The 239,474-nt window shown below is 38.5% G+C and overlaps 4 protein-coding genes across 10 annotated transcripts; 1 reads left to right on the forward strand and 3 right to left on the reverse strand.

Moving 5' to 3' along the window:
- Positions 1 to 8,197: 8,197 nt before the first annotated feature.
- Positions 8,198 to 118,236, reverse strand: LOC127455099 (ribosomal protein S6 kinase 2 alpha-like). Of its 4 annotated transcripts, XM_051722688.1 has the most exons (23): positions 117,931 to 118,236; positions 91,035 to 91,079; positions 34,690 to 34,743; positions 28,664 to 28,780; positions 25,515 to 25,596; positions 21,732 to 21,812; positions 20,423 to 20,502; positions 20,231 to 20,337; positions 19,890 to 19,927; positions 19,456 to 19,598; positions 19,281 to 19,351; positions 18,040 to 18,128; positions 17,752 to 17,816; positions 17,560 to 17,662; positions 16,088 to 16,218; positions 14,825 to 14,950; positions 13,603 to 13,692; positions 12,672 to 12,830; positions 12,120 to 12,281; positions 11,247 to 11,323; positions 10,977 to 11,094; positions 10,690 to 10,827; positions 8,198 to 10,073 (listed from the first exon to the last, which is right to left on the reverse strand). In XM_051722688.1, exons 1-23 carry the CDS (start codon positions 117,991 to 117,993, stop codon positions 9,951 to 9,953), a joined length of 2,262 nt encoding a protein of 753 aa, XP_051578648.1. In that variant the 5' UTR covers positions 117,994 to 118,236; the 3' UTR covers positions 8,198 to 9,950. The 4 variants fall into 4 exon arrangements, with proteins under 4 accessions (XP_051578648.1, XP_051578649.1, XP_051578647.1 ...); XM_051722689.1 differs by lacking the exon at positions 34,690 to 34,743 and having other exon boundaries at positions 117,931 to 118,235; XM_051722687.1 differs by lacking the exons at positions 91,035 to 91,079; positions 117,931 to 118,236 and adding an exon at positions 39,390 to 39,536.
- A 15,354-nt stretch (positions 118,237 to 133,590) lies between these two features.
- On the forward strand, positions 133,591 to 184,742 carry LOC127455098 (CNK3/IPCEF1 fusion protein-like). 3 transcript variants are annotated; one of them, XM_051722683.1, is made up of 21 exons: positions 133,591 to 133,816; positions 136,522 to 136,679; positions 142,187 to 142,389; positions 144,445 to 144,529; positions 152,869 to 152,910; positions 156,627 to 156,746; positions 158,697 to 158,756; positions 159,536 to 159,604; positions 161,932 to 162,051; positions 167,485 to 167,576; positions 172,377 to 172,489; positions 172,802 to 172,929; positions 174,114 to 174,147; positions 174,545 to 174,720; positions 175,234 to 175,307; positions 180,009 to 180,080; positions 180,949 to 181,019; positions 181,470 to 181,543; positions 181,682 to 181,784; positions 181,993 to 182,171; positions 183,096 to 184,742. In XM_051722683.1, the coding sequence occupies exons 1-21, from the start codon at positions 133,765 to 133,767 to the stop codon at positions 183,438 to 183,440; spliced, it is 2,370 nt and encodes a 789-aa protein (XP_051578643.1). In that variant the 5' UTR covers positions 133,591 to 133,764; the 3' UTR covers positions 183,441 to 184,742. The 3 variants fall into 3 exon arrangements, with proteins under 3 accessions (XP_051578643.1, XP_051578644.1, XP_051578645.1); XM_051722684.1 differs by lacking the exon at positions 158,697 to 158,756; XM_051722685.1 differs by lacking the exons at positions 133,591 to 133,816; positions 136,522 to 136,679; positions 142,187 to 142,389; positions 144,445 to 144,529 and adding an exon at positions 144,902 to 145,025.
- A 772-nt stretch (positions 184,743 to 185,514) lies between these two features.
- On the reverse strand, positions 185,515 to 197,336 carry LOC127455113 (claudin-23-like). Of its 2 annotated transcripts, none has more exons than XM_051722715.1 (2): positions 197,137 to 197,336; positions 185,515 to 187,661 (listed from the first exon to the last, which is right to left on the reverse strand). In XM_051722715.1, the coding sequence occupies exon 2, from the start codon at positions 187,536 to 187,538 to the stop codon at positions 186,864 to 186,866; it is 675 nt and encodes a 224-aa protein (XP_051578675.1). In that variant the 5' UTR covers positions 187,539 to 187,661; positions 197,137 to 197,336; the 3' UTR covers positions 185,515 to 186,863. The 2 variants fall into 2 exon arrangements, with proteins under 2 accessions (XP_051578675.1, XP_051578674.1); XM_051722714.1 differs by having other exon boundaries at positions 185,515 to 187,664.
- Positions 197,337 to 201,026: 3,690 nt separating this feature from the next.
- On the reverse strand, positions 201,027 to 214,473 carry LOC127455102 (grainyhead-like protein 3 homolog). The gene is made up of 15 exons (XM_051722694.1): positions 214,342 to 214,473; positions 212,765 to 212,930; positions 212,590 to 212,654; positions 211,720 to 211,954; positions 211,372 to 211,457; positions 211,106 to 211,256; positions 210,441 to 210,552; positions 209,726 to 209,820; positions 208,319 to 208,477; positions 206,987 to 207,068; positions 205,975 to 206,108; positions 205,178 to 205,304; positions 204,931 to 205,016; positions 204,767 to 204,831; positions 201,027 to 202,095 (listed from the first exon to the last, which is right to left on the reverse strand). The coding sequence occupies exons 1-15, from the start codon at positions 214,356 to 214,358 to the stop codon at positions 201,978 to 201,980; spliced, it is 1,698 nt and encodes a 565-aa protein (XP_051578654.1). The 5' UTR covers positions 214,359 to 214,473; the 3' UTR covers positions 201,027 to 201,977.
- Positions 214,474 to 239,474: the final 25,001 nt, after the last annotated feature.

The following is a 239,474-nucleotide window of genomic DNA, read 5'->3' on the forward strand; positions in this document are numbered from 1 at the left end:
TGAAACATTTTCGTTTTCCTTCTGTGGACCAATCACAGGGAACTAAACCTGAGTGACTTTCTCTGGAGCAGTGGTTCCCCACCCTGTTCCTGGAGGCCCAACAACACTACACATTTTGGTTATCTCCCTAATCAAACACACCTGATTTAACTCATTAGCTCATTAGTAGAGACACCACGACGTGAATTGGGTGTGTCAGAAAAGGGATATATTCAAAATGTGCAGTGTTGGGGGGCCTCCAGGAACAGGGTTGGGAACTACTACACTGGAGCAATAGCACCCTTCTGTCTGTTCTTCTGTCATTCACACTCTCACTCACACTGCTTCACTAAGCAACCATATAAACAAGTGTAACACATGCACAGAGCTCTAGTTAAGACAAAACAGCAAATTCCCAGTGAATCAGGTTCAAGCAGCAAATATGAGGCCTGCATCATTACGATGGGCTGCCTTTGGGTATAAATGGAGCACCATATAAGTATCCAGTTAACTATATCTACAGAATGTTCAGGTGTTTCCTGTCTAACAGCAAATTGTAAATGAGCCTTTGACATCCTTGGTTCTGAAGAGAGCGATGCCACGGTGACGTGTGACAGCGAAGTACTTCTTGCAAGGAAGCAGCAGGTGTTTTGTTATTTTAGTTTGACAGGCCAAGGGAGGCACGTTCTCAGCCCCAGCATAGAGGCGAAGACAATGGTGGGCCTGTGCCGTTTAAACCGCAATCCTTTTTTCAGCCGCTGTCCATTCTCCGCCACGTATAACTCACCCTGCTGGGCGGCGGTGGTTATGCGTGCCACCAACTCCCCGTGTTCCACAGCCTCCTGCTCAGAGCGCACAAACACTTCCCTGAGCTCCTCCAGTCGTCTCTCCATCTCCCTGATGACGCGCTGCCTCTCCTCCACCTCCAGGAGGCGTCGGCGAGCTGCCTCGAACTCCATACTTGAGCTGGGGGTTACTAGATTTGAGGAAGGTGCAGTGGCAGCTGCAGAGGGGGGCTCAGAGCCCACCTGTCCAGCAGGAACTCTCCGAAAGTCCCCCATGGAGATGGATCTTCGTTGAGAAGGTGACGGTAGGAGGAGGTTAGTTGAAGAAGAAGAGGGATGGACCTCCATTGCAGATGAGAGAGAAGATTCCTGATGTATGCTGGGCTCTGCATCTCTGTCAGAGTTCTCAACCTTGTGCTGGTGCTTCTTCATGTTTGCGCACGGTTGCTGTTGTTGTTGTTTTTTTCAAGAGTGAAGTGCTCGTGCCGTTCTGCTTATGTTTTCCCCTCCGTTGAGGGAGAGAGAGCTTGAGCGCCGTGTTGCTGCCTGTGAGACGCTCCATTCATTAATAAGACACCAGCGTTGTTACCTCACAATGGAGGAGATTCGTCACACTCTATTGGACAAAGAGATGCTGACTTCACTGCAGTGGATTGGATGATCTGCTTCTGTTTTCCTGCCCACTCAGCATTGGCTCTCTTTTTCGCTTTTTTCTCTCTCTCTTTCTTTCCCCCTCTGCTGTTCCCACAGATGTTTATGTCAGCTCAGGCAATGAAAATAAGCCAAAAAGTGGGCATTTTTTTCAGCATCTCTCTCTTGTACTCATCCCCTGTTCCCTCCCTCTATTGCTCTTTGCAATAGAGCCAGATATCAGATGATTTGTGGGAGGCCGTTGAGCAGAATTTACTGCCCGCCCTACACACAAACACATTTCTCTCTTTTTCTCTTTGAAGTTATCCTGTCTTTCTGCATCTCTCTACTTCACACTCTTTTCCTCCTACGCTGTGGTCATACATAGCCAGATATGTAAGATTGTTCTCAAATACAACATTCCATGATCTGCTGTTGCCAAGCAACAGACCTTGGCACTCATAAAAATGGTAGCATATTCTGTATTTCAAATGATGAAAAACAATAAATAAGATGTTTATGAGGGAAATAATTCACAAGCTCTCACATGTTCAAGCCAATACTAAACTGCCTGCTTAAGTTATTATTAAAAAATATCAAGACGTTAAAACAAGGGATGCATGCATGGCTCAAGGAGGTGAAACAAAGAGTAAAGTGAACAGCCTCATTTGTATAACAGTATTGTTAAAACACAATTTTAAAAAGTGGTAACGTGCAACTGTTACCTCAAGGATCTATTTCTGCTTGATCTAACCCATGAAAATGACTTCCATTGGGATAACCTAATTTTTTAGGTAAATTTAGTCAGATTCCATTTTTAATCGAACAAAACCAGTTTTAGATTAGTTACCACATGAAGCACATCTGTTTTTTTTTTTGTGCTTGATAAAAAAAATACGATCGTGCCTGGTAACATGTTATGCAAGGTTTATTTCTATTCCTTGTGCTCCGGACTTACTTCAAACGTACTTCTCTGTCGCTCATATGAATGTAACACATCATAAGAAAGAGTTTCACCGCTGTTCAAATGCACTTTGGATCACATAATTTGTGTATATAAATGTTTTCCATCTGAAAGGACTAAATATTAAATGAAACAAATGACAATAAAATGCAAAGTAATCTCTTCAGTAATCAAAATACTTTTTGAATGTAACTGTATTCTAATTACCAATGATTTAAATTGTAACTGTAGTGGAATACAGTTACTTATATTTTGTATTTTAAATACGTAATCCCGTTACATGTATTCCGTTACTCCCCAACCCTGACTATATGAAACTGTTCTTTTAAAAATATAGGTTTATTTATTTTAAATGATTGTATGCGATTGAATGCCACATACAGAAAAATCAGTTGACCAAATAAAGCAAAACTCATATAGACAAATAAATAAACAAAATAAAAAAAATCCAACTACATATACAGGTATACAGTAGGCTAAGTACAGTTCTTTCAAACTAGTTCATAAAGTCCTAAATGTTTTTCAATATTGATCACATAATGTTCATTAAATTCTGTTAATTAAAATCTGTTGTCATTTGATAAAGAAATGTACAGTGTTTATTTTAAGTAAAACAATCTGTGAATGAAATCACATGAAATAATTTAAATATGCTGTAGCAGCAAGCATTTACTGTCGTGATTACAGTGCATCCGGAAAGTATTCACAGTGCTTCACTTTTTCCACATTTTGTTATGTTACAGCCTTATTCCAAAATGGATTAAATTCATTATTTTCCTCAAAATTCTACAAACAATACCCCATAATGACAACGTGAAAGAAGTTTGTTTGAAATCTTTGCAAATTTATTACAAATAAAAAACTAAAATCACATGTATATAAGTATTCACAGCCTTTGCTCAGTACTTTGTTGAAGCACCTTTGGCATCAATTACAGCCTCAAGTCTTTTTGAGTATGATGCTACAAGCTTGGCACACCTATTTTTGGGCAGTTTCTCCCATTCTTCTTTGCAGGACCTCTCAAGCTCCATCAGGTTGGATGGGGAGCGTCGGTGCACAGCCATTTTCAGATCTCTCCAGAGATGTTCAATCAGGTTCAAGTCTGGGCTCTGGCTGGGCCACTCAAGGACATTCACAGAGTTGTCCCGTAGCCACTCCTTTGTTATCTTGGCTGTGTGCTTAGGGTCGTTGTCCTGTTGGAAGATGAACCTTCACCCCAGTCTGAGGTCCAGAGCACTCTGGAGCAGGTTTTCATCAAGGATGTCTCTGTACTTTGCTGCATTCATCTTTCCCACGATGCTGACTAGTCTCCCAGTTCCTGCTGCTGAAAAACATCCCCACAGCATGATGCTGCCACCACCATGCTTCACTGTAGGGATGGTATTGGCCAGGTGATGAGCGGTGCCTGGTTTCCTCCAGGCATGACGCTTGCCATTCAGGCCAAAGAGTTCAATCTTTGTTTCTCATGGTCTGAGAGTCCTTCAGGTGCCTTTTGGCAAACTCCAGGCGGGCTTGTCATGTGCCTTTTACCGAGGAGTGGCTTCCGTCTGGCCACTCTACCATACAGGCCTGATTGGTGGAGTGCTGTAGAGATGGTTGTTCTTCTGGAAGGTTCTCCTCTCTCCACAGAGAAATGCTGGAGCTCTGTCAGAGTGACCATCGGGTTCTTGGTCACCTCCCTGACTAAGGCCCTTCTCCCCCGATCGCTCAGTTTGGCCGGGCGGCCAGCTCTAGGAAGAGTCCTGGTAGTTCCAAACTTCTTCCATTTATGGATGATGGAGGCCACTGTGCTCATTGGGACCTTCAATGCAGCAGAAATTTTTCTGTACCCTTCCCCAGATCTGCGCCTTGATACAATCCTGTCTTGGAGGTCTACACAATTCCTTGGACTTCATGGCTTGGTTTGTGCTCTGACATGCACTGTTAACTGTGGGACCTTATATAGACAGGTGTGTGCCTTTCCAAATCATGTCCAATCAATTGAATTTACCACAGGTGGACTCCAATCAAGTTGTAGAAACATCTCAAGGATGATCAGTGGAAACAGGATGCACCTGAGCTCAATTTTGAGTGTCATGGCAAAGGCTGTGAATACTTATGTACATGTGATTTTTTATTTTGTTTTTTATTTTATAATAAATTTGCAAAGATTTCAAACAAACTTCTTTCATGTTGTCATTATGGGGTATTGTTTGTAGAATTTTGAGGAAAATAATGAATTTAATCCATTTTGGAATAAGGCTGTAACATAACAAAATGTGGAAAAAGTGAAGCGCTGTGAATACTTTCAAGATGCACTGTATCTAGCTATAAATCAAATATATTTATGCGGCAGGTTTATGCTGCTGTTATTGTGAAGCTGTTGTTGAATAGTCTCATACACAGTGAATATGAATCCATTTCAACCCATACAACCTGATTTATCAAATCTTTCAAAAACACAAAACATTTTAGCTAGTTTTAAGCTCATCCTCAGATGACAGTGTGATTATTTATACTCCAATTATTTAACACATTTCTGTATTTGAACGTATGAAATCAGGTGTGCTTTTTCACAGCTAATAAACGACTCAAATGCTTAATCCTGGAGTAACACCTGATTATCACATCATACAGTACATTACTGAAGCATTGCTGTCTGACTGAAAGCAGAGAGCCCAGCTGATGTGTATGGATCTGAAGAATTCTCTATCCGTTTCTCCAGACTAATCTAAACCTGACACCACAAGCTTAATGTGAAACCAGCCTATATACTGCTTCATTATGGTGATGCTTGGAAGAGACTGCAGAGGAAGTTTGCTCAGATCTCAAGGGCACTAGAGATAATGCGAAAATCCACACCTGACTCATGGTTGCATCTGATAATGAATAATTCAAATGTTGAAGAGAGGTTTTATGGGGTCACAATCTACAAGATGCATTGTACCACAGCTTTAATGCTCTGCATACTCTCTTGGTTGATGTTCAAGCCAACATCACTAAAAAATCAGCTGACATCTTTTTCTGTTTTTGAAAGTGTTACTGTACTGTATATTGCACATTGTATTGTTTAGTGTATATTGTGTTGTATATAAATTGCACAGCACAATGCATACTTATGTGAACATTCACAAACTGTCTTATGTCTTAAAACTATACCAACAACAATTTCCACTGGCCCAGTCATGTCACAATAAAGATTCTATTCTGTTCTATTCTATTTTCTAAACAGGTTATAAAAACTGGCTAGACTGTGGATAAGACAGCAGAATCAAGTGCAATAAGCAGTAAGAGTGACTGATAACTTGATGAGACCTTGGTTTTGTGGTTTGGCTGGTAAAGAAAATATGCGACATGATGTCAAGCGAGAATCACTCAGCCATGCTTTAAATAACTGTTTAAAAGCTCCATCCATCTGAGATTAGAGCAGTTATCTGTGGGAGGGGGCAGGAGAATCTCAGTGTTGTGCTTTTAACTCAAGCATTCCATCAATAATGTTCAGAGAGGTGCTGCAGATGTTACTTCAATGATTAAATGAAAAAGAGAGAGAATGAGCACAGGGTAGGGGTTGAACTGAAGATGAGGGTTTAGGTCTGGACACAGTTGAAAGTGAACATAAAACAGCATTTGCAAAATATTGTACTTCCATAATTTGACATATATTAGATCAAATAAAACAGGTGAGGGAAATTATCCAAAAATAATGGACAGGTAGTTTGAGGGGAAAGGTTGAAAATCAGAGGGCTCATTTAGAGATGAGGCAGGTTATAACATTTTGATAAATTATTAAAAACATTTTTTTAGTTGGAATAATCTGCACTGATGAATTACGCAAAATAAGTCCAAAACAAGTGCTTTAAGTAAAATAAATAAATAAATAAAAATTTTTTGAATTTGATGATGACTTAAAGCTTGTGTTCTTTGTGTGAAGTGAAGAGTTTTGAGCAATATTTGATAATGTTTTTTTTTTTTTGATTGCTTGTGCACTTGGCCAGCAACAATTACACAAAAGACAGATAAATCTCACTTTTACCTTGACAGATGCAAATGGACTTTAGGGAGAGACAACAGCAACTGAACTTTTATGCTAAGGGCTCAAATTAGGGTTCACCGTAGTAGTCGTTTTATTGTCATTCCACAAGTATGGTGACATACATATAGACCACAATGTATAGATAGCCTATAAGCAGGCAAAAAAAAGAAAAAAAAAAAAAAGAAAAAAGATATCTCTCGCTCTTTCAAACACACACAGACACGTTTTCTTCAAAGGTTCAATGTTTCTGAGATACTTTACTTTGGTCCACATTCAGTGTGTGCAATGTGAAAGTGGAAGTATGTAATTTCGGCACCACCAAACGGAATTGCAAAATAAACTTTATGCTTTAAAAGCTTTATGAATACAACCCCCATCTGCTGTTGGTCAAACAATGAGACAGCCCCGCCCCCATCTCACGCCAATGGTTGAGTAACGTTGTCGGGTTGGGTCTAAGTGGGTCGCTCAAAACAAACAGAGCTATTTTCATAGCACAACAGAAACACAGTGTTTATAGATTTCGAGAAAATGTACCTATGTATGTCTTACTAATAATTGCCTCTGTGTATTAATCTGCAATAGGATAAAGTATTTTAACACAGAAAGTCACATAATTCAGCTTTAAGGTGTAAATGACTTCAGTAAACTACAGTGACTACAGAGAGTGAGTGATGCTGCAAATTAACAAACAGTAACATTTTCAAAACAATGCAGCTTTTACAGTAACAATCTACTTTTTCCAATGTATCAATGTAGTGCAAAAAAACAAACAAAAAAAAAAACAAATACAAAATGGCCAAGCAAACTGGAGCACTAATGAAATGTTCTCATTAAAACCCTGATAGCACACCTACATCACCCATAAGTCTATTTGATGCGTGTTTTCTCATCCGGAAGACTTAAAAAAATGTATTTAGGTTTTTTGCTCATCTGCAATACATCTATAAGATGTTTCCTCTTAGATGTCAATAAGACACTTAGCAGATGTCTTCGAGATGTTTATGATTTAAATCCAATCTTTCTAAGATGTTTAGCAGATATTAACCGATTTGTGATTCTTTCCAGATAAAAAAAAGATCTAAAACAGACAACTCAGTGATGTACGTGTTTGCTATCTGGAAAGGTACAATTTCTCTCAGTTGAAATTCGATTCATTTTAGTGAATTTGATCGTTTGGACGGTTAATTTAAAGGACTTTAAAAAAACACTGAAAAAAAATCACTGATTCTTTTGAGTCCCCTTACACTATATCATAATATCCTCACATTTTTATTTAGAGCTTGTAGGGTAAACAACTGCTTCTTCCAAAGGGTAGATTGACTTTAAATTATTAGCATGTAGCTTCTTATACTGGGTGAGGTGAATGTGCTTGGGGGACTCGGTATGGAGAATACGTGACATAACTGGAGAAAAGTCAAAAAACAGATGGGCAAGAGAAAATATGTTGAAGAAAATCAGGAGAGATAGAGAGTGAGCAGATTGGATTAAAACAGACAGGTGAACAGACAGAGATACTGTATATAAAAGCGCTTTATCATTCGCTCATTATGGATTTAGACTTTCACATTGTCCCAACATGTCACCGGTGGCCTAAATTCTGACGTACAAAGCTCTAATTTTGTCTGACTTTTAGGATGTTAATTCAACAAGCAGATTAAAAATATAATGTGCCCAAAGACAGCCAAATACAAAAAGGTAGAGGAGGGATGACCTCACATGTCTGGAGCCCTAGTCATTCACTGCATAATGAAAGATTTGTTACAATAAAAAAAGAAATGCAAACAAGACAAGAATATTTAAATACTTAGAGACCAAAGGATGGACAAGTTAAAATGCTTTCTTTTTTATTTTAATAAAAATGCATCAAGACGAAGGTTCTTAAATTCAACCCCTTGACTGTAGAAGCATGGGGGTGATAATTCACACACCCTCTCCACAAACACCACCAAATCATTATGCACCTTACCCACCCCAACATCAGGCAGGAGAAACTAACACATTAACACAGTAATACAAATCAATCACAACTGATATATATGTTTTAAAGATTAAGCAAGAAGAACCCCAAATACAACAGAGAGCAAAGAAAGTTTAGGAGAAACAATGCACAATTAAAGAGAAGTATATAGTTTTGTTTTTTAACATTTCAAAATGCAGCTAACCATGTGTTTGTTGTCCTAATTCAAAGGATTCATACTGTAGGCTTTTGCAAGAACAAACCTATACTTCCAATACAGGTTTTTTTTTTTTACAAATTATTATTCCACTATTGAAATTGCGATCACAACCAGATCTTTTTCTAGATCACTACATTTTCTAATATTTGTGTTGGAGCAATGCTTATAATCCAAGACTTGTGTGGTGGGGGAATACAAAATAATACTGGGAGCACATCTTAAAACTGTGAAGATGTGTTTGATTGGCAAAGGGTGCAATACTTTTGAGCGAGACAAGGCTTCATGAATTTGCAAGGCATTGCCAAGAACAGTCTGAGAAAAATAGTCAATTTTCCACCACAATGAGCCTCTTAACACAGATAGAACAATAAACATGACAGACAAGTTAAAAATATACACAATCATTAAATCATTTCCATAACTGTCACATTTAGACATTTTGTGCTCAATGTGCCTTTATAAAATAACTTCTCTTTTAGCAAAACAACAACAACAAAATCAAACACAGGAAAAATCACTGGTGTACAAGAGCGACATTTTTCCATGCCAGAAGCTTCAGATGTCATCTCACATTCACTGTTTTTTCTTTAATTTCTTTGTAAATAAACATACACTGAGACATTTTTTGAACAGTCTTTACCAGTGCTGAGTTAGGGGGAAAAAAGCAACAAGACATCATTGTACAAATCCATGCAAAAAAGCACCTCCATTCTCCCCTATGGTTAGGTTGATAGTCATGTGAACATGCTCACCGGATCGTTATGGAAGATATATTTAACCTTAACTCATTCATTTGGGTGAAATATGACAATGGAATATTGCTCTCTTCTAAAGGCTTTCTTTGAGTTTTCACTAAGATTTTAACTAACTTTGGATGGACTAAGAGAGAACTATTTGAAAAGCTGGACAGCTGAAAAGCTTTAAAAAAAAAAAAAGTACATAATGACTTTTGTCCCCTTTAAGGACACAGACAAATCTTAATGTGATAATCCAGTTGAACAGACTACTAAGAGCAAACAAAACAAAGACTTGAAAAGTAAAATACAAACAAACAATCCAAAACTCTGAATACAGCAGTGTTGATATTTAGGGATTACAGTACCAAGACAAAAATGTACTGGCAATATCATCTGTTTTATAACAGTATCCTTTACCCGGTTCTTTGAAATCTCATGCACACAATCACAAACATACACCTGCTTCCTGAGCACGGAACCCTCACTGGCCCCCGCCCTCAAACTTCATCAGCCAATCACCTCCCTTGTCTAGCGTACTTGACAGCTCACAGGCAAGTTGAAGACTGTCTTTAGTCTGTAGAGCTTCAGCGTGGTCCTTTCATTCATCTATCCTTTCCAAAAATGCATTTAGGCAGTAGTACTTCTCTATTTTTCGCCCATCGTTCCCTACAGAGAGGTGGATGGGAGCTTTTTCACCCGTCTCTGTGCCAGGAAAGAGGACTCAATGGGTTTCAGCTCAGGGGGTGGTTGGGAACTCTTCAGTGCTGAGTATGTGGCAGCCATTGCACCCTGTGAAGAAAGAGTTTGTAAAGTATTTTTGTAAAGTTTATAAAGTTTTTTTGGGGGGGGAAATGAAAGGGAAACAAGTGGGAAAATTTATATTATAAAATGGATAGTTCCAACTCTAAATTCTGATTGGATGAGCTACGTTCGAAATCGCTGTAGATGACTATGAAAAGCACACCTATGACTGCTAATTCGGTATTAAAGCGCCAAGTTGCTATGTTGCTTGGAAACTGCAAACAGTCTACAGTTACACTAATCAATTATAGTACTTGGCAGAACAATTATTTATTCTGATTATTATTAATGCCTGGGTATTAACAATAATTTTAGAGAGTTAGGTATACAAGCTGCTTCACAATGTCCCAACAAACACCAACATTTCAAACATTCTAAAATGGACTGTTGGATTTTGAATGTTGGGAAACTGTCATTTTCACACTGCACAAACTCGCGACTCTAGGGGTGGTAGTCAGCGTCTTTGCTCGCTGAGCTACCCAGGCCCCAACACACACTGATTCAACAAAATCCAACAACCATTGGAAGTTGGTGTTTATTGGGACAGTGTGAACTAGGCCTAAGAGTCTCATGTAGGCCTTTGATGAAGTCTTGGTAGCTGTACCTTTACAAGCTTGGCATCTTGGTGTTGTAGCTGGCTGTTGGGAAGCTTGTCTCTCTGAACAATCCAGGGATGCTTCAGAACCTGCTTGGCTGTGAGCCGCTGGTGAGGGTCCACATGGAGCATCTTAGAAACCAAATCCTACAGGGAAAAATGTATTCATTGGAAAGAACTTTTATCAGTATGGCAGAGGGGTTATATAATACTAAGCTTTAAAATGACTGGACAGTATGTCTTATGACAGAGCAGTTTGAAAGGCTGAGTGGATGGGGGGTGGGGTAGTGGCCTACTTTGGCTGCATCAGACACCGCGTCCCAGTTGCCTCCCGTCAGGGTAAAGTGGCCACTCCCTATCCGACTCAAAATCTCTTCTGGAGTGTCCTCTGGTCCATTGGCAAATGGTGTAAAACTGTGAGAGTTAAAAAACAAAAATGGAAAATTACTGTGTGTGTGTCTTCACGGTTTTGTATGTGGAAATTGAGAATGAGAAGACGACCAGTATTTATTGCCATTTTTTAAGGGTATACAGTATTTATGTTGGGCGCAAGTGTGTGTTCTTACCCAGCAAGCATAGTGTATAGTAATACTCCAAGACTCCAAATGTCACAGCCCTCATCATAACCCTGTCTCTTCAGTACCTGCAACACAAAACAATTCATAAAAGCCAACTAAGTAACAGAAAAATTCTCAAAACAACACAAAGTTAACAGGGAACATAATGACACATTAAAAATTGTCTTTGCTTCCAATAATTCCTGTAGGGAAGTCAGCACACTTTCAATGAACCCATTTTCCCTTAAAGAGCACCTATTATGGTTTTTCAAATATTACCTTTCATGTAGTGTTATATAGCTGTTTGTGAATGTAAAAAAAGTCTGCAAAGTTTCAAAAATCAAAGTGCACGACAAATGGAGTTATTGACTCCCAAAAGAAAGAACCGATTCTGAACACCTGAAACGAGTCGTTAGTAATTCCAGACTCACTTCCTGTACTAACCTATGTAATTTGGTATCAAAAAACCCACCTCTGGTCTTCACTGGCTGATCGCGAGCAGCTTTGACCCGCCCTCAAACACTACACTAAGTGGTAGACCAATCACAACAGACTGGAACATCTGACCAATCAGAGCAGAGTAGGCTCTCTGAAAGGAGGATTTTAGAATGAATCCTTTAGAATGGATCATTGAACGAGTCGTTTTTGACACTGGGTAATAAAGGTAATGCTGCAATTTAAATTATGAGCAAATTAAAGTGTTTGTTTTTACCTTGGATGCATATAAATCTATTGTATGAGACCTTTAAAACAAAATTAGGCACATTTAAAAACCATAATAGGTGCTCTTTAAAATGACTTAAGTTCAAATCATTGGTCATTTAATGCAATTATTGGTTTATATACAGCATTCCCCAGTCCATCATAAGAACAAGCACTCACCTCAGGTGCTACAAAGTTGGCTGTATAGCAGGGTGTCATAAGGAGGCCGTTGTCTGCCCGAAGCTGCTTGGCGAAACCAAAATCACAGATGCGGAGAGATTCTGGATTTCCAGACTCATCAACATAGAGAATATTACTGGGCTTCAGATCCCTATGCACAACCTGAAGGAAAACCAGAAAACATGCAATTATATTAGGGTAAGATTTCAAGGAAGTATGGTTTTATGGTGAATTGATTTAAATCCATTTTCTGTTTTGTATTAAAAGGCACTGCTATAATGCATGCCATAAAAAGCTACAGGATAACATTAGTGTGCATATATTTATTGTTTCTTCTGGAAAGGTCAACATAAACCAATGTTAAATCACATTAAACTTTGAAAACAGAACAGAAGAGGTCCCAGGGAAGAGCCTTGGGGAACACCCTAGAGAAGGAGGGGAATGCCAAGCTCACCCACAAGCTGTGAATCATGATGACAGATTGTGTGCAAAAGGCAAGGTTTCGGTCCACAAGATAAATGTGATTGTGTTTGTGCATGTATGTTTTCTCACCCCTTGAGAGTGCAGGTATTCCACAGTCTTTGTGATCGTGTGCAGCACAGCACTGGCCTCTCTCTCTGAGAAAAACTTCTGCTTGAGGATCCTATCCAGCAGCTCACCTCCTCGCATCAGCTCAGTAACCAGGTATACCTGCTTTCCGTTATCATACACCTGCAATACAACACACCTCACTGAATGACCTTTTCTCTATTCACATTGGCATAATTTTGCCCTCCCCTTTTTTTTTCTTCTTTTGTTTACATTTAGATATTGCTTTCTTGGTTGTAAAACATTTGCAAACAAAACTACTGCAACATTTCTGCTTCTACACAATACAGAGATAAAAATCATTTTGACATTATGCAGTTTGGTGGTATGTAATTTGTTTTTTTTTTTTTTGTTTTTTTTTCAGTTTGGAATGCCCAATTCCCAATGTGCTTTTAAGTCCTTGTGGTGGCGTAGTAATTCGCCTCAGTCCGGGTGGCAGAGTACAAATCCCAGTTGCCTCCGTGTCTGAGACCGTCAATCCACGCATCTTATTATGTGGCTTGTTGAGACATAGTGTGTGTGGAGGCTTCACGCCATCCACTGCGGCAACCACACTCAACTCAACACATGCCCCACCGAGAACAAACCACATTATAGCAATCACGAGGAGGTTACCCCATGCAACTCTACCTAGCAACCAGGCCAATTTGGTTGCTTAGGAGACCTGGCTGGAGTCACTCATCACACCCTGGGATTCGAACTAGCAAACTCCAGGGGTGGTAGCCAGTGTCTTTACCACTGAGCTACCCAGGCCCCCTTGTAATTTAAGTTTACTTAAGTAAACTGTATGGATTATGCATAGATCAAATTTCAATAATACAGGAGATTCCTCTAAACTAGTTAGTTTTGAAATATCAGATTGTCTTGAAGGTGCCTTTTAAGTGTTCGTACTTACATCTTTGAGTGTGATGATGTTGGGGTGCTGGCCGTATCTCAGGAGGATCTCAATCTCTTCAGATGGGTCAGTGCTCGTTTTATCAATCACCTATTAGGAATATAAGACATAAATCAGTCACCTGAAGACCACATGTATCTAAAAATCACCTTACAGTGAACAGCTGTTACAGATCATCGTTTGATGATAACATGCAATTAAAAGACAATAAAAAAGCTAATTTATTTATATTAAGGGCATCACTGCAGCACATTTATTTAGAGTCCCAGAGACACCCTACACCAACCCCTAACCCTAACCTTACCTTACAAAAATGTACCATGGTTTTACTACAGTAACCATTGTTTCACCATGGTATTTTGTAGTAAATAGGAACCACAAAATTAACCACGGTTACTATATTAACATCATATTACTGTAGTAACACCATGGTTAACTACATCAAAACTATGGTTTACCCCAAAAACATGGCTACTTCAATATTTCTACTGTAAAACCATTGTTAATTTTTGTATGGGTTAGTCTCAGGAGACTTTCACAAAAGGGATACATCTACACACAAGTAATGCCGAGCAGCGCAATAAAGGCATCACTGCTCTCACCCTGGACAAGAAAGGAAACGCATGCATTCGACAAACTCCCCAACATTCACTCTGACCAAATCACTGCGATGAAATCAACCTTTATATTCATTTTTATTTATTATTATTATAAGTAGAATTAAAGGAAATATTAAGAGGGTAAACAGGAAACCGGGTGGAAAAAAGAGTGGGACAAAAGGCAGAACCTGGGTTGCTAGCACGAAAATACACATTAAAACCATCTTTACACCCCACATCGTGTCGCATATTTTGTCGTATATTTCTGTAGTTCCACCAGACTACTAGGGTGCAAATACTGTAGCTGTGCTGTGTGGTAGGTGCTATTTACACCTGGGTGCAAATAGTCACTCCATATTTATAAAAGGAAAAAGGTAATCACAGATATACAATTTTGATATTCTCAATAACATACATTTTCACAAAGGTTCAAATCTATGTTTGTATTTCTGGACAATGCAAAGGGATCGACTGAAAAGAGAGAAAATATTCCTCAAAAGTAGAGCTTCTGATGGTTAGGTAAACTAACATATCCAATAACGCTGATGTCAAAGAAATAAGATACAATGTACAGCCTCAGTACAATATTAAGACGGGTCTCTTTAAGGAAGTGAGGCTCTAACCTTCACTGCGTACTCTGTGTTGGTTGCTTTGTGTATGCAGCGTTTGCACACAGAGAAAGAGCCCATGCCGATGTCCTCCTTCAGCACGTAACCGTCACTGAACAGGATGTTCTTACCATGAAGCTGCTGCTCAGAGACAGGTGCACAACAGAGAATTGAGAATTAGAACAGCACACACACACACACACAGCACCAATATCAAAAGAGTCAAATATATAACACAAAATGGGAACACTGAAGAAATTAAAATGAAACATTCTTTTTCACACACACGTTATAACAGGTTAAACTCAGTACAGAGAATGCTTGATAATAGAGAATGATGATATCACTATTGGTATATTAATAGTAAACAAAATGGAATAAAGCCATTTCTGTGGCTCAGGTGGTAGAGTGGATTAGCCACTAATCGCAGAGTTAGTGGTTCGATTCCCGGCCCACATGACTCCATATGCCGAAGTGTTCTTGGACAAGACACTGAACCCCAAGTTGCTCCCAATGGCAGGCTAGCACCTTGCATGGCAACTCTGCCATCATTGATGTGTGAGTGTGTGTGAATGAGTGTAAAGCACTTTGGAACTGCTAATGTTAAAAAAGGCGCTATATAAGTGCAGACCATTTACCATTGTGCAGAATCACAAACAGAACTCATTTTCCACCAATCACATCCTTCATTAACATTAAACCACTTCAATATGACCATTAAAAGGCATTACTCTCATTCTTCCATAAATCACAGTGATTAGTATTCTTCTGTAGAAATGTTGCCATCTAGTGGTCAACCATTTGACATCGATAACCAAATAGAATAAAAATAGAATATTCAAAAAGCAAAAATCATGTTTGCAGTAAAGCACTTGCAATGGAAGTCTGTGATGTAAGGCATACACTAGTTTGTTGTCTTTGTTTAGTGTACATCTTGTATTTTTGTTAAACACATAACCAGCATACCAGCATAATTCCTGTGAGTGTAATTTGCTCTGTTTAAACAGTATTTTGCAGTTACGTCTTGTCCCTTACTGGTATTATTGCGCATAACTCTTTAAAGTTACACCGTTTACCTGCTTTAAATGGTCGATACCAGAGTTAAACATTTTTATAAAACTTTGTAGACAAGTTTAATAAGCAATTTTATCTCATGTTAACATGTATAAAGTCTTGTAGCAATACTTTCGAAGTACTGTATGTATATTAACATTTATCCTAGTGCAATGCCAAATGCATGGATGTAAATGTCTGGGCTCTTTAACAGTAATCACTGACCTGTACCACAGGGTGTGGAGGGGGCTGGGATGGCTCGTCTTTGCCCTCCTCTTCTAGCATTGCCGTGGCAACAAAGCTGAAGCCCCGGAAGAGCTGATGAGCTCCTGCGCTGGGGGGAATTCCTGGGGAATCTGAGAAGGCCAAGAAGCATAGGGGCATGAAGAGAAACAATGAAGCCCACACTCATAATCCATATTAGTTCTGATATGACTGCTTGACATTTAAAAAATCCACCCAAAGCTCCAAATATACTGAGATTAGCTCATCAGTAAGTAAATTCAGCCATCTGTTCAATGGCTAGCTTATTCATGCAGAAACCACAAAACTATTAAAATATCCAAACATTTGTTTTACTGTCCATTTCATCAGCCTAAAGGAATAGTTCACCCAAAAAGTGAACTATTGTATACTGCATATACTGTATATTCACTCTCATGCCGTTCCAAACCTGCAAGCTGTTATTTTTTACTAAGGAAAACAAAAATAATTCTTAAAGGGGTCATAAAGTGCTTTTTTTTTTTTTTTACTTAATTATCTTCCCTGAGCTCCAGTGATAATGTTATAAAAGTTTTTTTGAAATAATCACGTTATTCTCTACTTTTGACATCAAACCGTGAAGAGGCATGTGCTTAACACGTGCGCACACTGGATGAGCCGATAAGAACACCGGTTAGGTGTTTACATGGCATGCAAAATCGGTATAATGGGCAAAAATCTACCCATGTCAATCAGGTTATTCATAAGCTGTTTATGGCCTTTACGCCAATAAAGGAACGCGGTTTATTGCGTTTACATGATCGCATGCTTTGTCAGCTTCTTAAGTATAATCGGTGTAAGAACATGCGTGTAAACGTGCTCACTGAGATCAAATTTTTCCCCATTCTAATGGTTGATGTGAACATTAACTGAAGCTCCTGACACAATTGGCTGATTAGGTAACCGTATGAAAAAGTAGATATACAGGTGTTCCAAATAAAGTGCTCTGTGAGTTTATATTTCAGGTCTTCTGAAGCCACGATAGCCTATGATAGCTTAGTGTGAGGAACAAAATGTAAGTCATTATTCATGGATGATCTTTCCAGTCAGCTGTAGGCTAAAGAACCGCTGCAACCGAGTCACTGAGTTGAACTTCAGAAATGGATCAGTCTGGTTCATGGTCACTTTGTATAGAAAACAGCAAAAAATTCTTCAAAATTATCCTTTCGTGTTCAACGTAAAACAGCAAACTGGTTTGGAATGACATGATGCTGAGTCAATAATAATGACAGAATTTTCAATTTTGGGTGTGCAAAATTACAACATTAATTAACAGGTCTTCCCATGCTCCGAAAAGAACATTTACTACAATACATGTTGTTTCAAAGCGTCACAGGCTTCATATTCACAGAAAGCAACAGAAACTTCAGAATCTTCAGGAGTCAGGGCTCCGAGCATTTCTGGAGCACATCTGAGTATGGATCTAGATCTCAAACCTTTAGGGGTGCGAGAGGTGAACTCTGAGTCGAAATAAAAGGTGTCGTCAGGTCTGGCCACGGCTGGCTTGAATGGAGGGTTTAGCTCTCGCCTGAAGAGTTTCTGAAAATTATTGGAAAAAGAAAAGTCGAATTATTACAATAGAAGTATTCCAGTAGAACTGCAAAGTAGAACTGCAGGTATGTTCTCACATTCCAGTCAATCGTCATGAAGAATGAGTGCCTTTTGATTTCTTCAGCTCCATCTGACCCAGATCCTGGTACAGTAACAGAGTTAGTGTTAGTATGTATGAAACTAGAAAAACATTTCTTTCTGTAAAACAATAGCATATTTTTCAAATACATCAAACTGATTACGACTATTTATTTGAGAAGGAAGCCCTTCACAAGATTAATATGCTCTTTTGTGAGAGATTACATTAAATTACAAAGGATCTATAATACAAACTGAGTGTGCATATGTTCATGTGTATGTGTTACCCAGTCTGTTGGTGGGGTTCCTCTTGAACAGAGCTCTCAGTAAGCTCTGAGCTTCAGTGCTCAAAAACTGAGGCATCCCCAACCTCGCCCTGCAGAGAAAACCCAACACGTTCAGGCTTCAAACAGGCACCATTAATATGCAATGCAGAGCCATTACAATTTAAGGAATAGTTCCCCAAAATGAAAATTCTGTCAGTGTTTACTCGCTTTTATGTGACTGCAAACCTGAATGGTTTTTTTCTGTTGAATTTTTGAAGAATCTTTACACAGGTATTTTCCATACAATGATAGTTCATAGTCTGTGAAGCACAAAAAAGGACACCATAAAAGAGGTTTATATGACAGCTTTGGAGTACCATAGGCACAATACTTGATTTGAGAGCTGCGGCGGAGGGGAAGACTTTTTATTGATTATCAATATAAATTTCAGTCTGTTCCTCACATAAAATATCACATGGCATCAGAAGACCTATAATATAGCGTACAGGTTGTACAGACAACATATAAGGGAATTTTTATGGTGTTTATTGTCCTTTCGGAGTTTGACAGTTGTGGTCACCATAAACTGTCAATAGCCCATTTCACACATACATTTTCCAGAAAATCTACTGCAATTTTCAAGTTAGAGGTCACATGTGGACATGATCCTTTTGAAAATACTGGTAAACTTTGCTCTGGCAATTTCCCTTAATGAGAAGTTGTATCATTAGAGCCTATAAATGTCCATTTTAGTGTTATGTGTGAACAGCACATGGGGTACATTTACCAGTAAAGGAAACCCAACGATTTTCCTGTAGTATACCTGGTTGTATGTGTGAAAGTGTATGTATGGAAAATACATACACATACATTCCATGTGTTGTATGGAAAAGAGCAGTGTAAAGATTTATCCAAAAAAAAAAAAAAAAAAAAGGTTCAATGGAAAGAACAACAGCATACAGGTGAGTAAATGATGACAGAATTTGAATTTTTAGGTAAACTATTACTCTTACGGTTTCCTAAAAATTTCCCTATTTAGCAAACCAGCCAAATGAAGTGCTGCACTGAGGACTATTTGCCAAAACACAGATCAAGTCCAGTCCTACTATAAAACACATTTATTTTAAATTAACATCACATTTCAAAGTGTTTTTAAACGCAAAAAGACTTGATCTGTATTCTTCCCGATTGGGCGTTAGGAGAGTTAATATAAATAAAATAAAAAGCTCAAAACTAAAACTGATAACTCCATGGATCCTCACTTCAGGATGAGATTCATTGTTTCCTTTCTGTCCTTTCCCTGGAATGGCAGTGATCCCGTAAGCATCTCAAACTGCACAAAAGCCAAACAGAAAACACTCATAAAACCAAATATGTTAGACAAATCAAGTAACATTGTAGCCGCTATCCTTTGTCAATACAAGAATCTGGACGTACCATCAGTACCCCAAACGACCACCAGTCTGCGCCGTGCGTATGTCCCTGCCTGTTGACCACCTCTGGAGCCATGTACTCCACCGTCCCACAGAAGGAGTAAGCCTTCTTTTCATTGTCGACAGCCTCCTTACACAGTCCAAAATCTGAGAGGAAAAAAAAAACCCTAATTAAATGTCATTAAAAAATTATGGCTGAAACAGTGCGCTTCTGTATGCCACTGAGAGGCAAAATGGAGACAGACGGAGGGACACATATTAGTCATGCAGTGGGATACAGCAGTATTTAACTGAGGAATAACAAACACTGTACACTACACATGGTCACATAAGCTAAGAGGCAAAAAGTGTGTGTGTGTGTGTGTGTGTGTGTGTGTGTGTGTGTGTGTGTGTGTGTGTGTGTGTTTGTGTGTGTGTGTGTAACAATGTGTATTGTACCTGTGAGTTTGATATGTCCCTCTTCATCCAGGAGGATGCTAGAATAGGGAGAGAATTAGGGTGAATGGCTGTACCAGATATCACAAATACATTTTTATGAGCAAAACCAATGCTGCCACATCAACACAATAACCTGAAGCTGTTCTAACTTGTCACCATCTGAACAAAATCTAATTTAAACACAATTTAAACTGAGGGCTTGTCCAGTCAAACCAGTTCAAAATTGTGGTCAGGAGACTTGCTGACTGCTACAGTAAGTGTTTTTGTAACTTGCAGTCCTAATTGAGAGTATGTGGAGTATCTATGTGTGTCTGAGTGTGAAGGATGTGTATATAAACTACTTCTCAGGTTTGAGGTCTCTGTAGATGATGCCGAGACCGTGCAGGTGATCTAGACCCAGTGCCAGCTCAGCCAGATAAAACTTCACATCTTCCTCTGTGAACATCACCTGAACAGCAAGGAGTGAGAGAGAGTGAATACAGACACAACTGCTATAGAGATGATGATATTGTGCCCTTATGAATATTCTCTACCTCTTTTGACAGTCTGGTGAAGAGATCGCCCCCTCTGAGGAAGTCCAGAATAAGATAGAGTTTACCCTCTGTCTGAAACGCTGAAGACACACACAGACACTGAAATTGTGCATGTAACCAACATATCAATGCTGACATCAAATAATTTATTGATAAGTTTCAATTGAAACTCTGTTAAGTAGGAAAACTGCATGATCATGATTATATAAATGTTTTTTTGTTTATATTTAATTAATCATTAGAGTCACTTTACAGTGTCCATGTTACATAATACACATTTATATAATGAATGCGTTTATATAATATACATTTTATATTAATTATAAATAATATTATACATTAAATATAATTAATATAATAATTAAAAGCAATGAGTAATTACAGGTTGTTTGACAACATAAGATATATATATATATATTTTATTATTATTATTTTTTTATCCCCTTTTCTCCCACTTTGGAATGCCCAATTCCTTCTACTTGGTAGGTCGTCGTGGTGGCGCGGTTGCTCACATCAATCTGGGTGGTGGAGGACAAGTCTCAGTTGCTTGAGACCGTCTCCACTCCACTTCTGAGACCGTCGAGCCACGCATCTTATCACGTGGCTTGTTGTGCATGACACCGCAGAGACTCACAGCATGTGGAGATTCATGCTACTCTCTGTGATCCACGCACAACTTACAACGTGCCCCATTGAGAGCGAGAACCACTAATCATGACCACGAGGAGGTTACCCCATGTGACTCTACCCTCCCTAGCAACCAGGCCAATTTGGTTGCTTGGGTGACCTGGCTGGAGTCACTCAGCACACCCTGGATTCGAACTTGTGACTCCAGGGGTGATAGTCAGCATCAATACTCGCTGAGCTACCCAGGCCCCCCAACAACAAAAGATGTTAAGAACTAATGAGAAACAGCAATGAACATAAAAGCAATGTTTATTCAATAGCAATCATAATTGACATAATTACATGGACTCTACACTGTAAAAAGCCTGTTTACTCTTTAGATCAATAAGAGCATCAAAATAATCCAGAACATAATAGCAATATTTAATGCTATTACTCAGAGTCAGTACTAAGGTAATGATAAAGTAACATGGATTCTGTACTGTAAAAAGCCATTTATTCTTTACACCAGTAAGAGCAACAGAATATGTCAGGAACACAGTCATGAAATAACTACAGCTCAATAAAAACACGTACAGAAAGGCACTTCAACAAACTGTATCAGCTCTTCATGTGACATTTAAAGAAGGGGAAATATCATTATTAGTAATGTTTCATTAAAGCAGACGTCACACTAGCTCACCATAATGAAGTTTAACCACAAATGGATGGTTGACCTCTGCCAGGATGTCTCTCTCCATCTTAGTCCTCACACGATCTCTCACTGTGACGAAAACAATTTTACATACATTTATAGGGAAACTACACAACACCACAGTAACAGGCCACAGGTAATAGAAAGTGAACTTCATAGTCACTTTAGACAATTAACACGCTATTAACATTAACTACAATAAACAATATTGTTCACTGTATTGGTTAGTTGAAAGCAGATGTTAAGCAGAGTGTAATTATCAGTCACCATTCACTTTCATTGCATCTTTTTTCCATACAATGAATGTAAATGGTGGCAGAGACTGTCAGTCTCTAACCTTCTGCCAAACATCTCATTTTGTGTTTCACAGAAGAAAGTAAGTCAGATGGACTGGAATGACATGAGGGTGAGTAAATGATGATAGAATTTTCATTTTTGGGTGAACTATCCCTTTAACTGCATGTACTGTAGCAACAGTGATAAAAAAATAAAAATAAAAAAAAAAAGTAAAAAAAAAATATGCAAAATCACAGATGATTCAATTAACATTTTATAAAATGGTAATTGGTAAAATTGTAAAAATGGTAATCAGTTAAGAGCTGAGCATGACAACATTTTTAAAGTGATAGAGATCAATGCATTTCACAATTTTTTTCTCAGCATGTGCATAAGTTGCTTATAGGAAGTGATGTTATCAGCTTCCATGAGCACAGACTAATATCTAAAGGGACATTTATTTCAAGAAAATAGAAATAAAAGGATGAGAGTGAAAGAGAAAGAGAAAGGAACAGAGATTTCAGTGAAAAGATACATAATCATAAAACGTTAAATTGTCTGTAAGCAAGGTGTGTTTTCTTTCATTGTAGTTCACAATAAACACAGGATGTGTGTACCCACAGAGGAGTTACCGTTACTGACAACAATATGAATTCAGATTTGCATTTGAGGGAATGGGCTCAAATTCACTCAAACAAATGTGTTCTATATATCAATGATGCAAATCCTGATTGATAGCTTTGAAAGTAGTTAACAAAAAATTGGTAAAAATTCAAGAAAAATGCTACTGGGAGTGGTTATAAGCTAAATTTTAATCACAATATTTGTAAAAAATAATTAAAAAACTAATATATATATATATATATATATATATATATACACACACATACACACACACACACACACACACACACACACACACACAGTTGTGCTCAAAAGTTTACATACCCCGGCAGAAATCGTGAAATTTTGGCATTGATTTTGAAAATATGACTGATCATGCTTCTATTTAAGGATAGTGATTATATGAAGCCATTTATTATCACATAGTTGTTTGGCTCCTTTTTAAATCATAATGATAACAGAAATCACCCAAATGGCCCTGATCAAAAGTTTACAAACCCTTGAATGTTTGGCCTTGTTACAGACACACAAGGTGACACACACAGGTTTAAATGGCAATTAAAGGTTAATTTTCCACACCTGTGGCTTTTTAAATTGCAATTAGTGTCTGTGTATAAATAGTCAATGAGTTTGTTAGCTCTCACGTGGATGCACTGAGCAGGCTAGATACTGAGCCATGAGGAGCAGAAAAGAACTGTCAACAGACCTGCGTAACAAGGTAAAGGAACTTAATAAAGATGGAAAAGGATATAAAAAGATATCCAAAGCCTTGAAAATGCCAGTCAGTACTGTTCAATCACTTATTAAGAAGTGGAAAATTCGGGGATCTCTTGATACCAAACCAAGGTCAGGTATACAAAGAAAAACCCACAGGTAACCTCAGGAGAAATACAGGCTGCTCTGGAAAAAGACGGTGTGGTTGTTTCAAGGAGCACAATACGACGATACTTGAACAAAAATGAGCTGCATGGTCGAGTTGCCAGAAAGAAGCCTTTACTGCACCAATGCTACAAAAAAACCCGGTTACAATATGCCCGACAACACCTTGACACGCCTCACAGCTTCTGGCACACTGTAATTTGGAGTGACGAGACCAAAATAGAGCTTTATGGTCACAACCATAAGCGCTATGTTTGGAGAAGGGTCAACAAGGCCTATAGTGAAAAGAATACCATCCCCACTGTGAAGCATGGTGGTGGCTCACTGATGTTTTGGGTGTGTGTGAGCTCTAAAGGCACGGGTTATCTTGTGAAAATTGATGGCAAGATGAATGCAGCATGTTATCAGAAAATACTTTGCATTCTTCTGCACGAAAGCTGCGCATGGGATGCTCTTGGACTTTCCAGCACGACAATGACCCTAAGCACAAGGCCAAGTTGACCCTCCAGTGGATACAGCAGAAAAAGGTGAAGGTTCTGTAGTGGCCCTCACAGTCTCCTGACCTTAATTCATTAAGCCACTATGGGGAGATCTCAAACGTGCGGTTCATGTGAGACGACCAAAGACTTTGCTTGACCTGGAGGCATTTTGCCAAGATGAATGGGCAGCTATACCACCTGCAAGAATTTGGGGCCTCATAGACAACTATTACAAAAGACTGCACGCTGTCATTGATGCTAAAGGGGGCAATGTACATTATTAAGAACTAAGGGTATGCAGACTTTTGAACAGGGGTCATTTCATTTTTTTTTTTCTTTGTTGCCATGTTTTGTTTTATGATTGTGCCATTCTGTTATAACCTACAGTTGAATATGAATCCGATAAGAAATAAAAGAAATGTGTTTTGCCTGCTCACTCATGTTTTCTTTAAAAATGGTACATATATTACCAATTCTCCAAGGGTATGCAAACATTTGAGCACAACTCTATATATTTATACACACCGATCAGCCACAACATTAAAACCACCTGCCTAATATTGTGTAGGTCCCCCTCGTGCCGCCAAAACAGCACCAACCCACATCTCAGAATAGCATTCTGAAATGCTGTTCTTCTCACCACAATTGTACAGAACGGTTATCTGAGTTACAGTATACTTTGTCAGTTTGAACCAGTCTGGCCATTCTCTGTTGACCTCTCTCATCAAGGCATTTCCATCCGCAAAACTGCCGCTCACTGGATGTTTTTTGTTTTTGGCACCATTCGGAGTAAATGCTAGAGACTGTTGTACGTGAAAATCCCAGGAGATCAGCAGTTACAGAAATACTCGAATCAGCCTGTCTGGCACCAACAATCATTCATGCGATTATCTAATCAGCCAATCGTGTGGCAGCATTACATAAAATCATGCAGATATGGGTCAGAACCTACACAATATTAGGCAGGTGGTTTTAATATCGTGGCTGTTTGGTGTGTGTGTATATATATATATATATATATATATATATATTTTTTTATTTTTTTCTCGAGAACGCATTCCGAATTTTTTTATTTGAAATGTTGTATATTGTAATAAACAACTTCAATCATTAATTAGCTGATTATTAAAAATACTATATTTACATAATTAAGCTTAATTTTATAAATGAAGATTCTCTCTTTTTTGTTCAACATAATTGTTATACTGTATATTGCCCACCCATAACGGTCACCATTAAAAGCAATTATTTGCATGGTTGGAGTAATTTTTAGAGTGTGCATCTTTGGTTAGGAAGTGTTAAATTTTAGATTAGGAACAAAACTAGTGAGAAGGAACAAAATATCCAGGAAAACAATGCAAAATGAAAGTAACTGTTGTTGTATTGATGTGTTGTTTATGTTAGAAAAGGAAGCCTGTGTGGTTTGTGGTATGTATGTGTGTGTGTGTGTGTGTGTGTGTGTGTGTGTGTGCGCGTGTGTGTGCGTGCACGCATATGTGTATTGATGCTGTACCTTTGAGTGTGGCCTTTCTCAGGACTTTCATGGCATAGAGCTGGTTATTATCAGGAGGTGTTACCTTACGTACCAAAAACACCTGCACACAAAGTGTGTAATTTGTCAATGGTAAATTACTCTCTCCTATACCAGCCTAATACTATAAATAAGACATTTGTAGGTTAATTCCCCCCCAAAAGTGTAAACACCGTGGCACTATCAAATCATTTCTGTTTGTTTAAGCATCCTGACCAGCTTGACATAGCAAAAATGGGGAAACCTGTTTGAAAAGAGTTATTATATTTGCAATTCCATTCAGTGAGGCTAGTAGCACACTAACACACTTCAGTTACAAAAGTGTTATAACTGCCCAAACCACTGTTACAATCACCAAAGTTATGGGAGCAATCGTAACACTCTGACTTGTATTAAATTCAATATTAAGATCTAGTCTCTTCCTATAAATCTATAAATATTACATTTACTTTACTCACATATATTCGTGACTATATATGTATATGTACACCGATCAGCCACAACATTAAAACCACCTGCCTAATATTGTGTAGGTCCCCCTCGTGCCGCCAAAACAGCACCAACCCACATCTCAGAACAGCAGTCTGAGATGCCATTCTTCTCACCACAAATGTACAGTGCGATTATCTGAGTTACCATAGACTTTGTCAGTTTGAACCAGTCTGGCCATTCTCTGCTGACCTCTCTCATCAACAAGATGTTTCCGTCCACAGAACTGCTGCTCACTTGATGTTTTTTGTTTTTGGCACCATTCTGAGGAAATTCTAGAGACTGTTGTGTGTGAAAATCCCAGGAGATCAGCAGTTACAGAAATACTCAAACCAGCCCGTCTGGCACCAACAATCAGCCAATCGTGTGGCAGCAATGCAGTGCATAAAATCATTCAGATACGGGTCAGGAGCTTCAGTTAATGTTCACATCAACCATCAGAATGGGGAAAAAAAATGATCTCAGTGATTTTGACCGTGGCATGATTGTTGGTGACAGACAGGCTGGTTTGAATATTTCTGTAACTGCTGATCTCCTGGGATTTTCACACACAACAGTCTCTAGGATTTACTAGCCAAAAACAAAAAACATCCAGTGAGTGGCAGTTCTGTGGATGGAAACGCCTTGTTGATGAGAGAGGTCAACAGAGAATGGCCAGACTGGTTTGAACTGACAAAGTATATTGTTACTCAGATTACCGCTCTGTACAATTCTTGTGAGAAGAATAGCATTTCAGCATGCTATTCTGAGATGCGGGTTGGCGCTGCTTTGGTGGCATGAGGGGGACCTAAACAATATTAGGCAAGTGGTTTTAATGTTGTGGCTGATCGGTGTATATACAGTGCATTCAGAAAGTATTCAGATCCCTTAATTTTTTTCACATTTTGTTATGTTGCAGCATTATGCTAAAATGTTTAAAAAATATATAATTTTCACATCAATCTACACTCCATACCCAAAATGACAAAGCAAAAACCAGATTTTTATAACTTTGCAAATTTATTAAAAATTAAAAACTGAAATATCACACTGACATAAATATTCAGACCCTTAACTCAGTACTTAGTTGAAGCACCTTTGGCAGCGATTACAGCCTCAAGTCTTTTAAGGTATGATGCGACAACCTTTGCACACCTGGATTTGGGGATTTTCTGACATTCTTCTCTGAAGATCCTCTCAAGCTTTGTCAGGTTGGATGGGAACCATCAGTGGACAGCCATTTTCAGGTCTCTCCAGAGATGTTCGATTGGGTTCAAGTCCGGGCTCTGGCTGGGCCATTCAAGGACATTCAGAGTTGTCCCTAAGAAATTCTTGCGTTGTCTTGGCTGTGTGATTAGGGTCATTGTCCTGTTGGAAGGTGAACCTTCGGCCCAGTCTGAGGTCCTGAGCACTATGGACCAGGTTTTCACAAAGGATATCTCTGTATTTTGCTGCATTAAGCTTTCCTTCAAACCTGACCAGTCCCCCAGTTCCTGCCGCTGAAAAACACCCCCACAGCATGACGCTACCACCACCATGCTTCACTGTTGGGATGGTATTGCGCAGGTGATGAGCGGTGCCTGGTTTCCACCAGACATGACGCTTGGAATTGAGGTCAAACAGTTCAATCTGCTTTTCATCAGACCAGAGAATCTTGTTTCTCACAGTCTGAGAAGCCTTTAGGTGCTTTTTTTTGCAAATTCCAAGCAAGCTTTCATGTGTCTTGCACTGAGGAGAGGCTTCCGTCTGGCCACTCTGCTATAAAGCCCAGATGGGTGGAGTGTTGCAGTGATGGTTGTTCTGCTGCAAGTTTCTCCCATCTCCACACATGATCTATGGAGCACAACTAGAGTGACCATACGGTTCTTGGTCACCTCTCTTACCAAGGCCCTTCTATCCCGATTGCTCAGTTTGGCCGGGCTGCCAGCTCTAGGAAGAGTCCTGGTTGTTCCAAACTTCTTCTATTTAAGAAATATGGAGGCCACTGTGCTCTTGGGAACCTTCAATGCAGACACATTTTTTTTGTACCCCAAGATCTGTGCCTCAACACAATCCTGTCTCTGAACTTTGCAGGCAGTTCCTTTGACCTCATGGCTTGGTTTTTGCTCTGATATGCATTTTCAGCTGTGAGTCCTTATATAGACAGGTGTGTGCCTTTCCAGATCATGTCCAATCAATTGAATTTGCCACAGGTGGACTCCAATCAAAGTTTAGAAACATCTCAAAGATGATCCAGAGAAATGGGATGCACCTGAGCTAAATTTCAAGTGTCATAGCAAAGAGTCTGAATACTTATGTTAATGTAATATTTCAGTTTTTTTTATTTTTAATACATTTGCAAAGTTATCAAAAATCAGTTTTTTGCTATGTCATTATGGGTATGGAGTGTAGATTGATGTGTAAATATAAATAATTTATAGCATTTTAGCATAAGGCTGCAACATAACAAAATGTGAAAACAAAATGAAGTGATCTGAATAATTTCTGAATGCACTGTATGTATAAGTTACATATTTCAAAAGAAGTCAGGTAGATTTGTACCAGTCTGTGAGTTATGAAAGAAAATGTAAAAAAAGAAATATAATAAAATAAATAAAAAACAAGTTACAATGGTCCCCAGTCTCCCCTGTAGAAGCATCTTCTTTTGTGTTCGTGTGCATTACCTTTCCAAAGGATCCCTGTCCCAACACTTTGAGCAGCTCAAACTGTGAGGGGTCTGCCTTCTCTGCCCCCTCCTTAACCACATGTGTGATGTTGATCTCCTTGATTTCTCCATCTTCCTGCAATACATGAGAGAGAGAGAGAGACAGACAGAGAGAGAGAGAGAGAGAGAAGGATATCAACCACAGAGATGAGCTGATAGAAGAGCAGTTGGAATAAAACCTGTACAGAGCAAAAACAGAGCGTAGGAGCTAGGAAATGATCTCTGATTGGTCAAGATGTGATGACACTCACTTTTGTGGAATTCCAAGTAATATAACTTGGAGAAGCAATCAAGAAAAATTATTAAAGCTTGCTACTGGTATCTGCTGCTATAGCGCTGCTTAGCTGAACATAATCTCCCAATAAAGGACCCTCAAAGATGTTGCCAAATATGGCATATTGTTTTCCTCAACCCTCAGAGTGTAAACAGAGAGAAACACAGTGGGGAGGAATTTAATAATACTGTAAGTGAAGCAAATTTAAGGTCTGGATTCTGAAATGTTGTGGAAAAATACAGTAGGTAGCTCCCAATTGTTATCAAACCACTTTAAACTAACCTGCCAAACCTTGTTACACTAACCTATTAAACCATTTTACACTAAAATATCAACCAAACCCTGTAAAGTTAACTTAACCTGACCCACTTTAACTACTACTGGATGTACTTAAAGGAATATTTCGGGTTCAATACAAGTTAAGCTGAATCGACAGCATTTGTGTAAACATCAAAGTTACAGTGAGGCACTTACAATGGAAGTGAATGGGGCTAATTTTTAGAGAGTTTAAAGGCAGAAATGTGAAGCTTATAATTTAAAAAAAGCTCTCACATTAATTCTTCTGTTAAACTCAGATTATTTGAGCTGTAAAGTTGTTTAAATCGTAATTTTTACAGTCGTTTTAAGGTTTATTGACATTACATAGTCATGGCAACAAAGTTGTATAATTGGCTTTAACTTTACATAGTTAAATGCAATGTATGCAATTTTATCACACTAAAATCATGTTAACATGCATATTGTTTATGTCTTGTGGCTATACTTTTGAAACAGTGTGTATTTTAATGATTACAGATTGGCCCCCATTCACTTCCATTTTAAGGGCCTCACTGGAACCAAGATTTTTACTTTTACTGAAGAAAAGGAGGAATGAGTCAAAAATGTTTTTTGATAATCAACATTATGCCACAAATGCTGTCGATCGAGCTTAACTTGTATTGAACTCTGAATGTGTCACATGCTTAAAGAAATAATGTACTTATTATTAGTGTTGGGATCGAGTCCACCTTTGTCACGTCCAAGCCTTTAAACAATCAAGTCCGAGTTGAGTCCGAGTCCATAACAGGCCGAGTCCGAGCTGAGTCCAAATGAATCTGTTCATGAATCTAAATTAAAATTGTAACCGTAAACTCAACATCAATATTTTAAGCTTATTTTAAACTTCAAAACTAAGAAAAACACACCTCTGTTGCATTTCATATTCACATTTTATGATTAGTATCCTGCTGAACAAACTTCAAAGTGGTTTCAGAATGAAAGCACATGCTTTAGGTGTATGAAGACAAAATTGTCCTTCAACAGACTTCTTACTGTGTTCTGTTGACATTTCATTTATTTGTTGCTTTTTCCCCTCCACTCAAACATACACCAAAGAAAGCGAAAACTGCATTAGTCATTACAACCACAGTTATTATTATTTCGAATTTTAATTTAGTTTTTATTTCTACTTCATTTTCAATGTCCATTTAATTTAATTTAGTTTTATTTAAAATTATCTCTATACTGAGATTTCTTTCTGAATCTTTTTTCTCGATCTGCCGACTGATTTGCAAAATACAATACATACAAATGAGTCAACACAGTAGTAATTAGCACTCGCTGAGAAGTTACATCTAACGATTTGACTGCAAATGCTACATCCAAAAACACTGGAAAAGCCCACTGATAATATTAGGGCCATGTCGTCACGGACATGATTTTCTAGTTAATTTGCGGGAAACCGCACAATGCAGGGCAGTTCTGCATGCTGCTCATGTACCTAAATCCCTGATGCGTCCGTGTGCAGCTGCCGCAGATAGTAAAAAATATATTAATAATAATTTATATTTGCTTGAGCGGCAGCCGCGTTGGTCTGCAATCAGTCTGAAATCTTTAAATACCAACCAAAGAAAATTTCATTGAGCTCTTTAACCATAAAAACATAGACAATAATAATTTTGAGTCATAAATTTAACAGAATTGTCCTTCAAAAGTGTCAGAGATAAGCTAAAAAAGACGTGCATAAGTTACCCTGTGGTTTGCAATAAAAATAAAATAAAATAAACATTTAAAATAAAAACATCATAACCAACTAAATTAATCTCGTAACATGAAGTTTTGCTTCATACACAAACTCTGTCATTGTATAATAAATTTATTTATAGTCTATAATTCAATTATAAACAAAACATTTCACTGCCCAAAATATCCTAATATTTTATTGTGCATGGTTGAATGTTGTGAATGGTGGACAAATGCTGTAAAAGAATGTATTTTAAGCAGCTCATCAATGCTTTGTAATAGTCAGTCAATAATAAATAGGTGCTGTTTATCTGTTTAGAGTTGCTGTCTGCTTTAGCAATAACGTTTTTTTCCCCCGACTATTTAAAAGGTTACACAGTTAATTCATCAAGCTATTATGGACCAGTTCAAGCTGACAACACTGTGTGGACCACAAGAGACTACAGAAGCCTACATGTGTAGATACATTATGGCTAAAAAGACTCAATATCCAATAATACTATTTTTATGTATTTTTATTTCGATATGCTGTTTTTAGTAAACTGTGAGAGACATGATGTGTGTGACTTGACACAAAGTTCTTGATTTTAAGTTTTTAACCACGATAAAACCGCAATGCAAGCACCGTCTTGGCTGCACAAACGCCACACGCAGTTTTACCAGTTGACAGGTCCAGTGTTGCGTGAAACTGCCTTGTATAGTTTCTATTACATTGGATACATACCCGACTTTATGTTTTCGTCGTGCCAGCCACCTCGGTAGTCGATGTTATACAGTAATCTCTGTAGTAACATTCAAGCGTATTGGTTGACTGATGAGTGTGCCTATGTGTACGTGTGTGTGCGTGTGTTTGCTTAAACACAGTGAAACAACTCTGGCTATGTATACGACTTCAGGGGCTAATACAGCTGCATGCAGACGGAGGTGTGTTCATTAATTTCTGCTTTATTTTTCTATTTTTTCATTGCATCACAAATGTCATGGACTCGGCTAGAGTCGGAAAAAAATCCCGAGTCCCAAAGGCTCGAGTCCGAGTCAAGTCCGAGTAAAAATGCATCCGAGTCCGTGACAAGTCCAAGTCCATTAAAACTGGACTCATGACTCGGACTTGAGTCCGAGTCCAAACTTGAGTACCCCAACTCTACTTATTGTGTACATTTGTGTTGTTGCATTGTACAGTAAAGTACCTGCATTAATTTACATCTGTAGTTACACTGTTATAACCTTACCCCTAATCCTAAACATAACCCCACCCCAACTCTTACTTTAAACCCTAATCTAAAACCTTCCCCTAAACCTACAACCATACCTCAACCTCAGTAATAGCACATGTGAATCTTGTGAGAATTTTGCAGAACAACATGTAGTTACAACATAAGTACATTGTACATAGTAGTTAAAGACACCTAATATAAAGTGGGATCACTTAACCTAACATATTAAAGCCCATTACACTTACACACCAAGCCCTGTGACACTAAAACACCATACCTCATTGCCCATTTGCCACCAGCAAAAACAGCTGCTTGTAAACAAACCACACTAGATATGTCATACTGCTGATTGATTAACCAACAAAATCACACTCTGAAACCCTATTGGAATGGAAATATTACCATATTGGAATTTTACATCAATAAAACTTTGTGACAGATCCTACAGCTGATTTATATTAAGTGTCATAATGTGCCTCAGGTTAGCAGCAAGTAACCTACCTCAGATCAATTTATTTGGTTCATTGGTAAAACTGAGGCTTCAGAAGCACAAGAACCACACAGTATATAAAGCATTTTTTTAGGTGCCAAACTCAAACCAGTGGAGGTCAGCGTTAAAAAAAGCCAGGTGTCACAGTGCTCCAGAAATATGCTACAACACCTTTCACAGTGGTTCTCCTGCACTGATGCTACACACCACATGAAAGATGCACTTGATGGGTCAAAACACATGAGTGTTTGACTTCTAACAGTATAAAATGACATTGTAATATGTCATTTACGCTGTTTATCTCAGAAATGTAAAGTGTGGTTCAAATGTCTGAGTCCACACTAAAAAAAAAAAAAAAAAAAAATAGATTCAAAATCTAATTTAAACCTGGATATAAACAGAAAAGTTGTAGGATTTTAAACATTTAAAACAAATAGATATTTTAATCTAAAATGAAGAAAAAATATTTAAAATTCTTCACTATTTCTAGGTCAGTAATCAAATATGCAAATTTGTGAAATCACTGACCACGTTAACTCCTTTTGAAGCACACAAGATGCTCTTTGGCACATTCTCAAATTATGCTGGGACAATATGAATCATCAGGTTTTGTACAAACTAGTCGCAAGTGGAGTCAAGCATGGAAGCATTTTCACAAGTGGACTCGTTTACATCAACAACTGGCAACAACTGTTGTGGCACAAATAAAAAAATGTAACCTATGCCAAGCGCTCTTCAAGCAGCAATGCGATCTGCGTATGCGTGTACTGACCGTACACAGCGCGTGCTCATCAGTTGAAGCTGCACTGGATGGAGTACGGATGGAGTTTTTTGTGCTGTTCGTCTCCTCTCTGGACTGAGTGCCATTCGATAAAGTCTTACCATGCTGCCGTCTGAACAGGTAGAGATTCAACAACTGACTGACTTTAAACTTCCTCTTCTCTTTCTCTTTCTCCATCTCTTCATCCCTCCTTCTAGCCAGTGCATCCCACTGTTACCCCCATCCGCCTGCGGTCAGGGCAGGCTCGGACGACAAAACTCATCTCAGGGAGTGAGCAAGCAGGGTTTGGTGTGTGTGTATGGGAGTGCTCTGCCCTACTCGAAAACTAAAATGCGGTAGGCAGGAAGAGGAAGGAAGAGACTGAGACCTGAAAACTGAACTGGTGAGAAAAAAGAAGTGAGAGGATGTGACAGAGTAAAGTGTGACAGAAGGGCAGAAAGAATAAAGAAACAAACAAACAAACAAAGAAACAGTGGGGTTCAAAAGTCCACATTGAAAATGCTATCATGAATTTTAATTTAATAACTTTTTTTATTACAAATTATATTAGCAACAATTTGAGTGAAAAGTTGAATTCAAACATTAACATCAGTTTGAGCAAAACCTGATACAGTTAATGCCAGTATGATCTTACAGTATTTGCAAGGGCATTTTGTGTGCTTCAATGCAAAAAAAAAAGAAAAATCTGACCTATTCATTCAAAGAATTTAACATTGACTATGTCACAAATTTACTAAAGTGATCTAGACATAGTGTACAATGTTTCTTATTATTTTACTTCATAGAGTTCCCTGTTTTCATTTTTTGAAAACTTTTTTGTTCCAAGTTTAAATAAGATTTTTAATCCTAGATTTTCAATGTGGACATAGACATTTGAACCCCACAGTATGTGTCTGAGATGTAGATGATGTCTGTTTCCATCAGGTGGACACCTAAATGCCCATTCTGTCTCATAATGACTTTCTTATTTCCCCTCTATCTATACTCCTCCCTTACCGTCAAGTGCTTAAAATATGATATGACTGATATGACAAGAGGAAGTCATAACTGAAGGAACAACAAACACCAAAGCCACTAATGTTCAGACTTTCTGGCATGCCACATCACTCCTCTTCCTCTACGGTAAACCTTATTTCAACCTGAGCTGACAGACAGTATGATAGAGCTCAGCTGAATAAGAAAGCAGGTTGTAGCAGAAAGCTCAGGCGCTTTGGGCGACTCTTACCTTCCCAGTGATATCAGCAAACTCTCTCTCTACCCAGGTGATCTGTGACTTGTGCTGCTCAAGTGGGGTTGGAGAGAAAAAGTAAACAGAAAATGTCAAGTGTTAACTTTTTAATTAAGATAATAAGTGTTAATTTTACACAGTTTTTTGTTTTAGTTTTTTTTTTACGCAACGCACGTTACGCATATTATGACTAGCGCATAACTTAAAGTTACCTGTTCATTCGCATCATTGTCTGTGCAGATGTAAGTTGTATTAATATAGCTGCAAGCAGCAATTAACGGAGTGCAAGCGTTCAAGGGCCAAAGATCAAGTATTTATATGACAGACCACTAGCACCTAAAATAGACATAAATTGCCATAATTTTGGCCTAATTTTGGATATGGCCTTTTTAACATTCCTGACTGTTATAGCACCAACTATTGTCTGATCTTCACCAAATTTTGCATGATCCTACAGAATCACATGTCACACGTGTACTTAATTTGATGAAAACTGGATTTGTCTTTTAGAAGTTATAGGCTTTTGGGTAAACCATGCTACTGCCATATTTAAAAATTACCCTGTTGTTGCCATGCCAAATAAAAAGTTCAAAATTGTTTTGATAATTATTGATCCAGGCTGTCCAAATATTCTTCCTGTACAGGTTTTGTTAATGTCGAGTGAAAAACCTAGGACTAGTTCGAAAAAGTAGGCCTTTTAAATTATCTCAAATATTTAACAAACAATTTGATCGACACCAATGGTTCAGAATGAGGAGAGCTGTGATATGAATAACGTGTGTCTGTATGAAACTTCGTAGAATATACACCCATTTACAAGCATGTAAAGCGTGATGGCATCTCCTGGTGGCCAATTTGTTTCTAATTTTGCACAGACATTTTGGGCCAAAAGTCAAATAGGCCCACCACGTTTCGTTCTGATCGTTCTTTGTTAACCCTAGCTAATAGCTGCAGAAATTTGATTGGTTGATTGTGGCCATATTTTTCAAGATATGTGACTGTTCTCAGAGACCTTAATGGAACCTTGGACAAAGACACTGCATGCAAAATTTTAAATCGATTGGACCAAAGGTCCCATATTTAGAACTATTTTTATGTTTGTCATTGGTATTGAGCCACCAAATAGACGAGGGCCGCAACTTTTTTCATGTGTCCTCAAATTGTCCCAAATTTTGTGAAAATATCTCATTCCGTTCAAGAGTTATGGCCATTTAAGGCCACACTCACTTCTTACGTTTTGGCGTGCAGTCGTGACGTTGAATCTAAGTTCAAACTTTTTTGATAATTATTGATAATGAGACTCTAGAGAATCTTTCTGAACTAGTTTGGTTCCAATCGATCGAAAGGCCTAGGACTAGTCTGAAAAATTAGGTTTTGCAAAAAATCCACTATCCACTATACATCCAATGAGCACTTTATTAGGAATTCCTGTACCCCTACTTATTCATGTGATTATCTAATAATCCAATCGTGTGGCAGCAGTGCAATGCATAAAATCATGCAGATATGGGCCAGGAGCTTTAGTTAATATTCACATCAAGCATTAGAATGGGGGAAAAAAAAATTATCTCAGTGATTTTGACTGTGGCATGATTGTTGTTGGCCAGACGGGTTGGTTTGATTATTTCTGTAACTGCTGATCTCCTGGGATTTTCAAGCACAACAGTCTCTAGAGTTTACTCAGAACGGTGCCAAAAACAAAAAACATCCAGTGAGTGGCAGTTCTGTGGATGGAAACGCCTTGTTGATGAGAAAGGTCAGTGGAGAATGGCCAGACTGGTTCGAGCTGACAGAAAGGCTACGGTAACTCAGATAATCGCTCTTTACAGTTGTAGTGAGCAGAATAGCATTTCAGAATTCACAACACGTCGAACCTTGAGGTGGATGGGCTACAACTGCAGAAGACCATGTCGGGCACCATAGTGTTCATAATAAAGCGCTCAGTGAGTGTACTTCATGCTTAAACTCCTTTTTACATATACAGTATGTCGTGGACATGATTAATCTCATGTGTAAACAGGATGCGCTTGAGTGAGGTAATTAACCCGTTTTAAAGTGGTTCATTTTGCCGGTGTTCAGCACGGCCAACTCGTGCAGCTCATGCAAGGAAATCCCCAAAACGCTTGATTAGTGGATTAGATAAATCCATATCTAATATCTTCTATAAGCAGATGTTTCTCTACGTCTTCCGCTTATTTCTTGCACTGTTAATATCTTGCAGTATTAGTCATATTTTTGTGAACTTTGTCCTTTAATAAAATTGTTCATTAATTGTCGTGGTGCTTCTTTTTAGTTCTGTATTCATATTATTGAAGAATCTAAAGAACCTTTCGTCAATGAACATTTTCGTCAATGATTTTGTTGACGAGATAAACACTGCTGAGAACAAAATTACTCTATTTTCCTCTCATTTCCACTCCTGTGTGCTGATGGACCATCTAAGTGGCCGTTCAACAATTTTTTGCATCAGTCTGTGCTGTTTTTCAATTGATTTCTGATGTAAATATGCGCCAGGCGTACACTTTTGATCCTTGCACGGTGTCTTGTGTCTTTTTTTCAGCATCCTGCACAGGATCACAAACTTTTTCGATGATGTGTCAAGTTATAAAAACTTCAAATTCAACCACATCTTGCATTCTTCTCTATTAGTGCCACTGCGTCTAGATTGAACGCAGAATGCGTTCGGTGTGAAAGGCCCCTAAGGTTTCTAGAGTCTTCTCTGTCCCGGTTTTGTAAGCTAATGATTACAGTCGTTCAGTGTTGAAACTACAATAAACTGTATCAGTAGGTGTTTTAGGTCAGTGGTTCTCAATTGGTTATGCTTTAGAAAACAGATTTTAATTTGGACATTAAGCGGAGACCCAATATACATTAATGTCATACAAAAATTAGTATAAAAGTTAACAAAAAACAGTTTAAAATCAAACATTGAAACTTATTTAACATTACAGTTTTCAGGGATGAGGGCATGTCATGCAACCTTTCCATATTGCCATCCTATTTTGGCCAGTTTCTACCAAATGATATGGAATGGTAACACTTTACAATAAGGTTGTATTCATGAACATTTGCTAACCTGAACTATTTCAGCACTTATTAATCTTGGTGAATGTTAATTTCAACAAATGGTAATACATTTTTAAAATGAAAATTTTTATATGTTAACAAAGTTAATGCATTCTGAACTAACATGACCTAACAATGAACAATTGTATTTTGTAACGGAATTGCAAAAATAAACACTGTTTTCAAAACAGCTTTCTGAATATGCCCCGTCTGTTGATGTTCAAACAAACAGATATTCCCGCCCTCAACTCAAACCATTGTTCGATTCAATGTTGTTGTGTCTCATGAGACGGGTCGCTCAAAACAAGAGACCCAGAGTTCACAGTTTTCAAGAAAATTAACCTAGAAGTGGCTTACTTATATTTGTCTCTGCATATTAAACTGGGATATTAACATTTACCAAGATTAACAGATGTTGTAAAAATATATTGGCCATTGTTAGTTCATGATACCTAATGCATTTACTAATGTTAAAAAATACAACCTTATTGTAAAGTGTTACAGATGGAATTTGCAACAAAATACCATGTTTTATTAGACACATGGCTTTTGATATCAAGAGATAAGGTATATTATACACCTGAGATAATGTGTTTTCTTCTGCCTTTGATAAAGTTGACAAGACTTTTCATTCTAACTTTGCATACTTATATGATTGGTTGCTACCCATTTTTGGTTGTACCTACCAGTTGAGATCGACGGCACTAGGATACGGGTTGACATTCTATAATTAACACACACACACACACACACGGGCCAGTGTACCACAGATATCAGGAACAAGTTCTAAACTTCCTGTTCTAGCTTATGTTAAGCAGGATATAGAAACTTCTCTAACATTCTTTTTAGCAGCCACCCTTGCATTCAACAGTCAATTTGAGCAGAGCACAACACTGCTTAACAGTTAAACAGTCTATGTCATCTGAAAATTCTTATAATCTTTCATTTTACTTTCACACTGCTTCAGGGGAATTTGACCAAAAAAATAAAAAAAACACTTCCGGTGCAATTCTTGTTCAACCTTGTTTTATAATAGGTAACACTGCTAATGATCTCAATTTTGTCAATTTAACTAGAACTATTGTGTGTTTTAGACAGAATTTTTAGCTGAACAATCAATATTAAGTGAAACCACACATGATTTAACACACTTTTTCGCAACACTGAACAACCCACAAAGCTACAGACAGCAGCTTTTGCATCGTATACCAGACGTTTCCTGTTTCACAAATACTTAAAATAGAGTTTGATCACACGAAGAAATGATCCATTTTTGAAACACAGCTGTGACAAATGAGGGATGTTCACACTAAATACAATACAAACTGCTGCACAAAAAAACTACTTTAAGTCTTTTAAACATTACAATGACAACAAAAACCTCAGTCCTAACTACTCAAATGAAACACTAAAAACACGCCTGGACTTTTCTAACCACATGTGAACAAGGTGGGTAACACAGGTGTGATAACATTGCAGGTAAGCGGAAAAGCGAGATTTGTCTTTCCTGTTCCTCTCTTTCTGTCAGTTTTCTGTCAGTAGCGTCTCTCCACTTCCTCTCCTACTAAACATACTAAACATACTCCCCTCCTAGCTTTCAATTCCCTCTGGAAAAGGACAGGTATACTTGCCTGTTGCATGCGTGGCTTGGTGCGGAAGATATGTCTCCACATCTCCACCCTGACCCATGTCAATGAAGACTTCAGTGAGGGCTGTCTGTCACTGATCTCTCTCTTGCTCATACACACACATACTTAGACCTCTTGAGTCATGAGAAATTGGGAAATGTTGAAAATGTTGCAGAAGAGAGATGTGTATCTAGATGAGGGGATAGTGGAGGAAATGGTGAAACTTCAGAGTCACTCGATTGCTCTCTCCTATTAACACAGACATCTTTCCACACTTAAACAAGTGTGCATGACACTTGGTGTCATACTCTAACTGGCTTTAGTTCCATTTAAGCCCCTGGTCAGACAATGTGCACAGCTATTACCCAAAAACAGTGTAATCGCAACATTTCAGTAAGGCTCAAGTACCCCTTTTTGTCACCAAATGTGTTCCTTTTTAAGTGATATTATACTGGATATCATTTAACGTTATTACTAATATTATTAAAATGTCCATTAGTACAATTATTCACTTCTAAACAATTAATATGTGAGTGAAACACAGACTCATCATGTACTGTAGGGTCAGTCCATGTCAAATCAGATTGGGCTGTTGCTGCACCATGTTTTTATTTAAAGTTTGCTTATGTATTGTTAAATACCTAAATCTAAAGTTTTTAAAATATTCCTTGCAGATTCTAACATTTTCATAATTTTCAGCCCCTGAATTATTATTTTGAAGCCACAAAACATCTAATTTAGACTGATTTTGTTCATACAGTATCTTGCTTATTTGTTGTTGGTGACCTAAAACCAAAGGCATGGGTTTTGTTTGAAAGATGGTAGGGACATATTGCAAGGAGGATAATATCCAGAATGTTGGTATTTAGAAAATATGAGAAAGTCAAGCTTGTAATATACACCGATGAGACAAAACATTATGACCACTGTTTAACGCAGGAGAAATGGGCAGGAGTAAAGACCTGAGCGACTTTGACAAATTGTTATGGCCAGATGACTGGGTCAGAGCATCTCTGAAATGGCAAGGCCTGTGGGGTGCTCCCGGTCAGCAGTGGCAAGTACCACTGACAGTGGTCCGAGGACGGACAAACCATAAACCGGCTACAGGGTGTTGGGCACCCAAGGCTCATCGATAAACGAGGGCAACGTAGGCTATCCCATCTGGTCCGAAATGACAGAAGGTTTATTGTGGCACAAGTCACAGAAAATGTTAAAGATGCTTACAGGATGAATGTGTCACAACACAGTACATTGCACCCTGCTGCGTATGGGGCTGCGTAGCCGCAGACCGGTTAGAGTGCCCATGATGACTTTCACCGCCGAAAGTGCCAACAATGGGCACACGAGTGTCGGAACTGGACCTTGGAGCAGTGAAAGAAGGTCGCCTGGTCCGATGGGTCCCGTTTTCTTTTACATCACGTGGACAGCCGTGCATGTGTGCGCAGTTTACCTGGGGAAGTGATGGTACCAGGATGAACTGTGGGAAGACGACAAGCTCGTGGAGGGAATATGATGCTCTGGGCAATGTTCTGCTGGGAAACCCTGGGTCCAGCCATTCATGTGGACGTCGGTTTGACACGTGCCACCTACCTAAACATTGCTGCAGACCAGGTACACCCCTTCATGGCAGTAATATTCCCTGATGGCAGTGGCTTCTTTCAGCAGGATAACACGCCCTGCCACACTGCACACATTGTTTGGGAATGGTTTGAGGAACGAGATGAAGAGTTCAAGGTGTTGCCCTGGCCTCCGAATTTCTCAGATCTCAATCTGATTTAGCATCTGTGGGACGAGCTGGACCAACAAGTACGATCCACAGCAGCTTCACCTCGCAACTTACTAGACTTAAGGATCTGCTGCTAATGTCTTGGTGCCAGATACCACAGGACACCTTCAGGGGTCTTGTAGAGTCCATGCCTCGGTGGGTCAGTGCTGTTTTGTCAGCACGCGTACGACCAACAGCATATTAGGCGGGTGGTCAAAATATTTTGGCTCATCAGTGTAGGCAAAATAACTTTATTCCGTCACATAACATGTCTTATTCACTATTTATTTACTATCATATACTTGTCGGACAAAGCGATAGGCAATATGTGATAAAGATGAATGTTTCAAAATCAAATATAATTGTTTTCAAGCAGATCTACATCAAGAAAACAATGATATCCAAGGGATATGAATTGACATTCTGTACAATGTATTATCCAGCATTAAACAAATGGAAATCTAAACAAAGGGTAGGCAACATAAACAAGTTACAGTACATGTGCACAATAAATGTATCAAGATAAACAAATTATTGGTAGAATGGAGCATTGATACAACATGACATTTTTCCTCACTTTATAATTTTTAACTCCTCTCACTCCCACATACTATAATTTTTTCTCATATTGCTTATTTAAATGTAGTTACATTTAAATCTAAGTAGGACTTCTAAACAAAGTAGGCTTTAGGTTTACAACGAATGACTATTTTGATCACAAAGGCATAATTTTATTGTATATTTTATTGACAAAACATTGTCCTATCTACCCCGAGGTTCTTCTCAATATGCAAAATGAAACCTGTATTAGCTAAATGTATGTTATACATTGCATGCAGAAAATATACAATATTAGTTCAAAACATTCTTGCGCTGACGTAGACTGATGAAATGTTTGCTTGTTCCCTGTCACTCACTCGATGTTGTGTCGATGTAGTGACACTAAGGGTCACTCTTGGGAGCCCTAAACACCTCTGATCTTTGAAAAAAGGCCAATGGGAATTGGCGAGTGGAATTTGCATGCCCAATATTATACATACGGGTATAAAAGGAGCTGGTATGCAACCACTCATTCAGATTTTCTCTTCGGAGCCGAGCGGCTCTATTCATTGAAGCTGAATTCATCCGTGAGTTCATTCACCTCATCTGCTGGATTTTATGGTGCATTTCAGCGGCTTCTCCCCCTCTGCACCCGTGGAGTGCAGAGAACGCCCCTGGGCGCTTCGGCAGAATAACTAAAAGAGTATACTCTAAAAAGAGTATATTTTCATTCTAAAAGAGCGGCACACACAGAACGTTTTTTTAAAGATGCCTTTCCGTTTGTGTGTTATTCCTGGTTGCGGTCGTTATCTCTCCGCTTCTGACTGCCACAATCGCTATCTTAAGTGTCTAGGCACTGCACACGTGGAGACATCATTCGTGGATGGGTCTTATCCTCATTGTGAGAACATGACCATGGCAACGTTGCGGTCGCGGCTTGCATTCATAAGAAAGCAAGCCACCCCAGCAGCTCCCCGTCTTGGTCATTCTAGCTACGGGCATTCAACATATCCTGCCCCGGCGTGGCTCAAGACCCTGCACCCCGTCTGCTCATCGCCAAGGGCGTCCTCCTGCAGCAACAGCACCGGCTCTGCCGCAGCCCGCCCCCACGGCCCGGCCCCAGCGTGAAGCCCAAAGCACGAAGCAGATGCCACACGTCTCACGGCCGGCCACCAAGAACCCGAGAAAGGCTTCGAAGCAGCCCCGAGACGGGCGACCCAGGGATGAGGAGACCCGCTGCTCTGGAGCTGGTGAACAGACCACTCCATCCCCCGGTGGAGGGCCGGGAGGAGAATCTTTTTTCATTTAATTTCGCCACATGTCCAAGAGGCTGAGGTACCCAAAAGATCAACAAAAGAGCGGGTTTCTTGTTCCCTGGGTCACATATCCAGTGCGCACGGCCATCATCACGACCACCATCCACCATTCCATTTCAGCAGGTTTGGCGCTCCAGCGGCGGCCCCCCCGGCCCTGCGCGCCCAGCTGTGGCACAAGCATGCCCACACCGGGATGGTTCCGATGGACTGCGGGGACGATATACTTCCTCCCCCCTCCCCGACCGATCCTATGGTGGGTATCAGGAGCCAGGTAAGTGCTTCAATGTCCCTCGACTCAAGCCCCCTCGATGTGGCGCCACAGGCTCCGCCCCGCCGCGAGGCCCCACCCACCAGTACGTCCGACAAGATTGTCCCCTTGGTCCCCCTCACCCGGAGCTAGGACGCATGGCTCACGCTTTCCAACCCGTTGCAATGGCTGATCCGGACCGTCCGACTCGGCTATGCGATTCAGTTCGCCAGGCGTCCGCCCAGGTTCAGTGGCGTCTGCTTTACCTCAGTGAAGGGCGAGAACACCGCTACCTAGCACGCGGAAATAGCTACCCTTCTACGGAAGGGTGCGATAGAGCCTGTTCCTCCGACCGAGATGAAGAAGGGGTTTTACAGCCCCTACTTCATCGTACCGAAGAAAGGCGGTGGGTTGCGGCCAATCTTGGACCTGCGAGTACTGAACCAGGCTTTGCACAGACTCCCGTTCAAGATGCTGATGCAAAAATGCATTCTAGCGAGTGTCCGGCGTCCAGATTGGTTCGCGGCTCCTGGGGCATATGGCATCCTCAGCGGTGGCCACACCGCTCGGGTTGATACATATGAGACCGCTTCAGCACTGGCTTCAGACTCGAGTCCTGAGATGGGCATGGCGCTGCGGGACACATCGCATGGTCGTCACACCGATCTGTCGCCGCCTCTTCAGCCCTTGGAATGACCTAGCATTTCTATGGGTAGGGGTTCCCCTAGAGCAGGTCTCCAGGCACATCATGGTTATGATGGACGCCTCCAAGACAGGCTGGGGTGCCGTATGCAATGGTCATGCAGCTGCTGGCTCCTGGACTGGCCCACGGCTATGCTGGCAAATCAACTGCATCGAGTTGTTGGCAGTACTGCTCGCCCTGTGGAGGCTTTGGCCGTTGATCCAGGGCAAGCATGTGTTGGTTCAGACAGACAACATGGCAACGGTGGCATACATCAACCGCCAAGGCGGCTTATGCTCGCGTTGCATGTCACAACTTACCCGCTGTCTCCTCCTCTGGAGTCAGCATCACCTCAAGTTGCTGCGAGCCATTCACATCCCGGGTGACCACAACACCGCAGCGGACTCGCTGTCACAACAGGTTACGCTCAGGGGAGAGTGGAGACTACACCCCCAGGTGGTCCAGCTGATTTTGAGTCGATTCGGTCGAGCACAGGTAGACCTGTTTGCTTCCCGGGAATCCTCCCACTGCCCGCTTTGGTACGCCCTGACCGAGGCACCCCTTAGTATAGACACGCTGGCACACAGCTGGCCCCCAGAACTACGCAAATATGCGTTTCCCCCAGTGAACCTACTTGCACAGACCCTGTGCAAGGTCAGGGTGGATGAGGAGCAGGTCGTCCTGGTAGCACCCTACTGGCCCACCCAGACATGGTTCTCGAACCTCACGCTCCTCGCGACAGCCCCCCCCCCGGCGAATTCCCGAGGAAGGACCTTCTTTCTCAGGGATGGGGCACCATCTGGCACCTGTGACCAGACCTCTGGTACCTCCATGTCTGGCCCCTGGATGGGACGCGGAAGACCTAAGTGGCCTACCACCCGCGGTGGTAGACACAATCACTCAGGCTAGGGCTCCCTCTACGAGGCGCCTGTATGCCTTGAAGGTGGCGTCTGTTCGCTAAGTGGTGTTCCTCCCGATGTGAAGACCCCCAGAGATGCGCAGTCGGATCGGTACTTTCCTTCCTGCAGGAGGGCTTGGAGGGGTGGCTGTCCCCCTCCACCTTGAAGGTGTATGTAGCCGCCATTTCGGCACATCACGATGCAGTGGATGGTGAGTATTTGGGGAAGCACGACTTGATCATCAGGTTCCTGAGAGGTGCTAGGAGGTTGAACCCCCCCAGACCGCACCTCATTCCCTCATGGGATCTCTCTGTAGTCCTTCGGGGACTACGGGGAGCTTCCTTCGAGCCGCTGGAGTCAGCCGAGCTAAAGGCACTCTCTCTGAAGACTTCCCTCCTGATTGCGCTCACTTCCATCAAGAGTTTAGGGGACCTGCAGGCATTCTCTGTCAGCGAAATGTGCCTGGAGTTCGGTCCGGGCTACTCTCACGTGATCCTGAGACCCCGACCGGGCTATGTGCCCAAGGTTCCCACGACCCCATTTAGGGATCAGGTGGTGAATCTGCAAGCGCTGCCCCAGTAGGAAGCAGACCCAGCCTTGCCGTTGCTGTGTCCGGTGCGTGATTTACGCATCTATTTGGATCGCACGCAAAGCTTTAGAAACTCCGAGCAGCTCTTTGTCTGCTTTGGCGGACAGCGGAAAGGAAGCGCTGGCATCATAAAATCCTGCACCAAGTATCTTCAAGAGAAGAGTCTCATTCTTCAAATGAAATCCGCCTGTGTTATCTCCATTTAAATTTTTTTCAGTAAATCACAAATGATTGATGCACCTTGAACAGTGCTCAGAAAAGTAACAGGTGACACGTGACAACAGCGTTTATTCGCCCCTTAAGAAGAGGTTTGACAATAACTTACAAATAAATAATGATACTGAACTTATATAGTAATTAAAATTAAAAGAAATCATACTTAAAATTAAAGTATTTTCTTTGTGGTAAAATTGCCCAAATGTTGGTCGAGACATTCTCGATCTTCAGAAATTTGGTAGGGACATGTCCCTACAATCCCTATCTAAATCTACACCTTTGTCTAAAACTAAAGTATGTAAAATATTTGTTGCAGATTCCAACATCTTCATATTTTTTCAGCCCCCAAAATTACTATTTCCAGGGTCAAAAACACCTGTTTAGGGCATGATATCTCAAGAATTATGATTGCTAGGCTCATAAATATTGGTAGGTACACACAGTATACTAACTTTTTTTTCTTCAAGTATAAATATTTCAGAGTTTTCTCAGAGCACAAATACTTTCATAACTGGGCCCTAAAGTTAGAAAGTCAAAAAAATTATAGACATGAGTGATATTGAGGCCTTACACCCAGTGGGGTGAAAGGTGGTAACAGTTCTAGGGGCCCAAAGGTCCAGGGGGGCCCACAACAAATTTGAAACTGTATTATTTGAACAGGGTAGGGGCCAGAGAAATATATATTCAGGGGGTCCACAATTCCTTGCTAGTGGCCTGCTTGCACCTATAAAAAGACAATGGACACTTATAAATGTGTTTTGATCTTAAAATATTGACAATCAATTGAGGCTAATGTTTTATGTCTCTATCAAAAACTGATATTTTTTGTGATATTAACATTTTAGACGGGAATGGTACAATATTTTACTTATTTTGAGGCAGTCACTTGACAATGTTGACTAGCTTCCGCTCCTGTAAGTCCCCTGAGTTTGTTTGTCTTTCACAAGCTTTGACATTTCTGGGGGCATTTCTTTTTGATGTTGTTTAGTGATTTGAGATTCATTATTTGAATCTATTGCTAATCTGCTGAATTTATTTTATTTTTCTGCTTAATAGGTTTAACAAAGGTTTTGCTTTCCAAGTACACTCTGGAATCTGCTTATCTAGCCCCTGGGGTACACATACTCCTGGTTGGGAATCACTGCCCTAAAACCTCTACTACAAAGCATCTAAATGCAACAATCACATCTCAACATGTGTTGCTAAGCAGTGGGCGCTTCAGAGTCTCCTTTCAGTTGCTGCACGCGACTGGGCTCTTTGTGTGGCCACCTGTTGCACTGGACTTACAGAACTGCTCATTTGGAACAATGACACTCGCAGCTGGTGTGTGATCGTGAGCCGCTGCGAGAAAAATGACGAACGGAAGCAATGCGTATCTGTCATGCCAATCAGCTGGCAAAGGGCTAGAAGAGGCTTAAGAATTAATTGGCAGACATGAAGTGGGAAAAACTGTTCATGCCTCTTTGATCAGTGAAAGGTGTGCATGAATATGTATGTAGGCCTCATTAACAGTGTGAATAAACATGAGATTGTAATGAGCAGAGAATAGTCTGGTTGGGTTAATGGTAAGTGGCAGAGCACTTCATAGTTAAGAGGCATGCATTGTTTAGTGTCTGTTTATTTGGAAAAGTGCATGTGTTCAGTGCAAGCACAGTTTTGGAACTGGCAGCTAGAGGGCAATGTAGCGCTGTATTCGGTGGAATCAAGTTAGTCAAGCAAGCTGAAGGATCATTAATGTTCCTTTGTGATGAGAAATGACTAAATATGGACATAACACCTGCATCTTACATCATTAAAGTATGGCACTATAATAGAACAGAAAGAGGAAGGAGAGAAAGTTATAAACTCTAAATCTGCAAAGAACGAGTGTGCATGCAGAGAAAAGTGAAAGAAACAGGAATTTGAGTGGCACTAAAAAGGTGGCTATTGCAAGATTGAAGTTAAGAATAATAATAATAATTCATGCATTTTTAAATTGCGTCAGAAAGAACAGTGTAGTTTAACCTTTCCAGCTGATAAAAACCTCAAAATATGATTTAAAAGTACAGATTAATGTTGTTTCCTTTATTTAAATCCTTTGTTGTTAAATAAACATGTTTTTCCCTCTGCATCCTCCGTTTGTGAAATCTCTTCATTATCAGGGACACGCTTCAATCTATTATGATGGACTTCACAGAGGATGAACTGCTGCCAACTCCAGCCGCAACAAGTGACACTTCACTAGCCACTGCCTGTACTTCAGCAGAAATTAACTGCCACAAGCTTCCAGCCGGACTGTGATGCACCTCACTGACCTCTGCTTGCATCATCTTAGTCATAGAATGGACTACACTCTCTTAAAATATTAAGTTTTAAAATAGTATTTTAACTAGTGCTGTCAGTCGATTACATTTTTTAATCGCGATTAATCGCATAATTGTTTGTAATTAATCGTGATTAATCGCAGATTTTGAAAGTGCTGAAATTTGACACTATATTTACTTAGTTTCCTGTCACAATGCATTTATTTCCATCTTAAGAAAACAAAACAATATGTAACAATATAATGCTTTATTAAAATGTTTCAAATGAAGCCTTCCACAGAACAAAGACAGAATTGCACTAAAATAGCACCAATTCAAGTAACACTAAACGTTTCCCAAAGTCTAAGTGGGAGTTTGACTAATTGAAATAACTAGTGCCCACATAGGTTGCATTTTCATTGCAATGGGCATTAAATCTATTAAACTCGAATCCTCCACAACATTAATCTGCCAGTAGACTGTGGCTATCCTCTTTGTTACAGCAATTGTGAAGCTGCGTTCATGATTCGTGTCAGGACGGCAATGCCAGCGGCGCTTTGAAATTCACTTGAAGAGTGCTTGCAAAAAAAAAAAAATTTCTCATTCTGCATTTTGGTGATAGTTAAGATTTGACGTGCTTCTGTGGTCATTAAAATGTGCCTTACACAGGTGAAAAATTTGAACTTGATTTCTATCACAAGTCCCATCTGGGCTTGTTTTGTACATCAAATGGTGTTACGAGTTGCTTTCTTAATAATTTTATCACAGAAATGCTGTTGTGTGTATGTGCAGAAATTCTTTTATTTACTAAGATAACAACCTCCACGGTTCTATCAAAGGAAAGAGCGTATGGTCAACTAGCATGTTATCATAGAATGTCTATGGGACTGCCGTGTTATGCTATTTTAAGCTAAGTTTGTAGGCTCACCTTGGTAGAAGGGTTCTGTGTGTGTCAGTGTGTGTTGTGAAGTGTGCGTCAGTGTAACGCCGGTTTCACATATTCTCTGTTAGCGGGCATGAGCAGCGCATTTTCATTTTGGTGCCCATGTTAACAGATTACACCCTTCACACTGCAAGCGTGAGTCACAAGGTGAAGTGTCCCAGAAGTGTCCCAGACGCAGCAGTGAGCAGATAGTTTCGGTGGCGAAACTATTTTTGTCGCGAGGCTCAAAAAATAAAATCACGACCAAGTACGCTGATAAACAAGTGCAAGTGACTGTATTAATGGTGAATGCATTAATCGTGATTAAGAAAAATTTACATGTTAAACTTTAATTAATCACATGCGTTAATGTGTTTATTCTGACAGCTCTAATTGTAACTGATTACATGTTTCTAAACTATTCTTTTAAAAATTACATTTTAATGGTAGTGCATTCTTATCCAGAAAAATAATGTTTGCCATAGTATAAATTTACTAGTAAAATCAGACATTACATTTGGCATTATCAGAACTATCAAATATCAGGACCCTTAGCATTATTATACATTATATTCAGCATTATATACAGATTAACATAGTACAAGCATCTGTAAACGCAGTGCAAATTCACTCTCGTGCTGAAAGTCTCATCCTGGTGCTCACTGTAACATGCGCTAACGTGATGAGGCTAAATCAAAACACTTAAAACCCTACACTTTGACCGCTGAGACATCAGTGTGATATCCATGAGAGCTGCACAATTGATTACTGAAATCGATGTATTATGTTGTACGATTACTAAACGGCAAAGTAAAGTCAAATTAAAATTATTGCGCTCTCTTTCTCCATTGCGATCCATTTGATTGATGAGGATGCGCGTGCTCATTTGCTCGCATGTGGTAAAGACAGACAGCATTGCAAAATACTTGCCTGATTTTGAATTCATAACATATATACATCACAAAGCATAGAAAACTGCAGTAAAATGTAAGTGATGCGCTGGAGAGAAACAACTCTTAAAGCGCATCAAACAGCACAATCACTGTCAACGCACCTGATGCAGCAACCGCTCCAGGTTAAACTGTATGCTTATTATGATCTTCTTGGAAGTGTTTATAAAGTGCTCTCGTGTGCTGGACATCTTGAGTTGTGTTTTTCCCACTTTAACTTATCATGAAATATTTTTTACAGGGCTGTAAAGTGACGTCACTGACTGAGTTACTCCGTGCTTGTGGCATATATTCAACTATTCGATAACGAAATTCATTTTCGATTATTTTAATTATCGATAATTATCGATTAGTTGTTGATTAGTTCTGCCTTTAAATCCTCCAAAAATTGGCCCCATTTATTTCTATTGTAAGTGCCTCACTATAACCTACATTTTTGCTATTTTAAAGAAAAGGAGTCGAAATAAATGTTTGTGGTAATCAACATTATGCCACAAATGCTGTTGATCGACCTTAACTGGAACACATAAATCAATGCCAACTATAGGCTTCATCAGCCAAATAAAAAAGGACACTGCATCTACTTGCACTTCCAGTCAATTCGAGATGGACTTCAAAGACACTTTATCATTAATCAGTCGATATAATTTAATGAGTAAATGTTTGCCCACAACATTTACACAGTTTATTCAATTAATACATGACTTGCATTACACATAGATACCTAATATTGGCATTATTTTCATGCTATATAGCCTCGGGGTAACTGGCTTCCCTAGCTGGGCCTGGTTTCTCCCAAGTTTTTTTCCGTCTGTTTACTAACATCTTATGGAGTTTTAGGTTCCTTGCCACAGATGCCTTTGGCTTGCTCACTGGGGGCCTAAAGAATAACAATTTTCAAAACATGATTTTCAATCACGTTTTTCATTTTAAGTGCTCAATGAGGACTACAGGATAATTTTCTGTTACAGCCTCATTTTCTGTAAAGCTGCTTTAAAACGATTTTTGTTGTGAAACGCGCTTTACAAATAAAAATGATTTGACATCAATTTGATTTAATATCATCGCTTTTAAAAGGAGTGTTGTGTAATTATCTGATCATAGCCCCATCCAATGCTTGGTAAATTCAGTCTGAACAAACACATGAGGCAGTGACCGGCAAACACACAGCAGCTCAGTTCAGTCAATCTTATTACTGTTGGAGACACTATTGAATGCTAGATACTCCCGCGGAGATCAATGTGTTCTTTCAGAGCTCAAGACCCACACATATGAGGGGATGTTCTGCAAATGCACAACACACATTTCTATTAAGTGTAATCATAAAAAATAAGATACTGTTTATCAATACTTTATCAGTCCACTGAAAACCCTTTTTCTGCCCATAATATCTGCTAGGAATCAAATAAACTTTTGAGTTTGTCTGAATACATGTCAGAGATTTCTTTATCATCCCTGCTGCAAAAACAAACAAATAAATAAAATAAAAAAAAAACAGCTTTAACCATCCTAAATTGGTTTGCTCATCTTATCTGGTCTCACAGCCTGGTCAAGCTGATCTGTTGGCTGGTTTAGAGGGGTTTTGAGCAATTTTCAGCTGGTCAGGCTTAGCTAAGACCAGCAAACCAGCTTAGGGTAGTTTAAACAGTTTGTTTTTCCAGCAGGGATAGCCATCACAGAAATATCAGTGTTTGAAGTGCAAGGCTGTTCCATCATATTATTAAAAGCATAACTCAGAAGCTAAAAATGCAGTGGATTACTGAGATTTATGCCTTTAACATTTAGGATCACACCCATGAGCCATATTTGTTTCTTTGGAATTCCAGTATCAGTTCTCAAATCCAAACAGATCATTCATGACAAACTGCACAAATCCACAGCATTCCACACCCTCCACTCATGTGGACTCGTTTGCCAGAACATGGGTGGGTACACACTCCTGAAGTCCATCAGTAATCATACAAAGAACAGCTTTAAACTTGTTCTCTCCAATAAAAAAACTAGCTAGAGAACAGGATACAGTGCATCCGGAAAGTATTCACAGCGCTTCACTTTTTCCACATTTTGTTATGTTACAGCCTTATTCCAAAATGGATTCAATTAATTATTTTCCTCAAAATTCTACAAAATTCTATAAAATTAATATCGTGATATGTCCTAGTGTGATCATTAAACCGTGACATTCTGCAATCTTAGGGCCCAAACATACTTCATGCAAGTACGCAAACGCGAGCGCTTCGCCAAAGCATGGCCAATGCATGGTCCTGTTGTACATACATTATGTGCGCTCTTGCGTTGCTCTGTCAGTTACAAACCTTGGACCACAAGGGGCGAAATAGTTTTTTATGCACAACAAATCCAGATGTGCTGGAGTCAACATGGATGACAGAACAATATGTTTGTATCATCTAACTTGTTCGGCAAGACTCTCCTCATATTGCGGCTCTGCAATGACTATTGTTGATTGAAAAAAGAAAATCCGCTGTAGCACCCCTTGCGGCAACGCTGAGAATACAGCGCGTACTTGCGTTAGGATATGAATTGCACTCTGACACACTTCACAATGCAACAACACGTAAAATCAAGCTTGCATAGCAAGATACGTCTGCGTTCATGTACTTACATAGAGTATGTTAGGGCCTTTAGTCTGCATTCGAGCTGCATGAGCTTTAAATGAATGTGTGAAGCAGACCGCTCATACACTAACTGGAACTCCATTGACATTGAGAGTCATTTGCGTTGTACGAGATTAAAAAAAAAAAAAAAAAAAAAAACGTGAAAGTGTGAAACACATGTAGAATATATATTTATGTAGTTAAATAACATGATTTGCACTTTAACGTCCACATTGGGCCATGTAGTTAACTGTTTATTCGCCAGAAGTAGTAAAGCTTCCACCAAACCACAGGTCAAAATAAAAAGCACGATTCAAAATAAAAGCTAGATGCCTGAAACTGAAGAAATTAAAACAGAAATTTATTACAACTGTATAGTAAAATATAATATTAATTGTAGTAATTTTATTAATAATAAATAATAATAATAATAATTAAGCAATATATTACAAACAACAATGCTATTTTACTGAATTCCCCCCCCCCCAGCTTTAAGAATTTGATTAGACACCATTTGGACAATGAAATGAAATTAAACTTTAAAGCACTGAATTCTAGGAAATTAATTAAAGGAAAAAGAAAAAAAAAGAAAAAAGATTTGGGAAAAAAATAAAACAGATTTCAGTAAGGCCCAGTTGAAGTCATAAGTTTAAATACACCTTAGCCAAATATATTTAAACTCAGTTTTTCACAATTCCTGACATTTAATCATAGAAAACTGTCTTAGGTCAGTTAGGATCACTACTTTATTTTAAGAATGTGAAATGTCAGAAAGAAATGTCAGAGAAATATTTCAGCTTTTATTTCTTTCATCATATTCCCAGTGGGTCAGAAGTTTACATGCACTTTGTTAGTATTTGGTAGCATTGCCTTTAACTTGTTTAACTTGGGTCAAACATTTTAGGTAGCCTTCCACAAGCTTCTCACAATAAGTTGCTGGAATTTTGGCCCATTCCTCCAGACAGAACTGGTGTAACTGAGTCAAGTTTGTAGGCCTCCTTGCTCACAAATGCTTTTTCAGTTCTGCCCACAAAACCGGATTGAGGTCAGGGCTTTGTGATGGCCACTCCAATACCTTGACTTTGTTGTCCTTAAGCCATTTTGCCACAACTTTGGAGGTATGCTTGGGGTCATTGTCCATTTTGAAGACCCATTTGCGATGAGCTTCAACTTCCTTGCTGATGTCTTGATATGTTGCTTCAATATATACACATAATTTTCCTTCCTCATGATGCCATCTATTTTGTGAAATACACCAGTCCCTCCTGCAGCAAATCACCCCACAACATGATGCTGCCACCCCCATGCTTCATGGTTGGAATGGTGTTCTTCAGCTTGCAAGCCTCACCCTTTTTCCTCCAATCATAACAATGGTCATTATGGCCAAACAGTTCAATTTGTGTTGCATTAGACCACAGGACATTTCTCCAAAAAGTAAGATCTTTGTCCCCATGTGCACTTGCAAACTGTAGTCTGGCTTTTTTATGGCGGTTTTTGAGCAGTGGCTTCTTCCTTGCTGAGCAGCCTTTCGGGTTATGTCGATCTAGGACTAGTGCCCGACCGATATAACCATGTCACTCATGTTTATCACATCTGTTTGCTGTTAGCCAGCTATAGTTTGTCAGTGCAGTCAGTAATGTAGCAGATTGAAAGGTAAACATCAGAGCATCTTTTTGCAGCTCAGCAGAAAACGGTGCGGTGGTGGATTGTGTCTGTTGAGTGTTGATTTCAGGCTATGTTATTACCTAGTTGGTGAGACGCAGTGCTGGAAAGTAAATAAAGTCCGTCTTTTATTCTCCATGGCAATGAGCTTACAGCTAACTAGCTAACCACGTAGCTACTTTCATCGATGTCAGCTGAGTGGAAGCTAATGAGTAAACGTATTCACCAAACTCTTGTTCAGGATTCACAGTTTGGTACCCCCTTCAACCGAACAATTCCAGTCGTGTCATTTATAAAATGTAATATTTAAAAGTCAGACATTAAAAATATGATACGTAATAAAAGTAGATTTAATAAATAGTATATTTGCCCTGTGTAAATAATAATATATAGGAACTGTATCTAAAATAAATGAGGGGTGATAAATACTAATACAGCAGGCTGGAAAAATAGACATTTATTCATTTTAATATCCTATATATATTTTGAATGTGTTGAAACTTGACACCGGGTGACGCACCCTGAAAACTGCACCGTTAGATCAGTTTCATGCTGAAGAGCCGCTTAAAAGTAAGTTTTTTTTTTTCGTAAATGTAAATGAGTGTAAATGCCAACCTCATCATATATGTCGAAAGGACTGATGCCAGTCAACCAAAACCTGAGCTCATTGATGTAATTAAATGAGTCTGCTTTTTTATTCCATCAGTTACTCCTGGTCGGAGGCTGCCGTATATATTTAGTTTATATGTAGGGTTACGTCCTACCTACGCTACTGTTCAAAAGTTTAGGGTCACTTACTCATTCTTAATTTTTTTTATTTTTTTATTTTAGAATAATAGTAAAGGCATCACAACTTTGGAATAATACAAATGGAACTATGGGAATTATGATGTGACTAAACAAAATCCAAAATAAATCAAAACTATGTTATATTTTAGCATCTTTAAAGTGGCCACACTTTGCCTAGATTTTGCAGAAATGTACTCTGTAATTTTCTCAACCAACTTCTTGAGGTATCACCCTGGGATGATTTTTAAACAGTATTGAAGGAGTTCCCATCAATATGCTGGGCACTTAGTGGCTGCTTTTCTTAATTATTCGGTCATCCATTTCAAAAACTTTTTTTTTTTTTTTTTAAATACAATTTTAGTTTTGTAATTAAATAAATTTATATGGTGGCACAATTATATTTTTGTCTACAAAACTAATTTCAAACATTTAAGCATACGCCTTCAGATCAAAAGGTTTTTAAGATCATGAGAAACATTTCAGGTAAGTGACCCCGAACTTTTGAACGGTAGTGTAAATTTGAAGTTGTAACGTACGTATAGCTGGTGCAAATGGCCCCTGATGTTTATTTAGCTATTTATTTTATTTTAATTTATTGTTTATTTAAATGGTCAGCAACTGACTTATACTAAACAGTACTGATGTTTATTTAGCTATTTATTTTTATTTTTATTTATTCTTTATTTTAATGGTCAGCAACTGACTTATACTAAACAGTACTGATGCTTATTTAGCTATTTATTTTATTTTTATTTATTCTTTATTTTAAGGGTCAGCAATTGACTTATACTAAACATAGAGTACTGATGTTTATTAAGCAATTTATTGTATTTTTATTTATTCTTTATTTTCTCAGTGTTCATTTCTAGAATTTGTTGACAATGTATAATATAATGTCAAATGTTCTTTGATAAAAATATTTAAGAAAGCAGCCTTCTGAGTACCTTTGCATAGTCATATCGGTGCAAAATCGGTGCACAATCTACATAGAAAGGGTCTGTTTTCATTCCAGCTCAAAAATTAGCTATATCGGTCACCATGTCGGTAATCTGTGAATTTTCCCTCTCTAAAATCGGTATCGGTCTCAAAAATCCCATATCGGTCGGGCTCTATATAGGACTCGTTTTACTGTGGATATAGATACTTGTCTACCTGTTTCCTCCAGCATCTTCACAAGGCCCTTTACTGTTGTTCTGGGATTGATTTCACACCAAACCACGTTCACCTCTAGGAGACAGAATGTGCCTCCTTCCAGAGCGGTATGATGGCTGCATGGTCCCATGGTGTTTATACTTGCGTACTATTATTTGTACAGACGAACATGGTACCTTGAACATGGTTTGGAAATTGCTCCCAAAGATGAATCACATTTGTGGAGGTCCACAATTTTTTTTCTGAGGTCTTGGCTGATTTTTGTCAAGAGGCACTGAGTTTGAAGGTAGGCCTTAAAATACATCCACAGGTACACCTCCAATTCAGTATATCTCCAATCAGAAGTTAATTTTCTAATTATCTAAAGGTTTGACATCATTTTCTGGAATTTTCCAAGCTGCTTAAAGGCACAGTTAACTTAGTGTATGTAAGCTTCTGACTCACTGGAATTGTGATATTGTCAATTAAAAGTGAAACAATCTGTCTGTAAACAATTGTTGGAAAAATTACTTGTGTCATGCACAAAGTAGATGTCCTAAATGACCTGCCAAAACCATAGTTTGCTAATATTAAATCTGTGGAGTGGTTAAAAAATGAGTTTTTATGACTTCAACCTAAGTGTATGTAAACTTCTGACTTCAACTGTAAAAACACTTAAGCAATGCATACTTAATTAAGAAACACTAGAAGAAAACATGCATTTCTTTTAACTTATTTACATTGAAATTTAACTTTTAATAGGCTAAAGGAGTGTGTTCAACAGCACATTACCATATTAGCACATTTTTGCTGTGGTATTGAAATTGGTATTGAGAACCGTAAATTTTGATATTGTGACAACACTACTACAGAGTAATGAAGAGCTCAAGTTCAAACACGTAATGCTTTTTTTTTTTTTCTTGTTTTTGGGGAAAAAAGTGTTAATAAACAGTATGTCAGTGTATGTAGACTATATGTGATTTAATTATCTTGAACAGACCTGTACTGTCCGGTGCTATTATCATCCGTTTTTTTTTCTTTTTCTTCTATGAAAGAGATTTTTTCATAGGCAGACCATTAATTCTAGGTGGGATAGTTTTAGGTTTGAAGTTTGTTGTATATTTGCCTGCAGTGCGTAAGGGACCATCAGAAAAGTTCAACCACTGCACTAAAACTTTGGTGGTTGAAATGGTCAAAGTGAGGGGGCCCATAGCGCCGACACTGCTCATCAATTACCATAGTAAGCAGTAAATCTAAGCAAGATGAAGGCAATGTTGATGAGCATTCATGCCATCAGAAGGGAAGACCACTCTCGGATTTCGAGATGTGCGAGTAATTTTGAATTACCCACCACCACACATACACATTCTCAGAGAAATGATGGCATTACTCTGAGAATGTGTGTGGAGTCACTCCAAATAAAAAAAGAACTGTTACTGTGTAATATGTACTTAAGGCTCATAAAATTGAACTACTTAGAGGTTTTTCATATGACAACGTGTAGTTTAAAATACACATTGAAAGAATTGGCCGGCAAGAAATTTGACTGGCAGGTACATTTTTTCATCTACCAGCCACCTTGGCTAAAAAGCTAATTTCGGACCCTGCTTGGTACTATATGTGGGACAGCATACAATGCTTTTTATTTGACCCAAAATTCAACAAACAAGCTCACAATTCATGAAAAAGACACAATAAACAGGAAGTGTTGGCTTTACAAAAATGTAAATCATGTCAGTTGGGTTTTCTAAAAAAAATGACATCAACATAGTCTTTGTAATGTCATACAGCTCCCTGAGGTGTACTATAATGTTGACACTGTTCTTGCACAACCCAGAGACCCTTCATTAGTTCTGACTGGGATTGTGAATCACTTCAAATGACGTTTGTCGGACATTCGTCAACTAGGCAAAGACAACAAAAGGTTTCTAATACATGGGGGGAAAAGGACGGGAAGTGGTAGCATCTATTCAAATCAGTTAGGTCTGAGTACTGGAGAGAGCAGATGGATTTAACCTCACTGTTTAAGTAAACAGCCTGTGTGACACTGAATATATATAGCTAGTTAAGTACACAGACAGGGAAGCTTTTATCGTATAATTTTAGCTGTGAACTTTGTGAACTGTAATGCTTTTAACAGTTTAATCTTTCAACAAGATTCTATTGAAGAAAAATATAAGTGCCCACAAACTCATTCTGCTCTACATATTTGCTCTTATAATTTGTGCCTAATTTAGAGATAAGCATGATAATTTAACTGTTTTGTAATAGAGTCATGTTTCAGAGGCCCTCTGTTTAACCTCATTGATTTGGACACATTTCTCTCATTTTAAATTAAAATGTCCTGCCTTGATCAATATCACATTATACTTCCTAGTTGAAAGGTCAGATCATGGCCTTGTGAGCTGAATACCAAGTTCAAAGGCAGTACATTGCTCAGGAGATAGCACAGAGACGAGAAAGAGAACAGCATAAAAAATTAAAGAGGGTGAAAGAGCGAGAAAGGGATAGAGATGGAGAAAGAAAGAAAAAACTATAATGAGTCTGCATTTTTCAGGTTCACACATATGACAAACACACTCTCACACACACCTCAGATTCACCTCAAGTACAAGTTCAAGCAACACTTTACGTAAAAAATTTAAGTTTATACAAGTCAGGTGTGAATGGAAACTGGGGTTGAGGGGGGTGTCGGAAAATAATGGGGAGTCACCGTAGCAATGTGGATAACCAGAGTAACCATGGAAATGAATATGCATTTTTTATGATCTCATTAACTGAGGCTATATGGAATATTTGTTCTTTTAAAAATTCATTTACAGTATTACACCACATGACTATTTAAGTGAATGGCAATTGGGCTAACACCTGTTTCAAAAATAATGCAGAATTGTACATATTTCTTTGTTTTAATTTCTCAAAATCCAAAAACTTTTATTTTTTAATAATATAATTACATACAAGTACTTTTCAACTGTAACAACCAGATAAAACATTGGTCTTTTACACCTGTGTATAGAAAAGTAGCACAGAAAAACCAGGTGACCTTAAAACTTGCGTCACAATGACCCTGGACACACATACACACAACTGAAATCTGACGTAGGTTTACATGCATAAACCCACCCAGACAGAACTGATTAACGAACACACAACCCTCTGTGCGTTTTAATGCTATCTTCCAGCACAAGGGCACCACTCATTAATTCATAATGCGTGTTCTGTTCATCCCAGCACTCCTTACACCATGCACAAAGACCACAAACACACCATCAATGCCTCCTCAGGGTCTCCAGAGGCTACAATAACTATCGCTACATGTTTTTCTTAAGGGCACCAAACAACCATCTGTCACAGCTGGCTGGACAATTAAAACAATAAAACAAGACAAGGACTTGCGTGCCCTGTGCACCCCTCAGAGGATAATATACACTATATGGCCAAAAGTTTGTGGACACCCCCTTCTAATTAACGAATTTGGTTACTCCATTAAATCCAGTAAAGAAAAATCTTAATGTTTCTTTATGTACTGGCTTGGGCTTTGTGTGCTTCCAAATCTGTGGCAACTGTTTGGGGATAACCCTTCGCTGTTCCAGCATGACAATGCCCCTGTGAACAAAGTGAGGTCCATAAAGAAATGGTTTACGGTGTCTGGTGTGGAAGAAATTGACTGGCCTGCACAAAGCCCAGACCTGAACCCCACTGATCACTTTTGGGGTGAACTGGAACAGCAACTGTAAGTCAGGCCCCATCGACCAACATCAGTTCCTGACCTCACTGATAACCTTGTGTCTGAATGAGAGCAAATCCCTGCAGCCATGTTACTACATACAGTATAGTGGAAAGCCTTCCCAAAAGAATGGAAGCTGTTATTACTGCAAAGGGGGAAATTGATGCCCAAGGTTTTGAAATCAAATGTTCATCAAGCACATATGGTGTCCACAAACTTTTGGCCATATAGTGTATCTCGAAATGATATTAATCTCTGGAGGTTGTCGAGTAGCTGTATTGTTTGCCTTAGTGGACATTGCTTTGGTGTGCTATAACGTTATTAGTGGTCTGTGGAGATGACCATAGCTTTCGAAAATATGATCAGAAATGTGATGTGTTGCTGGAAAAAATACAAATGTCATTCTAATTTGGCAAAGTTTTCTTGCTGCTAAAAATGAACATTCTAGAAGGGAAAGTGTTTGTATATAAATTGCAGCACAGTAAACACACCATATCATGAACAAGAACGCTCATCCAAGCATGAATCAAATTGACTTTGCCAGTTTTCCACGCATAACATACAGCAGAACAGTGAAATCACTTACAGTAAAAATTAACTTCACCTACACTCGAATACAGAATCTCACAAGAGATGGATCTTGTGTGCTCTAATGTTTTTTTCACTTTTATAAGTAGTTGCTATATTACGTTGCTGCTCATAGGCATAAAACTTAAACTTTTCTCAACTTCTTTACATATAACACACCCAGATCGTATTGCCAGCGGTCACTGCTGCTGGAAATAGCCAACTCTCATTGAAATGAATCCCTGCGTTCATATATGCATACTTCCCTACTATAAAGTACGCCCAATGGAGTAGTATGTCCAAATCCTAAGTATTCATACAACAGTAGGCTAAAATATATCCACATGACCTACTACTTTAGGCGAGATTCTGAAGTGTGCATCGACTGGACACTTTACAATCCCATAATCCCTTCGTCGGGTGGCTCGTTTCAACTGAAAGTGCTACATGCACTAAGAAAGTTGTTCCTTGTGCTTAAATTTTGCTTGTTTAACAAAACCAGAGTAGATAATTTTCATGGTTGTTGTTTTTCCATCTTATATATGGGTCACAAGACAATGCCCATGCCATGAAGCATTTTTTGGAATCTATTCATACGACTCTCATGCAAACCTAAAGAACGTACTCTTTTACCGGCTAAGAAGTGCATCCTTCATCAAATGGAATACATACTCTTACAGTGCATGATTTCTGACACAGGGAGTGACTTCCAGATGCTTTGTCACTGCAAATAGGTGTACAGCTATCTGAAAGCCCTGAATTTGCCATATTTTTGAATATACTGTATATAATATTAGAGATGCACTGATACTACTTGGTAGTACTCGTATCGGGCCGATACTGGGGGATAAATACTCGTACTCTGTATCGGTGTCATCAAATTTCCGAGTACGGATTAATATAATGACGTGGTTGCACATGTGTGCACAGTGCTTCTAATTCCAGTTTAATTTTAAAATTAACATTTTAATGCGCTTAAACCCTTTAAATCTAGAACATCAGTTTTTTTTTATTTTATCCATCTTAACCTGATAAATGTGGATTCTGTCACGTGCACACGCCTTCTCTCTCTCTCTCTCTCTCTCTCTCTCTCTCCCCCCCTCCTGTGTATGTGGTGCGAGAGCTCGCATTCCCAAGCGCTTACCAGTCATCCATTTTTTTAACAGATAATTCCAAATGTCATTTTGACAGATAAAAGACAGCAAGAAAGTTAAGACAGAAATTGTTTTAACCTAATGCTTGTGCTTTCATTTAATCTTCCTTCTTTCTCTCCTCACATTTGTGTTTTAGGGAAGGAAAAAAAGAGCACTATGATCAGACTCGCGCCAGAGATCTTCTATTATACACATAACAACCATCGCAGTTCTATCATAGAAGAGAGGTCGTAATGGCTAGTAACAGTCAACTTGCATGTTACATCAGTCACCATTTACGGATACCATACAAACGAATGGGGAAAGCCATAATCTGACAACTACATGTCGTACAATCTCTTAATAAATCACAATTTTATCATATGAAACTCATAGTTTACACCAAACATATTATTTAGTGTAAATTATGTTTAAGATTAGTGGACAGGTGGTCAGTTCATTAAGTGATGAACGGTTTCCTCACAAAAAGCAGTTCATTCAGTGTCGTGAAGCATCTTCTCCGTAGACATCCATTCAAAAAGAACGGCGTCTTGTCTCCTCGAAGGCTCAACTTTCAGAAGGGCTCTGCTCATGCCAGACAGTCATTGTTGCCATAAACACAGCAACTCCAAAAATAATATGTTACGTGTAAAGACGAAGCAGGAAAAAGTGATGGGAGTTACTCTCTGTCACTTTACTTCAGCCCAATAGCAACACAGTATAAAGCAATTGAACAGACTTCGATCTCAGTCAGGTTCAACACAACAAACCGAGAACAATCAATCAATACTAAAGCTGCACTGTCCTCTCTGTGATTGTACACAACAATATGGATAAAATAACAGCGATAAAGCATGAATAACTTGTACGTGTTCGCTGGGATACTTTTATAGGTAAGCTAAACCCTATTAAAACAGTCCTGAATTGTCATTTTTAATTACTGAAAATGCTAGTATTGGCAATGTTAAGATATCAAATGCATATAGAATGGCATATGTTTACAAACACAAAACTACTCGTATCGGTACTCAATATCGGCCGTGTGATGAGGAGGAGGGCGGGGCCAGGCCGTGACTATGCACAGCCGGCCCCAAATCGGGCTAATCAGACAAGGAGAGGGATAAAGGCAGCCAGATGCGACAGTTCGGGAGAGAGAGAGCCACACGCAGCTGCCGTGTGTGCATTTGTGTTTTGTGACTTTTTGTTTTAATTTTACATTAAATATGACTTTGACTGTTCAGCTGGTTCTCGTCGCCTCCTTTCCCATTTTAATCCCCGTTACAGGCCGATAACCAAAACTAGTTACTTGGTACTTGTATCGGCGCACCTCTATATAATATAATATAATATTTGATCATAGCATATATGTAGATTTTTCAGTGCCTGATGCTTACATTATTTTCAACATAGTCAGTCCCTTTAATGTGTGGTTAAATTGTTAGGGCTAAACATGCCTAAGAACTCTGATCATGGTCAAGGTTCAGGGTGCACATGGTGATTGGGCACAGGTCAAAGGTCACTGTATTCAGAGTCTGTAAGGAGTTGTAGATCAATACAATCGATATGATTGATGAGATTTACGCATCTTTGATAGCATACAGTCACAATAGGGTTTAAGAACCCAGATTCGAGTTTGTGACTCACTGCGATATTGACTTTAGCTGAATCAACACAGCCAAAACAGTGTGCCATTGTTAAACAAGCCGCAACCCTACAATAATGGCCAATAATTCTCAGAACATCTGGTGTGATTACATGTCCAGCAGACTAAACACACCTTAGACAGAAAGCTGCAATAAAGGCTAATGATTAAACCTCTTGAAACCTACGGCTTTGTCCACAGTGATCAGAGGGTAGAAAAACTTAAGTCTGGAGATGAATCAGACTTTGTAAAGCTAGGAAAGGGCACCATGTTCACAGCAAGGTCAGTAGTTTAAGAGCTTAAGTGAAGATAAATCACGACATGCTCACACCTGTAATGAGTGTGTGAGGGTTGTCCAGGAACAGCAGCATTCTGAGCAGTTAAACAGATAATGGATGTACAGAAGGGCATCTTCAAGCCTGGCGGACTTTTCTCATTTCTTCAGGCTGGTTGATGAATGGAGTTTGTTTGTGTGTAATTTAAAGCACTGCCGCAGTACAGTGTGTTTGTCACTTCAACATGACAAGTGCCGGACAGAAAGAGAGAGAGGTACAGACAGAGGAAATTTTAAACTCCACACTGCGCTTGATAAACACTGACATCTGGAGTAGTAAAATAACTTGTACATACTGTGAAAAGCTGGTAGCAGAATGCTGGCAAACAATATAAAAGACTACGATTTTGTTCACACTGCACATACATTTATTTTGTTTTTTAAAATATGATCTTTCATTTTTTAAGAAATTAAATCAGAACCATTTGTTTAGACAGTATAGTCAATACTCTGTGTATCTACATTGGTTGCTATAGTAATGATGTAAGCTTCAGCACAAAGCCAAGAGTTTTCCTCATACAACTACTTAAGAGTAGCTGTAGTGTGAAAAGAATAAACATCTTTTCGCAGCATTCTGTTGACTGAACTGATCCTTTGAGGTAAACATGTAACGACACAGCAAGAATCCTTGAGCCTCAGCGCAGAGATCTGTGTACAGTTGTTGTCTGACAGTGACAGCAGGGTCATGGGGGGAAAACGCATCACTTCAGGCAAGACAGCTGAGAAAAAAAAAAACACATTTCATCACCTACAGACGTCTGAATCTATTTCTGCCTCAACACACCATATATGTTGCACGAGCCCACTCACATCAAGAGTTCTCGCCAAAAATGAATGTAAACAAACATCCAACATCTAAAATCAAAGCCTATATGCAAACTAAAACATCTAACCTGATCAAAACCTCTCACATCAAACATTTGGATGTATTATTTTAGTGGAGTAGAAGAAAAACAAAACAATGAGTGCTGCTAATAAAGAAACTGTGCTGAGCCAATTGAAATGATAAGAGGAGGCTTAGTGACCAATGGGTCCAAGAAAACACCACTGCAGATGGAAACGATTGGTCATATAAGAAACAGTTAATCCAAAACAGAAGACTCTGTCATCATTTACTCACACATATGTCCTTCCAAGCCCATGTTTTTTCTTCTGTGGAAGACAATAGCAGATATTTATGATTTATGCAAACTAGTCTCACATAATGAATGTTACCATAACGAAATTTTTACAAACTGAGTTTTATGTGCCGTGTTCTACATTTCGCCCCAGTTTCTTGTAGAGGTGCTACAACAAATGTGCATTTTATTAACTTTCACACAAATTATGAGTATGACTTTATAAACACTTATTTTTCGCTCTATTACTCATACACTGCTATGTTATTATTTCGAAACACTTTCACTCTTAACACACCATTTGAAAAATGATATATTTTGTTGCTTGTATAACAAACCCATCTACATTTAGACAGTTATTTCAAAGTGATTAGCTTCCCAGTTGCTCACCTGATAGAGTGTTGGACTTTGGATTTGGAAGACCGAGTAAGCTCACATGTGAGCCAAAAGTGTCAGAAGTGACACGAAATGACGTGGATCTTTTTAGAAAATTTGCTTTTGGTGTCACATTTGTTTCTAGAAAACTATTAGTTAGGTTTAGGCGTCAGTTAAGGGTAAGTATGTATGTTTTGTTCACCTCTCATTTATCTTTTTGAACACTAACAGTAAGGTTTAGGTGTTGGTTTAGGGTAAGGATGTCTGTTTTGTTTTCCTCTCATTTGCTTTTAGGACACCATTGGTTGGTTTAGGTTAAAGTTTTAAGTTAGGGAGGTACGTTTTCCTCATTAAAACCTCCATCTAACATTGACCATTTCACTCACTTTTGGCACCCCTCACTGGACATTTCGCTGGGAAATTGCAGCAAAACGTGTAAAAAAGCACCTAATTTTGTTCTGCAAAAATGTTGCCACGGTCACATAATTAGATCAGGCTGGATTTATGCTCTTTATTCAAAGCCCTCTGATGCCATCCAATAGCTATGTGTAACAAACAGCCTCTATAATTTGTTGAAAATCTCCCTTTCCGCCATTACTCTCAAATCTCACTCTTGCTGACGAAATCAAATCTAGCACATCCAAATGCGTAGCAAAACTGTGTTAATGACTCTATAGTTCTCTCTAGGCTACTTTGTTATTGTTTCATTTTTGCAGCCCCACAGCCCCAGTTTCTATTTAACTGCAATTGTATGGAAAAGAGCAGCTTGGCCATTCTAGTAAACATTTCTTGTGTGTTCTACTGAGGAAGACAAAACCATACAGCTTTGGAACAATATGAGGGTGAGTAAATGATAACAGAACTATTCCTGTAAGGAGAGTCAGAGTTTATGACTCTGATGGACTGAATCACTGCCCTGCAGATTTGACCAGACCACAGCAGTTCCTGCAGATCAAGCAGATTAAGTGGATAATCAACATGAAATCCATTTAAGGACTGTTAGTGTAAAACCACTGCAGGATGAGCTGTCATTGGCTGATGGGGCTGAAAGCATTTTATTTCTGCAGCAGTCCAGTTTAGGACAAATTTACACAGAAAATCTCAGCATAAACAAATTAATATTTAATATTCTTGCAAGATGCAAACACAGCAGTGACAGTGAGTCATGCAAAAGACTAAAAACAAAACTCTGAAAGAGAATATTTAAGCAATGTTTGTATGAGCGAGTGTGTGAAAAAATATATAACTAGGCCACTGGAGGAAGAAAAAGAGAGAGAAAGCAATCAAGGGAGAATGGATTTATTTTGCCGTGTGGACATCAATAGTTGTAGGATTCTCTTTATTGTAGAGACTCTACTTTCTGTGAGAATCACCACAAATGACGAACAATAATCACTACAACCATGATACACATACACACACACAATTCTCTCTCTCACAAAGCACTGCATAAACTCCATTTAGCTTTCACCCTTCCTACTGTGTTAATCTCCTTGATGAAATAACCAATGGAAATAATCGATGATGAAGGTTTTTTTATTTATTTTGAGGACGAAAGTACGTTAAATTAAAACATACTGTTGACAACAAGAAACAACACTGAAAGATACTGTATTATCAATGCACTAACAATGTTTTAGAAGAAGAAAAATGTAGAAAGAATTGATTAACATAATCCAATCATATGTCGTATACCAGCCAATCACAAAATAAATCTGATATGGTGGTCAGTCTCGTATCACCCTGAAGGGGTTTATTTTGCGATAATGACTGATTATTCCGCATATTACATGGCTACTTGCCAAATAAATAATTAAAATAGACATGAAATAATGGTTTGAGTCCAAATAACATTATTGGGCCCTATTTTAAGCATGCAAGCGCTACGCGCAGCGCAATGCCTTAACTCGTAAGCGCAAAGTCAATGGGCATGGCCATGAAGTTTTGGTATTTTCGTGTAAGCGTGCACTAAGTGTAGGCGCAAGTGGGTTTGGCGAAATCGCCCACTCAAGGTGCTAATCGGGTCAGTGGAGGTTCTTCTCTATTATACAGTCCATTCCCTGTCAAGCACCAGTGATATAAACAAAGACAGTACATTCATAAGAAGTTGGTATTGTAAATGGATTGTTTGAAATGAATTGGAAGAATAGAAATATGGATTTACATTATTTTGTGCATCCTTGTTAAATGGGACATGCTCCTTTTATATGCATGGAAAATGTGGTTCAGGATATGGATGTAGGCTCCATTAAATTACACAGAATGTAAGTATTATTAATCTTTTTTATCTGCTGACACAGAAACCATGGCTAGTATTAACAGTGATTGTATCGGCATGCACTTCACTTCTACCGGTTGACATTGATTTTGAAAAATCTAATTTGTTTATTGAAACACAAAAAAATTAAACCAAAAATATTTCTAAATTCAAATTCAAGGATATTATTTGATGCACTGTACTTTCAGAATTTGGACATTAACTTTATTACCATCTGCTGGTGAAATCACTAAACTGCAAAAGCAGGAACTGATTTTGGACTTTGCACTGAGTTAAGAGGTGGTACTGAAACTAGTGGTCGACCGATATATCCTCCGAGTTCTGTTGGTGTTAATATTGCGAAAATTACCATCTGACTCATTATTCTGCTTATTACATGATTACTTGCCAAATAAATAAATACATAAATGGATATGAAAAATTTATTTTTGAATTTAAATTAATTAATAAGCTTACTTGTAGAGATCGCAGAGTGATACGAGAGGCAGGACAGATAACTCGCAATACCCGGATGACCGGTCAAATATCACTTTATCCCAGAATGTGTGATCGTTATTAAGAAATATACGCAAGCGAGAAGGTGCACTTGACCAATCGTAATAGAGTATTCCAGAGAACCATGTAATAAGGAAAATTAAAGGAATAGTTCACTCAAAAATTATAATTCTTATGCCGTCTCAAACCGCACTCTGTGCATGCGTCAAGTGTGAGGAAGTGTAATCAAGCTTCAATCATGATTGTGCCTAGGAGATTACACATGGCAAGATTTATAGTGAAAAAGGAGTTATATTTTGAGCTGTTTCTAACTCAAAACTTATCGTATCGCTTCAAAAGACATGGTTTAAACAACACAAGTCATATGTATTACATTTAAGCTTTTAGAGCTCAGAAGTGTTGCAATATATGGATTTATTCACATCATCTCTCCATCAAAATATCTTCATTTGTGTTTTGCAGAAAAATTAAAGTCATACAAGTTTGAGACTGCATAAGGGTAAGTAAATGATGAAAGAATTTTTGGGTAAACTATTCCATTAATAACAGCTTCTAAAACATGAAAAATTCAAAACAACAATACTCATTATTCATTATTTCTTAATTAACAGCCTTCCTCTCTCCCATAACTGATCCATTTTAAAACCCATGAAGAAAACATCAGAATGAGAAAAAAAAGTGTGAATCACAGGAGAGAAACAGAAATCTACTTATGTGCATCTGACTAGTTCTCTGAAGTATTTTGCACTGCAGTCAAACACATTAACTAAAGAGCATGCTGCACAGAACACTGATGTGACGTCACACAGAATGATGTCATCCTGATGGGAGAGAGAGGGAGAAATCCTCAACCCATGCTGATGACACGGGCAAAATGCACCAGTGATTCTGCCGCAGTGAATAAGAGAGGAATACCAGTCTCTTAGAAGAGCCCACCAATCCAAAAAAGTGAGACGCAACACAGGCAGTTCAGATGAATTTTGAGAGAGAACATGAGTAAAAAACAAGATGAAAGGGTAAGAAAGAAAGAGGAAGAAGAGGAGCTTATATTTTCCTATGTCTGTGTAGTGCCAAGCAAGACCACAGCAGTCTGTCATGCTGAAACGTGTCTGAAATGAATCATTCAGTCTTTGAGAAGAGAACATGTGCAGGTGTCAGCACAACACTGCTGGCATCATGGATCAACAAGAAAATAATTGGACACTGGGCAAAGCCACTCACGACAGAAGAACATGCCAACGCATGCTAACACAAACACACACACACACTTCTGCAGGATATTGTGAGTGTAAGCTAAAACTTATAGCAGGTTTAGTCTTCGGTCTGTATTAAAACAACACACACACATCTTCCAGATGTAGGAAGAGGGTCCAGATTTAACACTCGCCAAGCCGAAATGAGAGTAAAAATTTGCTTTGCGGGTAAATAAAACACTCGCCATTTGGAAATTGACTTTATAAGGAACTACATCATAACAGGGTACAATGGGGCTAAAGGACCCCCGGAATAAAAGGCACTTCATAATTTTATTTTCTTCCAAATCACTAAAAAGCAACAAAAAACTACCATTGTACTTTCCTCAATACCTGTTTGTCACTTTACACTGCAAAATATTCCTGATCCATGAGATCATTGTGTGCAATGTCTAAAGTTTGAATTCAAAGGAATTTTATCTAATATTTAATCATTTTTTAAATGTTGCAAATTTATGTACTGTAGCTAATGAAAATCCCTGAAATTATCACACTTATTTTGAGACAAATTACTTATTATTTTCAGATTTGTTCCAAGTAATTAAATCAAAAGTTTTTTAACAACTTACCAATAAGTGAAAGGACAGTATTTGGGGTAAAAAGCCCCTGTTGCATGGACTAAAGGGATCTGCCTAAGTTGAAAAATTTTGCTCTATAACTATTGTCCCTAAATTTACATGATATCACTATAATCCCACTGGAGGCCTTTTACCCCAAATGTGGGGGCCTTATACGCCACCCTATTGAAGATATATATTTTAATAAAAACAACCTTCTGTTATTATTTCTTTTCACACAAATTATGTTGTTCCATCAATTTTCAGTAAAAAGATATGTATTTTTTTCAATTTAATACCTCTGTGACCAGAAAAAAGCAAATTTTCCTGAATAATAGTCTGACCCACATTGATGTGACATAAATGATTTGAAACTTGCACATATTCTGTCTAATAGAAACATTTACCATAGAATGTTTATCCAAGATCCAAAAAGATATTTTTTCTCAACAACTCTATGTGGCCACACATATACAGTATAACCACACACACACACACACACACACAAAAAAAACCTTGACATGCAGTTTCATTGAGAGACGAAGACTGGCTCATCTTGTACATGACGCTGCTGCGCTTTGACACAAATATGTATGGAAAACATAGCACTTACGGAAAATAGAAAAACAACCCATTAACCTAAGGAAAAAAAGACCTTTTATATTAAATATAATACAAAATACAGTTTAATAAAATAAATATTTATGTTCACTACCTGCCATCGGTATAAGGCAAAAAGTTAATTTTGAACCCTGTGTAGGAGGCCGTCTCTCTCACTCACAAATGCCCAAAATCAAACCTCGCTCTGGGCTTATGTGATTTCTGGCTGCACACAAACTTCAGCTGTCTCATAACTCATGTCTCATAACTGTCTGAACCCTCAAAAATCAAATAAAGAGCAATACACACAACAAGTACCAATGGGTGAAAGACCCTCTTAAAACTCATTTAAGACATCATTCCCAGCGAGAAAGTGTGTGAGAGCTTGAGAAAGAGAGAGATAAAGTAAAAAGTAATTCATAGTGAAAGAGAAAGTGTCATGAGAGACATAACATTTCAGGGTTTGGCAGTCACAACTTTCACAGAAGATCAAATACAATGAACTGAACACGCCTGTGACAATAAAAGACCTTGTATAGCACCTATACATCTGAACTGTAAACCTGATCCATTTCATACTTTGGCATGAATAATATAAACTCGGAGTCATTAGCATGGGCGTCACAAGGCATAAATGACATCCGGGACTTAGCACATTAGAGCCATATCATAAAGCAAAATGCAAATATTTCATTTTTTCAGGTCTTTTTGTTAACTTAAAATGACAAAACTCATTAGCTCATAAGGTGAAGCTTGCCCAGAATTGCTAAATGTCAGGTAAGTGGATGCTAGCCATATTAGGACTGTTGCTTCCGGGCATTTTCCCGGTGGGCCGACGCACTCTGGGGCCGATCAGGAGTGGACTGGCCATCGGGAGAACCGGGACTAAGCTGAAATGAGCTACCGCGTTATGCAGAACGGGCCACAAAAAGGCGCCGCGATATGCCGAAGGGGCCAGCGATATGCAGCAGAGGAATGCGACACCGCCCCCCACCCCGCTCAAATTTTTATGTAAAATCCCAGGCCGATTTCTCTTCCAGTCCACCCCTGCGCAGAACATACAGTGCAACCAGGTTAATCTGATTCCCAAACTAAGGATTTATCAGTGTGCATGCGCCCTACAAGGGATGTCCCACGGGGGTCAACTAACCGACTAGTCGTCCAACAATTTACAAGTCGATCAGTGGGGTCGAATAATAACATATATATTTTTTAGTGGTGGTGGTTAGGCCTAGCCTATTTATTTGTTGAATATCTGTTCATTTCAGTGTTGAAGTGCTGCACTTAGCGACTGTATTTCCCTCTGAAACAAAAAAAATAAACAATAAATTATCCTCATCACCGACTAGTCGACTAGTTGTTCAAACAACCGACCGACTAGTCGATTTCACTCACCATTGATTGAGCAGTATAGGGGCGAAGAAGTATAGCAGCGAGTTCACTGCGAGTTGAGAGAGAAAGTTTGGTTGTTCTGTGTAATGTGTGTCCAAAGACGAGATCTACTGTACACAATCCATTTGTCAATGAATAATGTCCTTTTTAATACCCTCTGTTCTTTACAGTCAGTTGTTGATCAAAAAGCAAAAAAGAGAAACATTTAATCCTAATCACACAGCTTTTAAAATCCAACAAATGCTTTCTTCTCTGACAGACAGAACAAACCCTTTTTACGTTCGCGTCTCTCCCTAGTTTTTTCTTTTCTTGTGGAGATGTGGACCTGTGTATTTTCTCTCCTTGGAGATAGCAGATGATGTTGGAATGTAGAGTAAAACATAACCTCCCAAAGGCAAGTCCAAGCAGGATACATACCCTATTTGAACTGTCAAACCAACCAGATCATGGATAAGAACACAAATACTACTTGGAGGTGCATTAACACTGGATCTCAAAGGGATAGTTTACCCAAAAATCATCATTTACATACCTTAATGTTATTCCAAACCCACATGACTGACTTACTTCCATGTATCACAAATGGAGGCAGAATGTTAGCCTCAGTCACCATTCAAATTCATTGTATGGAAAAAAGATGCAAGTGATTGCAAATTGTGAAGCAAGTTGTTTTTAGCTGTACAGGCTGTAATACAGTGAAAAGGAATATTTTATAACCCCCCACCCCAACCCAAATCAAACACCAAACTTAAACCTAACCATCAGTGGAGTAAAAATTTAATGTTAGAGGGAAAAATGAAACCTCCAAATAGTGCTTGTCACTGATAATGGGAACGCGATTACTTTCTAGTTTCAAAGGGGAATCTGAACCCAGGTCTCCCACGCTTCCAGTAGTGCCATATGGGAAGGTAAACACGCTGAAGCCAAAAATGTTTGATGGGAGATGGCACTTGTCAGTGAGTCGGCATAATGTGGCCGATCCTAGTGTACTGGAACTCTCGGAAACATGCTGACTTCCTGTTTGATCATGCTGGACACACACACAGCCTGTTGTACAGATGATAGTCTGTTTGTCATCTTTGAGGGAGCAATTATTACTAAGACTGAGTGAGTGAGTGTGACCTGTGCTAAATGCTAATATACACAGAGCATTAGCTTACTATACTTACCCCTGGCTTGCCTGCACTGCATCACCCTAGTTACATCCTACCATGGTTACAAAACATATACATACATATTCATTGATCCAAACCACAAATGTATAAAAGACAACAGAGTGTTCTGACCACATCCTAGATTACTCACACAGGCTGTGTGTGTGTGTGTGTGTGTGTTCTGCATTATATACAGGGTTGGGGAGTAACAGAATACATGTAACAGGATTACGTATTTAAAATACAAAATATAAGTAACTGTATTCCACTACAGTTACAATTTAAATCATTGGTAATTAGAATACAGTTACATTCAAAAAGTATTTTGATTACTGAAGAGATTACTTTGCATTTTATTGTCATTTGTTTCATTTAATATTTAGTCCTTTCAGATGGAAAACATTTATACATATAAATGATGCGATCCAAAGTGCATTTGAACAGCGGTGAAACTCTTTCTTATGATGTGTTACATTCATATGAGCAGACAGAGAAGTAAGTTTTAAGTAAGTTTGGAGCATAAGAAATAGAAATAAATCTTGTGTAAATTGTCAGCTTTACGCTAAGCTAAAATGCTATTTCTAGCCATTTTACATGCACGTTACCAGACACGATCATATTTTTTTATCAAGAAAATTCACGTTGGATCATAATTTCCTTTTTTCTAGTAAGACCTTTGATATTAGGGCAAAAATCATATTCTTGATAATAATTTTTGTATTGTTTTCCTGTAAAAATATCTAAAAATCTTTAAAACAAGATACATTTGATTTATCTTGTTTTAGAAACAACACTGCATAAGATATTTAGGTTTTTCAGAGAATGTATTTTTAACATGTGTATTTTGTCTTATTGTACTGGCAGAGTTTTTATAGTCAAAACAAGTGAAAAAATCTACCAGTGCTGAAGAAGTAATCCAAATGTTGTTAAAAGCAGGCATTCCAGAATATCCCTTACAAACCAAGCCCACAATCACATGAATACATTTTTGGTTGAAAACGCATATATTTTGTCATGTTCACACCTCTCATCAACACTGGAATGTTGTTGTCCTCCATAGAAAATGAAGACTTTCGAAAACAATCTCTACTTTGGAAAAATATGATGTTAGGACACTGAAAACAGGGTTTTCAATTGTTGTGGACGTGGCCTAAACTAAACTACTCTGGCAGTGATGTGATGTTAAAGTGATGGGATGTTTAAGCAATTTTTCACAAGAAAGAGTGCTTTTGTACTGAACTGAAGTTTTCATAAATTAAATTCATTAATAATGTGATGCTTTGCTGTGCAGCACTGTATTTGACAAAAAATATTTTAATGTTGTGTTTTGGATTGTGCTCTGAGGATCTGCATAAAAACACTTCATTTGACAATAATAATGCAATGATATGTTGAAAAGTAATTGTTCTGTTTTCAATTGTTTAAAATTATAAGAATTAATTTGAATGGACAGTCTTTTGATGATAAAATTCAATTAAACTTTAAAACACGGAATTCAGAAAAAAATAAATAAGAAAACACAGAATTTGATTTCATAGGTCCCTATTAACATTGAACAATTCATATAACTGTCACAGTCTGTCTCCCTCATTCTCTTCAAGGACTCTTATTTTGAAGTTTTCCCCCGGACTTCATTTCCCATAGTGCACTGCCTTCATCACTTCCATCTGTTTCTTATTATCCTCACCTGTATTCTATTCCCTCATTAGTTCCTTTTGCATAAATATCCTCCAGTTTTACCCACTCCTTTGTCAGTCCTTGAAGTGTCACCATGTGTTTATGAAGTGTTACGTTGAGTTAAGCGTTGATGTTAAGATTTAGTATTGTTGAGCCTTTTGTTTGTTTCCACTCCAGCGTTTGTTCTACTCCAACGATTGCTATTAAAGAATTTGAAAGTTAATCTACTCCTGCATCTCCTGTCTTCCTCTTCCACTCCTAGACACCCAACGTTACAATAACACGGTATTTACATTAGGGCTGCAGTAACTATTCAATAAAATCAATAATGAAAATAAACAACAACAAATTATATTGTTGATTTAAATATCTGCAGCATGTACAGAAACTCCATCAGTGATGTCACTTTACTGTTGTGAAAAATTTGTTTGATAACTCATTTGAAAATGGTGGAGAAGAATTGAAGCAGAAAAAATAAGACCCAAGTTGTCCAGTGCACGGGAGCACTTTATAAATGCTTTTAAAAAAGATAATTAATCAGAATACAGTTTAATGTGGACCGGTTGCTGCATCAGGTGCATTGACAGAGAGCTTGGTGGTGTTTCAGTATTTTCTCTCCAGCACTTAACTTACATTTTAATGTTATTTTCTATGTTTTATAATATAAAAATGTTATGATTTTAAAATAAGGCGCATATTTCCATTGTGCAAAACTGTTTGTATTTTATAATTATTTTATAATTAACTCTATTCACCAAAAAAAATTACACTAGAGTAAATGATAAATAACCAATTTCTTGCAAGTTCTATGAGAAAAAATATAAAGTACATATTTTTGATTATATTTTAATATTTGTTTGTACCACCAAGTACCATGATTAATCACGATTAATCACTGAAAATTAAATGTGCAATTAATTAGTTTAAAAAATGTAATCGATTCTCAACCCTATTATTTATTAAAACTTACAATATACATTTGAAATATTATTATCTTTTAGGAAAGTAGTAAAGGAAAGGTACTGTTTTGCATTTTATGTCTTAAAAGTAATAATAAAAAAAACATTCAAACCTAACATTTCTTGATTTGGGAGAGTATTGAATAGTGAATCGAACCAAATCATTTTGCCCTTAATTATGAAAGCTTTTTAATAAATACATTTTAATAAATTACATGGGAAAAAAATAGCTTTTTATCAGATTAATCAAAAAAATAATCAAGATGATTGATCATTTATCAAAATAATTGTCAGTTGCAGCCCTAATTTACATGGTACTTCAAGGCATTTCAAAAAAATACCAAGGTATTACCGTGTTACATGTCCAAAACAAATGAAAACAAAACATAAAAATAGTTGCCACTTTTTTGCGAGTGACTTCAGTCAGTTCATGTCTATAACCTTGAATTCCTGACAAATCCTTGTGAATTGTTTTTTGACTGTACAAACAGGCATGTTTGGGCAATAGAGCCCCACACAGTCATACTGTAAAGATACAACGTACTTTACCATAAGGAAGTATTTTAAGAGCAGACAGTTCCAGTCATAAGTCAAGCATTTGGTTGATTTAGAAGTAAATATCAAAACAATGACTTTTTTCCTCTGATGTTGATCTCAATCTCATCCTCAGTCTCAGCTGTCATTTGGGGTCACTACATTAGAAGGAAATCTTAGCATAATCTCACAAGTAAGAGGATGCTACATTGCAATTACCAAAGATGCAAAGATGTATGTGCTTTCATTGACCTGTAAATACTGAAAACAGAAGATGCGTCGGACTCCTAATATCCCTCTCGTAATCTCTGTTTAACCCCTGACCAACCCACTCACACACCCACAGACACATGCTTAAGCAGATGACAGAACACAGGATTCACAGAGCAGATTAGAGGAGCTGCATTTAAGACAGCAGAATACAGCAACATGATATACTCAGCATAGACATGTATTCATTTAACAGATGCTGTTATCCAAAATGAGGAAGTATACAACATAAGCGAATCATCTTAAGGAGACAGTAACACGAAAAGTGCTGCATTACAAAGTTTCAATTGCATTAGAAAAGTACTAGCCAAGACAAAGATAAGAGTCTAAATGATTGTTTTTATTTTATTATTATTATTATTATTTTTATTAGAAGTGAATGGTCACGTGCTGATGAAAAAGATAAGTCTTTAGTTGTTGTTTGAAGACAGAGAGGGAGTCTGCTTCACGGATGGAGTTGGGGAGACAAATTAAAACAAAGAAAAGTTATGATGTAAAATGAAGAAAACTATTTAAGTTTCTGCATTATTTCTAAGTCATTAATAAAAGTTCAGCACATTTGTAATATTATTGACCAAAGATCATCCAGTTTTGCTCAAACTTGCTTAAAATGAGTCCATGCCAGCTCGAGTGCAAGCTGTCATTAAAGCAAAAGGGGGACATACCAAATCCTAAGAAAATCTGAAAAAGTTTAAAAACTATTTCAACTAATATTTGAAAAAATTCAATCCATCTTTTCACTCAAATTGTTATGCTGATTATATCATTTGTAACTGCAGAATGCTAGAAGCATTTTCACAAGTGGACTTAGACCTTTGAACCTCACTACATAAATCAAATTCTGTCAAAAATTCCATTCAGAGACCCAAAGACTTCCTTCCTCTTTTTTATGTTTTCATATAATGTTTTTATGTCTATTGCTTTGACTTGTAATGTCATTTTAAAGAAATCAATGAACATTCCTTGTTTTCCTTTTGAGTAGAATTACCTTTGACCTCTAAATGCTGTGCTGTGCCAAGTAAGAAGAGTTTTAGAAGGGTCATTCTGAGTGAAAGGAGACTGGAAAAACAATAAGACCCTTGAGTGAAAACACACACGTTCAGACATACTTATCATACTCAGTGTGCATAGGGCTGGTTTGCTTTAAGGATCATACAACACACTCTCATGGCGAAATCGTCGACTTTTCTAAATTTGGCTAATTCGTCTGATTTGTGCGACTGCACTTTTTGAATTCCTACGACTTTCACTACAGCAAATGACATCGCTGGACATTGTTTCCATCTAATACATGACATTTTCTTGCTTCTGTCACACACAACAGCTTCCTATGTTTACTGTACTGATTGGTTAAGTTTAGATAAGGGGTTTGGGTAAGGGCATAATCTTAATAAGTATGTCCTTAACGCCTCGTGCACGGAACTCACGCTTCTGATTAGATAGCCGGGCATTTGCACGTGAAGTCGTACGAGTTTATGCGAACAACATCGTGCGAGACCATACGAAATAGCCAACTCATAAATTATGTATGACTTTTCATGAGATCGTGTTGGATCATATGGACACAGAGCTTGGGTCAGAGAGCAAAGCTGTAAAATCCTCTCCAGCAATCTAGAGAAGAACTTGAATAAATGCAGGACTACCTACAGAAAGGGGAACAGCAAGAGCCTGTTTATCTCAACAGCCAACAGTGGAAAAGACTGCATTAACACAATACCAGTTTATTGCTTTGGAGTCCAAAAGTCCACTAGTGAAAATGCTTCTACGTTACATTTTGCTGTTACAAACTGTATTATTAGCGTAACAACTTGAGTAAAAATTAGAACTAATTTTTCTATTTTATTTTTTCTTAGTATTTAAATTTCTTAGTATTTGGTCTGTATGTTTCTTAGTATTTAGTATCACTGTATATATAAAAGTACATGATATGGTATCATACCATCACTGTACCATGGTACTACCAAAAGGAAATGTGCATTTCATATGAGGATCCTGGACTACATTTCAATGTTAACGAGAACCAGCCCTTGATGTCCACGAGTCTGGCTGTAATTTGTGTCAGTCAGTAAAGCAGTAACCCAAACAGCAGATTTAATTACACGGCTCATGAGAAACATGCTCTCATCCACACACCAGCATTCAAATGCGGTACAGCTCAGGCTAAGGGCATCAGATAACATCACTGCCGGTCAGCGCCACAAAGTGGCCGTGACTGCTGAAAAATTGATGAGCAAGCAGAAGACTTACTCTTTAGGGAGGATGACCTTATTTCAGTCTGCCACAGAAAGTGATATCAAAGCCCCTCTTCAAAACACACAGACGTTCTGTAACACACTTGATGTGCACCAAGCCTAAACACACACACATACTCACATGGTAAGGCAGCCCAGCTGTGCCGATCGTACCTAAAAGGCCCTTATCTAACATGAGCGTGTACTAATCAAATTTACACCAATGGAAAAGACATTATTACTCACCCTCCCATTTCCACTGGGACTACAAGGACACATTCACACAGACAGTCATTTAAAACCATTTTTTCACACTGCAGTGTTGTATTTAAAGGTCCTAAGTGAAATTTGAATGTCAGAGATATTTCACTGCTCTCGGATAGTTCACCCCAAAATGAAAATTCTGTCAACATTTATTCATCTTCGTGTTGTTCCAAACTTGCATGACATTCTTCTGTCAAACACAAAATGAGACATTTAGCAGAATGTCCAAGCTGCTCTTTTCCATAAAACAAAAGCTATATAATGAACAATATAATGACAAGTACTATCTATCGCAGCTCTTATATTTCATTCATTTCACATTTGCAAATTTTGGCCATATTTAAAATCGTCCTTATTTATTCTATTAATGTATGTTACTGGTCTTATTATGAATGATTCATCCATGCATATTTGCTATTTCATAAAACATTTTTGACCTTGTTATCTTTCATCAAAATGTCATAACTTGCTTTCTGATGACTGACTCTTCTCATCTGACGTATGCAAGGCTGTATTGCAGTTAAGCCAAGTTTTTAGTCAGTTTTACCCCTGCCCCTTCAAGAGCATATCATGTAAACAAACCTGCCATCAAAGCAGCTAATACATAGATGGTGTATTTTCAGCTGTTTCCCTCTCAAAATCCAGTTCCCTACCCCAAACTACCTTGATTACGGGCCCGCTTACTTGAATGTACATTTCAAAGAGGAATAACAGACATTTCACACCTGAATGCCTCCAGAGTTGATCACTACTGAATACAACACGAGTCAGATGCGTCAGAGTTTATTAATATTTTTTAATGCAGGTATCTTGGGATGTACAACACATGTAAGTGTTCTTTATTCTTTATATTTAGTGTACTGTGATTGAAAACTTTGAAATATTATGATCTTCTACTCTCATTTTGTTTGCTTGTTTCTCATTTATTTGCATTTAGCTCCAGCCCTGTCGTAGCAAAGACCGTAATGTGCTGTGTGCGTTTGTGGGCTGGTTATGGATTAATGATGTCAGTTAGATCATCGTTTGGCTCTCAAGTCAGTGGGACACGGTGGAAAGGGTGTGTGTGTTTCGACTGCAATCTTGCATTCAGGTCTGCCACCATTCCGGTATGCAACGCCCACTTTTCACAATCCAGTCAACAAGTGATGGATAAAATCAAGTCTCCCGCCAAAATTTTTTTGTTGGCTCTATTATTAAGGGTGTAAATACTTGCACAGACAACGATTCGATTCCATTACAATTCTTTACCTAACAATTCGGATTTTGAAATTTGGTCATGATTCGATTTGATTTGATTATTTTAGAACGATTCATAATTATTTAAAAAAATATCCAAAACACAATTTTTTTTTTTTTTTTTTTTAAGTTTTTACTTAATGTTCTAAATTAAGATGGCACAGAAATGCCCCAGGCTTGAGCTCTAGAGTCACAGATGCATTTAGGACCAATGAGGTTTGTCTGACATGTGTGGCTACATACACTACCGGTCAAAAATTTGAAACACTTGACCGAAATGTTTCTCATGATCTTAAAAATCTTTTGATCTGAAGGCATATGCTTAAATGTTTGAAATTAGTTTTGTAGACAAAAATATAATCGTGCCACCATATTAATTTATTTCATTATAAATCTAAAATTTAATTTAAAAAAAAAATTTTTTTTTTAAATTGATGACTTGGACCAAATAATAAAGAAAAGCAGCCAGTAAGTGCCCAGCATATAGATGAGAACTCCTTCAGTACTGTTTAAAAAGCATCCCAGGGTGATACTTCAAGAAGTTGGTTGAGAAAATGTCAAGAGTACATGTCTGCAAATTCTAGGCAAAGGGTGAGTACTTTGAAGATGCTAAAATATAACACAGTTTTGATTTATTTTGGATTTTGTTTAGTCACAACATAACTCCCATAGTTCCATTTATGTTGTTCCATAGTTTTAATGACTTTACTATTATTCTAAAATGTGAAGAAAAAAATTATAATAAAGAATGAGTAAGTGTTTCAAAACTTTTGACCGGTAGTGTATATAAATAAAAAAATAATACTAGCATTACATGCATTATTACGGAGCCCCGCACATGACATGCAGAAAAAAATAAATAAAATAGTTCCCAGGACTTAATAAGTGAGCACGTTTTAATAATTCATGCTCTAGTTTTAGATAAATCGTGGCCAAGTTTTAATAATTTGTGCCATCGTTTTAGTTAAATGTGACCAGTTCATTCGTTCATTTATTACTCTTGCTCCCCCCTCGCCCTTACAGCCAACTCCTTGAAGCCATTCATATGCTCTTGATTGGAAAGTTAATTAAACTCATTATCAGTTTGCTAAACAGTTTGTGAAACAGATTTAGTGCTGACTGAAACTTGATTGAATTCATAACAGCAGCTATAGATGTCTCTTCACTACACACAGTAAAACGTCAAAGGATTCATCAAATTGCAGGCACCAACTGGTAAAACATGGCCATGATTTAACTAAAACGAGGGAACAAATTAATAAAACGTGGCCATGATTTAACTAAAACGAGGGAGAAAATTAATAAAACATACTCAAGTGTTAAGTCGTGGAAACTAATTCTTAATTCGTGGCCACAATTATTATTATTTCCCTGCATGCCAAGTGTGGGGCTCTGTACATTATAGTTCTGATATGAATAAAGGATAACATAATGACTTGATGCAAACACACACATGAACAGACTGTATGTAAAAAGTGGAATAAGTGTTACATATTTGCATATCATATAATGTTAACATTTATTGCATCAATAATTACAAATGAAATGTGTCATGTTAAAACCGGTAAGGCCCGTGTTTAAATCAAGCAGAGTCGTAGAATTAAAAACAACCAATTAGTAGCCTATAAAGCAAGTTTTACACTGCATGTCGTACCTGCAAGTTCCCTATTCATTTGATACAAAATTCACCATAATGATTTTTTTTTGGAGAAACAAAGCAATATATATGTAAACATAATATATTGTAATTGGAGAAGAAAGCAACGACAACGAACTTTGGTCAAATGGTTGCAAAACATTATAAATAATGACACAGAAAGCAGAACTTGGCAGCATCCATCCATCTTCCCGCTTATCCAGCTTTAAGTAGGGTCGCAGGGGGTGAACTCTGCAGCATGAACTTTCTTGATTTAAAGTGTGCTTATTTTCTCTTCAATTGCGCATGCTCCGAGTCTGTTGCGAGAAGGCTCTTGTAATCTGAGATGGTATCTGTATCACATTGGCCATAATATAGTACTGATAATTAAACGTGGACCGATATATCGGTTTTACCAATTAATCAGTGCCGATAGTTGCTTTTTGGAACTATCGGTTATCGGCAAAAATCTGTGTCGACTGTTGCCAATAGTTTTTTCACAATTTTGTCATTTCAAATCTTGTTTTTTTTTTTTATACTTAAAAGTCCCACATTATGCACCAAATCTTAATTTTTCTGGTTATTACTGGGATTTTGGTTGACAAAAAACTGCATCTCGGATTTTATTCATTTTTGGACTCTGTCTTAGTAAAGAAAGAATAAGAAATGTTTTGACATTGTATAAATTGATTATAAAAACTATCGGCCTTTCCCCACCACCTTAGTTATCGTATCAGCAAAATCCACAATGGTCGACCTCTACTGATAATCAGTTCTCAAATTCAGTTATCAGTGCATTGACATTTCTTTGTCAGATCGATGCATTGCGACCCTTACAAAAATCGAGAGTTCATTTTTACACCCTTATCTATTATACACAGGGGTGTAAAAAGTACTCAAAAATTATACTTGTGAAAGTATGAACACTGAGTGAAACATAATTAAAAGTCCAAGTATCTAGCCAAAAACATACTTGAGTGAAAGTGAAAAAGTATTCACATTAAATTGTACTTAAGTATTAAAAAATTTAAAAGTAAATTTTTTTTACTAGCTAGAATGAAATCAAGAAAGGAGATTGTGTGAGAGAAGATATTGTTAAATTCGATTGGTTTGTTGAGTCACTTTTTCACAGTCTCCGACGACTGTCATATTTATCCCCCAGTGGCATTCACAACCTGCTCAAAAAATCATGTTGCAATAACGAAATTTTTGCAAAATTATTTTTATGTAGCCTGTTGCACGTAACATGGCAATTTCCTGGTGGAATGAACACTAGATGTGCTAAAATAACAATGACTTTTATCCCCTTTCACTCAAATAACAAGTAAAACATGAAGTCAGAAGTTTACATACACATTAGCCAAATACATTTAAACTCAGTTTTTCACAATTCCTGACATTTAATTGCAGAAAAAATTCCTTGTCTTAGGTCAGTTAGGATCACTACTTTATTTTAAGAATGTGAAATATCAGAATAATAGTAGAGAGAATTATTTATTTCAGCTTTTATTTCTTTCATCACATTCCCAGTGGATCAGAAGTTTACATACACTTTGTTAGCATTTGGTAGCTGTAACACATAAAGGACAGGCAAGGAGGAGGCAGGAACCGGCTGAACAGTAAACAAAGTTTAATGGTAAACTTAAAACCAACATAAACGTGCAGCGCGGCCGTGTGCGTCTCTCTCTCTCGAACCAGCGCCTCCGGCCTCCCCTTATCTCGCTCTCCCGCTGATCAGTTGATTCAGCGCCGGCCGTGCTCCATCACGGCCCGGCCACGCCCTCCTCCTCGTCACAATCCTCTCCCGCCCGATTCAGGCCGGGGTGCCACCGGTCTGACTAACACCCCCCCATCTCTGTGGCGGAGACGCTGCCCTTCCGGCCATTCTGTCAGCCGGTGGCCCACCCCGCCTCCTGTGAACCTGGGGGGAGAGACAAGAGGAGGCGTGGGGAGAGGGAAAGGGCGAGCGGAGGGACCAGATTTATAGCTTCAACAAACACAAGAACAAGTCTCTGTGTCAACAAGACTTTTTTTTTGCTCAACAAAAAGCTGTGGCATTGAGTTATAATGTTTTGTTGTTGTTGTTGTTGTTTTGTCTTTAGCTGGCAAACATATTCTAAGAGTAATCTGTTGTTTTTTGCTTAACAAAAAGCTGTGGCATTGAGTCATGATGGTTTTTTGTTTTTGTTGTTTTTTTTTTTTGTCTTTAGCTGGCAAACATATTCTAAGAGTAATCTGTTGTACTGTAAATTACTGTTTACATCATAGTGCACATTGAGGATGTTTATTACACCAACAAAGAGCTTTGGCCATCATCAACCCCTCTCCTCTGTTAACAGAAAGACCCCTCTTTCACTCTCTCAGTGATTCACACTTTTATAGCTGGACTCCATTTGCTCTCATTAGTGCCAATAGTCAGTATTTATAAACACACACACACATTAAAAACCTTTTTCTCCCAACAACTGCCATAAAAAGTGCTATGTTTTCAACTGACATGTTCGCTTTTCTCTGTCTCTTTTTAATGGACCAAAATCTCACGCTGTTGCCATGCCGATTATAAAACGCCATGACAACAAGGTCAATAGAGTCAGCAAAGCGGTGCATAGCTAAAATACAATAGGGACAACTCTCATCAATTTAACAACATTTTCTCAAAAACAGAGCAATACATTATGTGAACGTTAATAATGGATAAGGTAAACACAACTGAATGACTGTGTGAAAGAACAATAAAATCAACAATAAAATTGCAGCACTTGGACAAAACGTGATGGCATTTAAGTAAGACCTGGCCTAACATACAGTGGCCCCATTAAAGTATTCAGACACTTTAGCCATAATATTTTCATTGCATTACATATCAGTCAAGATATCAAACTTAGCGTCATATGTTAACAAATGCCTTTCTCAGATTTAACTTTCAAACAGGTGTCCTTTTCTTTCACAAAGGTGTCCTACTCCAAAGGAGTAACCACAGGTTTAGTTTAACACATTAACATACAGTATATTGAATGTTGTATTTTAGATAAACACACCCTCCAATTTCCTGCTTTTATGTGTCAGACCACATCTGTTTTGTAGAACTCTCTAGGGAATGATCAGCAGTTTTGACAGCACTTTAACAATTGATTAAGACTTCTTCCTGTTCTTAGAAATCCCAGTTTTCATGATCATCTTAGAGAGAAAAAAACAGAACAGCTTGGACTCTTTCAAACAAACTTTGGCAAATACACTCAGGGAAAGTCTCAACTCAAGCCAGAGAGCTAAAGAGGCCTGAACTCTACCGCAAAGTCAGATTACAAGCTTAATAAATCCATCAGATGGAATTGACTCGTAATAGTAGTTCAGCGGTACAACCGCAGAATAGGTCAACGTCCTCTCAAGCTGAATTCTTTTACACAGGACCAGTATCTCACTTTCTATTTTCACATGTGCCTTTGATTGTGTTCCAATCTCCGAAGTGGGTGGTACATGACTTATTAAGTTGCCCCAAGTCACTAGAAGCAATGTTGGGATCTGAGTGATGGCTGAGGAGAGCTCGGTCTTTCATCACTTCTGCGGTGAAGATGAGAACCTTATGAGAAGATGTTGATGCCAAAAATACAGAATTTTCTAAAGGTGTGGATCAATATTTCAGAGTATTGCAATATTTTACCATACAATACTGTCTGTGTCAATATTCTAATGACAAGAATCAATATTTTGGTTACTATTTTCACATAAATATTTTTATATTTGTGTGTGCACCGAAGTCCCATTAAGATGAAAGAGAAACTATGAGTAAAATAAATTTTGAATCACAATTTACTAAATATAAAGAATTGCGTTATCGCATCAGAACCTAGATATCAATATAACAATGTATCGCTGCTGATTCCCCACCCTAGAATATTCATAGAACATGCGAGCATATATTTGTAAACGTTATTGTGCATAGTTTGGCCAGAAAAAATAAAAACGTTTTAGAGGGAAAGCAGGAGAGGACACAGTGAACTTAATCAGCCACAAGGAAACACCCTCACACCAAATTACTGCAAAGAAATCAGAACATATCAACATCCTGTTGCATGTTTCGACTAGAGGGTGAGAGTCAGGGAAAATATTTTAAAGACTCAAAATAATTCACCAATTGCAAGCAATGAGAAACAGATCATTTAGATTTGCTGATTCCTATATTCCAACCTTCTGCTCAGCTGTGCACACTTTCATATACTGCGTAACGGTCAGTCATTTTCATTAATTGCCCACTATCAAGCTGATGGGTGAGGAATTTAATCTTCCACTTTTGTCAAAATTACTAGATGTTAAAGCAGATGAGAGAGCCAATATCCATATGAGAAAATGTTTACAGTTGTCAAAACCTAATTATTAATTTATGTTTACATATACAGATTCTTATCAATTTGAAACAATTCAATTTGATTATACAGAATCTGAATGTACTGTTTTATATGTACATGTACTTGGTTTTGTGTGTACAGAATCAAATGTGTTAGTCACTTGCAAATAACTTTCTGCGTTTTCCTCACTAACATATCTACAACCATGCAAATAAAACTCTCATTCTCTTAACTCTACTTAATGAAAGATTCAAATTTCAAATGTGATTATGAAAGTTTTCAGATTAAAATGTTTGTATGACAATTTTTCTTCTATTTTACAAATTATTTAAAGGTAGTTCACCCAAAAATATAGTGTTCTTTTTTTTTACTATAAATTCTTCTCCCTGCCCAGTAGGTGGCAATATGCATGAAGAATGCCAAAAGCCAAAAACAAAAGAAGAAGAATGTGAAAGTGAAAGTGGAGATTGATAGTAAAAAAAGAACTTAAATATTGAGCTTATTCTCACCCACACTTATCATATCGCTTCAGAAGACATATCATTAATCCACTGGAGTCTTATGGATTACTTTTATGCTGCTTTGTGCTTTTGGGCCTTCAAAGTTTTGGTACAAATTCACTTGCATTGTATGGACTTACAGAGTTTAAATATTCTTCTAAAAATCTTTGTTTGTTTTCAGCAGCAGAAAGAAAGTCATACACATCTGGGAGGGCGTGAAGGTGAGTAAAAAATGATCGGCACTTCTTCCAATTCCTTTCATATTTTTCTGATTGAGGTTTTGGAATGAAGTCTTTTTAATCTAATTGAGCTATCAGCAGGATTATTACCATATTATTCGACTGCATACAAACTCAGGTCACAGACAAAATTAACAACTGAATCAGGGATTAAAATGGACTGCTATTGCTCAGAGATTTTTGTAAAACATGTAAAAATAGCACAATGTCCTATTGTGAATAACCTGACATGTCTTTGTATTTTCTGATCTTGAGGGCAGAGACACTGAATACTACATAAATTGGAGATGATAAGGTCTCATTAGCTTCTCTGTTTTTATCACTCTTGTGACTCTGACATGTCACGCTTGACTCAGCTCAACTAAAGACTAAAGACCCAGGCTGACAGAGATTCCTGGACAAGCAGTTATTTATTCCTGCCTGTTCTCTCCCGGGAGGCTGCAGGAGAACGGCGGTATTATTAGCAACATTCATGCACAACATCGATCCTGCAGATCTATTCCACAGCTGAACACATGCAAAATGGGGCTCTAGAATCACATCCAGCTAAGCTGGGCACCTTAAAAACTCAGTCTTAACAAGATACTGATTATTCTGATTATAAGATACTGTTAATATACACTGCAGAATCCTTGTCATTTAGAAATGAGATCGCTATCTTTTAGCGATTAATCGTGCAGGTCTAACCCATCCCATATAAAGAGAAACAGGATGGTTTCAAATAACCGCACAAAGACACTAAAGACAAAGCCCTTCATAGTCACACATCCATCCATTTGTCCACACTCTACAGTTATTCACTCAAAATTAGCAAACAGGGACAAGTGATATGAGGTCAGGGCTTTTGAAGTGTTCACAAAAAAATCTACCATAAAATAGGGAAGTGTGAACCATACAGCTAGCGAGTAAGTGGCTGTTGTCCATCTGTGTGCTTCTGTTTGTTTATTTGTGGCCTTGCTTTGCCTTAGATTAACAGTAATCCATGCCTGTTTTAAAGGAATATTCAGGGTTCACTACAAGTTAAGATCAATCGATAACATTTGTGGCATAATGTTGATTACCACACAAAATGATTTTGATTTCTTTAAAAATGCAAAAATCAAGGTTACAGTGAGGCACTTACAATGGAAGTGAATGGGGCCAATTTTTGGAGGATTTAAAAGGCAGAAATGTGAAGCTTATAATTTTATAAAAGCACTAACATTTATTCTTCAGTTAAAACTTATGCATTATTTGAACAGTAAAGTTGTTGTTTTTACTGTCTTTTTAGGGTTTACAGCGTTACGTCTTCAGGGCATCAAAGCTACACAGAAAAGGATAGTATGTGATTTTATCACTCTGAAATGATGTTAGCCAAATCTTGTGGCTATACATTTGAAACAATGAGTATTTTAATGTTTGCGGATTGGCCCCATTCACTTCCACTGTAAGTGCCTCACTGTAACCCAGTTTGGCTTTCTTTTTTCTTTTCTTTTTTTTTTTAAAGAAAAGGAGGGACAAGTCAAAATAAATTTTTGTGGTTATTACCATTGTCACAAATGCTATCGATTGAGCTTAACTTGTATTGAACCCAGAATATTCCTTTAATTACCATATAAGACCCTGCCCTTACAAAGCATATGAACTGTATTTTTTATGATATTCATCATAGAACACCATACAATAGATGATATTTTACATCCTTTATCACCAAATAACACACACCACTAACTCTAAAATGAAATAAAAACATACATGATTTATGTTAAATGAACAGTGTTCCCACAACAACAACAACAGCTAATCAGCATTTGTCAAGGGGAGCAGTAACTCATGAGCTGGTGAATGAACCATCAGTAATGGCCTCATAAATCTTGGGCTCATTCTCTCTGTTATCAGTGCATCTTCTGAATTCTGTGTGGCAGTTTATGCTGTTTGTGTGTTCCAATGTTTGGGTGAATCTCACAAAATCTGTCAAGAACATTGGGTCATGTTGCACCCAAATTTCAAACATGAATCATACTTTTATGAACTTATGAATGATTTTTTACATTGCGACATTATTTTCATTACAGGTAAAGGAACAGTTCATCCAAAAATGATAATTCTTACATCATCCACTCCTCTTGTGCCATCTCAAACTCTTTTCTTTCTTCTGCAAAACAAAAGTAAAGATATTTTCATAGATGTATGGTGTGTTTGGGGTCCAAAACTTTCAAGCTCCAAAAAGGACAGCATAAAGGTAATCCATATGACTTAAATGGTTTAATCCATGTCTTCTGAAGAGATGTGATCAGTTTTTAGTGAGAAACAGACCAAAATGTAACTTCTTAATCACAATTGACATCAGCAGTCTCCTTGAAGCATTTATGAGAGGAGCTCATTTACATTTCATTGCGCTTTATGCACATGCAGAGCTAAGAAATTGGGAGGGAAATGCATGTACAGTATAATTGTCACGTCACAATGAAAAACAATTTAATTGTCCTAAAAATATGTTTTCATTTTGGGGTGAAATATGACCCAGACATGTTGTTGGGAGATTCACCTGTTAATAGTTTTTTTTCATAGAGGAAAAAACTGCTCAACTACGAGACCAGGGCATGTTCAGCTTTCGTCCAATTAATATTTGTTTCGGTCTAACCTGGAGAAAAGCTGTGTGATAAACTGTACATGTAAAGTTAGGCCAATGTAACAAGGTTAAAATGGGCAAGGAGGAGGCAGGAACCGGCTGAACAGTCAAAATAATGTTTAATGAAAACTTAAAAGACACAAACATAAACACACACGGCAGCTGTGTGTAGCTCTCTCTCTCTCTCGAACTGCCGCATCCGGCTCGGCCTTATCCCTCTCCTCGTCTGATTAGCCCGATTGGGGACTGGCCGTGCGCACTCACGCCCCGGCCCCACCCTCCTCCTTGTCACAATGAAATAATATACATAAATAATAATAATATTTATACTTTAATATTAATAAAATACATAATATATAATCTATATATAATGTATATATAAATAAATAAACACTAAAATAATAAATACAGTGCAGAGGGAGATGTGGGTGATGTTTTATTTGTTGTCTCCTGCTTCCCACTTGCGCTCTCTCTATATTTCATTGGCTTTAGCTCATTGTCGGTCTCTCGCTCGTCAGGACAGTGCACACCAGACGACAAGACATCTAGATATCAAGCTGGTTTGAAATCTGTCATAGCTTCTGCGACTAGTCAGGGTGTGTCACAGGATTGCGCACACTACACGAACATTGGTAATGAGATCTGAGACTTCTCAGACTTCTCATCGCTGACAAGTTGCTGATTTAAAACATCAAAGGAGACAAACGAGTCGTGTGGTGTGCTCTAGGTTTAAACCAAATACAAAGACACAATGACTGTTTAAACTATTCTACTGATGAGGTCATTTAGTCTTATGACATTATACTAAGACAACATTAAAGGCCCCAAAATATCCGGCTGCAGTCTCTGGGGTCTAAAAACATTACAGGACCTTGTCTGAGCTTCACTGCGGTTCTAATGTGAGCTCACTTTTCAGAGAGAAAAGCACATTCTATAGGAGGAGACAGACTGTCTCTCTCTCTCAATCACATCAGGCTCATGTTACACATAAAAAACAACAAATACTTGGATTCTGGAGAGAAAGGCTTTCCTCATACAGTCAGTCAGGCTGCAACAAATCAAGATGCACCATGGAATAGATGTGCAACCCAACACCCCTACATACACAAAGAGGCCTTGGAGTTGTGGAACCAGAAGGCTGGACTCCTGACACTTCACTGTCTCCTTTTTAGCACTTGTTACATTGATTGTTTCAGAAAGCTGCCAAAGTCCCCAGACACTTCTGCTAGACAGAAAGTCTCTTATTTTCTGCACTTACAGTATTGAGAATAAAAGAGATCACATATCAAATCCCTTTATCCTATGAATGCTCATTGGAAAATGAGACAAAAACTAGATTTTTGATGCTTGCCTGTGCAAAACTCGCAGCCACAATGCTATGTTGTTGTGGGTAGTCGCCATGGTGTTGCTAGTGGTTGCTAAGGTGTTTGCTTACAGGAGCAAGTCAAATAAACCCACCACCAAGCCAAATTATATTCTGGCCAAGGTTTGGATCCCTCCTTCAACTGAGGTTTTTTTTTTTTTTACACCTGTTTTATTATCCACCCAGAGAAAATCATATGTCTAATTGCTTATAAAAGTAATAGCACACCTCTTCTCAACGAGCCACACAATTTGAGTTATCATTCTTGATACAAACAGTGCAGGACCTGCAGAGGTTTAATATCTAATTCTGAAGTTTAATTTCCTTAACAAGCACCACTAATAAATTCTTAAACAGCAGCCTGACTCAGTTTGGCACATATTACCCATGAAATCTGAATAATGGATAAACAAGAGAAACCGTCCAAAACGGCATGTTGTAGACTCAGGAAAGGCTGAAGAAAAAGGAGCTTCCCTAGATGTTCCTGAGCAAAAATTACTTTCCTAAACACCAGAGAGTGTGTTTTTGCATCTGTGCTCAGCTGGTTCCTACCTTAACAGCTGTGCTGACTCCATCCTCAGCTGTGCTCTGTCCATTCTGAAAGAGAAAGGCAAAAACAGAATTATGAGACCTATGTCTGTGTGCATGCATATATGTACAGTTCAGGCATGTTTACAACTGGATCCTCTGGCTTATTATCATTAGAATAACCATAGCACAAGTGTGTGCGCTGTATTTAAAGGCTCACAGCTGAGGTGTTAAAATAATAAACACATGTTATGTCTAGATGACATAATGAACATCTCTGGGCCACTAGTAAAGGCTCTGTTTCTTATATATTAGTCCAAAGTCTGTGCTCTATCGTCTGATGCACATAGCACACAAAACTGGAAAAGTCAGGTCACTGTACAGCACTACCAAAATACAGTTAGGTTTATTCTACTACTATGTAAATAAGCATAAGTGCATGTTGGGTATTTTGTTTCCATACCCTTGTGCAACCCCACAGAAACACCAACAAAACTACATCTGGTAAGAAACCGAATTAAGTTTTTACACTGAAACCTGTTTGAGTCAAAAGATTAGTCTCTAGTTTCATCCAGTATGCCATTTTTTTAATTTGAGCAATTTATCACAAAACGCAATGCTGCTAAACACAATGTACACTGTGTACTTTGCACATTTTTTCCTTAGAAATCCTATATTTACTGTGCATTATCACACTGAAAATCAATGGGTTCATCCAAAAGCAGAAAAATTTTGCTTTTAGAGGCTTTATATTGATTTGGAAGAAAATAAGGTGCATTTCAAACTGTTCTGAGACCAGTGACGACAGTTGGCACACTGGAGCATAAGTCATTCACTAAACTGGGATCATAGCTCTCCATGCAACTAAGTGCATTCACTCCTAAAATCTGACCAAAAGTTCAGTTTCAGGATGCAGATGATGTTTGGACCACCCAACATATTTGGCAGACATGGGAAAATGGTAATCAGTAGATTCAGAATTTATAATGTATAATTTTAACATGGTTGGCAGTGATTGGATGATGCTGGCCACTACTTTGAATTAGAATTATTTATGCTAATTTCTGATGTAATGTCTGTAACGTCTCAAAAACTTGAATGACCAACACTCCTGGAAACAAACAATTTGCTAAAAAAAAATCTGACTTTCTATAGCTTGATATTTCAGATTTCACAACTTAGTCCCTCTGTCCATATGTGGACATACATTTTTAGGAAAACTATTTGGTCAAGAATGTTTTTTTTTTTTTTTTGCATGTTTATTAGGTGCTTATAGTTACAAATCAAAAAGGGAAATGTAAAATGCACACAGCAGTCTTGCTTGGATCTCAGGAGGATTCAGAAGACCATCAAATCAGACCAATGTTCTAAGGAGAGGGAGAAAGTTCTATTTGTTGTGCTATATTTAGGTTTTTTAGCGCAAGAACTCATTCGGCCTGAATGGCCCCTAAGACTCTTACTCAAACTATGACAGGAGTCATTTACACCACACATTATTTAAAATCTTTCACATAATGAGAACAGATCACCTCAACAAGAAACAAAACACATGTAAAACTCATGTAAATACTGAAAATATACATTACATGTAGAAAACATTTCCTCTTCAGGGCATTTCCTGGGTCAAAACTAGTCTTCGGTGGTGGCTGATATGTAAAGTCATCCACATGCTCCAAGTTGGTTTATTGCATAAATTAACTGCTATTAATTAATATATAACATAACTGCATTTACTGGATACAAGTTATATTTCATCAAGCACCTGGAACCTTTTTTCTTTTACTTTAAGGTGCTATATGAAATCAAACTAAACTTAAATTTAATAAACACCATATTTCTATGGGACTAGTTATAATGTCCTGCCTGTACCCCTGAGTAAACCACTTTACTGAGTTGGGACTGTGCTAGTGAAAATATTTCTTCCTACTCCATAACAGATATCGTTTTCCCTTTACCAGGCTCTTAATGATTGAAGTCATCTTTAGGAATATCTGAGGGCAAACAAGGCCATTTTATTTCCTAATCTCAAACATAATTCAAAAAGAACATATTAAACAGACTTTGTCCAGATTTTGTTTGCAAACTTTGTCCATAATTTGTTCATAAGTCTTGGAAGACCAGACTTTAAAGCCCTTTATGTACTTGCTCTTATTTTTACAGTGCAGTGCCATGTAAGTACATGCAAGTCCATGGATGGCTACTTATTACTATGTTTAGGTCGATGTAGCTAGTCTCTTAAATATATATATATTAGTATTTGTTTTGAAAATGTAGCCTAAATAGTAGCCTAAACACATTTAGAAGCTAGCTACAATGGCCAGAGTTTTAATAAAAATTAGTCTGAAAGATTCTACCTATTATGTTATTTAATATTAAATTATAACATTTTTGTCAAAATACCACAATTACTGTTCCTTCAATAAAATCGTGATAAATTTTAGTAAGAGTGATGTGTAATTTGAAAAGCATGGTACAGTGTTGTCTCTTTTCCTCCCAGTGCTGTTTAGCATCTCAGGGCTGAATTCTCACTAGAATTCAAATGAGTCGCATCAGTTTTGTGGTCTGTGCCGTGACATTTAGGGACAACAAGCCTTTAGTCGCATCATGCAAATGCATGTTTCAGATATAAAGCATATTTAGTGTGCATAAAGCACAGAACACAAGATTAATATCATAAAATTTTCCTCTGGCAAATTTTGGCCAGTCACCGAAACATTTTCAATGGAGAAAAAACACTGCTCTTGTATTTTCCCCTTCAATTCCCCCTAAGGTGCTCATCCATGACCATGATAAAATTCTGTCAGTCCAGTCATATTTATGACATTCTGTCATATGTAGAATCAATTATAAATAAGTTGATTTAACCAAAAACACTGTGAGGTTATCAAAACATCCCTCTGAAGAGGGCACCAGGGTCAGCCAATGCTATACAAAAAAAAAAAAAAGGATTGAAAGGGCACAGGAGCGTTTAAGCAAAGTTTTTAATGCTGTGGCGACATAAATCACAGGAAACATCACACACACAAAAGTTGATTCTAGTCGTCTTAGGGGCTATTTAAAAAAAATAAACAAATACAAATTTGAAGCTGTTTGTCAGTAAATGTGCATTTAGTAAAATTTTATAAGAGGTGGAGTGTTTTTGACATCCTCAGAAGGTTTTATACTAGGGAATGGCACTCAGAAGTGAAAGCAATGATCGATCATGAAAACAATGTCGATGATCGATAATGATCATGCATCAGGTGACTTTTCACTAGATTCTAAATTCAGTGTTAACAATACACAAATGTGTCAAAGAGAGGCCTTATTTTTAATTTTGTGATTGTCATGATTTTCGGTGGTACCTTGCAGTCTGAATCATCACAGCAACAAGTTCCAACACACCGCACCGTGAATTTCTGAAGCACAACACTCTTGAGAAGCACACACACACCAGACAAGTTCTTACTTTCAAACTGCTAGATGGAGCGCAGCTGAATGGAACAGAATGCAGGATCTTCAAACTACTTTCAACTTAACACGGCATATTAAAAACACAATGGATATGGCGCCTCCGGCGACTTTTTGTACCAGACTACATTATAACAGCTTACAATAATAAATAGGTGAGACACTGGGACAACAACGAGATGAATTGCAGCAGCTAAAGACATCAGTCTGACATACACTGGCGGCCAAAGTTTGGAATAATGTACAGAATTTGCTGTTTCTGAAGGAAATTGGTACTTTAATTCACCAAAGTGGCATTCAACTGATCACAAAGTATAGTCAGGACATTACTGGTGTAAAAAACAGCACCATCACTATTTGAAAAAAGTCATTTTTGATCAAATCTAGACAGGCCCCATTTCCAGCAGCCATCACTCCAACACCTTATCCTTGAGTAATCAAGCTAAATTGCTAATTTGGTACTAGAAAATCACTTGCCATTATATCAAACACAGATGAAAGCTATTTGGTTCGTTAAATGAAGCTTAACATTGTCTTTGTGTTTGTTTTTGAGTTGCCACATTCTGAAACAGACTGGCATGTCTTAAGGTCAATATTAGGTCAAAAATGCCAAAAAAGAAACAGCTTTCTCTATAAACTCGTCAGTCAATCATTGTTTTGAGGAATAAAGGCTATACAATGCTTGAAATTGCCAAAAAACTGAAGATTTCATACAAAGGTGTACACTACAGTCTTCAAAGACAAAAGGACAACTGGCTCTAACAAGGACAGAAAGAGATGAGGAAGGCCAGATGTACAACTAAACAAGAGGATAAGTACATCAGAGTCTCTAGTTTGAGAAATAGACGCCTCAAATGTCCTCAGCTGACAGCTTCATTGAATTCTACCCGCTCAACACCAGAAAAGGGCTCAGTTTCAGTCTTTCTCGCACCTCATAGAAGATTCTTTGACTGCACTGAGGAACACCACTTTCAGAGTTTGCACTTATTTAGAAAACCTGCTTCTTCTTTATTGAAATGCAGGACATGATGTGAATTCATGAAAAGTTGAATATAAATATCGATATATGGATCTAAAGTATCGATACAGTATTGTAAGAAATAGCATGCATGACACCTCTTGTTCTTCTGTCTGTTTGAGTGACCTGTCCAGCTCTACAAAACAACACTGGCTAAACCAATGGTAGGGTTTGGGGCGGGACTATCTGTTTGTACAACCAACGGAAGATGGGGGGAGCTTTCTGAAATCCATTTGAAAACATTGATTATTTTTGCAATTCCGTTTGGTGACTCAGAAATGACACTTCAGCTTTAATAATAAAGACAAAGATAAAATGTGTGTATTATTTACAGGTTTTCCGAACAGGCAGAGATACCAGAATGGCCTCGGCTGGGTTTCCCAAAAGCATCGTAGCCTAAGTAGATCATAGAAGCCATTGGCATCAATGGTTTCTACGATCTACTTAGGCTTACAATGCTTTTGGGAAACCCAGCACAGGCTGATTTCTGCTCAGAGTGTAAATGGTGTGATGTGCTTTATATTCTCTCATGAACAAGTAGAAAAACACAAATTATCACATACTAACAACTGGCTATTGCTTTCCATTTAATTTAAAACAGAACCTTAAGTGAGAAAAGAAGGGAAATGAAAGAGACAAAAATAAAAATTGGGATGGAAAGAAAGAAAGCACTTTTGGCTGCTGTGAGAAAAAAAAAAAAGAGAAAATGATCAAGGATTTGTCATGTGCCAAGTCAGAAGCTCATTCACTTCTACTGACTACAGATTGATTTATTCAAGTGCTCTGGAAGTTATGAAGAATAGTCTAATTCACAAAAGCTCTGGTTTACAGTCACAAGTGGTCTGAGAAAATAAGGTTTCCGTGGTAACTGCAGAGCCCTTGAGACATGGGTGAATTCCAAATGGCATTTCTGTACCATTTAAGGGCACTGCGAGAAGGGAACGCAACTCAAATGATTGTTCCAAACTAAAATAAGAAAAGGAAACTTTTCACAAAGGGCTCCTTCACAAGACTGTTAGCAAAGGGTACATTCAAACAGTAATGCCATGCTCCCTCCACATAAAGGGATCTGTACTTTGGAGTGAGTAGGGCATAGGGATGATCATTTTCAATTTTGATTTGAATTCAATAATGTCAAGAGTGAGACGTCTGGCCATCCTCAAACTTATAACAATAACAACATCAATAAATCAGTGTTAGGTAGTCCCCCGTGAAATGTATAATCATCTCAAGTTGTTTATAGGTATCATTGTTTATGTATGCACCAAATTTATAGCACAGTAATGTGCATATTAATTTGTTAAGCGTGTAACTATCTCTCTATTATAACTTTACTTAAGAAATTAATTAAACGTACTACTGGAATTGTTATATTGCACATTTGTGCATATTATTTTCATGTTCAATAAAGTATATTTCATCCCCATTTTTATTGAATATTTTATTATAAAAATTAGATAATTATTGTTTTATGTTTCTAGTTTTATTGTGTGTAGTGCATAGATGTAATATTGTAGTATTACGGTTTACTTGCATTATCGATTGAGGCTGTACAATATAATACAAAAATAATAAAGTCTTCCATTTAACTCGTATCAGCCATATCATGAGTTTCACCTCTTAAATTGATAAGTGTAGTATAATACAAATATTAATAGTAGATAAAAACTTGAATAATCACATTAAAATATACTGGTGGTTGAGGAGTCTCCAATGTTCTCCATGTAAAAGTGCTTTGAGTGCAGTGTCAGAAAAGCACTATAAGTGTACATTTCATTCATTCATTCAAAATATGTAAATACTAGGATTGTAACGGTTCTCGGTAAAACATCGAAACGTTTGTTTTGCCACCCATGGTTTGGTAAGCATTGGCACCGCGGTTCACCTGAAGTTTAATGACGCATCTGGTGCACAAGGTTTGTCGAAGAAAACAAAGTTTCAAACAGGCAGGCACAGTTACAACCTCTGCTAATGCACCTGTATGGCTCTGTAGATGGACACGCTCTGCCTGTGTTTCACGTGGGTCAACTTGATGACATCACAGTTCTGCACGCATTGTGTGTAGTTGAAAATGGCAGGTGGAGAAAATGAGCCACTGATAGAGAAGCCCCCTGCAAGTGTTTAAAACAGGCAGTGGTGGTTCTGGCTTACCTGGCACCCCCTTAACTTCCCAAACCAGTTTAAGTGGAGATTATTTAGAGTAAAAGGGATTATCAAGCTATCTCACCCACACCTATCATATCACTTCTAAAGACATAGATTTAACCACTGGAGTTTTATGGATTACTTTTATGCCTTTATGTGCTTTTTGGAGCTTCAAGTTTCTGGCCAACATTCACTTGTATTGTATCAACCTACAGAGCTTAAGTATTCTTCAAAAAAATCTTCATTTGCCATGTTTCTGGGATGGCATGAGGGTGAGTAAATGATGAGAGAATTTTCATTTTTGGGTATAACTAGACAACAAATATAGAAATGAAGTAACTATATGTGTGTGTAATATATATAAAATTGGAAAATTATATTAACATGTACATTATACAGTTGTGCTCAAAAGTTTGCATACCCTTGGAGAATTGGTAATATATGTACCATTTTTATAGAAAACATGAGTGAGCAGGCAAAACACATTTCTTTTATTTCTTATGGGATTCATATTCAACTGTAGGTTATAACAGAATGGCACAAAGAAAAAAAATAAAATGACCCCTGTTCAAAAGTCTGCATACCCTTAGTTCTTAATAATGTACATTGCCCCCTTCAGCATCAATGACAGCGTGCAGTCTTTTGTAATAGTTGTCTATGAGGCCCCAAATTCTTGCAGGTGGTATAGCTGCCCATTCATCTTGGCAAAATGCCTCCAGGTCATGCAAAGTCTTTGGTCGTCTTGCATGAACCGCACGTTTGAGATCTCCCCAGAGTGGCTCGATGATATTAAGGTCAGGAGACTGATGGCCACTCCAGAACCTTCACCTTTTTCTGCTGTAACCACTGGAGGGTCAACTTGGCCTTGTGCTTAGGGTCATTGTCGTGCTGGAAAGTCCAAGAGCGTCCCATGCGCAGCTTTCGTGCAGAAGAATGCAAATTGTCTGCCAGTATTTTCTGATAACATGCTGCATTCATCTTGCCATCAATTTTCACAAGATTCCCCGTGCCTTTAGAGCTCACACACCCCCAAAACATCAGTGAGCCACCACCATGCTTCACAGTGGGGATGGTATTCTTTTCACTATAGGCTATGTTGACCCCTCTCCAAACATAGCGCTTATGGTTGTGACCATAAAGCTCTATTTTGGTCTCGTCACTCCAAATGTAACCGGGCTTTTTTGTGGCATTGGCGCAGTAAAGGCTTCTTTCTGGCAACTTAACCATGCAGCTCATTTTTGTTCAAGTATCGTCGTATTGTGCTCCTTGAAACAACCACACCGTCTTTTTCCAGAGCAGCCTGTATTTCTCCTGAGGTTACCTGTGGGTTTTCCTTTGTATCCCAAACAATTCTTCTGGCAGTTGTGGCTGAAATCTTTCTTGGTCTACCTGGCTTGGTATCAAGAGATCCCTGAATTTTCCACTTCTTAAGTGACTGAACAGTTCTGACTGGCATTTTCAAGGCTTTGAAAATCTTTTTATATCCTTTTCCATCTTTATAAAGTTCCATTACCTTGTTACGCAGGTCTTTTGACAGTTCTATTCTGCTCCCCATGGCTCAGTATCTAGCCTGCTCAGTGCATCCACATGAGAGCTAACAAACTCATTGACTATTTATACACAGACACTAATTGCAATTTAAAAAGCCACAGTTGTGGGAAATTAACAAATGGCTTCATATGATCACTATCCTTAAATAAAAGACATTTGCATTATCAGTCATATTTTCAAAATAAATGCCAAAATTTCACAATTTCTGCCAGGGTATGCAAACTTTTGAGCACGACTGTATATACAGAACTTAAATTGCACAATTAAATTTGTCAATAAATAAAGAAAATGGCAGAATACTTAGATTGCTGCTTGTGCTATTACACAATTCCTCATTTCAAATGCAACCCTCCCCTCCTAGTTTTCATTGATGCAAAATCATCAATGACTGTCAAATCTGCCCAGCAATCATTGTGTCATGGTGTACCTATACTGTTGATTATCTTATGTTTGTTCAGAATGTAAGAATGCATTATGAACATCTATAATCCTAACCATTTATAATCCTAACCATTTAGATCCCTTTAGGCTGAGTAGCCTGTCAGGAACAACTTGGGGCACCTTTCTCCTATCGCAATCTTGCGAGCTCTGTGCGGGGGCAGGGTGGCATGATTGAGGCACCTCTCTCCCATCATGATCTTGTGAGCTCGGAGCAGGGCGGCATGATTTGGGGCACCTTTCACCCATCGCGAGTCAGGGGTGGTACAATTCGGGGCACCTTTCTCCCATCGCAATCTTGCGAGCTCTGTGCAGGGGTGATCGATCAGGTACCCTCTCGTGCCTCCCCAGAGAGCGTTGCCGCCCTAGGCGCCTGCCTATATCGCCTATGCCAGGACCCGCTACTGAAAACGGGTGAGCGAGTTCTTCCTGTTTCCTCGGGCAGCTGTAATCTATCATGTGCTTAAGCGTCAATAATGCCCTTTGATTAATGCCATTAAAATGCAATTATAGTAATACATCGATAATCATTTACACCGACATCACCCAGGGAAATATATCACGCGGTGCGCACAGAGCTGCAGGTGAGCCGAAACTGCACACACTCCCTTCCGTTTTTAAGCAGGCACTCAGTGTTTATTCGAACAGACATGAAACAATAACTAAAGCGCTTGGGGTGTTCATGTGGTATTTCTAAGTATGATTAAAATATTTGAGCAACATTATAACGTACCTTCTTGTATGCATTTTAATAGCTAGATTATTCCTTCAATAGTGATGTACAGCTTCTGAATTGTGAATAAATATGTTGAGTTTGAAATGCACATGTGGCAGACTTAGGGGTCATGGCGACTAGGCATGACGGGATAGGCGTGCTTACTTGACAAGGCGGGGCCGACGTGGCATCATGGCTAGGGTTGCAACGGTATGAGATTTTCACGGCACGATAACAGTCTCAGAAAATATCATGGTTTCACGGTATATGGTATTACACAATTATTATTATCAGTTGAGTGAAAACAAGGTTTTTTTTTTTTTTTGGTTGAACAAACGCTTTATTATAATTTAAACTTGAAACCAATTTTATGTATATGTAAAAAGTCTCCCTTTTGAAAATAAAATAAAATAAATAAAGCTAACAGAATTATAATAATAAACCAAATATATAAACATGATAAAAAATAGCATGTTACTATAACATGTTATATAACTAAAGCATGTTAGTTAGCATGTTAAATTAACTACTAAATGAAAAACATCAGCTGTGTGAGCTTTTAAATTAATGTCCTATGATTATTAATAATTAACATATACTGTAGGTGCGCGACAGCGCAGCCAGACTGCTCCTGTCTGTACCTTTAACTCAGTGGTTCTCAACTGGTTTTGCTTCAGCACCCAGTTTTTACATTGAAAATCAAGTGGCGACCCACCATAGTAAAAACGTAACCTGTATTTAATGCATCCTGGGTCGCATTTCCTTTTATGTTGCATAGTTTTGTTCATGGTTTTCAAGTATAAGGGCATGCATCTAGTGACATTATTTTTGTTGTTGATGTCAACAACAAAATCTACAGTTTTTGTAAAACGTTTTCTCTCCCTTTTAAAAACTGAAGAGCATATTTACTTAAGTCCATTATTATCCCGTTTGTTTCCTAATTTCAAACATAATTCAAACAGAACATACATATTACACAGGAGGAATGGCTCCACATTACCATGGTTAGGTCAGTGTAGCTAGTCTTTAATAATAATAATAATAATAATAATAATAATAATAATAAGTATTTATTTTATATTATAGTATTTATGAAAAAATAAATACTAGCCGAAACACATCTTGAAACTTTAACTACAACAGCCACTGTTGATATAAAATGAGGTCTAATAGATTCTACCTTTTTAGATTATTTCATATGAAACTATAACATTGTCAAAATATAACAGTTACTTTTACTCACGTAAAATCAGGAAACAATTCTGTAAACGTGATGTATAATGAAAATAAAATTTGCGCACAGCCAGGGTTGGGAGGGTTATTTTTGAAATGTATTCCACTACAGATTACAGAATACATGCTGTAAAATGTAATTTGTAATGTATTTCGTTAGATTACTCAAGGTCAGTAACTTATTCTAAATACTTTGGATTACTTCAGCACTGGTAGATTTTTTCACTTGTTTTGACTATAAAAACTCCGCCAGTACAGTGAGACAAAATACACATGTTAAAAATACATTACCTGAAAAACCTAAATATCTTATGCAGTGTTGTTTCTAAAACAAGATAAATCAAACTGATCTTGTTGTAAGGATTTTTAGATATTTTTACAAATACAAAAATCATCATCAAGAATAAGATTTTTGCCCTAAAAAAATATGATCGTGCCTGGTAACGTACATGTAAAATGGCTAGAAAAAGGTTTATTTCTATTTCATCTGCTCCAAACTTACTTCTCTATCTGCTCGTTTGAATGTAACGCATCATAAGAAAGTGTTTCACCGCTGTTCAAATGCACTTTGGATCACATCATTTATATGTATAAATGTTTTCCATCTGAAAGGACTTAATATTAAATGAAACAAATGACAATAAAATGCAAAGTAATCTCTTCAGTAATCAAAATACTTTTTGAATGTAACTGTATTCTAAATACCAATGATTTAAATTGTAACTGTAGTGGAATATAGTTACTTATATTTTGTATTTTAAATACGTAATCCTGTTACATGTATTCCATTACTCCCCAACCCTGCGCATAGCAGTGTTGCTCTTTTCTTCCTCAGTGCTGTTTAGCATGTCAGGGCTGCCTACTGTTTGAGAGGTTTGACTTGACTTCCTCCGTAACACTTTAAACTAGAAAAGTCTCACTAGAATTTAAATGGGTCACATCAGTTTTGAGGTCTGCGCTCCGCAATATCGAGGGAAGCCCGGCTGTTGCACGCGTGCACCAGAGAGAAGAGTAGATCATGATCACGAGCTGGTTCCGTTACACTCGAGCGAAAGTGCAGATGAGAAGCCTTAAGCTGATTGCGAGATTATCATTAAATCTGCCTCGGGAGTCCTAAATAGGTAATCAATTGGGCGGCTGCCGAAATATCTTCAATGGGAGAACCATGGCATTGTTCTTTCCCTGCTGTCCACGACCCAGTCCAAATAGACCTAAGACACACTTTTGGGTCGCGATCCACCAGTTGAGAAACACTGCTTTAACTCACACACATACTCACTTATGTCAGACACCCTCGCCTCTCTCTGACATTTTCTCTGCTGCATGTGTGTGTGTGGCACAAGTTGACGAGTCTGACAGGCAGTCGAGGAGGAAAGGAGATGCACAGGTGAGATTCTCCGTCCGGTTGCATTTTTTTTCTCAATACCGTAGATAAGCAAATGTACATGGTATGAAAACAGTAAAAAAAAAAAACGGTATATCACTGCAACCCTAGACATGGCAAGTCGGGGCTGCTTGACTAGGCATGTTAGGCGTAGCAACTTGATTGCACGGCAGGTGGGACAGCATGGCGAGGCAGACGTGGATACATGGCATGACGTGGCAGACGTGGCAACATGGCATGACGAGGTAGGAATGGCAGGCGTGGCAACATGGCATGATGTGGCAGACACCGCAACATGGTATGATGAGGTAGGAATGGCAGGCGTGGCAACACGGCATGACGTGGCACAAATGGCAGGTGTGGCAACACGGCATGACGTGGCAGACGTGGCGGTCGAGGCTTCAGGTGCTGGCCCTGGGACGGACAAGGCTTGCAACGCTGGCCGTTGGCTCGTGGAACGTGGCAGGCGTGAACGCTGGCTCGTGGAACGTGGCAGGCATGAACGCTGGCTCGTGGACACAGGGCAAAATCAATGTACTGTTCTAGAGTCCATTGAATTTTGCTTCCAGGCATCATGGAGCATAGAGGCTCATTTAAGCCAGCATGAAAGCGGTCCTTGAGAGCAAAATCATTGAAGTTCACCTTGCTGGCCAGAGCGCAAAAGTCTTCCACATATTCCTCTATGGAACGGTTTCACTGACGTAACTACAGTAGCTGAACTGCTTGGTTCATTTTGTAGGTCATGTATTCTGTAACATTCAGGCAGGGCAGAGCAAGCATGAGCAGGACGAGAACGATGACGAGATGAAGATGAAGTAGAACCCAAATGCAGTTTATTAACTAAAAACATGAAAGTATCAAAAAAAAAAACAAACAAAAAAAAACAAAACCATGAACAAGAAACAAGAACTATGACTATGCTAAACAACGAGAACCAAACCGAACAACGTTACATTTGTCAAGTATTGTGTTAAAGACAAATGGCAAACATGAGGGCTTTACATGGACATGGGAAACCACATGACATAGACAACAAATGACGAGACTAAACTAAAGAACATGATAACAAGACTAATAAAAAGGAACCAATAATAAAACAGAACTGATAATATAACAAGACAATAAACCAATGAGAACGAGACACATGAACAAGGAGGGAAACAGGATATCACATGACCAATATTTTCAAAATGAACAAAACATGAACAAAAACATTTAAATGTGACAGCCTTCATTCCTCAAAACAATGACTGACTGACGAGTTTCTAGAGAAAGGCGTTTCTTTTTTGCCATTTTTGACCTAATATTGACCTTAAGACATGCCAGTCTATTGCATACTGTGGCAATTCAAAAACAAACAAAAACAATGTTAAGATTAATTTAACAAACCAAATAGCTTTCAACTGTGTTTGATATAATGACAAGTGATTTTCTAGTACCAAATTAGCAATTTAATATGAAAACTCAAGGATAAGAAATGGGGCCTGTCTAGATTTGATCAAAAATTAAAATGAACAAATTTTCAAATAGTGATGGTGCTTTTTTTTTTTTTTTTTTTACATCAGTAATGCTCTGACTATACTTTGTGATCAGTTGAATGCAACTTTGGTGAATTAAAGTACCAATTTCCTTCCAAAACAGCTAAATCTGTACATTATTCCAAACTTTTGGCCACCAGTGTGTATATTTTTTTGTTCAGGTCCCTGACAAAAATTAACCATGGTTTTACTACAGTAGTATTGTAGTAACCATGACTTCTATCACCATGGTTTTCTTAGCAGAAATCATGGTTTTGATACAATTTACCATGGTTTTATAACAGTAATACTGTAGTTTCCATATAGTAACCATGTAGTTACTATATATTGTAACCATGACAGTAACCATGTTGATTTTGTGGTTACTATGATTTTACTACAAATGCCATGGTTAAACTATGGTTACTGTTGTAAAACCATGATTTTTATTAAGGACAAACCTGTTGAAGTGTTTACCAAATAGAGTATTCTTTGGATTTGGCAGTAATATTTTTTTCTGAACAAAGCAAATACCAAACCGTACCGAAACCGTGACCCTAAAACTGTGATACAAACCGAACCGTGAGAAAATCGAACCGTTACACCACTAGTAAATATGAGTGTTATTTATCTTCACCAAAGAAAGTTATATTTTGGTTTCAAATGTTTAATCGAATAACATAATATCAACATGAAAATAACACGTTATTACTCGGGCTCTAAATATCTCTAAGTCATGATCACAGGCGATGTCCAGGTAACCTCAAATCATGAGATTCATCTGCGCAGAAGAGCAGTGCCGAAACACAACTCACGTAAAGCGTTCTTCTGCAAGCTGCATTTAAGTTTCAACCACAGATGTCGCTAGAGAGCCCAAAGTTCCGTAGTGCAGCTTTGAAAGGTGTTTAATTTTTTAGATATTAAAATACAGTCTCCTTCTCTGAGTCAACGATAAGTAAGCCATTCTTAGGTTAACTGCCCCAAAAAGTTTAAAAGAATGGCACAATCAATACATATCTTTTTCTTTGAGCATCCAGACCAACAAAAATGGCTCAACCAATGGTGTGAGTTTGAGGCAGATGGGGGAGTGTTTGACGCATCTGTTTGAAAACAGTCATCATTTTTGCAATTCTGTTTGTTACCACAAGTGGTCAGAGATAACACACTTCACATGTAATCAGCTCAGTAATACAAGAACTGATGTGCTAATTAAATCATTAGCTGACTTAGCAGCAGTTTATAAAGTAAGCTGTCAACATCAGCTATCTGTAATGACACTGATAAGTGCTGTCCTCACTCACACTGCACGCATTTAACACATAAAATAACACTGATAAATCCAGCCCTTGAAATCTTAAGATGTAGTATTTATGTCATAGATCATGTCTGGTTGTGGTTCCTGCAAATGTTTACATTCTGTACCCTCTGGGAAGAGCAGATGTTTTAGAGAGAGAGAGAGAGAGTGGTTGTCTCACCCAATACAGTTGAGAAAAGGTCAGGGACACATATGCACACCATCATGCACAGCCCAACACCATAAAACAAACAGAAAAATACATAAAATCTCAGCAAAGCACATGTGCAAGCATGATGAATTTTCTACTACATTTTGCGTTTTTATTATTTAACGGCCAAAATACATGGAACAGAAACTTCAGCATGACTTTTGTTTTCCTGGAAAAACAGACTCAAACGGTATAATGAACACAATGGAAAAGGTAAACAACACACAAAAAGACTGCAGAGTTTGCATGAGCAAACAGAAGAAACAAATCCACATTAACTGGCTCTTGTTTGGGGGGGGGTGTTGCTGGCTACACGTGACCCTGAAACACTTTTCCTGACAATTCAATGCAAATGATAGTGCTAAAACAGACGTCTACAAAAAAAATTAACATCTCTCTCATAATGTGATCCTATTATAGAAATAGCATCTGAGTAATTGGGACCCAAATGTTCTTTAGAGAGGTGAGAGAAACTGTGTGTTTGTGCGCATGCGTGTGTGTGCGAGAGTGAGAGACAGACAGACAGACAGACAGAGAGAGGCTTGTAGTTTGCCATTCACTGTGAACAATTCCTTTTCAATTTTAAGAGAACAAAAAAAATATTTATTTTTCTAAATTGGATTTACAGTTTAACATTACATCCTAACCAGATGCAATGCATCACGTTTCCAGTGACAAGCAATTTGTCTGTCCACACTGAACACAAAAATGTTGTGTGACACAGTCAGAACATACAGGTGCATCTCAATAAATTAGAATGTCGTGGAAAAGTTCATTTATTTCAGTAATTCAACTCAAATTGTGAAACTCGTGTATTAAATAAATTCATTGCACACAGACTGAAGTAGTTTAAGTCTTTGGTTCTTTTAATTGTGATGATTTTGGCTCACATTTAACAAAAACCCACCAATTCACTATCTCAAAAAATTAGAATATGGTGACATGCCAATCAGCTAATCAACTCAAAACACCTGCAAAGGTTTCCTGAGCCTTCAAAATGGTCTCTCAGTTTGGTTCACTAGGCTACACAATCATGGGGAAGACTGCTGATCTGACAGTTGTCCAGAAGACAATCATTGACACCCTTCACAAGGAGGGTAAGCCACAAACATTCATTGCCAAAGAAGCTGGCTGTTCACAGAGTGCTGTATCTGAGCATGTTAACAGAAAGTTGAGTGGAAGGAAAAAGTGTGGAAGAAAAAGATGCACAACCAACCAAGAGAACCGCAGCCTTATGATTGTCAAGCAAAATCGATTCAAAAATTTGGGTGAACTTCACAATGAATGGACTGAGGCTGGGGTCAAGGCAATAAGAGCCACCACACACAGACATGTCAAGGAATTTGGCTACAGTTGTCGTATTCCCCTTGTTAAGCCACTCCTGAAACACAGACAATGTCAGAGGCGTCTTACCTGGGCTAAGGAGAAGAAGAACTGGACTGTTGCCCAGTGGTCCAAAGTCCTCTTTTCATATGAGAGCAAGTTTTGTATTTCATTTGGAAACCAAGGTCCTAGAGTCTGGAGGAAGGGTGGAGAAGCTCATAGCCCAAGTTGCTTGAAGTCCAGTGTTAAGTTTCCACAGTCTGTGATGATTTGGGGTGCAATGTCATCTGCTGGTATTGGTCCATTGTGTTTTTTGAAAACCAAAGTCACTGCATCCGTTTACCAAGAAATTTTGGAGCACTTCATGCTTCCTTCTGCTGACCAGCTTTTTAAAGATGCTGATTTCATTTTCCAGCAGAATTTGGCACCTGCCCACACTGCCAAAAGCACCAAAAGTTGGTTAAATGACCATGGTGTTGGTGTACTTGACTGGCCAGCAAACTCACCAGACCTGAACCCCATAGAGAATCTATGGGGTATTGTCAAGAGGAAAATGAGAAACAAGAGACCAACAAATGCAGATGAGCTGAAGGCCACTGTCAAAGAAACCTGGGCTTCCATACCACCTCAGCAGTGCCACAAACTGATCACCTCCATGCCACGCCGAATTGAGGCAGTAATTAAAGCAAAAGGAGCCCCTACCAAGTATTGAGTACATATACAGTAAATTAACATACTTTCCTGAAGGCCAACAATTCACTAAAAATGTTTTTTTTATTGGTCTTATGATGTATTCTAATTTTTTGAGATAGTGAATTGGTGGGTTTTTGTTAAATGTGAGCAAAATCATCACAATTAAAAGAACCAAAGACTTAAACTACTTCAGTCTGTGTGCATTGAATTTATTTAATACACGAGTTTCACAATTTGAGTTGAATTACTGAAATAAATGAACTTTTCCACGACATTCTAATTTATTGAGATGCACCTGTACTTGATTAATATTAATGTACAGTTAATGAGAGCAGGATTTTAGACAAATGGCATTTTACTGTTGGCATGAAAAACATATTGTAAACAGAATTGTTATTTGCACAAGGAATACAGGATTTTTCTGAATGTGTAATATTAGTCCAGTTAATTGTCGACTGTGCAACTCAGTTTTATGGGTGAAGCGTTATTTTGGGGATGGTCAAACAGCTACTATTCCCAGTTTAAAGCAGAGACAGCTTTACAAGTTGATTTTCCCAAAAGGTGTCTACATTCACAAAGTGTAGCTTTGTGACACTTTGAGCTCCGTTTGTTCTTGCATCCCAACCAGCCCGACACTGCAACATTGGCTCAACTAATGGTGTGAGTTTAGGGCGGGACAATCTGTTTGTCCAACCAATGGATAGAGGCTGGTTCGGTTAACCAAACCTCTAAAGCTGAAGTGTGTAATTTCCGCAACACTATAGTATCACCAAACGGAATTGCAAAAATAAACATTATTTTCAAACAGCTTTCCCGAATACACCCTCCCCCTGCCATTAGTCAAAAAAACAGATAGTCCCGCCCCAAACTCTTGTCACTGCTTGATTCAATGTTGCGGTGTCTGGAAGGGATGCTCAAACAAACAGAGGAATGTTCTGGTAGCACTACAGAGACACAGTGTTAGACTTTTTGGGGAAATCAACCTATGAATGGCTTACTTATAGTTTGCACTGCTGGAATACAATAAAGTATTTTAACTAGGATTGTAAATGGATTAAAAATTTTCATCAAATTAATTTCATGATGTGCTGATTAATTAACCGAATTAATCGCATAACAATATTTACTGAGAAAGTCCTCCAAATAAAGGTCATTTAGAATAATGAAAATAATGATAAACATAATATATAGGCCAAATTTATTTTAATTCAGACTATTCAAATACATTAAGCATTTAGACAATACAAAAAGTGGCTTTTTTTTTTTTATTTCCATATCATTGAACATAACCATATTTTTTTTATCTATTTCCCTATGCACAATTTTTAATATAAATTGTTGGTCTATATACTCTTGCATCAGACGTATGCTTTTTGAGTGTCTCACTTTGGTTGCATCATGTCTCTCTAGTTTTTAGGAAGCTGTGTCAAGTTAAACGTAGTTTGAAACTTTGAAAAAAAAAAAACCTCTCAAGATTCCTACATTATTTTGTGCTTCCAGCTGTCATTGAACGCAAGAACGCACCATCTATAGAAGCTCTGCTGTGTGCTCGCTGGTTTGGCGAAGAGTGTTACCTGTACGGCTGGAGCCCTGAAGGTGGTATAACAAGCTTGAATTGCTCCCATGGTAGGAACATTTCTTATTACGGAATTTACATACATGTCGGGGGCATGATTAGTTGCATACATGTATTTAACGTGCTACTTATGTATCTAAACCCACTAAATTAATGTTTAACATCAAAAAAATTATACATATCTTTTCTTTTAGTTTCTGAACTAAATGAAAAGGGAGAACTTCATTTCTTCTGGCCCTTTCCATGAGCAGAAAGTCCATTATCAGGTCAGACTGTTCTTCTCAGCATGTCTCGGAACAGGACGAGGAATACGCCACTAGGACATTATGTAAACTCAACTTTCACCTTAAATCAGGTAATGCTGTACTTCAGCTGGAAGAAGCCACTGATATGAGAGGAAAGAAAAAAGGGAGACATACTATACACTACCAGTCAAAAGTTTGGCACACTTGACTGAATTTATGTTTCTCATGATCTGCAAAACCTTTTGATCAAGGCTTATGCATAAGTAGATGCTTGAAACTAGTTTTGTAGACAAATATTTATATATATATATATATATATATATATATATATATATATATATATATCATATATATATATATATATACATCACACACACAGTACTGTGCAAAAGTCTTAGGCACATAAGATGCTTCACAAAAACATTTGTCTTAAGATGGTTATTTGTATCTTCAGCTTTAGTGCGTCAATAGGAAATACACATTTTAGAATCCTAAACATTCCTTTTGCAAATAGAATAGAATAGAAGAAGAGGATGCCCTGCAATAGATGGCATGGCCCCCACTAAACATCAAGTCTGGTATCACATGAATCAATTGAGACAGCCTAAATTAATAGAAGAACTGCGGCAAATTCTCCAAGAAGCTTAGAACATCCTATCTGCCAACAACCAAAAAAAAAAAAAAAAAACGGTTTCCAAGACAACTGGTGCTGTTTTGAAGCCAAAGGTCGTCACACCAAGTATTGATTTAAGCTTTTTTTTTTTATGTTAACTGAACATTGTATGACATTAATTGATAACTGACAACTATATATGGCATTATTTTTTTAAGACATCCTCACTATGCAACATTTTTCACAAGTGCCCAAAACTTGTGCACAATACTGTATTTATTAAAAAGTAATTAAGTAATTAGTGAAGGAAAAGCAGCCAACAAGTGCCCTGCATACACAGGAACTCATTCAATACAGTTTAAAACACACTGCAGGTGATTCCTTCACGAAGTTGGTGTAGAGAATGCAGAGCTGTAATCTATGCAAATTGTGGCTACTTTAAACAAGCTAAAATATAATATTTTTTGTCATTGCATACTTCCCATCCTACCATTTGTATTATTTCATAGCTTTAATTGATTCTTAAAATGTAGAAAATAGTATTAAAGAATTAGTGGGGAAACTCCTAGGGAAAAGAAAGAGAAACAAAGGAAATACATTTTATAAATTTCATGGTGTGCATAACAACAAAAAAAAATCAGTCATTCAGAATTTTCATTGTCTGCATTTCTACTTCTTAATGATTCAGAAACTCAATTCCACACATGCAGGAAACATTAGTGACTGATTTTTTGTTTGTTCATTGCCAAACCTGACAAGCATTTAAGACTGCATGCAAAGCAGTTAATACAAGACGAAAGTGACAGATGAAAGACTAAGGTCTCATAGAAAAAGTGCACCCCAGTTAAAAGTGAGGAAACAGAAAGACTGCAGAATAAAGAGGAAAAGACAGACACAGAGATGAAAGGAAAGGAAGTCAAGAGTTGAGGAGGGAAAACGAAGAAAGAGATTCACAGATTAATCGAATCATGTGAAATGACAAATTAATCATTCAAAAAGGTCCACTTTACTTTCCATGATGAGGTTAAGAGAGAATCTGACTGATGTTTACAGATGACATGGATTTAAAAGGGGGATGACAGCAGGAAATCTGGCTCATAGTGCAGAGATCCAGTTAATAAAATCTCCAGATACCAATCCATCATGCACTATGCCTTCTCTCGTTTCAAACCACTGTACACACTGACAGATGAGACCAGGAACAAACTGATCATTTTAAACATCTGCTGGAACAGTGTGACTCTGTGTGTGTGTGTGGCATTTAAAGCAAGAAGACATTAAAGCCAACATAAAATTAAAATTGACCCCAATTACTTTCTTGCATGTTCCTGGTTTTATTGTGAAAGAATAATATGTGCACATTATTCCAAATACATAATGTTTGTCTTTGTAATCTTTAATCAATCTGAAACTACTTTCCTTTTCTGCTAACGTCAATTATACTGTGCATGCTATTGGATAATGTTAAAAGGATTGTTAAGGGTTCAATATAAGTTAAGCTAAATAAACAGCATTTGAGGTACAATGTTAATTAAAAAAAAAAAAAAAAAAAAAAAATTTACTCATTCCACATAAATAAAAAATACAAATAAAAATTGGGTTAAAGTTGTGTAAACATGTGTGATTTTATACATGATCTTACTGTGATAGAATCGCTTATCTGTGTTTTTAGATGCAATTATGACTTTGTTGTCATGATGACATTAAACCCTGTTATCAGGCAAACACTGTTTTTTCACTTACTGTATATCTTGTACCTATACTTTTGAAACAATGCATATTTTAACGTTTGTGGACTGGCCCCATTTACTTCCATTGTAAGCGCCTTACTGTAACCACAATCACAGTCAAAATAATTTTTGTTGTATTCAACATTATGCCATAAATACTGTTGATTGAGCTTAACCTGTATTGAACCTGAAACATTACTTTAACATAGGGCCGTTTCTAGGCACACTCAAAAAAAGGATTTTTGCTGCTTGTTCAATTTACTGAATTAAAATAAACTAAAGCAACACAATTCTAGAACATTTTGTCACAACTTGATTTCACTGCATCCTATCCATTAACATGTTTACTTAATCCATTTGAGTTGGGACTACATGAATACCATTTGTGGTGTTAATGTATTCATGAAATTGGGCAGGGGATTTCCATTTCCCAGCATGCTTTGAATGAGACTCGATAGGGAGAGTAAATGTTAAAATTAAGTGCTGTTTTATGTGTTTTTCTGCAAGATGAATATAAAGGGGGTTTGTTAGTGTTTGTTTTGTTATGTTGAGATTTAGAAGAGTTTCTGTTATGTTGGAGTTTAAGGGATTACGATTACGGTGAAGAGTGGAGCTTGAGCTATGGATGAGGACAATGAAACAATCGGAGTGGCAATTACGAGATCGCTCTGGCAGACAGGAGCGCGATTGATGCGGTCACCATGCCAATTGACAATATGCTTACACACCCCACCCACGTCACCAATGTTTGCAATTCGCCAGAACCCAAACAACAGCAATCTCAACAACAGCAATCTAGCCTAGGGCGCCAAAATGGTAAGAAACGGCACAGCTTAGACCAATAGGTGAATAGCTACTTCGGCACCATTTAGCGAAATCTCTTTCAGGTCTGGCTGGGTATGTAATGCCCACTTTTCATGATCCAAACAATTCGCAATGTATAAAATCAAGTTCAACCCTAAATTTTTTTCTTGTTAAATATCCTGTTTTAAGCTTAAATATGGGTTGTGAATGACAATCCATGTTGATTTTAAAATAAGAGCGCATGACAGCAAAGAGGAGCAATACAGTAATACAGAGATGCAAGAGAGAGAATTCAGTTCAAAGAATATTCTTTAAGGTCCAAAATTCACAAAGAACTCATGAAAAATATTTAACGCAACTAGAACAGAGAATGTAAATCAATGTGTTTTCCCTTGTTCTCCACAACACTGAAAATTTGAACTTTGTGTAACCTCTAAAAGGATTTGGTTGGAAGTCTTTGTTGAACTGGCTCCAGGTTCCATGTAGCAGCAAGGTTTTAATGTAATGATACCAATTATCTTTTTGCTGCATTTATGATTATGAACAATTATTGCTGAGCCACAGTGAATCCCAGTGTACTTCCACAAATTTGACATCAGACAGATGAGCACATTATGCCTATTTGGTGTTCAGAAACTTAACCCAGTCACAGTGAGGCAATACAAGGAGAAATCTGGATAGATACTATTACTCTTAAACAGCAGAAAAACTAATGATAAGAGTAATCTCTCAAACTTTGTGCTGTTCCTGGTTGTGTGTAGCCCCTGCTGCTCTGCCTACACTTCTGCAGAATCTCAATGTTAGAAACGATGGCTTAAGGTTTTTTTCTAAGGATCAGAGAGATGGTGGAAAATAGACTATTTTTGGTGCAAAAACTTCACTAAAATTATAAGTGGACCATAGGGAAACATGAAAATCAATAACATCTGCAGTATAAGGCTTGGAATGATTTTTACCAGTAGTCCTCTGGTTTCACTCTTTTCAGTGTTTTGACAGCTCACTGGACAATTTCCGCTCCTACAGAATCCAATTCTGTTCAATTGTAGTAGTGCTTCACATTTTCTGGGCATCTGTTAGCTCTATGCAGTTTGCGATTTGAGTGTCAAAAAAAATGGACTCAGGCAATTTCATATTTCTTTTTCTTCTTTTTACTTCCTGACAATTACAGGTTACATTTTAGCGATAATGAAACAAATCAAAGATCAAATGATGCACATTTGGTATTTTATAGGCTTATTCTCATGCTTCCGAATAACGGGAGCTGTTTTAATCACACAAATAAACCTAATAACCCTAACACTATTCTTCATCAACAGTACATAAAACACATACTACAAACTTTTGTTCCATCAACATACACAATTACAGCTCATTATGATCAAAACCAGTTCTTTCACTATAGTTCTTTTTTTTATTTCTAAACTTTTAAACAAACAGTAATAGTAGTAGAATCAGGATGCACCGATCGATCGGCCACCGATCTAAATCATTCGATCTTCATCTTAAGTCTGTGATCGTGTCTAGAATCAGGGCCGATCTTTTTTGCAGCACACAGGGAATCACACATACACCGCTACTCTAATGAATGTGCGTTTTCTCAGCCCTTGATGCATGACAGAGTGGCCTCTGGAGGGTGGATTGTTGGAAATTCTAAGCAATCACAAATGTAAACTTTCAGACATGCTGTTACTCAGATGAATATGCCGTTATGTTTTTAAAAATGTGTAAAAATTACACATGAATATTAAGTTGCCCATTTTCTAGAGTCATTATGGTAGTTATTCTGACTCGCTGCACAGTGAGCAGGAAGAGGATAAAGAGGCTGTTAATGGGTATAAAAATGAATTAAACATTAAACATGCAAATACAAATCTGAGTACACGATGTAACGTGAGTCGTGACAATCAGACATTGTGTTGAGCGATAGAGACTGATTGAGCGATCATGAGCGCTTTTATCTTTACTCTCTTTAACATGAGCGCTCTCGGTGTCAAACATGCGGCTCTCCATGTGCTCTCAATATCTCATCAGTCACTCATCTCAGCGCTATTCTGTGAGGATCCCAATTTAAATCAATGTAACTGTTTAACCTTCAATAACGTCACCGCATCTTCACACATTTGCTTAATAATTAGTGATTTGTTGTGTAACAACAAGATGCCAAAGACAGTAAACAAATGACAGATATTAATGGTTTCTCACTGGAGCAGTTTTAGAGCTTGTAATGGATATATTTTTCTTATTTTTGAAAGTATCTCTGCTGTGTGTGATGCTCTCATGGTTTTTACTGCGTATGTCACAATGACCTATTGATATTGGCAACAGAAGTATTAACAACTGTTTTCAATACAAATAAATATTAGCAATTCACTATTAATGTAATTTTGGTAACACTAAATAAAAAGGTTTCATTTCTTTAACATGCATTAGGTATCATGAACAAACAATGAACAATATATATTTGACAGCATTTATTAATCATAATGTTAGTTAATAAAAATACAATTGTTCATTGTTAGTGCATGTTAATTCATAGTGCATTAATGTGCATTAACTAATACAACTTTTGATTTAAAAAAAATGTATATGTTGTAACTAACACTACGTTCATTAGTTCATGTTAACTACAGTAATGTTGTAAAATAATGTTAATAAATGGAACCTTTTTTTAAAGTGTTACTGTACTTTTGCTGTGTGGGGCATAAACATAACTGCACAATATAACTTAATCTGTATCAGTATCAGCCAATCTTAGTGTTAAAAAAAAATAATTGGGTTCCACAAAATACACAAAGTCACAGGTTTAGAACAACATGAGGGCAGGAAATTATGAAAGAACATTAATTTATGGATGAACTATCACTTTAAGGACGCTTGTCAGATTTGGATGAATCTGTCAATTAGAAGAGAAGTTTGGAAACCAGTTTCTAGTAATTATTATGGTGAAAAACGTGAACAATGTCCCACAGGCCCAATTATATGTAATGCTGAATAAAACTAAACAAGATCATGCTTTATTAACACCTACTGTCACTCTTTCAAAAGTCCTGTTGCTTTTTAAAGTCCTGTATGGATACTTAGATCAGTGTAGTTACAGTATTTTCAGTGTCGAAAGAATTTAGATCATTAGTTCTGTACACCAAGTGTAAACTGCAACTTATTTCTGTATTTGGAAGGGCGTTGGGCTTATTTAAGTTAAGAGCTCTGTTGTCCATCAGAAAAACACGCCGCATCTGTCAAAAGCAGAAATGCTGTGCAGGCGCATACATGCTGTCAGCTCATGATTCAGAAGTCAAGCATGCAATCCGCAAAGCATAAGACATTTACTTTTAATGCAGATGTTTACATGGGTTTAGGAACTGATATATTGCAACACTGATATAAAAATGTATACTATAAATGTATATATATATATATATATATATATATATAAAGAGCCCACAGTTACAGAATCACAATGACACAGACAAGCCCATGATATCATAATCGGCAAAACTAACCGCGCTGCAATTTTAATCTTGAAATATCCACTTGTCTTGGTGTAAAATGAAGGCACTGCATGACAAAACTACTTTTTCATGGTGTGGAGCGAAGAAAGTGTTTGTTTGGTGCGCTTACTGCTGCAGTGGTGGACTTCACGCTGTCCTCCACAGCATCCATGCACAACTCACCATGCGCCCGACAGAGAACGAGACCCACATTATAGCGACCACAAGGAGGTTACCCCATGTGACTCTACCCTCCCTAGCAACCGGGCCAATTTGGTTGCTTAGGAGTCCTGGCTGGAGTCACTCAGCACGCCCTGGATTCGAACTCACGACTCCAGGGGTGTTAGTCAGCGTCAATACTCGCTGAGCTACCCAGGCCCCCCCCACCTCTGCTTATTAATCTTACAGGCAATATGGTCTCCACTTGCCTTGTTATAAAACTGGGCCGCCAGTCAAGGTTGGTGGTGCAAAACCCACTGCTGTACATTAAAATAAACTTGAAAAAGATTGCTTACTGTACTACTAGGCTCAAATTAACTAAGAGGTGCACTGTTTAGTAGAGCTAACACTGCAGTCTGTCTGTCTGTGCATGACTGCATGTGTACAGTATGATCAAAAGATAAGATTAGTCTAACCAAAGTGTCTATGTATTGCATGCTGCAAAAGGAAATGTAAACCATTTGAAGAAAAAAACATTACTCTTTGTAAAAACCCATCGTTTATGGCTTCAGTTTATCGTACTGATACCACTGAAACATACTAACATGAGACTGTTATTGGGGGGACTAGATTCTCGAGAATGTGGTACAAGAGCTTTATCCGTAACAATGTTTATTCCAATAACAATGTGGAAGCAAAACATAAAACACAATCTTCATGGACAGCCCTTTGTTTGTAATGAGAAGTGATCACAGGAAGCGATCTAAAACAGCTTGCTCATGGACATTGTCAAAAACAGATAAAATAATACAAATCATTTAAAACAGCTATTTTTTCCCATAAAAGTCTGCCCTTGGTCCCATAATGAAATAGTCTGACTATAGATATTTAAAAGCATCTGCTGCTTCTTGTGAACTACATTTGTCTCTTTAACATTTCACATATACTCAAGTGAAGCCCAAACTACACACCAGCCGGTTCACTGAGCAGAAGACATATATAAATATTCCTTCACTGGAGTTTAATTGCATGCTAGTATGAGGATGGTACAAAGCATCTCACCTGTACTTATTTCAGTGCGCTGCGCGTAAAGCTCGCGCTCAAACAGAGCATTAAGTGAAGACTGGCAGTGCCAACCATGCCTGCACAACTCTTCACCAGTGTATAGTATTAATGTGATTTGAGCTTACAAACAGATAACATGTTTTAAACGTTTAAAAATGTTCCTGTTACGCACACGTGGACCTCTGGCACAAATAGAGGAACCTTATGGTCGCGTATTAAATCAGTGAAAGTCAGTTAATTTTAGAGCTGTGATTTCACCACCACTCACCTCCGTCTCCAACTGAACCAGCTCCATTTTGGGCCATGGTTCTGGCAGCTGAGCAAGTGGCATGTTCCGCGCTCCTTCGGTCTCTCCAAACTACACAAATGTGGATGGGAATTTCTTCCGAACCCGTGAATTCCGAGCTCGTGCTGACCCTTCGGATCCGACTTCACCACCCGATCTGCACGCGCATAACCGTACCGTAGAAAAATAAAAACTGATATTCCCGTTTAAATGACGTGGATGGGTTCCCTTTCTCTCCGGTGTGGAAGATGAGAATTGCAGCCCGTTCCTAGAAATAAACAAATCTCTTTTCACTCACTCACACACACACACATATATATATATTCAGGTGGACTCGGGGTTTAGAGGAACACGCTTAATAGTGCATCTGCTGTTGTGGCGATGAAAGAATCTCCTTTGAGGGAATTAAAAACGGATATTGTTGTAATGCAGCGGAAAGAGGATTTCTCACTTACTATCGGTGTGCACGCATACGCACGGACGCGAATCCGCTGCTATCAGTGCGTTCCGCTCTGAACCGAATCCACATCGTATACAGCTGCTGAGCTCGAGCCTGTCATTGGTTTGAAGACATTCCTCGGTCAGCCCCTTTCCACAACTGCCCTTCCACTGACGCCCCTCTCTGGACACTTACTGTTATTGCAAGCTCTCAACAGCTAGGGCACAGCCAGTGAGACGAATTAAAGGAATATTCCGGGTTCAGTACAAGTTAAGCTCAATGGACAGCATTTGTGGCATAATAATGATTGATTAAATGTTTGTTTTTTTAATTGTTGACTTGCTCCTCCTTTTCTTTAAAAAAAAAAAGTAAAAATCTGGGTTACAGTGAGGCACTTACAATGGAAGTGAATGGGGCCAATCCGTAAACGTTAAAATATTAACAATTTCACAAATAGAGCCACAAGATGCAAACAATTTGCGTGTTAACAGGATTTTAGTGTGATAAAATCGCTTACTAACCTTTTCTGTGTAAAGTTATATCCAATTTTACAACTTTGTTGCCATGACGATGTAATGTCAACAAACTAAAACCCTAAATTGACTGTATAAATAATACATGAGTTTTAATAGAAGAATTAATGTAAGTTCTTTTATAAAATTATAAGCGTCACATTTCTGCCTTTAAACCCTCTAAAAATTGGCCCCATTCACTTTTATTGTAAGTGCCTCACTGTAACCTTAATTTTTGCTCAAAATCATTTTTTTGTGGTAATCAACATTATGCCACGAATGCTGTTGATTATGCTTAACTTGTATTGAACCCAGAACATTAACTATTTTAAGATTTTACAACGAGGCTTTACCTGTTAAGATTAGTAAATGCACGAGGTATCTAACAATGAACAATATTGTTTAATATATTTTTTTTAAATTTCAGTTTATAATGTACAGTTAATATTGTTCATGTTCATAATGCATTAACTAATGTTAATACCGTACAACTTTGAATACCAATATGTATTAGTATATGTTGAAATTAACATTAAGCAATATTAATACTTATTGTTCATTGTTAGTTCATGTTAACTAATGTAGTTAACTAATGTTAATGCATACAACCTTATTGTAAATTGCTAGCACTTTTTTTAAGTTGTAATACTGTATCTGCCCTCTGGAATTGATTTTTAGGGGCACCTTTACTTTCATGAGGGCATTTCTTCTTCTTTCTACTAAACTCATAGCTTGACAGACCTAGATTATTATGATAATCTATTACATTTTTGTAACAAAAAGTAAAAAAAAAAAAAAAAAAAAAAAAAAAAAAATGAATACACCACGGTGGCATGTTTTGCCTTCACATTTTAAATATGCGGGGCATTTTGTTTACTTTAGGTACCAAATTTACCTCTAAGGCCCTGTTTAATTTCTGAGCCTGGGCGCAACACATCTTGTAGTGTTGCAATTGCAACTGACCATAAATGACAAAAGAGAAAGAATGCAAATCATTCCAGTGGACATCAAGTGTTCTTTACCAGTAAAATGTGCTTTAGTGTCCTGAAAATAATGTCAAAATGCAAAAAATCTTAATGACCCTACATGTAGGCTTCATTCTTTATGGCAAATAAAATGTCTTTTTTTTTTTCTTCATATTGATTTGAGGTTAAATATGACCAGGAAATGTCCTTGACAGGTTATGTGAGAATATTAGTATATAGGTACTTGCAACCAAGCATTGGCGAGTGATGGCATAAATATCACCTTTTCCATTATGCCAAGACTGCTGTGCAGTCATGTCGACTGAAATTTTCTTGCAGGCATGCCCATTTTGTGCGAAGGCTGCGATGTGCCAATACCTCTTAACTTCTTCATTCTCTCAAAGGGAGCAGAGAAGAGCAACTGTTGCTTCTGGCTGAGAGTGTCACCACTGGAAACCAGAGACCATCTCCCAGCGTGCTGGTAAATCTGTTGCCAGATATTGCACGGAGAGTAAAACAGGGCATGAATGGTCGTCTTTATGATATGGCAGTGGGTGGATATGGAGTGTGCATGATAGAGGACTGTTTCATAGAGTTTATGATGGTGCAAAGCTTTTCTGTGAAAATGTTTTTAATGGCACTCAAATCCACTAATAAATCAGGCAGGAGCATGTTAGACTAAATTGTGTTAAGCTTGACATTTTTGAGCGGTGTCAAGAGCAAGACCCTTAATGGAACACAAAGGCATGAAAAATCCTTAGAAGTGGCAACTTTGAGATAGTTTACCCAAAAAATGTATAATCGTTTACTCACCCTCATGTTGTTCCAAATGTGTTTTGTGTTCCACAGAAGAAAAGCATAGTTTGGAACAACATGAGGGCGAGTAGACAGAATTTTCATTTTGGGTGAACTATCCATTTAAATTGTAACGAAAGACCACTGCAAACACCTTGCTGAATGCTTAATGTATCATAAATGTAACCCAGTACATTATTTATGAATCTTTTCCCCCAACATAAATCATAGACATTAAAAACACTCCAGTTGCCCTCTGGTGAGTTTGCATTCTGCAGGGGGTTGCAGTGGTCTACAAACAGTTATTATTTTCACAGATATCAGACACACTCTTCATTCTCAAATGCCCTTGCTGACTTTTATTGTCTTACTCTTTAATGTTGTTGCTGACTTGGGCTATTACACTGACGACCTGGCAATCTGCCTGCTAGCCTGCCCCTGCAATTGGTGTGCTGTATGTTTCTTTGGGTGAAAAGAGTTCACAATATCAAATCTTTGAATATTCAGCCAATCTGACCTTGAACAGAATTAAATGGAGAGGTTTTGTTTTAGTTTTTTTTTTTTTTTAAGAATGAATGCAATGCATCCTGAGCATCACTGAAATGCTGGATATACACAGCTAGTGGGGGCTGAATAAAACAAACGGTTTAGATTTTATAGAACAATTATATACAATTTTACATTAGCCTACATATGTAAAACATCTATTTTTGCCATATACCACCGTAAGAAGCATGCAAAATTATTGCGGCCCGCATGATGATATCATCATCAGAAATATATTTATCAGCAGCCTATCAAATCTGTATGAATTGTGAGGTGCTCATTTTCATGAGGATTTACGCTAATTTTCTACACTGCTAAATCACATTAGAGAGGGAATTCGACTGCAAGAGGATGTTACAATTAAATAAAAACAAATAATATCATGTGCATGAGCGTGTGTGGCAAAGACGCCGGGGCAGTAGTGTTAAGATTAAACTGCACATGGATAAGGCAAATAAATAGTAAAAACAAAGTAACAAAACAAAGAGCAAAAACAAAGGCAGGCAAGGGATCAGTACACAGATAGGCAGTCCAGAAAGGCAAACAAAGTAACTCCGATGGGCAGAGGGGTAATCCAATAAACAGGCAGTAAATACAAAACACTCACAAGAAGGCTGGGGAATTCGGGGAACAGGCAGGAGTCAAACACAGGGTAATCAATGATAGTAATAACGCTCAGAATTGTAGAATAGGCAAACAAGGCTTCGCATTGAATGCGTGGAAACTGGGAACTTAATTAGACAGGGATAAATGTGATACAGGTGGAAGAGTAATCAGTCTGACTGGAGGATTATGGGAAATGTAGTTTGTGAAATGTTAAAACTCAGGTGATGGCGACCTTCTGGTGGCGTTCGTGGGAGATGGCAGGTGCTGCGGGTGTAACAGCATGGCTGATGTTATGAGAGTGGTGGTCAGTCTGCACGCACATTCATACACAGTTGCCTGCATGTGCACACTCATGCGCGGTCTGTCAATCAAATATTGAACATCATCCCTTTCTCAACACATGCAAATTTGTCCAATCTCTTGAATAGCTCGTCAGATGATATGTACTCGTCATGACAACAGTATTTACAGGAAAAAACAGTTTTTCCTGCAGTGACGGCATTAAGACACCTTCACGCAAATGCTTTTTAGTGATCTACTTCGGCGGAAAATGCTAAGGGGGGGTGAACAAATCTTTATGACTTGTCACTGAAGGACTTTTGGTGCTAATTATGGATATATCGCTCTCGTTAATGAACACATCTCTGGTGTAGATTCATGTAACTGTTACACCACTTATGTTTAAAATAATTACTAAAAGGGATAGTTCACCCAAAAATAAAAATTCTCTCATTATTTACTCACCCTCATGCCATCCCAGAAGTGTATGGCTTTCTTTCTTCTGCAGACCACAAATAAAGCTTTTTTAGAAGAAAATCTCAGCTAAGTTGGTCCAAACAATGCAAGTGAATAGTGGCTAGAACTTTGAAGCTTCAAAAACAACATAAAGGCAGCAATAAATAATCCATAAGACTCCAGTGGTTAAATCTATGTCTTTAGAAGTAATATGATAGGTGTGGGTGAGAAACAGAACAATATTTAAGTCTTTTTTTTAATTATTTTTTTACTATAAATCTCCACATGTGGCCACTTTTTAGTTTCACTTTCACATCTGAAAGTGAAAGTGGAGATTTATGGTAAAAAAAAGCCAATGACTTAATTATTGATGTTTCTCAACCACAGAGCTGAGATATTTTTTCTTTTAAATAGTCATGATTTGTCTTCAGCAGAAGAAAGAAAGTTATACACATATGGGATGGCATGAAGGTGAATAAATGATGAGAATTTTCATTTTTAGGTGAACTATCCCATTAACTAACATTCCAACATTCTTACTATAAAAACGTTTACTTATAATTTATATATATACTGTATATATAATCATAAAACTTAAGTTCAGCCCTCAAGGGTACAGGGATCCAGCTTTGCAGCCCCTGACCTTACTGAAGTTAAGTAGCCCTAGTCTAGATTTATGTAGGGTTTGTGTGTTCATGAAATCTTATGGCAGTTTGCCTGCTTTCCTCTGACCCCTATGACCTGTTGACATTGTTTATATGTCATTCCTGCCACAGTGCTCAGATTGATGTGCACTGATTGTTCCCAGGGAATACACAAACTGATAAAACGATTGCATGAATGCACTTTAAGTCACTTTGGATAAAAGCGTCTGCCAAATGCGTTAATGTACAAAATGTAAATTGATGTGTTCAGATGTGAAGACTATTGTATAAGTGAAATTGATGTTGATGTTACGAGTCAAGAACAATCCAGTCTGGTTGGCTGATGGTTCATTCCCTTCTTAAATAATCACATTTAGTGCTCAGAAATTAATTAACTAATCAATTAATAAGCTAAAGCCACTCTGAAATGCAGCTCAGATGGTAGACACACAGTAACATTCTGTTTTAATGCTGATACATCTGTCCTACAGTATAATTCAGGTGCACAACAAGGATAGTCTTGTAAAGGAGTGAGATATGAATTACCTTTTAATTAAACATTAAGTAACAGATTTGTGACTTGTCTTCCATGGTTAAGCAAAGACCTTAACAATGTTTGGTGCAGTGATTTTACACTCCATGGCTGTTGTTATGTAGCATTTCTATGACCTAAAAATGCCTGCCTTGGAATAACCTACATTTCCTCGTTGGGTAATTGTGTGTGTACTTGCTGCTGTGATCTGATTTCCAGCCAAAGAGCTGCATTACTTCGCCCCAGATGACCTCAGGGAGTCCCTGTATGAATTGCACTCAAAGATCATCGGAAAATTACTCTCGTTCGTGTTACATTGAGACACACCACAGTTATACAGCCTCCGCCTTATACACACAGAAATTTACAATACCCTCATGTTATTATTTCCTGAAGAACTAGAACAATATACTTCCCTCCCAAACTCCTCCATAACACATACATACATTATTCACCAGGATGTCCGCCTGCATCCCACCCACACCACATCACACACATGCTCACATGTGAATTGTTGGACAATCAGTAGGTGTGTGTGGGTGTGAAACAAGGCATGCGGCAGAATGCAGGAGCCATAGAGCTGCTGTGGGCAGAATCATTACTGGACGGTAGGAAAATCTTAATGGCAGTTCTGAGTGGCATAATGCCAGTCCTGTAGTTCCTTGAACAAAGTAGTGCATACTTGCACTACTTACACTACTTCATTTGAATGAAATTCAGTATGTGGTGTCTACACATGGCACATTATGTACATTTTCTGTATACTTTGTACAAATTATATCAAATTACATTACATTTGCGTTATGCAGACGGAGCTCACTAGCTTGGGTTCTATTTTTCACCATGTAAATTTACATCACTTATAAGCTCCATCTCCCATCAGACATCTTTGCATCAGTTGAAATGCGTTTACCATTTCCTGTGGTACTACTCATGCGTGAGCCGCCTCAGAGACCAAGTTAATGATTAGCGTAATTTGAAGGTTGCATTTTCCCTATAAGATTACCTTTTTACTTGTCTGATGGTTAGGTTTAGGGTTGAGGTTTGGGTTAGGGTGTAGGGTTGAATAAAATATGCATTCATGTTGACTGTATTACATCATTTACAACTAAAAACAACTTGCTTTACAAATCACTTTTGGTGCCTCGGTGGACATTTCACATGGAAACTGGAGCTCACACGTGCCCATACGTTCAACAACACTTCCAGCTTCGGCTTCTATTATCCACCTGCAGAGCCTGGAGTTTCCAAGTAGGTATAGCTGCAGCCCAGGGATCTCCAAATGGGGGCGGAATCTCCAAAAGAGGGCGGGGTAACTCCAGAAAGGAGTGGGGTCAGTTCTAAATGGGGGCGACTCTTCCACACACAGTTAGGGTTAGGGAAAGGGTTAGGTTAGGGTCTCTGTATGTCTTTGCTGGTGTTTTGGAGTTCCCTCCCCTTTTTGGAGCTCGGCCTGCAGCTATATCCTTCTTGGAGTTTCAGCAAGTAGGTATAGCTGCAGGCTGGAGACCTGCAAATGGGGGTGTGATCTCCAAAAGAGGGCGGAGTTACTCAAGAAGGGGGCGTGGTTACTCCAAAAGGGGGTTGTGCCAACTCCAAAAGGGGGCATCACTTTCACTCATGGTTAAGGTTAGGGAAAGGGTTAGATAAGAGGCTCCCTATCTTTAATGGCGGTTTGGAGACCCCGCCCATTTTTGGAGCTCGGCCTGCAGCTATATCCTTCTTGGAGTTTCAGCAAGTAGGTATAGCTGCAGGTGGAGACCTCCAAATGGGGGCAGAATCTCCAAAACAGGGCGGGGTTAGTCCATAAGGGGCGTGGTTACTTCAAAAGGGAGTTGAGTCAACTCCAAAAGGGGGCATCACTTCCACTCACTGTTAAGGTTAGGGAATGGGTTAGGTAAGGGGCACACTATATCTTTAATGGCTTTATATCTCAGTTTCAGGGCAGAAGTTAAATATTTAATCCACCACACATTGATGTTTAAAAGCCGTCTCCGGATGAGTTGTACCTACAAAAATAGCCTAAATTTAAGAGGCGAGACTCGTGATATGGCTCATATGAGTCTCATGGAAGACCCTTAATTATTTTTATATTATATTTTTCCATCTAATCGAACAATGCAAGTAAATGTTGGTTAGGTTAATATAGCAGGCTACATAAAAACTGTACAGTAAGAAAAAAACATTCAATAATAATTAGGATGCAATATATTTCTTTAAACACAAAATAATATGCAGTCACAACAAAAATTACAATGTATAAATGTTTATATTAGTAAAACACTGTGTCACGAATATAAATTGGTACTTGCAAACAATTTGAGATGAGCATACTTTCATGCAGATTCATTCATATATTCATTTAAACACACTGTCTGTACAAAAACATGCACATTGCTGCTGCTGGGGTAATGAAAGTTTGTTCTGAAGCATTATATCTATTTAAAAGAAAGAAATACTTAGAACTCATGAATATTGGTAAACTTGTTATAGTAACTCCAACTTCAAGTCAATAGCACTGAAATACTACCAACACATCAGATTCAACACACGAGGGGACCGGGCTTTGGACCATTACTACTCTCCCTTCTGGGATGCTACAAATCCATCCCCCGCCCACCATTTGGCAAATCGGACCACTCTTCCCTTCTGCTTCTGCCCGCTTACAGGCAGAAACTGAAACAGGAAGCACTCGTCTTCAGAACGATCCAGTGCTGGTCAGACCAATCAGATTCTATGTTACAATACTGTTTTGATCACGCAGACTGGGAGATGTTCCGGTCCGCCTCTGATGATGACATCGAGATCTACGCTGATACCGTAACATGTTTCATCAGGAAGTGCATAGATAATGTAGTGCCGACCAAAACAATACGGATCTGCCCTAAACAGAAACCATGAATTAATAGCGATGTTCGTACGGCACTTAATGCACGAACATCCGCTTTTAATTCTGGGAACGCGGAGGAGCATAAACAAGCCAGTTATGCCCACCGCAAAACTATCAGAGCAGCCAAATGCCAGTACAGGGACAAGATTGAAGGACAGTTCAACACCACTGACTCTAGAATCATGTGGCAGGGAATTAATATCATCACAAACTTCAAAAGGAATAAAAACACCGCTGCCTCTCTCCCGGATAAGCTTAATCCTTTTTATGCTCATTTAGAGGGAAATAACACCGCCCTCGTGGAGAGAGCTCTCGCGGCCGAAGCTACAGAGGTTAGTTCACTCTCCGTCTCTGTAGTGGATGTAACCCGATCCTTCTGACGAGTGAATATCCGTAAAGCCATGGGTCCAGATGGCATTCTGGGCCGTGTCATCAGAGCGTGCGTGAACCAACTTTTTACTGACATTTTCAACCTTTCCCTCTCCTTGTCTGTGGTCCCCACATGCTTTAAAACATCCACCATTGTGCCTGTACCAAAGCAATCCAAAATCACTTGCTTAAATGACTGGCGTCCTGTTGCTCTGACCCCCATCATCAGCAAATGCTTTGAGAGGCTAATCAGAGATTACATCTGCTCTGTGCTGCCTGCCTCACTGAACTCACTGCAGTTTGCATACCGCAACAACAGCTCCACTGATGATGCCATTGCATCTACACTACACACTGCTCTTTCCCACCTGGAAAAAAGGAACTCATATGTGAGAATGCTGTTTGTAGACCACAGCTCAGCATTCAACACCATAGTGCCTTCCAAGCTTGATGTGAAACTCCGGGCTCTGGGCTTAAACAGCTCGCTGTGCAGCTGGATCCTGGACTTCCTGTCGAGCAGACGCCAGGTGGTTAGAATGGGCAGCAACATCTCCTCATCACTGACCCTCAACACTGGAGCCCCTCAGGGCTGTGTTCTCAGCCCACTCCTGTATTCCCTGTATACACATGACTGTGTGGCAACAGATAGCTCCAATGCCATCATTAAGTTTGCTGATGATATGACGGTGGTAGGTCTGATCACTGACAATGATGAAACAGCCTACAGAGAGGAGGTGCACACTCTGACACACTGGTGTCAGGAGCACAACCTCTCCCTCAACGTCAGTAAGACCAAGGAACTTGTGGTGGACATCAGGATAAAAGACAGAGAACATAGCCCCATCACCATCAATGGAGCACCAGTGGAGAGAGTCAGCAGCTTCAAGTTCCTCGGTGTCCACATCACTGAGGAACTCACATGGTCCCCCGACTGCAAGCGGCAAATCTCGCCAATCTGTAAGGCAAGCCTCAGTCGAAGTCGAACTCACTTACCCTGTCCTCTTTTGGAGTTTCCTCCCCCATTTGGAAATCTTCTGGCTGCAGCCTACTTGCCTACTTGCCTTGAAACTGAGGGCAGTGGCTTAAATTTCTGTAAGCACAGATCAATTTCAGCTGAAATTTCAACCTACTGTTGCCAAATTCACTGTGAGATCAGTCTGGTATGACAGTGTTTATGTTCAGAAAGGAATACAAGCATACTGCTCACTGCATATTGCACATTATCACTGCGTCCTAAAACAGAAAAATGCTGCCTTCGGAGGCTGTATATGGAGGTAGGATGAAAATAAGGTGCTTTTTAAACTGTTCTAAGACCAGTTTCCATAAAAGATCCATTCATTCAAAAAACACTGTCGGTTAAGCCATTAACTGTTTAGACAGCAAGGCAGCAAGTCAGCTGCCTACGTTTTCGGATGAAGCCCATAGATCATCTTTTTGCACACTATTTAAAAAAATGTAGTGTGCAGTATGGATATGCATGTACTCTTTTCAAAAGTAATATGCTACATTGTTGTCACATGACCTTACTATGTTGCATTAATTCGTTTTACATTTACCATTAATTGAGAGTGGAATCCAGTTGTCATCAACCAATTTGCATTTTTAATCTAATTCTGTGTAAAATAAAAATACATCTTAACTATTGGCAATCCAATCAAATAATGAGTCATGACTCATGAAGGAGATGTTAATAATGCCAGTTGATATTGCTTCCAGTTCATTTGTCCACTGAAAATTTCACTGAAAAGGTCAAGTTAAATTTGAATGTGGGAATTTAGTATACAATGCATTGTGTTCGAGTTGTATACAGCACATTTTGGTAAAAGCTGTCATTTGCCATAATTCATGCAAACAGAAACTTTGTGTTACGAACCCAAGGACTCCTCCTGCTCACCACCAGAGGTCTCCCTCACCCGAGTTCTGAGGGCACCACGAACTACGCTTCCCAGCATGGCAATCTGGACTGATTACTCTCACACCTGTTCCCTATTTCATAGACTATTTAAGCGCTGTTCAAACAATAGTGAGTGTGAAGTCTTGTTTTTGCTTCTGCTAACATTTCTGAGCATTTACCTCTGTTTATACTGCCTGTCTGTGTTTGACTTCTGCCTGTTACTCACCGTTTGATACTCTGCTGCCTACCTTGTTTACCTATCGTTTACCTGGACTCTTACTGTGATTGTTTGCTGCCTGCCCTGACCTTTGCCTGTTTATGACTATGTCTCTCATCTGTCTACGCTGTTCCATTACTTGTGATTTACCCTGCCTGTCTGTTTGAGTTGCACATTTACTATTAAACTGCATATGGATCTTAACTTCTGTTCTCCGGAGTCTGTTACACTTTGCATGCTGTGCACAGTTTACATACTGCATACTACAGTATTGTCTTTCAAATACAGTATGCCATTCCGAATGTGTTTAAGCTAAAGAGGCCTTGGCTGGGAGACAAAAAGGAAGTCTCCAAATATCCTCTAACATCTCAGAGCCATCTGCATGAAACATATTTTGTATGCAAAACAAACAAGACAGCTTCCTTTAAATCTTATGCAAAACCATAACTGACAAAGTGCTGTGCAGTACATTTGAATACATTAATGTAGATTAAAATGAAAAGCACAGTTTCTCTTAGAGAGACAGAGGGCAAGGGAGGGAAGTGGTTGAGAGAGTCCTTGATTTTATGTGAATATGCATTAAGTGGAAGTTTCTGTGTCATCACTCTGTCTTTCTGCCAGGTGTAAATTCATTTCCATTTGAGTTGCATAATTAGTCTTTTCTTAGCAGCCACCTTGAGAAAAATAACCAGCAAACACTAATGATGAAAAAACAGATTGGATCAGAGCCCTGTTAGAAGTCATTTAAATGAAAGCAAACATCATAAAAGCAAGAACTGTTTTCTCAAGATGAGCAGAGCAACATGCCAAAGAGGAAGTTGTTCTGAGAAGCGCAAGGATGGAAATGGAAGCATAGCGGTAATTCTATCAGGAAGACTCATTGTAGTCTGTTACCTCATTCTCCCATTCATAATTTCAATTAACCTATCATATCACACCTCTCGCTTTATAGATTGGTGAACAGCCTAACATACTGCTGCCTCAGTGTGTCAGCTTGGCAACCTCCTCTACCCCTCCACCACATGCTGTGTCCCTGTCCTTCTGCTGGGTGTAGGCTCCTCGCACCTGCCATCTTCCCCAGCAGGTTTTCATGGTTCGCTTAAGACTCTCATTAGACTGTCAGATGGGGGTGTACGCCAAATAATTCTATTATTCAGTCAATGATATCAATTATAATAAATGTTTGTTCCGAGTCTTTCTGGTAGAAATTGAGTTGACTCTTTAATGATACATACAGTCCATGCAAAAGAAGAGAGGAATTGAAGATAGAAAATATAACCTCACTTTGAGCCAAAAGATTCCCTCAAAAAAGCCAGAAAGCCTAAACAGATCTACATCTAACTCCAGAAATAGTCATGCAGTTGTGTTTTAGGCAAAGCAATCCAGAATCCTGGAAGGAATTAAATTTATCTGAATAGACGTGAGCTGGTGAAACAGTGATTCTCTTTTCTATCATTTACCATTGTCAACATGTAGAACCTGATGTGTTCAGGCATGCAAAAGACTGAATGGTATTTGGCTATTTCTTTCACCCATCTAGCGCTTGAGAGGGAGGATGATAGCCTCAGGGATTGAATCTCTGTCAGATTTACACTGCACTTAAATAGAGATCTGAGAACCAATACACTGTGACCTTAAACTAGTCCACTTGAAACTAGGCCACGGGTCAATGTAATTGAATGTGGTACTAATAAATGTTAAATAAAAAAATTGTAGGCTATTAGTCAAATTATTTCAATGGAATAATAATAATAATAATAATAATAATAATAAAAACAATTATATTCACCCATTTCCATATATGTTTGCATTAATTCTGTGTATATTTCACCCCTACTGTATTTCAAATGTGACAGTGAAAGGCAAGTTTAAATCTTTCAGTGACAATGTGTTGCTCATATTTAGTAGGCCTAGTCCAGTTGAGAACATTGGGTTTTGAATTATATTCCAGGTCAGGTCATCCCTGTACACACAATGCCACCATAACTCAGTGAAACTATTATCAAACAGTTCAAGAGCTTCAAGGATACATTTCACATGGCCACTCAAAGCTCATTTGCCATCTTTGCGCTACAATAGAATGCAAATCAAATCATGCACTTGTTTTGCTTTTGAAGCAGCGGCCCTTTTATGTTTAAATTATTCCATATCCATATGTTCTGAATCATGGTCCCTATATAGCCTTATTTTACATGTATATATAACTACAAAGTGATGCACTCCTGTTTACAACATGCTGGCTTTGAATGTGAGGCATAATTTGTATAGTCCATTTAAACCAAGTCTGCATGGTGCTTTTCTGACATGCCTTATCAAGTTTGAACAATAAATAATGTCAATGACTTTAATAAAGAATTCTGCATTCACACACACACACACACAAGACACACAGATCCCAAACCACTCATTTCTCACACAAACATTAGCGGGCACTACAATGTTTACGGGAAAGTTGCCTCGCTTTGGGGGTGTCCAGGTGAAGTTGAATTGTTGAATTCACCTGTTTGCCTCTTGGGACAGACCATGGGTCAATTAGACATTAACTAACTTGCTATAAACAATTTAAAGTAATTTCACAATTTCTTAAAGGAATATCTTTAATACAATACAAGTTCAATCGACAGCGTTTGTTGCATAATGTTGATTACCACAAAAATTAATTTAGACTCGTTTCTCCTTTTCTTCAAAAAAAGAAAAAATCAATCAATCAATCACATTTATTTCTATAGCACATTTAAAAACAACACATGTTGACCAAAGTGCTTTACAAAAAGGAGACATAAATAAATCGTGCACATTCAGAGAACATAGATACTAAAACCAACACAAATAAATGTAGTTACACACACTAGATACAGTCAAAAGCAAGAGAGTAGAGATGAGTCTTCAAATGAGATTTAAAAACATCAACTGTGGTACAGGATCTGATATGGAGAGGCAAACTATTCCAATGGCACAGAGCCGCAACAGAGAAGGCACAATGTCCTTTCGATTTTAAACGAGACTTAGGAATGATTAAAAGAAGATTCTGTGATGACCTTAGAGGTCTAGAAGTAGTATATTGCTGAAGGAGTTCTGCAATGTAAGGAGGTGCCAAGCCATTAAGACCCTTAAAAACAAATAATATAATCTTATACTGAATTCTGCATTAACTGGGAGCTAGTGGAGAGAAGCCAACACAGGTGATATACTAGCATGCTTCCTAGTTCCAGTCAGAAGCCTAACAGCAGCATTTTGAACTAACTGCAGATGTGACAATGAGGCATAAGAAATACCATATTATAATGAGTTACAGTAATCCAGTCTGGAAGAAATAAAAGCATGTATAACAACCTCCAGATCCTTAAAAGTCAGAAAAGGTTTCATTTTCGCTGTGGCCCTTAGTTGGAAGAAGCCACATCTTACCACAGACTGTATATGTTTATCAAACTTTAAATCGGAATCGAAAGTCACGCCAAGATTTCTTGCTTGGTTGTGTAAATTAGAGGTAAGGGGGCCTAGATGATTAATTATAGGTTTAGTTGTGTAAGGGGGGCCAAACACTACCACTTCGGTAAAAATCGAGAGAAAAAATCGAGGTTACTTACAATGGAAGTGAATGGGGCCAAATTTTGGAAAGTTTAAACAGAGAAATGTGAAGCTTATCATTTTATAAAAGCCCTTACATTAATTCTTCTGTTAAAACTCAGGTGTTATTTCAGCAGTAAAGTTGTTTAAATTGTTGTTTTTATGGCTATTTTAGTGTTTACGATGTTGGATATAACTTTACACAGAAAAGGTTAGCAAGTGATTTTATCACACTAAAATCATGTTAACACGTATTGTTTCTGTCTTGCGGTTATACTTTTAAAACAGTGAGTATTTTAATGTTTACTATTGCCACCCATTCACTTCCATTGTAAGTGCCTCACTGTAACAGTTTTTTAATAGAGACAAATCTAAATTAATTTTGTGGTAATCCACAATGTGCCACAAATGATGTATATTGAGCTTAACTTGTATTGAACCCGGAATATTCCTTCAAACGAAAGTTGGACGTCTTTTACCCACGTTAAGGGGCTGTTCACACCGAACGTATCATCGGTGTTTTGACGGCATTTTTATTTTATTTTTATACCCGAGACAGCGTCGAAAAAACACACCTTAACTGTCACCAAGTTCGTTTAGACCAGCCATTAACACTTCCCAAAAAGAACTACACAAAACAAATTTGTGAGGTAACTTTAAATGTGCCTTTAAACGATTTTATTCTATTAAAAAACATGTTATTTAATTTGACAAAATTAACCTGGCAAATTAGCTTACACCAACGAAAGTCATTTTTAGTAGCCTATAGAGATAGTGGAAATCGTTGAGGTAACAAGTTCCCACTTTTTTCAGTGTAAACGGTTATCAAAACACTTTGCGCATGCTGAGGGTGCGTCAGGCAACCCAAGGAAACTGATTTGATATTGGTTAAATAAAACAGTCTTCATGAAACGGTTTCGTCAACCCCTCCCTGCAAACCGAGAAAGGCGCGGAATCACGGCCTGACAGCAGCTCCTCACTCCATTGGCTGACGACGCAGCCTTTACCTGTAGTAAGGTGTGCCAGCCAGCAGGATGGACTTTTCTTTCCTTTGATCAACTTCAGGAAACTTCAGGGATTTGAATCCATCAATGTTCCCAAGATCATGGAGCCCGTGACGTCTTGGAGCCCCGAGAGAGTTAGCGAGTGGCTCAAAGGTAACAGCGCGTGTTTGTGTTTGTGCTGTTGTTAGCGACCGACAGGTAACTTTCTATAGTAGGCAGGGAGATATGACCGAATAAAACAGGAACAACACAAATCCATGTGGAAGGGAAGGTTTTAGTGGAATGAGGAAGCGCGTTTAGGTTTGTTGTTGTTGATGTGCGCTTGTTCGTAACTAACTCTCAGTTGGTGGATACATGAGCGAAAATACTTTACAAACAGACGTTGTGTAGATACACTGTGCGTCTTCTCGTTTCCTTGTATAGAAACTGTTGAAATCTGCTGCTGTCATACTCTGTGCGAGTCCAGACTGGCCCACATTGCTCATGCTCGTGTTTTGCTAAATTCTGATCACCATCTTTGGCTTCACTTTACAATTCTTCTCTCTCCCCCTTAAAATATTATTTGACCACACTTTACATTAGAGTTCATGTTACGGTGTATTTACCTTGTATTTACATTAGTACGACTGTAATACTTATGAACCACATTTTGTGGACTTGCTTGTAAATACTCGTTGTTGTTGTTGTTGTTGTTGTTGTTTGTTTGTTGTCGTCGTCGTCGTCGTCATAGTAATAAACTAGTAATGTAATGTTATAATAAAGTCAACTGTATGTAACTGTATTAGTGTAATGTAAAGTTACAATTTATTCACTCATCTGCCACACCCGTCAACAGCCTAGGCAACATAACTGTGTTTTTACTTTGTATTTCTATTATCTTATGAGCTTAAATGTGGCTTGATACTGTGAAGTGGGCCTTTGACATTTTAGTGTGGAAGAGCTCCAACCCTAAAAGTGTTTTTTGTTCTTTAACTATATCTCATAACTTCAACTAACTAGTTTTCAACTAATTTCACACTATAGATTTGTCATCCACTGATTCACTGATGGTTTCTCGCACGGTTGCTCAGGGAAACCCACACATCTTGCATAATATAAAATCTCCTTGCTTTTTTCTTAAAGGAATATTCCGGGTTCAGTACAAGTTAAGCTCAATCGACAGCATTTGTGACATAATATTGATTACCACAAAAATGAATTATGACTCGTCCCTCCTTTTCTTTAAAGAAACACAAAACACGATGACGGCACCAATCAACAGATCATTTTTTATGATCATTAACAGGTCATTTTGAGTCGAAAATTAACTGTAGACTGCACAAAACAAGAAGTTACCAAACGTAACAACAAAATCAACAATAAAAATGGTGTAAATAAACTTGCAAACATTGAAACCACGCAAGCTTATTTATTATAAAAGCCTAGTGCATGCTGGGAACACCATCTTCGAAAAGTTACGTATAAGTTACTTATTTTATTTACCTGTGATATTTACTCAAATTAGCGAATAAATATTGAAAAAAAAATCTACTTTAGGAGTGATACATAATGACACATTTTAAAGATAACAAACAATCATGAATAATATTTACTTAAAAGCTAGAGCATTCATTTTTACGTTTGAATTGAGTACAAAAGTAGAATTTACTTAATATTTTCAAGTTCACGTTTGAACATATTCAGCGTAGAAAGTACTTAATCTTTTCTGCTATATTTACCACAAAATACTTTTGTTTTTCAGTGTAGTTCAGAACTCACTATTTATAATAATACAGCCAGATTGTCTAATTTGTTATAGCTGTCCAAATGTTTTTACTGCCTGCTATTGGCTTACATTTTATATAAATTTTTACAACTTAATAGTAAAAAATAATCCTATTATGAGTTTGTAGGACACCGGAATCATGATACTGTGTAATGCAGTGCATGTGCTATAAATCTGGAAAATAGTTTCAGATCGTTATGAGACTCAGATCTTTTGGCACTGGGTGACGTTGCGTAAATATCAAGGACAAAGGAATTTCCTTCAGGGCCCAAAATACTTGGGTTCCACCAGCTCAGAGAAATGAGCTTAAACCCTTAGCATTTGCTGTTCTATTTGAGCCTGGCCTGTTTGTATGTGTGAGCACACAGTAGTTTACAGTACAATATGCACAGATAAGAGTCAGTTTAGCAACAGCGTCTGTCAGCTGGATGTTCACATGAATCATTCCAAATTTAACATCAGTATACATTTAAAAAAGAACATAATTAACATCCCAAAGTTTTGTCAAGTAAATACATGGCAGGTGTGTTTGAATTGCAACAACAGTTGGCTGCATAGCTTCAGTGTGCTGGACACTTTCATGCTACACCATTCATTTCCTTCCATTATAAGGGATCTAAGGTATTTCTGTGCGTGTTTCCTTTCATTCATAAAGTGTTGGCATCTCTCTGTCATCACAAACTATTCTTCTTTAATATGTTTTTCTGTTCTTCTATTTTGTTTTTTATTTTGATTTAAGTATAATTTTCATACATAATGCAAATTAACATAATAATTTTTTTGTATTATTGTAAAGTAACTTACAGTATACATTAACTCTATTTGAAGCAACTGCTGACAGAATTAAGCTTGCAGCCTTTGTGCATACTTGTTGTATCCATTTGGCTCCACGTAAAATTCAGGAAGCTTTATTGTTTGATTTCATGGCATGTTATGTCCCTTTTGCCCCATCATAGTCAATATTAACAACAGATTTAAAACGTTATAATTTTTTTTAAATCTATCTATCTGTCTGTCTGTCTGTCTGTCTGTCTAAAGATATAGATATTTATATATTAGTAACTTTGCAATGCTTTGTTTGTGTGTGTGTCAGGCCTAGATGCTCCTTTACAGCAGTACCCGTTCTCTGAATGGCAGCTCTCTGGCTCAGATCTGCTGCAGCTCTCCTATTCCAAGCTGGAGAAACTCGGAGTGCATAAAATCGGACATCAGGAGTTCATACTGGAAGCTGTGGAAAAACTCTGTGCTTTGGTAGGACTCTGGAGCAGTGTGTGTGTGTGTGTGTGTGTGTATGTATGTGTGTGTGTGTGTGCACCAACGTGATCTCATGAGAATTCGTATGTATTCTTATGTAAAGTTTGGTTCTAGCAAATGCACATTCTCTTAATATACTGCAATGTACAATACTGACATATTGACAACATCTAAACGTCATCTTTTTAAGCATTAACACCTTTAGAAATATTAAAATGTTAAGTGTACTGTCTGAATGGATTAATATGGAATAATTCATAGAATTAATAAGTTCATTACATTTAATTTATAATCAATGAGATTAGTTAAATGCCATCTCATTTATTTAATGCAGTTGACATTATAATATAACATTTTAACGGTTTCATTCAGTTGTGTGTGATTTCTGCTGCCCTATACAACGTTTTAATGGAATATATCACTTTAACCAAGACTAAACTTTAAAATGTTAAAATAATTAATAACTCTGTAATCATTTAATCATTTATTAAGCATTTAATTTTATTTTTGTTTGCCATGGGACACAAAAGGAGTTTTCAGAATATGCCAAAAAACAAAATAAACCCCAAAAAGCACCATAAAACAACAATAAAATGAATCCATTCATTTGTTAGCTATAATCCAAAACTTCAGACTGCTTTCTGTGAAGAACAGACCCAAAATCAAGCCTTTTATTCAACGATCTCTGTCTCCATCCGCCGCAGCACTGTCGCACCTGCTGTAACCTCAACCTGAGTTGGTTTCATTTTGAACGTGCAAAAATTGCTGCCTCAAGCATTACGACCAATGGTTTTATGGCAGTGATGTCGTGACCGTTTGCGACAGCCGTATTCTGTGATGTATATGTTTGAATGAGAAATGACAGTGCCGTTCTGGAGTGTATCAGGAGAAGATTTACAGCCATTAATCATTTAAATTCTACTCTCCACCTCACGCAAAGCTGTTATATGCCATCAGGGGGCACATCGGATGCAGCGCATCACCCTTTGGACTACTTTTGTACAGAATTTTGCCATTTTTCGGAATTACTGATTAAATGTATCTGCCTGTTACGAGTTTCAACATAAATGGTTATGTTTAGGTTAAGGAGTAGGCGTGGGATTGTCGACTGTAAAATATATATAAAGTAATATATTGTAACAGAAATTATTGCTACAGTACATTAATCTACTTGTTACATGTGTTTATATTGTTGAAATGTGGTTATGTTTAGAGGTTGGGGTAGGGTTAAAGGATTTAAAATATCTATAAAACAGTAAAAATGAGCAAATATATTTATAATCGATTTGCGTATTCAAATATAGTTGTAATGGATTTGTTAATATTTTACATTTCTAAAGCTGTAAATACGTAAAAATGTTTACATTTTAGATGCTTTCAAACATCCATATTGTACGTTTTAGTGTCTATCTAAACGTACAAACACACGTTTAAATGTTACAGATATTAACGTACAAATAGCTACGTATATTAATGAGATCAGGATGGTGAGTGCACACTGGTGGGGTGGTTGTTATCCTTGTGGGGACAACATTGTTCCCAGCTGACTAAATAATTATTTAATTCACATGTAAAACTGCAAAAAATGTTATTTTAGGGTTAGAATATGTCTGATTATAATTAGCCTATTTTCCTAATTATAATCCCGACTTTAGATCTTTGTTCTCAGAGGCCTTTAACACAATACAGTCATCCAGATATCAGATAACATTCTCCCACAAAGTGTCTGGACTATTTTAGAGAAGTTGTCCTGTAGTTCCCACTTCTTGATCTTTAATTTTATAATGCATAATACTTATACCATGTATTTGATAAAAAGTCTAGATACATCTTAAAAAACCAACAGTGGACCTTACAAAAGTTTTTTAACCAGACTGGCATCTTAGCCATGTAATGTCACAGATTTCTAGTGTTGATTATGTGCAGTTAGTAGACATAAATATATTTCACATAATTTTCAGATCATAAATAAATATATTAACTGCTAGTTTGTAGACTGTGAGCTTTCACTGAGCTGCCAGTGGATGTACTCCATGTACTGTAAATGTTTTGCCCATTGGAAGGATTAATATGGACCTGATGGTGCGAGAGAGAGAGAGAGACAGAGAGTGAGAGAGAGAATGGGATGGGGGACATGCCAGACATTCTAGGGTAGGCAAGGCAAGGCAAGTTTATTTACATAGCACATTTCATACACAATGGCAATTCAAAGTGCTTTACATATACATTTTAAAGAAAATACAAGATACATAAAAAAAAATAAAAACCAATTAAGAACATGAAATAAGAATTAAACGTAATAAAATACATTTGAAAAAATTAAAAATGATTCAAATGAATAAGAAGAAAAATAATATTAAATTGTTAACACCATCCATAACTGTTGTTAACCTTCCCTGATTAGGGGCAGTGGTAGCTCAGCGGTGGGCAGTGGTAGCTCAGCGGTTAAGGCTCTGGGTTACTGATCAGAAGGTCAGGGGTTCAACCCCCAGCACCACCAACATGCCACTGTTGGGCCCTTGAGCAAGGCGCTTGACCCTATCTGCTCCAGGGGTGCTGTATCATGGCTGACCCTGCACTCTGACCCCAGCCTAGCTGGGATATGTGAAAAAGAAGAATTTCACTGTATATGTGCAAATGTATAATGTGTGATAAATAAAGAAAATTATAATTATTATAATTATTAAACAGAAGAAACCTTCCCTGGCACAGCAGAGGATAACTAAGTTGTTAACACCATCCGTAACTGTTGTTAACCTTCCCTGATTAAACAGAGGATAACCAGAAATTGTAAACATATTGAGAAAAAGTGATATACAAATAAAATAAAAATAATAAAATAGATTAATTAAATGAAAGAAAGATAAAAGCAAAATGATTCAGTGAAATCAATAAGTGCAGCACAATTCTCAGTCAGAAAGTGCACAGCTAAACAGATGTGTTTTAAGTCTGGATTTAAATGTGGTGGCTACTGTTGGGGCACATCTAACCTCTTCTTGAAGCTGGTTCCAGCTAAACGCTGTCTCGCCTTGTTTTAAGTAAACCCTCTGTATGTCTAACTTACTTGATCCTAATGATCTGAGAGGTCTGTTAGGATTACATTCAACAAGCATATCTGAAAAGTATTTAGCTCCTAGGCTATTGAGCGATTTATAAACGAGTAATAGTACTTTAAAATCAATTCTAAATATAACTGAAAGCCAGCGTAAAGACCTGAGATCTGGAGTAATATGCTCAGATTTTTTGGTTCAGGTGAGAATCCTGGCAGCAGCATTCTGAATGAGTTGCAGGTGTCTAATGGTCTTTTTGGGAAGGCCGGTTAGGAGTCCATTGCAGAAGTCTGCCCTACTGGTGATGAATGCATGAACAAGAGTCTTGACTGGATACAAAACATCTAATTCTGGCTATATTTTTTAGATGATAATAAGCTGATTTAGTTATTGCTTTGATGTGACTACTGAAACTAAGATCTGACTCCAAAATGACACCAAGATTTCTTACTTGAATTTTTGTCTTTAGGCCCTTGGAGTCAAGGTATGTATTCACCTTTGGAAGTTCGCCTTTGTTGCCAAATACAATGACCTCTGTCTTGTCATTGTTTAACTAAGGAAGTTTTGGCACATCCAACTGTTAATTTCATCAATGCACTGGCACAGAGAATTTATGGGGCTGTGGTCATTTGGCGATAGGGCTAGATAGATCTTGGTATCATCTGCATAGCTATGGTATGCAGTTTGGTTCTTTTTCATAAATTGGCCTAGTGGGAGCATATACAGTTTGAACAGGAGCGGTGCAAGAATTGAGCCTTGTGGGACTCCACACGTCATGGATGTCCACTCAGATGTTACTATGTTCACATAGTAACCCCTACCTTCTAGATATGATCTGAACCAGCTGAGGACTGTCCCAGAGAGCCCTACCCAGTTTTCCAATCTGTCTTGGAGAATGTTGTGGTCAACAGTGTCAAAAGCAGCACTGAGATCTAATTATACCAGCACTGATATTTTACCTGAATCAGTATTTAGCCGAATATCATTAAGGATCTTTATGAGCGCCGTCTCTACGCTGTAAAGTAGCCATTCGAGATTAAGAATTTGTTCAGCTGATTGAAAACAAACTTTTCAATGATTTTGCCTATGAAAGGAAGATTTAAAATTGGTCCGTAGTTGTTCAATATTGAGTTATCTAGATTGCTCTTTTTAAGAAGGGGTTTGACAACTGCAGTTTTCAGGGACTTCGGAAATGTGCCTGAAAGGAGTGACGCATTTACTATTTCTAACAGATCTTTTTTCAGACAGTTGAACAAATTTTTAAAAAATGTTGTGAGGAGTGTGTCAAGACAGCAGGTTGAAGTTTTAAGATGCTGTACTATTTCTTCCAGGGTTTTGCCATCAATTTGCCATCAAGTTTTTGTGGTGGGTGCTGTCTGACCTCAGTGCAACATGAGGACGAGCTGATCGCCATTCTAATATAATTTACAGTATCTTCTTCATGAAAAAGATGCAAACTCGTTGCATTTTCTGTCAGAGAGCATTTCACAGGCAACCTGTGTTGGGGGGTTTGTTAGACTCTCTACAGTTGCAAAAAGAGTGCGGGTGTTGTTTATATTGCTGTTAATAATGTTTGAGACGAAGGTCTGCCTAGCTGTGCCTAATTCCATATTGAAAGCATGAAGGCTGTCTTTATAGATATTATAATGGACTTCAAGTTGTGTTGTGTTTTCTGCCACATTCGTTCTGCTTTCCTGCATGTTCTTTTTATGTTTTTGACTGCTGTTGTGTTTTTCCAAGGTGCTTTATGCCTGCCAGTGATCACTCGGCCCTTTACAGGAACAATGCCATCAATAGCATTTTTAACTTTTGAGTTAAAGTTATCGAGGAGATCATCAACACAGTCTGCGGATATACTCGGTTTCAAAGACATAACCTTGCTAAATTGCACACTAGTGTTCTCATTTGTTCCCCTTTTTGACAGAGACAGATCTAACTTCAGTGGCAGGAGAAATCAGTATTTCAAAGAAAATGCAGAAATGGTCAGATAGCGCAACGTCCTTAATAATAGTGGATGAAATGGTCAGACCCTTTCAAATGAGCAGATCAAGAGTGTGTCTGTGATTGTGTATGGGTCCATCTACATGTTGAGTCAGATCAAAAGTCTTTAAAACTGTTTTGAGTTCTTTGGCAGTGTTGTGTTCAGGATTATCTATATGAATGTTGAAATCCCCAGCAATAACAAAACAGTCAATTTCAGAGGAAGTAGTTGATAACAGTTCTGTAAAATCATCAACAAAAAAGTAGATTGATTAAGAAGGGTTTTATAAGAATTGAAGATAATAAGAAGAAATGATAAACAAGTTATAAATATAAAATGTTGTTTTAAAAAAGTTTTTTGGGCATCAGATGTGAAATGAAATAAAACTATGATTTATGTATTCTGTTGCAAAAGCATCCTTTATTTAAAACATATACTAGCATACTAACATCCTCTTTCCTGTGTCTGCGCAGACATACAGTGTTGGTGGTGACAGCCTGCGCAGTTTGACAGAGAACCTGCATGCAGTAGCACACACTCTGCAGATGAGCATACAGGGCCACTGGCGCGTTAAATCCAGTGATGGACAGAGCGCCACCAAGCTGCCAAAACAAGTACTGCAGGCAGTGGTGGATGTGATTGCAGCAGCCAAGGGACTTATTTCTCAGCTTAACAGGTGAGAACACACACAGATACAGTGCTACCTGTGTGTGTTTATCCACAGGCTGAAACACAGGCTTTCTTTAATGAGTTTTCGGTGATCAGAACTAGGGATGTCGGGTCCGATACTGTGCTCATGTACTTGTACTCATGCTCATAAAAATGCACCGATACCGAAAACTGATACCATCTGACGTGTGAATGTCATTGCGTAAACATTTAGCGCACAAATTAAAATCATGTTATGTCTTAGTGAGATTATTTAGCCACAAAAGCTGTGATTTAATGAGATAAATTATAGTTTGAATATGCTGCGAACTTCAAATGTGAGCACTTGTGAATGTGTGGCGACAGTGTTGTGCTGACGCCAGCTGCACGTACCTTTTAAAGCATCTCTTTGGCTCATACATGGATAGACACCGTCTTGAGCATCAAGTGCTCTGTTTGTAATAGATAACAGTGAACAGAGCTTAAATTCACTTTGTAGCACGAGGCACATACAGTCTACATATTTATTTAATTAAATAGCGGCTATTTGCGGTTTAATAATCACTTTGAGTCACATAGGACCGGCTTTTCTGGATTGACCGTCATAACAACACAGAAACACTTCAAAATAAAAGCTCAGTTTAAATGAAAAAAGTATGACAGAAATATATCACTACTGTAGTGTTATGAAATATTTACTGTAGTACTACTACTACAACTACTACTAATAATAATACTAATAAATCAATAGTAATTGTGTTATATTTTAGCAGTTTCTCATATATGTGATGCTCTGTTATGGATCACTTTATTTGACAAAATATAACTCCAGTGTTGTATTTTGGATTGTGCTGTGAGGTTCTGTATATAAGCACTTCATTTAATTAAAATAATACAATATTATGTTGAAAATTAATTTATATATTTTCATTTGATTAAAGTTTGAATGGATTAATTTATTTAAACACTATTTTGATGATAAAATTGAAAAACTTGGAATTCAAAAAAAAAAAAAAAAAAAACAGGTATCGGACTCGGTATCGGCGAGTACTCTCAAAAAAATGGTATCAGGACATCCCTATCAATCCACAATCCGTTTGCACTTGACCACATTAAATGGCACGTAAAAATTCGCCCAAGACACATTGAGAATGGATTGTTAAGAAGGTGTTTATGCAAATAAGTTTTCGTTATACGGATACAACTAAGTGATAATTATGTAATGAGGTTGCGATACAGTCATCCGTTGTTTAAGCGCTGTGTTGAGGGTTCTTGGCTTTGTCTATTTATTCTGCAATAGCAATGAGAAGAGCACAATAGACACTGCAGTCTTGTCATTTGTTTAAATAAACAGTATCCCATTAATTATCCATTAGAATACACTTGGAATCTCTCGTCTCTCTCCTCAAATCCTCACCTGCGTTTTTCTCCTGGTGTGTTTTCTAATTACTATTAGCATCCTTTACTAAAGTAGAGAGAGAGATATTTTATTATTTAACTCTACTTTACTATTTACCTTTATTATTTAACTTTTATTTAAAAGTGATGGAAAGCATTTGAATTATCCATCAATGTTTTTAAAATTTGCTAAACGGCGCACTTAACTACAAGGTGTATATGCAGTCATAGAGCAATATGTAACTGTGTGTTTATATACAACCTATGATTTTGAGCACAAAGCCGTGTTAACAAATGTGTGTTTATCAAATAGTTTGAGCACTGTTATTGAAGTATTTCTCTCAGATATTTTAGAGGATGGAAACAAGAGTCATTTGTACCAGGAGAACAAATATTTATAGTACAGACATGTATTAATATGTTTAATTTTTTTAATTTATTTTTTATTTTAGATTTGATTGTTGTAATACAGAGGTTCCCAAAGTAAACCGGCAATTTATAGTTTACAGTTTAATGATCAACTCACAAGTAATTTGTAACATTTCACAAAATAATATTTTTATATGTCATTATTTTTATTTGTTTTTATTTGTAGCAATATATTATGTGCTCTGAATTGAAATGAACAATTAATTTCCATATAAAAAAAGAATAATTTCTAAAAAGTTTGTTGTTCCTTTTACAGATATCAGTTTGCACAGCAGACTGGATATCCAGCGAATGAGAAACTCATCTCTCTATGTAAAGATCTGGACACCACAGTGGATAAGGTGAGTGTGTTTGCATTATATTGCTTAGTTTAAAGAAACAGATCATCCGAAAATGAAAAACTGTTTGTATAAAAATGGCATGAGAACTGAATACACACTGCACAGCAACACTAGGTCTGTCCTCGCCTAAATAATTGTTTGTTTGTTTGGTCTGGTCCTGATATACAAAAACTCACTATAATGCTGTCAAACACATGTTTTCCATTACGTGTGTGTGTGCGTGTGTGCGTGTGTGTGTGTGTGTGTGTGTGTGTGTGTGCACAGTGGACTAAATAAAGTCAGGGCTGAGACAGTGACGGAAGAGAGTGAGAGAGAGGGTGAGAGACAGAGAGAGAGAGAGGAGGGACTTTAAAAGTCAGTCTATAAGAGAACTGAAAGACGTGTGTTATTCACCTGTGGTAAGCGTACAGGATAGGAGGTTGCACTGCACTGACTTGTTGACAGTCACATGATAATAACTCCATCAGAGAAGTATCTCTCATCTGGACCTGGAACAGTAGGATACTCTTTTTTAATTTTTTTATCTGTTTTATTATTTCTAATTTAATAACTTCTGATCTGATCTGAAATAACATTTCTCTCATTCATTTGACATGCATTTACCCAGAAACATTCGCAAGTTTAACACTGTCACCTTTACTTGGGTGCACAAACACACACACACACACACACACACACACACACACACATACACACACACACACACACACTGATTCACTTTAATAGCTGTGTCATTGGAATTTACATTCTATTTCAAGCTTGGTGTTTGCTTGGTCACTTTGAAGGCGTCTGAAAACCATTTGCCCTATGTTGTTTCAAACACTTGAAGATTTCTTGTTCATTTATAAGTTTCAGTTATATTATGGGTCTGTACATGTAACATAAAAGAGAAAAGCCTATCTTATGCAGAGCTCTGTGTTTTGAGCATTTCCCTAGAATACTATCTTGGCTGTTTTGTAACTATGGCGATTTCATTTACAAACCCAGTACTTGCCAGATCTTGATTTAAAGGTATATTTCACCCCAAAATTAACACAAAAGGAGATATTTAGCAGAATGTTAAGGATTGACAGCCTCAGTCACCATTCACTTTATATTGTATGACGAAAAAAGATGCAATGAAAGTAAATGGTGACTGAGGCTAAAGTTCTGTCTAACATCTCCCTTTGTGTTTTATATATGTTTGGAACAACATGAGGGTGAATAATGAATGCATATATTTTTTTTTTCTTTGATGAACTATACCTTAAAGAGTTAGGAAGTTTCTGTAACACCTCTTCTGATGCTTCTTATTTTGGATCATGTGCACACTGGAAATTTAGATGATGTGACACAGTCTTCAACAGAAGAAAACAGCATTACTAAATAGAGGAAGGAAAGTGTGGAAATAAGAAGTGTGTTAGTGTGTTATTCTTAATGTGCACACTAAGAATGTTGACATATGATTCTATCAACTAATTTCTGTCGACTGTCTCACACACATAAACACACACTTGTTGTGCACGCACAGATAAAACACATTGTAAATCACCAGGGAGTTTCTTTCCTCCTACTGTTTTGTCTGCGAGTTTGTTTTCCTAAAGCTGATGGCATATTTTCCAATTAAAGTTCATTGTTGGCATACTTCCTGTTTACAATTAAAAAAAAAAAGCTGTGTATTATGTGTGTAAACTCTTAGGTTAATGTACAAACTCCAGTGCTGTTCTGGATCAGCATTCCTCACTGAATCTTGTTTTTCTCAGATATTGTCACAGTAAACCCTGGACTGTCTAGTCACATAAGTGAGGTCCAAATGTTTAAGACCATTTGCTTCTATTTTGCATTTTTCTAATTTAATACAAATACAAAACCAGCATGATTTGATAATGTTTCAAAGAGCATCTTATGTGTTACAGTGGAAAGCAAGGAAATCTGACCTTTTGTACAAAAGAATTTACATGGTCAGAGTCACAAATTTGCTAGTAACTATGCAGAATCTTAAACATTTCTTAATAATTGTTTTGGTAACATTTCTTTGTTTCAAACTTTTTAAAATCCTAAGACTTTATGTTTATTCCCAGCTTCAGATTTGCTTTTAAATTCCAGATTTTCAATATGATCTCAGACTTTTGGACACTATTGTATATTGTAAGAGAAAATGTTAATAAAGTACAGGAGTACGTTTCTGGCTCAATTCCAATCTATTCAGACAAAACATAGGCCCTAGAGGGAGCCTTCCAATAATAACTGATTGTTCAAGTAAATTAGAAGAAAATTGGGAAAAACTTTTGTGCCATTCAAATGCAGTTAAGCTAATTTTACTAAAAACGTACAGTTGTTCAGTCGTATACTTGACTCATGTCTTACAGTAGGTATGTGCAAAACTACATATTTTCCAAATCAACTAGTTGGTGGATTGTCTGAGTGACTAGTTGTAAGGTTGGTCTTAAAGAAACCCTGTATAATAGAGACGTGATATACATTACTGTGCAAAAGTCTTAGGCACATAAGATGTTTCACAAAAACATTTGTCTTAAGATGGTTATTTATATATGCTACTTTAGTGTGTCAATAGGAAATATACATTTTATACTCCCAAACTTTCCTTTTGCAAATAGAAAAGATTAGAACAGAAGAACAGGGAGCCCAGCAACAGATGGCATGGCCCTCGCAGAGCCCCCCACTGAACATCGAGTCAGTCTGAGATTACATGAAGAGACAGAAGTAATTGAGACAGACTAAATAAATAAAAGAATGTGGCAAATTCTCCACGAAGCTTGGAACATCCTATCTGCCAACAACCAAGAAAAACTGTGTCCAGGTGACCTAGGAGAATTGGTGCTGTTTTGAAGGCAAAAGTGTTCACACCAAATATTTATTTAGCTCTTTTTCTGTTTACTGGACTCTGTATGATGTTAATTGATTAATGAAAACTATTTATGTCATTTTTTTTTTAAAAGAAATCCTCACTTTGAAAGTTTTTCACATGTGCCTAAAACGTTTGCACAGTGCTGTATGTCCACTAACGACATTCAATACGGTAACTGACTGATGTGCTTATGTGATAGGATCACCATATGAACTCTCAAGACAGCTCAAGACAGTTTAGAGAAAAGGTTACATCTTTGAGGTCAGGTCATTCCACTCTCTGTTAATCACTGCAGTGGGAGTTCAGTCTAAACACAACAGAATTCAAAGGTTTCTGGGAATAAAGTGTGCATTCTGCTTACTTTTAATAAGCTGTTGACATTTATAGAAGCGCTCTGCCGCTGACAGTGGGTATTGGAACAGGTGTTAGGGAGCAGGTGGGCCCCTTATCATCATATGAATGAACCATCGTCACCTGAGGCCCAAAGGTCAACATATCAAGCAAACCTTTCTTATGATATATTGATGTGACTTTATGTGTGATGGTATTTCCTTCTGACTAGTGGTGTTGAGGTTAAAGGTATAGTTCACCCCAAAAGTCATCATTTACTCACCTTCATGTTGTTTCAAATAAATATTTACCGAAATATTAAAAATTTCTCACCTAAAGCTATTGAATGACTTCAAAGACTTGAGTCGTATGGAGCACTTTTATGATATATATATGTGTGTTTTTTATTTATTTTTTATTTTATTTTTTTTTCTTTTGCATCCTTTTTTAAGCTTTAAAGCTCTAGTCCCCATTCCATGTAATTGCATGGAAAAGAGTGACCAGAAAATCTTTCAAAATTTCTCCTTTTGTGTTCCACCAAAGACAGAAAGTAAAATGAGTTGGAATGACATGAGAGTGAGTAAATGTTGACAGAATTTTCATTTTTGGTCAAACTGTTCGTTTAATATCTTGACAGCAGATAAAAAGGCGAAGGCAATGGTGTGGTGCAAGAATTATATTCTGTGTCTCCAGGGTTAGCCCAGATATTAAGAAAGCTCTTTATGTCAAAGAAATGATTGTGTCTGTACATGTTTTTCAGTGTGTTTATGTGGATTTGTCTGTATTGGTAGCAGTGCCTGGGGGTTGTGGAATAATTAGCAGTCAGCTGATGACTTTATCCACACAGGAGAGAGAGAGAGGAGTGAAGAAACAAAGAAGTCAAGGAGTGAAAGATTAATTAAAGGATGGATTAAAGTGGTGTAGAGAGAGAAAGAGAGCTGAGGAGGCATGAGATACAAACACACACACAGTGGTACTAAAATAACGTACTTGATTAAGAGGAAATGGTCAAGTCGATCAGACAGAGGGTCCATGTGTGCTGTTTTTATCTTCTTTACCTTGAATACACTTTCCTCTCAGTGTTTTGTGTGTTTGCTTCAGCCATACTTTACTATAATATTTGAATATTTGCTGTTGCGTTTTGAGAGGAAATAGCTTCTCAGTTGTTTTATTTAATGAAAAGTCTGTGTCCTGGAATTTAAGAATTCCTCTCTCCTCGTAGACTGCATCCAGAGCCAGTGCCACAGAAATTAAGTTCAGTTTGCTGACTTGTGTAGTTAATGTTGTATTTGGAGAACTTGTAGAGGTGCAGACATAGAAATATTGAACCCCATAGCAGAGTTTATACTAAACTTGGACATGATTTCTATATTTTTGCTCGGAAATTCACTCTAGATAGAAGGTAGAGTAAAAGTAAAGTTTTCTCCGGTGTGGCAGATCTAAACAGATTTGTCAACCTGTTAACATCATACACATTAAACTTGTATAATAAACTTTATTACTAACAATCTATCGGTGCAAAAAGTAATTCAATATACATTTTTCATATTATTGTATATGTACATCTTTTAAAGTGAAATTCAATAGACATACAAAATGTATTTTAAAAATGAATTAATGTAGTTAATTTTGAAATTTTGATTTCATTTAGCCCACACTGTGAGTCACACTGGTCTTTCCATCCAAGTTGCAAACTTAATTTATGCGGAAAAACCACAATATCGCAAAAACAATGTGCGAATAAAGCCGTGTTTCCATCCCATGTGTTCAAAAAACAAAATCGTCACTTCCGGAGAAATTGTAACTACTTTGACTCTTTTATTAATAAAATAATCACGGTTTAGAGCACACAGACAAAATACTGTAAAAACGTTGTCTCATGTGTGGGAGCGTCAGTGCATCACACAGTTCTGGGAGCACAATGTGTGTGTATTCCTCCATCCTTATGTCTTTGCCGTGTGGATATAATATATTTTTCAAAAGTGTCAGTAAACCTGTTCTTCATCACAGTTCAAATTTGTATCCAATTTATTGGCTCTGCAAACTCTTTGCAGGCTTTGGATTTTCTGGACACCATTATTTCAGGATGACTACAGCAACATTTCAGATGCGATGATTTGTCCCATTTAGTCCAGTTATGAACAAGTTATTCAGTCACATTAACACATTAACAGTCATCTTGTATTTCTAATAAACCGAATAAGAGTTTATTCAGTAAATGTGTTTCCATCATGGTTTATGCACACTTTTTCTAATCAAATAAACAATTATCCACCTCAAGCGAGCGTATACGTTTTTTATGCCCATTTTGGAGATTTTATTCACATCTTTGTGTTTCCATCCAGCAGTTGTTATGCGATATCCCAAAATGCACATAAAATTTATGTGGATGGAAACCCAGCTACTGAGGATGTTATTGAGGCTGAGCTATTTTGACCTTATGTGACCCTTGAAAAGTACTGAACCTAATGTAGTCAGGTTGATTCAGTCATATTAAACTAAACTGAATATAATCATTTAATTAAGATATAACCTCATGGAGTAACAAAACATGTTTAAGTATGTGGGTGTATAAGTGTGTGTGTTGTTTTTGACAATATGAGGAGAGGTGTAAATGGATATGAGGCATTCCATGAAGAATATGAGGCAGATCTTTTTTTAGTATGTTCAGGTCTGCTTAAGGCCCTGTGACCCACTAACAGATCATTTGATTTAGCTGCGTACTTCTGCAAAGAGACAGAATGATTTATATACTTTGAAACTGAAAGAAGAGGGAGTGAAAGAGAGGGAGAAGAAGAGTTAGAAAGGTGTACACACTAAGGAGATAACAGCTAACCTGTTCTGTCACAGAGAAAGACTCTCTCTCTCTATCTCTGTCTGCAGTGTTGAAAACAGAAGTAATGATCATTGTCAGTGTAAATGATGAGCTTTTTTGAGAACTAGAGGAAAACAAGGTAAAGGCTTTGGGCTGAATGGAGCTCCTTTTGTGTAGGGTAAGTATTACCCTACTATAGAAATTATTGTCTTTGGTTTCAGATGTCCTTGATTGGGCATCGTTTTATAGCTTACATCTTTTCCATGATTTTATTAAGATGAGAAACTTATTAAAGTATATCAGCGAGATGGATCTCAGATCAACAGTAAGGGGCAAACTAGGCTTGAACCTAGCCATAATGACCTATAAAAAGACAGTCTGACAGTTTTATTTAACAGGGTGTTAATTTGAAAATTAATCACCGGAGGAGATATTATACTAAATTACATTTAAAAAAAGACATGAACAATGTGTGTGTGGGTGTGTTTTAGCTTTCTCCTATCATTCTATGCACTTTTACATTAATATGTGTTTCCATGGTAATGGCACATCTTACCTTGGGAGCAAAACCATATGCTTTTCCAATCATCTCAAACAAAGAAGATAATTGCGTTTAAAGTGCAATCCCAGTAGCCACTGATGTGTTTAAGTGCCAGCTCTCTGTTATTTTTTAGCTCAAATGCTTAAAGTTTTCTTTTAGGGTTACGGTGTGAGTTAGGGCAGAGACTGGCCACCTCAGTTAAAATGAATGGGAGAAATTGGAACTCCCAATGGTCAACGGATGTAGAAAGGAAGTCCCGCATTATAGGTAAAAGAGCCATTCACCTTTTAGATACAGATATCGCTTGTCAATCAACTAGAGAATGCGCATGTGCATGAGCTATACAAGCCTGGAAAATTTCGTTTTTTTGCGTAATCTGAGGTAAAGAAGCACAATTTATTATACCATTGTTGTCAGATTCTGCTGCTGATTTAAAATATGTTCTTTGATCGTAGTCTTGTTGACCAACCGTTTTGGAGATTCCGGTCTTTCCCCATTCAAGTAGATACGAGTAGTAAGGCAGGACTTCCTTTCTACATCCGTTGACCGTTCCAATTTCTCCCATTCATTTTAACAGAGGTGGCCCATCTCTGCTAAACAGTCTCTGATTAAGATAGCTTAGTAAACATGTGTGTGTGTCTTCCTGTTTAGAGGGGAAGTGACACACCTGTTAAATGTATGAGATGTGAGCCATCAGTATCTCACACACACACACACACACACACACACACACACACATGTTGGTGCAGCTATCCTTATGAGGACTCTCCATAGACATAATGATTTTTATACTGTATGAACTATAAATTCTATCCCCTAACCCTACCCCTAAAAAAAAAACTTTCTGCATTTTCACATAAAAAAAAAACAAAAACATAATTAGTATGATTTTTAAGCGATTTGAATTATGGGGACACTAGAAATGTCCTCATAAACCACATTTATAACATAATACCCTTGTAATTACCAGTTTGTAACATAAAAAAATGTCCTCTTAAACCACCCAAACCTGCCCACACACACACACGCACGCACGCACACACACACACACACACAGCTCCCACAAAACTCTTCTGCTGCGTGTCATGTCACATCCTCTCCTGCACCCCTTGATGGCTGAGTTCAGTTTAGTTAAAACAGGAGTGCACTGCTATCAGCATGACAGGATAAATATGTACTTGTGACTTTCATGCCTTGGATGGACTAACTCTGATTCCGTTCAGGTAATTCAAACAGATCTACGGTTGGATATGATCCTCTATTTGTTTTAATTTCATTACTCAGTTAATTGTCTATTGGCTGAAGTAAATCTGTTGGTGGCCTGGAAGACTACAGATTCAGTGTTTATCTTTAGGAGTGTTACATAAGATTTGGTTAATTGGTTTAACCCTTTTCTGTTGCCATTGATTCTCAGTGGAGTCTGTCCACCCTAATCCTTTAATTATCCCATGATCTACATGTTTCATTTGTGTGTGTGTGTGTGTGTGTGTGTGTGTGTGTATATGAGAGAGAGAGAGAGCATGTAGTGTAGTCTTGTTCTTATGTCTTGTTCAGCTCCTGTTGTAGTTCACGGTTTGAGATTTGTTAGCAAACAGATATTAGCAGTATGTCACTCTGTTTCAAGTGTTCTAACCCCACTCCAAGAGTGAGTGGGGTTAGAATAACTCCTTTCTGCCTTAATAGATTTGTATGGATCTATATGGACTCTGTCTCCACTACCAAAACAAACTCCTTAGTGGGTGAAAGCGAACACTGTACATTTCTAGTATATGTTCTCATTTCTCTCTGTCTCTTTTCTACTGTAGGAGACCGATGTATTCGAAAAGGAGAAGGACATCATCTCTATAGTAAGGGATTATGAGTTTCCGTTTTAACTCTTACTTTCTATGGCTATGTACATACAGCAGCAGAATGTGATTGTCAGTCCTGTTTGGAGTGCTAAATAGTCTTTCATTTAGTTTGTGTCCTTGAATCTGATTGGACTAGTGGCATTCCAAGAGCGCTGATATTAAGTATAACAGCACTAGGATGCTTCATTGTTTGCATCCCTCCGCTTGTCTGTGCTTCGGCAACATGCATCCTACTTAGGTTTGCTTTGATCCTGCTTTGGTTTTGTTTGGAACTATTTTAAAAACATTTTGCCTTTGAAGGGACGTTGGATGTGCAGTGTCCCGAAATGCAGATTAGTTTAGAATAACAATTAAATCCTTAAAGACAAAATACAAAGTCTTGATACATCATATAATCTGCCACTATGGTTACATAACTTGCTGATTAGAGAATGGAATTGACTTTGTTATCTGTTCATACAGACATTATTCTCTTCTGTCTGCTGCTGTATGTACAGGGCAATTTGAAAGTCAAACCTGTTAGTAAATACAGTGCCATTCCCATTCATAACTTTGTGAATGTAGCCTATGTCTCTCTTCTTCTATAAAATAAAGAAATGTTCTAGGTTCAATACAAGTCAAGCTCAATCGATAGCATTTTTTGCATAATGTTGATTACGACAAAAATCGAGGTTATAGTGAGGCACTTACAATGGAAGTGAATGGGGCCAATTTTTGGAAGGTTTAAACAGAAATTTGAAGCTTATAATTTTATAAAAACACTTTCATTAATTCTTCTGATAAAACTTGTGTATTACTTGAGCTGTAAAGTTGTTTAAATTGACATTTGTACAGTCATTTTAGGGTTTTAGGGTTTGTTGACATTACATTGTCATGGCAACAAAGTTGTAAAATTGTATATAAATTTACACAGAAAATGTTAGTAAGGGATTTTATTTCATTTCTTTTATTTATAAAGCACTTTCCATCTACATGGTAGCTCAAAGTGCTGTACATTCATAAAAGTCATAAAACATAAAAACACAAATTACAGACCACATTAAAACTTCAAACAATACATCAATGCCTCTTACTCAAAGGCCAAGGAATACAAATACATTTTAACACAAGCTTTAAAAGTAGAAATTCTAGGAGCAGCTCTAATTTCAAGCGGCAGTCCATTCCATAATCTAAGCCCTACAAGCACGATCACCTTTTGATTTCAAATGAGATCGGGGCACCGAGAGTAATAATTTGTTAGACGATCTTAGTGTTCTCCAAGGCTGCTGTAAAGAAATGAGGGCAGACACATAAGCGGGGGCCATTCCATAGAGTGCTTTAAACACATACAGTAATACCTTATATTTGATCCTAAATTCAACTGGCAGCCTGCGAAGCGAAGCCAGAATTGGCGAGATGTGATCCCTCTTCTTTGCCCCAACAAGCAGCCTTACTGCTGCGTTTTGAATTAGCTGCAGTCTCGAAATTGAAGCCTGACAGGATCCAATATAAAGTACATTGCACTGATCTAAACGTGATGAAATAAAGGTATGAATCACTTTCTCCAAATCATTGGCTGAAACAATGCACTTAAACTTCGCAATTGCTCTAATTTGAAAAAAGCAGCTCTTAATCACAACATTTATCTGCTTATCTAGTTTAAGATCTGGATCAAGAACAACCCCCAAGTTTCTAAATTGACTCTGAAAATGGGCTGACCATGGACCCAGATTTGGAGCAGTGTTCAATGCTCCATCAGCTGGCCCAAAAATCATTATCTCCATCTTCCCTGTATTTAATTGGAGTAGGTTGTGAGCCATCCAATTTTTAACCTCTTCCAAGCATGCAATAAAGAATTAAGAACACCATCACTGGATTTCAAAGGCAGATAAATTTGAGTATTGTCAACATAAAAATTATATGATATATCATATTTTCTAAAAATCATGCCCAAAGGAAGCATATACTAAGAAAACAACATAGGCCCTAAAACAGACCCCTGAGGAACCCCACAAGTAACAGGCACAAGGGACGATGAAAAGTCGCCAATCTCTACTGAGAACACTCTATCTGCAAGATAAGAGGAGAACCATTGAAGAGCAATCCCACTGGTCCCCACCATTTTAGATAACTGCTCAATGAGACACGCATGATCTATAGTATCAAATGCTGCATTCAGATCAAGTAAAATTAAAGCAGCATAATTGCCTGAATCCCTAATTATAAGCAGGTCATTTACAACTCTTAAAAGAGCAGACTCTGTGCTATAACCCGTCCTAAAACCTGACTGAAATTTTTCCAAGATGTTATTCTTCTCCAAAAATGGGGTTAACTGCAATATAACTACTTTCTCAAGAATTTTTGACAGCCACGGTAGCTTAGAAAGAGGCCGATAATTCATCAGCTCCACTGGATCTAAACTTGGCTTCTTAAGAAGCGGTTGAATCAACGCATGCTTAAAATACTGAGGAACAATTCCTTTACCGGAGGCTACTATTAATAATGGCAGTAATGCTAGGGCAAAAATCATCTACCACCTCCTTGATAAGTTGTAGCGAAACGACATCACGACTGCACGAGTATGGCCTTCTGTGCATAATGATGTCTTTAACTGCTGACACTGATACATCCTCAAATCGATCAAATGTGCTAAAACAAGCAGATGTCTCTGCTGCATCTACAACTTGTATGGAAAAATTAGCTCTAATCATAGTTACTTTGCTAACAAAATAGTTTAAGAACATTTCACATGTGCCTACAGAGGGGTTAAAACCAAGCCCTCCAGCCGGGTTAAATATTCCATTTATAGTTGAAAACAGTATCTTAGGAGAGTTTAAAAAATAACTTGCTCTTGCAGTCTTCACAGCCATCTGATATTTTCTCAAACTCTCACTTAAAATTTGGAGAGAGACAAATAATCTGTCTTTCCTCCATTTCCACTCGGCTTTCCTACTTTCCTGCCAGAGGGCATGGATATAATTATTAAGCCAAGGCTCTATAGTTACATTTAATTTCTTGACTCTGTATGGAGCAACAATCAAGAATATCCATACACACAGAGTTGAACCGAGTCACCAGCTCCTCAGGGCCCACATAATTAGGTGGGTATTCGATAAAGCTGATCGTTGGGGACGATTTATTCATCTCCAAATAATTCACAGCTGTTGATGAGTTTATAAGATGAGAGCGAGACAGAACAGGCTGAAGGGTCATACTAAATCATACTAAAATCATGTTTACACACATATAGTTTATGTCTTGTGGCCATACTTTTGAGAAAGTGAGTATTTTAACGTTTACGGATTGGCCCCATTCAGTTCCCTTGCAAGTGCCTCAGTGGAGCCTCGATTTTTGCTTTTTTTTAAAGTAAGGAGAGATGAGTCAAATAAAATTTTTGTGCTAATCAGTATTATGCTACAAACGCTTGTATTGAACCTGGAATATTCCTTTAATATAGATTTTTTTGTTATAGTTTGTTATTTTTAGATTTGATCACTAAGTCTTTCTAGTTATTTTTTGTTAATCCATTTGTCTTAATCCATATTTATATCATACTTGTGAATATAAAAACTGTCAATAATATTACTGTAATATTTAAATGTAGTGGTTCTGAGTTCTGACTTCTCATCAGGCTTCATTACTTTAGAAATGGTGTGCCATCTTTAATTAACCTGATGATAAGATTTGTTTTTTTTCGTACTTTTTCCATCCCTCACTCTGTCTCTCTCCTGCAGTGTCGTCAGTTGGTATCAGTGTGTGATGAGATTTTGACTGTCAGTCCAGTGTCTCTTCTTACCCATACTGCACAGCTGGAAAGTGTTGACCTGGTCCCAATCTCACCAGAAGACCACGTGGTAATGCTTCTTATCAATTAAAACTCCCTTTTTTTACACTAATTCATTTCCATCTATCTCACCCTATCTCCATGTTGTCCAATTCCCTACCCTTTTTGTTCTCTGACTTTCAGAAGAACAATATTAAAGGGTTAGTTCACCCAAAAATGAAAATCCTCTCATGATTTACTTGCCTTTAAGCCATCCTGGATGTGTATGTCTTTCCTTTTTTTTTTTTTTTTTATAAGCACATTTCAGCTCTGTTTGTCCATACAATACAAGTGAATGGGTGCCATCAGGCTGCTGGCTGTTTGTCGTTCCAAAAGGCATATTTAGGCAGCATAAAAGTAATCCACATGACTCCAGTCGATCAATGAATGTCTTCAGAAGCAAATTGATAGGTTTGTGTAAAAATTAAATTAATTTTTAAAACTTTATTAACTAGCTTCCTGCCAGCAGTCGACGCATCACGTGATGTAAGCGCAATGGAGCATTCACTCGAGAAGTCAGAAGCGTGTGCTTTGTATACAACAGAGGAACGAACGTCACGCAAGAAATAAGCTTTGTTTTTCTTGTATTTGTTGTTCAGTAATTATAAGCCACTGGGTCGCTTATAATAGGTAAGTTAGGTAATTTCAAACAGCAATCCAGCGCTGGCTGGAAGCAATGATTTAAAGTTAAAAACATTTTAATTATCGATTTGTTTCTTACACCAACCTATCGGTTTGCTTCAGAAGACATTAATTGATCTTTGACTGGAGTCATGTGGAGTATTTTATGCTGCCTAAATATGCCTTTTGGAACGACATAAAGCCAGCAGCTTGATGGTACCCATTCACTTGCATTGTAGAGACAAACAGAGCTGAAATGTGCTTATAAAAATCTTCACTTTGGTTCTGCTAAAGAAGGAAAGTCACACACATCTGGGATGGCTTAAAGGTAAGTAAATCATGAGAGAATTTTCATTTTTGGGTGAAGTATTCCTTTAATGTAATTTTCCAAATTTAAATTCAGAATCAATTTGGATAATTTGCTATTTTTAAATTTGCTCCTTGATTTTGCAATTGTCAAACAACTAATCATGCTTTGTATAGAGGTACAGTTGAGTTCAAACGAAATGGTTGCTCATTACTCTAAATTGGACACAAACACAAATTAGCTTCTGCTGTCTGTGAACTGTTAAATTATTAATTTAGATTATTTTTTTTTTCATTGGTTCAAATTGGCCCTGGTTTGTTTAACACTCATAATGTTCCTTTGTTTTGTGTGCCTGAGTACAAAATACACAGTCCAAGTTGCATGTGTAAATTCATTTAGACAGTTCACATAAGCCAATTATTTTCCACCAACTATTGATGGAAACACAATAAGGGATTTTCCATTTTTGGAAAACTTCTAAGGTCTGTCATATTCCAAAAAGAACACTGGTATTGGATCAGTACTCTGTATTGGCCGATAACCTGAGTTCAGGTATTGGAATCTGTATTGGGAAATAAAAAGAGGGATTTATGTATTTGAAATGCTCCTATCATTGATATGCATTTGGAAAATAGGGCTATCAATTCAGTTAGCCTGAGTCTAGACCATCCTGGCTCATTATTTCTTAAGCAGGAGGCTTGTACATATGTGCAGTACATTTTCAGTTCAATCAATATTACTCAGGTCCGGCTTAGGTTGACATCTGATATTGCGGTCGATTCATTGAGCATTACTGGTTTGAACATGTTCACTCAGTTCTGCTTTCTCTTTGAATTTCCTTCCATAAGGCACTCTGATCTAGTTGGTAGTAGGACTAAATGTTATCATGTTAACTACACAGGCATATTAAAGTGGACCAGCAAAGCCCACAGAGCAATTAACAACCCTGATTTTCAGCTCCTTTATAAGGCCCAATATCAATCCAGTACATTGCAGTTTAGCTGACATCTGAGATATTCTTGGCTTGATATGCACATTATTTCTTTCACATAGGGAATTGAGATCACCACCACAGGATCCAGAAATCATTTTGTCTCTGGAACAGCAGCTGAGGTAGGATAGTTTGATGGTACCCCAGTGCTTCATGTCTTTTACCAAGAAGGAAAAGTATCATGCTTTTCTCTTAATGTACTTTTTAAGTATTTATTCTGGGAGTAATTTAAGGTTGTTCAGGCATAAACAGACAGTGTTTGAAGTCTGCAGTGGATTTTGGTTTATCTCTAAAATTAGTTGACTTGAAATGGAATTGACTCAAACTAGCTGAACTGACATGCAATGACATGCAGCACTTGAAGCTAAAGCTAAAGCTGTAGATACTAATATAACTTCCTGTGGATAAAGTGAGTTAGGTTAAAGGTGTCTGGACTCAAAACGAGAATCTTAGGTGTAATATTTTAAATGTTTCCTGCTCAATTTGCCTTCCTACAGTGAATGACCATAAAAAGAGAAAAAAGGCTTTTTGTTAAATGATGCTTGAAATAGCCCTCCACAGGGACAAAAACAGGGAAAAAGTGGAGCTATGCTTTTCCCCACATATTCTCATGCACACACACAAACAAACAAACAAATGTTTACTTGCCAATCTAAATGGGGACATACCAAAGAATTGAGGACGTCCTCTGTGTCCCCAAAAGGAAGTTGGGTCATATTTAGCTAATATATGGGGGGAAATGATTTGTACAGCTTCTTCTGTACAACTTCTTAACTACAAAAAAAAAAAAAAAAACATTCCTTTGGTATTATTAATTTATTTATTTTTTTACTGTCATACTGTTTAAGAATGCTTTAACACTTTTATGTTGTTTTCCATAATCATGAATCCTGTCTTGCAGTCTCCCACAGAGTTCTGTGAGAAGATTTTAGAAGGAGATGAGGTCATTCAGGTCAATGGCCAGATAGTGGTGAGTGTCAGCAATTCAGTGCTAATGATGGTTAACGGCACTGAAAGTGATATGTTGTGTTATTTACATAAAGACTGCTGTAAGAAAGAAAATGAGACATGATTTCTAATGAGTGGGGCTGAAGCCCATCCATTTTATGACCTGCCCGCTGTTGCTGTGCTGTCTTTTGTCCACTTAAATTGGATTATTGGATAGTTTGCAGCCCAGTGGCTTATAATTACTGAACAACAAATACAAGGAAAACAATGCTTATTTCAGAAAAACTGATTCTTCAAAAAGAATCTACTGTAACTTTGATGCTTCTTGACATTCAACCCTAAAACATTTAGAATGTAACAGGGCTGGAACAAAACATGTTTGGAGGATGATGATTTCAATTATAATGCTGAGTTATTCTACCAGAATTAAAATTCAAATTAGGAAAGATTTGAATTCCAAGTGTGAAAATTTCAAATATACTCTGACAAGATTGGAATAATGAGGCACTTCAGTGTTAAATTTGAGTTAGTAGCATTATAAACTCAGCAAAAAAAGAAACGTCCCTTTTTCAGGACACTGTATTTTAAAGATAATTTTGTAAAAATCCAACTAACTTTACAGACTTTTATTGTAAAGGGTTTAAACAATGTTTTCCATGCTTGTTCAATGAACCATAAACAATTAATGAACATGCACCTGTGGAACGGTCATTAAGACACAAACAGCTTACAGACGGTAGGCAATTAAGGTCACAGTTATTAAAACTTAGGACACTAAAGAGACCTTTCTAATGAAAAAACACCAAAAGAAAGATGCCCAGGGTCCCTGCTCATTTGCGTGAACGTGCCTTAGGCATGCTGCATGGAGGCATGAGGACTGCAGATGTGGCCAGGGCAATAAATTGCAATGTCCGTACTGTGAGACGCCTAAGACAGCGCTACAGGGAGACAGGAAGGACAGCTGATCGTCCTCGCAGTGGCAGACCACGTGTAATAACACCTGAACAGGATCGGTACATCCGAATATCACACCTGCGGGACAGGTACAGGACGGCAACAACAACTGCCCGAATTACACCAGGAACGCACAATCCCTTCATCAGTGCTCAGACTGTCCGCAATAGGCTGAGAGAGGCTGGACTGAGGGCTTGTAGGCCTGTTGTAAGGCAGGTCCTTACCAGACATCACCGGCAGCAACATTGTCTATGGGCACAAACCCACCTTCGCTGGACCAGACAGGATTGGCAAAAAGTGCTCTTCACTGACGAGTCACGGTTTTGTCTCACCAGGGGTGATGGTCGGACTCGCGTTTATCTTCGAAGGAATGAGCGTTACACCGAGGCCTGTACTCTGGAGCGGGATCGATTTGGAGGTAGAGGGTCCGTTCATGGTCTGGGGCGGTGTGTCACAGCATCATCGGACTGAGCTTATTATCATTGCAGGTAATCTCAACGCTGTTCGTTACAGGGAAGACATCCTCATCCCTCATGTGGTACCCTTCCTGCAGGCTCATCCTGACATGACCCTCCAGCATGACAATGCCACCAGCCATACTGCTCGTTCTGTGCATGATTTCCTGCAAGACAGGAATGTCAGTGTTCTGCCATGGCCAGCGAAGAGCCCCGATCTCAATCCCATTGAGCACGTCTGGGACCTGTTGGATTGGAAGGTGTGGGCTAGGGCCATTCACCACAGAAATGTCCGGGAACTTGGAAGTGCCTTGGTGAAAGAGTGGGGTAACATCTCACAGCAAGAACTGGCAAATCTGGTGCAGTCCATGAGGAGGAGATGCACTGCAGTACTTAATGCAGCTGGTGGCCACACCAGATACTGACTGTTACTTCTGATTTTTACCCCCCCTTTGTTCAGGGACACATTATTCCATTTCTGTTAGTCACATGTCTGTGAAACTTGTTCAGTTTATGTCTTAGTTGTTGAATCTTTTTATGTTCATACAAATATTTACACAGTTTAAATTTGCTGAAAATAAAAGCAGTTGAAAGTGAGAGGACGTTTCTTTTTTTGCTGAGTTTATAACTATTGGTACTTTGCAAGGCAGTAACCACATATTTAGGTCTGGGGATAATAATTTAAGACACGGCCATTGAAAAACCCACACTTGTTGATCTCTAATCTGAATATTGGGGGCGATGTCCCCCTATGATGGTCTCCCAATGTCTATGATGGTTATGACCCTCTTGCTTTGGGCCTGAGGTGGGAAAATATGATTTCTCAAAAGTTCAACAATAACATTGTAAAATAAAATGCTAAAAAACTCAGGCATAAATAGTAATTTTGGAAACAAATATACATTTATTCATGCAATGTAAATGATACTTCCAAATCCAGGTTGGCTGGAGCAGAACAAACCTTGTTCAAAAACTTGAGGAGAATCCAAATGGAGTAACTCTGGTTCTGAGAAGGGTTCCAGGGTTCCTGAAACGGAAAGAGAGCCGAGCCAAGTCTGAGGTACAGACTTTAAACTGTGGATTAGGAATAGAGTTTCATTCTTTATCCCATCAACATATGTCAATTTAACCCTTGTGTGACCTTCGGGTCATTTTTGTCTTTTTCATTTTTGTTTTTTTCTATCATTTTGGTTGTGTTAATGCCAACGAAATAAATTTAGCCAAAGGTGTGTATTTTTGGGGGAATTTTGATATTTCAAACTTAGTTCCTAAAATACATCTATAATACACTGTGTACACAAAATAGTTGCACTCAGGACATTCAGGACAAAAATATCCCCATTGAAACCCATTAAAACGGCAATATTTGATCCCAGTGCCATTAAAGCATAAAATCATGAATTCTATGATATTATGCTTTCATTCCGGAGCCCTGGCTTCAAAATGTAAATTTTTAATATTTTCCACCAGATGGTGCCATTTTTCTCATGTTTAGCCTATGAAGCAAATACATGCTTTTTCCCTATTTTCTGTTTGCTGTATTATAGAGCACTGCAGGCCAATTGAATAAATGATGCAGGTAATATGAATATTTGGTAGTTATAATCAGGAATGATGTTGATTAAAAAATTGAAGTCAGTGAAAGTGGAAAATAATATTAATATATAATACTTTTATGGCAGGATTTTGACGCGGACATTTTGTCCTCTAAGGTCGTGAGAGTTTTTTTTTTTTAAATCTGACACTGCACAAAAAATAATAATGCATCAAAATCAATGTTGTTGCTAATCATTGATATATCCCAGACTGTGATAATCCCAAAAAAAAATCCCCTTAGCATACAGTAAATGGAAAATAATATTTTTTTTGGTGTTTTTTTTTCATAAAAAACTATAGTGGCATTATATAAACAAACTGGCATTTAAAGGGTTAAAATCCTGAAAATGAATGAATATTTAGTAGTTATGATCAGGACTGATGTTGGTTAAAAAAATTTACTCATTGACAGTAATATTAATATATAATATTATTATGGCAGTTTTTTGACGTGGACATTTATGTCCTAGAAGGACCTTTTTTTAGTATTTTTAAATACTTTTTGATATTATGGGCCCTATTTTAAGTGCGCAAGGGCTAAGCGCTGCGCAATGCCTTTTCTCATAAGCGCAAAGTTAATGGGCATGGCCATGACGTTTTGGTATTTTTGTGTAAGCGTGCGTTAAGTCTAGGTGCAAGTGGGTTTGGCGAAATTGTGCGCAAGGCGCTAATCGGGTCAATGGAGGTTCTTCTCTATTATACAGTCCATTCCCTGTCAAGCGCCAGTGATATAAACAAAGACAGTACATTCATAAGAAGTTGGTATTGTAAATGGATTGTTTGAAATGAATTGAAAGAATAAAAATATGGATTTACATTATTTTGTGCATCCTTGTTAAATGGGACACGTTCCTTTTATACGCATAGAAAATGTCGTTCAGGATATGGATACATTTACGGATTTGGCAGACGCTTTTATCCAAAGTGACTTACAGTGCACTTATTACAGGGACAATCCCCCTGGAGCAACCTGGAGTTAAGTGCCTTGCTCAAGGACACAATGATGATGGCTGTGGGGATTGAACCAGCTTCTGATTACCAGTTATGTGCTTTAGCCCACTACACCAATACATATGGATGTAGGCTCTGTTAAATTACAGACAAGTATTATTAATCATTTTCATCTACTGACACACAAATGATGGCCACTATTAACAGTGATTGTATCAGTACGCACTTCACTTCTACAGTTGAAATTGATTTTGAAAAATTAAATTAATTTATTGAAACAAAAAAAAATTAAATCAAACATATTTCTAAATTCAAATTACACTTAAAAAAAAAACGTAAATAGAAACGTAAATAGAAAAAAACGTAAACGTAAAAATAACGAAGTGGTTAAAAAAAATCATACCAAATCCAAACATTTTACTCTCTCTTTCCAACGGCCCCTTTTGCAGTGACTTGAACATGTACATAGCAGGGTGTCCATTAGCCAGTAATTACCTGTTTTTGACCGTTAAAATATCCAAATGTCCGACAAATTCAAACATTGTCAGACTCAATGTCCGGTGAAAATATTAACACGAAGCGTCAGCAACTTCTTTAGTTCATGCCACAAGTGCACCGCTTTGTATCCCACACACTGGCAAAAGCAGCCTGCATTACTGCATTATTCCCGCGTCTCGCATGCCCGCAGTCAGAAGCTTCTCACTTCAGAATCGCATTAAAACAACCTTGCATTGCCATCTTCTGGAGGAGAAAGACACCATGAGATTATGTGAATCTCAAGTTGTAGAGAAACACTGGACAATTCACAATGACCAAATTCTTAGGAAAATAGCAAATTGTGCTTTGTGCCACTTCATTTAAATACAATACATCCACAGTTTGTGTGCCTACACCCACAGTAACGCAAACACTCCCATCCACGCGCATGTGCTCTGGCACGAAAATTGCACTTAGAATTAGCGCTCTCATAAAATTGGATAAGACGCTGCGTACGGTCATAGCACGTAGTGCTTCGCTTTGCGCACTCACGAAAACGGAGCCCTATATATTTTCTAATTTAAGCATGGAGAATGTTAAGATTTCTTAAAATCATTTTATTCTACACTGGCAGTTTAGCTCAACAACACTGCAATTAGTTTTGTACCCTGCAGGGTCATTTCAAAGTATTTTGACATGTAGCCTACAATAGACTACAGATATGTAGATGCTGCCAGCATTTATACTGTTGGGTCTTTTAGCGGTTGCTTTGCAACAGATTTATTGACGTCACATGTTCACGCGACACTCAAAGTTTTGCTTGTTTGATGAGCAATACACACATTTCCTCTTTGTGATTTCCTCTTTTAAAATCAGTACCATTCCATCATTTTCAAAAGAAAGAGACAATCTGATTTTTTTGTTGTTGAACTTTTTGTTTTACTGGGACCATTGTCATGACAACAGTGACTTCTTATCCATTCTCCAAAGACATATCTTCGAGTCTCTGTGACTGCAAACACATACATAACAAATAAACATACTCAAATATACCATATTTGCCTGGATCTTTTTGCCTTTTGATTTATTATGTGTGTGTGTGTGTGTGTATATTTCTGTTGGCTATATGTGTGTGTGTTACCAGTGGGAAGTTTTTAATGTAGCAGTCATGTGGCTTTTAAAATGATTGGGTCTCTTGGTGACCTCGAGGGACTGATCCACTGGGCTGTGCATACACAGACACACACACGCACGCACACACACACACACACACACACACACACACACACACACACACACACACACACACACACACACACACACACACACACACATTCTTGTATATATGGTTTACTAGGATATTTCATAGACATAATGTTTTTATACTGAGCTAACTACTGTATATTTTCTATCCTCTGACCCTACCCCTAAACCTAACCATCACAGAAACCTTTTGGCTTTTGGAATTTCAGGGACACTTATCACAATTAATGCCCTGACAGTTACCAGTGTGTAACCTAAAAATTTTTTTGTAAACTATATATACCAAAACAAACACAAACACACACTTCTGTTGACTTCTATTGTTTTTTATAAACTTCCTGGCCATAAAAATAGATACTTAAGAGTCTATGATTGGATCATTATTGCAGTGATTCATATGTTTCAGCTGGCAACAATTCTTTTCACATTTCTTAAACAACCATGTCGGAAGACGTATCCTATGGTCGTGGAAAAGATGTTACCGTGTTTCAGAAGGGGCAAATTATTTGCCTGCATCAAGTAAAGAAAAAAACTAAGGAGATTGCTGAAATCACTGGAATTGGGTTAAGAACTCTCCAACGCATTATTAAAAACTGGAAGGTTAGTGGTGAACCGTCAGCTTCACAGAAGCAATTTGGCCTGAAACAAATCTTGAATGATCATAATCAGAGATCACTAAAACGCTTGATGAAGTCGCATCGTAAACAACCGACAGTAGAACTCATGGCTATGTGTAATGTGTAAGAGCATTTCCACATACACAATGCGACGAGAACTTACAGCATTGGAACTAAACAGTTGTGTGGCCACATGAAATCCAGGCTAATCAGAAAGAACGACTTCAATTTGCAAGGGAGCATAAAGATTGGAATGTGGAGCAATGGAAAAAGTTCATGTTGTCTGATGAGTCCAGATTTACCCTATTCCAAAGCGATGGGAACGTCAGGGAAAGAAGGGAAGCACATGAAGTGATGCACCCATCATGCATAGTGCCCACTGTACAAGCCTCTGGAGGCAGTGTTATGATCTGGGGTTACTTCAGTTGGTCAGGTCTAGGCTTAGCAATGTTATGCTGCAATAAAATTATGTCAGCTGACTACCTGAATGTACTGAATGACCAGGTTATCCCATTAATGGATTTTTTCTTCCCTGATGGGACGAGCATATTCCAGGATGACAATGCCAAGATTCATCAGGCTCAAATTGTGAAAGAGTGTTTCAGAGAGCGTGAGGAATCATTTTCACACATGAATTGGCCAGCATAGAGTCATGATCTTAACCCCATTGAAAGTCTTTGGGATGTGCTGAAGAAGACTTTACGGAGTGGTTCAACTCTCCTGTCATCAATACAAGATCTCGGCCAAACATTATTGCAAATCTGCACGGAAATAAATGTTGTGATGTTGCATAAGGATGTCAAAACAATGCCACAACGAATGCGTGCCGTAATTAAAGCTAAAGGCGGTCCAACAAAATATTAGAGTATGCAACTTTTTTTTGGGCCAGGCAGTGTAATAAGCAAATTATATTTTCTATGCCATAAGCTTACACCTAACCATCACAGAAACCTTTCTACATTTTTATATTTTAATTAAGACATATTTATTATGTTTATTAAGTTTATTATCATTTTCTCACAGGGACTGTTGGCTGGTCCCTACAATGAAGGTGAATTCAGGTTTTAAAATCCTTGTGGGGTCATTTGGTCCCCACAATGTACTTTTCCTCACACATTTACTTAGAATCTAAATGAGGACTGACTATAGACTTCTATTGTTTTTATATAAAGCTATTTTTTTAAGGCTAATAATTAAAGCTAGTAATTACTATAACCCTAAACCCTAGAGTTTTAACAAACAGTATTTGCTTCATTTATTAATCAATTTTCCAATTGATGACCTTCAGGAATGTCCCCAAAGGGAGGTTTTGTCAGATTTAGCTAACCTTTGCTGACAATTTTGTCTCCAAACTATAGCTAAGTACATACACATGCAAAAACAGTGATAAACATATGGTCCCACTCGGAACACACAAAAGCACATGTATACATGCCACAAGCTTTCCACAATCATTCACAAATACATAAATATGTTCACACTAACACATATCACACACCTACGCATCTCACCACAAGAAAACACACACTGTCAAAGGGTTTTTCCAAACATGAATCTGAGGTAACAGCATCATACATTTTTTCTTTCAGAGGGAGTACGAAGAGGAAGAAGAGGAGAAAGAGAAAGCCAGACATTCTCTTTTAGGGAGGGTGGCAGCCTCTGTCCGTTCTCTGTCCTTCAGGTGAGTTTGGCCATCTCACTTAATTTTCCTCTGGTTACTGCACTTTACATCATTTTAGGCTATGTAGAGCCATTTAAAGCCTCTCATATGATGTTAATTGTTTAAGCATCATTGAGTGGGAAAATGTTTTGGTATTTAAAGATTTTATTTAAGGGATAATGTATAGTCAGTCATTATTGCAAGCAGGGTGATCAGCACTTGTATCATCCTGAAGGGGTTTATTCTGCGATAATACCCTGCTGACTGTACATTATTCCCACTTATTACATGGGTACATACCAAATAAGTAAATAAATGGACCGAAAATATTGATTGTATTTTAAATTATTTTATTACATGAGAAGAGAGAGAGCACGGAGTGCTATGAGAAACTATCACAGTAGGAGATTGGTTGCCAGGTACAAATATAGGGAACAACGGGGCTAAAGACACACCTTAAGGAACATTTCCATTTTTTCTGGTCACAAAGTGTCTCAAGATTTAAAAAATACAATTCTTTTTGTTGAATATTGGTGAAGCAATATAATTAAAAAACATATTTGTTAACTTATGCAGATACTTCTGAGACAGCAAGATGCTTTTTTGAGTAACACATTAAGATAATGCTTATTCAAAATAACCACTTCAGAAAAGGTTGCATCATTTCCTGTTAATTTCAATCACATTTGGCATTTTATATCATCTCAAGTATTTTGTAAACAAATTAATCTCCTTTGTGATTGGATCAGTCAATGTGAGCCCACTTTGAAAAATGTTCATAACAAATCTATTTCCTTGCTTTAAAAAAGTGTTTTATAGGGATCTTTAGCCCCTGAAACAGGGGGGCTTTTTACCCCAAATGCTATCCTTTCACTAGTCTGACAGTTATTAAAAACTTTTGATATAATCACCTTAAAACAAAACTTAAAATGACAAATAAGAATTTTGTCTCAATTAAAATGAATAAATGTGATAATTTTGGCTTAAAAGCCTAAGCCTGCTCCATGCCATGTCACAGCAATGCCTCAGCTCTGATCCATGCCATGTCACAGCCACACCTGAGTCTGCTCCGTGCCATGTCACAGCCATGTCTGAGTCTGCTCCATGCCATGTCACAGCCACGCCGGAGTCTGTTCCATGCCATGTCACAGCCACGCCTCAACCTGCTCCATGCCATGTCACAGCCATGCCTCGGCCTGCTCCATGCCATGTCACAGCCACGCCTTGGCCGGCTCCATGCCATGTCACAGCCACACCTCAGCCTGCTCCATGCCATGTCACAGCCATGCCTCGGCCTGCTCCATGCCATGTCACAGCAACGCCTCAGCCTGCTCCATGCCATGTCACAGCAATGCCTCAGCCTGCTCCATGCCATGTCACAGCAATGCCTCAGCTTGCTCCATGCCATGTCACGGCAATGCCTCAGCCTGCTCCATGCCATGTCATGGCAATGCCTCAGCCTGCTCCATGCCATGTCACAGCCACGCCTGAGTCTGCTCCATGCCATGTCATAGTCACACCTGAGTCTGCTCCATGCTATGTCACAGCCACGCCTCAACCTGCTCCATGCCATGTCACAGCCACGCCTCAACCTGCTCCATGCCATGTCACAGCCACACCTCAGCCTGCTCCATGCCCTGTCACGCCTCGGCCTGTTCCATGGCATGTCACAGCAACGCCTCAGCCTGCTCCATGCCATGTCACAGCAACGACTGAGCCTGTCACAATAACGCCTCAGTCTGCTTCGCTCCATGTCACAGCCGAACCTCAGTCTGCTCCATGCCATGTCACAGCCAAGCTTCAGTCTGCTCCATGCCATGTCTCAGCCAAGCCCCAGACTGCTCCATGCCATGTCACAAGCAAGCCTTTGCTCCACGGTCCAGGCCCGCCTCCGCTCCATGGTCCAGGCCGCTCCACAGTCCAGGCCTGCCTCCGCTCTATGAGCCAGCGCTCACACCTGCCACGGCCAATGAGTCAGCATCCACGTCTACCATGGCCAAGTCAGTGATTCTGCCGTACCATGTTACCATGTCATGCCATGTAGCCACGTCAAGTCACCACGTTTATGTTTTGAGGCGTTGGGAGCCGCCCCTAGTTGGGGGGGATATGTCACGTCTAGATGTGTTTTTGTTCATGTTTTGTGTTAATGTCTTTTATTTTGAAAAGTAGTTCCATGTCATGTTATTTTCTGTTTCCCTTCCATGTCATGTTATTTTCTGTTTCCCTGCCATGTCATGTGATTCTCTGTTTCCATGTCAAGTCATGTGATCATCCTGTTTCCCTCATGTTCATTGTGTCTTTTTCCCATTGGTTCATAGTCTTGTTATTGGTTCTATCATGTCATTGGTTTATGCTCATTGTCTTGTTATCTTGTTTAGAGTTCTGTTTGTTCATTGGTTTATATTTCCCATGTCCATGTATTTAAGTCTCATGTTTCCATTGTATCAGTGTCAGGTATTGTGTTTATGTAACGTTGTTTGGAAGTCAGTTCCAGTCCAGTCTATTCCATTCCATGTTTATGTTTTGTAGTCACGTTTTTGGTTTTCACGCTTCAAGTAATAAACTGCACTTGGGTTCTACATTTCATCGTCTTCGTCTGCCTGTCATTGCCAGCATTCGTTACAGCATTATTGTTACATTATGTTTTGTTGTCTTTCCTAAGAAGGAAATAAGTGCATTTTGACAGGAAAAGTTGTATAGATAGTAAGGTCCTTTCTCCCCTACAGTCCCAGTGCTTTTCCTTTAGTAACTTTCTAGATGAGAACTCTTAACGATGAACGGAACAACCGTGGAGACTTTCCTCTTTTGCTTTCCGACTCACAGAAGTACCCTAGTAGTGATGTTATCTATCGACCATTTTTCTTGTGATGTTGTTTGCACACACGATTCAAAAGCAACAACACCGAAATCAACAACACCGACAGAGGATGCCGGGATCGGAGTTACACTTTTGTTAGGGCTGTTTTACATGACCTTTGGCCGCATTCCAAAAATGTAGGCAGCTGCCTAATCAGTTACAAACAACAGCGTTTTTGGATGAATGGAACTCTAAAGGAAACTGGTCTCTGAACAGTTTAAAAACCTTATTTCGTCCTACCTTTTAATACAGCCGCCTGAAGGCAGCATTTTCCCGTTTTTGGACGCAGTCTGTCTTCAGTTTTGTTACAGTTTAAACTGGGCACGAGAGCTGTGTGTGTGGAGCTCCATGCTGCTTTAGCCGCAGTGAGAGGAGAGGGGAGGCGGTCAGACTACCATGCAGCACATGCTGAGCGGACAACATGTTGAAAGCGCTATAAACCTATTTATCAACACAATCTTTTACAATAAAGGCTTTTATGACTCAACATAAATTACTGTACTGAAATACACTCATTGTTTGACTTAAAAAATATGTCTTGATACAAGTTACCACACATGTAAACTAGATTTCATGATGGTTTAGTGTAATAGAGTTCAATTACCCTCTCACGATAAACATCTGATTATATATATCCGTCATCCTAGGAAAAAATCAATGTAGTAATCCAGAAATCACTTTATTTTCTGCGTAGTCACACAGTACAAACAGTACAGATGCTATAGAAACTCAAAGTGTGTCAACCTATGAAGTTATACACCCACACATACGCACGTACACACATGTGAAACGGGTGATCCTCTTTGTATACTTTGTTGGTTTTATTTTATTTCTGTTAAGGGGATTGTAAAATCCTCTGAGTAGCAGTCTAGCTGCTAGTTGTTTACTAATGGTGGCTGTGGACTCCTCTCCTTTCTCAATGCTTTGTGTGTCATAGGTTTTTGACCAATCACAGGCTGCAGCACCTCCCACAGTCTCCCACAGTCCCTATATGCACCCAAAGTACCTACTCCAGAGTAGGAACTAAAAATTCACCTGCAAACGGTTCAGAGGAACTATAGTTCCTTAGGTGCGAATGTGACGAAAATACTAGTTTCAGTGAAAAGTACCTAAAACGGGCTTTAGTACCTGCAGAGGGAAAGAGCCTAAAGAGTAAAATTTCAGCACTTTCAAAATCTGCGATTAATCATGATTAACTACGAAAACTTATGCTATTAATCGCAATTAAAATTGTTTAGCAACTAACAGCACTAAAAATAAGATAAAAAAACATGTTGAGAAGTCTCGCAGATAAACCATGATGCTTATTGCTGAGATATTTCTGTTTCATAATTACTGATATTTTCCATCCTTTTTTGCTCTTTTAAACTTACTATATTAAAGAAGTGAAAATCTCCATTTCTCTCCCTGTTTGTTTCATAACTGCTTTCTATAAGCTACATTAAGGACATTCTTGCACTCTGCTAAAATGTCCTCTAAAACAGCTTTTTGTCTTCTTATCTTGTTTAGAGTTCGGTTTGTTCATTGGTTTATGTTTCCCATGTCCATGTATTTAAGTCTCATGTTTCCATTGTATCAGTGTCAGGTATTGTGTTCATAAAATCTCCATTTCTCTCCCTGTTTGTTTCATAACTGCTTTCTATAAGCTACAGTGAGGACATACTTGCACTCTGCTAAAATGTCCTCTAAAATGGCTTAGGAGTATGATAGTTCCTCATGTGTAAAAGCAACAAAAAGTACAAGTCCTGGAGAAAAGTGTGTGTGTAATGTACATGTGTGAACCGGACTTGAATGTAGACTATAGTATGTCTGTGTATGGGTCAGCTTTCATAGCATTAAAGCTGCATCTGTATATCCCTGACTATCTATCAAGCACTGCGGCACTTATGGTACTGTGTGCACATTTGTATTCATTTTTCTGCATGTTGCTACATATTCTGTATATGTGTGTTTGTGTACCATAGATCAGGACCAGACGCCACACATAATTTCAGACGGGATAAATCAGCACTCTCTAAAGATCAAAGCTCTAATGGACAGCAGTCAAACACCTTAAAACGGCCACAGCCAGGGACAGGTAAAAGTCACTTACAGTACTGTCCAACTGTCAACTACCTGTCAATCAGAAAAACAGAGCTTTAAAAACCTAGTAGCAGTTATCCATTAGCAGCTACCCTGGAAAATATAAATCAGTTTAACACTTTTAAGAGCCCTCCAAAACAATACCAGTTTTGAATGGCCGTCACTGGAGAAACATGCTTATTGCATGCAGAATGGTGTAATTACCAGCAGGGGAGCCATGAGGGGCCATGCCAACCATTCAGTGATAAAGGTCATGTTGGTTTGTTCCTTTGTTTACAGATGTGTAAATATGTCTTTAATGTTGCAGACTCTCAGCGTGCAAGCCGGGAAAGTTTGGAAGTGGGCTCCTCCGCAGGAAGGAGGAGTCCATCCTCACAAGGGGTGAAGCTCAACAGAGGTAGCACCAGCTCCCTTCCTGATATGGCAGGACTAACTGTAAGAACACACACATTTTACTGACATTAAATACACATTAATTCGGTTATATAAGCATCCGAGTCAGCTGTACACTATCCACTGTTTTCTAGCCATTGTGAAAGATGCAAAGTTATAAGCAAGGGTCTTGGCCTGTAATACAAAGACTGTAGCTTCCAAACAGTGTCAGAAATTAACTTCTTTTTTTTAATTTTTTTTTATTCGTGACACTTTACAATAAGGTTGTATTTGTTAGCATTAGTTAATGTAATTAGTTAACATGAACTAACAGTGAACAATACATTTACAACATTTAATAATATTGGTAAATATTTATTTCTACATACACAAATAGGTTTTTACTTTAGAAGTTGTGTATGTTAACATTAGTTTATGCATTATGAACTAACAATGAACAATAGTTTTTATATATATATATATATATATATATATATATATATATATATATATAAATTAACATTAAACAAGAATAATAAATGCTGTAAAAAATTGTTAATTGTTAGTTCATGATACCTAATACATAACTAATTAACATTATGCATTAACATTAAATAACGTTAACTAATGTTGAAGAATAGCACCTTATTGTAAAGTGTTACCTTTATATTGAAGGGTGAAATTTGCCCCCAGAATTAATTTTCAGGGGCATTTTTTTTTTTTTTACTTTAATGAGGGCATATATCATATAATAATGTATATGCTATATAATACATTTATACAATATAACAAATGACAAATATATAGCAAATAACACAAAACATGTTAATTAATTAATTTAAATCAATTCTGAATCAAATTGAAATGCTCACTACAGTGTTTAAACCAATAACTAGATAGGCCTAGAATAGAATATTATGAAATATGAAATGTTAGATAACCTGGGGCAACTTTGTAACATTCATGGGCTGTTTTTGCACCAAGCCCTGGTGAATTTCTTTCTCTGGTTCAATACCATATAAAGGAGACCCAAAAATTGTAGAGTTATTAAGATGATCTATAGCCCTTGCGCTTTTGAGCATGGTACACTTAAGTGTGCTTTGAGTCACTTTGGCTAAGACAAGCATCTGTTAGGACATCTCACAATAAAGTGTTGTTAATGTGGCAAATCAGACGACACCAGCAGATGGTCTTCTATAAATCCAACAGAGATCTACATAATAGTGATAACTTTCTTCTTACCACAGGAAGAAAAGGAGAAAAAGAAGAGCTCTACTAAAGGTACAACATGGATTTATTCATTTGACTTTCACAGTTAGGCTTTTTCTAGACATTATTTTAAAAGGATAGTTCACCCAAAAATTACTCACCCTCATGTTGTTCCAAACCGCATGACTTTTCTTTCATCAAATACAAAAGATGTTTGGCAAAATGTTAGCCTCAGTCACCATTCACTTCCATAGAATTTTTTTCCATATATTGAAAGTGAATGGTGACTAAATCTAACATTCTTACTAATATCTACTTGTGCGTTTCTCAGAAGAAAGTCATACAGGTTTGGAACAATATGAGGGTAAGTAAATAATGACAGTATTTGCATTTTTGTGTGAACTTTCCCTTTAACAATTGCAAAATGATGACTTCTATGCCTCTAACCTGATCTCTTTGCATACTCAAGGAACGCGAACAGCGATGAGCCGGAGGAGGGTGTCCTGTCGAGAGCTTGGCCGTCCAGACTGTGATGGTTGGCTCTGGAAGAAGAGAAAAGAAACAAATGTCTTCATAACTCAGAAATGGCAGAGATTTTGGTTTGTCCTAAAAGGTCCAACACTGTATTGGTATACCAGTCAACAGGTTAGCATGAGTTTACTTACTAAGAGGTTAACATGATGTAGGTGAATTAATCAATAGATTAATTTTTCAGAATGTTTGTGTGGGTACAGCTTACAATTTAATCATTTAAGTGTTAAATAAGACTTATCTGGCGAGGTGTACACTGTGTTGGGACACTTGCGGTTAAAGCGTTGAAGCTGCATATGACCTCAAAAGGCCGTCCTTTAATTTAAAGCACTATTTGGTGATTGAATTATTGACAGCTCTGTTCATTTTTAAGGAAACAATGTTGCGTTGCAGCATAAAGCATGTGTCAGCTGTATCCACAGTTTTAGATAACAGTCTGGGAATGTGTAATAATGTGCATAATGCTTTATAAATGCTCAACCCTTTTTAAATCAACATATTGTACTGTGTCATTTCTATCATATTTCCTGTATCATGCTAGAATCCATCCCATGCTTGATGGTGTGGAACAAAATCTGTTTACATAGTTTTACTTACTGAAAGAATTCCATCCATGTTGTTGTACAGGAGGATAAGGCCGAGGGGTTACTCAAGATCAGCAGCTACAGTATTGAGAGTGCAGGAGAACACAAGAGGAAGTAGTGAGTATCTTCTGCATTACAGCTAACACAACACACCTTTTGCTGGCACTGGTGAGCCATTCATTACTCATGGTTGAAGGAATATTCCGGGTTCAATACAAGTTAAGCTCAATCGACAGCATTTGTGGCATAATGTTGATTACCTCAAAAATGTATTCCGACTCGTCCCTCCTGGGATAAGCAAAAATCTGGGTTACAGTGAGGCACTAACAATGGAAGTAAAAGGGGCCAATCCATAAACGTAACAATACTCACTGTTTTAAAAGTATAGTCACTAGACGTAAACAATATGTGTGTTAACATGATTTTAGTGTAATAAAATCGCTTACTTACAGGGGTGTAACGATTCACTCGTTTTCTCTATGCATCAATTACAAATCCTGCCAATTCATACGCATCGATCTTGAAATTAGATTTTTGAATCGAGAATCGTTAGTGTTGGTCAATAATCGATTTAAACTTTTAAAAAAAGAATGAATCTTGATTCAGCAAATTAGTATTCAGTATTTTAGAATATATAAATGTTAAATTAGTTACATGTTTGATTTAAATGAGACATGCGCAGTTTCATTCTCTAGCGCGTCACGGAGTGCGCGCCCTCACAGCGCGTGGCTGTTCTCCGTTCCATCCATAACTCTCACTGAACTTTTTCTGAGCAGCTTTCATAGTCTATCAATCACCTTATGTCTTATATCTCCTCCGGATGGCCACTATCTCATGAGCAAATGACAGCTCGCATCGAAATGAAGTGGAGCTTGGGGCAAAAGTGGCATTAAAAATAATAAATATGCTCCCGAAATTCAAAATTTGGGGAAAAATGGCCCTCATAATGAATACTTCTGTTTTTTATTGGTAACCTATAATAAAGTTCATGTTGATGTAATTTAAGGGTAAGACATAATACATTCTCAGACTTAAGAATTTGTATTTATGAATTGATTAAATTTACATTTTGACATAAACGGATAAGACACAGTTTATGTTTTGAATTGTTAGAAAATATTATGCTCTCATAAAGGTATTGACCCTAAATGTAAAAGTTAATTTCTGACACTGGGTCACTACTGAAATAAAGTGATTTAATTGTGAGGAAACTTATTAAGCTGTTATTTTCTATATGATAAAATAGTGCCATTTTACTGGTGTCATTGTTTAGTTGGGGACTTGGTGTGCAGAAAACATTTAAATTGAAGTCATCTGTTTGTTTGCGTTTCTCTTTTCTTTAAAACTGAATGTAGTCAGATGATGTTACTTTAATGTTTAATATTTAGATTAGTTTACTGATTCAGGGTCCCCACGGTCATGAAAACCTGGAAATATCCGTGAATTTTAAATTGTGATTTCAAGGCCTGGAAAAGTAATGCAAATTATAAAAAATAAAAAAATTAAAATAATAATATTAAAATCAAAGACTTTTTATATTCAAATATGGAATATGGAATACTTTTCTAGCTATGTTCAGCTATGAAATATTTTATTGGCACATTGTACTCTTGTACTATTATTGTATTCAAAGTAGCTTATATGTACAGTATATGTATTTAATATGTTTTGTTTCAAGCTTTTGGTGAAATAAACAATCTTAAGTGGTTTGCCTTTCTTTTTCTTGCTTAAGACACATTAGGGGAAGTATTTAAAAATACTGTTAATGCATTTTAAGAAATGCAGAATTGAATCGTTAATCGAATCGAATTTCATTGTGAATCGAATTGAATTGAATCGTTTTGAATTTGCAAAAATCATTTTTGAATCTAATCGAAAACCTGTGAATCGTGAATCTAATCGATTCACTTTCAACCCAAAGATACACACCTCTACTTACTAACCTTCTCAGTGAAAAGTTATATCCAATTTTATGACATTTGTCACTGACAAGTTCATCCACATAGAACAGTAGTCTGCCAAAAAAACGATAGTTTAAACTAGGGATACCATGTCCCGATACCATGTTTTGGAGAACGAGTATGAGTACTGATACTTCCTTTTTGGTACTCGCCAATACTGTTACCTGTTTTTTTGTTTTATTTCTTCTGAATTCCATATTCAACTGTTTATTTATATCAGAAAAGGTTGTCTAAATAAATAAATAAAGAAAGAAAAACTGTAATCAAATGAAAATAGAAAATTTGTTTTTCAACATAATATTGTATTATTTTTATCAAATATAGAGCTTTTATACAGAAACTCACAGCACAATCCAAAATACAACATTGGAGTTATTTTTGTCAAATAAAGTGCTGCACAACAGAGCATCACATATGTGAGATATTGCTTAAATAAAAGATAATTATTATTGATTTATTGTTATTACATATTATTACATAAATATATACAGTAGAGATATATTTCCCTTTGGGGTTTTTTCCTCATTTAAATGAAGCTTTTATTTTGGCGGACGTTTTAATTTTGGATTTAAGCCCTTTGCGTTTCTGTGTGTTTTTGACAGTAGCTTCTCACCTCCGGAAAAGCAGGGTGCTCCGTGACCCAGTGTGATTTTTAAACCTTAAGAGGCAGCTATTTCATTAAATAAATATGTTGTCTGTATGTGCTGCACGCTACATGGTGAATAATCACTCTGCTCACTGTCATCTGCTACAAAAAGAGCGCTCAATGCTCATGATGGTGTTTTGTGCTCCTTGGTATGAGTATGACTGGAGTTGTGTGTATGCTGTATTTTATGCTGCCTAAATATGACTTTTAGACCATCAAACAGCCAGCAGCGCCATGGCACCCATTCGCTTTCATTGTATGGACAAACAGAAATGTTGAAATGTGCTTATAAAAATCTTCATTTCGGTTCTGCTGAAGGAGGGAAGACATACACATCTGGGATGGCTTAAAGGTGAGTAAATCATGAGGGAATTATCATTTTTGGATGAACTAATCCTTTAAAAATAAGATCTGTTTACTTTAAAGTGCACAGCACATGCAAACACTATATGTATCTCATGAAATCACTGCCTTTGCGGTTTAATAATCACACTAGGACATAACAAAATTTTAATTTGTGCACTGAATGTTTACGCAATGACTTTCGTATGTTAGGTGGTATCGGTATTTGGGATCATTTTTACGAGCATGTGTACAATTACTTGAGCGCAGTATCGGACCGATTTCGATACCAGTGTTGATATCAGGACATCCCTAATTTAAACAACTTTACAGCTGAAATAATTCATGAGTTTTTACAGAAGAATTCATTTAAGTGCTATTATAAGCATAAAAGCTTCACATTTCTGGCTTTAAACCCTCCAAAATTTGGCCCTATTGACTTCCGTTTTAGTGCCTTATTGTAATCTTTATTTTTGCTTTTTTTTTTTTAAAGAAAAAGAGGGACGAGACTATTTATTTTATTTTATTTTTTTTTGTGATAATCAACATTATGCCACACATGCTGTCGATTGAGCTTAATTTATATTGTTTCCAGAATATTCCTCGGAAGGAATTGTTCACCCCAAATATGAAAATTCTGTCATTATTTACTAAACTTCATGTCGCTGAAAACCCATATGCTGTATTGTTTTTCTATGGAACATAAAAGTAGACATTTGTTTAGAATTGTTGTGTAACTCTTGCCATACAACTACAGTTCTGAGTGACCACAGCTGTCAAGCTCCAAAAAGGACAAAGAACACCATAAAGGCACCATAAATGTAGTCCATATGTCTACACACTGTATTCTAACAGATAGATCAATCCCATTGTTTACAAACATTGCAGCGCATGCACAGTAAGTGGTGGGAAAAAGACAGCAAACTGTTGTGTTAGATTTTTACAGATTAGACCGCTAGCACTAAATAGCTCCTCTAAATATCGCTAAAAGATAATATAGAATAAAATTAGCCTTCAGGTTTAAAGCTAGCTATGTTTGGGTACACTATTGCTAGTAACACAGCTAGTTAGAATCATCGATTAAACAAATGTATGACACAAATCCATCATATATACAGAAATATTCTTAGTTATACAATTATTATAATGATATGAGTTAATAAAATGTTTGCTGAAAAGACATGAGTTGGAAATGATCTCCTCAGTCTTGTCAGCTCTGTTGGAATCAGATAAAAGTGAAGCCCTTGTTTTTTTTGCTGTGCGATTTTGACAGCCAGCAGCGCATCACAACATTTCATTTAGCTTAACCAGACAATTTAAAGAGAACAGCAAATGTTTTGACGACTGTTGTGTCAGCTAACTACAAGTTTGTTTTTCTGTTCATGCTGGTCTTTTTGCCACCACTTCCGACTGTGACGTAAGCAGTGGCGTTGCCAAAGTATTGGTCTATAGGACCAGAATGTACGTTTTTATTTAGCAGTATTTTATTAAATTTCAGTCTATTCCTCCCACAAATCTATTGTAAGGCTTTATGGACTCTCTCTTATAAAGAAACAGAAGTCGCTGTGCTCCTCGGTTCTCAGTGTTTGTTGTTGGCTGTAGGGGTGCAAGTATCAGAGGCAAGAGGGCAGTTAGTTGGAGATGTGTGAACAACACAATTACACTTTACATTCCTCAGATCTTCCCCCACTGTCCACAAACACAGCACAACCTGCCAACATGATGATAAATGAGTTTTCAATTTTTTCATTAAGCTGTTGAAGCCTCTGTGCTAAGATTAATGCTTATTATCATCCCTTTCTCTCTCTCTCTCTCTCTCTCTCTCTCTCTCCCTCTCTTTCCCTTTGTCTCTTTCTGTTTTTTTCCTAGTGTATTTCAAATGTGCCACCAACGCTTTCACAATTTCTTCTTCGCTGCTGATAATGTAACCGACATGAGCAAGTGAGTGTGGCACCATATTAACAAATACTATTTTCTCTTCCAGGTCGTCTGACCACAAATATTACAGACATTCATTCATGACATTATACCTTAGAAAACATTTTGCCAAGCATCGATTCACAAAATGTCACATTGATTAGATTTTACAGTGCACCTGCAGTTTCATCAGACACAAATGATTGTGCTTTGAACTTTGAATGTAAATAGATGAGTTAGATGCAATTACATCATAAAGGTGAAATGTGTAACATTTAAAATAAAATACTTTCTCCAATCCCAATGTGCAGAGCCAACTATATGTAAGCTATTTGTAGGCTGACTTCACATTGTAAACACTGGGAATTGCGATTGATTAGTCAGAATCAAGTATTCCAGTGAGCAGTGTAAAAGTAATGTTTAGACAGATCAGTAACTCAGTCTCTTCTGAAGAGATTTGTGCTATTTATGTGAACTACATCCAGACAGGATTGTACAGTTATTCTGTTGCACTGATGCTAAAATGACTCTTAATGACTATGACCTGTTGAACAGCACTTGACTAGAGTATAGCAGTGAGTCAGCAGACGCTCATAGTCAGACATTGAGGTTAACAGGGTTGTCTGTCTGCAGCGTTCAAGAGGATGTGATCCTTTCTACCTGTTATCACTCGCTACAACAGCACACACACACACACACACACACACACACACACACTCTTATCATTAGTTTTTATGCAATTGGAATTGCACAAAGTTCACGTCTGCCCCCTATTGTCCATCACCTAATACTTCACAATACAAATTACTGTGGATGGCTGAGGTCCTAAATAGATTGTTGAAAAATCTGTTTTTGACTCTCTGTTTCTCTCTCATTCATTCTCTGCCAACAGATGGATTAACTGTTTAATCACAGCCATTCAGAAACACAAGAAATATGTCCAAAGTCAAGACAACGAAGAAGGTAGGGAAAGGACACGTTAGAACATAAGGGGTCTATACGCTGCCGAATTAAAGCTCTGTGTCGGCTCCAAATTCTGCTTAAAGATGTAATGCTATAAAAAAAAAGACCTCTGATGCTTCTGTCCCGTAATACCAGTAGCAGTTGTGATGCAGCTTTAGATCTGTGTAAATTAAATGCTTCTCCAGAACCACATTACATTTGTTGTCAATCAATGTACAACTTGTTTTCTGTCAGCTGTGCATGAGAATCAGCTTTTGAGTGTATGACTCATTGTTTTTGATTGTTTTTGAAAACCCATAGAAAAATCCAGAGGGAACCCTTAGTAAATTAGACTTCTGGGTTCGCCTTCAAATTAATGTCACTGCTGAAAAGCTCTATGTAAAGCTGGCCATAGATGATTTTGATGTAGTTCAGGCAGTGCTGGTTAATGAGACATGTTTTTGTTGTCAGACTGTTACAGTGAAACTGAATCGGAGGAGGAAACTTCTCGTTCACCTCTCCCTCACCACAAGAAACTAGTTACAGTGAGGATAAACACACTTACACATACGCATAGACTCACAAATAAAAATCAAATACATAAATTGACCAAAAATGGGTGTGTACTTTTGTTTTTCAACATAAAATGGACATAACAGAGTTTTCTATTTATTCTGTCATAGAAAACTCAAACTCAATCAAACACGCTCCCTCGAACGAAGGGTAAGAAGACACCAGCGTCAGAGCCATTGACTATTTCACAAGCAGGGGGCAGTAAAGTTGCAGGTAAGACAGTATAATGTCACACAACTGTGGAGGACTCTATTCGCCTTTTTATATCTTGGATACTTAAATCCTTACAGCCATTGGAGAACTGTTTTAATTACAGTGCCCTTTATCAAGATACAACAGGTTCTGGACTTTTATAAACAAACTCACTCGTTACACTACAGCTCTCTTACTTTCCTTCTTTCTCTCTTTCTCTCTCTTTCAGGAAGTGTAGATGAGATGGATGAAATGTTTCATAGCCTGAAAAAAGGAGGAGTGTCTCTGATTGGTCAGAATCAGCCAGTGACTCACGACCAGCTCCGAAAATCCTTCATCAAACGCAACAAAAACCCTGTCATCAATGAGAAAATACACACACTTCGTGCTCTCCAGAGCACACTCAAGGTCAGACATTCGCATGCACCAAATACACACAAACACACACAGTCACAAGTAAACAGTGGCCACTAAAAGTATTTAGACACTTAAGCCACACTTTAAATTACATGCAGGTGTTTGCTTTAGATAACAAAATATCAAGTTGCATTTATTTTATAGAAAGACAGCACAAGCAAAACATTCAACATTTTCAGATACTGACTTTCAATTAATTTAATTACTTTTAAGTACATTATAGGGTTATGCTTATTTCTTGTATATTATTTATGTAGAATATATGAGTTATGGCCCTGCAACTAGTCATTGTGAAGGAGAAATGAGAGGTGCTGAGTGTGTGACTTGTGTGTGTTACTTTGAACAAGGAAGAAATATAGACACTATTTTGAATTTGTTGAGTGGAAAAGTGTTTTAGAAAGTAACTTAGAAGTAATTAGTAAAGTAATCTGAGACTAATTTAAGATAAATAATTTGTAAATTGTAGTGGATTGCTATTTTTAAGTAAGTTACCCAACACTACTGGTAGGACACCCTGTGTGAACTTGAGGGAACCTTTATACATCCACTAAAAATGATCTTGGGACCAATTGGTCAAATTTAATTGCAAAAATGGCTCAGAAATTGAAGATATTTCCAAGAAAAGGGCTAACATGATTTATTTGATTTTTTTGTCATGTAATGCAATAAAAAATTTAAAAGTGCTTTAAATATCCAAACACCTTTTTGTTTGGATTATATGTCCACATTACTCACTTAACTGACTAACTGTTATTTGGATTCATTGTAACTCATATCAGTACAGTATAACACTACCAGAAAATATGCATAGAGTATAATATTATGCATTTACCCTGAAGTAGTGAAAGTTTCAGCGCAGTTTCAGTATTTCTCACTGGCTGCTGTTTTTTTTTAATTATTATTATTATTATGTAGGCGAAGGAGGCAGAGTTGCACCTTATTAACAAGATCCTTGACGATTCCAAGTTTTCGCCACAGAAGTTCCGTGAGTGGAAGCAGTTTAATGAAGAGCTGCTTCAGGATATTGAAAACCTGTCTAATGAGAGAGTGAAGAAACAGATAGCCTCACCCAGAACAGAGTCAGTTTCCACAGGTGACGATGAGGCAAGCAGACTGAGCCTGAGTGATGGAGAACAGTTGGTAGATGCGGAGCTTACTGATGATGGAGCCACCACCCCTACAGATGCAACTGTGCAGATGCAGACACATACTACTGGCATGGGTGATGCCACACCCACAGAGAGCTACTTTTACATATGAAACACAAGCACAAACTGTCCAAATACATCAATCTCCCTGACAAATCAGAGCTCAGCCAAAATCTGTCAAATCTTGTCAGTCCTGTACTGTGTTAAAACAGCTTAGAGAAATGAAAATCTAAATGTCTGGACCTGATTTGCAGCAGATCTAGGACTGGCTGTGTCACCATTACTGAGATTTAATATGTTTTTGTCAAAAGTGAAAATCATCTGGAGCTTTCAAAAATGACTGTTGAACTTTCAAAACAAACAATCACTGAATCTATGATGAACTACTGAGAAAAGAACAAATCAAATTTTAGGGACTTGTTAAAGGTGGTTATGCTGATGTATGCCATTTTAAATAGAAATCTTACAAGAATTATATTAATAGGATGTATATTTCTTTGTACTTCAGGTATGTCAGAAAAGGTTTTATGAATGTTTTCATATGTTCAGACTGATCTCAGAGATAGACATGAAAGTATTGCTTTAATAATGATCTGTTTCAGTAACACGTTACAGTAAGGTTTTATTTGATAACATTAGTTAACATAAACTAACAATGAACAATAATTTTATAGCATTTATTAATCTGGGTGAATGTTAATTTCATCATAAAGTGATACATTTTTTTAAATCAAAAGTTGTTAACATTAGTTAATGCACTATGAACTAACAATGAACAATTGTATTTTTATTAACTAGCATTAATAAAGAATTATAAATGCTGCAAAAAATATATAATTCATTTAGTTTGTAATACCTAATGCATTAACTAATGATAACAAATGGAACCTTATTGTATAGTGTTACCATCTATTCTTTTTTATTATGAATAAAGGTATGTAACGTATGCATCTGTATGGAAATACAGATCCTGAAAGCAACAAACTATATTTTTTTACTGTAAAAAAAAAAAAAAAAAAAGATACCTCATTTCGCATGGATAGTAACGTGTATATTAAATGCCCAGCCATGTTCATTTCCCCAGACTTACCACACAATGGTGCCATGTGTTTTGTTCAAAAGGTGTAGCATTCCTGTCCACATGTTCCTTTCTAGTTTTGCAGTGTTTTTTATTCCAAGTGTGTATATTCATCCATATAATAGCTGACTTTATATGTGCAGATGCATCAGACCTCTCTTTTCCTGTTAGATGCAATGTGTGATTTGTTTTATCTTCCAATGTGTCTTCTGCCAAATAGCTTGAACGTTTTTTCTAAATTATTTGATTTCTGTTGAAGTTTTAAAGACTTGCTTTTACACAAAAAAAATGTTCTCACACAATTGGAGGTACCAATGAAATAAAATAATGTTTTAAGTGCGTTCAAGAAAATTATTTTAGATTACACTACTTATAGAGCTAAACATCTCTAGAGAGAGAGCGCAGAGAGTGTTAAATTATTTTGTGTGTATGTGTGTGCACGTGCAATTGTTTCATCATGCTTCAGATAAACTTTCATAATAATTTATTTACATTTTGCTATTTTGATTTGTTTTGTTCACACACAGTATGTACAGTGTACACATAGGTGTTAAAGTATAACTATCAAGTCCAAAGAAATTTGAATGGTTTTATTAATATAACAGTTAGAGAGAGACATCTAGAATGGAATTTGTTATTTGCCTTATATACATATATCATGTATATATAGTGGAAAATTGATGTATGTTTTATGCTGAGTCAAAGCCTCACCATCTCAACACGCCTGTCCTTATAGTTTGTTTAACTGATCATTAAATAGTGTTTGCAAAAAGCCTAATTTGTTTAGTCATACACCGCACTGACTAAGCAAAAAACCCTGCTGTTAAATGGCAACAATGTTTAATGTTTTCCTAATGGCATATATACTGTATCTGCTGCACATCTGTTTTCGTGGATTTTTTTTTTTTTTTTTTGTTTTGTTTTTTAGATACCTGCCATAAATAATCTGTCAATTGTTCTACTTGATTGGTTGTCTAATTCTGCATTTGTTCAGTCTAAAACATAAGTTCAGGTGTTAAAAGATAAACTTTGTCCTTTATCAGAAATGGTGTTGATTTTTAATGACATTTTGACAAATGACATTGCACAGGGAAGTAAAATGATCTCAGCTTATTGTAATGTTCGTGTAGGAATGTACAGGTGTTTCCTAAGCAGCTGCATATTTACCCAAACAAGCAATTTAGCGTAAAATTATTTGTTAGCATGACATGTAGCCAATAGATAGTTTGAGATAAACAGACCATAGCCAGTAATTACACATATTTACAATGTAATCAAGTACAATTGTTAATTACAGATCATTATATCACAGATAAATAAATTCTGCTGGTTTATGTCCCAATTTAAAGATGTTTATCAGCCATTAGCCTTAAGTGACATCACAGATGGCAATGTCTCAACTACTAGCAGGAAAAGCCAAAAACCTTCATTTTATTACAGCTTTGAAATGATTGATAAACAGTACTGTCATGGTGAACAGTACATTCTGAGCTATGTTATAATAGATAAAGACACCACATACTAGAACCAGAAAAGCCCACAAAAGTGTTGTGGCTTTTAGCTTTGAAGACTTCTATATTGTAGTGTACTCCTAAAAGTTGACCAAATTAACATTTAGCAGTTATATACATTGAAAAGTCACAATCTGTTTTTTTTAGAGGTAACGTTCCAAAAATATTAATGACTCATCTTGCACTACACAGATTTTTGTCCAATAAAATGCTCTCTAGAATGAGAATGTCCCTCCCCCAAATTCCATCTGCAACTGACTAGCAAGTCGCAAATCATGGTTCATGGCTGTTACATAAACAAAAGCCCATTTGCTATTTTTTAAAGGAACGTTCCGGATTCAATACAAATTAAGCTCTGTCAACAGTACTTGTGGCATAATGTTGATTACCACAAAAAACATATTTTGAATTGATCCTCATGTATATACATATACTTTTGAAAGAGTGTGTATTTTAGTGTTCATGCACTGTCTCATTCACGTCCATTTTAAGTGCCTTACTATAACCGCATTTTTGCTCTCTCTTTTTTAAATAAACGAGGGACTAGTCTAAATTATTTTTTGTAGAAATCAAAATTATGCCAAAAATGCTGTTAACTGAGCTTAACTCGAACATTACTTTAAAGGTGCACTCAGTAATTTAAGTATGTCGAAGTATGGCTTACAATGACACCTAGTGACCTGGATGCTGCATCATGCAAATGTTTTTAGCTACATAACATGGCTGCCACCATGAGTCGCCCCTGCTCCATGTAGAATAAAAGAGCTTTTATAAGGTTACTGATATGACTGAACTCTTCATCTCACATGAGTGGTCTTGATTTTATACATATTTTTCAAAATTACTATTCATTTATTTAGAATTAAAACTTTTTAAATGAGGAAAAAATTACTGGGTGCACCTTTAAGGGATGAGCTCTTCGAAATGTCCCGTTAGAGTTGACAATCTAACAGTTCACCTCATACATCTCGGCACTGTCTTTGAGTCTCTGTTTGGGACAGGACGGACACTGCACACTTTTGAACCCAAATAGCAGTGCAGCCCCTCCCAGCACTTGTATCCAAGCACCCACCCAACCAAAGTAGAGTGACCCGGCCGGGTGTAGCGTTAGTCGAGGTGGTTTGTGTATGTTGAGCCCCTGCAACTCAGATACGGTTGAATCCACCTCGATCCCTAGCTTTGAGAGGTGGCGAGTGTACACCCCTAATGCAGCCAAACTGAGCACACCCGCTAGCGCCACCAACAGGCCACCAGCTGCTGCTACACTCCTAAGAGGGATATCAGTCCAACAGCGAACGCCCACGCTCGCGAGCACAATCCCGGCGCCGCACAGGAAAAGAGATGACAGCACCATGCCCTGAACCAATCGAACCCGAGCATCTCGCTGGTAGGAGCCCGACACTGGCCAGCACTCTTTCAGCTCAGAGTGCACCACCTGCAGGCAACTCTCCCATAGGCCATCTGAACGGAGTAGGAGGAGCTCTGTGGCTCCACCCCGTCCTGCCGCGCCCAACCGCGCCTGTCCTTCTCTCCATTGAGGAGTGATTGCTGCAGTGAATACCAGCACAAGGCCCAAGGGTGCAAACACCACCCCCATCAGCATGGATGCAGGAGTGTGCATCCTGTAGATGATTGGCTTTTGCAATGCGCAGCTGAGTAGATGGCCACAAGACGCTGTCAACTCTCTTTAGGGATGATGTTAAACGTGAAGCCGAGCCAAACAGCTGTCACCACCACCAAGAATCTGCTGAAAAGAATCAGATTTAAATTAGATTTGATTTAAAACATTCTACTCACAACATTCTAGAAGATTTGTTCCATGCAAATCATAGCACAGGCGTACAATCCACTCTATTACACATCTGTGCAAATGGAATCAAGGTTTCTGTCCGCTGTTAGTTATGCAGTCTGTTAGAATTAAAGAGAGAGAGAGTGTGTGTGTGTATACATGCATGTCTTTTTAGCCGATGACTCTCCTTTGAGCTCTAAGATACATCGTCACTCCTGGCAACCAGCACAGTGGAGGTGAATGCTCATCTGTTGCTAAGAGACAGTAATCTGGACGATCCTATGATTGCATCTTTTGTGGTACATTTGAATTGGTCCTAGTGCTATCAGCTACAAGTGTGTGTGAAATCTGATTCTGTGTTTTGTAACCATACATACTTTGACATTAGCAATATTTTGTAGTTGAAATGTAGGCTTGTGTGTGTGTTGTCGTAGTTGATATTGTTTTTGTGTATCAGATACATCTTAAAATAGTCTGGAGGACATTTAGACATAGACAGGGAGCCAGACATCTGGGAGCAAGCTAAATGTCTGTCTCACACACACTTACTCACATTTATAGAAGACAAGGACAAAAGAGGCAGTCGAATGATGTGCTGCAATAACAAGGGCATTTTTAATGCATGAACACTCTACAGACGCCTAATATTATTCCACAAGTGTCTGAAGAGAATCTGCAACGTCTAATTGGTCGTTAAAGGAATATTCCGGGTTCAATACTGGTTGAGTTCAATCGACGGCATTTGTGGCATAATGTTGATTACAAAAAAAATACAACTGGGTTAAATCTGGGTTACAGTGGGGCACTTACAATGGAAGTGAATGGGGCCAATCCATAAACGTTAAAATACTCACTGTTTCAAAAGTATAGCTACAAGACATAAACAATATGTGTGTTAACATGATTTTAGTGTGATAAAATCACTTACTAACATTTTCTGTGAAAAGTTATTTCAAATTTTACAACTTTACAACAGAAGAATTCATGGTAACACTTTACAATAAGGTTTCATTTGTTAATATTAGTTAACAACATTAGTTAACATGAACTTACAATGAACAATACTTATTAAGTATTTATTAATCTTAGTTAATGTTAATTTCAACATATACTTATACATTTTTAAAATCGTCATGGTTACTTTCGTAACCTCCATTCCCTGATGGAGGGAACGAGACGTTGTGTCGATGTAGTGACACTAGGGGTCACTCTTGGGAGCCCCAAACACCTCTGCTTTTTTGAAAAAAGGCCAATGGGAATTGGCGAGTGGAATTTGCATGCCACTCCCCCGGACATACGGGTATAAAAGGAGCTGGTATGCAACCACTCATTCAGGTTCTGTGCTGAGGAGCCGAGACCAGGTCCCGGCCATTTCAGCGGGTAGTTCAGCGTTGTGGCAAGAGGGACACAACGTCTCCTTCCCTCCATCAGGGAACGGAGGTTACAAAAGTAACCATGACGTTCCCTATCTGCCACTCACTCGATGTTGTGTCGATGTAGTGACACTAGGGGTCCCTATACAAAACACCACAACTATCTGAACTGTGTTACGTGAACTGGAGGTGCAAGACGGGCAGACCGCTGTGTGCCTAGTAGTCAGTGCACCAGGCCGTCACGTAACCTCCCCCAATGCTCTTATAAGTGTCGAATGGTCCTTCAAAAACAAGTTGACTGCCCAACAATAGGGACAGGCTAGCCCAGCCGAGGCCTCTTTTCCTTTTTTTTCTCCCCAAAAAGAGTGGAATTTGTTAACTGACTGGGAGCCATAAGAGGGGGTGTCCCTCCCAAGGGGAAGACACTGCGGAGACCACACCCCGCCAAAAAAGAGGGGGGAGGGGGGTTTTTTGAGTTAAATATGTCACATGGTCTTACCGAGTGTTGTCGGAAGTATGTCATGTGGAGAGGTCCCATGGTATTTCCTACCCGAAGGGGGAGGAGTTTCTAGAAAGCATGGCGACTGGGGGCAGAGGGGCCTCTGCCCAAGGAAGACGCAGTTTACCAACAGGGAAATGATTTGGGGGAAGATATCACATGGGATCGCCTTCAGGGATCCAGCACATGTGGAGCACCTACCACAGTACAGGGCCTCATTAGCGCACGTACTGGGCCAGCAGCGAGTTTCTCCACAAACTCAACCGCCAGAGGGCTAAGGAGGAAAGTCATCCAGGGATCACAGTCTGTGAACACGACTGGGAGTCAAGAGTGCACATCTTCACTTCAAGGGAGGGGAAAGGTGCTATACGCAAGCGGTACACCCGGCCAGCTGTCCCGGAACTTACCTGCTCGTGCCTGCCAATACATGGGATGAGACCGGCTCAACCCGGAGATTGTAGAACCTCGCAAAGGTGTTGGGTGCTGCCCAGCTCGCTGCTCTGCAGATGTCTGCCAAAGAGGTGCCACTGGCCAGGGCCCAGGAGGCTGCCACACTCCTGGTAGAGTGGGCTCGTAACCCCGCAGGGGGTGGCACATCCTGAACTCCAGGCATGATTCGCTGACAGAGAACACCTGCAGGTACCCTACCCTCTTGATGGAAGTGAGCGCAGTCAGGAGGGCAGTCTTCAAAGAGAGTGCCTAAAGCTCAGCTCACTCCAAGGGCTCAAAGGGAGCTCCTTGTAGACCCCAAAGGACTACAGAGAGGTCCCACGAGGGGACGAGGCGCGGTCTGGAGGGATTCAACCTCCTAGCACCTCTCAGGAACCTGATGATAAAGTCGTGCTTCCCCAAGTACTTACCATCTACTGCATCGTGATGAGCCGAAATAGCGGCTACATACACCTTCAAGGTGGAGGGGGACAGCCGCCCCTCCAGCCTCTCCTGCAGGAAGGAACGCACCGATCCGACATCGCATCTCTGGGTGTCTTCGCGTCAGGAAGAACACCACTTAGCGAACAGACGCCACTTCAATGCATACAGGCACCTCGTAGAGGGAGCCCTAGCCTGAGTGATCATGTCTACCACCACGGGTGGTAGGCCACTTAGGTCTTATGCGTCCCATCCAAGGGCCAGACATGGAGTTTCCAGAGGTCTGGTCGCAGGTGCCAGATGGTGCCCCATCCCTGAGAAAGAAGGTCCTTCCTCAGGGGAATTTGCTGGGGGGGGGGCTGTTGCGAGGAGTTTGAGATCTGAGAACCACGTCTGGGTGGGCCAGTAGGGTGCTACTAGGATGATCTGCTCCTCATCCTCCCTGACCTTGCACAGGATCTGTGCAAGTAGGCTCACTAGGGGAAATGCATATTTGCGTAGTCCAGGGGGCCAGCTGTGTGCCAGTGCATCTATACCGAAGGGTGCCTCAGTCAGGGCGTACCAAAGTGGGCAGTGGGAGGATTCCTGGAAAGCAAACAGGTCTACCTGTGCTTGACCGAATCGACTCCAAATCAGCTGGACCACCTGGGGGTAGAGTCTCCACTCTCCCCTGAGGGTAACCTGTCGTGACAGCGCGTCAGCTGTGGTGTTGAGGTCGACCGGGATGTGAGTGGCTCGTAGCAACTTGAGGTGCTGCTGACTCCAGAGGAGGAGACGGTGGGTGAGTTGTGACATGCAACGGGAGCGTAGACTGCCTTGATGGTTGATGTATGCTACCGTCACTGTGTTGTCTGTCCGGACCAACACGTGCTTGCCCTGGATCACCGGCCAGAACCTCCGCAGGGTGAGCAATACTGCCAACAACTCTAGGCAGTTGATGTGCCAACGCAGCCGTGGGCCAGTCCAGGAGCCGGTGGCTGTGTGCCCATTGCATACAGCACCCCAGCCCGTCTTGGAGGCACCTGTTGTAACCACGATGCGCCTGGAGACCTGCTCTAGGGGAACCCCTGCCCGTAGAAGTTCGGTCCAAGGTCTGAAGAGGCGTCGACAGATCGGCGTGATGTGTCCCGTGTCCCGCGCTGCCATGCCCATCTTGGGACTCGAGTCTGAAGCTAGTGCTGAAGCGGTCTCATATGCATCAACCTGAGCAGTGTGGCCGCCACTGTGGATGCCATATGCCACAGGAGCCTCTGAAAAAGTTTCAGTGGAACCGCTGTCCTCCATCTGAACACCATCAGACAGTTCAGCACCGACTGTGCACGCTTGTTTGTGAGACGTGCCGTCATTGAGACTGAGTCGAACTCCAAACTGAGAAAAGAGATGCTCTGAACCGGGGAGAGCTTGCTCTTTTCCCAGTTGACCCGAAGCCCCAGTCGGCTGAGGTGCCGGAGCACAAGGTCCCTGTGTGCGCACAGCAACTCTCGAGAGTGAACTAGGATTAGCCAGTCGTCAAGATAGTTGAGGATGCGGACGCCCACTTCCCTTAGCGGGGCAAGGCTGCCTCTGCGACCTTCGTGAAGATGCGAGGGGACAAGGACAGGCCGAAGGGGAGAATCTTGTACTGGTATGCCTGGCCTTCGAAAGCAAACCGCAGGAAGGGTCTGTGTCGAGGTAAGACTGAGACATGGAAGTACGCATCCTTCAGGTCTACCGCCGCAAACCAATCTTGATGCCGGACACTCGCTAGAATGCGTTTTTGTGTCACCATCTTGAACGGAAATCTGTGCAAAGCCCGGTTCAGTACTCGCAGGTCCAAGATTGGTCATAACCCACCGCCTTTCTTTGGTACGATGAAGTAAGGGCTGTAGAACCCATTCTTCATCTCAAACTATCTCGGCTGGAGGGACAGGCTCTATCGCGCCCTTGCACAGAAGGGTCGCGATCTCCGCACACAAGGTAGCGGCGTTCTTGCCCTTCACCAAGGTGAATTGGATGCCGCTGAACCTGGGCGGGCGCCTGGCGAACTGAATCGCGTAGCCAAGTCGGACAGTCCGGGTCAGCCATCGCAACGGGTTGGAAAGCGTGAGCCACACACCCAAACCCTGGGCGAGGGGGACCAAGGGAATGATCACATCGGACATACCACGGGTGGGGCCTTGCAGCAGGGCAGAGCTCGAGGTGCCACATCGAGGGGACTCGAGCCCCGTGGCCGTGCTGAGTCCAGGGACATCGAAGCACTTACATGGCTCATGCCACCCACCATAAGATTGGCCGAGGAGGGGGGAGGAGGAATCTCGTCCTCGTAGTCCACCGGAACCAATCCCGTGTGGGCGTGTTAGTGCCACAGCTGGGCGCACAGGGGCGGGGGGTCCACCACTGGAGCACCATACCTGAAAAAATGGGACGGTGGATGGTGGTCGTGACGACGGCCGTGCGCACCAGACATGTGACCCAGGAAATGAGAAAACCACTCTTTTGTCGAACTTTTGGGTACCGCAGCCTCTTGGGCATGCGGCAAAAAATTTAACAAAGGATTCTCCTCCCGGCCCTCCACCAGGGGGGTGGAGTGGTCTGTTCTCCAGCTCCAGAGAAGCAGGTCTCCTTGCCCCTGGGTCGCCTGTCTCAGGGGTGCTTCGAAACCTTCCTCGGGTACTTAGCGGCCAGCCACGAGACGGGTGGGGTCTGCTTCCTGCGTTGGGCTCCACGCCAGGGCCGGGCCATGGGGGCGGGCTGCGGCGGAGCTGGTGTTGTTGCTACAGGAGGATGCCCTTGGCGACGAGCAGACGGGGTGCGGGGTCTTGAGCCGTGCCAGGGCAGGATGTGTTATATGGCCTCCGTCTGCTTCTTCACCGCCGAGAACTGCTGGGCAAAGTTCTCGATGGTGTCGCCGAACAGGCCAACTTGGGAGATGGGGGCGTCAAGGAACCGTGCCTTGTCAGCCTCTCGCATCTCAACCAAGTTGAGCCAAAGGTGGCACTCCTGGACCACCAGGGTGGACATCACCTGCCCGAGAGACCGCGCCGTGACCTTCGTCGCCCGGAGAGCGAGGTCGGTCGCCGAGCGCAGTTCCTACATCAATCCCAGGTCAGAACTACCCTCGTGCAGCTCTTTTAGCACCTTGGCTTGGTGTACTTGTAGGACAGCAAGGCATGCAGGGCGGAGGTGGCTTGTCCAGCGGCACCATAGGCCCTAGTCGTCAGGGACGACATAAACCTACAGGCCCTGGATGGGAGCTTCGGGCGCCTGCACCAGGTGGTGGCGCTCTGCGGACACAAGTGCACCGCTAGCGCCTTATCCACCTGGGGGATCATCGAATACCCCTGGCCGTTCCACCATCGAGGGTAGTGAGAGCAGGGGAGCTGAAAGACCGGACCAGGCAGTAAATGGTGCCTCCCACGATCTTGTCAGCTCCTCATGTACTTCCGGAAAGAAAGGAACCGGGGTGGGGCGTGGCCATGGGAGGCGCTAGGGTTCAGGAGAGAGTGGAGGGTTCCACTTTAGCCTGACGCTCGCGGCCGCCCGGGAAAGCATGTCCATCATTTCTGCGTCGGCCTGAGACTGGGTGACCATTCCCGTAGGAGGAAGCCCAGCCGAAGCCTCTGTGTCTGACTGGACGAGCCCGCTCTCCGATGCTGCGCTCGATAACTCATTGTCTTTCCGGGCTCCGAACAAGAGCTTGAACTTGCCTTGAGACGAGCCAGCGGTCTCGTCCGAGCGCCTGACCGGGGCAAGCGACCATGCTGGGGAATGGGAGGTCCGTGGGGGGATACCTGGCGGAGGTGGTCCCATTGATGTCCCCAAATCGCCCCAGTGCTAACCGACGCGGCCTCAAACCCGTAGGTAGAAGGACTGGTGCGGGGAGCCGTTGGGGTGGCTTGCTTTCTTACAAAAGCAAGCCGCGACCGCAACGTTGCCATGGTCATGTTCTCGCAATGAGGACATGACCCATCCATGAACGATGTCTCTTCGTGGGCAGCACCCAGACACGTAAGACAGCGATCATGGCTGTCAGAAGCAGAGAGATAACGACCGCAACCAGGAATAACACACAAACGGAAAGGCATCTTTAAAAAGACATTCTTGTGTGCCATTCTTTTTGTGAATGAAAATATACTCTTTTAGAATATACTCTCTTTTTTCGCTCTGCCGAAGCGCCCAGGGGCATTCTCTGCACTCCACAGGTGCAGGGGGGAGAAGCCGCTGAAATGAGCTGTAAATCCAGCAGTTTGAGGTGCGTCTTTGGAGGGAATTGAATTCAGGGCACTGAATACAACTGCTTGGCTCCGAAGAGAAAAAACCTGAATGAGTGGTTGCATACCAGCTCCTTTTATACCCGTATGTCCGGGGGAGTGGCATGCAAATTCCACTCGCCAATTCCCATTGGCCTTTTTTCAAAAAAGCAGAGGTGTTTGGGGCTCCCAAGAGTGACCCCTAGTGTCACGACATCAACACAATGACGAGTGAGTGACAGATAGGGAACAAAAGTTGTATTAGTTAATGCACTATGAACTAACATGAACTAACAATGAACAACTGTATTTTTATTAACTAACAGTAACAAAGATTAATAAATGCTGTAACAAATATATTATTTATTGTTTATTCATGATAACTAATGCATTAACTAATGTTAACAAACGGAATCTTATTGTAAAATGTTACCGAATTCATGTGTTCTTTTTTTAAATGATAAAATTTACACTTCTGCCTTTAAACCCTCCAAAAACTGGCCCAATTCACTGCTATTGTGAGTGCCTTATTGTAATCTTGATTTTTGCTTTTTTTTTTTTTTTTTTATAAAGAAAAGAGGGACGAGTCAAAATTAATGTTTGTTGTAATCAACATTATGCCAAAAAATGCATACAATTAAGCTTAACCTGCATTAAACCTGGAATTTTCCTTTAACCATCATCTCTGCAAGATCACCTTCAAAAGTATTTGCGAGAGGTGTGTGGGTGCACATTGCCACACATTGCTTGTTGTGACATTACAACACTTTGGTCAATCGCTGTATGCACTTTAAACTAAATTCATATCTATCATTGCATCAATTTTCAGTCTTTTTCCTGTTCCAGTCACTTCTGTTGCATGGCAACTCAAAAAAAAAAAAAAAAAAAAACACATAAAGGGCACATTGGTATACACACAAATAAACAAAACAGACTCTGCCACGCCAACATAGTGTGGCTAATTACATTCCTCTAGTTACAAATGCATCGTGAATGCACCTGCCACTTTTGACACCTGCTTTCACACTGCATTAGTTATGAAATATCTGGAAAAACAGCATGATGGTATGATCGGAAGGAGGGTAGTAGACCATTGGTTTTTCCAAATGATGGCTCAACAGATAGAAAATAACACATATCATAATGGCAGTGATAAACTCCGCTGAATCAGATTTGATTCAGATTCAGATTTAACTGAGAATTCTTTCCGAGGCAGCATGAAAAGAAACAGCTCTGGCCTGCTCTGATGACCCTGTTTTGTTCTCACACTTACTCAAACAAATAGCTCTTTGGCTGAACTTGATTCAGTTGGGGACAATGGTTCCACGTGTTTGAAATGAGTTTTCTTAACTTAAAATTACTATGTAATTTTAACACAAACACTTTGTTTAGAAAGAACTTAGTTGAATTGGATAAACCCAACAAAATTAGACATGTCAATGTAACTCAAATAAACCTCTTTTATTTTTATATGTACTAACTAGTGAAAGTAAATTTTAGCATGCTAAATGCATGCTGGTTGGAAGTACTACAGTGCGCAGTTCAGTAACTATACTGTATATGTTATGGTAACACATTTTCAATGAAGAATGCAATCAATTTTACGTGTGACTACCTGCCCTCATCATAAGCTCCACGCTTCACCATAATAGTAACCCCCAAAACTCCAACATAACAGAAGATCTTCTAAATCTCAACATAACAAAACATTAAACACTAACAAGTATCCCCCTTATTCAATCTGGCACAAAAACACATAAAAAAAACCCACTTAATTTTAACATTTACTCTCCCTATCGAGTCCCAGGCAAACCTTGGAAATCAATGCTACATTAACACCACAAAATTATTAATGTAGTCCCAACTCAAATTGATTAAGTAAGCTTTCATTTTACAAATTTAAATGGATTGAACGCAATTAAATCAAGTTGTTCTAGATTTGTGTTGCTTTAGGCTGCACTATGCAGCTTTGTGCTCTCTCTAAAGTTAAAATTGCAAGCAATTTGCGGAAGAATACATTATGTCAGTCATGTTTTGGTACTGCTCTTCTGGCAGATGAATTTCTTATTTGAGCTTATCCTTACCTTAAAGGGATAGTTCATTCAAAAATGAAAATTCTGGCATCATTTACTTACCCTAATGTTTTTTCAAACCTGTATGACTTTCTTTCTTTCATGGAACACAAAATGAGCATCTTTTTTCTATATAATAAAAGAGAATGGTGACTGAGGCTCTCAGTCCTGAACATTCTGCTCAACATCTCCTTTTGTGTTCCACGAAAGAAGGAAACTCATATAGTTTGAAACAACATGAGGGTGATATGACAAATGAACACTTAATGAAGCCTTCTGGAAACACCAGTATCCAAAACACAACAAATGCTGTTCTTTTCAGCAGGATTCATTCATCTCCTCCATCATTAGCTCACATCACAAACAACAGAGCTGTCATCCACTCACCTCTCTGCAGAAATGCTCTCTTCCTCTGTCCATAGAAGAACAAGGGATCGGTAGAAGAGTGATATTCACTTGCTCTCCTTGTTCATTTTGAGATGGATCTGTCTTCTCTCTCTCTTTCTGTATGAGCCTTTCTTTCCATACATTCCCCCGTCCTTGTTTCAAAGAGACACACACACACATGCAACAAATAGAAAGTCTGATGTGTGCTGACTACAATATGTGGTCTGCCTGCTCAAGGCAAGCAGAGGATCTTAAAAGAGAATAGAGATATGGAAATATAGAGAGAGAGAGGGAAGGAGAAAAGGGAGCAAGAAGATTAATTTAAAGAGACAGCTTCGTATTGTATTAGTAAGAGCCATCCACAAACATACATTTTATTAAGCCTCAAAGGAACATGTCAATCAGGCAGCTAAGCAGCCATACATGAACTTTGACCACCAAGCTGAGCTCTTAGCATAATTGTGAAGATCGTAAGTCCCGTTATACATATATTTTATACTTATTACCCATATTGAAAATATATTAAAATGCAGAAATTAAACAGATCACCCATATAATCTTAAAATTGAAGTAGGCCCTGACAACCTTGTTCTTAGTATATTACCTCCATTACTAAGAAATAAATTATAGCAACACACTTTCAGAGTGATTAGAATTGCAGAGTCCCCACGAATACAAGGATGGAGAGGAGAGAAATAAAATCAAGGATTAATGCAAGGATGGTGTGGAAGGAAATATAACAGATGGGGAGATCAATAACATATACGATTAAGAGCCTCAAATTTGAACACAGATGTGAACTCCTTAAAGAAATTATGATATACTATTAAATGATGATGATTCTTTCACTTTAACTTTTTTGATTAATTGGTGAAATTGAAAATGTAATTAGCAATATTGCCCTACATAGACGGTTTTACCGATTAATCAGTGCCGATAGTTGCATTTTGGAACTAAGTTTTAGTTTTTTAAGTTTTTAGTTTTAGTTTTTTTATTCCTATCATATAACAGCAGCCTCTAGAAGTGAAATAAAAACAATCAATGACACCTCATGGGGATTGAATGGATCTAAATCTTTCATCATTCACAATATTCATACATATTGTTATCCTTACTTCAATGCATATTTTATTTTGATAATCAAGTGTTCTAAATTGAAGCGACAGCATGCAAACGTGACTATATAGAAACGTGCCCCACAGCATATTCTGAAATTCGTGTCTCCAACTTTCTTGTGAATGATAATTAAAAAATCTCACAATATAGGCTATAAAAACTTAATTTGATAACTACTTAAATGTAGAGCATTCTAACAGAACCAGATCTCCGTTATTTCAAAATAAAAGTCCAGAAATAAGTAAGTGTATCCACCTTATTTTTCAGCTAAACTAGCGCACCGCCATTATCAATCTTGAATATGGACCACTTCCGGTACAAGCCACTTCCAGTTATTTTAGCTATACAAAAATACTACATTTTGCTGCTTTATAAATTATTCCAGGCTGGCAATAAATGTCGACATATTATTATTATGATTTTCATAAACTCATTGGTTTTGAATGCATATAGTTTTACCACTGTTACACAGGCAGAATGAATGAAATCAGGCGCTGACACGGACAGTCCTCCGTGCCATCTGACATGTCTCCACAAACTTTACACAACCAGCAGAGAGAAGAAAGATGCCAGGAAAATGCTGCTTCAACTTTCTTTGCACCAAAACTGCATCTTGTTTCGTTTTGACAAAATAATAAATGCTTTTTACTCTCCATTCTTGTCAGAGAGCGTTCTCTCTTTCTTTGCTGTGCATAGTAAACTGACACGCAGATCTCTCATTCAGCATGGCTTATGAAACATCGCCTTTGGAAATAAATAAATAAATAAAGTCATCATTGGAGGTTATGCAGGTGCATTTGAGACAAGAAAGTCTGCATCATCCCAATCTCAGTAATAAAGAAGCAGATTTTATTACCATCTTTTTAATACAACAACACAGCAACAAGTGAATGGTTTACCTACTCTTTTACTATAAATACGGACGTTAGAAAATTATCTGACATTGGCAAATAATTCTGCTGCGCATTCTGTGGTTGTGTGATAGTTTATAAGCCCATATCAATAAATTCTGGTATTATAACCTTCTAATTATTTACATTGTGGTCAATGCCAATGGAACTTTCTCACATTCACCGGAAATGCAGCCGCTGCCAGGGTTGGGAAGGTTACTTTTGAAATGTATTCCACTACAGATGACAGAATACATGCTGTAAAATGTCATTTGTAACGTATTTCGTTAGATTACTCAAGGTCAGTAACGTATTCTAAATACTTTGGATTACTTCTTCAGCACTGGTAGATTTTTTCACTTGTTTTGACTATAAAAACTCTGTCAGTACAGTAAAACAAAATACACGTTAAAAATACATTCTCTGAAAAACCTAAATATCATATGCAGTGTTGTTTCTAAAACAAGATAAATCTAGTTGATCTTGTTTGAAGGATATTTTTACAGGAAAACAATACAAAAATTATTATCAAGAATATGATTTTTGCCCTAATATCAAAGGTCTTACTAGAAAAAAAGAAATTATGATCTAACATGAATATTCTTGATAAAAATGATCGTGGCTGGTAACATGTGCATGTAAAATGGCTAGAAATAGCATTTTTGCTTAGCGTAAAGCTGACAGTTTACACAAGGTTTATTTCTATTTCTTGTGCTCCAAACTTACTTAAAACTTACTTCTCTGTCTGCTCGTATGAATGTAACACATCATAAAAAGTGTTTCACCGCTGTTCAAATGCACTTTGGATCACATCATTTATATGTATAAATGTTTTCCATCTGAAAGGACTAAATATTAAATGAAACAAATGACAATAAAATGCAAAGTAATCTCTTCAGTAATCAAAATACTTTTTGAATGTAACTGTATTCTAATTATCAATGATTTAAATTGTAACTTTAGTGGAATACAGTTACTTATATTTTGTATTTTATATACATAATCCCGTTACATGTACAGTATTTCGTTACTCCCCAACCCTGGCCACTGCTTACTTCCGCATTGCAAAATAAGGTGAATTCCGGGCTTGGTTACAGTTAAAAGTCTTGCGTTATGCACCAAATCTTCCCTTTTTCTGGTTACTATTTGGATTTGGAATGAATGTTTTTCATTTTGTTTTGTTTGTAGCCTCTATGTCTTTCCCTATCCTAACAAGGAAGAACATTTTTACACATCTAAGATTTTTTTTTTTTTTTTTTACATTCTAGAAATTGATTTTGAAAACTATCAGTCAATTAATAGGTTATCGGCTTATTCCACCACCTTAGTCATCGGTATTGGCAAAATCCACTATCGGTCGATCTCTAACAAAGACAAAACACAAAATTGAGTTATGAGTGAAATCAGTTACATTATGATGAGGACTCTACATTGATTTGATTTGTTAACATTTTGTACTGAGCAAATATTATTTTCTATCCTCTAACCCTACACACACACACACACACACACACACACACAGAACATCTTGCATTAGAGTATTTTGTAGTTTATTTATATTTTGTACTTCTTTTGGAGATTTCTTTTGTTCGTTTTTTAATAAACATGTTTTAGATCAGAAGGATGAAAATAAATGAAGTAGCTGAAATGTTGTAATGTTCCAGAACTGAGTGCCCATGAAGCAAAGGCCACATCCAGGTCACGTGCTTCAGGGCTGCATGCGCCATCTGAGCAACTGCTGCCAGGTATTAGACCTCCTTCATTCAAGCAGCACCTAAATGTCCCATTGATTGTAAATAAAGATTGGAGTGCATTCCAACTAATTTGTCAAGTTCCCATTTTGTAGGTATTTTGTAACAAAAAACTGTGACAAAATCACTTAAATATATTTTTAATTTTATTTTCCTTATAAAAGCAGAGGCAGTAAAAATGGAAAACACAGCTTTAGTATATTAATATTGTATGACAGCAATACAAAGCATTTGAAATGTACAAGTTTTGTGAAGCAAAATCCACAAACTGAAAAGTCCCCGTAAATGAATCTGATGTTTGGGCAAGTTCGACATTGCAGTGGTTCGTCCGAACTTTCTTCTCTAAATGTTGGTGGACAAAAGGGTCTGTTGTCCTAGCAACCCTTACAGCCACACAGATTCGAAATGCGTGGAGCCAGTTTTCAACATCTGGCCATTAAAGTCTTGGTGAGTGAAACACTGAAAAATATGCGGCTCTATAATGGTGGAAATGTGTGACTTACAAGTCTGAAACACTCTTGGGTGTGTGGAGTATTTCAGATGTGAAACTAAAAGGCTGATAGACTGACTGGAAGTGTAGTGAATTATCATGCGGCAAGATAAAAAAACAAAAACAAAACATGCAAACCACCATTGGAGCATTAAGCGATAAAACCACCTCACATCCTGTTTTAGAAATTATGGGCCTATCATAAGCAGCAAAGAGGCAGCGTCAAAAAAGGCAAGTTTGTAATTGAAATAATAACATATAACTCATTTTAGAATCAATTCAACACACAACATTATGATATTTATGTCTATTTACATTTATTATTTACAAGGAATTTTACCTTTTGATCATAATTGCTCATGTTATAAAATAATAAAAAAGTATAAAAGAGGTAAATGGTATTTATACAGGCGAATTGGTATCTGTTCAAACTGAAAATGTCAGAACTGGCAGGATAGGCGAGTTCTCTTGTTTCCATGGCAATGGCTCTGGCACTGCAGAGTCTGGCTCTGAGATTGTGGTATATTGTAATTTGAGGGGCAGACAGAAGCTGCCAGCAGGACCAGGTGTCGTGTCACTGGTTGATAATGTCATTTATAACTCCATGAGTGTGATCTGGAAGTGGTTGACCATGACTTCGGAGATTTCAATGAGGAAGGCAGAGTGATTGCTGTAATGCTCGATGATGTTGTCATCCATGTTCACAAATATCCTGATGGTGGTAAAAAAGACAGAGAGAAATGGGTTATAAATCATGAACTCCAACCAAAAGTACATAATCATGCAGGTAATGTCACAAATGTTCATTAAAAAGTCTAAACACTAATTCCAAATCGGCATTTGCAACCCATTTTACTTTAATTATCGGACATATTTCCAGAGTGAAATGTGATAGAATGAGAAAAAATGAAGGAAGGGACTTAAATATTGTGAAAAGTGGGTGCTACAAACCAGAATGGAGCCAGGTGGTAATAAAAATATTGTAAAAAAAAAAAAGAGTAATTTTTGACATCAACCAAAATGTATAGTTGTTTTAGAGTCGTAGCAAGTTTTGATGAAATATTGCGAAGACATTTTTTATTTGGAATAACATGCACCGATGAATCGTGCACAGTATTAAGTATTAAGCAACATGTATTAAGAATGTAAATGGGGGGCCTGGGTAGCTCATCGAGTATTGACGCTGACTACCACCCCTGGAGTTGCAAGTGTGAATCCAGGGTGTGCTGAGTGACTCCAGCCAGGTCTCCTAAGCAACCAAATTGGCCTGGTTGCTAGGGAGGGTAGAGTCACATTTAGTGGTTCTCGTTCTCAGTGGGGCACATGGTAAGTTGTGCGTGGATCGCGGAGAGTAGAATGAGCCTCCACATGCGGAGTCATGCACAGCAAGCCACGTGATAAATGCGCGGACTGACTGTCTCAGAAGCGGAGGCAATTGAGACTTGTCCTCCACCACCTGGATTGAGGTGAGTAACCACGCCACAATGAGGACCTAGTAAGCAGTGGGAATTGGGCATTCCATATTGGGGAGAAATATTTAATAAAAATTTAAAAAAGGAATGTAAATAGGGTCAATTTTGAGTTCATGTTGACCTTAAAGGAATATTGTATGGAAAATACAAGTTAAGGTCAATCCAGGTTTGTGGCATAATGTTGATTACCACAAAAAATCATTTCAACACGTCTCTCCTTTTCTTTAAAAAAAAGCAAAAATCCAGGTTACAATGAGGCACTTTCAGCAATGAAGCTTATAATTTATAAAAGCACTTACATTAATTCTTTTGTAAAAACGTATGTATTATTTGAGCTGTAAATTTGTCTTAATCATCATTTTTTTATGGAAATTTTAGGGGTTATGTAATCATGGCAACAAAGTTGAAAATTGGATTTAAATTTGCACAGAAAAGGTGCACATGGATGAACTGTGTCCAACGAACTACAGAAACAAAATCTCAAACATTCCTTTACCATCTTCTAAAGCATTCATCATTCCTTCCCTAAGGGAAGACACTGATTTAGATCCTTAAAAACAACCCTCATCTAACACGTTTCAGTCTTATAACTTGCTCACACAATTATTTGCACAAAAGTTGACATCAACAGGTAGATGGGCCAGCGTTCATCTAATGCAGTGATTGCATGTGCGTGTGTATGACAGACTAACAGCAAGGTTGTGCCAGCTCTCCCAGCCCTGAGGGTGGAAGGAGTTTGATTGACAATTGGGGCGAGAGAGAAGAGCGAGAATGCAGCTCAACCTGTCTCCTATCCCTCAGCCATATCATCATCTAACGGCCTGAGGAAAGTTGAGCTCCAAGTTACACAGCTCAAAGCTAGGATGATTAAGATAAAAAAAAACACACACACACTATATAATAGAGTACTGGATGTGTTTCTTGTGACCTATCTAGATCAGAGTGGCTCCTTAAAGGTATAGTTCACCCTAAAATGGAACTGTTTTTTTCTTCCGGGCAAAAGAATTAGGAGATATTAGGCAGTATGTTAGACTCACCATTCACTCTAATTGCATCTTTTTTGCATGTAATGAAACCTACATCTCCTAATTATGTTCATACAGGTTTAAAACAACATGAGGATGAGTAAATGATGACAGATTTTCATTTTGGGGTGAACATTCCCTTTAAACAGATCATCTTTTATTGCGTGACAATGATTTTCAACAATCCCTACTGTCATTAGTAGTGGTACAATTATATGCTTTATTTTAAAACCATCTACTTTATGATGCACTGAAATGAGTTTTTCAGGCTGATGGTTATTCCCATTCATGTTCCGATGCGGAAGAGTGAACAGGTAAGCACAAATGTCTACATGGTGTCATGGGTGATCACCAACCAGAGAGATAAATGGAGTTCTCGGAGCCGGGGCTCATGAAGTTGCACGTAGTGTCTCTTACACAATCAGACAATTGTACCTTCCTATCAAAGTCTTCATCTCTCCTGTTTCGAGTTTTATAACCCGCAAAAACATACAGCACAACACTGTCAGATGACTCTACCTACAGTATGTTGAAATCTTACTGTCTTCCTCCTTTTGTTTTGCTTTTTATTCATCCTCTTTTTTAAAGGGGAGCAGCAATCATAACATTCCAAATACTACAGATCTCCTGTCAACCCGGTCTGTCGACTTTCTTCCAGGTAGCTTGTTGAGATGGCACTCAGATTATAAGAAAAGGGTTTAACAGTCATTCGTCTCCTTTAAAGAGGACATTTCAACATCGCTCTATTTCTGCTCATGACTTAATCTAATCTCGCCATTAATAAATCTCCTACAGCCGCTGCTGCAGTCCACCAAAATCTTTCACCCAGTTCTAAAATGGCAGTAGCTTTGAGTTTGACTGGAAATGTTATTGATATTTTACTCACCCTCGTTTGCATTTCTTGAAGATTTTCCCAATAGTGTCTTCTTGCATACCATACTTTTCTGAAATCTGAGAAGGCACATGAGTCAAGTCTTAGAAACGATTCTTCTCAGGTTTTGAAGTGAGATCTTCACAAACGTGTAATGGAAAGAGAGGTTGAATACTTACCGCTTCTCTGAGGCCCTTGAGGTTTGGTGTGTTTAACATGAGCGCATCGAACACTTCCTCAGTCTCTCGCCTTACGTACAGTAGAACTGAAAAAACAAACACTCTTATCATCAGAATAGTCTGCAACTAAGTTGTGATTTGAGTCTGTGATTTCTGTCTGAGTGTTAAGAACAAGCAGAATTGAGATCAAGTCGATAAATTTATAATGACAAAAACTGCATTACACTTGACCTAGAATCTTCCGTACCTCTTTGTTGCTCATCTCGGCGAGCTTGTTTGCTTGGCGGGGAGCTGCTTTGGTCGCCACTTTCTGTGTAGCAGTTAATACGTTTCAGTGATGTCCGGTCACTTTCCTCCAAGCTGACAGGGGGCACCTGGACAAACAAACAGATAAGATCAAAGTTTTAATAAGTCATAAAACTGTTGCTTCATTTCCTAGCGCTTGCATGTTCGCATGCTGATGATTACATTGATAGTGAGATTCTTCTTTGAACATGAATTGGAAACTTCCTATTTGGGACTATGCAACAGTGCTAAACCACTGACATCAACATATGTTATGTTGTTGAAGTTCTGTTGAAATCTAAAACACACTATGCTCGTCTTTGGGAAAAAGGCTTGCCAGAACATCATCTATTCCTTGTCTCTTATGCTGTGTAAACATGGCTTAATAGCATCTCTTCAACACCAGCATAATAAGTGTGTGTGTGCATGTTTGTTTGAGCTCCCACGGGTTAATCCCTGTGTCAGTCAGTGTGGCTGTCCCCTCCTGAGGTGAGTTTCGTTTGCTGTCATGTAAACTTAAGAAAGCACCAGTTAGCATGTCAGATCTCGAGATCACTTTCTCTCATTCTTTTCTAAGCCCACCTCTTTCCCACTGCATTTTTTCCCACACTTTTCCTCTCTTGCTCCCGTATGCTTGCCCCTTGTGATGTTGGCGAACATGACTGAACAATGCTGTGGTAAGCCACATATCCTAGGATATAGGGAAGAGCGTGTGTGTGTGTGTGTGTGTGTGTGTGTGTGTTTGTGTAAAAGACATACCAGGCCACAGCGCTGCATGGTACTGAAGTGCATTTCTGGGATAAATAAGACAGGTTGTGTGACGTGATCATCTAGAGATTTAAAGTAGGTGCAGTCCTTTCCAACAGAGCTGGAGACTAAGGCCTGTTTATGACCTGGGTAGAGAAAAAAAGCAGCTTTAATACAACACTCAAATTTTGACAATAAAATAAAATGTAAGATGTAGACATATGCAGGCATAACCACTGAAAAAGCATTGAAACTGCTATTGGAGAAAAGAGTGTAGGGGCCTCAAACTACCACCCAGCAGACTGAAAAAGTTGAAAATGGCCCCACAAGTGATCAATTTATTTTAAATGCGCATTTAAATTTTTACTTTCTATGTTTTGGTTCAACCTTTAATGTTATGTCATAATTCTCTTAAAGGATTGCTGAACTGTAGCCTAATATATTGAAATATATTAGAGCTGTCAATTTAATCGAAATTATTTACATGACATGCCCATTAATTAATCGCAATTAATCACATATCAACATTTGACTGTACAGCTGGATTTGCATTGACTGCCCCCTGTTGACTGTTAATTGCAAAAAAATGAAGGTGGTACTTCAAGCTTGAATTGCTTCTTTGGAATGAAAATTCACTCGAAGAACATCTAGATAGTGACCTCCAGGGAATTTAAGTTTGGGACCTGTGGTGTAGCTTTTTAGTGTCATTGAAAATATGTCTAAACACTATTTTGTGGTTTTAGGCTTGAGTCAAATGAAGAGGAACATTCTTAACAGGCTCTCTGTTTCACTTGAGCTGACAATTAAGAGTTGAGTGGTTCAGATTTGGGTTCCTGGTTGGGCTTTGGTCTCAGGGTTCTTAGGTGATGGAACTCTAGTTTGCACTGATAGCAGATAACAAAAAGGACACAGTGCTGGGGAAGGTATGTATTTTGAGTGCATATTCTCTTTACGCTTCTTGTAGGGTGGTAAAGGGTGTACCCTGAGTTTCTCAGGTCGTAATTATGTGACTGAAGGCACTCACCATTGTTGCTGGAGTCTGACAAATTCTTGGTCCTCCTCTTGGATCTCTTTCGCTCCTCATCTCTCATCTTCCTCTCTGCCCCCTGCAAACATTCAAGGACATTCAAACATTTAGAATCTGAGCAACTGTAGAACATCTTGAATATTCAAAAGCATTAAAACAAGCTTGCAAGCCTCTTTTAAAACAATGAACAATACTTTAATCAGAGTCATAAAACACTGTAACTATAGGTCTTGTAAGCAACTCAGTATGAGTTCATGTCTAGTTTAGGTGCCAGCTGTGTGGTAGATATGCATTTGATCCATCTAGAGAAACCACAGCAATGCAGCAGTGCACTCAATTCACCTGCTGCTGCTAAACCTGTCAGACGTGTAATAAATCAGACCTACCCATCAGGCACTGTCAAAACAGCTAATAGTTAATGCCGCCATGAAACACACAAACTGGCTTTAGGGAGATGAGGAGATAGAGCAGTCTAGTCTGCTAAACATTTATCTGATCAGCTAAACAAAGGGATCAATAGTTTGTCTTAAGAGTAAGAAGATGGAGGTACCAGACAGAGTAAGGGCGAGAGATGGAAAAACAGATTGAAAGAAAATCACAAATACTTTGGTGTGTATTTGTTTTATGCCCCAATGCAATTGATCCCATCATTGAAAATGTGATAGTATTAGGTCAGTGGTTAGTGGAACATATACCACTTTTTTTTGTTGAGGAAATTACCCGGTAAGTCATAATGGCAGTGAGTCACGACTATGTGTATATCTCCAGTAATGGAGATCCAGTGCATTAAAAACTGAGCACACCCTGCTATTAAAATTAAATGTTTCTGACCCAAGTTATATTTTTCATCAAATCTTTGAATGCATGCAAACATGATTTTGCACTCTTTAACATGCATTTACAATTCCCTTTTGGGTCGACATGCTTCTTACAATAAACTTAAAATACCAGTCAATACCAATTTGGGCACACTTGACTGATCTAAAGGCTTATGCTTAAATGCTTAAAAATCAGTTTTACAGACAAATATAAAATGTATATGAATTTCTTTAGAAAATTTTATTTGTAATTCATTATATATGGATGATTTGGACCAAATAGTTAAGAAAACTGTTTTAAAAGCATCCCAGTTGGATACTTAATGAAGATGGTTGAGAGAATTCCAATAGTGTTTAAAGCTACTGTTAGAGCCAACGAGGCTAAAATAAGAGAAGTTCAGACATAGTTTGGACAATTTAAAAAGTTTTGAGTAAGTTTGTCCAAACTTTTTGCTGGTAAAGTACTGTATAATATTAGGAGTAGTTGCATGTTGCACATTACGAGGCTCACCTTATCACAGAAGATCTTGACCTGACACACTGCTCTGTGAATGAGACGATTGCTCCCTGTGCTGAAATCATACGTGTCTATCTGAAGGTTCAGAGGAAGACCTTTGACCCCCTTCTGTGAGGAGAAGTCAGTGCTCAGAGAATTGATGCCAATGTGCACCTGTAATAGAATCAAGAGATACATTAATAAGACACCAGTACATGAAACCTCTGCAAATCACTTGTAAATCAAGGAAGTATCTAAGTATTTACACCCAGACTTTGTTGCACAACAAGGTGACACAGCTGTACCGTACATTTCCATAGAGACAAATAGACATGTAAGTGAAATTATCAGAATGACAGAACATGTGTTACTTGGTTCATGCACAGGCCTGTCATTATTACACCAGAAAAACAAAACTATGCTTTGGAAAGTCTCTTTACGTCATAACAAAATGAAGGATCAGGGGTGAGACACATTAGATGTGTCATACGCAAATGATTGTTCAGAAATTCAGATTTATTTAAAAAGAAAAGGAGTGCCTATATGGATCACAATTTGGCGAGATCAGACATGTTTGGATTGTAAAATATTTTAAAATAATTATTTTGGATACTGGGAAGACTAAATTAATAATTGGGTAAACAGGTGCCAATTTGTGACTTCCAAACTCAAAATTTGGTCCTAGTGACACTGACACACTGGTACGGTGTGGGCGGTACATTGGAAATTAAAGGGATACTGTAGTATCAAAAGTGAAAATCATTTACTCACCCTCAAGTCGATCCAAACCTATATAACTTTCTTTTTTTCGTGGGACACAAATGGAGATGTCAGGCATAATTACAATCTCAGTCACCATTTACTTTCATTGTATGTACAAATATGCAATGAAAGTAAATGGTGAATGAGGCTCTCTAATATCTCCTTTTGTGTTCCACAGAAGACATTTATACGGGTTTTGAACAACATGAAGGTGAGTGAATTCTGACAGAATTTTCATATATGGGTGAACAGTCATATATGGTTTGAATGTTTCATTCAAATTATTCCGATTTTTTTTTTCTACGGCAGCAACAGTGTTTTTCTCTACAAACTAATTGCTTTCCCTTTCTCTTTAATGTTCTCTCTATCTCTTTCTTTCTCTGCTCCACCTGATGTGAGTTTCACTGTCCCACCCATAACTACCTTCGGGGCATGCTGAAGCTGGAGCCCTATTTTTCTCTCTCTTCTTCCCTGCTTCCCTCTCTCTTTCTCTCTCTTTCTTATTCTCTCTTCATTCCCTATGATGACAGGTGCCTGAAGAGGCCACATACCATAGATACAACTGCTCTTCCTCTCATCTAAATTATTATCCTTTCAACCCATCAATTATGCAAGTGAAACTGTGTGTGTGTGTGTGTGTTTGTGTGTATGTGGTCTTACCTTAGCCTCTTCATTGGTGTTCCAGTTAAAGGACAGTGCATTAAAAGCAACCTCCTCCACGTTACTTAATCCACTGAAGACTTCCTTGTAGTCAGCTGAGAGTTACAGAAGACACAGAAGAATTTATTAAAACAAAGAGCATGAAATAAGACCCAGATGAAGCAAATCTCTCCACCTTATAGTATGGGGGTCGGGGGGATGTTGCAACGTGAAGCATTTATCCATTACATTTGAATCAATTGTTTTGATTATTGGTTACCTCCCCCCATCCCCGGAATCTATGCCCCTGTCTTAATCAGTCTTTTTTTCCTTGTTTTCAGCACTAAATATCTAAAAATCCTTAAAACCAGACACATTTACTTGAAGCATAGCTGTATAGGAAATTAAGACTATATAGAATACAGAATACAGTATCTTTGTTTAATATAAATAACTTTTTCTTGATTTTAGCATAAATCTAATTAAATCCTGTAAGGTTTATGCTTAAAATAAGAAGGAAAAAAATGCCAGTGGGGTAAGAAAGTTAACTTAATTTGAACACATTTACACTATTTTACTGTAAATGTATCTTGTTTTTAGGAAGTTTAGATATTTTTACTGGAAAATGAGACAAAAGTAATGATTAAAAATATATATATTTTTGGAGTGCAATTAAGGATTTCAAAAGCATTCTTTTTATGTGTTGTTAGAGTAAGTGCAATAGTAAGATACACACCAATATCAATGACTCTCTGTTTAACTGTAGGCTGTCGAGCGTGCCAGTGGTTCCAGTACTTTAGCTGCATCTCAGGACTCTTGTCATTCTCAAACACAGCCATGATCACCGTCTGAGTGATCGAGAGAGAGAGAGAGAGAGAGAGAGAGAGAGAGAGAGAGAGAGAGAGAGAGAGAGAGACAGAGAGAGGATATAGAAAGAAAAAAGGAGCATTATTTGAACGTGTCAATCATCTTGTGTTGTTTTAGAGAGTGGTGACTCCCAGTAGAACAAATGCTTGTCTTTTTTTCGTTTATCTGGCAATGTTGTAAGTCACCACACTAATACCCCTTTCTCTCTGCTTTGTTACGGACTATAGCAGTGTATGCTTTCAAACAAAAGCACCAAGCTGTCACACCTTCTCCATCTTCTAAAGTTAAGAGTATTATAATCTGCAGGGTCTGCAGAACAGGGCAGGATTTGTATGAATGGGTTTGGTGTAGGTGTAGGAAGCTTGCCCTGAAGCTTCTTTGCTCTTGCACGGTTACCAATCCTCAAGGTAAATGACAAAATTTCAAGCGAGTTCAAAGAATGCAAAACTAACTAGTAACGCTCAGTCTTCTTTGGAACTTGGTAAGCATGAATTCTGTCCTTCATGTCCCGATTGGTGTGAAAGTATAACTCACTTTTACTTTGCTGCATGACACTCCAGCAATACTGTCCACTCCCTGCAAGGTGATTGGGTAGAACTGCCCCTTATTGAGGTACACCATGGGTATTTCTGTAGTCTTGTGCTGGGAAGCTTGTGGGGCACCAAGAACAAACTGGAAGTCATTCCTTTAAAAGGGGGTAAAAAGAAAACATTTTATTTAACATCACTACTCAGTCTACTACTTACTAATATCTGGTGTTGTATAGCATCTATAAAGGGAGTACAAGTGAAAAGTCTCACCTGTATCTTTCAGGAGGAGAGTTGGAATAGGAATCTGAGTATACAGGGCTTGCCTGTCCCTCAAAGGTACTGCTGTAGGCAAGAGGCTGTGAACAGAAAACAAACAGATGTGTCATAAGTTGATGTTAATTATATAGGACAAAGCACCTGTTTTAGGCATTCATGACAAAGTTCATGGCATATTTTATGTATTATTATACAAAGAATCAAGATAAGTGAGCAAAATTCTCCCCAATCAATTTATGAAACCTATACGTAGCACAAAACATAAATTTTAAAGTTATATTAATATGCTTTTGTGCATATGTAGTGCATGGAAAGTGTTTGATTAAAAAATACACTGCAAACCTCTGGGTTAGCCTCTGAATAGGTTTGGTCAGGCTGCCATGACTTCTGTGATGCTGTAAATAGGAGAGAGTCGAAGATGTTGTTGATGACTTGCTTATCGTAGCCATCCCCTGTGTAGCTGTCAGTGCCTGGCAACGGTTGCTTTGACTGACTGAGGGAAATATTCTCAGAAAGCAGCTTCATTATGTGAACATTCTCTAGTGTTGCTAGTTCAGGAGGAGAAACGTTTGGTGTCCTAAGAGAACAATCATAAAAAATACAAATTGAGATTGGAGACCAATGAACCTTCCAGTTGCAAATTCAAATTTTTTTAGCAGTTGTGAAAATGGTGGTTAATCACAGATGCTAACTCTTCATATTGTCCAGGAAAACTATTCACACAGTGTCAGCTAGTAGCTACTCAAACAATCATAACAAAAAAGTGTTAAAATCAATAAAAGCTTTGCTCATACATCAAATCTCTACATTGTTTATGGAGTTTTCTTTGCATGAAAAGGAAAGCCAAACACTCTGGGTGGGAGCTGTTTGCTGCCTAATGCTGATATTTTTTTACTGTTTGAGTTTCTCTGCAGGGTTTGCCATTAGAGAGACCAACAAGCTTGATAGACAGCGATTTTTCACGTGCACAAAAGGGTGCTATGTAGTGACTCAGTCTTTTTTGGGATGGGTTGAAGAAGAGGATTAACAGCTGAACAAGCTCTGACCTCAAATAATCCTAGGCTAAATTACTCAACCTTCCAATACATTGGAGAAAGAGGAAATAGTGCAACAATGTCCTTTCACACCTTGATGACCTACTGTCATAACATATATTCATCTCGTCTTCTACCTGGAACATATATCATATTAAAATTATATGGTCAAGCTTACCTCTCCATGGTTTTGTACATGCTGCTTTCACGGGCACGTGATGTCATCTTCTGCTCTTTTTGGGTCTTAAAATAAATAAATGTATAAACAAAATTAAATCATGAGGGAAAATATCTTACAATTATGGGGGAAAGGTGGAAATTTTGAAAATACTAAAGTATCCTTTTTGTGTTACCTTGCAGGTGTCATAGAGGAGGTTGAGGGCAAAGTCATCATCTGATGACAGCCTGGGTTTAGTCTTGTTGAGGTCACTGCTGTCCACGTAGGACCAAGAATCCATAATATAGTTGTCTGAATAGCATGAGTAGCTGAAACTCTCGTTCTGTTGTACCATGAGAGCCCTGGGAGAAGGAACAGGGTGGTATTAACATCGATTCTGCATCATGCCTTCCCAAGAACTGTCACAAGCATAAGTAATTTTAGAGTGTATTTGAAATGTGATGTATGGCAATGTGATATAAGCTGTGGTATACACAAGACTTTCAGTTACAAAACCACAAACTTTAATAATGTCAAGGTACATAACTTGTTTATCTGTGCTGGTCTTAAGAATTGACCCTCAAACTTAACTCAAATTAAAAGATCAAAAGCAATAAAAAAGATCTAGATGCATTACAGAAAGTCTGATATTTTCTGTTCAGATATGTTTTCCATGCCTATTCTCCTAAGAGTAGAAGCTCCTGAAGTGGAACTATGTACAGAACCAACGCTAAAATGAAGGGAACTTAATTTCAACTTAACACAAGTACCGCAAACAAAAGACAAGGATTTGAAGAGGATCACTAACTCCTCAAAGAGGGAGAGGATGGATTTGCTTTGGGACTTTACCCAACAACTAGGATTAGCAATGTGGTGGTCTGCAGTGGTAAGCTTAAATCCAAGCAGAGCTATTTAGGCACCTGTGCTCACACCAAGTAAAAGAGGAGTTCACACACATTACATAGCATTTCTATAAAATATTCCATATTCTTGAATGTCAGAGTGCTCCAACTACTTAATACTGTATTTCATTCATTATTAGATCTGCTTAGTTTTTTCCTTAGTTTTTAAAAAGAAAGAAATGCATCATTGCATTTGATAGCATATTAAATATCCTTATGTAATTCAAGTCCCCTGGATGTTGACAGAAACCCCAGCCTCAGACACATGAGCAAAAAAAAAACTTTTTCCATCTGTGTTTGTACACCCAGGCCCCTAGGACAGTTAAACCACGCTGTCTATGGGCGACAGACACAGACGTTGAGAGAAAGCGTGTTTTGGCCCTGGTGTCAGTTTTCAGTAAAATTGTCCCCATACATTTATTCATGTGGGGGGCCCCATTTGCACATCAGCAGAGGGAGGTGAAGAGTGAACTGACATTACTCATCTTCTCTAATAGAAGAGACAGCTTAGAGCAGTGAAACTGCAAACCCAAATTTTGACACCCTACTAATGCAGTGTCTGAGCTAGTTCTGATTAATCTGGAATAAAAAAAATAAAATAAAAAAAATGGAGGACTTCTAGACAATGTCTAATTAAATATTTCATAATAAACTAATCTTTAACCATTAATATAAAAATGCTTTACATATTTGTTTGGTTAGCAATTATAGCACATTCATTTTAGTAACAATATATTAATTTAGTACTGGTATTTGTGCTCAACACAGCTAAGCAAAAATACTAAAGACACTTTAGACAAAGAAATCTGAGCTAGAGCATAATAAACATATAAAATCTAATGACAATAAATTGAAAACCCATGACACTTACTCAATCTCCTTGGTCATGACTCCTCTGACACGCAATGGAGATAAAATCCTTAGTTTGTGATCTTTTTCCTCAGAAATGTGTGTCTCTGTGTGTCAAAAGTTTGTTCGTGAGTATGTTTATATCCTGATGAATGAAGTGGTTTGATTTGTATCCACATTGCCTCTTCTATTTATCCACTCTACAGGTTGTCATCTGTACTCTGATTGGCTCTCAGCCTGAGACAGGTGTGTTAGGACAGGTGTATACTCACTTAACTCTTTCAGTGCTTGAGAGAAACTTTAGCATGTGTGTGAGTGTGTTTGGGGAGGGGGTGTACATGTACATGTCATGGCAACTCATTAACACCTAATATAAAATACTATGAGTCACTGGCCATAGGTGTGAAATGCACCTTATTTAGGATCAGAAACCAAAGGCACAGCTGAAATAAAAAGGTTTTAACATGCTAATGAAAGGTCATTCTCTCTCCATGTCTAACAGAATGAAAAAGGTTTTGGCTTCACAGTTTTTGTGGCTTTTTTTCTTCATTTCAGAATTATTTTCATTTAATTAATTTAATTTTTTTTAATATATTGATGGTTAGAGAGAAATTAATAATAGAAGAAAAACACGATAGGCCGCTCAAGACTCACAAATACATTTTATATATGTGTCTCATGCCAGAGCTCTCTGTCTGAAACATATTTTATTGGACTGTGGTATTTCTAGTCCAATTCTTTTATTCTGCGGACACACTTGAAAATATTTTTTAACAAAGTCAGGCCTGAATTAGAGATTTTATTAAAAATGTATATTTAACATCTTATATAGGTTTAGATGTAACAATTCCCACCCTTTTATTTGATGGTGCCATTTTTTTGGTTTGATAATGGATTTACTAAATTTACTAAATTGTAATTTATTTATCACCTATTTCAAGTGCATGTATTCATGTTATGTTATTAATCATTTATTCCTATTTACTCCAGTTAATGATCACTGTGTAATTTTGATCATTATATATTTATATTGTAACACTTTAAAATAAGTTTGCATTCATTAACATTATATTATTATATATACATTAACAGAATATTTCGGGTTAAATACAAGTTATGCTGAATTGACAGCATTTGTGGCACAATGCTGATTACCACAAAAATTTATTTTGACTTGCCCCTCCTTTTCTTAAAAAAAACAAAAAGCTAAAATCTGGGTTCCAGTAAGACACTTACAATGGAAGTCAATAGGGCCAATCTGTAAACGTTAAAATACACACTGTTTCAAAAGTATAGCCACAAGACATAAACAATATGTGTGTTAACATGATTTTATTGTGATAAAATCACTTACTAACCTGTTCTGTGTAAAATTATAACCAATTTTACAGCTTAGTTGCCATGACAATGTAATGTCAACAAACCCTAAAATGACTGTAAAAATTATGATTTAAACAACTTCACAGCTCAAATAATACAAAAGTTTTAACAGATGAATTAATGTAAGTGCTTTTATAAAATTACAAGCTTTACATTACTGCCTTTAAACACTCCAAAAATTGGCCCCATTCACTTCCATTGTAAATGCCTCACTGTAACTTTTATTTTTATTTTTATTTTTATTTTTTTTATTATTTTTTAAGAAAATGAGGGACGATCCAAAATTATTTTTTGTGGTAATCAACATTGTGGCACAAATGCTGTCGATTGAGCTTAACTTGTATTGAACCCGGAATATTCCTTTAATGCATTATGTATCATAAACTAACAATGAACACTATTTTGTTTACAGCATTTATTAATCTTGGTTGATGTTAATGTTTTAACATATAGTGATACATTTTTCAAATCAAAAGTTGTATATGTTAACATTAGTATGAACTAACAATGAACAAATCGCTGTAAAAAAATTACTGTAATTTTAACGGTAAAAGAATGTAAAAATGCTACTGTAATAACAACGTTAATCGAATTAAGTTTAGTTAATAAAAATACAATTGTTCATTGTTAGTTTATGTTAGTTTATAGTGCATTAACTAATGATAACATATACAACTTTTGATTTTAAAAATGTATTACTAAATGTTTAAATTAACATGAACCAATATTAATAAATGCTATAAAAGTATTTTTTATTGTTAGTTCATGTTAACTAATGTTATCAAATGGAACCTCTTTGTAAAGTGTTACCAATTATATCATATATTTTAATCTGAATTACACCATAAAAAATGTGTTTGTGTAGCCTATAATTGTCGATCATGTCTTCTTAATGCTGTGATTTCCTTGTGACAGTAATAAATTGGTCTTCTCAAAAACTTTAACTACAAGGTTTTCAAGCAGATTTGCAGAAGAAAATGTTGCCATGTCAGAATGATATCACTACAGATAGATGTGTGCAAGCATCATGCAGAACACTGCAGAATGAGATTCAGGCTTGCTTTTGCATCTAAACCTCTAATACATTCATTTTTTGACTTTCAAACAATCAAACCTTTTGATGAATAAGAATAGCTTTTGACTAAATGTTGACTTTTTATTAAGAGGAATAGGGATAGTTTGGTAGCTTATACTTCATCTATATATCCTATAATTAAATTAACTTCTTGATTTATTAAATATTTAGAGGATTGTTAAAATTATGCACAATATTTTGGAGAGTTGTTGTGTATTTATATTTTTATGCATATATATATATATATATATATATATATATATATATATATATATATATATATACACCAGAAGTGCTTGTGTTGGTATGTATGTCTATAAATGTGAGTTTTATACCTCAAGGTATCTGGCATTGTGTCACAAAGGGTGCGTGCTCTGTGGCCTACCCGTACACACACCCACACAGTTTCATACACATGCACACACACATCAGACCCCTCCAGGCATTCTGGAGTAACCCAGAAAAAATGTGCAGAAGAAATAGATAATGGAAGACCTAAGGAAGGAAGTCAGGAATGCTGATAAAGCTTAACTGGTTTACAGTAAATGAGTGTAGGTGAGTTCCTGAACACAAAAATGTATATTTTTCATATACTCTATGGGGTTGTTGCTAAATGGTGTAATTATTTGCTAAGAGTTGGCTACAACACACACACCACGTTTATGGCACATCATTAAAATATAGCAAATTTTTATGTCTGATCAGATAATAGATTGTCTGTCTCTCACTTAGAGAAAAATACTTTAAAAAAAAGATGAACATACAAAAGTCTGAGTTTTCATTGAAAATATGATATTCAAAATCTTTTTTTATTATTCTTTTTTCAATTCACATTCAGTTTTTCCATTTTTAATTAAGATTTTAACACAAATTGTTATGCTGGGGAAAAAAATCTTAATATAGAACATTTGCTAAATAGAGGCATTTTCACAAGTGGATATTTGAAACCCACTGTATTGAGATCTGACTTATCTTGTCCTTTTTTAGTATGGTTTGCTATTAGTGCTATAGGTTCAATTCAATTTAGTTCTTCAAGAATTAAGTTAAAACTTTGCACTCCTGGTTCATCTGTCTAAAAGAATATTTCTAAGACCCCATTCCTTTTTTCTCTCTCTTTTTTCATATGATTGCACTGAGCAGAATTATGCTGATTTTACAATCTAATATGAGTGGATGTAATATCAGACCTGATGCAGCAGTGTATGAACAGCCATTCTGTTAAGATGGAAGTGAGAATGTAAACAGAAAGAGCCATTAGCACAAGGAGCTTTTCTAAAGGGATTACTTCACACCTAGAAACTGCTGTAAAGTCAGAAACCAAACCAGGAATATGTAAGTGTGAGCAGAGATAGAGAAGCCCCTGTTATACAGTCTCCTTTCATGGTTTCTCTTTGTTTATCTCCCATCCCAAAATACTTCAACACATGGCAAAATATGTGTTTTTTACACAATGGCGTAGATTTAGCTTGAACACTGGGGGCTTGCAGCATGAAGCATTTACATGTTCCCATTGATCATGGTATAAATATTGGGGGGGGGGGGGAGGGTTACCTCACCCCTCATCCCTCCTGGAATCTACACCCTTGCTTTTACACATTATTCACTGCTGGCCTGAGTTAAAATGTCAAGCTGAGCATTATCAAAGCTAATTTGCTGTTCTACTGTTTGTGAACTGGTGAACTCTTCATCAACAGAACTAAATCTAATCATCAAAATCACAGAGTCAGTGCTGGCTGGTTTGCAAACAGTCTTTATCATATTCCCAGGGTGTGTAGATCAGATCAATTTAGAGCTGTGAGAACAGGAGTGTGTTTGCACCTGCTGTTTTACACCCAAGTCTCGGAGAAAGAACGAGGGAATAAAAAAACTACAGTAATGGTGTTGTCTGAATGGGATGAGATTCAGGATTTGTGTTAGTGTCTGGGACAGTGGCTGTCAATAGATATATCCTACACCGTCTTACCGTATAATCAATGTATAATGTACTGAAAAAGATCTTTTAGTCTTAGTAAAAGTAAAACCACTTCTGTCTATATTGTATGTACATAAGTTTCTGTTTTAACTACCCGTGCACATTCTAATGTCATTTTTTCTCTAAGCATGACTGCCTTACAAATGCAGATATTTTTGTAACTTAGCATTGCATCTCTCTCATACAATGGTCTCCACTAATACTTAATATACTATACCTTTTGTTTTTATCTAATGGTTTTTAAGTAATTGTACGAGAAGGACAATAAGATTAATATATTGTATTGTCCCTCTGCAGTGGAATGAACTTCTAATCTTCACCTGAATCCATCACAATCTTCTAAAAGCGGCTGAACACACACCTCTCCTGGAGCACGTAACTCATGCCCTTATTTATAAATGCACTTAGAAAAATCTCTTTTGTCCTAGTGTTGTACTGTTTTAGTACTCTATTGAAATTGTGGCATACTTGTATAATTTCATCCCTTGGAATATTTAAGTTTGTTTTATTCTGATTTGTAAGTCTTGTTAGAGAAAAGCGTCTGCTAAATTAATAAATGTGCAACTAGCCTTGACATATTGGCTTTTGATCTGGTTTTTGTAATTCTGTAATTTTATTCCAGTCTTCTGGTGGAAAATGTGTACTCTTGAATGTGGAATTTATAACTTGCATTGTGAAAATAGTAACCTGCAACTGTTAATTGAAGGAGCTAATTCTAGCTGATGTAACCCCTAAAATTTGTTTTGTTGGTGTAACCTAATGCATTCAGGTTGATTCAGTGATGTTATGTAATATTTGGATTTGAATAAAACCAGTTAATTGATATGTTACTACATGAAACACATTTTTAGGTTATGTTTTTTTTCCAGCATACATTAAAAATCCTGTAAGCAAACATTATTTAACAACACACGTGCGCGCGCGCGCACACACACACACACACACACACACACACACACACACACACACACACACACACACACACATTGTAATGGTAATGCCATAGAGCGTAGAGGTGTGACCCGTAATATCTATTGGTCAGACCAAATCTTGGTTTCATTTACAGCCAAACGCGCACACACACACATGTTGGTGCAGCTATTCTTATGAGGACTCTCCATGGACATAATGATTTTTATACTGTACGAACTATAGATTCTATCCCCTAACCCTAACACTACCCCTAAACCTAACTCTCACAAAAAACGTTCTGCATTTATACATTTTCAATAAAATATCGTTTAGTATGCTTTTTAAGCGATTTGAATTATGGGGACACTAGAAATGTCCTCATAAACCACATTTATAGCATAATACCCTTGTAATTATCAGTTTATAACCTAAAAAAAAGTCCTCGTAAGCCACTTAAACCCCACTTAAACCCCAACACACACTCACACACAATCTGAAGTTTCCATCTGACAGTTTCAATCTTCTTTACATTTTTCCTCAGGCTACACTGTGACTGTCGTAACTGAAGGACATAGAGTAAGAAAACACACTCACATACCTACAAGATACAGTTTTAGATACAGGATTTTGTCTGTACATAAATGCTGTCACAGGGTGACAGTATTGTTACACAGTGTCAAAAGCAGTTTCCTGAACTGAAAAAGATGAAACTGTAAATCAGAAAAGATTGAGTTGTAAATTTAAATATAACAATGAAGAAAAATCTTTGTTACTCACTACTAGATTTTCTACTGATTTGAGTAATTAAAAGTGTATGTATCTACACATAAAAATGTAATGAATCTAACACATATCACATAAATATTTACTCAAAATTCACAAAAAAATATTTTATTATCTATTGAGATATTGACAATAACTGACATGAAGGGAGATAACCAAATCTGTAAACCAGCAAGTGTGCAAGGTTATCATCCACTGCTGATAATCTCAAAATGGCCAAATAATTGCAGATTAATCTGCCTCACCGATTAGTGTAGTACTTGTCTCTTTGTACATGTTTGAGTTTGTGTGTTTATGGTGTGTCAGGTTTTGCCTATATGGACCACTTTGACACAGTGTGATAAAACCTTTCTGCCTTATTTAGTTTTTATTTAGTGTAAATTTATAACATTAATATTTGTGTTACATTATCCTGGCATTCATTATTAAGTTGAATCAACTAATTGGTACTTTGAAGTATATCTACATCATAAAGAATATCTTTTTATTTCAAAATACTGAAATTATGGTCAGCTGATCTTCTTGTAAAAATCAATTATATTTTTGAGTTTGCTGAACTTATTCTATTAATTTCATGGAATTTACAATCCAACTTAAATTGTTAAATTGCTACAACTAATTTGCCTAATGTTGAATAAACTCAAAAATGGTTTAAAGCTGGTTGCCTTACTTTTTTAAGTTTACGCAGCTTTTTAAATTGTACAGTGTACAATGGGGTTTCTAATACAGCTGCTGAGGAAGTGACAATAAATTTGCCATCTTTCTCTCTTTTTATGGCCGTTATCCATCACTTGCTATTTTTTTATTCTTTTGGTAAGTCATGCAAATGTAATGTTGGAGCAATTGGGAATGCAAAAATATTTGCTGTGGTTGCCCATTTACCGCTATACTGTAGAAGATTACCCTGTTATAGTTTACTTCCGCATTCCAAACCCAGAAATGTGAAAAATGTTCCCACAAGGAGAGTAAAAATTTAAATCACTCACATTGTGAGGATCAGCAAATGGTCCGCATGAAGAAAGCAGATTAATAAACTTAATAAACACGAAATAATTACTTAATAAAAATATCAAAATCCAAAAAGAATTGTGTGAGGTAAGGTTTAGGGGTAGGGGATAGTGTTAGGGGACAGAAAATATCAGTGTATATATTGCTTACTAAAACAAATCCAAAAGAGCCCAATGGAAAGACCCCACTGTGATAGAAAAACCAACAAATTTGTGCTGTGTGTTTATAAGACAGAAAAGGAATCAGAATGTTGCCTCATGCTCAGTTTGTGCTTGTGTTTGATCAGCAGAGCTGATGAGAAATAAAGGACAGCCTGACAGTCACTCAGCTCCTATGATGATCTTTGGGATTCTCACTGGGAAGTAGCATGAAATTGGGCAGGAGTATGAGAAATCATCCCTAATACTTTATCCCTAAGCGATAGGCATCTACCTGTCTCTCTCTCTCTCGCTCTCTCTCTCTCTCTCTCACTCTCTCTCTCTCACTCTCTCTCTCTGTCTTACTTTTTTCCCTGGATGGGCGCAGATGTTCCCGTGGGATTGTGAGGTTGCTGTGTTTTCCAGGATTCGTTACCACACTGGGAACAAGCACAGAAACGAAACATGTCGAAACCCCACATGCAAACCCTAGCACACATGCTTATTGTAAATAACCTTGGAAACATGTCCAAACCATCACCCTGCTGCCCTTTGATACCTCTGTAACACACACACATGTAGACACACTGCATCCTTAAAAATCCACCCACACGGAGAACATAATCCCCATACCCCTAGCACTCAGATAAAATGTGTAAAGTACTTTTAGAAAACTTTAGAGAGCACACACACCTCTCACTTGTGCAATGCAAAATGTTTCACCCAGTTTCAGTCTACAAGTTCTGTCTTGTTAAAGAAGAGGAAAGAGAATTCAAGACACACACTGGGAGAGTAAGTGAAAGATAGGAAGAGAGATAGAAAGAGCGAGACAGACAATGAGTGGTCTGACTTAAGTCTCCATCACTGAACTTACACTCATTATAAAACATGAAGCCTTATTCTTCATCTTTAGTTAAAAATTTTCTAATTGTTTCTCACTGTTTAAATGTGTTAATTGCTACTTTCTTAGGTTACTCTGCACTGCTACTTCATTTAATTTTACTGTATTTTTTATTTTATTTTGCACTACTGATATTTAATTGCATTTGTTAATATTGTTTATTTGCACTATTGTATTGTACTACTGTATTTTTTTTAAATTGCACTATTTCTCATTGTACACAGCTATCATTAAACGCTTTGGCCATACCAATATACAGATATCCTTGTAAAAATGACAGAATGTCACATAATAAACAAAGTAAATTTTATCACAATTTACTCAGAGTACAGAGAACTTTATAGAAATGTCTGCCTTTCATGATTTTTACACTCTACGAGACATATGTGGAAAGGTATTTCAGTAGTATGTCAAAACACTGTAAAAAAAATCAACAACTGGCAGCTGTGGTTGCCAGAATATGTGAAAAATACAGTAAAATGTAAACAACTTTACAGAACAACCTGTACATTTTACAGTTTAAAACTGTTGTCATTTACATGACTACGCTGGCACTGTAAAAAAAAAACAAAAAAAAAAAACAGAAAAACAATACTGTTAAATTTATAGTAAACAAACATCATAAATTTGATATTAACTTTTTAAAACTGTAAAAATCTGCTTTTTACTCTATAAGGTATCATTAATCACAGTTCAAATTACAGAAGCGCACATGATGACATGATGTTCACCAATAGTGGCTCTTCCAAGAGCAATGACCAATAAACATGTAGAGACAGTGCTCAGTGTCACTCACACAAACATTAAACACCATCAGGATAACACATATGAAATGTAAATAATGCAGTAAACATTAACTAAACTACATTAAATATAAAACAGAACACCCCAATGTACATAACTGATATTAAAAATAAGAAGAAACATAACTATTCCCAGAAAATATAATTAAATATGATGGGTCATGCAGGAAATTGTGGGAACGCCTGATTATTGTTTTTTACTGTATTTTAACAATAATTTGCACATGTACTCTCTTGTTAAACAATGTAAATTTTTACTATTAATTATACAGGAAAATCATATTTTTATATCTAAAAAATTAAATTTTTACAACATTTTATTGTAAAAACTACCATATTGTCTTTTAAAATATATTTAAAAAAAAAATGTAATGTATATTTTATAGTTAATACCCGTTAAAATTACAGACATTTTTTACAGTGTACTTATTACATGGCTCTTCAAAAAATCTGATTCTGATTAGTCAATCTCTGCATTTTGCAGTCAAATATTTTTGCATGATGGCTGCTAAATTTTATAAATGGCCACTGTCCCAGGCAAACGATTTCCTAAACTAACTAACTGATGTATTATTTTAATTTTTCTCATATCACTCTGCAGTCTCTTTCTTCTCACATACTGTAAAACACTGTAAAAAGTGGTTACTTGCAATTGTTACCTTAAACAGCTATTTCTACATGATTGAACCCTTAAAATTTGTTTTAAATTAGTTAATTTAGATGTTACCACATGAAAAAAAACTAAACATTTCAGTGTACAATTAAGGAATTGTTTTGTAATGTAACTTCAGCTTAAATGTGTTCATGTGGTAACTAATCTGAATGAACTGATTTGATTCAATTCAAACATTTCACTTAATCTGACTAAATTTACCTGACAAATTTAGTTACATCAACAAAAATAATTTAAACGGGTTAGATAAGTAAGAGATCATTTATTGTCAGCCAGTTGTTTTGACACAATAAACCCTGACAGGATGATCAGGTCTTGTATCACCTTGAAGGTTTTTTTTTTCGTGTTAAAAACAACCGGCTGACTGTACATTATCCCACTTATTACATGACTACAAACCAAATAAATAAATACATGTAAATAAAATAATGATTTACATTGAAATTATGTTATGTAAGAAGAAAGAAATCACTGAACAGCTAAAATCCACCTCCGGTTCTCTTGGTGTTTATTTTGTAATTAATGAACATCTGACTGCTCATTATGAATATTTTTACAAGACTACTTGCCAAATAAATAAATAAATGCACATGAAAAAATTATTTTATTAGTTTACTAGTAGAAATCGCACAGTATTCCGAGCAGTTGTTATTCAGAAATATCAGACTAAATATCTAGATGGTGCCATTGACCAATCAGAAGCTAATATTCCAGAGAGCCGTGTAATAAATAAAAAAAATCCTTGAGGTAAAAATGTCAAGTTACCCAATGTTCTTTGCGAAAAATGACAAACTCAAATCAATATACAGTATCACGTCTGTTTATTTGATTTATTTGTTAAGTAGCTGTGAAATAAGCGGGATAATGTACAGTTAGTGGGTCACTATTGCAAAATAAACCCCTTCAGGATGATAGAAGACCCTTTATATAAGACCTTTATATTGTGCTAATAACTGGCTCACTGTACATTATCCCTTACCCAAAATGTATTTAAAAAGAAAGGCCTCAGCATCTTCAAAGTTCCTAGGGGAGCCCTGCACTGATACACTGAAAAAAATGTGGTAACATCTAAATAAATTGGTTTTATCAAGTCAAAATATTACTTAACATCACCGAATCAACCTGAATACATTAGGTAGATATATGAAAAGGTAGAAATAGCTCCTTTACCGTGCACAGTGGGGTCAAAAATTGTGAGACCACTAGTGAAAATGGTTCTTTCCCTATCTTTCACTCACTGACGTTGTGTCGATGTAGTGACACTAGGAGTCGCACTTGGGTGCCCCAAACACCTCTGATCTTTGAGAAAAGGCCAGTTGGCGAGTGGAATTTGCATGCCACTCCTCCGGACATACGGGTATAAAAGGAGCTGGCTCACAACCACTCATTCAGATTTTTTCTTCAGAGCCGAGCGGTGTTGATGTATTCCACTGCCAATCCATTCACCTCTGTAGAAAGCAAACAGTCTCCGTGGCTGTTGGATTTCATGGTGCAACACAGCGGTTTCTCCCCCTCTCGCACAGATAAGTGCGGAGAACGCCCCTGGGCGCTTCGACAGCGTGCGTTGAGCGCTAAAGGAGTATATTTCTCCCTAAAACAGTATATATTCCCTAAAAGAGTAGGCACTGATGGTAAGTGACTTTTTAAAGATGCCTTTACAGTTATGTGCAGTTCCTGGTTGTGGTCGTTATCTCTCTGCTTCTGATGGTCACGATCGCTGCCTTAGGTGTCTGGGCTCCAGATACGCTGAGACAGCATTCGTGGATGGTTCATGTCCATACTGCGAGAGCATGACCACGGCCACGTTGCGATTGTGGCTTTCTTTCCTCAGAGGGAAAGCCACTCCAGCCACTCCCCGCCCCGGTTCTTCTGCCTGCAGGCACATGACCACGACGGTTAGCGCTGGGGGCGATTTGGGGACTTCAATGGGAGTAACTCCGCCAGGTGAATCCCCACGGACCTCCCATTCCCTAGCATGTTTGTGCGCCCCGTATGAGTTCTGGGATGAGTCAGGCGGCCTGCCTCACAGCGGATGAGATCTCGATAGCAGCATCGGAGAGCAAGCTGCTTCAGTCTGAAGTGGAGGACTTGGCTGGGCTTCCGCCTTCGGGTGTGGTTGCCCAGTCTGAGGCTGACGCCGAGCTGACAGCAATGTTTGCCCGGGCTGCCGCGAGTGTCAGGCTAGAGTGGAACCCTCTGCCCGTCCTGAATCCTCGCAACTTGATGATTGAGTGCTGGGCTCAGAGCGGCACTCACAGCCGTGCCTCGCCTCAACCCCTTTCTTCCCGGAAGTGCATGAGGAGCTCAAGAGGTCATGGTGAGCACCTTTCACTGCCTGGACCTGGTCTCTGAGCTCCTCCGCTCTCACTGCCCTCGATGGTGGGGATACCAGGGTGTACTTGGCGGTTCCCCAGGTGGATAAGGCGGTTGCGGTGCACCTGTGCCCGCAAAATGCCGCCACCTGGCGGAACCATCCGAGACTACCATCCTATCATCACCGGTGACTAAGGCTTACAGTGCCCCTGGACAGGCCACCTCTGCCCTGCACACCATGGCTCTCCTGCAGGTGCACCAAGTCAAGGCGCTAAGAGAACTGTAAAAGGGTAGTTCTGACCCGGGATTGATGCAGGAGCTGTGCTCGATCTCGCCCTCCGGGCGACGAAGGTCACAGCGCGGACTCTCGGGCAGGCGATATCCACTCTGGTGGTCCAGGAGCACCACCTATGGCTCAACTTGGTTGAGATGAGGGAGGCTGACAAGGTACGGTTCCTTGATGCCCCTGTCTCCCAGGTTGGCCTATTCGGCAACACCATAGAGGACTTTGCGCAGCAGTTCTCAGCGGTCAGGAAGCAGATGGAGGCCATCCAGCATAGCACCCCGTCTGCTCGTTGCCAGAGGCATCCCCTGCGGCAACAACACTGGCTCTGCCACAGCCCAGGCCAGCGTAGAGCCCCCTGCAGGAAGCAGACGCCCCCCGTCTCACGGCCCGCCGCCAAGCACTCAAGGAATGCTTCTAAGCACCCCTGAGACGGGCGACCCAGGCACGTGGAGACCACTGCAGGCCTAGAGATGGTAAGCAGACCACTCCATCCCCCAGTGGAGGACCGGGAGGAGAATCCTTTGTTGCCTTTTCTTTGATTCGCCGCATGCCTGAAAGGCTGCAGTACCCACATTTTCAGAAAAGGAGCGGTTTCCTCATTTCCTGGGTCACACACACGGTGTTTACGGCCATCGTTATTGCGATCACTGGACACCGCACATTTATGGCAGGCACGACGCTGCCCTGCGCGCCCAGCTGCGGCACAACACACCCACGTCCAGGCGGTTGTGACAGATTACAAGGACGGTTCCCATCTCCCCTGTCACTGACCGGTCCAGTGGTGGGTACCCAGAGTCAGGTAAGTGCTTCAATGTCCCCAGACTCAGCATGGCCATGAGTCGGGTCCCCGCCACGAGGCCCCACCCACCGGTATGTCCGACGTGATTGTCTCCTTGGTCCCCCTCACCCTGACCTTGGGGTCGTTGCTCACGCTCCCCAACCCACTGCGATGGCTGACCTGGACCGTCGACTCGGCTATGCGATTCTGTTTGTCAGGCACCTGCCCAGGATCAGCAGCGTCCGTTTTACCTCAAGTGCAAGGCGAGAACACCACTACCCTGCATGCAGAGATCGCGTCCCTTCTGCGGAAGGACGCAGTAGAGCCTGTCCCTCCAGCTGAGATGAAGAAGGGGTTCTACATCGTACCAAGGAAAGGTGGTGGGTTGCAGCCAATCCCGGACCTGTGAGTTTTGATCCAGGCCATGCACAGACTCCCGTTCAAGATATAGACGCATTTTAGCGAACATCTGGCATCAGGATTGGTTCGCGGTGGTAGATCTGAAGGACGCGTACTTCAACGTCTCAGTTTCTCTTCGACACAGGCCCTTTCTTTGGTTCACCTTCAAGGGCCGGGCGCACAAGTACAAGGTCCTCCTCTTCGGTTGGCCCCTGTTGCCTCGCATCTTCACGGACGTCGCAGAAGCAGCTCTTGCCCCGCTAAGGGAAGTGGGAATTCGCATCCTCAACTGTCTCAACGACTGACTGGCTCTAGCTCACTCTCGAGACTTGTTGTGTGCACACAGGGCCCTGGTGCTCAGGCACCTCAGCTGGTTGGGGCTTTGGGTCAACTAGGGAAAGAGCAGCTCTCCCCAGTACAGAGCATCTCTTTTCTCGGGTTGGAGTTAGATTCAGTCTCTATTATGGCGCTTCACGTGCGAGCACACGCAGTCAGTGCTGAACTGCCTGAAGTTGTTCAGGTGGAGCACGGCGGTCCCACTGAAGCATTTTCAGAGGCTCCTGGGGCATATGGCGTCCTCGACGGTGGTCACGCCGCTCGGGTCGATGCATTTCAGACTGCTTCAGCACTGGCGTCAGACTTGTGTCGTGAGACGGGCATGGCGCCACGGCACACATCACGTGGTCATCACGCCGATCTGCTGCTACTTGTACAGCCCTTGGACGGGCCTTGCATTCCTGCGGGCAGGATCCCCTTTAGTGCAAGTACCCCAGGTGCATCGTGGTTACGACAGATGCCTCCGAGCACGGCTGGGGCGCCATGTGCAATGGGCACGCAGCCACGGGCTCCTGGACAGGGCCGCGACTGCGTTGGCATATCAACTGCCTCGAGTTGCTGGCAGTGTTGCTCACCCTGCAGAGGCTTCGGCCGTTGATCCAGGGAAAGCACGTGTTGGTCCGGACGGACAACACAGCAATGGTAGCGTACATTAGCCACCAAGGCGGCTTGTGCTCGTGTCGCATGTCGCAACTCGCCTGCCGCCTCCTCCTCTGGAGACTCCACCCTCAGGTGGTCCAGCTGGTTTGGAGTCAATTCGGTCAAGCGCAGGTAGGCCTGTTCGCTTCCCGGGAATCCTCTCACCGCCCGCTCTGGTATGCCCTGACCAAGGCTTCCCTCAGCACAGATGCGCTGGCACACAGCTGGCCCCGGGGGCCGCGCTAGTATGCGTTCCCCCCAGTGAGCCTACTTGCACAGACCCTGTGCAAGGTCAGGGAGGACGAGGAGCAGGTCATCCTAGTGGCACCCTACTGGCCCACCCAGACTTGGGTCTCGAACCTCACATTCCTCACGACAGTCCCTCCCTGGCAAATTCCCCTGTGTAGGGTTCTCCTCTCTCAGGGACGGGGCACCATCTGGCACCCGCGACCAGACCTCTGGAATGTTCATGTCTGGCCCTTGGACAGGATGTGGAAGACCTAAGTGGCCTACCACCCGCAGTGGTAGACACGATCACTCAGGCTAGTGCTCCCTCTACGAGGCGCCTTTATTGCAGTGGCGTCTGTTCGCTAAGTGGTGTACTTCCCGATGCGAAGACCCTTAGAGATGTGCAGTCGGGTCGGTGCTTTCCTTCCTGCAGGAGAGACTGTTGGGACGGCTGTCCCCCCCACCTTGAGGGTGTATGTGGCCGCTATGGCGACACTCCACAATGCAGTTGACGGTAGGTCTCTCGGGAAGCATGACCTGATCATCAGGTTCCTTAGAGGCGCGAGGAGGCTGAGTCCTGCCAGACCGCACCTCGTTCCCTCATGGGATCTCTCCGTGGTCCTGCAGAGAGCCCCGTTTGAGCCCCGGAGACAGTTGAGCTAAAGGTAGTCTCTTGAAGACTTCCCTCCTGACTGAGCTCATGTCCATCAAGAGGGTAGGGGACCTGCAGGCGTTCTCTTTTAGCAACACATGCCTGGAGTTCAGTCTGGAATACTCTCACGTGGTCCTGAGGCCCGACCAAGCTATATGCTCAAGGTTCCCATGACCCCATTTAGGGATCAGGTGGTGAACCTGCAAGCGTAGATGCCCCAGGAGGAGGCAGACTCAGCCTTTTTGTTGCTGTGTCCGGTGCGTGCTTTGCGCATCTACTTGGATCGCATGCAGAGCTTAGATGCTGTGAGCAGCTCTTTGCCTGCTTCGGAGGATCGCCCACTGGGTCGTTGACACCATCGCATTGGCATTCCATGCCCAGGACGTGCCACCTCCCTTGGGGCTTCGGGCACACTACACCAGGAGTGTGGTGGCCTCCTGGGCCCAGACCAATGGCACCTCTTTAGCAGACATCAGCAGAGCAGCGGGCTGGGCAACACCCAATACCTTCGCGAGGTTCCTCAATCTCTGGGTTGAGCCAGTTCGTCCCGTGTGTTGTCAGGTACGAACAGGTAAGTTGGCAGGACAACTGGCTGGGTGTACCACTTGTGTATAGCACCTTTCCCCTCCTGGAGGGGGAGACATGTGCTTTTTACCCCCCCAGCAGTGTTCACAAGACCATGGGCCCTGGATGTCCTTCCTCCTTAGCCCTGTGGCAGGCGGCTTTGCAGAGAAATTCGATGCCGGCCCAGTAAGTGTGCTAATAGGCCCTGTACTGGGGTAGGTGCTCCACATGCGCTGGTTGCCTGTATGTAACCCTGTGTGATGTATCTTCCGCGAGACAGTTTCCCCGTTGGTAAACTCGTGTCTTCCTTGGGCAGAATCCCCTCTGCCACCGGTCACCGTGTTGTAGAGCTCCATCCCCTCTGGGTAGGATCTACCACTGGGACTTCTCCACATGCGACACTGCTGACAAGACTCAGTAAGACCATGTGACATATTTCCACACAGTTGCCTCCCCTTCGGGCAGGATGTGGTCTCCGCGGTGTCTTCCCCTTGGGAATGGACACGCCCCCCACGTGTACACTTATGGTCCCCAGCTGAACGATTTCCATTCTTTTTTGGGGAGAAAAAAGAAGAGAAGAGGCCACGGCTGGGGCGGCCTGTCCCCATTTTGGGCGGTTGACTTGTCCCCGAGGTGCGGGGGACCATACGATGCTTGTAGGAGCGTTGGGGGAGGTTACGTTACGGCCAGGTGCGCTGGCTACGAGGCACGCAATGGCTTGCCGTCTCACACCACCAGTCCACGTAACACAGTTCAGCTAGTTGTGACATTTCGTATAGGGACTCTTAGTGTCACTACATCGACACAATGTCGAGTGAGTGACAGATAGGGAACGCCCTGGTTACTTTCATAACCTCCGTTCCCTCCTGTCACAACACTGAACTACCCACTGAAATGGCTGGGACCCTGTCTCGGCTCCTCAGCACAAAACCTGAATGAGTGGTTGTGAGCCAGCTCCTTTTATACCCGTATGTCCGGGGGAGCAGCATGCAAATTCCACTCTCCAATTCCCAATGGCCTTTTCTCAAAGATCTGAGGTGTTTGGGGCTCCCAAGGGTGACCCCTAGTGTCACTACATCCATCAGGGAACGGAGGTTATGAAAGTAACCAGGACATTTTTCAATTTTTCTAATTTACATAATACAACATGTTCATTAGAAATTATATCAGCATAACAATTTTAGTGAAAAGTTGTATTTAAAATATATATATAAATTAATTTTAGAACTTTTTAGTATTTGGCATGTCCTGTTTTTGCCTTACTGACATCATGCACTCAAATTGGCATGGACATGGATAATCCATGTCATCCCAGCATGAATTGAAAATGTTCCAAAGTCCATCCTGCGTGCTTCAATGGAGGCAAGGAAATCTGATCTTTGTACAAAGGAGTCAGCATGTTCAATATCACAAAATTGATGCTTAATTAGTGACCTATAGAAACAGTGCAGAATATTTTCTTCTCAAATTTTCTAAAATATTAAAACTTTCTGTTTCTTCCTTAAATTTTGTCAAGTTTATTTCAAGGTTGTCAATGTGGCCTCTCCACTGTATATGTATAGCTTTAAGGGGTTTTCTTTCAAAGATTATAACACCCTTAATGCATCATGATTCATGACTTTCTCTGTATATTACTGTAATAATCCAGGGGAATAATGGCAGCAGATTATAATATAGAGAAACTCTGTGGATTAACCGATGGAAGTGAGTCATAGAGTGAAGGAATGCAGAATACACCTGCTCGGCTTCAACAGCAGACACCTGTTGAAGAACAGAGGTGGGGAGAGAAGGGATTCCACAAAGACAAATGTCACATGTCATAATGGCTTTAGTACACTGTAAAACATGCCTGTGAATGAAAGAAATGATGGGTCGAAGGAGGGGAAGGGGTAAACATGTAAAGCAGAGGAGGTGGAAGGAAAAGGTGCTGATTTGTGCCACAGTAACACAACAGGTTCGACCAGAACCGAATGCTAACAAAGGCTGTGATTACGAGGTGCTGAAAAAATGAAGGAAGAGACAAACAAGCAGAAAGAAAATGAAACAGGGTCTTTTGTTCAGCCTTGCTGGCTTTTGTAAAAAGTCAGGTTTCATCGGGGAGAGCTCCTATTCCCTGTGCTGTCTGTCTTTGTGTCCGTCAGTCCATCTGGATTAACCTCTCTTCACTATGACACAGGGAAAGTTTTAGGACAGAGTCTGCACAAACAAACCATTATTGCATTAACACTGGTTTCGAAAGGTGAGAAGTCACATGAAAAGTCATCACACACATGGACATTCTGTTCATTACCAGTTAAAAGTTTGGACACACACCTACTCAATCTTTTTTTATTACTATTTACCATATTTTTGAATAATATTCAAGTCATCAAAACTATGAAATAACACAAATGGAAGTATATGAATTATGTAGTAGCCAATAATAATAATAATTAAACATTTCAAAACTATATTATATTTTTGCTTTTTCAGCATAACCACCCTTTATCTTCAGAAGGCATTCTGCTACCCAAACTTCATGAGGTATTTACCTGGGGTGCTTTTACACAGTATTGATCCCATGTATGCTGGCCACGTATTGACTGCTTTTCCTTCACTATACGGTGAAAATCTTTTATTTTGAAAATGTAATTAAAATGTATTTTTAATATTTTTTACATTTGGCACACTTTATATTTGTCTACACTGGAAAAAAAATTACTAGTAAGATTTACTAATGTTTAGTTTTTGCACAGTTTTTATATGTAAATTTTAATGGTATAAAATTAAGTAAAATCTACTTAACTTCATGACATAATATTGATTAAAGTGAGTAAATTTAACTTAAATATTTCAGTTAATACAATAACTTTTACTTACAAATCTGATGGTTCTACACGGTACTGAAATAAACTTCATCAAATTTAAATGAACATTTTATATTACCATTTATCATTCTGAATTTTCCTTATAAACATATTTAAAATGGTTTGTTTCGTTCATGTTTTAAAATATAGTTAATTAGAACAAAATAATACATTCATAAATCATTTTTAAACTGACAAATAAATATAAACATTTTAAACAGTTTATTTAATTTATGTCTTAACATAAAAATAAAATAAAAAAAATTATGAAATCATTTTTAAATGCAAATTAAAAAAATTGCATTTTGAAAAATAATTTGTTTACTGCTTTTCATTAACAGTAGGCTATGATTTAATTTAGTAAAAATAAATATTAAAAGTAAATAATCATAAACTTAAATATAAATATAACTGTTAAATCTAGATATAAATCTTAAATATAACTGTTAAATCTAGATATAAATCTTAAATATAAATGTTAATCTTGAGCTAAACATCTACAGAATGTGCAAATAAGGCATATGCAATTAAATGTGATAATTTCTGCCGCCCCATATTCATCCAGTGCTAAATATTACAGTAACAATCTAATTTAAAAGTATGTGGCTCAAACACTGCAGGTCACAAATACTGTACACAGACAGATCATACATGAGAATTACTGCAATGAAAAGCATCCAAAACCAGCACAGAGGAACAATTTCTGCTTAAAGTAGCCCCATAATGGCTTACATTTTTTAGCAGAAAAACAAGTTAGCAGCAATATAGAACAAAAGACACAACAGGGGAATTTCACATAAATGCAACACATTATATTTCCGCAGACTTCCACATGCAGCATCCATCTACCAAAAGAAAGAATTATTGTGCTGCACATATGAAGGAAGGAATTTCTGGATTTACAGATCTTACATGAGCAGTCTACTGATCCCAATTACAAGATTTACCTTTTTTGTCACCTAATTCTTTGTGAACACAGGGTTTTACTAAACTTTTACATTCTTGTCATGAGTACAATTTAATTAGAGTGACACATTAAGAAGGTATGGTCACACCCTGTTATCCTCAAAAAACTGTCATTTTAATTGAACAAGTCACAGCCATGCTATGCTTCATTTCTCCCTCATGGCTGCACTCAAATCTGGACTGAGGTGTCATTGATATCGTTGTCTCTTGGATCAATGTTTAAATAACCTTAGACTGCATACCAAGACAAGTCTGAACCTGCGGAGGTTTTAGGAAAAGCCTGCCCTACTACAACCCTCTAACGAACCTTCATTCCATCGCAACAAAATCAGGTATTGCCAGAAACCAACTTCCGGAACAAAATGGAAAGGCCATAAAAAAAGTGACACAGGGCAGCTACTGTCGTCTTCATCACTGCTGCAAACACTAACGTTCATGCATACCTGCATAATGAATAAGGGGACGTAGTTCATCTTTGATATTCCAAAACCTGTTTGTCAGAAAGGTTTTTATTACCATTGGTTTGTAACTTACGTTTGGGTGCTAGAGGGGATTTTAAAGGTAGTCACCCACACAGTACAAGACAGAATAAGTGAAATTAAGGGAGAAGACTGTACATCTGGAGGTAAGAGGCTAATTTTCATGGCCCCATAAGGTCTATGACAGGCAACCTGAAGCATAATTTTAAAGGAAAACAGATTCACTGAACACACAAACAGAAATTAAGAAATACTTAATGCACTATTTTTAGGTCACAAATTAAATGTAAGCAAAGTCATTACATTGACCTTGTTAACTCTTTTGAACAAAATGTCTCAGTTACTGTCGTATCCTCCGTTCCCTGATGGAGGGAACGAGACATTGTGTCGATGTAGTGACACTAGGGGTCGCCCTTGGGAGCTCCAAACACCTCAGATCTTTGAGAAAAGGCCAATGAGAATTGGCGAGTGGAATTTGCATGGCACTCCCCCGGACATACGGGTATAAAAGGAGCTGGCTCGCAACCACTCATTCAGGTTTTGTGCTGAGGAGCCGAGACAGGGTCCCAGCCATTTCAGCGGGTAGTACAGCATTGTGGCAGGGGGGACGGAGGTTACGACAGTAACCGAGATGTTCCCCTTCTGTCAATCACTCGACGTTGTGTCGATGTAATGACACTAGGGGTCCCTATACAAAATGCCACAATTAGCTGAACCGTGTTACATGGACTGCCGGTGCGGGTGCAAGCAAGCTGCTGCGTGTGTAGTAGCAGGTACACCGGTCTGCACGTAGCCTCCCCCAACGCCCCAAAAAACATCGTATAGTTCCCCACATCCCTGGGGAGATACGTATCTAGTATGGGAGCAGGACGTGCCAGCCTTTTCTTTCTATGTTTTCTCTCCACAGAGTATTCAGTTATTCGGCTGGGGCCATTTTAATGCTCAATATATGCACCGGGGAAGGTGTTCTTTTCCTATCCTATTCTTTCAGGGAGAAAAGACCCCACGGAGACCACATCCTGCCTGGAGGGGAGGTAACATGTGGCAAGCACGTCATGTGGGCTCAGAGCTGCACATGGAAGAGGCACGGTGGTAGGTCCTTCCTGAAAGGGGAGGAGCTCTACAAACATGGCAACCGGGACAGAGAGGGCTCTGTTGAAGGGAGACGCAGGTCTGCCGACAGGGAGACTTTACTGCGGAAAATACATCACAGGGGGTTACTTATTGGGTGTCGCCCAGTCTGCTGCCCTGCAGATGTCTGCTAGAGGGGTGTCATGGGCCAGTGCTCATGAGGATGCCAGACTCCTTGTGGAGTGTGCTTGTATTCCCGAAGGGGCGGGCACGGCCTGGACCTGGTTTGCCATAGCGATGGCATCCACAATCCAGTGGGCAAGCCTCTGTTTGGAGACAGCGTTCCCTTTCCACTGTCCACCAAAGCAGACAAAGAGCTGCTCAGAGTGTCTAAATCTCTGCGTGCGATCCAAGTAGATGCGCAAAGTACGCACCGGACACAGCAATGGCAGGTATGGGTCTGCCTCCTCCTGGGGCAGCGCTTGCAGGTTCACCAGGTTCGGCCAGGGTCTCAGGATTACGTGAGAGTCACCCGGACCGAACTCCAGGCAGGTATCGCTGACAGAGAACACTTACAGGTCCCCGACCCTCTTGATGGCGGTGAGCGCAATCAGGAGGGCCTTCTTCAAGGAGAGGGCTTTCAACTAGACTGACTCTAGCGGCTCAAAGGGGGCTCCGCAAAGGCTCAGGAGGACCACGGAGAGATCCCATGAGGGGAACAGGTGTGGCCTAGGAGGATTCAGCCTCCGGGTGCGTCTCAGGAACCTGATGATCAGGTTGTGCTTCCCTAAGGACTTACCATTCACTGTATCGTGGTGTGCCGCTATGGCGGCCACATACACCTTCAAGGTGGAGGGGGACAGCCATTCCTCCAGCCTCTCCTGCAGGAAGGAAAGCACTGAACTTACTGCGCACCTCTGAGGGTCTTCAGCTCGGGAAGAACACCAATTCGCGAACCGACTCCACTTCAGTGTATAAAGATGCCTCATGGAGGGAGCTCTGGCCTGAGTGATCGTGTCTACCACTGCCCCATCCAAGGGACAGACGTGGAGGTTTCAGAGGTCTGGGCGCGGGTGCCAGATGGTGCCCGTCCCTGAGAAAGAAGGTCCTTCCTCCGGGGAATTCGCCAGGGAGGGGCTGTCGCGAGGAGCATGAGGTCTGAGAACCAAGTCTGGGTGGGCCAATACGGGGCCACGATGGTGACCTGCTCCTCGTCCTCCCTGAACTTGCACAGGGTCTGTGCAAGTAGGCTCACTGGGGGGAATGTATACTTGCGCAGCCCCCGGGGCCAGCTTTGTGCCAGTACAAGCATCCGCTGTGGTGTTGAGGTTGCCCGGGATTTGAGTGGCCCGCAGTGACCTCAGTCACCGCTGACTCATAGGAGAAGACGGCGAGCGAGTTGCGACATGCGACGTGAGCGTAAGCAGCCTTGGTGATTTATATACGCTACTGTCACTGTGTTGTCCGTCTGGACTAACAAATGCTTGCCCCGGTTCAACAGCAAAAGCCTCCGCAGGGCGAGCAATACTGCCAGCAACTCGAGGCAGTTGATGTGTCAATACAGTCGCGGTCCTGTCCAGGAGCCAGCGGCTGCATGTCTGTTGCACACGGCACCCCAGCCTCGCTTGAAAGCATCTGTCATAATGATGACATGCCTGGACACTTGCTGTAGGGGAACTCCTGCCCGTAGAAATGCGAGGTCTGTCCAAGGGCTGAACAAGTGGCGGCAGATCGGCGTGATGGCCACGCGATGTGTGCCGCGGTGTCATGCCCATCTCGTGACTCGAGTCTGAAGCCAGTGCTGAAGCGGTCTCATATGCATCAACCCTAGTGGCGTGACCGGCGCTGAGGATGCCATATGCCCCAGGAGCCTCTGAAAGTGTTTCAGTGGAACCGCTGTTCTCTGCTTGAACAACTTCAGGCAGTTTAGCACCGACCGCGCGCACTCGCTCGTGAGGCGCGCTATCATCGAGACTGAGTCTAACTCCATGACGAGAAAAGAGATGCTCTGAACCGGGGAGAGCTTGCTCTTTTCCCAGTTGACACGAAGTCCTAGCCGACTGAGGTGCCTGAGCACGAGGTCCCTATGTGCGCACAGCAACTCTCGAGAGTGAGCTAGAATCAGCCAGTCGTCGAGATAGTTGAGCATGCGGACGCCCACTTCCCTTAACGGGGGAACAGACACGTGAGGCAGCGCCCGTGGCCGTCGGAAGCGGAGAGATAGCGAATGCATCCAGGAATCACACAAAGACGTAAAGGCATCTTGAAAAAGACGCATCTTTAAAAAGACGTTCACATCAATGTGTTTGATATTGAGAAAATATACTCTTTGCAGGAATATAAACACTCTTAGCGCTGTCAAAGCGCCCAGGGGCGTAATCTGCACAGATCTGTGCAGAAGGAGAGAAAAGCCGCTGGAATGCGCCATATATCCAACGGCAAACGCTTCTTTGGAGGTGAATGGACCGGTAGTGGAAGACAACTTGCTGACATACAACCGCTCGGCTCCGAAAAAAAAATCTGAATGAGTGGTTGTGAGCCAGCTCCTTTTATACTCGTATGTCCGGGGGAGTGGCATGCAAATTCCACTCGCCAATTCTCATTGGCCTTTTCTCAAAGATCTGAGGTGTTTGGGGCTCCCAAGGGCGACCTCTAGTGTCACTACATCAACACAATTTCAAGTGAGTGACAGAAGGGGAAGGTCAGTTTTTTCCTGCGTCAAATCATGCTGCAATAACATGGACCATCAGGAGTTCATGCCAGCTCGAAATTATGTTGTCATTAAAGCAAAAGGGGAAATACCAATCAGAAAAAAATTTATTAAATAAATAAATATTATATAAAAAAGTAGTAGAAGTAGAAGCAAAATACAGGCATTTTCACTAGTGGTCTCAGACTATTTTACCCCACTGTATGCAGCAGTTATCTACAGATGTCAGAGCAGTAGTAAGATTTCAACAGAGAATTTTCCAGAATTATATAAAAAAAATTAAAACATAAACAAACAAACAAATAAATAAAATAAATGTTTTTTTAAAACCTGAAAGTAGATCTAATGCACACTGTAATCCCTAATAAGTTAGCAGAACTCAATCAGGCAATTGAGGCAATCAGTCACATCAAATTTTTTAAGTTAGTAAACTCCTAAATTAATAGAACTTTCAGATATTGAACTACACACACATTTTAATTGCTCTTAAGTTGAAATATTGTGTAAGCTAACTCAAACATCTCAGTGACACTTCGCTTTAATTCATTTTTTTTTTTGGTTAAACTTAAATACTTCAAGTAGAGGAAACCTAACTAGTACTAGTTAGTGGTCTACCATGAATGCTAGCATGCTGATTGGAAACACTATGCTTTGATTAGCACAGCAATATGCTCAATGAGTAACGCAATCTAGAACACACTTACTTTGTACATGTCCTTAACCTAAGCTCAAGCTCCACTATTCACCGTAATGGTAACCCCCAAAAACGTAACTCTTCTAAATAACACAACAAAACAGTGAATAGTAACAAGTCTCCTCCTTTATATTCATCTTGCACAATTATACACATTATATAACACTTAATTTGAACATTTACACTGAGATCAGAATTGCATACTACTACTCTTACTATTTCTGCCATAGACAGATATGGCAGAAGTAGTACGAGTAGTATGGGTAGTATGCAATTCTGATCTCAGCCTTACTCTCCCTGTCGAGTGCCATGCAAAGCAAGCTGGAAAATATAAATCCCCTGCCCAGTTTCTGTTAAATTTAAGTTCCTTTAAATTTAAAGAGACAAGTTCATTATACTAAAGGTTACAAATAAAGTTTTTAGTTTCGTGAACTCGAAAGAGAAAGTTCTTTTAGTAAACTAAAGTGCCATTTAGGCATGAGCATGCAGGTAGCATCAATAAGGAAGATTCACAGCAATTCAATAGAAACGGCTGGCTTATTAGAGGGAG

This window comes from Myxocyprinus asiaticus, chromosome 17 (genome assembly GCF_019703515.2).
Source record: "Myxocyprinus asiaticus isolate MX2 ecotype Aquarium Trade chromosome 17, UBuf_Myxa_2, whole genome shotgun sequence".
NCBI lineage: Eukaryota > Metazoa > Chordata > Actinopteri > Cypriniformes > Catostomidae > Myxocyprinus > Myxocyprinus asiaticus.

What these genes read in the sequence shown, in the direction of transcription:
- LOC127455099 (XM_051722686.1), bottom strand. Translation starts at nt 33,641, where the DNA reads ATGGAGAAAGAGAAAGAGAAGAGGAAGTTTAAAGTCAGTCAGTTGTTG. An exon ending in GGGACATATCAAACTCACAG is followed by an intron (nt 19,599 to 19,889) that starts GTACAATACACA and finishes TTTTCCTCTCAG; the next exon opens with ATTTTGGACTGTGTAAGGAG. An exon ending in ACATCATCACACTCAAAGAT is followed by an intron (nt 12,831 to 13,602) that starts GTAAGTACGAAC and finishes GTTGTATTGCAG; the next exon opens with GTGTATGATAACGGAAAGCA.
- LOC127455098 (XM_051722683.1), top strand. Translation starts at nt 133,765, where the DNA reads ATGGAGCCCGTGACGTCTTGGAGCCCCGAGAGAGTTAGCGAGTGGCTC. An exon ending in AGTTAGCGAGTGGCTCAAAG is followed by an intron (nt 133,817 to 136,521) that starts GTAACAGCGCGT and finishes TGTGTGTGTCAG; the next exon opens with GCCTAGATGCTCCTTTACAG. An exon ending in ACCACAAGAAACTAGTTACA is followed by an intron (nt 181,544 to 181,681) that starts GTGAGGATAAAC and finishes ATTCTGTCATAG; the next exon opens with AAAACTCAAACTCAATCAAA.
- LOC127455113 (XM_051722715.1), bottom strand. Translation starts at nt 187,538, where the DNA reads ATGCACACTCCTGCATCCATGCTGATGGGGGTGGTGTTTGCACCCTTG.
- LOC127455102 (XM_051722694.1), bottom strand. An exon ending in CCGAGATGAGCAACAAAGAG is followed by an intron (nt 205,017 to 205,177) that starts GTACGGAAGATT and finishes TTGTTTTTTCAG; the next exon opens with TTCTACTGTACGTAAGGCGA. An exon ending in TCAAGGGCCTCAGAGAAGCG is followed by an intron (nt 204,832 to 204,930) that starts GTAAGTATTCAA and finishes GTGCCTTCTCAG; the next exon opens with ATTTCAGAAAAGTATGGTAT.